This window comes from Natator depressus, chromosome 2 (assembly GCF_965152275.1).
Source record: "Natator depressus isolate rNatDep1 chromosome 2, rNatDep2.hap1, whole genome shotgun sequence".
NCBI classification, from domain to species: domain Eukaryota; kingdom Metazoa; phylum Chordata; order Testudines; family Cheloniidae; genus Natator; species Natator depressus.
Window position 1 is genome coordinate 77,153,504 of NC_134235.1, and position 288,358 is coordinate 77,441,861.

At 41.7% G+C, this 288,358-nt stretch overlaps 2 protein-coding genes across 9 annotated transcripts; both read left to right on the top strand.

Annotated features, from left to right (window-relative positions):
• Positions 1-99,246: 99,246 nt before the first annotated feature.
• On the top strand, positions 99,247-235,147 carry CHST9 (carbohydrate sulfotransferase 9). 8 transcript variants are annotated; one of them, XM_074944464.1, is made up of 4 exons: positions 99,247-99,670; positions 126,929-127,143; positions 219,271-219,308; positions 233,627-235,147. In XM_074944464.1, exons 2-4 carry the CDS (start codon positions 127,023-127,025, stop codon positions 234,722-234,724), a joined length of 1,257 nt encoding a protein of 418 aa, XP_074800565.1. In that variant the 5' UTR covers positions 99,247-99,670; positions 126,929-127,022; the 3' UTR covers positions 234,725-235,147. The 8 variants fall into 8 exon arrangements, with proteins under 8 accessions (XP_074800565.1, XP_074800561.1, XP_074800560.1 ...); XM_074944460.1 differs by lacking the exon at positions 99,247-99,670 and adding an exon at positions 102,476-102,610; XM_074944459.1 differs by lacking the exon at positions 99,247-99,670 and adding an exon at positions 115,377-115,502.
• A 30,259-nt stretch (positions 235,148-265,406) lies between these two features.
• On the top strand, positions 265,407-286,101 carry AQP4 (aquaporin 4). Its single transcript, XM_074944466.1, has 5 exons — positions 265,407-265,443; positions 276,045-276,459; positions 277,307-277,471; positions 277,877-277,957; positions 281,603-286,101. The coding sequence occupies exons 1-5, from the start codon at positions 265,412-265,414 to the stop codon at positions 281,876-281,878; spliced, it is 969 nt and encodes a 322-aa protein (XP_074800567.1). The 5' UTR covers positions 265,407-265,411; the 3' UTR covers positions 281,879-286,101.
• The last annotated feature ends 2,257 nt before the right edge of the window (positions 286,102-288,358 follow it).

Sequence of the window (288,358 nt, forward strand, 5' to 3'; positions counted from 1 at the left end):
AATAGAATAGTTATTACAATTCCCAGAGTAATAAAGCAATAACCAGAGCTTTATTAGGTCTGGGGAACTCAGAATAGGGGACAAAGGGATCAGGATAATAAATGACAAAAACAACAATACATAAACTCCACCCCTCCCAACATTTACAGCCTGTACAAACTACCTAGTGTTTCCTCCCAGCACCTTTGGCCATCATAGGACCTAATCACATCAGCCACGCCATCAGGGCCTCGTTCACCTGCACATCTACCAATGTGAGATATGCCATCATGTGCCAGCAATGCCCCTCTGCCACGTACATTGGCCAAACCGGACAGTCTCTACGCAAAAGAATAAATGGACATAAATCAGACGTCAAGAATTATAACATTCAAAAACCAGTTGGAGAACACTTCAATCTCCCTGGTAACTCGATTACAGACCTAAAAGTCACAATATTACAACAAAAAAACTGCAAAAACAGACTTCAATGAGAGACTGCTGAATTGGAATTAATTTGCAAACTGGACACCATTAAATTAGGCTTGAATAAAGACTGGGAGTGGATGGGTCATTACACAAAGTAAAACTATTTCCCCATGTTTATTTTTCCCCCCTACTGTTCCTCACACGTTCTTGTCAACTGCTGGAAATGGCCCACTTTGATTATCACTACAAAAGTTTTTTTTTTTTCCTCTCCTGCTAGTAATAGCTCACCTTACCCGATAACTCTCCTTACAGTGTGTATGATAACGCCCACTGTTTCATGTTCTCTGTGTGTGTGTATCTTCCTACTGTATTTTCCACTGCATGCATCCGATGAGGTGGGTTTTAGCCCACAAAAGCTTATGCTTAAATAAATTTGTTAGTCTCTAAGGTGCCACAAGTACTCCTCGTTCTTTTTGTGGATACAGACTAAGACGGCTGCTACTCTGAAACCTGTGATAGATACTGAGAGTCAGTCAGCCCAGGACTTTATTCCTTATGCTGCCACAGGGCTCCTGAGTGACCCTGAGCAAGTCATTGAACCTTATCTGTAAACAGAGTTCATGATTCTTACCTATTTTGCAGGGCTATTGTGAGGCTGTCCTATTTTTGAAAAATATGAATTCCTTGGATGGTATATGTACGAAGCTGTAACAATGTAGTTGTTTGAAGTCTGCTTGTTAGCATTTTGCTGATTAAAGATCTGTTATCCAGTGGCATCATCTCTCACCTACTGATCTGTTCAAGGATATAGGACTCCCTCAGCTGAAGCTGTGAGCTGCCACTGTCTTTTGGGACTTTTTTTAAAACATGTTTATAAGTGTGGATTTCAAAAAAGTGCTGACTGCTATTTCAGCTTTGGAACATCAAGCAGCTGCATGAGCGTAGTGTATTTTCAAAGCAAATCCTCTTTATTTTATATACTCTTCTTACTAAGAGCTAGAGACTTAAATATTACACAGATTGTAATAATAATAATAATTAATAATAGAGAAAAGGTGAATGAGTCAGATTTTGGCCATCCCTTAGTGAGGACACCAGGGTGGGAAGAAAGAGGACACTCTCTCCTTATTCCAGCCCCTAGCCATAGATGCAAGGGGCAGCCAGAATCCTGGAGAGGCATCATACTGCCACTGAGGGTAGACATTCCAAGTGGGATGTGGATGGGCAAAACCATAGTCCCGCTGCCTTCTTCACAGTCAGGGAGACCAGGGCCGATGCTTGGGAAGTGTATACCTCCTTTCTAAATGACAGTTGTAGGTCACATCCTTCAACGTCTTCCCCAATGCTTCTGGAGCAGGGGGTTAAAATAAAGGGGAGATGGGGAGTGTAACTTTCCCTCCTGGGCTAAAATCAGAGGGGAGCTCTCCCACCTCTCCCTGGTTTGGGTAAGCAGTGCCCCCCTAAGTTCCCTTGCTACTTGGTTGGTGCAGTGAGAGCTCCCCCTTCTGCTTCAGTCTACTTTAACTGCTGCCCTGGGAGCATTCTACATGTCTAAATAGTACATGTAAGACTTCAGTTTGGATTGCAGAAGTTTATCACTACTAAGATCAGGGCCTTACAGTGTAGCACACAGAGAGACCAAGGAATAGGCCAAGCAAAAGAGACAGGATTTTGTATGTGTTGAAGATTTGGAACTGGTACCTATGACACACAGATCCAGAAAGGATATTACAAACTGCAGGAAGAGAGGAATATACAATGCAGGAGAGCAGATTATACTAGGATCTTGAAATGACTAGGAAGCCAGAAGAGAAGTCTGATGAAGGGGGTGAAAGATCTGTTCTCTTTGGATCTGTATTTCTGGCATACTGAGCATTCTAGGGTCTAGAAAGCTGGTGTAGGAAGGGGGAAGAAGGGAGGTGATGAAGACACAAATAAAGATTTCAGCTGAGGTGAAGTCAAGGTTGTGTCACACATTGCTCATGTGGCAGAGGTGGTGCACCTGTGAGTAGATCCACAAGCATGTGAGATGGGAAAGGAGAACTCAAGATTGGAGATGCAGGAGAGCTGCTTTAGCATGGGTATGAAGTTTTGATTGAGGGCCCATCTCATTTCTGCCTTTACGGTTGTTGTTAGCTTGCCACTCTTGTGTCTGTCTTTTGGTGCATTTTTGACATCAGCTTAATTTTCAGTCACTAGAGTTGCAAAAATTAGATTATCTGATTCTAATTATCTTGTCCCCATTTTATCCTAATTTCTTTTTGTGCCCAATTGTCCATGTATTCTAATCAACATTTTTTTTGAGTCTTAATCATTTTAACTAATGTTTCCAACACAGGAAATGAATCAAGTGAGTGCTAAATTGCATCTAAAGACCAGCTGAGGCTAAGGTACTTGCTTATTGGGTGTCAGGCTTCCCCCAAAAAAGCATTCAGTATATAGAGCTTCAGAATGACACCAGAATTAAACATGCTGATTCATAGTTCTGGCAGATAAACAGGGAGCACTACACTGAGGACTATACCAGTCCCTGTAGTATATAAAATCAGAGACCCCATAATCCTGTCCTCTGGCCTGTCACACTGTGCCTCCTGAGAAATGTACCACAGAATCTAGCCAGTTAGCTGTAACCTGTGCCCAATCCCCCACCCTAAAGAACTTGCTGAAGGGAGTAGTCCACCAGTTCTGAGGAGCAAACCTCTGGTCTTTCTGTAGGCATTTAAGGTAGGAGGGGAGACTCAGAATTTGTTCGAGAAGGAATGGAGGGCAGGTTAGAAAGAGGGGATGTACCAACTGGCCACTTAGGTTTGCAGACCTTACTGCCACAGGTTTATGAATACAATAAACTTCAAACCAATGCTAAGTTGCCATGGGTTCAAGGTTGGTTGGAAGAATTTCATAGAACTCTGTATGTACCATATATCAGAGTTGTAACTTGAAATTGAAATTCCATTTCCAGCTGTGTCCATATTTAGTGGAGACACTCTGCAATTGTGGTGGTTAAATATTCGGTGACTGTTTGTTTGTTTTAAAAAGCATGTTATAAGTAGGATGTGTCATAAACACAATCAATTATTTCCAGCAATTACTGAGAAATACCAATATTGACAAGCATAAGAACACCTTCAGAAATTAAGCTTACATGATGAGGGCCTCAAAATAGAGTAAACTACTCTTCCTAAAGGAATATGATGGAATGAATCTCTCAAATGCATTACCCAGTCATCTGGACATGCAGCTAAATATAAAATACAGCATAATTACAGATCCTTTCCTATCAAATCAAGATAATTCATTTTAGGATTTTATTCCTGCTAAACCAATGTAAGTATTTTGTTTGTTCTTTCATGCTGAATATTTTTTCTCCTGACATTGAACCCAGATGGTGAGATTTAGTCCCCTTTATAAGATAGTTCTAGAAGGAGGATAAAATTATTTTCAAGTATTTTTTTTTGTCTGTGTTGCATAAACATCCATTCATTTTAGAAAAACATATTTTGAAAATTGAATTTCCCTTGGAAAATAATCCTTCTTAATTAAAGGGAAAATATCCTGTGAAACTCAAAACTTTCACGATACACAAAACTGCTTGTGTTCTGGATTTCGAGAAAAATTTCCTCAGTTTTCTTGAAATCCAAAATCCAGAAAGTAATGCAGAGCTTCTTGCTTTCTTGCCTAGGTACATGCTGTTTGTACAAAAAAATCTTAAGAAAATAATAAATGAAAGATAACACTGTGTCATAATTAGAAAGGGAGGAGCCTAGTTTTCACAAATGGTTGATTCTGCAGTCAATTTACAGGTCACTTTTGATCAATTTTCTAGTGTTTCCTATATTTTTGGTGAGGAAGTGAAGACTTGCATCCATCATGAGATCACCCCTGAATAATATAATGGCTTTTGAACTAACAGCTACATCTGTATCCCTTCACTGTTGCTCTCTGGTACATGACAAGGAGCCCTAATATACTCTGGCCTTATATCTGGTTTACTGCTGTTTGCATATTATTAGATGGGACTATCAAAGATTTAATGACTCCTATAAAGTTGTTAGGGTTTCTGCAACTGGTTGATAAACATGTTGATCTTCATCATAGAAGGAAGATGTATTATTTTTCTTTAGCTCAATTAGATGCACTTAGCTAGAGGTAGGTGACTTCCCCATCAGCTCTAACATGCAGTCCTGATGCTCAGTTTAGGGTCAGAACTCTCATTTCCTACCTAGGGTTTGACTTCAACAATAAGACAACATAAAATCCAGTCTAAGCCTTCTATCCAGGCTTGGCTGTTCCTGGGGTTCGTTTTTCAGGGCTATTCAGCCAACCAGTACGTTTTTTCTTCATCTGAGACTCAAATTTCTTTGTAAGGCAGAGAAGAACTCAAGCCCATTTCATCTGTTTTTACTCCCTCCAACTTTAGAGCCATTCCTCCAGGTATGCATCCGATGCAGTGAGCTGTAGCTCACGAAAGCTCATGCTCAAATAAATTGGTTAGTCTCTAAGGTGCCACAAGTACTCCTTTTCTTTTTGCGAATACAGACTAACACGGCTGTTACTCTGATTCCTCCAGGTTGGTATTACTGGCAGGTGTTGAGATGAGACCTACTTTAGCCCTAGTTTTTAGAACACACCCTGTGTCCTGGTCCAGTGTGCAATTTATCTACCTCATCGCAGGGAACCTCTGAGTGATGTCTTGCAGGAGGGATTAATTCAGCAATGCCTAGGCATTCTCTGCCCCAGCGGTTGAAGGAATGCTTCTTTTTCTGAAATGTTACATGGGGGAGGACAAGACAGCAATGAGCAAAGTGTCAGTTTCCTAGTTGCGTGTGGCCTGGCTGGGACATAACACGCAGTGCAGTGATATCTGAATCGGTAAAAGTTGCCATCAATTACTGTTGCTGCTCCTCTTTGTGCTGCTTCAAAGACCCCGTGCCAAGCATCTGCAAATCTGCAGTAAAAACATTTGTCTCATGCTACAGAAACCAGTGGCTAACAGCTGCACCTGTTGTCTCCAGTGTTGTAAACCTGTCATCAATGCTGTATTGTTTACATATGACTACAACGCCTTGTAGCCTAGAATCCCAGAGCTGTGCAGCCGCAGCAAATGCTTACATGACAGCTGTGTCAACTGGAAGCAGCACAGCTGGCTTATTTGTTTCATCTGAAGCTTCAACAACCCCACACCCCAAAGATACAAATCTGAATTTTTCATTTTTTTTAATGGGCTTGTTGTTAATAATAGAACAACTGCAGTGCAGATGCTGGAAAGGAAAGAGCTGGCATTTCACTAATAAGGCTCATAATTCTACTAGAAATAATGGATTTCAACTGAAATAGCTGGAGCCAGGAAGCCAGCGGTTATAATTCATGACTGAGCATCCAAAATGAAATTCAAAATCTGGGAAACATGCAAAGGCTCTAATTTTCTACATCAATGGAATATATCAAGTTCCCATTGATTAACATGAAACGTGGTTTGGTTGTTCAATTGACAGAGCTTTGTTTTGCTTGCACAGACATTAGAAAGAATTGATTCAGATGTTTGCAATAATATTTGGATTTGCAAAATGCTTTTAAAACTGTAAATCGATTCCCTCTGAATTGCAAGTGGCGGTTATTTAGTAATTTTTTCACTCCCATCTGAGTGCAAGGCTCCTATTTACCGAGGAAAATAAGCCTCTTCTTGGGATACACACTTACCAGGGCATTTCTCAGAGAACTGGAGGTTAATTCATTATTGCTTCTTCTACGAGCTCTCTCTTTCTCTGTAAATATTTATTGTGTAATGCTACTTTATGTGGTTCAAAATGGCTCAGTTAGCCAAGAAAATGTTCCTAGGGTTCTATGTGTAATATGACTTGAAGTTGCTTGGTAAGAAGAGTACTATAAAATCATTTACTTAAGAACAATATCCTACTTACCCAAAACAATTGCAGAAGTATTCGTGCTCTCATATATTACCATTTTTAAAAAATGGAGGTTAATTTGATTACCTTTAAGGTGGGGATTAGTAACACTAGCTAAATGAGAGTAAAATGCAGGCACATGGTGTGCAAACTGCCTCAGCTCTGCCACCGAACCTCAGTCTTGACTTGGAACATTCTGATCCTGCATGAGTCTGGTGCAGAAAATGTCCATTATGCTAAATAATGGAATGGGTTTGGAATGTGAATAAATCCCCCTAGGTTCTCGAATAAGGCTACCTGTGTAACTTTTATGTGCACTTCCTTTCACCCACCGCTGTCTATCTAGATCAGGGTGGCCAATCTGTGGCTCCGGAGCCACATGCGGCTCTTCAGAAGTTAATATGCGGCTCCTTGTATAGGCGCTGTCCGGGGCTGGCGCTACAGGTGCTAATTTTCCAATGTGCCGGGGGGTGCTCACAGCTCAACCCCTGGCTCTGCCACAGGCCCTGCCCCCACTGCACCCCTTCCTGCCCCCACCCCCACTCCACCCCTTCCCGCCGCTGCCCCCTCCCCTGAGCCTGTAGGGCCCTTGCTCCTCCCTCCTCCCCCTCTGAGCCTCCTGCACGCCACGAAACAGCTGATGGGGAGGAAGTGGGAGGCGCTGATGGGGGGGCTGCCGGTGGGTGGGAGGCGCTGGGAGCAGGGTGGGGGAGCTGAGGGGGCGGGGGAGCGGGGCTGCTGATGTATTACTGTGGCTCTTTGGCAATGTACATTGTTAAATTCTGGCTCCTTCTCAGGCTTAAGTTGGCCACCCCGATCTAGATTGTAAACACATTGGAAAGTTTAGGACCTGTTCCTGCAATATGCTCAGTACCTCCTGTAAAGTGCCCTCAACTCCCACTGAAGTCAGTGGACACTGAACGCCTTGCTGGAGATGCTCAGCACCTCACAGCATCAATCCCTTAATTTTCAACCCCCCAAGCATTACTAATGCTACTGTTATCGTGGGAGGGCTACTTAACAACTAATACTGTAGTCATAGTTTTCCTGTTCTCTGCCAATTTGGGCTGTGAAAACCATGGCTTTTCATAGCCCTTAGACTCTTATCAGAATACAGGAGGACTGAAATACTTTAAGGGTAACAGAGAACTTCAATATTAGCAATAACTGGGAGTGTGGTTTGTAGTCAGGCCACATCCACCCCCATACGTGCTAAAATCTGAAGCTATTGTCCATAACAGGGATTCAGCCTACTGCTTGCCATTCCCCAGGGAGTGTGCCAGAGGAGAGCAGTTTTAAATTGGAGCTCTGCCAGTAGAGGTTGCCTGGGAGAAGTGCCGAATCTCCTGGTCGGCCTGGATATGTCTCTCCTTGGTTGTTCCTAACTGCTTTTGAGGCAGTGTTGGGTGGTTGTGGGGTCTCCAGTGAAGCAGGGTTGTAGATGGCTTCAATGCTGCTCCCTGTCTCCTGATGGATTTTCTACCCATGCAGTGACTCTGGGGCATTTTGTCTAGAGCATTTTGTTTATGTAAACCTGTCTACTAGTTTATCTTTCAAATGGATTTAACAAATGAGCCAGGAATAATTTTCTTTGTTTAATCTGGTATATTAATATACTAGTCTAAATTGCATAGGATAAGACAAGTTGCCTCTAATGGGTATGTTTGTGCAGCCTGTGTAATTGACCCTCCCAGTCTAGGTCGACATACTTGAGCTTGCATGACTGTGCTACGAATAGCTGTGTCGACAACGGTTTGCATCTTGGACTGGAGCTCGGACTCTCAAGGCCACCCCACTCTCTAAGCTTCAGAGCTCAAGCTCCAACCTGAGCTGCAATGCCTACATGAGCCCAAGTCAGTCAACCCAGGCTAGGTAGGACACTTGATTCCGCAGGTTTGTGTAGACATACCCAAAGTGTCATGTAATTACACTTCATCATCCAGAGTCCTCCAAAATCTTTGGTATATTCTTGATTTTAGTGTTTTGCTTTAAGACCCTTGATAAATCTTAAGACATTTTCAATTCTCCTACAATAAGAACAAAATCTGGCAGCAAAAATGCAACATTTTTAAGAAGGACGTGCTTTAGCCCTCTCTCTTAGCATCTGGCATGATCTAGCATTTTGAAAGGGAGAATTACTTTACTCGAAAGGCTTTGTGGTCTATCAGATAAATATCTGTCAGCATCTCTTAAAAATGTAGATTGACTAGTTAAGCCACAGGAATAATATATCTTGTTATTTAGGACTGTTTACATTAGGTCTTAATGTAAATTAATGACATTAAAGTCAGGAGTACCCTTCTTGGGCGCTAACGAATTAGCTGCTTCTTGACACAAGACCATAATGCTACCTCTTTATGAGCAATTACAGTTGATCATGAATTGGTCTATTTAGACTTTTAAATTCATGGCTCACTGATAAGACTGACTGCAGCTTTTATTCTTGGCCCTATTGCAGCCATTTCATGTGTGCAGGCTAAAACAGTGCCATATGAAATTTTTGCTGAAAAAGAGACAGATTGTAAATTTAATAATTTCTTTTTTGAAACCAAATATTCCGTTGATTATTTGTACCCAAAAAATATAATCTTAATTACTATTGTCCAATGTGAACAAGAGAGTTGCAAAATATCGCGGTCCTCTATTTTTGGATTTTAAGTCTTTTTTTGAAAAAGAATCTGAAATACTTTCTTCACCCCTCTAAATTTAAAGTGGTTTTCATTTTTCATGAAGAATTTGTTCAGGGTCTGAAGTCTTAGGTCTGGCCAACCTGAATGGAATTAATTGCAGAACTTGGGTTTAAAATGTAAATTCATGTCCAGAAGAAAATATACTGACTGGGTTTCAAGTTCTTGTTGAATATGGGGTTGTACTTAGTGGTCAAATACTGTTAAATTTTGAAAGTTAGTAGAATTTTGTTTTGAACTGATGGGGGGAAAAGGGAATAAAGTTTTGTGAAAATATTTTGATTTCCCCCCTCCCTTTCCCAATCATCTATATTGATGGAAATGTTGATGTGCATTTAACTAGTGGTATGAATAGTATTGGTTTAGACTCAGTCTTCGGAGTACTTGAAAAGAGGAAGTTTGGCAATAAAAATAATGAACAAAAGTACAAAAAATGTTGGTACATCCAGTTACGGGAGTGCATAAACAGGTAGCTGGACTGACCAAAACTCTAGTTCCAAATCCTGTTATGTATTTTCAGGTGGTGGAGCCACAAATGCCGAATTTTTTTTTTTCTGAGGCCTTGTCTACATACAAAGTTTGTATTGTTTTCACTGTACTGGGATAGTTAAAGCAATACAACCTCTCACCCACCCACACAGTGTGTGGTTACAGTTATACTGTTTATAAAAGTGCTTATACCAGTGTAGTTTATTCTCTAATGAGAATGGGAATAAGCGATACCGGTATAAAGCACTTTTATACTGGAATAGCCAAATCAACACTAGAGGGTAACTATTTTGTAAAAATCGCATCTCTAACAACAATAATTAATTTATACTGTTATAAGTGCTGTGTCTAGTCTAAATTTGATAATGTGTTAATTTTTGCTTTATTCTGCCTCTGTGGTTTGTGTATTGTGATTGAAAACCCATACGAAAATCAGAAAACTGTCTGTCCACAAACCATTTAACTACCTCCATGAGATTGGATGGCTTGTGTCCTGTTTTCTAACTGGCCTAGTCCCTAATCTGTCAGGGGAAAGGGGATCTTTACTTTAAGTAAATATGTCCTTATTTCAGGCACCGAACTACTTTTGTTGCTTATTCTCTGTGTGGCAACTATTAGGCCTGATTTGTACATGGTTCTTGTGCCAATTTAATTATTTCAGTAAGGATGTGATTTTTTTTCACTGAACTAATTAAATCTGTGCAACCCCTAATAGGGGTGCAGTTGCACTGTACAAAGATGATATATATTGATACAACTTACTACTATAAATGTCATTGGTTTCTAAACCAATATAGTTAAAGCAGTACAAAAACTGTGTGTGGACAAGCCTGTAGTTTGTCTCTGATTGCAAAAATAGGCACAAAGTCCTGGGTCATCTGAATATTGTAATACTCGCTTATAGAAATCAAACCATTTATTGGAATACTACCAGTAATAACTCCAGTACACACTGGCAGGGTTAAAAGTCTCTGCAAAATCCCCCGATCAGATACAACAACATGACATGAAACCAGAATAACTTAGCACTGAGATACAGCACCACATATTGATGGAGGTGTTGTCTACGCTAATCAGTACAATATTTTTCATACATTGAAATCTGCCAGTTATATTGGGTTGACAGTACCAGTTTATAATATTTCTCAATTTCCTGTCCCTTACTGAATCATCTGAGTTGGAGTTCTGTTGCCAATAAGGAAGCTGCAAAACATAAAGACAGCCTTCCAATGCAACACCAGGATCATATAAACTGCACACAGGGCATGATCATGTGAGAATCATGACCTTGAAAGGCTCTCTGTGTTGGAAGCACCCACTTTCACAGACTTGGAATAAGGAAAATGATATTTGGCAGTGATATGTGAAGTTGTGTTGTGCTTGGATCTGATTTCAAGCAAACTATGTCATTTTCATGGCACTCTGAAATTCCATCTCTGGAGTCTTAATGTGTTTTTGGTTACCATCCTTTGCTAATTTGAAGTGGTTACCTGAGACCTTAGTGGTGATACAGCAAATACAAACTGAGTGATACCCTTAGCAAATATTATCTGCAAATCTTGACTAAAAACATGGAAAGTGAATTTGAAAGCAGGCAAAAGAAATAGATACAGTAAACCTAACTTCTAAAGACCCTAAAATCAGTGTAATCTTTAGAAGGAAAGAGCACATATTGTCATATAACTAAATATATGTCTCAAACATAAATAGTTTGAAAAAGAACCTGTGAGAAGTTGACACCATATTGTATTTCAAACCTACACAATCATAGATGGGTATCTCAAAAGGCAGGGGCTTAGGGATGAACTAAAACCTGAAGTACAGCACACATCTATTAAGACACAAATGTGCAGCTTCAACAGGAGGGGAACGTAGTATCTTCCACTGTAAGTTCTTTGCGTCCCTTCCCAAGGGGTACATCAGTGATGGTTCCGTCTAAGAGCTGATTTAATGCCCCACAACAAATTGGAATTTAGAAGCTTTCATCCACCCTCTGCTGCCTCACCCAACTGATCCCTCTTTCCACCACATCACACTGCTGACTTGATACATCCCACGTAAAGATGGGATCGCTTAAAAATAAAAATTGCTCTTTTCTCCTGAAATAGTTCTAGGAGAAGCCACTGGATTCATGTTCCTCCTCCTTTTTCCTCCAATTGATTGCCTTCCCCATTAAGGACTATGTCACAGGGCAGTCCTGCCTGTAGCACCCTCCATTGTCAGGCCACAGTAGACAAGTGCACCTGCCTCAATTCCCCTTAGGACCACCCAGAAAAAGAGCACAGTTTCTTTCATTGTCTGAAACAGAGCCCCACCTCTGGGTATACATGTATATGTACCTGAATCAAGTAATCTGCCAAACCCTCATGATAAAACTCTTCTGCCAGTTCCCCCAGTTAAACATTTCAAGATGCAGTGATTATCCAATCCCCTCTCCAGAGACATACTTTCAGGTCATCACCCATGATTCCACCAGCACTTGGTTCCTAGTTCCTTTCTGCTCTTGTTCCAGAGTCCCACACTCCAGGCCATCCACCTGAGGGTCTAGTCTCATGACTCTTCTACCCTAACATAGTCCAACAACTCAACCCTGACAGCCTCCTGGAAGAGGATCTCCAGCTCAGGAAGGTCCTAGCCAATGTCTCCTTCTTCCAAGAGAGAGCCTGCAGATCTTTTTTATAATTATTATTTTTTATTTATTTTCATTTTCTTTTAAAGAAGTTTTAACATGCACACAGACGTATTTAATAACACACAATATGAAATATTCATAGATAAATAATTCCCTAACCATCCTCCCTCCCCCTCCCCCAAAATAGCTTCAGAAGCCCAGTTTACCTGCAGGAGTCAGTTTGTAATGTTCTCATGAAAACCAAGTGTCTTCATAGTGGAGTCTTGTTCTCCTATAGATTAATGCCTGTTTTTACAGGAGGGTGGCATTGGTTAGCTCAGGTATCCAGTCAAAGAATGTGGGTGGAAAATGACTCTTTGGGGTGCTGCAGCTATCCTCTTCTTGGCATTACTCAAACAGGGTAGAACTTCTGGAATGCTCAAAACAGAGGCTTGATGCCGGGGAAACCCCGACCCCAATCACCTTAGAGCACCATACATTTTCTTCCAAAATGTGGATATACTTTGACATTCAAAGACTACCTGAGACAGGTTTGCATTGGAGCTGTCACATCACCTCCAACATTTACTGTGTGGGGTGTCACAGAGTGTGGGGGAGTCAGGGCCCTGCACCCCCCACTTCCTGCAATTCACCGTGACTCTCAGCCAGCCAGTAAAACAGAAGGTTTATTAGATGACAAGAACACAGTCCAAAACAGAGCTTGTAGATACAGAAAACAGGCCCCCTCAGTCAGGTCCAAAACTGGGGGGTAGGGAGCCCAGGTCCTGGTTCTGGGCCTCCCTCCATTTTCCCAGCCAGCTCCAAACTGAAACCCCCTCCAGCAGTCTCACCCCGCCACTCACCCCGGCTCCTCCTCCAGCCTTTTGTCCAGTTTCCTGGTCAGAAGGTGTCACGTGGCCCCAACCCTCTCTGGGCTTAGGTTACATGCTCAAGTATCATCCCTTAAGTGAAGTCACACCCTTACATCCCACCACCATCTAGTATCAATGAAGACAGTAAACTAGTAATACTCCCATGCAACATTACCAGGTTAATACTCCCTACTCCGTCACATGGGGTGTGCCCAGCTTTATTCAATCTCTATTCAGAATTTTGCTCTGAAAGAAATACAGAAACAGAGAACTGGATGTTCTGCATATATTGTGCCAGATGCTATCCCACCTGTCAGAAGAAATGGAGGTGCTTCGCTCCTTCTCCATTTTTCTTTTAAGGAATAGCCAGTAGGATAAATGAAGGAATTCAGCTATTTGTATGTGTTACCCATAAAAATGTTTTTGGCTAACATACTTTTTAAGGTACACTTCAAGTGGAGTGTTATTTATGGCCTGCCAACAATTCTGCAGCTCGTTTATAATTTTGCATCAATGCTTATTGTAGAAAGGATCTTGCTTTATTGGTAGCTGATATTTATCACAAAGATATGAACAGGAGGCTAAAGTTGTCCAATAATATCTTTTATGATTAATATGCCTTTGGGTAGCCAGGCAGATCTGAGCTTACAGCTACTAGCAAACTTAAATTGGGGATTGTTCCAGATTGGCATGGAAAGAGTGTTCATGACATCAGAAGTGGCAATGGCATGATTTTCTGAAGAACATTCCAAGAGGAGGTAAATATTGTTTTTCCTTAAAGGTGCAGGCAACCATTTTAAAAATGGAAGTGCAGAGAGAGACATGCATAAAGGGGTTAATGCATTTTTTTCAATCTCAAAACACTGTGAGGATTGGGAAGGGTTGAGTTTAATAAGAACCATCTTATTAAAAATCTGGATAGAAAAGCCAGGTGATATAAATACAAATCCGGTAATCCCACCTCCCATTTGGTCATGATTTCCTAAGTATCTTGTGGGTCTGTGATGTCTTCATACTCCATAAGAAATGTTGCATAACTCTGTTTATTCCTGTGAAAGTTGAAGCAGGAAATTTAAGTAGAATTTAAGATAAATATGTACATTAATCATACACTTTAAGGTCAGAAGGGACCATTATGATAATCTAGTCTGACCTCCTGCACAATGCAGGCCACAGAATCTCACCCACCCACTCCTGTAACAAACCCCTAACTTATGTCTGAGCTATTGAAGTCCTTAAATCGTGGTTTAAAGACTTCAAGGTGCAGAGAATCCTCCAGCAAGTGAACCGTGCTCCACGCTGCAGAGGAAAGTGAAAAACCTCCAGGGCCTCTGCCAATCTGCCCTGGAAAAAAATTCCTTCCCGACCCCAAATATGGTGATCAGCTAAACCCTGAGCATGTGGGCAAGACTCACCAGCCAGTCACCCAGGAAAGAATTCTCTGTAGTAACTCAGATCCCACCCCATCTAACGTCCCATCACAGGTCACTGGGCATATCTACCGCTAATAGTTGAAGATCAATTAATTGCCAAAATTAGGCTATCCCATCGTATCATCCCTTCCATAAACTTATCAATCTTAGTCTTGAAACCAGATGTGTCTTTTGCCCCCACTGCTTCTCTTGGAAGGCTGTTCCAGAACTTCACTCCTCTGATGGTTAGAAACCTTTTTCTAATTTCAAGTCTAAACTTCCTGTTGGCCAGTTCTACATTAAGTTTTAATAGCTTCTACTTTTCCCAGTAAAGATATTAGCAGTGAACACCATTTCCCCATGGCTTTTGTCACTTCTCTGAGTGTGACATCTATGTTTTCAGATACTTTTTTTGATAAATCAGAGCATGCCTGATGCCTAAGTAGGTTATCTCTTTACATGAATGAAAGGAAAATTATTGTATTTGAGAGGGATTTAGTCTATGAGAAATATCCATCACTTGAGTCTTGTCCCAATTTATCTGAAGTCCTCATATCTCTCTGAAGTATGCTGGAAGCAGTATTAACTTTTCTACCTGGATTATCTACCTGGATCTTCACAGGTTTTGAGGACAGCATGTCTGAACCCAACTCCTCACACCCTTGAAAACCATCCCTTAAAGTCCCACTGAACTCCTACAGTATGGTGTGGGCATGAAGGAGATTCTGGGCCTTGGGGTGGTAGAAAGGAAAGGGAAGCACATTGGTTTGGTTCCACCTTTCCATTGATTTTGCTGCCTTCCCATCCCATTTTTCTTTCATTTGCTCCCTTCTGTCTTTCACCAGATAGGGCTCATAGACAATACAGCTGCAGTGTTACTGCAAAGTTATTACATGGCTACTTGTGCCTTGTAAAATAAAGCAATAACAGTGTTTTCAGTGTGTCATGAATTCAGTTTATTATGACCATAAAAAATAAATATGGACTAGGAATACTGCTAGCTGTGTTTTTTCAACCTATTTTTCTTATTACTGAAATAATGTTTTAACTAAATTGCAGTTTTTTCATGTTGCATATTTCCTGCACTCTTTTTCATTTGTTAATGTACCTGGGAAAGTTATGATGCTGAACTGAAAATTTTCATTCTCACTTCTTTTCTGTAATGAAAAAACTGCATGTATTTGTTACTAAGACTTCATTTTCTGAGTTGAAAGAGGACCCAAAACAGACTCCTATTGAAGGTCAAAAGCAAGGACTATTAATAAATCAGTAAAGGCATCAGCCTTCTTCCATTATTTATTTTTAAATTATTGTAGTTATATTTTAATGTAAATGAATTGATTATTACTGATTTTCATGATGGCTTCAAAACTGAGAACTTCTGAGCCCAGGCTTAACAAATAAGGGTGATAAACTGTGAATATATAGTTAAACATTAGCCTGGAAGTGAAAGATAAGAAAGCATATGCTATGTCTGCAGATCAAGCAGGTAGTCAGTCAAAGCTGCAGAAACATAGCTGAGGAGTTTAAGAACTGAGGAGAATCTAAGTTCAGGGACCCAGGAGGGGAAACATAAGACTAGACAATGTGCCAATTAATGGAATTAAACCGAAAGGATTTACAAGGGGTTTCCCTCAGGAGACCGTATGAAAGAAAAGACAACGGTTAATTCAAGAAGGACAAAAGCATAAATGAGCTAACTATGAGAGGATGAGAATATTAGAAATGGTGTCTGAAGAATTACGGAACACTAGCTTGCAATTACTGTGAATTTATTATGCTCCAGTAGCACGTTCTAATCTGGTCTCCTCTCACCTCTGAACAAATATGCTCTCCTTAAATTCCAGTGCAAAAGGAATAATCCCTTTCGGTTCCAGTCACACTATGAAACCGATTATGATCAGCAAAAATTCAGAGTTTAACGAACAAAGGAGACATCACTCAAGTTGTCTGTCCATCGTTTGTATTGACATTTGCAGGCTTCACAGCAATTTTTGATTTATTTAACACAGTTGTGTTGGTGGCATTCATGAGCAATGCAGGCCCCAGTGCTCCATTCCCCATTAAGTACAAAGACTCGGAGGGGCAAGATAGTAGGAATGGCATGGAAGTGGGGGATGGGTGGTTCAGAGCCCCTCCTGCCTCCACCCAATTCCATGCATTTAGGACTCTGTTGGTCAGCACAGGGTATGTAGGGAATGGAGCTAGAGAGAAGCAGCTTTCTATATTCCCTTCCTAACTTGACAGATATCTCCGTGGAAGCTGAATCTCTTCAGTTCAGTTACAAGGTATGGTGCAGGCAAGACTGCTATAGTGTCCAGAGGACAGCCTGGGCTGCCCAGCTCCCCAGAACGCTGGCTGCTTTTGGAATTGGGTAGCCCTGGGAGACAACTCACTGGGGAGTCGGGCACCTGTGAGCAAACCAAAAAAATCTGTTTTGATTCCCCAAAACCAAAATATTTCTTCCTGCCAAATTTTTTTACTTGTCTGGGAAGACCTTTTGTCTCATGTCTTTCCAAATAATCAAAATATTTTGTGGGAGGGAAACTCCATTTTCTGACCAGTGCTGACTGGTTCATAGTGAATCAGAACTGCTAATTACTTGTACATGTTCTCCAGCAATATGATTGTAATTAGCTATGGTGCTAATTAGTGGCACTAATTGAGGGTACTATCCATCAGAAAAAGTTCAAACTTCACACCACCCCCATCACCATGACCTGCAAGTAGCATCTTTTACAGGAACTTTCCCTGAAGCAGAGGGGACACTTCATAGGAGAAACTCCTTTCCTATGCAGTTTATCAACTATCAAAGGGGTAGAATGCCTCTTTTTGTTAATCCTTCTTCTAGAATTTAACCGAAAATGCTAGCTAAAGCAGATTGCATTGCTTACTAATGCAAATATAAAATAAGTATCTTCAAAACAGTGATAAAAGAAAACCTTATTTGTCCTCTTAGGAGACCCTCCCTTCAGAAGGGAAACTCCTCTCTACCATGCAAATCCGTGCTTAGAGCTACTGCATGCATTTATGGACATTGAAAAATCAGACTAGGAATCCTTATAAAAGCAGATAATCTCTGCATGCACATTTAGTTATTTCTCAAAGTTAAAATGGCAGCTGCTGTACTTCGTTCTCCTCCCCAAAAAGAATTCCAGAGGCAATTACTCCTTGTTATGGACTAATCATTTGCCAAATTAATTTTGATAAATCAAATCCCTATTGAGCCCTATGCAAGGGAGGGGAATGTTTGCTCTCATAAATTTTCAAATGAGCAAACTGATATTTTTTAATTTGCTTAAATGAAGATTGTTCCCTAGATGTAATACTGTGTGCCAAGTTTGAGCCTGGAGCAAATGTTTTTACGGCTGAGTTATACAATGGGAGTGTGACATCTCACCGCACTGCACAAGAAAAGCCCTGCTTCTGTCCAATTGCTTTATGCCAGATTACATCTCTGCCATCTCAGCTGTTAGTGGGTGTCTCAGGAAACACTCTCCTAATCTATCATGGGGTGGTAACAGGTGAGGAAAGGAGCTTCATGTAGTGTTACATTCCTCTTGTTATGTTTTCCATGGCACTAACTAATGCTTCAAGTAACGGCACAATGTATCAAAAATAGAGTGGGCATGTCCAGAGGAAATATTTCAATGTCTCCCATAAAAGCAGGCATAGTGTTTTGACTTATTAGAGGGTAGTTCAGACCACAGATGAATCATATCTGACCCACCCATCTTTATAGATAATATTAACTGAGAAGAACGCTGTGGTTATTACCCATGCCATTTCACAGAAGCATAAATGAGAAGTGCCACCAATAATTCATCTTATTTATTTTCTCCTTTTACAATGTCCATGGAGAAAAGTAAATGGCTATTGCTTCCACAGTTCTTCTTTCCCCCTTCCCCTCCCCATATATACTATATAGAAAATGATCATTACATGGAGTAATGCCAGCTCCTAATTCTGCAAATCGCAAATGTTGCGGAACAGCAGCTCATCAGTTGTCTTGGTTAGTGTTGCAAAACTAACTTTATTTTTGTATTCTGAGTAGCGCTCAGTACTTTGACACAACATAAGCTGTTTTGCTTTTATTGTATAATAATGAGTTTAGTCACCAAGGTATGATCTTACTAAATGAAGCAAGCAGAATAATAATTCAGAGATTGTGCTGACTACAGTCTCTATATACAGCCTAAAACAGCCTCTGTGGCTGCTGTCCACAAATACTCCACAGGGTTATGCAGTTGCAGAGCTTCTCCCTATTCTGAGGGGTGTCTCCTCAGAAGCAGATGTCTTCATGTCACTTCGGACATTATACTGCATCTTTCTATCCTGTGCAATGTCATACGTGGCAATCCGACTCATAGGAATGACATATAGAACTGGAACTGCACGGGGGGTAGTGTTAGGGGGCTTATTCTTTCACCCACTCACTTCCCTGGTCCTTCTCGCATGAACAGAGAGCAACAATACCCAAAGTCCAAAGGTGCAAACAATTCGATGTTTATTGGGGTGAACTTCCAGCAAGCATGATTCCAGTTTCCTTCCTTAGTATCCTCCTTCCCAGCTCTGACACCACAGAGCCTTACACCTGTGTCCCTGTTCCCATTTCTGCCCTTAGCCAAACATTATTCCAATTTCCTTACTCCCATTCCCTGTTCCCATTTCCCCCTTTAGCAAAACATGGTTCCAATTTCCTTACCCCCATTCCCTGTTCCCATCTCCCCCACAAACACCCACCCACGCCCCCTCACTTCCTCATTGACTACAGATTATATAGTAAAACTTGAGTTCTGCTTAGCTATACCTTAACCAATCATTTTCCTGAAATTTAACTAACCAATCCTAACATATTGTAACATGATTATGTAACCAATTATATCCCACCACCTTAATTAGTTTACACCCAGCAAAATTAATTATACAGCAGACAGGAACAATCACAGAACCAGACAGAGATTATACAGACAAACAATAGCAAAGTGGGAACTATAATGACAAAACAATACAGAAGTGAGGATTTCACATCCCAGTATTGATAAGTGAGTTCTTGCCAGACAGGATGCTGTTTCCTTTTACATTTTCTAGGCACTTCCCTTTCTCTGGAGGTGATAGGCATTATCAGGACAGGATTGTATTCCTAACAGCCCAATAGCACCTTCTTTCAATGTGACTAGTTTGGAATGTGAGGATGTGACCGGTCGCTTCCTAGCTTATGGCTGCCTCTGCTGCTTAGCCAAAGGCCTTAGCCTAAGAACAGGGCCTCAAACTGTCACAGTAAGAGAAGGCCCTTACACCAGCAGACAGTGATTTTGATTCTTTCTTTTATACTTCTAGAACTAGCGAAGTGATAAGAATACCCCTAAATTCTTAAAGTACAGACCTTTACAGACAGACCTGAATATCTATATCCTAACAGGTAGATTCCTCAAAGTATTCTAGAGATAATTACAAAGTCTCCCTTACTGATAGGTCCATTATTACTGAGGACTGGGGTCCTACCATCCCACCCCGGTACTTAGGTTCGTATAGGATATTTCACCACACACACACACATACAAAACCAGTGACGATTTGGGTTTTTTTAAAGACAATCACCAAGTAATGTTTTTTTCACCTTCTAGAGTTACACAACCCCTTCAAAAATGTCTTCATCCATATCAGAAGGAAGTGTCCTTATTTTTTAACAAGACCCCAACAAAGTTGTTGTTTAATATTTGTAGAGCTTGCACCATACAAGACAAAATAAAAGAAATCCCTCCTGGAAATACTTGCAGTCTGAAAAATGAAATAGAGGATTCACTGGGAAGAGTACTGTAAGTATTAGTCTTTGAGCTTTTATATATATTAGAACTGTACAGAAGAGAGAAGTTCTGATTAGCAACGGATTTGGAATTTTGAAATTTGGCTTCACTTTCAGTTGGAGGGAAATCCAAATATTTCTAACTTCTCTGCAAAGGAAAACTCTCTCTGGGGGAAAAAAACCCTTTGCTTTGGGTCAATCCAACCTTTTGTTTCAACAAAATCTAAAGTTACAATTCAATTTTAAACTTTTTTCTTTTCTATTATTATAATGTATACTAATAGCAAATCAAACCAGTTTTGAAGCAAAAAGTTTTCTTCAAAATGAAAAATTGAAACGTTTCATTCTAAAAATGTCAAAATGTGATGTTCTGTCATTGTTGAAGCTCCTTTCTGTTTTTCTTTTAGACAAAATCTGGGTGAAATGTATCAGATTTCAAAAATCACAAAAGAGTTGTGAACACAGCAATTTGTTAAAAAATGTGGATGGAAACTCACAGATTATTTTTTTCCAGTGTTTATCCCACTCTAAAGAATTCTAGAGTCAGCCTGATAAATGTTGAATCATACTGATTTCTTTAAGATTAGCCACACTCTCTTTTCCATGATCACACTCTAACCTGGGGGTACTTAGTGCCATCAATTTACAGAATTATCAAAATTTTGCCAAACCAAATGAAGACTAAGGGGGGACCTGATAACAGTTTGCAAATATGTTAAGGGCTGTTTACAATTCTTCTCAATGGTCACTGAAGGTAGAACAAGAAGGGCTTAATCTGCAACAAAGGAGATTTAGATTAGCTATTAGGAAAAACTTTCTAACTATAAGGGTAGTTAAATTCTGGAATAGGCTTCCAAGGGAGGTTGTGAAATCTCCATTATTAGAAATGTTTAAAAACGGGCTGGACAAATACCTATCATCAGGGATGGTCTATGTTTATTTGGTTCTGCCTCCGTTCAGGGGGCTGGACTTGTCCCTTCCAGCCCTACATTTCTATCATTGTATAATTTTATGAAATTGGGGTGATTTCATTGGAATTCTGTTTTGGGGGGGGAGGAAAAAATCTGAGAATATCAAAACAGTATGTTTTGACAGCTGCCTGAATAGCATATTTTGATTTTTCATTTCGAATTGTCTTTTTGTTTTCATTTTTATTTAGTTTTATATTCTAAAAAATAAAAGTCAAAATGAAACATTTCTAGTGACACAAAAGAAAAAATGTTTTTTGGAATTTTTCGTCCTGGAAAATTTCACAATTTTCCATCTACATTACAATTCAGAATAAAGCCAAACTTGAAAAACTAAATCCTTTGCAATACAACACTTCCATCCTCCACACAGTTCTGCCTGCGATCTCCTCCAGTTCAAGTCAACCTCCATTGATGGTTGTTTACAGTCAGTAGAGTGTAGTGGCAGTAATTGGTTATGTTTATGTTTATTAATTACAGGCTAATAGTTGGGAAGCTGAGTTCTAAGGGTGAAAGGAAACACGGGGGCATTGCTCTACAATGTTTGATTCTGTAGGTAAAGTCTATTATGTAAGAATCTGGGATTCTCCTTATGTGATAATCAAAACGCCTAGTGGATGGTTAGCCTATAACTAGTAGTTGGTGAACCATCAAAAGGCGTGGACATCCAGTTCTTATAAGCATGAAGTCTCTGCTTTAGCAAGGTATTTAAGCATGTGCCAGTGTGATTTCAAGCATGTGTGTAATCTTATTGACTTCCATAGGACTATTCCAGTGTTTAAAGTAAGGTACATGCTTCAATTCCTTGCTGAGTTAGGAACTAAAACATTTTGTGCTTATCCAACCTGTGACAGATATTGCAATCTCATGCCATATCACTGTGGGCCAGGGATTGTAGCAACTTTGGAGGTATAGGTTACCACAGAAACAATAGGAGGTGATAAAGGTGAATCACTCATGTTCTAAAAACCTCCAGAGAGGTACCACCTCATGAGAAAGCTTGCATGTACTGGTTCAAACTGGGGTTTCCAGAGACCAACAGACAAAGAGAAGGGGCTTTTGATCTAAAAGGCTGGGCTGAAATTGATTGGGGACCTCTTTTGTCCAAGCAGGGGTCCAGCTCTTGCAGAAGTGTTGGGAAGGCTTTGCCTTAGTAGATCCCCATAAGACTGAGAGGTGACCTCTGGTAATCTTTTAGTATGGGCATAGGTTCTTGGTGGTGGTTTTTTTATTATGTTTTCACTAATGCTTTTGTCTGAAGCATAAATATGCTTGCTTAGAAAAAGCTTGTAACTTGTAGCTGCTGACAATATGCTCCTTGTAGCCTTCAGAGAGAAAGCAACCTGCAGGCACTAGCCTTGAGGCAGTCTGGCTTGCTGGGGATAGCACAGTATAAGGCAGGGAGCTGTGCAGCCTCAAAACCCCCCAGCCAGGAGGGGAAGAGAGACATGGTTCTCCACCCAAATGAGGTGTCGCCTGGGAGCTGGAAACCTTAAATGAGTGCCCTTGAGGGAGAGGGGTGGAATACAAGGACAGTTACCTTGAAGCTATGGCATGGACTATCTTGGGTCTGCATAACTGGTCTGGAACTCTCATGGCAACATCCTTCCCTCTTTAGACTTCCATCATTTTTTGCACCTGGTCAGTCAAGATATCGGATGTAAGCAGTGTCAGGATGAGCTCCACCCTGACATCTGGTGGTGAGGTGTGGCAAGTTGTGGAAAAGAACTTCAGGGGTCGATCTCATTTGCATAGGCACACCCACTCCGCCTAGAAGGAGGCCACAGCTGCCCAAATGGTCACTTTGGCTGCTGTGGGATCCCCAGTGTCTCCGTTATTGGGGCAGGAAGAATAAATTGTTATTACCCTGATTATGGGAACTGTGCTTGGAACTGTACTTGGCCTTTTGTTATGATGGAGGGACTCACCATCAACTAAGTAGCACTCGCTAGGCAAGGGTCATGGGTTCCAAAACTCTGTGAATTGAGAGAGACTGGGGACAAGTATTAATAGTTGGTGGCATGGGCCCCTTGGTGAGGGCCTTACATGCTAATTGCACTTCCTCCTCTCTCCACTGTGGAATATCAGAGCTAATTTTGATTCCATTAGGAGTCTAGTTACAGGCTGCTGAGCTCACTTTGGGCTAATGGTGCACCAGCACTGAGGCTCCCCTACTACAAGCTGAATTCACCTAAGACTGAAATTACTGAGCATTGTGTTAAGTAGTGGGGGAGCCTGAAGATATATTGTGGAGCAGTTTGTGGGACGGCTGGAGTGCCTTGTGGACAGGCTGGTGGAGCAGTTCATAGGATGGCGGGAGCTGCTTGTGGGACGCGGAGCGGAGCAGTTTGTGGACCAGCTGGTGGAGCAGTTCGTGGGACGGCGGGAGCCGCTTGTGGGATGTGGAGCGGAGCTGAGTGAAGCAGTTCATGGGGCAGCTGGTGGAGCGGAGCGAAGGGGCGGTCAGCTTCAGATCATGTAAGGTGCCCCTTACCTCTCTCTTCCCCCCCCCCACATCTCCACCCACGTTGGGAGGTAAAGCTCTGCAGATAAACTTTCGAACTCTGGGGCTGCCCTGACCAGGGACAGAGACTTTTGGGTCATTGGACTTTTGGGACTTTGGGTGATTTGGGGTTGCTGGACTCAAGAACCAAAGGGAAAGGGCATGCCCCAATTTGCTTGGGATGGGTTTTTGCTCATGGGTTGTGTTATGAATCCTGTTGGTGGTGTTTCCCCAACATAATGCCACATTGTTTCTCTCTGTTATTAAAAGGCTTTTTGCTACACTCAGACTCTGTGCTTGCGAGAGGGGAAGTATTGCCTCTTGGAGGTGCCCAGCGGGGGTGGTATATATTTGTCCCAGGTCACTGGGTGGGGGCTCGAGCTGGTTTGCATTGTGTTATTGGAATGGATCCCCTAGATATTGAACCCGGCCCTTGTTGCTGCCAACTCTGATGGGCAGAAGGGTTACACGTACAAGAGGAGCCTTTCTCACAGTATTTTGATATTTCTGCTGCCTGGCCTATGCTGGAACCTAGAAATGGATGAATATACAAAGCAATGAATACCTTTCTTGAACCCATAAAGGTTGTGTTAGGGTTCAGTTTGAGCAGATGTTCGTGGCTTTTATTTTTTTCCAGACTGGTTCTTCCATCTCTGTTTACTGTGTATAACATTACAATTTGCGGGGGGGGGGAAAGGGGGAAGGTGGGTATATTTTGCACATCAAAATAGCTGTCCTCTCTTCTCACCCCAAAAATGGTGTTAGATATTTATTTTTACCCTTACATGGATAATGTGACTTTCTGCATTGGTACTATTGGTCCATTAGTACTGTTGCTGATTCCTTTTGAGTTTATTACCTTCTAACCACATTTTTCCATTGAATAGTGCACATCATAAAACTTCATAGTCTGCCACAAAGACAGGTAAATAGTGTCAATTTAGAGAGCTCCTGAGTGAATTTTATTTTGTTTTTGTTTTTCAGTGACCATTTCAGTTAAACTAAACTGGGGCTACTAAAATGATTTTTTTAGTTATTATGTTTATACATCAAGATATCCCCCCAAAAACATTCTTTTTTTATTATTATTTTTAATTTGTTAATGATACAAGATTTCTTAGGATCTGAAAATGAACATCAAATCCCTTGCTATAGGACACAGGGGCAAGATGTTCCTATGATGAACACTGCATTCAAGGCCTCCCTGTCTAGACAGATGCCAGGATTTTAGGGTGCTGTTTTCATAAAGACTTCATAAAGTTGCGTGTGGAGTTCTGGATACAGAACATGACCTATTTTGTCCTCTTTAGATACTGAGTAAAATAATGTAAAGCTCTTAAGTGACTTAGGCACTTAAGAACTTAGGTTTCTAAATCAAAGTGCTTTTGAAAATTTTACCCACTGACAATATGCATGTCTAGGACATGCCATTTTTATATAGAACCCAGTTGAGTATCTCTTGAAATTCTAAACTAGGTTATTTTCAAAAGGAAACAAGGTTTGTTTTGTAGCTGCTTTGTGTGAGCAGATTTAGTGATATCTTTCTGGTCTTTTCATTTATGGTCAAACATGCAGTAATTAGAGGCGGGGTCCCTGGACTCCAAGGAGCATGGAAACTCTCTAGCCTAGTCCTTTCAAGCATCTTGGGTATGAGAGGATCTCGCCTCATCTTAACATCAGGTTTAGAAGTATTTTTATAAAGGGAAGAGGGAAGAAAAAAGTCAGGTTAAACAGAAGACTAAACTCAGGATATGTGACCGTTTTATACTCACATTCACCAATAACTGCCAAAGCCCATTTCTGCATAATCGGGAAGGTCTGTCATAACTGCAGTATGAAGCTTTGCATTCTCTTTTTATTTTAAATTATTCTCTAGTTGCTAGATTTAATAAACTATTTTCTTTAGGATAAATTGTAGTTGTGGACTGTTGGGATTCTTGTTGTGAGCCATCCAGAGGAGAGCTAAGTTTGAAGGTAGCCAGTCTCTTAGGTGAGTTTGAAAGAAGGTCTGAACCTTAGCTCAGTTTGGGTTCTTGATCATGGATGTTGACCAAAGTGTCCTATCCCACAAGGTGCTGTTGTCACTCCAGCAGAGTAAACCCAAAGCACAGAAGTCATCTGAAGAAAACATAAACTTGTGTTATCTGAGGCGAGACAGAACAGAGTTAAAGAGTATCTGACCTACAGCAGAATGGAGTGCATTCCTAAAAGGTAGGCCAAGGTGCTGTCTGAGGTCATTTAGGAGTATGGATGTAATAAAGATACTGGAGATTGCAAGGGCAAAAGGATCAGGCCCTTTATTTGAGATTATGCTGGCAGACAAAAGAGAACGACTATTCACCACTCATTTCTATACTACATCCTTTCTGCTGCTTTTTGCAATTTTGAATATATGCTTTCTGGCACTGGAATTTTAATATATAGCTAAGGCATGGCAGCTCTTAAAAGTGGAGAACTTCCAACCACTACCATAATGTACATAACTCTTTGGGCCTCAAATCATCCTGACATAAGTCAATCAAAACTTGACAGACTTACACAAGGGTTGAACTTAGCCCATTAAGCCTCAGGCGAGAACTTATGGTCCATCAAACACAGCCTTATAAACCCAGAAGATAAAAATCCACCTATACTTTATCTCCTCGTCTTAACTCTCGTAATGCTGTCATTTTTCAGCTGCCTATTCGGTTGATTTATACTATTTATATTGATGACTTTAGCACTTTGTACCTTTTGTGTTAAGAAAGCTGTCTGAATTGCTTATTGGCTACTCACTCCTTTAACAACTTTGGTGCCATAGACAATCTATGTGCAGGGGCTTTGCAGGTTGTATTGCATGTCATTGCTTTCAATTCAGTGTTGTGACTCATGTTGTACAATCGTATGAGTGTCATGCTGTGCTTCACATCCAATATACGGATGGGTGCACATTCTGATGGGTGCAAGAGTCTTCTGCATAGGGCAGCTCTTGCATATAAGGAGGATCAATTCCTACCAGGAGAGGTTTGGAAGGAGTGTGCTCCGTTCCCTTAATCCCCCAACGGCCCTGTGGGGATTGATCTTCAGCCTGATAGCTCCATGGCACCTAGTAGACAGCTCAGTTTCTGCACAGTCAATCAGCTTCCCTCTCTTTAACCTCATGCTCTGTCTGACATCCCCAGCATCAAATTTTGTCTCTTCTTTGTTCTAGACTAACTACGATGCTTTTGCATGTTAATTGTCCAGGCTGGAAGTGTTAACTAGAATCTACTTCACTCTTGCTCCTTAAATATACGCGGCTCATAGCATTGTCTATACTAGAGAAATACACTGTTCTAACAGCTGTTTGCCCCCGTAAAATCCTTGTGAAACACCTGTGGCCATACGCAAATTGGCTCCAACCAGCTTACATGTGTTCCAAAAGTTGTTTGCATTATACTCGCTTTGAGCAGGTCTAAGAGCTGTTTCAGTCTGAACCATTCTAAAGTGCCTATGTGGACGGCACTAAAACAATTCATACAGAAATGGTTTAGCGAGTTCTCTCACTACAGATGAGCAGTGCAATGGTGGCCTTTCCCACCTCTTCTGAGATACCTGCTGCTAGCCAGAAAGCACAACGACTGAAAGGGTTTAGAACAGTGCTAGTGGGGACATGGCAAAGCTGTAATGAATCAGCCGAGCTAGTGTGGACTCACTGAACTACTTGTGCTTAAACCAGTGCAATCAAATGAGTTCAATTAGGAATGATTCAGTTCTCTAGTGTAGACATGATGTTTGTTCTACACTGTATCAAATATAAATTTCAGATTAATTTTGACTGCAACAGACCTGATCTGTGGCAGGGTAGAATCCATTCTGATGAGGTACCACAATCCAGCACTAGGTATTTACAGTAGCTTATAACGTACCCAGCTCCATATTACCTATTTCACAACTGGAAAAAAAATTGATTACAGAACATTATAGAATTTGATGTAAAAGGAGCAAGCTGAGAAATTTCTCAATCCTTATCAGGTTTTAGGCAACAATTTCCAAATGCCATTAGTGGGGCTAGTCGCTGGGATGACTAAAGAAACATTAATGGTTTTGCCTGTAAATTACCTCTTTTATTACATCTTTGTAATAAATGTTTTGCAATGCTAAATTTAGAGCAATTGTCGTGTTATGCATATGTCATATTAGGTAAACTCTGTCATTTTGCTCAGTCCCTCAATGACTTTGTTTGTATCAAGAGTAAAGATTTCAGCATCTGAATATATAAAGTTAATTGCAGAGCGGAGATAGAACTATGACCCAAGAACTTAATGCCAGCTTGCAAGGGGGCCAGAATGTCTTGATTCTAGTACGTACATCGTGTTTTACCAGAGAATGTCATATACGTCTTAAATGAAAGCTGAGGTCACACTGGTCATTAATATCTTTGTGAACAGTATGTACAGATACTATGTAAGGAATTATGTGTGTCTATGTACTGAAAATATGTTTTTAGAGTCTGTATCAAGGTATAAACCATCAGCAGAGGTGAAAACAGGTTTTCCTCGAGTCAGGAGGAAGAAATTTAGAGCTGTCTGTTGGGAAGTAAATTAAGCACTATAGGCTAACACAATGGATGCCTGTTTACGTATGAAGTCAGATGTTAATGAAAGATGTGAGGTCAACAGGGAAGCAGCCCATAGGAAAATCAAGCCACGGGTGGTTATCCTGTTTCTGAGGCCAGATAGTAAGCGTTGTGGGTATATGTAAGCAAGAAAGAAGACATCCCCACATCCTGCACCTACGAAGTAAATAGGCAAAGTGTTTACAGTCATGAAATCAGGATCTCAGCCAACCTTGGTTGAAAAACTGCAAAAGACATTGGGGTGAGAAATTTCGTTAGACAGGAGGTTAATCTGTTAGTTAAGTTTAGTCTTTAGAACACTTCTTATGATTTTGTTTTTAAATATAACCTTTTGTTTCCAGTGTCCTTACTCACTATGTCTTGAGATTTGAACCTTTGATTATAAACTTATTCTTGTTTTCACGATAAATATATCTAAGTGCTGTGATGTTTAGGAAAGTGCTGGTGCAGAGCTGAATCTTATAAGTTGATGTGTATGCTGATCTTTTGGGGGTATTTCTGTGAGTAGCTAGTGTCAGTGGCTGGATAACACAGGGGGACTGGGGTGCACCTATTGTTAATCTGCAAGACAAAGTGAGTCCTGGCGTAGCCCAGAGGAGAGAACTTGAGTGCCTAGAAGGCTGGTAGTGTTAGGAAGCTGACACCCAGCTAAGCACAAGCAAGACTCCCTCATGCTGGAGACAGCAGGTAACAGGGTATGCAAGACTGAGAGTCACCTTGAGAATTGTCACAAGGACATGACCTGGTTTCTGACTGATCACCTTTCCCCCCACATCTCCCTTGTAAATTCCACCTAAAAAGCACCTAATGGTCAATAAATCAGTAGCTGTTTGATTTAACCGGATAGTGATGTAAATAACCAGAGCCCTAGAGAGAAACCATTTTCATGGCACTCAGAGTAAATCCGTAGGGAGGAATATGCACCCAATGACAGTGGGGTAGATTTTCATAAGCCTACTCTTCATTTTGAGGGTGCAATTTGCAAATCTGACTACTACATTAGCAGACAGAGGCCAAGCCTCAACCTGGCTGAAAATATGTCTGTCTCAGTATACTGGGCTACAGGAATGCAAAGACTATCCCTATGTATAGCTTAACAATAAAGTTCATGTTCCTTTGGCTTTGTACTGAGAGGTGATGCATAAGAATAAATTCCTAGTTTGTAAAAATAGTCTGTTTTAGTTAAGGTTTATAGCAATTCCAAATTGATAACTGGAAGTGCATTAATATCAATTTATAATAAGAATGTGCACTCGAATCAGGAGAAATGAATGTTGATGCCCGTAGTATATAGAGACAAATTTAATTCTAATGATTTCATAATAAAGTAATTTGTTCATCGATCACAAGGGGATACAAGCAAGAAACTGCGAATGGTTGGCCAAAGTAATTATTTTTCAGCATCTAATTACACCTAAGCAACTGATTTGGGCTACATTTGCTGAGCTAAATGATGATACAGAATGTCTCACTGAGGTTCCAATTCATCGTTAAAAGCAAGTTCCTGGCCTTTGACAACATGGCAGAGCTTTTCCTGAAAGGTAATTTAATATAATTAGGAGGATATGATGTTTACTAACTGCACAGTGTCCTTTCTTTAGATTTAAATCAAAAGACAGTCGTACAGCTTTAAAGAGAAATGTACTCCTTACTTTACTTTACTGGGACTTTTGAATGAAGCATGTTGGGAAAATTCAAACAAAGGGAGATTAGGATTTTCACAGTGCTCCGGTGAACTGTTCATAGCAAACAGTTTATTCAGTTAATTTTGCCCTACAGACTGATTTTTATAAATTTGTCTGTGCAAAATAATTCAACCAGCTAACAGAAGGCTGCTTAAGGGTGGCGTTTGCTATTTGTTATTATTGCTACCTAATTGGTCACCTTATTCATATGGCATTGTTTCTGCTCCCTGCCTGGATGAGTGTAATTGTAATAAAGAGAGGAAGAGTGTGGAGAAGTCACTGGGATGTGTGAAGAAGAGCAGGTTAATCATTTTTGAGGTTAGGAGGAACCATCAGAAATAGAAGATTTTTAGGATATTTTGAAGGTGGCCTGCAAAAGATTTTAATAAACAAAGCTTGGGTCTGGGCTGGGAGGTTCACTCTGAGCTGCAGTGTAGACATATCCTATAAGATTTTGTTTGTTCCAGGGCTCACTTATCCTTCTCTCCAGCCAGACTAGGGGCAGAAGAGCAAGTCTGGAGATCTTCAAGAAAGGGAGACTGCCTGGTTCAACTCCACTGCTGCACCATCCTGCAGGTGGTGCACTACCAGCTGGTGTCCCTCCTGCTGCTCCTTCTAAGGTGGATGCTGTGCCAGGGTGCTGATAAGGATTAGGAGTCTCTCTCACCTTTGATTCAGTTTCTCCCTTTGTTGAGTCTGCAGGGGAAGAGCCTATGGAATTGAAGTGCCCACCTTGGAATGGGGCTTTTTAGGACCTTGGCTCACCTGCCTTTCACAAAGTTTGTAGAGTGCTTGTTCCCTGCAACCTCTTTTGAAGTGGGTTCATTTAGGTAATGAGTGGATTCTCTTTCTGTCCCCCCTGTTCCTCTTCCAGTGTACCCTACCTCTTTCAATGCACTCTTTTTCTGCAAGAGTGCCTACCCTTCACTCCCAAACACAATAAAATTCCAAGCTGGCTATTACACTACTTCCATTTCCAGCTGAAATTTAACGAACGTCACCCCAAATTCTGGCTGTGAGCTTAAAATTCATTTCCCACAAACATTCATATGAACAAAATTTGGCTTGAGGGGATGTGATCATGGAGAGTTAGGAATTTAGTTTTTAATTTGATGAAATGTTTCAAATAACATTTCTCTTTATTTGCCTCCTTTGATTCAGCATAATAAATATGCTCTGCAAAGGTGGGAGACAATATGTATGCCAGTTATTCAAAGGAAAAGCTTTCCTGTTCCATATATATTTCAGATATAGTATTGCTTAGGACAGTTTCACTCCTGTGAAACATATTACCCCTGCGCTGCTATAAGGATACTATCAAAATGCCTTATCTGCTGTGTAAGTAGCAGTCACATAAATTAAAGCTGCCCAGAGGCAGTTTACATTGACACCTAACAGTTTTGAAAAATGACCTAATTTTGATTGCAGTCAATGTAACTACCTTTTTGCGTGATAGTCCTTCTTTTTTATTCTCCTCATTCTCCAGCCTCTATTTTTGGCATCTACAAACACTTACAAAATAGTATTTATTTTATAAAGATTTTTAGAAAAAAACAAAAGGCTTTTCAAGATATTTTTTAGCTGTATACCTGTTTTAAGTAGGATTAAAAGAAATTAAAAGAAATTAAAAGAAAACTGAAAATAAACAGAATTTCCACTTACCCCTCCTGTGGTTTTTTTTAATGAAGTTCTGAATCAGCCTTCAGGGGGAAAAATGGATGTGTTTTTTTTTTAATAGGGCTTTCTTTAATGTTGAAATATCTCACCAGCCACAATAACCATTCCTCCTCTTTTCCCAATAACACCCCAGTGGAGCATCTGTTTAGATGTAATGGTTTGACGAATATGTAACCTTATGCATTATTAGTAGGGGCACATATACTGTGAAACATATTCCTTAAAAGAAGTCAAATCACCTTGTAAATGCACAGGATACGATTTTGATTCATAACCGTCCCATCCCAGAAGCAGACCAGAGAATGAAGTCTGACTCAGTCACAATTCCTCCCCTCATAGTCTGACAAAGGAGTAATTTAATTCACCCCTTTTCACAGAGTAGCTCATTCCCCTCTTTGTGTCTAGCCAGCCACTCTGTCAAATAAGCAGGTGGGCCAAGCTAGGACTCCTCCTACTCCCCCATCCCTGCATGTCCCCTTCCCAACTACTTGCTCACAGCAGACAGTGTCCGGTGAGTGTCCTCACCAGAGCTGTTCCCTCAATCTGAGCACAACTGAGCAGGGGAGTAAGAGGAGGGGCCTTACTCCTCTCACTGCCAATTTAGGGCTGTGCCAGCCTAATACACACTGCATTGAAAAGGATGAACATTTCTAAGGAAAATAAATATTTGTAATATGTATTTCACAATTTTCAGCACCCAGTTGGCTTTAACGTCTCTGTGGCCCAGTTTCCTTATCTATAAAACAGGGATGAGTCTATGTTACTGCCTTGACAAATTTAGCCTTACAATGTATGTAAAGTGCTCTGAGATCCTCAGATGGAATTTGCTATTGGGTATAAAGTATTATTAGTGTACTAACAATATAAGGCATGCATGGTAAGCCAGCCTAATGGCCAAGTCCTTTAACCTTCACATGGCTAACGAGCATCTGAGTTTGACTCCTGATTCTGGTCTTTCCATTACAGGAGGTGAGTGTTACAAAGGGGTCACTCTCAACTCCTTAGAGAAGGGAATACTTCATGCTGTCGTCTTTGTGTCCTTTAGTCTACAAGATAGGGTGACTATGGCAAGTGTGAAAAATTGGGACGGGGGTCAGGGGTAATAGGCACCTATATAAGACAAAGCCCTGAATATCAGAACTGTCCCTATAAAATCAGGACATCTGGTCACCCAAATACAATATGATTTCTGTGAGAACCAGTGCTGTGAAATGACCCCCGTCTGGAAGAGGATGTTGCCCACAAAATGCCATCTGATAGAGGGATTGATTGTACGCTGATTTGCATCCACAGAGGGTCTGGCCCAGAGAGCCACAGTCCCTTTACTGGTATTGTATGGGTGAAACTGCAGGCACAACTTAACCCACAATATCTATTATTTGTGAGTGTGTAATGTAATAGCAGCATTCTTCCTAGGGAAACATTATGGTCAGCCAGGTGCCAATGCAATTTGGAATTCATCAGCATCTGAGTGTTTAGTGCTCTGCTGTAAATCAGAAGAATGCACACCAGTGTTGGAAAAACACTGCGTGTGTCAATTCATTAGTCAGTGGAGTGGGAAAGATCAACATATCCGTCATGAAGATATATGAAGTCTGCCTCTTAATGATGTTAGCTTGTAGGCAGATTGTGATGGGACCTTTGTGGCCTGATGACTGTGTTTAATATGTGTAATCCATACCCCAATAAATCTGTAGCTGGCAATCAGAGTGAAGGCACTTTGTTCCATTTATGGAAAGAAGTACACAATGTATTGTGGGCAGCATTAACATCTAACCATGTTTTGCCTGAACATCGGGAAGTTCTTTATTGGATCCAAGTTAAAAAGTAATAATGACCCAATAAAAACAATCAGCGTGGGTAATGCTGCTTTTCAAGTCAGGCAAGTTACCCATCAGATCCCATTACTGCTGCGGTCACGTCAGCGTCTGGAGAAATTGGATGCTCCGTGGACTGCAAAACCACATTAATCACTCCAGGACTTGTCTCTGTGGAGAGCTGTACCAGCAGAAAGTGTGGGTGAGGGCTGACTCACAGCCTACAGTCACCCTTTTGAAAAAAACAAGAAGCTGGAGAATACTGTGGATTTCAAACAAACCAACAAATCCTCTGCTCATGATTCAAAGATTAAAAAAGAGGGATTTAAAAGAACAGAGCTTGCACAGATTAGGTGGTCAGAATGATGCTTATTTATCTGCAAGTAATTGTGCGCAACATTAAGCAATAAATCCCCAACTGGTGTAACCTGGCTTCAGTCAATGGAACTATACCTGTTCACAACAGCTGGGAATCTGGCCCTATGTGGGTAGTTCTATAGGTTCTTTCTAATATTTCTGGTAGCAGTAATAATGATGGGAGCTTTGTTTTGCTTTTTCTCAGGCCACTTCATATATAAAGAATCAGGAACCTCATTCCAATCATTTTAGGTGACACTGATTTGTTAACAATCAACTAGAATAAAGTAGTAACCTGCACAGATGATTCAAATTGACTAGGTAGCCAGTCTGTCCAGTCAATCTCAAACTAATCAGAAATTGTAGTTGTGGTCTCATTTGCACGCTCAAGAGTCAAACTGGGTGGGGGGAAGAAGTGTTGGTATTCTACCAGAATTCCATCCACAATCCCACAGTAGCTAGATGCAATTGCTAAAGCAAACAGTGAAATAGTTAACATAGTGGAAATTTACATTGTCTCCACCATTGGGCCGCAGAATTAATACCCCCCAGAGATGTATGGCGCAGTCCATACATCCTATAAGAAGTGGTGGTAAATTGTCTGTAATCTTGGCAAAAGAGCACACCTGTGGTTCACATTGGTAAGTTTGGGGTGGTTTGGTTTTGTTTTTCCACATTTATAAGAGCTAGGAACATTTTTTTAAATAAAAGCTTGCATGCTAGAAAGAGCAATGAGGCCAAGTGCCAACTTGGTGCACAAGCAAGGATTGGTTTAATCTCTGGATACAATTTCATATGTATAGATTTTTGGTTGAATTACAGGATGTAAAAGTGTTTCTACCAAAATGATGCAAACAATAATTCAATTTTGGAGCCCATGAAAACTAGAGATAAAGGTGATGTTGTGGGGGAGGGATAGCAGGCACCACTGAATCAAGCCTATCAACTTTTGAAGGTATTAGCACATTTTTTAAGTACTGCATTTTGAATGACGTGTGGGATAGGGCTGAAATTTCAAATCTGGGTAAGACATCATGTGAGTGAACGTACTGAGGGTGGGGTCCCTGCGTGTTTGCTTTATTTTAAATTTAGCCAAAAAACTAGAATGGGGAAGGGGGTAGCTTTCATGTGACCTCTCGATCTTACCACTTACCTGTTATTCCTAACAATAGACTATTTCAGTTGTCCCACTTCCTTTAAACAATAAGATACAATTCCCAAATGTTTAACAGATATGTAGGGGTCCCAAATTCCATGTGGGGGAAAAAGCAGCTCTTTATCAACATTCACCCTGTAGTTTGAGTATACAATGATGATTCTTCATATCCTGTCCTAAACTGTTGTGTAGGGTGTGTGCTGTCTAACATCTACTACAATCCATCCTAGAGAAGGCTGAATTTAATCAGGTGAAGTGTTTCCTGCTTACTGTATGTACAACATTTACTGTACCTTTGGGAGCCTCCAAATGAAAGGGGCCATATACATGCCAGGACCACATTAAAATTCTACTCCCAAATCTATTTTGGAGGGCAAGCATCTTTCTGTTGCAGGTGCATGGCTGGTTATCAGGAAGTTAATGCAGCGAAGAACCTTTTATTATTTCTGGCTCTCATATTCGGACTGGCCATCATTCAGGGAATGGGAAGCTCAACACTGTGGAGAATTCACTGTTAATGGTTAATTTCATCCTTTCAGCCCTCAGGGATTCTGTAGATGACTAGTTATATTTAATTTTTTTCTCAAAAGGGAATTTACTGTTATGCTTTATATTTAGTTTTTTAATGGATTTTCATAGTTGGGTTGAAAAAAATTCATTCATGTTCTCTTATTTTAATAACAGTTTGTAATTAAAATTATTTGCATTTCTATTTTAAAACCCCTGAAATTCTGTTTGTACCAATGTATTGAATTAATCACTCACATTTCTTTTTAATCATATGAACACAAGTAAACCCCATGGAAGGTGAGAGAAGACTATTTATAACAAAAATATCTACTGAGTGCTTTCCCAATATGCCTGATGCCAAGTTGTCCTCGTTACTATTATGGGCCAAGCAACGTGAGATTTAAAGCTCCTCTCAATGGTATTTCTCGGTTTGTCTGTATACCGTGTAAATTTGGAATGTTGTACCTAATCAAATCCAAAATTTCAGGGAATTTTCTCGGTGGCAGTGGGCACAACCCTATTGATTTTTGGTGCAAAGCAGGACACCAGAAAAGTCTGATTCACAGGCAAATCCGGGGACCTTGACTGCCTGGTGCTGCAGCAGAGGAATCTCTGATGCCTACAATAACCAGAGGCAGCAGCTGAACTTGGTGTGTGTCCTGGGCTCTAACCGAAATGAGAGCCTTACGGTGAGGACTTATAGGGAAGGCCCCGAGAAGGTGAGGAGTAGAGTAGACTGTGGAGGGGAAATGGGGACCCAAAATAGTGGGAGGAAGTAGCAAGTGCTGTTGAGATGAGGGCAGTGATGCTGAGGAAAGCAGGAACCAGGGTGGGGAGGGGAAGCAGGAGGGAACCAGAGTGCAGGAGATGGGTGTGTGGCGGAAACGAAAAAATCCACAAGGGAAGGGAGAGGTGGGGAGTGATGGTGATGAGGAAAACAGAGACCCAAGGGGGAAGTGGATGAGTGGGTGGGCGTGGAAGCAGGCACCCTGAGTATCGATGTAGCATGGAAAACTGAGGAAGGGAAAGCATGGACCGAAGGTGTGGGGAAGGGAGAACCAAAGGCCTGGAAGACAGGCAATAAAGATGGACAAGGGAAATGCAGACGATGGGGACGGTGTGGGATGTTTGTATGGGTGGAGGGCTCACAGATTCCCTGGCATGGGGAAAGGGAGGAATGAATATGGTACACAGAGCCATTGGCATGTGGTAGAGACTATGGAGGATGGACATACAGAGCCCCTGGCACAAAGGAGGGGTGGGAGGAACTGCATGAAGAACCTGAAACAGAGGGGTATGGGAGGGTGGCACAAGGGGAGCTTGTGTGGTGAAATGAAGGGATGCAAGGAGCCACTCCTGTGGACATTGCGCTCAGCCTACACAACCTATGACATGTTTATGCCTCTAATTATTTATTTACTGAGTGCTGAACATGTGCTTTGCACTGGTAAACACCAGAGAGCAAGAGAGAGTGAGTGTGTCCCCACAAGAAGCACAAAACCAATACTTGGTGGGTATCACTCAAGGGCCTCACAGACGATATGGGTTTCAGCAAGGGATTTAAAAGCAGAGTCAGATCATTTTGTAGAGAACCAAGTTCCGGTCCTCAAGACAAAGGACACTTCATCTGGTTGCTTGGGAGAGGCATAGGCGCTAGATGGGGGTGGAAGAAGGGATGAGTCCAGAGAATTCAATAGAAGCAGGCAAGAAAGTGCCTTGCAGGTGAGCACAAGGTGTTTGAGTTTGATCTGGAAGGTTAGGCAGGTACTCAGAAAGGTGAGTAACAGAGAGAAGACTTCAGTGACGCTGTTCAGAATAAACTGCAGCAAGGCATGAAGGAGGTTGAAGTAGAGTGATGTGGCCAAAAGGTTTGGCTAAAGGGATGGATTTTGCAGATGTAGAGGAAGAACAGACAGGATTTTGCTGGGGAGAGAAAGGAGTAAAAAGTAACACCTACTTCCTGAGGCTCTGAGATGGGCAGGGCTGTGCAGTGCCTAATTTGGGATGAAAAAGGAAGTATAACAGGGCAAGCTCCTTTCCTGTCCTGAGATCCCACACAAACACCCTTGCATGCTTCCTGTTTATTAGCACCTTTAAGAGTTTTATTTATATTACCTCCACCAAACCACCATCACAATCCTGTGCAGTAGCACACTCTATAGTTTTTCCGAGTCATCAGCTCTTTCTCCAGGAAGAAGGAGACAACTCACTGTCCTGAGCTTTTACCTCTTCTGGACTTTGCTAACCTCTCTGTAAGGTGAAGAGTCACTCATGTGCTAGGCTCCAGCCAATCCACAAACGAGGAACTGGTCATGTGACTCCCAGACTAGGTATATAAGCCCCACAGGTGGAACAGCAGCTCAATCTGGTCAATGTCACTCTAGGGCTTGGAACTCTCTCCTGCCTGACGGTAGCAACAGACTCCCTTAGCCTGCTCCAGCCCTGTTCCCAGTCTTGTTCCAGACTCACTCCAACCCTACTGTGGACTCCTGATTCTCGTTACAACCACTAGGCCTGACCATTTCCATCACAGTTTTTGACATTCTCCCTCAGAGCTTCCTTCCAGAGCTTTTTAACTACCCTCTCAGCTAATGCAGTAATTAGCTCCTTAGCTCTTCAACCCCACCCCCTTCAGTCTGATTAAGTAATTCAGTACTCCACTCCTCCATCAGGTCTTTTCCCGGGGTAGCCAATTAATGCGTCCATGATCAGAGTGCAGGGTCAGCCATTGACTCTAAGCACGCTGTCACATGAAGAGTTAGTAAAAACTCTAATTAGTCTGATTTTTTTTGTCATGTTGAGTCTGAGATGAAGTTGGGACATTCAGGAACAGATGCCCCCAAGACAGTTTAAGATACGAGTCTAAACAGAGGGAGATACTGCAGTCTGGAAGTGGAGAGAGAGAGGTGTGAATTATCAGGGTAGAGATGGTATTTGAAGAGGTGTAAAGAGAGGAAGCTATCCATTGATAAGAGTACAGAAGGAAAAGAGGAGGTGATTCTGTTGAAGTAATTGGCAAAACTCTAGTTGACTCCAATGAGGCCAGAATTTCACAATAAAGGAGCAGCCAGATGCAGGAGGTAAACCAGGTGATCTCAGAGAGATGAATGTCCAAGAAGAGACTGCTGAGGAGGAGGGAACAGTTGGAGCACTGAAAATGAGAATAGAGACGTGGATATGAGTTAGCCTTGAAGATCTTGGGAAGATGGTGTGATATGAGCTGAAAGCTGATTAGAGGATCCAGAAAGAGTTTGGAGAGCTATTTATTTTTAGGACAACACAAAAAGCATGTTTGAAGGCTGTCAGAAAATTGCTAGGTAAGAGAGAATGGTTGAGACTGAATAAAAGAAAGAGAGGGAGTGTGAAAGGGAGTTAGAGAAGTCAGGCTCTGGTGAAAATAGGGCTAAGTGGACAAGTTGGCGAGTGAAAGAAGGAGACTGACACAGGCCAGCCATGGGTACTAATTGCAGTGCCGACACACCCAGAGAGATAGGAAAAGGGAGCAAAAGAGGGTGGGCTTGAGGGGGAAGAGGGCTATATGCAGGAGACAGTGGAGTTGTAACTGAAGGTAATGAAATAATTTGGAGGAGGTCTGCTCAGTGAAGGGAGGGGGAAACTGAGACCAGCAGGAAAATCAGAGAGATTGATGGATTGAAGGTCACAAAGAAATCGGGTAGAGGAAATTAGCTGGTGATCAGAAATAGGATCTTTGGAGACTGAGAGATCAGAACAGTACTCGGAGAATATGAGGTTCAGACAGAAACCAGCTGGTGGTCAGAACAGACAGTAAGGGAGCACCAGCAACTTCAGCAGTTCATTCTCCGTGGCCCTGAATGGAGAATCTACCCTTTGTTTAAAATAAAAAAAGTCTGGAACAGGCCAAGCCTCTGAGGCACAAGTTCAGTTGCTCTTAACCACAGAAAATGACAACTGAGCTAAATTCGAGGTGCTGACCTCTGCAAAGGTGTTTACTGCATCCTGATGAAGACTGACGATGCAGCAAGAAGTAAAGTAAGTGGCTGGGAATTATAGCTCAAAAATACTGAGTTGCCCTTGAGGCTTTTCCCAACTCAAGCCAGGTAACTTACTTCAGTGAAATGTGAGAACAAAAAGATGATAGTCCAGAAAGATTTATCCTCCTAGCAAGGCCTTGCATTGCTTATCAGGTTTAGGGTTACCAGTAGACTCGCTGCCCAAGGCAAAGGGTTGCATGACAAGGTCTGACTAGAAGCAAAGCTCTGTGGGCTGAGATTGTTTCCTGATTGCAAATGCAGGGGCTAGGGGATTGTTTGGTAAACTGTGTGTGTGTTAGAAGAAAGCAAACAGACAGCAAGAGAAGCAGTCATGACTGTGGTCCTAAGAGGGAGTAAAAACACAGACCTCTTTTAGCATGCAACTGACTGGAAAGGCATTGGACATTGTAAGCAAGGAAACTGACGGTGTCTGTTTCTCCTGTGTTTGGGGAAACAGGACTTTGTGTACATTCTTTGTAACTAAACAGGATTCAATCAAAGAAAATACCTGATGCCAATCCTCCATTTCTCTTAACAGAAACAACTCTTCAAGGCTTCCATTATTAGCTAACCTCCTTGGCCAAACGGACAATGGTATGTTCAAAAGTAGTTTTCAAAATTAATGCTATGTGTTTGTTATATGAACCATGTGTTGTTGTTTCTATTGTATGATTAGATGACTTATGTTACTGACCAATGCAGCATGAACTCTGATTGTTGCAACTGAATATGCAATTCAAAATATCCATTATATCTGTTAAATATGCTAGTTATAGCACAAATTACAGATTGGGGGCTGGTTTCTCTCTTCCACCTGAAGAAATTTGTGAATAATTTTGATTAACAAATTGCTTTTAAAAAGTCATGATCTAGAGGTGGAGAAATTCACAAACAGAAATAGGGTCAAATCTTGGCCCACTGACTTCAGTGACAAAACTCTGATTTTAATGGAGCCATGAGTTCAGCTGTAATGCTGAAATTAATCAGATAATTTATTAGTAGCCAATTACACGCTCCATTGTAGTTACCAGCTACGTTGTTTAACTTCTCCTTAAACAAATGACACTCATTAATATGTGTTGCAGATGAATCAGTGCAACTGTGCTTTAATGGGGACTTGTGAATATTTGTGTGTACGGTAAATAATGTGTACAGTAAATATTTGGCCGTAAAGGCCTTCTGCTGATTTGATGACTGAAAATGTAGAAGTTTTTAGAGCAAACTTAAGTCAACAGGAGGAGGGAGAGATTCTCACTTAGAAACATCGCCATTGGGGATTGAATGAAAATTTTCTGTTCACTAAATTAGGCTAATATCTTTTTCTCACATAAGACATAGGGACAACAGCGTTGCTGGATGCACAATGCCGTGAGGAGCGGATAAGCTCTGCAATACTACTAAATAAACAGTAGTGTGAAATATGTACACATGAGCTTTATCTGCCTTACAAGTTGCATTAGATTTTCAAATGTATTACTTTGTTAGCTGTGTCAGCACATGACAGTCTGAAAGAGTCATAAATGAGGATAACTAAATTAGGAAAGGGGAGAAAAAGAAACTGTTAGTATCTGGAAACTGCAGCGTATTCTCTCAGATTAGAAAGCTGGGTTACTTCCACTGAAAAGATAAGGATTAAATAAGCATTCCATACAAAAGGCAAAATAAATTTACTCAGAAATCAACTGACTGCAATATTTTATTATTATAAGCAATACATTATAATGAGGATTGACGAGTCAAATATAGTAAAAATCTTAAATCAATCAAACTCTACCATAGAATTTTTATGGATAGAATTTCACACTTGAATAATACGATTATAGCGGCAGTAATATACTACTGACCACCTGACCAGAGTGATGACAGTGATTGTGAAATGCTCAGAGAGACTAGAGAGGCTACAAAAATAGAAAACTCAATAATAATTGGGGATTATCAAACACATACATGAACACAATATGTTGAGGAAGAGTCAACATGGCTTTTGTAAAGGAAAATCATACCTCAACAATTTCTATCCAATGGATATAGTGTATTTGGACTCTCAGAAATCCTTTGACAAGGTCCCTCACCAAAGGCTTTTAAGCAAACTGAGCAGTCATTGGATAAGAGGGAAGGTCCTCTCATGGATCAGTAACTGGTTAAAAGATAGGAAACAAAGGGTAGGAATAAATGGGTCAGTTTTCAGAATGGAGAGAGGTAAATAATGGGGTCTCCCAAAGATCTGAACTGGGACCAGTACCATTCAGCATATTCATCAATGGTCTGGAAAAAGGGGTAAACAATGGGATGACACCAAACTATTCGATATACCGTAGGTCTAAAGCATACTGTGAAGAATTCCGAAGAGATCTCACAAAACTGGGTGACTGGGCAACAAAAGGGCAGATGAAATTCAATGTTGATAAATGCAAAGGAATGCATGTTGGAAAACATAATCCCAACTAGACATACAAAATGATGGGGTCTAAATTAACTGTTACCACTCAAAAAAGAGGTCTTGGACTCATCATGGGTAGTTCACTGAAAACATCTTCTCAATGTGCAGTGGCAGTCAAAAAAGCTAACAATGTTTGGCAGCATTAGGAATGGGATAGCTAATAAGACAGAAAATATAATAATGCCACTATATAAATTCATGGTATGTCCACACCTTGAATACTGTGTATATAGTTCTGCTTGCCCATCTCAAAAAAGATACATTAGAATTGGAAAAAGTACAGAGAAGAGCAACAAAAATGATTAGGGATATAGAAGAGCTTCCATTTGAGAGATTAAAAAGACAGGGACCGTTCAATTTAGAAACGAGAGGGAATATGATAGAGGTCTATAAAATCATGAATGGTGTGGAGAAAGTGAATAAGGAAATGTTATTTACCCCTTCACATAACGTAAGAGCCAGGGGTCACCCAATGAAATTAACAGGCAGCAGATTTAAAACAAGCAAAAGGAAGTACTTCTTCACACAATGCACAGTCAACCTGTGGAACTCATTGCCAGGGGATGTTGTGAAGACCAAAAGTATAACTGGGTTCAAAAAAGAATTAAATAAGTTTGAGAGAGAGGTCCAACAATGGCTATTAGCAAGACGATCAGGGATGCAACACTGTGCTCTGGGTGTCTCTAAACCTCTGACTGCCAGAAGCTGGGACTGGATGACGAGGATGGATCACTCATTAATGACTGGCTCTGTTCATTTCCTCTGAAGCATCTGGTACCAGCCACTGTCAGAAGACAGGATACTGGACTAGATGGATCATTGATATGGCCCAGTATGGCCATTCTTACGTTCTTATATGTATATAGTATTAATCTACAACATATACATTAATATTTTAAATGGATTTCATTTGGTTGATTTCTGTGTAAATGTACTATGTTGTCTCTATTGCATCTTTATTCATAATGAAAGAATAAAGAAAGAGTGAACAATGTATAAATTAAGGATTTATTGCACATCACACTTGGATAGTTTTATTTTAGATGACATCATTCATGCCTGCCTGGAATAGGATAGCTTAAGCTCTGTTTTTACACTTTCACTGGTGATCTGCTATAGCGTGAACCCCAAACCTATAACTTCTTAAACACAGGCAGATGGCTGGGACCATGCCTAAGAAGTTCCCAGATTGGAGCCAGGATTTGTTGATCTTTAAGGCATAGTGATTGCTTGGGCTTTGGCCTGTGGGGAAGCCTAGTGGGCTGTTCTTTCTTCCTTGAGGTGTGTGGCACTGCAGTTTGTCCATTTCACTCAATGTGGTGGGTTTAGAGTGGTTTTATATTTTTGCTTCTAGAGGCAGTGTGATAGTTTTGACAAACTAAAACATAGTACGTTTTTAAAATATCAGGTGGTAGCTACTTCTCCTCCTTTCCCCAGTTGATGGCTGAGATTATACTGAATTACTTGGACTCTGCCACCCACTGTATTACAAGAGGATGGAGAAGACACTCAGCTTCTCCTTCTTCCAGCTAATGTAGCTGGGACTTGAGTCAACAGACACAGGTGTGTGTAAAACAGAAGCTGATCACTATTTATTCTTTGCAATGGTGTTCTGGCCACGTTCATCCCAGGATATTAGAGAGACAACAGGGGTGAAGTAATAAACTTCTGAATGCATCTGCAAAAAAGGGGGAAAGAGGGTAGAGGGAGCTACAACTACACAGGTGCTAGGCTCGACAAACTGTGCCTTCTCTTGAAGGCTAGGTTGTGGCATGCCCAGGGCAGTTTCACAGAAGCACAGCCAGCTGGGTTGGGTGCATGACCAGAACTCTGCACTCTACCCGCTGCATACTTGACATGGGGTGTATCCTATTCCTTTCAAAAATGTGTAAGGATTTCTACCCAGCGTGCTCACCCAGTGCTTCATAAGGCATTCTGGCTGCATTTGCCCTGCGCAGCCAGAATGTGTCACTGTCTAGCACGGTACCGTACACCTACCTAGCACTGGAAAAAGGCCTATACCAAAGTTGAACCTATATAATGACCCACAGTATATTCTATAAATTTGAACAGAAAGAAGTTACAATGTCATAAACTTCACTTTTGTCTATTACTCTTTATTTTCTCATACGTTGTACAGTACAAATTCTCCTTAGTGTCCTCCAGAATCCTGGTAGGTATGTATGCCCAGGTCCTTGCATGGTCAGAAAGTTTGTTTCCTGAAAAAGCTGTGTCATAGGGGGTGTATCTTAGTCTTTTGCCTCATTTTGTGCATAGTTACCAAAATATGTAGATTTAAAGTTTTTTTTTTTTTCAGGTAATGGTATTTGCTTTTACAGTCATGTGATTTGACTTGGACCAATGAGAATGTGAACAAACACAGAAAATTGTGTGTGCGCACATATATATTTTGTTTTTAACTGCTTTCCTGCCCCCTCACATACCAAAAATCCCACACACGTCTCTTGTAAGTATTACAATATCTCACCTTGCATAGCTTAATGTACTGAACCTCTAATCAGAAGATTGAAATAATGAACCTCAGAATCTGGTTCAACTAGCATAGGAGAGAGAACTGCAGTAGGGAGAGATGAGAGTATACTAGTGACCCCTGGTGTTCAAAATGAAGGATGTGAAAATGTAGTCAAGTGAAAATGTGGTTTTGTATTTAAGCTATACTTTTAATAACTGACATAGGAGGTGCTGTTAATAAAGTTTTTGTTCCAATGGTAGTAAATGTCCATTGTGTATGTGACATTAAGATATGGTCTCAGGGAAAGGTTACTGGAACATAACGGAAGAGAGGAAAACATGCATTTTGACGTTAAGAAGCACAGACGCTATGGCCAATGACATCTCACAGCCTTGAATGGAACTGCAGAAATCTAAGAAAGGCAGTGATGACATTGGATCTGTATTTTCCTTCAACATGTCTGCCACCTCTGAGACAAAGTGACAGAACAAATGAGAGCCTCTAATGGCACACAGTAGCTGACTCACCACTGTCATTACAAGAACACAGATTATGCAGAGGTTTGTTTTTGTTTTTTTTTAACATGTTATTTGTAGGCTATTGAGTAAGGACAGCAAAGTAAGAAACTAGTCAACATAAGTAAGTGGGACAGAATTTGGCCTTATATTGCATCAAACTGGTCTTTCAGGAAGAGCAAATTTTAAAGTGATATGAACATGCGAGAATTAATCTAACCTATTCAGTTACATAACAAATTATTACAACATTCAGAGTTCTGTTTAAAATTTGATGACTACAGTATGGCCTGCCATCTTAAACTTTATTTCTACTTTCCTTACTTTTATATCTAGCATACACTCACTCTCCTTGCCCAGTGGAATTTTGAAGAGTAATTTAATTTGTAATTTAATTGAGCTGTGGGCAATGACTGGATGGCTATGTAGATTATTATTACATTTCTATTTAAACTGTGCCCCCAGTTGTGAATAATGTGGTAAAGAGAAGGAGCAATATAGCCTGACTTCTTATAGAAAAGGAGGATAAATGCTTTGGAAAGCAGCACTGAAGTAAGCAGAATTTAGCTTACACAGCAAGCAAATAAAATTCTCAGTGTGCAGAGGAGCTCAAGCCAATATAATGTCAACTGACATGCTTCACAAATTCAAATAAAAGGAAGAGATCATACCAGCGATAGTTGACACCATCTAATAACAAAGCTATAGGTTGCTGAATTGAGTGTTCCTAGTAGTGAAGGTATCTGGAAGTTGAGCAGTTTTTGGATCTTTTAAATATTCATTTTTAAATTTTAGCTTCTCATGATAAAGAGAGCTAAAATAAATATATCAACCTAGTGTAAAAGGATGAATGGGTTCATACTAATCCAGCAATGTTAAATTAGTTAACAAGTGAAGAACTAAACATTTTTGCAAGTAACTCAAAAATACAAATAGTATAAAAATATCATAAAAGTCTGTAATGAAATAGTATATTTTTTTCTAAGCATATTATGTAAATACATGTTTAAAAAAAACAAGGGATTGGTTTCCCGTGAAATTTATCAGTAGGTAGGAGAGAAAAGGTAACAATGAAGCTTGGTCATATGGGAAAGTTACTATATAAATAAAATGACAAACTCACAGACTGGCTCGTTATAAAGAATCCATGTGAAAGTTTAAGAATTTGCTTAGACCCTGGAGTCTTGAATACATCTATACTTGAAGAGATTACTTCAAAGCTTCTAGATGCACAGGACTCTTGAATCAGAGACAAGTTGCAGGTTTTGGTATTTTAAATTCGATTAACCTAATCTCATGTTTGGTGCTTTGAAAATACCATATAGTCACTCGAGGTTTCTCAGATGAATTTCTGGAATAAGTTCAGCACCTGTAGTGTTTTGTAAAATAGTGACACAACTGTTAAAGATTATGAAGTGGGGATCATAGAGTGGTGGTCATTTAAACAAGAACATGGGACAGTCCCTTAGGAAATAACTAAGGAGGTTCCGAGAGATGCTGCCAAGTATTGAGGAAAATTCATTATAGGGAAGTACCTTTTAACATTTTGTAACAAAGAGGAATCTCATGTTAAAATGAACTCTTTGGCAAATGTAGCTATACATAGATGACATTTTGGCACAGAATGCTGCTAAGAAACAGCATGACCACCCATTAAGACCAGCTGAAGACGAGACAAGACAAACAAACCTCAAACTAGAGAATGGCATGTGTAAAACATGCAGTTCAAAAATTCAGCTCAGGGGGTGCATGCTTGTAGAAACTGAAGAAAGAACAACCCACTGTAGAAGCTGTAAAAAGTGAATGGCACTGAAAATAAGGCCTAGTCTATTCTAAAAATGACCTGTTGCTGAAATGGGTGTTAGCAGGGGGTGCAGCTGAATTGGTGCTGGACATATTTTAGCTGCTAGCATAGCAAAAACCAAACTGTGCTCATAAATGCCTTTTAAAAATGTTTTTACCATCAGTCTCTCCATTTTCCCATCTTTAGCGTAAGGCTAAAAATATTCACTTTACTCACAGAGACATGTGAGAATAAAACACTTTGAGAGTCTCGGATGGGAGTTGTCAAATGTATTAAGTGCAATTTATTATTTCTATCATGGATTCTATACAGACCAAAAGGACAGGAATGGGAAATACTGTAGAAGGATTGTAGTCAGCTGCCCTTGAATAAAGCAGTGAGAACTTATTCCACTGAGTAGCTGATGTTGTGGTTTATAAACATGTGTACTTCTCAGTAACAGAGTTCCAGATCATGGCTCCTGCCCTGATCCATACATGGTGGTGGTGCATGCATCACCCTTCAGTCTAGAAAGGGTGGCTCAGCTGCCTTCATGGCACCACCTAATTGCATCTTCTCTGTGTTTCAGAATGAGCTCTGAGGGGACAGAGATGGTGTGGACTATGATGGAAGGGGACAGAATAGTGGTGACAATCCATACAGCCTAAGACACTATTCTATTTCCTGCATGACTATACTCCCAAGTTTGTGGGAGTAGCAGCTTTCATGAAGTACAAGGTAGCATAGTTTTGCTGGAGAGCGTGGGGTGGGGAGATACTTTGGGGGCTGCAGGATCCAATAAGTTTAAGGGTGAGTCCAGCAGCTATTTCCATATGGAGCAAATCCCATTTCCGTCATACATACCCCATGTCCTCCAAATGGACTGTGTCGTTGGAAGGATTACCTTGTAGAGAAGTTCTCTAAAAACTACCTTCCCTCCTCTTTTCACGCAGGAATGGATAATTTGTCCCATTGTTTTTATGCTAGGAAATGGATGTAATGTTGTGGGATTCATTCTGAAAGTGTAGTCATTATTCAGAGTCACCACTAGGGGACATATAGTAAGGAGTCTTTGTAAATGGGAAATATAATAGAACCTCAGAGTTACGAACATCCTGGGGATGGAGGTTGTTCATAAGTTTGAAACTTTGTAACCCCGAACAAACATTATGGTTCTTTCAAAAGTTTACAACTGAACATTGACTTAATACGGCTTTGAAACTTTACTATGCAGAAATAAAATGCAAGGTGCTTCTACAGAACTCATTTGATATGGCTACTACTTTTACTCTGACTTTCTTGTAATGTTGGTATCCCTAACCGGATCATTAGAACATCTGCAGAAATTGTTAACTTTTGTAACATTCCGATCTCCTTAGATAATCATAGGACTGATATGAATCTCAAAAGTTTTTTGTTAGACTAGCAGTGATACCTGTTAAATTCTAAATCACAAGTGTTTTATGCTTATATCATAAATAATTCCTTTCCTCAGTAATCTCTGAACCATATGTCCATATGTGGAGAAGAGTACCACATTCTAAATCAGTCTCCTTTTAATCCACCTACAATAAAGCTGATTATGTTTCACCTCCTTAATGGGATTAGGGACATAATAGGAAGAGCTATGAAATTAACCTGATTTCCTTTGCATTGTAGAGGTTGATAACTCTATTAACTTTGAAGGTAGCCTTCCTTTTGTCTGCAATGTGTGTGATATATTTTGGTAATGCCCTACTGGGTCAGATTCCTTTGTGCGTTACAGCCCCCCTTGCACTGCTCAGGCTATAAAGAGGCTGTAATTTGGCCACAGATTTCTAGCGGAGAATTCCCCTGGTGTAGGGAACTCAGTGCCACTGTTAGGTCGGTGCCTCCACCTACCCCTGCTTTCGGAGGAGGGGTGCTGTTGGGGGTGGGAGAGAAGAAGGCACATGGAGGGTGTGGTGAGGGAGAACGGAATGGCACCAATCTTCCATTCACATAGGGTCCATTACATAGGCGCTGGCTTCCTCCAGGCCCTGGGGTTGCTCAACCCCCCGCTCTGCCCCAGGTCCCACCCCCATCCGCATCCTTCCCCCAAACTCCCACCCCTGTCCCGCCTCTTCCCACCCATGGTCCACCTCAGGCTGTAACAGTGGTTTTCTGGGGCAAGAAAGAAGCTGGTGTTTTTAAGATCTGGAGTGAGATCCTCCCCTCACTCTGGCTCCTTTATGTTTGATAAAGGAGCCCTAAAAGCCCTAGTTTCAACAGGCGGAGTAGTCACCACGCACAGGTACTGCAGAAAACAGCCATAAGGCTGCCTCCCAAGGATCCCTCACGAGACTCGGCATAAGGGGCATGCTGAAGTGAAACTGAGGGTGGGGGGACACGTTGGGTGTGGCGCTGCAACATATTGCTCAGTATATTGTTGGCCGAGGCTATTCCTCAATACGAGGATGTCTGCCGGGGGAAAACGTCATTGAGGAGACTTAAGAGAGCTGAGGAGTCCAATCCATGCTCTACAGGTCTTTCCACATATATGACAGATTGTTGCTTGGAGAGAGCACAGCTGCTGGCTAGGATGCTGTACACTTCTCTTTCTCCTTTGCCATTTCTCAGCCTCTCGAGCAAGGTGATTCTCTCAAAACGAGCTGCAGCTTGATGTATGATGCAACGCCATTGCAGTCTATTGCTAGTCGGCTCTTTCCAGTTCATGGGGTCAATGTCTCCCTTCTTATGACATACTTTCAGGTGGTCCTTGTAGTCTTTCCTCTGTCGCCCACGAGTCCTCTTACAATGACTAAGTTGAGAAAAGAGGACTTGCTTTGGAAGACGAGTATCAGCCATCCGCACACAATGGCCATCCCAGCTAAACTGATGTTTCATAAACTTTGCCTCAAAACTGGTGATGTTAGTTGCTGAGAGAATGCTGGCATTGGTGTGACGACCTTCCCATCTGATATGGAGAATCTTCCTAAGGCAGCGCTGGTGGTACCACTCCAGATGCTTAAGATGGCTTTGATATGTCACCCATGTCTCGCACCCATAAAGAAGAGTGGGGATGCCTATGGCATTGTAGACCAGGATCTTCATCTCCATCTGCAGATCTGTCAATAAAGACATGACAAAGCAACTTTCCGAAGGATTCACCGGCACAAAGGATCCTATGTTCGATCTCCACTGGGAGAAGTAGCTACCATGGTAAGGGAGATGCTCAGTGTTTTCCAGGAGTTCACCACTGATGACAATTTGTGTGTGGGGGGGGACAACTTATGCTAGACAGGCCGTGGAGCACCTTAGTCTTCCCAATGTTGAGGGAAAGTCCCAGACTATGATAGCCACCCGAGAAAAGATCTAGGGTGGATTGCAAGTCAGTGTATAGCTCTGGCTAATATGACCCACATGGCAACTCCCAGAGGCTGCTGTGATTTAAATAGGGCAGCCCAAGATCAGGAGTGTGCAAAGGTGGCTTAAAGCCACCTTAGCCCCTGCTGCCCCTAGGCTATGACTTCTATGCTTTTCCTCTGAGAAGAATAGCACTGAATCTCAGTATAGGCATCATAATTTGCAGTTTACTGGGGTGGGGAGGATAATGCCTAAGACATTTTGGCCGTTGGTACAATGACTTGAGTAAATATACCTTTTCTTGAGATTTCCTTCACAGGAAAGGCCTGTGAGCACCCACATTTACCTCAGTGGAGGCAGGATTGGGCCCAATATACATACAGCTTGACTTACTCCTTATGTCTACTATAGTATGAAATTGGATCACATATTTCGGTAAGGTCCTTCACTATAAGTCTGCCCCTGATATAGAGCTCAAGAGCTCAATTCCTTTGAAATCTGTTACAAACACCCTCATCATCTGGCTTACATCCAAATTAGGCTTACAGAAGGAGAGTAGTGTTCAACTAAGTGCAATAAGCAATTGCGCCAGTTTTCTATTACATGTATATAGACTTTACCAGCATCATTCTGTATTTCAAAACTATCAGGGGAAAGTACTTTAAAAGTGATTTGTGTTTATAATACAAAAGGTAGGGTTGCTGCCTTTCTGATTGCTGGTAACTGGACCCTCAATGCCCCTTGTCCCCCAAAAGCCCTGTCCTGTGTCTTCCCCCAAGAGCCCGCCTGTGGTGTTTAGATGCTGCTTGTAATTATTAGAACTGGGAGCACTGGCTGTTGGGAGTCTGAAAGGAAACAGGAAGGGGGGCAGAGAATTGAGGAGGCTGAGTGAGAGCTACCAAGGGTGCAGCAGCAGCTTGGTAAAGAGGTTTCCACTTTAAGAATAAAGGCCTGTTGAAGTTTGTTAGTACCTTGCCTGGTTGTTACAACATTTTGGCGACAAGGATGGATCTTCTGCCTCTGAACCCACCTGCAGCCTTTCTGCAAAGCCCAGGTGAGCCTCCAATTGCTTTTACTGCCTGGATCCATGTTTGAGACTTATCTGCTTGCAATCAGTGCTACCGAGATTTCTGAAGTAAGAAAGCGTGCTCTGCTAATCCACTGCCTTGGAGCAGAAGGGCAGCGTATATTTTACACTTTTCCCCTTGCAGATGATAAATATGAGACTGCACTCACTGCATTAAAGAACTTTTTTGTGCCAAAAGTGAATGTAGTAGCTAATCGCTACAGATTTCGCCAGCGTGATCAGAAAACCGGGGAGACTATAATGCAGTGTATTGCTTCCCTGAGGAGTCTGATTGTAACTTGTGACTTCGGGAATATGGCAGATGAGATGATTAGAGACCAGCTCATTGCGAAAACAACCATGCTTCATGTAAGAGAACGCTTACTTCTAGAACTACAATGTACACTAGAAAAAGCAATAACCATTGCTACTCAGATTGAGTCAGCTACAGCTGAAGCCAAAATAATGAGCATGGATACAGGAGGCACAATCCAGGCTATGACTCCTTTGCAGACAGTTGGGTTTGGTGCATCCATTTCTGGGAGTTCATGCTGTTCCTGCAAAGCACCACCACTCTTCCCAGAGAAAAAGACTGCGAAAAAGTGGTTTTTATTTACATTTTATACCACAACATAGTGTGTTTTATTATGTTGAAAAAAACATTCTAACTGTAAAACTTGTTCTATTTCAGTTGACCACTGCCTTGGTATACACTTAACACACTCAGGGATCACAAACTGTCCTATTTATTATTTGTACTACAATATCACATAGAGCAGGGGTGGGCAAACTTTTTGGCCTGAGGGCCACATCGGGGTTGCAAAACTGTATGGAGGGCCCGGTAGGGAAGGCTGTGCCTCTCCAAACAGCCTGCCCCCTATCCGCCCCCCTCCCACTTCCCACCCCCTGACTGCCCCCCTCAGAACCCCCAACCCATCCAACCTCCCCTGCTCCTTGTCCCCTGACCGCCCCCCCTGCTCCCTATCCCCTGACCGCCCCATCCCGGGACTCCCACCCCCTATCCAACCCCCCCCCCGACTGCCCCGACCCTTATCCACACCCCCGCCCCCTGACAGGCCCCTGGGATTCCCATGCCTTTCCAACCCCCCCCTTTCCCTGTCCCCTGATGGCCCCCCCAGAACCTCCACCCCACCCAACTGCCCCCTGACTGCTCCCCGGGACCCGCCGGGCTGGTCCCAGCCCTCTTACCATGCTGCCCAGAGCAGCATGTCTGGAGTCGCACCACCCGGCTGGAGCCGGACACTCTGCCATCTTGCCCTGCAGGAGCGCGCAGCCCTGGCACCCAGAGCACTGCCAGGGAGGCGGGACAGTGTGGGAGGGGCCAGGGGCTCGCCTCCCTGGCCAGGAGATCAGGGGCCGGGCAGGACAGTCCCGCGGGCTCGATGTGGCCCGCGGACTGTAGTTTGCCCACTTCTGGCATAGAGGCACTAGTCAGTGATCATTGTGCTGCTCACAGTACAGACACAGTCTGCCCAGAGACCTCACGATCGAGGCTGTGACAAGGTACAACAGGTGGATTAGACAAGTGAGACTTAAAGGAACTAACTGAGTAGTTCTTTGAATGATTTTTTTTTTAAAAAAATCTTGGAAAACTGCAGAAATTCTGAAGGATTGGAGGACTGCCAATGTAGTGCCAATATTTTAAAAGGGATGACCTAGGAAACTGTGGACTGAATCAATCCCATGTAAAAAGTGGAACTGTTAACTTGGGAATTTATTAACAAAGAATGAGAGGCTAAAAATATCACTAATGCTAGTTAGCACGGTTTCACGGAAGCTGGTCATAGATTCCAAGACCAGAAGCAACCATTGTGATCATCTAGTTTGATTTCTTGTATAACACATAGAGCATATCTGTTTTTAAAAACTCGTCCAGTCTTGATTTAAAAATTGAGAATCCACTGTGATCCTTGGTAAATTGTTCCAATGGTTAATTACCCTGACTGTTAAAAATGTATACGTTATTTCCTATCTTAATTTGTCTAGCTTCAACTCCCAGCTCTTGGACTGTGTTATACCTGTCTCTGCTAGATTAAAGAACCCACTGTCGAAGTTCCCCATGTAGGTACTTACAGAATCAAATCATTCCCTGACCTTATCTTTGCTAGCTCCTTGAGTCTATCAATCTAAGGCTTGTTTCTCAATCTTTTAATCATTCTCATAGCTTTTCTCTGAACATTCTCCCGTTTATTAACTTCCTGCTTGAATTGTGGACACCAGAACTGGACACAGTTTTCCAGCAGTGTTCACGCTAGTGGCAAATACAGAGGTAAAATACCATAAACTCTCTGCTCCTAATCAAGATTCCCCTATTTATACATCCAAGGATTACATTAACCCTTTTGGCCAGAGCAACACACTGAGAACTCATGTTGAGCTGTTATCCACCATGACTCCCAAATCTATTCAAAGTCAATTCTTCCCTGGATAGAGAGTCCTCCGTCTTGTAAGTATGGCCTACATTCTTTTTACCAAGCGATTCAGATTGCTCTGTATCAGTGACCTGTCATCTTCGTTGTTTACCACTCCCCTAATTATTTGTCATCTGCAAACTTTATCAGTGATGATTTTGTTTTGTCCAGGTCATTGATAAAAAATGTTAATTACTTAGGGCCAAGAACCAGTCCCTGCATGACACCATTAGAAACACACGTGCTTGACAAGGATGACCCATTTACAATTACATTTTGAAACCTGTTAGCCAGTTTTTATTTCATTTAACATGTGCTTTGTTAATTTTTATTTGTTCAAGTTTTTTCATCAAAATGTGGTGTGGTACCAAGTCAAATACCTAACAGAAGTCTAATTATATTACATCAACACTCTTACCTTTATCAACCAAACTTGTAATCTCATTAAAAAAAGCAATTTACTTTGACGGGATCTGTTTTCCATAAACCCATGTTGATTGGCATTAATTGTACTACTCTTCTTTTTAATTCTTTATTAATGGAGTCCTGCATCAGTCATTTCATTATCTTGCCCAGGATCGATGTCAGACTGTTTACTCTTTTTAAATCCTGATCCAATATTAGCTTTCTTCCAGTCTTCTGGAACTTCCGCAGTATTCCAAGACTTACTGGAAATCAGCATTAATGGTCCAGTAAGCTCTTCAACAACTCTTGGGTGCCAGTTATCTGCACATGCAGATTCTAAAATGTCTGGTTTCAGTAGATGCTGTTCACTATTCTCATGAGTTACTACTGAAATGGAAAGAGTGTCATCATCATATGGCTTTTTCCCAAATATAGAACAGAAATATTGAACACTTCTGCCTTTTCTGCATTATTATGGATAATTTTACCATTTCCATCTAGTAATAGTAATCCAACACCATAGTTAAGATTATTTTTGTTCTTAATGTATTTAAATGCCTATGTATTGTCCTTAACTCTGCAAGCCACAGATTTCTCCTTGCGACTTTTTGCTTCCTATATCAATTTTCTACAGTTCTTAACTTTTGATTTATATTCATTACATTTTACTTCCCTTTTCTTCCATTTGTTATAAATTTAATTATTTTATTTTATTTTTATAGTTGCCTTCACTTGCCCTCTAAGACAGGTAATTTTTTTTAACCAATACTGCCTTCTTCCATTAATATGGCTTTTGGGGCATCTATTAAAGTGTTCTTAAATTTCCAGTTATCATTCACTTTTTTCTAATGAAATTCTCCACAACGTTTTTTATTAAAAGCAGAACTAAAATTTCTTTTTTATACTTAAAAGTTTAAATTTTAGTCTCCCAATTTGGCACAGTAACTCTCCATAGGGCAATTGAATTTTCTATGTAATTTTTTAAAAGAAAAATATTTAATAACTTTTACCAAGAAAACATTTAAATTTGCTTGTAATTCCCTTCATGACAGCGTGTAATATTGAACATCTGTGTATGATTCCTGTTTATCTAGTGTGAACCCCAGAGGCGCAATGGTGCCAGTGGCAAAGGGCTTGTTACTCTGTATCAACAAGTCCTAACAGGCCTGACAAACTCACTACACTTAACACATTGCTTTCAGAGTGTCTATCCATAAAGAGTGTCATGTGAGATCTTAAATGAAAGCCCAGATCATGCTGGTCATTAATATTGTGAAATGTATGTACTGATGCTATTTAAAAAGCTATGTCTATATACTGAAGATATGTTGTTATAGTTTGTATCAAGCTGTTGCTCCCCAGCAGAAGCGAGAAACTGGTCTCCTGCCAGACCAGAGACGTTTGTCCATCTAGCTGTTGAAATATAAATTGAGTATTGTCTCATTCATAGTCACAAGGCTGAGCTAAATGCAAATTTAACAGGAAGAGCTGAACAGCAGGTGGTGGGGGGAGAGGAGGGAAGAGCTTTGTTTAGGGGTGCACTTCAGAGGTTTATCTGGACTATAACTGGCGGAGAGGTACTGCATCCTGCACTTTAGGAAGTAATCAGGCAGTACAACTATATTCAAGGAAATGAGGAAACCTGTTCTGGCTGGAAATCCTGCAAGAAAGCTTTAGGTGAGAAACTGCTTTAAACATGGATTTTAGCCTGGTAAAGTTGAGTTTAAACTCTAAGGCCTTGTCTACACTAAGGCTCTGTCAACACTAGAGTTTACAGAAGCACAGCAGTACTGATGCAGCTGTAAGATTTCTCATGTAGCGCTCTTTGCTGACAGGAGAGGGCTCTCCCATTGACATAATTAAACCACCCACAACAAGCGGTGGTAGCTATGTCAGTGAGAGAAGCTCTCCCGCCAGCATAGTGCTGTGCACCCTGCCACTTATGCTGGCAAAGCTTATGTCACTCAGGGTGGTTTTTTGACACCCCTACGCGACATAGATATTGCTGACATAAGAAGTGGTGTAGACATGACCTTAAACCACCACAGCTGCAGCCCTTAGTGAAGACACTACCTGTGCTAATGGAAAAGCTTCTCTCCTCAGTGTAGGTACCCAGCCTTCCCAAGAGGAGGTAGCCACGTAGACAGAAAAAGCCCTCCTGTCAGAGTGCTATCTACACCCGGAGTTAGGTCGGTATAACAGCATTGCTCAGGGTACAGTCTGGACTGTTGAACAGCTGTGGCCCAGTTTAGCACCAGCAAGTCTTTCTCTTGTTGAGGCAGTGAGGGTAAATGGTGATTCACAGTCTTGGGCACCCTGAGAAAGTGTTGCAACTAATCAATGTGCAAGATACCGTACCTGTTCCTGAATGCCATCTAACTTCCTAAAAGAAATATGAATTACCTTATGTAAATGTTTTGTATGACTGCATTCCTCATGCAACAAATAGGAATACAGTGGATGACTTGTAAGCCCCTCATTCTCCCCTGGTTTGTCCTCGTGCAGTCACTTCCACCAGCGCAAAGTGCGTGTAATATACTACCATCCAGTGTGAGTGAATGGAGAATTCTGATTTGGTAAATGTTACGTCTATTGTTCGTGGGTGTTAGTGACTGAGCCAAGGTATAAGTCAGTGGAGAGTCAGCCCCCTTGATAGATACCCCTCTCCCATGAAATTATTTTTATTGTTTATAATTTTTCATTTTATATTTTAGGAATTTTTATTTTATTTTGTCATGGTAGGCCTGGGTTCAGGGGGAGCCCTTGGATGTGGGGTGTGGTCTGTGAAGTGAGCCTGCCCCGCACTCACTCTGCAGAAGCTGTTCCGGTCCTGCAGGGCTGGACCCGGCTCCAGGCATTGCGACTTGGCACACGGGGTTGTAGTGCCAGTCAGCTTTGGCCTGGTTGCTTTCCATCATAACAGAGGGGTGCAGGTCATGATCCCCTCTCACTCAAAGTTAGCTCTGTCATGATGGAGAGGCAGATGGACCAAACCTCAGCAATGTTGAGACCCAATGTGCAACACCTATAGCAGGAAGCTGGGCCCAGCCCCATGGGATAAGAGCTGCTGCAGGAGCCACTTCAGGGCTAAGTCTTTCATTTTACTTTATTTTATAGGTTGCTGTTTATTTTATTTAATATTATTTTGCATCTGCAAAAAAAGGACAGGGCCCTACCCTTTGAGTCTCATGAAATGGTGGATTGGAAAAAAAAAAAAAACATTTTGGACCTTGCCTGTGCTAGAGAAATTCCCAGTTACCCATTTAATGCAGCTTTTAGACCCTGAAGCAGCACAAAGGGACCTTAGTGAGGGCCAGAATCTGGCCCTTTATTTGTAAAGTATCTTCCAAAACTTCAGTTCAGAAATAGATATCTCTAATCAAAAAGAACATTCTCTGAAAGTATGATTGCATAATTTTTTGTTCCATCAAGTCATTCATGAGTGCTATGCAACTGAGAGTGCCGGTCTGCAAAGTCGTCTTCATCAATTGGCATCAAGGGGACTGCTCCTATGTGTAAGGATTATTTGCACAAGTAAAGCTTTGCAGAACTGGATCTGAACATGGTGCATTATCCACAACATGATGAGTCAAATTACTGGACTTACTCCATTGGTTCTATGTGACCACTAGCATTAAAATAAATGCTTCGTAAAGGTCAAATTCTAAATATTCGTTCTTTGGATGGTATGAAACAGAATACTAAGGGAGCAGATATTCAGGTATTTACATCCCCAGCTATTCAAGATATTTCTGACTAGTACAATGCATTTCATCTGTGCATATTTAACTGTTATCTGCTAAAATATCTTCCTACCTGTCACGAAATATGGAATCCCATAACAAAGATTCTGGTCTGGGGCTCAGCCCGTTGTAGTTTTCCAGGCCAAAAAAAAAAAAAAAAGAGAAAAGAACAAGAAGAGATGTCACAGAGGCAGAGGACAATAAGAAACTTTAGTGAGATCTGACACAGCCAGTTTGTACAGGATTGTTCTTCAGGCCATGAGCTGAACAATTCAGACGTGTAGAGTTTGCCCGGAAATCACCTAATCAGAAAGATGGACAGCATAACTCTAAAATCCTCTGCTTGCCATGCTGAGTTCAGCCTTTACACATGCCAAGTTCAGCCCCTCCAGCTCGGAAATCTTAATGAAGCTTCTGGGTTTTGGAATAATCCATTTTGCTTTTGAAATCCTGAGCTCTGCGGGGGTTTCCCATTATGCATGTTTGGAGATGTAGAAAAATCTCGGGTTGTTTTTGTCTTTCTCTTTGCACAAATAAGAACAGCTGGGAGTGTACAATGCATCTGAGAAGACAAATGCTATTTGAAAGGCATTATTCTTTTGACCCATTTTCATCCCCAATTTACTGAACACAAAGAGCTCTTGGTTTTAACTTTGTCCACTGTCATTAACAATGCCTCATAACGTTAATTAATACTGAGGAACCTTGGGCTCGGTGCCTCGTATGTGGGAATATCTTGTGTGGGTTTGCAGAGCAACATCTGCCAGTGAATAGGTTTTAAAAAAAATTAATTAAACAAAAGAGAAGCTCTGAGCTGAATCTGTGGCTAAATGATTAATATCACTTCATGTTTAAGATTTTTTTTCCAGCCTATTTTGCTTAATGATTTTCAGCGATGAATATTACATGTCCTTCTGCAGTTAATTATTTAGGCTGATGAAACATGGCACTCACTGTGCCCTTGTAGGATTCTAAATTGAAGGGAACACACTTTCTAGTTCCTGCTTTTAGAATAGCTTTGGCTTGTGGAGGTGTCTTTCAGTCAGAGACAGGGTTGTGATTAGACAGATCGTTGGAACTTTAAAGAATCATTGTTCTTTAAATTGTTAGTTTTTTCATTGTTGAACCTTCATGTTTTTAACCCCATCTGCCGATTAAGCTCCTTAAAATTGCTGCCTGGAGTTTACTGGCAGAAATTGATAGGCCTTCGCCACTGCCGACCACCCGCTGTTTGTGCCAGACTGCCAGCTCATTGCTTCAAAGAGCAGGGTCTGGATAATCCTTTCCTTCCTGGTGGGAAACCCTTTCAGAACAATGGTTAATTAGAAGTATTCATATTTCAAAATTATCACATCGTTTCAGGAACAATTTGTGTCAGCCCCAGACTCCAAGCCCTGCTAGAAGTCCACGTACCCAGATTTCAATAGGAGACCAAAGCAGGCCTGCTGAAAGGGTCCTATTAAGGAAGAGTTCCGCTCGTAATGACCATATGCCGATTATTTCAATATTTCTAGGTGATGGTTGTAGCTGCTGCAATCCATTTTGGAGCTGTGCTCTAGTAGCCCATATTATTTTGAAAATTGTGGAGTTGTTGTAGGGAACTGAGAGAGAGGCTATTCCCAAATTTGCAAGCAATGCAAACACAAAGGAACCAAACTCATCCCTGAAGTGAATGGAAGCTGCCCCAAGGATAAATTTGCCCCGGGACTGAATATGAATTATAGTGATTACACCGCCTGCTACAAAAGCAGAAGGCTGTCTTCTGGGTAGTTTGGAGTATCTAAGTTGAAAGTAAAAAATGTTATAGCTACAGTTATGCTCTAGATGGAGTTTTTTCAATAGAAAATATATCTGATGGGGCTGATTAGAAAAATTCTGACAAAACGTTTTGTCAGAATTTGCTAGTTTGGCAAATTTGAAATGTTTTGCGGAGACTGTCCTATTTTGCCAAAGTCACAATGGAACTCTGGCAGGGTTTTGAAACCTGCCTGGCATACTGCCAGCTCACTTGCCCGGCTTCTGGGCAGCCCACCTGGCTGGGTAGGCTGGGTTTCCATGGTCCACTTGGTCGCCCCATTCAAAAATGATATATTGGAAAAGGTGCAGAGAAGGACAACAAAAATGGTTAGGGGCATAGGCATCGAGTTTCTAATCTGTAGGGGGTGCCCCCTCAGGCCCCACCCCTGCCCTGCTTCTTCCCACCCCTGCTCTGCCTCTTCCCTGCCCTGTTCCTCCCCCTCCCCTGAGCACACTGCACCCTCTCTCCTCTCCCCTCCCATCCACCCAGAACCTCCTGATGCCACAGAACAGCTGTTTCACAGCAGGCTGGAGGCGCTGGGAGGGAGGGGGAGGTGCTGATCAGCGAGGCCCACCAGGGGATGGGGCAGGAGCTCTGCGGAGAGGGAGAGCTATTGATAGGGGGGTTTCCGGTGAGTGCTCAGCACTCACCATTTTTTCCCTTGGGTGTTCCAGTCCCAGAGCACCCACAGCATCAGTGCCTATGGTTAGGAGTTTGGAACAGCTTCCATATGAGGAGAGATTAAAAAGACTGGAACTTATCAGCTTGGAAAAGAGACAACTTAAGGGGAAATATGATGAGATCTATAAAATCTTGACTAGTGGGGAGAAAGTGAATAAGGAAATGTTATTTATTCCTTTACATAAAACAAGAACTAGGGCTCACCCAATGTAATTAATAGGCAGCAGGTTTAAAACAAAAGGAAGTATTTCTTCACACAACGCACAGTCAACTTATGGAACTCTTTGTCAGAGAACGTTGTGAAAGCCAAAACTATAACAGGGTTCAAAAAAGAATTAGATAAGTTCATGGAGGATAGGTCCAACAATGACTATTAACCAGTGTCCCTAGCCTCTGTTTGCCAGAAGCCGGGAGAAAACTACAGAGGATGGATCACTTGATGATGGCCTGTTCTGTTCATTCTCTCTGAAGCACCTGGCATTGGCCAGTATGGCTGTTCTTATGTCCACAGCCCTAGAGAAGTCCACCAGGTGGATTGCCTCGGAGTTGGGGCTCTAGTCTCTTTCACAGAGCATTTCAAAATTTGGGGGTGGAAGGTTGTTCCAAATTGGAATTCAACCGTATATTGAAATATCAAAATCCTCTGTGAAATGGAATTATCTTTCTCCCCCAGCTCTAACCTCTGATTCTCCTAGTGCATAAAAGTAATTTTTTCCAGCCAGATATTACTTGTTCAGCCAATTTATCTAAGCAAGAGCTTTGGATGAAAGCAATGTGTAGATGCTACCCTTTTTTAACTTGTATCTTCATATGCCTGTCCTGCACCACAAATCACTTGTGAATTACAAACTCCTTAACAACAGTTCTCGAATGAGTCAGGCCATCAGAATTTGACCTTTGTAATAAATTGGTTGTAGCTTCTCTCCATTATAAGAAGCGTGAGTAATAAGAAAGTGAGTAATGAAATATTGGACAAGCCCAGGAGAAATCAAACGTGCTGTAACCAACTTCACTGCAGGGTGTTGTGGTAGACCAGTGTCAGCTACAGTATGCGGAGCATGCTGTTATGCACCTGAGATTGGCCTTCCCTCCACGGTTGTCTTGCAGGCTGCTGCCTGACAGGTGCCCTACAGCTCACTGTCACACGCACAGACCCTGTCTCTCTCCCTGTGCCTGATGCCAATGCCTTTGTATTTGTTCCCTTTTCTGTTTACTAAGCACTATGTAGTATTGTAGTATCAGATGCTGGGTACAGATGCTGAGTTGAGTCCTTGCCCCTCCCAAAATAACATGGGGGCCATATTGTTTCCTTCTAGCTCATCCTTGGAGGTGTTGGGGAGCTGTACCCAATTATGAGCTGTCATAAATAGAAAGGGAAGGGTAAACCCCTTTAAAATCCCTCCTGGCCAGAGGAAATCTCCTCTCACCTGTAAAGGGTTAAGAAGCTAAAGGTAACCTCGCTGGCACCTGACCAAAATGACCAATGAGGAGACAAGATACTTTCAAAAGCTGGTAGGAGGGAGAGAAACAAAGGGTTTGTGTGTCTGTCTACATTTTGTCTTTGCCGGGGATAGACCAGGAATGAAGCCTTAGAACTTTCAGTAAGTAATCTAGCTAGGTATGTGTTAGATTATGATTTCTTTAAATGGCTGAGAAAAGAATTGTGCTGAATAGAATAACTATTTCTGTCTGTGTATCTTTTTTGGTAACTTAAGGTTTTTGCCTAGACGGGTTCTCTATGTTTTGAATCTAATTACCCTGTAAGGTATTTACCATCCTGATTTTACAGGGGGGATTTCTTATTTCTAATTCTATTTTTATTAAAAGTCTTCTTGTAAGAAAACTGAATGCTTTTTCATTGTTCTCAGATCCAGGGGTTTGGGTCTGTGGTCACCTATGCAAATTGGTGAGGCTTTTTATCCAACATTTCCCAGGAAAGGGAGGGTGCAAGTGTTGGGAGGATTGTTCATTGTTCTTAAGATCCAAGGGTCTGGGTCTGTAGTCACCTAGGCAAATTGGTGAGGTTTTTTACCAAACCTTGTCCAGGAAGTAGGGTGCAAGGTTTTTGGGAAGTATTTTGGGGGGAAAGACGTGTCCAAACAGCTCTTCCCCAGTAACCAGTATTTGTTTGGTGGTGGTAGCGGCCAATCCAAGGACAAAAGGGTGGAATATTTTGTACCTTGGGGAAGTTTTGACCTAAGCTGGTAAAGATAAGCTTAGGAGGTTTTTCATGCAGGTCCCCACATCTGTACCCTAGAGTTCAGAGTGGGGGAGGAACCTTGACATGAGCCATCAAATTCCCGCACCTGTTTGAGTCGTGATGCTGCCACTCATTTACATAGCAAAAACCAGATTCCTCTGAATTACACATGGGGTGTCCTTGACAGGAGGCTCTGGCCCTTCATCTTCAATCCTACCTCTTGGAAACATCTCAAGCCAGTGTGCAGAGGATGAGTATGTTCTTTCCCACCTGTTGTTTTCACTCTAGAATATCACATTATCCATGTACCCAGCAGCCAGCCTTTCATGCTCTGGCTCTTGTTCCCCATGAGGTTCATTCAGTGTTAACTTATGTAAGTGTAACCTACTAGTCAGTGTGTCCCACATGTCCCTCTCTGGGTCACCCACAGAGCATATTGGTCTGTTACAGCTCTCAGTTGGAGAGCCTGGCTTGTTAGTTCAAGCTGTGGCTACTCACCCTTTCAGCCCTGAAGGGCACCTGGTGTTGGCCAAGGCAGTAGCCATTACATAAGCACACACCATCACCAGCAGGTCTGCTCAGAGCTCTTTGTACTGAATGTTGCTGCTGTTTTATTCGATATAAAATCACTGGATTTTTCTTCACAGTAGGCTTTTCTTAATCACACCTATAAAAATACCACAAGAGTGGATCCAACTCAGTTAAAAAGCCGAAGGCTAAAATTTTTAAAGTGCCAGTGTCTCACTTCCAAAAGGGATGTTAGACCCTTTCTTGGAAGTCAGTGGGACTTAGGCTGTGTGACTGTGGGGAGGGGTGTACCCCACACTGGCACTGAAAGAGTTAAGTGGAGCTGATGAGCTCAGTTAGGGTGACTGCTTGCTCCTGGGGTGTGGGCCAGGCCCAATTAAAGATGAGTCCCAACTAGAGGAGAAGAGAGGGAGTTAGGTAGTTGGAGGGCTACCATAAAGGGAGGAAATGCTGGGATCCTCTCTTGATTAGAGGATAGTGGCAAGAGACCAGGAGAGAGATACAGAAGCCAGTGGGGTGGAGCTAGCTCTGTTGGTGAGCCCTGACAAAAGGATAGAGCTCCAGGGAGGTCTTCAGGTGAGGAACAGAGCAAAGGGGACACATAGGAGGAAAGGAAGTTTGAACTTGAGGGCAGAAGTGCTGTAAGTTTGTACAGGCTGAAACAGGAAGAAGCCCAAGGAGGTCAGAGGGGATGGGACTGAATAGACAGACCTTGCCTTCTTATTCCAGGGTTCCTAGGCTTGAACAAAGAGGAGAGAGCACTGGAAAAGGTGACATGAACCCCCTTGATATACAGAGATAAGGAGTCTTGGAAGCCCTGATGCCAGAGGAGGCTAAGGACCTGATGTAAGGATACTGGAATTTTTATTTGTTGGGCTCTGCTATCCTGGAAGGGTGAGGTGGAGACTATAAATGACCGGGCCAGAGGGCTGAGTCACGAGAAGAGGTGGACCACTGCAGGGCTGGAGTAGCTGCTGGGGAGTGGGGGAGCAGAAGCTAGATGAGAAGAGCCATGACTGGGTGTGCCAGCAGTGAATCATCCCTTGAAATGCTCCAAAGGGCCAGATTTTTAAAGGTATTTAGGTGTCTAAAGATGCAGATAGACACCAAGTGGATTTTCAAAATCCCCTAGGCACCTGGAGTTAAGTGCCTAGGCACTTTTGAAAATTCCATTAGTCACCATCTATATCTTAAAAATCTAACCCTAAACAACTAAAGTCACTTTTTTGAAAATGAGTCCAAGGCCTGGTCTACGCTAAAAAGTTAGGTTAAATTCTTCCATCAGCCTACCTACAGCCTCTCTGGGAGGCAGATTATCTACACCAATGGAAGAACCACTCCCGTCAACAGAGGTAGTGTCTACACTTTAAGTGCTACAGAGGCTGCTGTAGATAAGCCAAGTCACTTACATGCTTTTGAGAATTTTACTGCGGGTTCCCTTGCCTTGATTTCCTCCTTCTATACAGATCATCTCTATTTAAACAGATTCGCTGGCTTTAATCAAAATAACATCCTAAATAAAATAGTATTCTCATTGAAACTAGCCATCCTCATTTCCACAGCTTTCATTGTTCACCTCTGATCCTGGATCTTTATTACTTGTCATCACTAGTCTTTGCTTTTACTGTGTCTGACCACTATTGGTATTCACTTTCCTCTTTTCTTTCATCTTTCCCTAAGTCCGTCTGCATTTGTCTCGTGTTATTTTAAGATTTTATTTTTACTCCCCCATGTAGCTTTCTATCAAATGTACAACTTTGTAACTGAATTTACCATCATCTTCCTACTTTTTTAAAATTTTCTTTGTCATGTTTTGGGGGGATTAGACAAAAGCTAACAATATAAACATCTCGAGACTTTCCTTCACACCCACCCACACAACACAAACACTCATAACACTTCCCTGATAAACAGCAGAACAGAACCTTTCCTTTATTTGTTATTCAGATTAGGTTGAAGGCTCTTTGAGATAGCGAAGTCACTAATCAAGCACACAGCATTTATTTATTACAAAAAATAAAAGACTTTCCCAAGCTATAGGCATTTTTACCATATATTCAAATAGAAGCAAACAAATAAACAAGAATAAGATTGGCAGCTTTCCTACAATCAAGATGAGGAAGGGGGAAAGAACCATTTTGCAGAAGTTATTCAATCCTAATACCAAATGTAGCCTAAGATGGGACCTTTTTTAGATAGATTCTGTTTGGGGGCAGGAAGGAATCCATGCAGGTACAGATTTTGTCAGTTTCTCCCAGGCCTTGCATGCTAACAGTGGGGAGATTTGCATAGATCCTATGTATAGATTTCCCCACCACCCCAACCTCACACAGTGGAAGTACACTGATTGCACTACTTCTGTGTCTGCGTAAGGTGCAGCTAATGTGTGGATACTAATGTCATGAGAGAATTTCTCAGAGAACCACTGCATAAGTACAATTATAAATGTAATAATTCTGAGGTGTATTGCCTCACTGGATATTGTGCCTTTCATAAAAAGGATTCCAAAGTGCTCTGGAAACTTTTTTCTTTTTCACCCCAAGGGAATTCAGCCACTTCTGAGGTGGAAAGAATCTGACAGTCATTCTATGCTGGCAGTCAGACAAAACAGATTTGGAGAGGGAAAAGTACAGAATAACTTCTCCACTTTGAGGTTTGCATGAATCCAAAATTGTATGTTGTCTTAAAGCTGAATGAGAGGCCATCAGGCAGATTTGCAATGTTAAAGCTTCATTTTCTACGTTTGGGTCTTGGAAAACTGAAAATGGAAAATTTGGGCACGAAAATACCTTCATCAACAACACCAGCTGTGTGCTTAAAACGTCCCTGATAGCTCAGGACTCGCTTTGGAGTTCCTTGAATATAGTTCGGTTTGTTTGTTTATTTGGGGACATCAAATACAGCCACATGGAGTGATTTCCTATGCAGCTTCAAGAGGAAGGGATCAGTGGTCATGTCCTTCTGTTGAAAAAACTAGTCCTGACAGAGGTGTCAGGGACAATCTGCTTCAGTTGATTCTGAATTCAGCTGTTTGTCCCTCAAGCTGTTGGCTCGGCATAGATAGACAAATCCAAAATGTTGCTTGAGAAAACTGAGCTCACACATTGTAAGATTTGCAGCAGAGCTGTCCTAGCATAATCCCATTTGAAGCCAAATCCTTCCTAGCCTTTTGTATCATCCTATTAATTTAAACAGATAATGTAAGCCAGATTTAGCCCTAGAAGGTATAGCTTGAATGAAGGGGCTGTGTTCAAACATGTGAAGAGTGCTAGCTGAAAACATGACAGCAGAAGTTCCTTTGTGCTTGTAATCATCAGCCCTAAATCAGATTTCCATGATGTTTTCATTCCCTTACTGTTGTTGTATCTCTGTCCTCTGAGATGCTGTCTCTAAGGAAAGGAAGAGTGTTTTCTTCCAGAGAGCTCAGGTTCACTCTCAGCGTGGTCTAGCTATTAAAATTAGGTTATACAGTCATGAACAGTTCCCTCTTATTATAAGCAAATATACTTGTGAATCTGTATTCACTGGTAAATTACCCTGGTTTATGTGAACATCTAATATTAAACACTTTTGTTTGTTTCTTATTGAATGCTAAAGTTGAGTAACCAAGTATTAACTCTGACACCACTCAAAAGGATTCTCAAATCTCTTTGGAACATTCCACATTTTATCAGAGAGTTTGTCTCATAGAATCATAGAATATCAGGGTTGGAAGGGACCTCAGGAGGTCATCTAGTCCAACCCCCTGCTCAAAGCAGGGCCAATCCCCAGTTTTTGCCCCATATCCCTAAATGGCCCTTTCAAGGATTGAACTCACAACCCTTGGTCTAGCAGGCCGAAGCTCAAACCACTGAGCTATCCCTCCCCCCCATGCACACCTCTCTTCCCATTCAGCATCAGACAGACCACCTCACCCACTTGTGATTTTTAAAAATATCCCCATAGAAATTACAATAACTGCTAACATGGAAAGGTAACAGTAAGCAGATATTTAATGCTGTTTTGGGATGTCTTATAATGCAATTTAATAACTGAAAAGGTGGAGGAGGAGCAGGCAGCACCATGTAGGTGCTAGCCAATCACAAGTGCTCAGTTCAAGAACCTCTGTCTTAAAATATATTATTGGACAAACAACGCTATCAAGGAAAAAAATGTAATATATAATAAAATACAAAATGAAAATTCTGATACAGCCTAATGCACAGTAAACTCTTTCTACTGTACATATTTGTATTCTGACTGTTTTATGTTGTGGCAGTGCTTAGAGGCCCCAGTCAAGAATCAGCGCACCATTGTGCTAGGTGCTGTACACAAACCTAATGAAAAGATGGTTCCCGTCCCAAAGTGTTTACAATTTAAGTGTAAGGCAAAAGACAACAGATAGGTACAAGTACACTGGGTGAGAGAGTTTTGTCTAATAAGCAGCAATCCCAAACCCCAACCCGGCCTCCCTCCAGCTGCCTAATTGTTGTCAGGTATTTTGTAGGCATCATGGTATAGGCCAGAGGTGGGCAAACTACAGCCCACGTGCCTCATCCGGCCCGTGGGACTGTCCTGCCTGGCCCTTGAGCTCCCCACCGGGGAGGCTAGCCCCCGGCCCCTTCCCAGCTGTCCCCCGCAGCCACGCCGCCTCATGGGCAACACTCTGGGTGGCGGTGCTGTGCGCTCCTGCAGGGCAGCGCGGCCGCATGTCTGGCTCTGGCCGGGTGGCGCGGCTCCAGATGTGCTGCTCTGAGCAGCATGGTAAGGGAGCCAGGGCCAGCCCAGCGGGTCCTGGGGGGCAGTCAGGGGGCAGGGAGCAGGGGTGGTTGGATAGGTGTGGGAGTCCTGGGGGGCCTGTCTGGGGGCGGGGGTGTGGATAGGGGTCCGGGCAGTCAGGGAGCAGGGGGGTTGGAGAGGGGGCGGGAGTCCCGGGCTGGCCTATCAGAGGGCAGGGAGTCCCGGGATGGGGTGGTCAGGGGACGAGGAGCAGGGGGGTTTGGATGGGTGGGAGGTTCTGAGGGGGGCAGTAAGGGGGCAGGAAGTGGGAGGGGGGAAGATGGGGGTGGGGGCCAGGCTGTTTGGGGAGGCACAGCCTTCCCTACCCGGCCTTCCATACAGTTTTCCAAGCCCAGTGTGGCTCTCGGGCCAAAAAGTTTGCCCACCCCTGGTATAGGCTTATAATTATAAATTGTAACAATTGTATTGTTCCTGTAACCCAGCCCACCGCTCAGACAGGCTTCCTTCCTCCACACCCAGCTTGGACTAGATGCCACAGACACTGAAAGCAAATACGTCTATGTGTGTATGTGTATTTGTTCAGTCATTCCTGAGCTATAAGCACTACAGTAATATAGTTACATCTAAATTGATGATATGGCAATTGTATTTTCTTTGAGAAACTGAAAAATACAATACTGTATTAGAATTTCCTGAAAAGTGTGTATGTCTGTGCTGTACAAAAGATGATTGTTTGCACTCAGTTGCAGTATTTCATGGTCTTATATTTGTTCAGATTTCAAAAATACTTTCAAAAGACAACTGTCCTCTTGCTCAAAGACACCCAGAAATGTATTAAAGCTCTGTTGGAAGTATAAAATCTGTTAAAATGGAAAGTAGTTGATGTATTTCATTTTAGACAATAGAGTAATATTTTAAATGTACTTATAATAATTTATAGGTCAGTATTGTAGGTTCATTATAATTTCAGAAGTATATTTGTTTAAATGTTTCTAAAGCATATGCAAGATGGAAAGTGCTATATAAACCCACAATCCTGCAACTGACAGCGCTTCAGTGGATTGTTGCTTTCACTGACTTCAATAGATCTCTCTGCAGGCAGAGCAATCCACCTACATGCTATCAATTGCAGTCTTGGGGACTAAATGGTTACTGTTATTATAATACTAAATTAAAACTATATAGTATATAATTGAAATTCTATCAATACATTATAACCAAAACATATCATTAATAAACAGTATTAGAATTATCAATGGCTTTGAATTGTATGTTGTTAGTTTTTAGCATATCTTTGTAACTGTTGGACAAAGCTGAAAACAAAAATCAAATATTTACCAGACAACATAAAATAATTTACATATTGAATGATTCAACTTCATATCAAGTTAGTTACGGTCATTTTAAAAAAATTAATGTCTTTGTGCAAAATAATTTTACACTTTTGCACACTGACACAAGGGCACCAACAGAGAGTTTGTCAGTCCGATTTCAGTTTAACTTGTCCATTTGTCCACTCCTTTTTCTGGTTCACAGGCCATGAGGATATTCTGTTGCATAACTTAAGAGACGAGACCATACACTTTAAAGTTCTTCATTTAGTTTTTAATTAAGTCCAACACTCCACCATGTTCAATATAGGGCTCCCTATGAATGAAATTCATCCCTGTGTAGAAGGCCCTATGAACCACGTAAGTTTTTCTTAAGTCCTTAATGTGAGATGGAGATGCTGAATTCCATTTTCTTACTTTAGTGTATTTTCCTGCCAGAAACAATATATTTCAAGTGTTTCTCTTTTAGCATCTGTAGTGTTAATCTCCTTCATGGAGAATTCATTGATTTTCATTCTGATACCATTTTGGTAACTGTTACGGTTCTGCCAGCATATCTGCTTTTTTGGGTCAGAACCCAGTTTGTTGTCCTAAATTCCTTTCTCCATTACAGTTTTTCCAGCAGTGCTTATGAGGTAGTAATTCCATGACCTACAATCGAGAATAAATATAACAGAATCTATATAAAGGTTTATGTTGAGTTTTCATCAAATTATAGGCAACAGTGTTATGCTTATAAGAAGCACACAGAATCTTTTTCAAGGGGATAAGGCAATATGCCATGTTTATTGAGAGTACAATTTAAGCATTAAATTCAGCATATGCTTCCATTCACACACACACACCCCAAAAGGTTCTGTAGCTGGATCTTATAGTTACCAGTCCTTAGTGTTGCTCGGTCAGTTCCAGTGGCCAGCTGAAACTGCACACGAGGGAGGGGAGAAGCTGGAGCTGGGTCTCTGTCAGATGCGTCCAAAGCTCCAATGTTGATGCAGAATGAACCCAAAGTCCAATACACCCTTCTTTTATAGTAAAAAATTCCCATACAAGTCGATGGACCTTGCTTTGTCACACTGGAGCTGTTAATCACGAGGTAGTCAGGGTCGCTCCCAATCAGCAATCAATTATTTTGGGTTGTTATTGGGAGTATCCGCAGCTGTTTCTTATTTCATCCCCCTGGCTCCACTCTTTATCTTGTCCTTTGGGCGTGTGCCTTCGCTTTAGGGTCGTCAACCTGCCATCCGGGTGATTCTGATAATAAGGCTGGTGCCTCTTGACTTCTCCACTCCCCTCTTGACCATCCAGCCCATCAGTACTGGCACCTCCTGTCTCTTCTCTGTTAGCATGCCATACATTCTTCACTCACACACAAAACAGTAAATAATTTGAAAAGCAAGCATTACGGCCATAACACTTCTATCTTTCTAAAAACAACCATTAACACATAAAGCAAAGAATAAAACTAAAACAATTTCTTCTTACTAATTCAAAGGTAACAAAATAAGCAAAATGGAGTAAAATTTACTCCAGACAATTTCTCCCCATTAGGCTTTTGGCCTACAAGAGTACTGCTTCTTGAGTACCTTATCTCTTCCACTTAGAAGTCAAAGATAGTATTTTCAAAAGCACAGTGTTAGCACTTTTGAAAATCCCAGTCGAAATGTTTGTTCCTATTTATCTTCAATATTTATTTTGTTTAAACTATATGTAAACTTCTCCTTTCTACTAGGAATCCTAGAATAGAACTGTCTCTAAATCAGTTATGTCTTCAGTCACTTATTTTGTTGTTGTTGCAAAACTACACAGCTGGCAACATAGGTACAAAAGGACATTACAAAGACCCCTTCTGTTTCTGATATTGCTGGTATAAATTCTCTTCTCTGAAATAAACTACTATATTATTTAGTTTTCAGTTCTTAGCTAGGCTACTTTCCCAATCATTTAGGTCTTTTGGGTCAAAAGATGGAGGACTCCCATTGACTCCAGTGGGTAGTGAATCAGACCTCAAGTGATTTAACTGGGACTACCATGTGCTTTATTCCCAGTTACATATTTTATCAAAGTTTAAATGGAAATTATGCTTCTTAAGAATAGGCTTCTTATGCTCTGTCCATTAGAAGGTACAGGGAGATGTGGACGGAGTCAGCTCCTCCTCTGTTTGGATCCAATGTCAATCTTTATTCTAGGCTGCTTTCACTCTTGCAGTGTGGCCTGGTGGCTATAGTACTAGACTGGCACTCAGGGGACCCCAGTTGTATTTCCAGCTCTGCCACCAGCTTTCTGGGTGACCTTGAGCAAGTCACTTCACTTCTCTTTGTCTCAGTTTCCCCATCTTTAAAATGGAGATAATGATGTTGACCTCCTTTGTAAATCACTTGGGAATCTACTGGTGAAAAGTACCATCTGAGATATAGATGGTATTATTATTAATGAGCTGCCCAGTTATACTGTTTAAGGTTTGGAAGCCCAATGCCTCCCTGCTCTGAAGGCAACTCAACACTTTATTTTTGATCTAAGGGCTTTTTAAGACACACACAAATATTGTCGCAATTTTTTGGACTACCTTTTCAAAGATCACAGGCAATTTTATAGGAAGCATATTAAACAAGTAAAAAAACCAAACATGCTGAAGCCCATTTGTATTTATAGCACATTGTTGACCTAGTCAACTTAAATCAGACTTATTCCGAGTTCCAACTTTCTCCTTCAGTTTTTGTTAGAGGGGAGGAATCACAGCAACATAAAGTGAGTCCGCTGAAGCAACTACATACGTACCTAAATATTCCGGGCCAGAACCACAGCTTGTATAAATCACCATTGGCATCAATGAGATGGTAACGTACACCAGCTGAGAAACTAGCCCTTTATTTTTGTAAACATTGAAGAGATCTGACATGAGGTTTTGAGCTGCTCTGTGGTTTCTTGCCTCATGAGTATATCTTTTACATATCCATTGTGACAGGGTCGGGCCAGATGGCTATAGGAGAGTAGTAGAAGGCAGATATATTAGCCCCAGGCTAAGTAGGTCCCTTTTCCCTGGGTAAGGTAACAGAGAAGGTTCTAGAACAATCAGGAACCTTCTGGAGACAATTAAGACAGGCTGATTAGAACACCTGCAGCCAATCAAGAAGCTGCTAGAATCAATTAAGGCAGGCTAATCAGGGCACCTGGGTTTTAAAAAGGAGTTCACTTCAGTTTGTGGTGTGCATGTGAGGAACTGGGAGCAAGAGGCACTAGGAGCTGAGAGTGAGAACGTGGACTGTTGGAGGACTGAGGTGTACAAGCATTATCAGACACCAGGAGGAAGGTCCTATGGTGAGGATAAAGAAGGTGTTGGGAGGAGGCCCTGGGGAAGTAGCCCAGGGAGTTGTAGCTGTCGCACAGCTGTTCCAGGAGGCACTCTAGACAGCTGCATTCCACAGGGCCCTGGGCTGGAACCCGGAGTAGAGGGCAGGCCCGGGTTCCCCCCAAATCCTCCCCCCCAAACTCCTGGTCAGACACAGGAGGAGTCAACCTGGACTGTGAATTCAGAAAAATGGCCAAGCTGAGGGCTGTTGTGAAGCTCCAAGGCGAGCAAATCTGCCAATAAGCGCAAGACCCACCAAGGTAGCGCAGGAACGTTGTCACACCATTTTGTAGCATGATATATGGCTAAAAGTATAAAATGCAGTTTTTGAGCATATAGCTGGTGTAAGATGCAGAGGTATATCTGTGTAAAAAGGCAATTTTGTGGCTTGCAGGTTTTATGAGTTCTGTAATATTCTTATTACCTCTAATTTCCTCTGCAAGTGGTTGTAGTGATAGGACAAATAGAAGTGGCAGGATCAGACATTCTTGTTCCCTTTTGGATGAATATTTGTTTAGTAAAAGAGCCATTTACCAAGATGTTGGCTCTTGCAAGTCAGTATAAATTGTTCTTTAAAATCACTGAGCTCTGGAGACCTATTTTTTAAAGCTTCCCTGCTTTCTTACAGATGGTTTTCATGTGAGTGAAATAAGGAGAAGGTTGTAATATCTTAGACCATCTCTCATGCAACTCTCATCATTTCTGCTTGGCCTGACAGCTTGAACTAAATTGCCTATCACACTGACACACTCCTCAAAATAAAAAATTAACGATCATCTTTGAGTGATGTTTATAGTTTCTTTTTAACAGTGTTTGAAACTACCTCTCCCAAATGCCTTTGGGTCCTTGACGGAACTTACAAGCCAGTGGTTTTTTTGAAGATTGTTGTTAGATAGGTGCCCTCGAAACTGTAAATAATTTTTAAATTCAAGAACCTTGTATTGCAAATGTCTTGTGTTTGGGTGAAATTCAGCTGGTAGCCAAGGCCACCAATGCAGCAAATGACCTATGAGTAAAAAGAATGCAGCTGTAGAAAAGGCAAACTGTATCTCTTCAGTGCACCACCTTTACCCTATGGAGCCATGTCAGAAATGATTGAGTCGCCTTATAAAAACCAGTTGAAGCTCTACCCCACCCACCACAATGAGTAAAGGAACCAGAAAATGCATCTACTCTTCCCGCCATCCCAAATAACAGTGGAAGTTTCCAGAACAAAGTAATAAAAGCCCTTATTTCAAACTAGTGTTCTAGCCTGATCTGGCTTTCAGCCCAATTTGCAGAACTTGCTTTCCTCCTCTGTTTTTATCTGCTTGCTGTTCCTCAGGTGATTATGCATTTGCCTAAGTAGCCCTTTGGTAATCTAACTCTTCTAAAAAAGGTAGATTGTCTATTCACAAACCCCAACAGTGTACACCATATGGGTGGGGAGTAATGCAACATCATCTTCCTCTTCAGGAGTTCATATCTTGGCATGGGGATGGGATGTGCAATCACAACTCCTTCCACCCACAAGAATGAATCAAATGCGCAGACTAGGTCAGTAGATTCTTTTTAGCCGAGAACTATATAAAATGTGAATGTACTCCTAAAATGTATGTAGATTACAACGCTAACATCATCCTGCGGTTTTGAGGACATGAATAAATTACTTGAATTTCAATCTAATGGTTTTGGATGTAACCATAACATGCCTGATAGCATTATATCCTCATTATCTGTGTGGGAGGGTACATTATTCCTCAGGTACCAATAGGACTACTGTTTTCCCATAATGGACTAACTGCTATGTCTAGATAGTTGTTTATCCCCTTCTAAACACTCTATCATATGATATACTTATTTTTCCTATGGGTTCCTTGGTATCCCCCAAATGTAACTCTTAGCACTGCTCTCATCAGTGGTGACCTTCCCTCCAAATAGGAGAGCAAGAGCGTTCCTCAGAAGACTGAATGTTTTAGCTGGCCACAGGGGGTCACTAAAAATCTTTGGAAAAATATTCCTTCCTGCCTCCCACCCCAGACGCAAAGCAGCGCTAACATCTTGTATGACATTCTGTATTAATTTCAGGGATTCAGTGAGGTAACAACAGCTTTGATGGTTTTCCTTATAATTAGAGCTGGCTAGAGAATGAAAATTCACAACTTTCAAGGTTTCTAAATTTGTTTTCATTCCACATTGGGAAAAAACCAAACTTTTTTATGTTTTTTTGAATGGAATTGTGTCAAAATGTCCTTTTTGCAATTGAAATGATCAAGTTTTTGATTTGGGTCTTTCAGTGGGTTTCTCTCTCTCTCTCTCTCTGGAATTGACTAGAAAACAGACTCTGGACTGGAGACAACTCTCTAAATTGACATCTCAGTAAAACATTTTGGCGTCAACAGAACAGAATATTTCAATGAAAAAAGTTTTGTTGAAAATGTTCCAACCACCTCCACCTATAATCAAAAAGCTTTTACAGCTGATAATTACCCATTTTTACTAGATTAGTGATTCCCTGAGACTATATCTTTTCCTTGGTCAGCAGATCTCAGTGTTTAAAAGCAGAACTATCTATCCATTTCTTTAAGATGATCTCCTGTGTGTATCTCTCCATTGCATTTGAATATTAAAATAAGTGAGCGTAAAGGTCTCCATTTTGGTGTTGCAATATTTGTTAAAGCAGCAAAGAGTCCTGTGGCACCTTATAGACTAACAGACGTATTGGAGCATAAGCTTTCGTGGGTGAATACCCACTTCGTCAGATACATGCATCTTTGCCGCTTTTACAGATCCAGACTAACATGGCTACCCCTCTGATACGTAATATTTGTTTTGAGGGGGAAGAATAGTGGCTTCTTGCAAAGCATGGTCATATTTCAGGTTGGAATTACAAGAAGTGGCCAACTAAGCTCTGTTCACTTATCTATATCATGTCTGCCTCCTGTTTATTTTTTCCCTCCAAGTTTCCACATAGCTCATTTTTATTGTATCAGTGGTTGCAGCATCTAGTCTGCTCAGCATTCTTCTGTGTGTGTAACATTCTGTTCCTTCCAAAGGATAGTGGGAAATAGTCATGAGAGGATTTATTCTTGAGAAAGCAAACTGTATGTACTATAGATCATAGTATTGAGGTTTTACTATCTGTCACTTTTGCAATTGACCATAAAGCTTGGGAGCCTCAGAGGCTTTACAGTAAATAAAACAATCACATGAAAACATTTTCATCTCATAAAGTTAGCCAAATGCAATTTGATTATTTTCATTGAGGTGGCTAATGGGGCAAACTGATGTTAGTTAATCTTAAACAGGAATAGTGCATATGCTGAAGATCATGGGGACTTTGAAATTCCTTTACCCTTCAAGACTATAGCCATTTGTCCTGAGCAATTACATTCCAGGCCTGATGCCAATCAAATAATATTTGGAATAGATTAGGAAATAGAGTTTAATTTACTGAGGCAGTTACAGCAGAAGGATAGGAATGGTTTTAAAATTAAAAAAAAGAAGGCCAAATGGTTGAAATGGTCAGGGAATTATGGTCCAATACAATGAGTTATTGCACTGGAAGCATTTTGCCTCTTTCTCATGATACAGATTGCATAAGGGATAGGAAGTAAAACTATCTAACTCTTTGCTTCTGACAAATTTGAATTTAACCCATCCCAATTTGCAGTTGAAGAGTAAAATCTCATTAGCCCTACTGTTGAGTGACTTGGGCCATCCAAGGCCACGCTATTATGAATGTACGTTTGGTATGCAAAATACAAAAGACTGATTTTTATGTTTGTCGCAAAAATTCATACAATGAGCACTTCAATGGCACTGGAGTTCAGTACCCCTCTCACTGCTGCTCCTTGCTGAAGGTTGTGTGTGGCAGCAATCGATTCTGAAGTGCCAGTGTTCTTCTGCAATGCTGATAATTCATTATAATTATTAAATCCATACCAAAAAAGCTGTTAAAAGAAAATTTAGGTTGCAAAGTCAAGCACTTGAAAGTTAGGAAATGCCAGACTTACAGTTGCCCAGGCAACCTTAATTCTGCTGCCTTGTGCATGTATGTGTGCACTGAATGAGGCAGGAGTCCTGTGGAAAAAATATTATGTGATCATGTAATTAAAGACTGTATCATAAAGCATATGTACAGAGAGCTGAATTAAGGTTGTGTGGGCAACCATAAATCTGGCATTTCTTAACTTTTGAATACTTAATTTTACAACCTATATAACATCCTTTTAACATACACTTTTTGTGTCACTTCCTAGAGACTTTTTTAAAGGAAAAAGGTAAAAACAAATTTTGTTATTTACAGCTGTAACAACCTTCCCATCGTCATCATTAAGACTTGAGCTGAACCTTCAGCATTGGCTTCTACTACTTGTGCTACAAGTCTATAAAATCATGAGTGGTGTGGAAGAAGTAAATAGGAAGCTTTGTTTACTCCTTCTCATAACACAAGAATTAGGGGTCACCAAATGAAACTAATAGGCAGCAGGTTTAAAAAAAACAAAAGGAAGTATTTCTTCATACAACACGCAGTCAAACTACGGAACTCCTTGCCAGAAGATGTTGTGAAGGCCAAGACTATAACAGGGTTCAAAAAAGAACTAAATAAGTTCATGGAGAATAAGTCCATCAATGGCTATTAGCCAGGATGGGCAGGAATGCAAAACCATGCTTTGAATTGTCCCTAGCCTCTGTTTGCCAGAAGCTGGGAATGGACAACAGGGATGGATCACTTGATTACTTGTACCGTTCCTTCCCTCTGGGGCACCTGGCATTGGTCACTGTCAGAAGACAGGATGCTGGGCTAGATGGACCATTGGTCTGACCCAGTATAGCTGTTCTTATTAATTATATCAGCTGGTAGTGGGTGAAAGCTGTTATCTGAGTGCAGGGGAATGAATTGCTGGCACCATGTGCTGGGTCCCAGGGATGGTTATAATGAACCTGGTTCATCTCTCTCTCTCTCTCCCTTCTCCACCTTTAGAGTTGGAAGACCTCCAGCCTCATGTGATGCTCCCTGTGGAGGGGGAAATGCTGGGAGCCAGGTGCATGGGGGGATGGGGTTATTGTGTGGGATCCCAGCCTAGTGCCTGTCCCAGCGTGGTTCTCTCAGAGAGGCGCATGGCCACTGGGGCCCTGTGCTAGGTCCAGCAGGGGAGGAGCTCAACTTTTCTTCTATCCTTCCCAATACAACTGCTCCAGCAGCTCCCTGGCATTCCCAGTTGAGTGGCGGCTGCTGCTGCTGCTGCTTTGGAAGTGGAGTGAGCCTGGCCTTAGAACATTTTGTTGTTTTGTGGACATGCTGCCAAAGTTCTCTTGAGCAATGCCAATGAAAGAAGGGAAATGGTGATATTTTGTATCTCAGAAAAAATCTGAAGAGAACTTGATGGAACAAAAGAGAGGCAATTCTGTAACTTTGCTGAATAGCAAAGGTCTGCTGCAAACAATGAAGGCATTTGCTTTTTTAAAAAAAGAAAATCCTGCCTCAGGGCCCAAAATGAGATCCCACTGTGCTACATTGTACACATTGTAAGAGATAGTCCATGCAGTGAGGAGCTCACAGTCTGAATAAATAACAGGGTGGCGTGACACTTTTGGGGGGGTTATCTGAGATGTCTGGGATGAATCACTACCATCTGCTTACACCATGAGAGAGCCTTGTCTGTGCCCACCAGGGCAAACCCTCCCCAACTACTGGCTGCTGGAAACATCATCACTCTGCTCTGGACTCCAGGGGCTTTCACACTCCATTTTCAGGCTAGCAATTTACACACCCCACTTTGTTACACTAGAGACCCTTATTTTGTGGCCACCTGCAATGAACACCATTGAACCACCTGCCTCCATGGTAGCTGTGCACCCCCGTTCACTGGTTTCACTGCAGTTCAACTCTTTCCTTATTGCATGACACTTAGATGTGTCTATGGTGAAACCAAATTGCAGTTTATTTAATGGAGCTTGAGGTACAGATTCAAATAAACACAAGTACAAGGGTTTGGAAATATAGGGCTACAGGTAAAAGAAAAATATAAAACTCAGTCTATAGCCTGTACTTATTAACAGGCAAGGTTCCTGTCTATGAAGGTATTTTTCACCAAATGGTCAGTCCTTGCAGCACTTGTGCAGTTCAGAAAGCTGGGAGCCACTTTCATAAGAGACGCCCTATCATAAATATAAAGGGAAGGGTAAATCCCTTTAAATCCTTCCTGGCCAGAGGAAAAACCCTTTCACCTGTAAAGGGTTAAGAAGCTAAGACAACCTTGCTGGCACCTGACCAAAATGACCAATGAGGAGACAAGATATTTTCAAAGCTGGGGGGGGGGGGAGGGAACAAAGGGTTCTCTCTGTCTGTGTGGCTTTTGCCAGGACCAGAGCAGGAATGCAGGTCAGAACTCCTGTAAAGAGTTAATAAGCAATCTAGTTAGATATGCGTTAGATTCTGTTTTGTTTAAATGGCTGATAAAATAAGTTGTGCTGAATGGAATGTATATTCCTGTTTTTGTGTCTTTTTGTAACTTAAGGTTTTGCCTAGAGGGATTCTCTATGTTTTGAATCTGATTACCCTGTAAGGTATTTACCATCCTGATTTTATAGAGGTGATTCTTTTACTTTTTCTTTAATTAAAATTCTTCTTTTAAGAACCTGATTGCTTTTTCATTGTTCTTAAGATCCAAGGGTTTGGGTCTGTGTTCACCTATGCAAATTGGTGAGGATTTTTATCAAGCCTTCCCCAGGAAAGGGGGTATAGGGCTTGCAGGGATTTGGGGGGGGAAAGACGTTTCCAAGTTATATTTGTTAGACGCTTAGTGGTGGCAGCAATAAAGTCCAGGGACAAAAGGTAAAATAGGTTGTACCTTGGGGAAGTTTTAACCTAAGCTGGTAAAAAATAAGCTTAGGGGGTTTTTCATGCAGGTCCCCACATCTGTACCCTAGAGTTCAGAGTGGGGAAGGAACCTTGACACGACCACTGGCACAATCTCTTTTCTGTAATGGATAAAATCTTTTACCTTTTTTGTTTTGTTCATTCCCATACAGTTACAGATTATTGTCTTGTAACCCAGAGGCCTCCTCTTCAGAGATCTCTCCTTGGTTCTGTTGTCTTGGTAAATGTTCAAGTCTCCACCTGGTCCAGACAGTAAATGTAGGCTGTCTCCAAAGATGCTCATTGTTCTCGATGCTTATCGAGTTAGCCCTGACACCTACCTCACTTCGGGTGACAAGTTTCACTTCAACAGTTCTGAAACCCAATATCCTACATGCTATACAACTCTCTGATTATTTCCTGTACAAACATCACGCTACAATCATAACAATCAGTTAGTTCTTAGCGTTCGGAAGAGACCACACAGGGCCCCTCTGCCTTGGGCGTAATATTGAGATGATTGGGCAAGGAGGCACTATATCCGCCCAGATATGTCTGTGTCATAGGTGGGAGACAGGGAGTTTCATCCCCATTTTAAAGATGGGGAATTGAGATATAGACAGACTACATGACTTGCTCAAGATAGCAGAGGCAGGAACTCACCTCAGATCTCCTGGCTCTCACTTCAGTGCCTTAACCACAAGACTATCTTTTCTCTCTTACAGCAACTTCCTCCTCCATTATTGTGTTCAAAGACAAATCACAGTACCTGGTACATGAGCCCTTACTGACGGTATATTTTGCCCTGTGGATTAGACAGCAGCAATCAGTTTAACAATATGTGCTGTGGAAACTGTATTGTAGTACTGCATGCTTGGAACGGAGCTAAAGTTGAAAGCCCCAAAGTAGGTGCTTGGTGAGGAACAAGGGAGAGTTTGTTCTGAACTGAAAAAGAGAGATGAAGTAAACACAAAACTTAGCACATGCATTTTAAAAGGTGGGTGTGCAAATTGAAGTTTCCCTGGGACTAATTTCAGTAATTCTCTCATAAATACATTCTTTCTGAACTTGGCAGTATTACAGGCACCTACTATAATAATGACTTTCTCATGGATAAATTCTTCAATGTATTAGGCACAAGCAGGCTTTTATTTAACATTAATTGTGGCATATTTTTCCACACATTTTTCTCAAAACTATTCATCATGACCATTGCAAATCAACATCCCCCTTAGTATCAGAGTTGCACCATGTCCTCCTCATAATATCCAGGATAGCCAAAATACAGTGCACTTTTCTACTCATGTCATCTTAGTATGGTACTGTAACAGGAGGCAGGGCACTGCCTGGTCCCCAGTGAGCAACTTTTAACTCTAGGTCAACTTCTCTCCCATTGCAAAAGGACTATTATATGAAAGATGAGAAGAAAGGATTATGGGAAAGTAGGGTCCATGGCCAAGTTCTTAGGACTGGGCTGCGTAAGTTTTTTCTGTTTATTAAAGGGACAATCTCCCTAAGAACTATTTGTGCCTCACCTAAATCCAGATTATAGCATTTCCTGTGGAGTTAAAGATGACAGTAACAAAATAAACAGAACACTCGATATTTCCTGTATCTAAAACATTTCAATAGAAGTACATCCTCGCTCTGTTTTGATGCATAGAAGTGGCTAGATATGGTGATGGGTATAAATGTCTGAGTAGATAGACAAATTACTGTCTGGGTGATTCTTAAAGGTTCAGAGAGTTGACTTGGTTTGAAAAAGCATCTGAACATTTGGATGTGTTTCCTAATAGCATCCCAAATATTTAATATTTCCTACTTCCAGAGAGGAAGGAAATACTGCAACAGCATCCTGTTTCATGAGATTTTTGAAATTTCTGTTTCTAGCCCCAGCTGAAACTGGGAAGCACAGAGCTTCATGTAAATGAAAAAATAATCGAAAAGACCTCAGCAAAGGTTTGCTTTTCCAGGGTTCTCAGATACTGTAGTGATAAGCAGCAGCAGAAAAGCCTATGATTTAGTTCAAGTTTTGACCAAAAATTTAGGTCAGTATGAAAAATAGTCCAATGAAAAAGGACTCACTTGGTGCCTTGACTCATCATTTCCTCTTGTCCTTCATGAAGTCATCTGCACTGGTGCAAAAAATAGGTGTAAATTGCCTCCATTCTGATTGGGTAGCATTTTACACCTAGTTTCAATATATCTAAATGACAGCACAAGGAGCAAGAACCACATCCTCTTTCCATGTTTTAAATCTATTCTCACCAAAATGTCAGGGCAGCATGGTGGATTTTTGGTTGTGTGTTTTTTGAGTCCCATACTGTGTGTTGTCCTTCCTTGAACAAGATATCGGGTAAAGGCAGGACTGAATAAATTAATTATGGAAGGACAGGGTCCTTTATACTCATGGCTGTTGTTTCTAGAAACAAACAAAATGTTCTTTTCAAAAAGTACCAAGCCTAAGACTTTCCTTGAAGTGTTTCCAGAACCCAAAGCATATAGTTTTTCTCAGCCTTAGAATAATGTGTGTATATTAGGAACTTTTTAGTAGAAATCAATATCTTTTTATTTAATATAATGAATAATAATAGATACCTGTTATTTTGTGACACTCTGTTTGCAAAGGAAAACAGAATTTTGCAGCTACTGCCAAGATAGTATATTATTAGATCTTAGTACTTAACTGAGTTTCCTCACAAACTTTGATTTGCTGTTGCTGTTGTTATGACTGTTTCCAGGTGGTTGTACAGTTTAAAGAAATATGCAATTAAATTTAATTCAGGAATGCACTATCACAAAACTATACTTGTTACATTTATGTCTGTCTTGGAAAAGCACTTTAAAGTGTGTCATTTGAATCTACTTCAGAAATGCAAGGCTCAGTTTTTACCAGCAGACTCCTAGATCTTTTTCACAAAAATAATAGGAAGAGAGACTATCTCTAACAGAAATGTCTCCCCAATTAGAATTGCTCCCCTGAGACTTCTCCACAGCCCCTCATAATGACACATATCTCCCATTTTTGTCTCATGTTTATCTCTGATCTACCCAGACTTGATGTTCTCCCACTTTTAGGATAAAATATCACTTACCTCAGAAACACTGCATCCTAGAACTGAAGTTGAAAGGGAAGTCAATGCATGCTAAAGAAATGAATACTGCATCATTTTAGGCTTACGGAACCACTGTTATTTTTCCTGATGTCCCTTGTTCGGTGTCAGTTATAAGAAGTAAAACAACAAACTCAAACTGTAATGACCTCAATGTTCAAAAGTGATTTTGGGTGCCCAATTTTAAGACCCCTTAAAGGAATCTGAATTTTCAGAGGCTGAGGCTCAGCACTTTCTGGATATTAGACCCCTTTGTAACTCTTTGCTGCCCATTTTATTTAGTTTTTCAGGTGGTTAGTCGTTCCAGAAATTTTAACATATGCTACTGAAACTTTCACTGGGAGGAATTTATTTTCATCATCCCAACTATACTGCACCACAGTAGCAGAAAAGAATCCATTGGGTTCATTCACCTGCGTAGTTTGTTTTTCCATCCATGTTAATATTGGGCTCGGTCCCACAGTTTTGGAAGTTGGAAGTTTGGCCCAAGAATGGATCAGCAAGATCAGGCCTTTTCTATGTAGTCTATGAATAGGCAGCCACTGAGCAAGTGTAGCACTGTTATATCAGATGGGCCTCATGCATTCAACATCAACAGGGGTATCCTCTGCAGGGAAGCAGAATAAAAAGAAACTCTTAAATGATAAAAATGATGCAGAGAGTTAACCAGGGTTATGTCATCACACCTTTCCTATTCATTGCCCTGTTCATTACTTCTACTAGTACATGGGATCTGGGTTTCCACTTAAGATCTATCTCTGAAAATGCTATCAGGGCTTGGACTCAGAGAGTGCTAAGCCAAAGTCTACAAACGTGTGCTTTGAAGGTCTCTGTAACCTGAACACATTCGATATTCTTTGTTAGCAGTTGCCAATTGGGATTTTTCATTCTTTGTGTGCTTTTCAAGGATCCATGTGAAAGAGACTTGGTTTAAGGCATTACAGGGGAGACCAATTATAATTAAGGCTACGAGTCAGTCACAGAGGTCATGGATTCTGCGATTTTACGTGACCTCTGCGACTTCAGCCCCAGGGCACTGGGTCTGAGGCTTCAAGCCCAGGGTGCCAGGGCTTAGACTTCAATAACTCCATGATTCATTGTTTATTGCCCACATCCTGTCCACGACTTTTAATAAAAATACCCATGACAAAATCTTAGCCTTAATTCTAATTTTCAAACATGTCAAACTTAAACACTTAAGTAAACTGGGGCCTGCTCCTTCAGCCATGGCCCATCTTCTATTTGCAGAGTTACTGAGTTCTATGTGATTCCTGGAGTTACTTTTTTTTGTCAACATGGGCAAACTTTTTCTGATATATCTTTCAGTGTTTCCTTACCACTCTTCTGTTCTCTCCCTCCCATCTCCTCTTTCTCCACTGCTGTGTCTCTTTGCTCATTCCCTAGTCCTCCCCCTCCCGCCCCCACCCCCATTTATTGGCTTTTTTTCTCTCTGCCCATATTTCTCTCCTGTTCTTGCTCCTCAATTTCCCCCTTTCTTATACTTTCCCCTGATATCCATTATTTCCCCTTCCTGGTCTTTTCTTCCACACTCCCACCTAACCTCCTCTTTCATCCAACCAAGCCCTTTCACTCTCACCCACAAACACACACATTGCCATTTTCCTTATGGCCGCCTCCTGGCGGCAGATGGAAATATGCTACACTTAGAACTGACGAGAGCTAAGAGGTGGGTAGGCAAATATGAGGCACCCTTGACTGGTGACCTTCTTCTTATTCTCTGTCATTCCTCCCCACAGCCTATCCTGCTTTGTGGACATAAGAGGCACAGCTAGAGCTAGGGAGCCAGTAGTTGGAGCAGTGAGAGTGAGGAAAAGGGGGCAGACCTGGCTGCTTTCTCAGCAGTCCCTAAACGGCTCCTCACACCCAGGGGGGCGGGGGAGGAAATGAGAGGAAAATTTTGCTGCCTCCCTGCAGTCCCACTGGTGAGTGACATGTCAGGTGGAGTTGACGGCCTGACTGGTGTCAGGGGAAAGGTGCAAGTATGGTATGTATGAATTGTTCTCGTACAGACCCCATACTGCTGTATTTATGGCATCACAGACATTACCATTGCAACCGAGCGGGCACGGGTAGAAGCAAAATATGAGTCTCTGCTGTTATTACAAAATTATAAATACCTTCAGTGAAACCAAATGGAAAAGGATTGGTGAAATAATATTTTTTTTATAAACAAAATTCAGTAAATATTAGTTTGCCCAAAGGCTGAAGTCCCCTCTGATGTAGCTTGAATTCAAACCATCCTACTTTTTTCTTCTTCTCTTGTCATGGGGCTACCTCTGCTCAAAAGCACACAGTAGCTGGTTGGTAGGATGAGATTAAGTCACTGGTGAAGTACAAAAGGCAGAGACACAGATACAGTAGGCATACGGAGCACTATCATTTCCAATTTACGGATTGAAAAACTGAAACACAAAGAAGGCATCCTCAGACAGGTTGTTGGCAAAGCTGGAATTAGTTGCCAAGTGTACTGATGTTGTGTCTTTGCTCTACGTACAACATTAAGAATATGAGGAAACGACACGGACACAGTTAAGTTTCAAATAACCATGTTTACTAACTATACAAATATACAAGGTTTAACTACATACATACACTGCTGCTCTGCTAGGGTTCAGATGGCTTCTGCAATAGAAGAAGAGAGGCCATTAGATGGCTTCCAAACTATTTAAAGGGGTATTACTACAACTGACAGGTTTCTGCTCAAACCTGCCTCTATTCCCCAATGTTAAATATAAAACTGAATATATTTGTTCTTTTTTATTAGTGCATACCAAAAATATACAGGATGTGCAACACAGTCAAGTTAACATTGCTAGAGTAACCTTAACTTTTGAAACTTCTTAACTTTTTTAAATGCTTGATCTCACAGTCTTAGTGTTTCTTTAATGACAAAATTTTGTTTCCTTTTACTAAAATTAAGGTTTGGGCCAATCTTTTACTTTACCTCTACTAGTATTCTGTATGTATAATCATCTTATTACTTTTTCAATTAGTTTCTTACTTTGAATGAATTCTTAAAGGGACAAGATACTTGTTTAAAATTTTCAAAAAGCTACAGCAAATAAAAATGGAGTAATTATGAAGCATTCAATAGACTGATGACACAAGAATATGTCAGTCTCAGTCGATAGGGAACAGTCAAGGAGATATTTTCACAGATATAGTGTGGTCTCAGTTTGCTTAAAAATCTCTTAGATGTTAGTGGGATTTTCAAGATGAAGACCTTTTGTAGGAAAGATACAAATGTTTAGATTTGCTGAAAATGAGCAATTTCTAGACAGCAAGAGAAAATGTACAAATCACATTCAATGTAACAAATCCCACAGTTTGCTAAAATTGCTGAAGAGAAATAGAAGGATAAGTGCTGTCCATAAAGTTTTAGATATGAATCTCTGAATTCTGAAACAGCAGAAATGAGCATTTGGTGGGAGCTTTGTACACAAACATGTTTTTCTTCATTTTAATCAGTAGCTGAAGATTCTGCTAAAAAACTGATTTCGATAATAGCTTTATATACTATTCTTACGAGTGCGGACATGTTTGGCAAGCTATATTTTCTAAAAAAACCCACTTTGTAATGATTTTCAGGAATCTTCTCCAGAACACGAGGCCAAAGGCAACTGCCATATAATTCCATTTGCTCTGGACTGGACAGAGTCATGGTATCCCTTAGGATAAGAAATTCAGTGTGCCTTAAAATCTCCTCAAGCAGAAGACACAGTGCACAGTCTATTGGGCATTACCTTTTGGCCTTGAAGATAGACTGGTCTACAGCTAACATGGAAATCTTAGGGGATTTGGGTCACTTTTGTGCCCTGTGCAGTGAATTAAAGAAATATTTCAAAGTCAGACTTGCCCTCCAGACACAAAAATATATTGGGCATGTCATTAAAGGAATTTCTATTGGCTAGAAATCCTATGACTTACAGTTTCATACAAGGCATCTATTGCTTATCTCCAAATGTAAATATTGGGTATTATGCAACATAATTAACTAATGAAAAAGTTTTTAATATATTGTTTATCTTTTCCTACATGGAGCGTAATAATACTGACCATGGCATTGTACCAACATATGAAAATTGAATAGAGTAAGCAAACATGAAAGCATCTGTTCTCTTGTTTAATTCAGTAATCATCAAGTTAATGGTGCAGTCATGTAAAACTTCTCCCTTTAATTAAATTTTAACCATCATCTAACAGACAGTATTATGTCATGTTATAGCCATCATTTGTACAGACAGGGCTGGCATGCATGCTCTAGCAAAAGAAAGAATCATGTAGCTAATAACATGCATTTTCATCACATATGATCTATTCCTGTTTTCAGGAATTGCAATTATTTGTGTTCCCACGTATTAGAGAAGTACATTAACCATTATATACTGTAATCCCAAAATCTCCCTTGTCCTGTCTAATGAGGCTGACAATAGTGCTGTCATTTGTGAGGATGGGGTTTTGTAATGTGGATGTTTTGTTCACTAGAAGCTGGGCTAAGACTATCAAACAGCTCTCACCTGGTAATGCCTTTCACTGACTACCACCCTTGGCTAGATTTGGATTACTGCCGTCTTCGGCATTATAGGCAAAGCCCCTCAGTCTGAGGCTCTTGGTTGTTCATGTGGCAGCAAGTTCTCGTCTTAAAATAAAAAGTCACACTGGCTCAGTTTTGTCTTAATTTTAGGCATGTCTGATCGTGGCAGATGTGCTCAGCAATCATTAAACAGGCTCCAGATGGTAGCTTAAAAGTTGGCTTAAAAAGTTTTGTAACCTTCAGTTGCACTTCCTTCATGGAGAGCTCCACAGATGCATGACATGCTCGATTTTGTACCCAGCTCCACTCTGCAGATAAAATGTTGAGGTTCATGAAGAAGATGGATGATGATGTTATCTTGTCTTGAATCTGCTGCAAGTGAAATTTGTAATAGTCATCTGTATACTATTAGCTGAAAAGGTTACAAGGAAAAAATATCCAGGTAAAAGTGTATTTTTCAGTCCTCAAGAGAACTGAAAAAACGTTTTGACTTGAGTTTCTTATCCATCATCTGATAAAAATGAATCTATTTATGCAGGATGTTTACTTTTAAGTTATCCTAGTAAAGACTTTTACTTTTGCTGAGGTGTTTGTCCTTCTAACAGAGTGCAACTAAACTTTAGGTGTAAAGAGCGATTTAAAAAAAAAATTTAAAGGAAAAAACCAATAGATTTTTACACCATTCGCTATTAGTTATTACAGGGTTTTCACCAGACCTATGCAGACTCAAGCAATAGATTGATTGTTTGCCAAAACCTGTGAGAAAGTTGGTCTTCACTGAAAGCTTTGTAACTTAGGAAATAACTTCTAAAAATTTAGTATAGAATTTCCCATATAACTTCATTTTGAGAAGTTATTGCTCATCTCTCCTTTAAAAATAGATGCTGTTTCCACAGCAAAGCTTCAATATTCCATCTCACATATGGCTATATGTGGTGAATGAATATTTGTTTGATTTTAAAGAAATTGGCTTTGACATCTTTTACTGTTCTAGCGATAACTTTACTAGCAAGAGTACACACTGAAATGTATCGTTGTAAATGAATATGTGTATACAGAGTGGAAACCCAATTCTAAAAGCTACATTCACCCATTCAGAGAACAGAAATGTCCAATGTGACCAATACAGCCAATCAAACCTAACCAAAACAGAAGAAGTTTTGAATACTCACACCAAGCTGTTTTCTTACTTTCTATAGACCGAGAATTATTTGCTTCAATTTTTCAGTGAATGGTTTCAAATACATTAAATTGAGACCAATATACCATGGACAAAGAGGTGAAATGTGTTGAATAAATTATTTGCCATGGGTTATTCACTCCATCTTGATGTAAAGACCCAGTGATGGGGTGTACAAATGCCACAGTGGAGAACAAGGAGTTAAGGAGAAGCTCTGGGCCCAGGCTTCCGCACCCAGCTGCACCTGCAAAGCCTGCACAACCTGGAGGCGGAGCTTAAAAGGGGAAGCTGAGCTACTCAAAAGGAGTAAGCAGTGGAAGGGGACAGACCCCTCCGCTCTTTGGGGAAGTAATAGGCCAGGAGCTCTTGTTGCCTGAGCGCTGACCACATAACTAAATCAAGCCTGCAAAGGAGAGACTGGTGACTTTGTGGGAAGGTCAGAAACTTTATTTTCTGTTCAGTTCTTTAAATTTACCCTGCTGGAGAAAAGGGGGGTTCAGGAAGGAAGTGATCCAGACAGGTAGCTATTTAGCACCCTTAGGTGCAGAACTTAGCTGCCCACCACTGGGCCCTGGATTGTTCCCCAGTGGAGAGCGTGGGCTCAGGTTCCTCTACCAACACCAAAAGGTGGGACAACAAAAAAAAGTCTACCCCTCAGCAAGGTATGCAGTTGCGGAAAGCCCTGAATACACAAGGTCCAGACCTGAAGCTAAGGAGAAAGCCTTTGCAGGTACCAGAAGACTTCTCCATTATGTGCGCACATGACCTGAAAGGGGTGGACTGCATTGCAGGACCTGGCCAGAAGGGTAAGCAGCAAAAGAAGAGACCGATCTCACAGGACTGAGTTCTGGAGGAAAGGGGAGACATCAGGAAGGGGGACCACTTGCCATGCCCTTGCCTGACCACTAGGCGGCACTTCAGGTGCGGGTCACTCTTCACAGGGCTATTTTCACCTAATACTCCCCACTATCACCACACCACCAGTGGTAACAGTAGGAAGAGCTTTAATGTAGACAGGGCATCAGGCACCCAATGGCTTTTTGACCACTATGTAAACTTAATACTGCACAAGGCAGGTCTATGCTACACTGGAGCCTTGACTAGCACTAGCATTCCCACCATTGTTACCACCAATGGAATTGCACCAATAGTAGTAACCACTTATCCACTGACATTTTAAAAACTCCCGCACCCCAATCTGGGTTTATGCTGGTTATGTACTATGTATGTATCATGTGAACCTTGTAAACCAATACTTGTAATCCCTCATAACTCAAGCCTGGCCCCAGATGTACAGTACCTTTCCTCAAAAAGAAAAAAGAAAAGGAGTACTTGTGGCACCTTAGAGACTAACCAGTTTATTTGAGCATGAGCTTTCGTGAGCTACAGCTCACTTCATCGGATGCATAGCATATCGTGGAAACTGCAGAAGACATTATATACACACAGAGACCATGAAACAATACCTCCTCCCACCCCACTCTCCTGCTGGTAACAGCTTATCTAAAGTGATCATCAAGTAGGGCCATTTCCAGCACAAATCCAGGTTTTCTCACCCTTCTCCCCCCCCCACACACACACACATACAAACTCACTCTCCTGCTGGTAATAGCCCATCCCTCTTTGAAACCTCTCTTTATAATGCGCATGATAAACAAGGTGGGTCATTTCCAGCACTAATCCAGGTTTTCTCACCCCCCCACACACACCCCCCTCCAAAAACCACACACACAAACTCACTCTCCTGCTGGCAATAGCTCATCTTACAATGTGCACAGCAATAATCCAAGTTTAACCAGAACGTCTTGGGGGGGGTTTGTAGGAAAAAAACAAGGGGAGATAGGCTACCTTGCATAATGACTTAGCCACTCCCAGTCTCTATTCAAGCCCAAATTAATAGTATCCAATTTGCAAATGAATTCCAATTCAGCAGTTTCTCGCTGGAGTCTGGATTTGAAGTTTTTTTGCTTTAAGATAGCGACCCTCATGTCTGTGATTGCGTGACCAGAGAGATTGAAGTGTTCTCCGACTGGTTTATGAATGTTATAATTCTTAACATCTGATTTGTGTCCATTTATTCTTTTACGTAGAGACTGTCCAGTTTGACCAATGTACATGGCAGAGGGGCATTGCTGGCACATGATGGCATATATCACATTGGTGGATGTGCAGGTGAACGAGCCTCTGATAGTGTGGCTGATGTTGTTAGGCCCTGTGATGGTGTCCCCTGAATAGATATGTGGGCACAGTTGGCAACGGGCTTTGTTGCAAGGATAGGTTCCTGGGTTAGTGGTTCTGTTGTGTGGTATGTGGTTGCTGGTGAGTATTCGCTTCAGGTTGGGGGGCTGTCTGTAGGCAAGGACTGGCCTTTCTCCCAAGATTTGTGAGAGTGTTGGGTCATCCTTCAGGATAGGTTGTAGATCCTTAATAATGCGTTGGAGGGGTTTTAGTTGGGGGCTGAAGGTGACGGCTAGTGGCGTTTTGTTATTTTCTTTGTTAGGCCTGTCCTGTAGTAGGTGACTTCTGGGAACTCTTCTGGCTCTATCAATCTGTTTCTTCACTTCCGCAGGTGGGTATTGTAGTTGTAAGAATGCTTGATAGAGATCTTGTAGGTGTTTGTCTCTGTCTGAGGGGTTGGAGCAAATGTGGTTGTATCGCAGAGCTTGGCTGTAGACGATGGATCGTGTGGTGTGGTCAGGGTGAAAGCTGGAGGCATGTGTAAATTTGATTTTAAACATTAATTTTAGGGGAGAGGGGAGAGTGAAGCATAGACAAAGTCTGAAAGTTGAATTTGGCTCTTTATTTGTAAAATACTTTGAAATCCCTCTGGATGAAAAGTGCTCGATAAATATTGTTATGCTGAAGGTGTTAGTGATAGCTCTCAAGTGGGTTTTTGATCTATAGACATTTGCAGACCTCATTAAAGACAATGGGTGTGCTAAGCACCTTTCTTTCAGGTTAAATAGGAGGAGCAATTAAATGTCCCATTATGTAGTGATAGCTGGAACAATAGGGAGCCACCAAGACAAATGGCTGTATAGCAAGTTGAATCAGAATCTAGCCAGGTGGGCAAAGGGGTTTCCATGGGCTGATTGTAAAATGCAGAGACTGGGGACTGATTGATTGCAGTGCGGTGTGCCTGTTTGTGAGGCTTTGTCTACACTACACAGCTTTTAGCGATACAGCTGTTCCACTAGAGCCGTGCCACTAAAAGGTGTCCAGCGTAGCCACTCTCCCACCAACAAAAAACTTCCACCCCTAATGAGTGTCGGTATCTTTGTTGGCAGGAAAGTGCTCCTGCCAACAAAGCACTGTTCACACTGTTGCTTTTCCTTGAAAAAACTTTTGTCTTTCAGGGAGAGTGTTTTTTAACACCTCTGAACGACAAAAGTTTTGTTGTTCACTTGTCAGTGTAGACAAAGCCTGAGAGGCAGGAAGTGAGAGATATTTATGAATGTGGCACTGAGTGAGCCAAGATACAGAGCTTCCTACAGGTATGTTACTAGCTGGAAAGACAAGCTTGGATTTCTGAACAAGGAAACTGCCTGATGTTATTTGTTTCTACTGTGTTCAGGGAAACAGGACTTTGTGTACATTCTTGTAAATAAACAAGATTGCACCCAAGAAATATCTGACTCGGAAACAACCCGGCAAGGCCCAAATATAGTCTAACTGCTCAGGCCAAAAAGGTGCAACAATATGTTTAGCCTTGGCAGAATTTGATTATTATATTTTTGTAACATGGGATAATATCGATTTTTATTTTTAAGCATTTTTTTCCACTTTTATGTCTTTGAATTTTCACAGTTATGGGAAAATAAGGGAGGTAGGGTTAGGGCAGTGCTGACAGCAGGGCTGCAGGAGGCTCCCAGTGCAGCTGAGGGTCCCAAGACATGCAAGGGCAAGATGCAGGGAATGCTGCAGTCCTGCTTGATGGAGGAGAGACCCCCCCAGCCCTGGCTGTGGGGAGGAGGACTGGCCCCCGGCCATTTGGGAGGCCACCCTGCTGCTGAATGGCTCCTGCCCAGGGATGGCCTCTGCACTCCCAGCTAATGAGTGAGTGAGCGGAGCCATGATAGCGGGGTTGCTGAAGCCTATCTACATGGCTGTGGAGCCAGGGTCACTGAATCCTTCTGGGTGTTAGGTGCAGGGGAGGCTGTCAGTGTCAACTTTTGTCAATGAGTTTTGGGGGTATTTTTTGGTTAATTTCTGTGTCAAGGGAAATACACATTTACCGACAACTAATGATTTAAACTGAATCCTGCCAAGCTTAATATACTGCTTAGACCCCTTTGCTGTTAGCCTTTGTTGTACTTCATAGGTGACACAGCCATTACATCGAGCCATTACATCGAACTGGCCATGGCTTTTAGCCTTTTATACCAAGTATTTAGGCAGCACCAAAACAATTAGCCATGTTCAGCATGCTTTACTTGTACTTGTGAACAGTGTAGCTAGTACAAATATACTCTGGTACATTTTATTTCTGCACAATTGTTGGACTTATACTATGAATCTTTTCTTATGGAAGATTCTGTTGAATACAGTTTCAGAGTGGTAGCCATGTTAGTCTGTATCAGCAAAAAGAATGAAGAGTACTTGTGGCACCTTAGAGACTAACACATTTATTTGGGCATAAGCTTTCGTGGGCTAAAACCCACTTCATCAGATGCATGCAGTGGAAAATACAGTCGGAAGAGATATATATATACTGAGAACATGAAAAAATGGGGGTTGCCATACCAACTCTAACAAGACTAATCAATTAAGGTGGGCTATTATCAGCAGGAGAAAAAAAAGTTTTGTAGTCATAACCAGGATGGCCCATTTCAAACAGTTGACAAGAAGGTGTGAGTAACAGTAGGGGAAAAATTAGCATGGGGAAATAGTTTTTCGTTTGTGTAATGACTTATTCACTTCTAGTCTTTATTCAAGCCTAATTTAATAGTGTCCAGTTTGCAAATAGTTATAATTTTATAATAATTTATAATATAAATTTGTTAGTCTCTAAGGTGCCACAAGTACTCCTCGTTCTTTTTGTTGAATTCAGTGTACGGCATGGAAAGGGATCAACTGTAAAAATGCTAAAATAAAATAATAGACTTTTAAAATTGTAAAGCTTTTTATGACTCAAGAGCCTGGGCAGTGCATTCATTTTAAGATGACTATTCATCATAAGGCCTGAACAAATTAAATCAGCTGTATATGCCTGTTCTTTTCTCCTAAGAGGTGGCATGTATCCAAATCTAAGCCTGACTTTCCACCCTGGGTGAACTCAATGGAGTTGTCAGAATTGTAATTCAGGGCCGAAATTGATCTGTGCAGCATAAAGAAAAAGGAATTCTTCATTCCATTGGAGTTATTGTGGATTGGAAGTTTTGATATTGATGAATTAAGGAGTCAAGATGAATTCCTTAAGTGTAATTTGAAACTATGGTACGAACTTGGTACAAACTTGTCCAGAAGGATGTTAAAATCAATATAACTACAGGGTGAATAATTAGAATTCATTCAACAAGGAAAGTTGATGGAATCCTAAGATAAAACCAACACATATTTGGTGGAAATCATAATTGTAATGGGTGCATTATGTAAAATTAGAAGGTAACCTTGGTATATTCTTTAAAACTTACTAATTATATATCTCCCTAATACTCCCCTTGTGGCTTTCTGCTCAGTGCACATATGGCTCTCCATAGCTCTGTTCAGGGCTTTTTTCTTTAGATAAGTACGTGGTTACACAACAACCTCACTTCAATGTTGCGGCTGACCTGAGGGAAAAAGTGTCAATTTAAAATGAAGACACAGAGATTTTCATTTATGTAGGCAGATGGATTCAATCCATCTCTGTGCTGATAGTCAAGGTAATGTAAACTTTTATGCTGATGATTTAACTTTAAGAAAATTGTCCTGGTGCCAGTTCAATATAAACATTTCAGAGTGGCTGGAGCCTGGTCTACAATAAAACTGCAGAAAATTTTAAAATTGGTTTAAAGAAGAACTGGCTATAAAGCTATTCAGAATTAGTGGGGATGTGCAGATCATGTTTAAGTACTTACCCACCTTTTGTAAAACATGTTGAATATCCTAGGATGAATCATGAGTGCCCCAAGGGTCGGTCCTCAGGCCGGTTTTGTTCAATATCTTCATTAATGATCTGGAGGATGGTGTGGATTGCACCCTCAGCAAGTTTTCAGATGACACTAAACTGGGAGGAGAGGTAAATACGCTGGAGGGTAGGGATAGGATACAGAGGGATCTAGACAAATTAGCGGATTGGGCCAAAAGAAATCTGGTGAGGTTCAACAAGGACAAGTGCAGAGTTCTGCACTTCGGACCGAAGAATCCCATGCACCGCTACAGACTAGGGACCGAATGGCTAGGCAGTAGTTCTGCAGAAAAGGATGTAGGGGTTACAGTGGACGAGAAGCTGGATATGAGTCAGCAGTGTGCCCTTGTTGCCAATAAGGCCAATGGCATTTTGGGCTGTATAAGGAGGGGCATTGCCAGCAGATCGAGGGACGGGATCGTTCCCCTCTATTCGACATTGGTGAGGCCTCATCTGGAGTACTGTGTCCAGTTTTGGGCCCCACACTACAAGAAGGCTGTGGAAAAATTGGAAAGTGTCCAGCGGAGGGCAACAAAAATGATTAGGGGACTGGAACACATGCAACCCGTGCAGCTCCAACTTTTTGATAACTTCACTATCATTCATTTTCCTACTTTTCTGTCCCTACTTCTCTTTCCCAAAATAAGAAAACAGAAAATAACAAACCAGTAACCACTCTGTCTGTTCTCTAGTCACCACACTTAAAACTCATTCAAAATCACCACCAGTGTTTCAGGGCAATAAGTTCTGCATACTATCCTGCTCGACTACACCACTGTGACGGTGCCTTAATGGGTCACAACTGAGAATGCCAAATTCAGAATGAACTGCTGAGAAATAGGGCAGATACACCCCAAGACTGGTAGCTAATCCCCATTAGGATATACCAAACCAGCAACAAAGGTAAACTTCTGTTTCACCACACTGGCTAACAAGAAAACATAAAGGCAGTTTCCTCAGGCATTTCAGTTCTTACATCACCACCAAAAACACTGGATTCAGAGATGAGTGGTTCTTTACAACCAGTCTCATCAAATAATAGGTTCTTCTGATCCCAAAGGACCAGCCACACACCCAGGTCAATATATAACTTAGATCTTACCCAAAAATCACACTGATGCCAATCCTTTAGTATCTAAAATATAAAGGTTTATTCATAAAAAGAAAGAAAGAAAGGTGAGAGTTAAAACTGGTTAAAGGAATCAATTACATACAGTGATGGCAAGTTCTTGGTTCAGGCTTGTAGCAGGGATGGAATAAACTGTTGGCTTAAGTCAAGTCTCTGGAGTACATCCACATTCAGTCATTCAGTCCTTTGTTCAGAGCTTCAGTTTGTAGCAAAGTTTCTCCAGAGGTAAGAAACGGGATTGACACCCAAATGGAGGTGTTTCCAGGGTCTTTTAAAGCTTTTGCCATGTGGAGGGCATCCCATTGTTCTTACTGTGGAAAATTACAGCAAGAAGATGGAGTTTGGAGTCACATGGGCAAGTCACATGTTCATGCTCAATTTCCCTCAGTCATTGCAGGAAGCCATTACCACCACTCCAGACAGTACGTTTACATGACAGATGGGCATCTCCCATTGTCAACCAAGTGTTTCTTGATGAGCCACTTAATTTGAATAGTCCCTCCAAGATGTGCTGGCTAGCTACCTTGTGGGCGGTACATTTGAAATCCAGGTATAGAGTCAATACTTATAACTTCAAATACAAAAATGATATGTGCATACAGACAGCATAATCATAACCAGCAAATCATAACCTTTGCATAAACACCTTACTTTACAACCTTTGTACAAGGTTTGCTGCAAATATATAAAGTAGTTGCAACAATGATCTACATGGTCATATTTTAATCAGATAACGTCACACATTCAGCCCCTAAATTTTGCAGTATAAGTTCACGAGACACCTGTGTTTCTACAGATCCCACCAGATGTCTGGATGCCTACACCCCAGAGCAATGAACAAACAGGAGACGTTGGGAGTTCCTTCAGCTAACTCATGTGCAGGACCCAATCCAGGAAGTGTAGTCAGACCTCACCTATCGGACTGGGCTCTTACAGGTGAGCTTACACAAAATGGCCAGGGGGAGGAAGGTGACCTATCTCATAACCTTTAATCCAGTGGTTAGGGTACTCGTCTGGAATGTGGGAGACCCATGGTTCAAGTGTCCCCCTCCACCTGAGGGGCAGAAGGGATTTGAACAGGGGTCTCCCAACAATCAAGTGAATGCTCTAACCACTGGGCTGTGGGGTAGTCTAGTATGAGGCTCCCTCAGTCTCTCTTATTGAAGCTGTTCCACTGTGAATAGCTAATTTTAAAAATTCACTGGTGCAGGGGGACAGGATCCTTGGTCTCCCACCTGCCAGGTGAGTGCTCTAGTATTTCTCTCTCACCCAATGTTGAAGGTGTTGCACTGTGGATAAACAATGAAAGAATCATTGGGACAGAGAGAGGCCACCAACAGCACCGCCTCCCCACATGCCCTGGGCTTCTTGGTGCCTAACACCAAGAGACGGTTTATAGCTGAGAAGCCCAAGCAGAGATAGGCACCTCCCTGCAGCCTGGGATTGAGTGTCTATCTCTGAGAGAGAGATGGGACTTAGCACACCTCCTTCAGCTTGGCACCTCCCATTGGCTAGTTTAGGCCAGGACCCTCCAAGTGTGCAGGCTTTTCTGCATCCCCCATTCTTAGGTCCCTGTATCGCCCCACTCCTTGTACGGAGAGCCTAGGTACCTAACTCAAGCTTTGTGACTCATGGTGCTTTTCTAGGTGCCCCAAAATTAGGAAGGGTTACACTGAGCACCACCATGCTTAAATTACTTGGTGAATCTTGCCCAAAGTGTACAGCTCCCACTGTATTCAAGGGGAGTCTATTCATTGATTCCAGTGGGAGTGTGTTCAGTCCTTTATGCTGTAATAACATTTCTACATAACCTTTGCAGTTCTTTAAGATTTTTTTTTAAATAAAAGAACAAAGAATTTATGATCAAGCACTGCATAATCTACCCTACACAAATCGTCAAATGTCAACCTTTCAAATTTTAGGGGAGTTGCCTAGCTAGGCACTAATTTTTGCCTAGCTAGGCACTAATTTAGGGGAGTTGCCTAGCTAGGCACTAATAATTCAGCTGTGAAGCGTCAGTGAAAGTTTTATAAGCCAAGAAAATAAAGATTATAAAAAAGAAAAAAGTAGGAATGATGAACAGAGAGGAAGTTGCAGTTTTAGCCTATTATCACTCTGATCTGGTCAGTACATCAATCTCAGAAAACACGGAATTCTAAATAATGCACTGTTATTTCTATGGTCTGTGGGTGAAACAAAGGCTTGGGTAATCAGGCAAAATCCATCTCCCAAACCAAGCAGCAAGGCTGCAGCATAGTCCCCTTTGGCAACTACTCCAACCTATAGGCTGCAATGCCAGACATAGCCCTTCCGTTTTATTAGAGTGTATTTGTGGATCCTGTGTCCCTTCACTGGGTTGGCTACAGGCTTGTCTCCAATGTTGCCATCTGTGCCAGCGTATATGGAGCTGGCACATGTCTGCTGCATAGCCACTCATTACCCCTCTCTCTGTGAATTTCACCATACGGGCTAGATCCTGGTCCCACTGAAGTAGCTCAAGGTCTTTTACACTGATTTCAGTAGTGCCAAATTTGGTAATAAGAGTATCCCATATATGTAGTATACTGTAAGATACTATAATTTTTTGTGGCTTTCTACAACTCCATTCACTGAAGTGCTTCTTATCAAATTAAACTCCATGTTCAAATTGCAATAGAACAGCCACATTTGCCTCAAACTTTTGTTTTATCACTGTTATGCATAAGACTGACAAGACATATAAAAGTATTTCCTCTGATTACTTCCTTCATGTTTCATTAGGGCATGTTTCTGCATTAATTCAGATATTTCATTTCACTATTTATGACTGCTTCCCCTAACACAAACAATTCTAGCTTGGTTTTAGAAAGAAAGGTTTATATGATTTCCAATAATTGCCTTAAGTGACAGAAGCCACCATTACTAGCTCACTACATCTGCAAGGTTACTGGACTCTAAGTGCATTTCTTGCTTTTAATTGAATTTCTACATGCTTCTAAGTTTTTTCCTTTGGTCTGATAATTAATTTCTTCATTCCCTCCTACAGTTTTCATGTTCACACACTAATTGTCTCTCTCAGGCTCCTGAGGTGTTGTGTGTCCCTTAACCTTGTGTCAGAGTCAGAGTTCTCTTCAGAATATTCTTGTTTTTAACTTGGGGCCAGAGTCTGCTCTCCCAAATCATGTATATCTAGAGTTACCCCATCCGCTTCAATGGAATTATTCTGGATTTACACTGATGGTGTGATCAAGGACAGAATCTGGCCCTCAGTTGGAAATGAACTGCTTTTTCCCTGCTATGCAGCTCCTTGCATCATCTAGCATTTGGTACGGTATTCTTGACTGTTCTGCATGATTGCACCAAAAAGTAGAGCTAAAATGCAGGAAACAATTGCAATACTTGCTGTTATGTTTCTTCTGCCTTCCAAATGATTGCAGTGAACTTGGTACCCAGAAAGCCAGCCTGACTAAAGGTTTAGTTCACTTCTCTAGAAAGAATGGCTAAATTCAAATTCAGCTGGTTACGTCTGCCTGGCCAACTGCTATTTCTTCTTGTATGCCTGAGGAACTGCTCATTCACTGCTTGATTTAGGGACTGAAAAGCCATTTACAAATAATCATAGGGCCTATGCTTCCCTCTATTAAACAGCAGTTAGAAGCACAGGAGCAACTAGTCATACTGAAAATTGGCAGCAAGGAACAGACAGCTATATGGTCTGAGCCAATGGCATCATATATAAGCCATCAGCCCATCTGCAGCAATTACATGGCTGACCCATTATGCAGTACCCAGAGGTCTGGCCTGCCAGTGACGGAGGGGCTAGGGACTAGCCACTCACAGCATTTTCAACCTGGAAAAAGTTAGGCCACATTTTTGGCAGCATTAACTTTCTCTGTTCTAGAATTGCCAACTCTCATGCCGAAGAATTAGGGACGTGTTTGAACAAATCCGTTATAAAGTACTTAATGTAACTTGTTTGTTAATAACAAGCTTTCACACAAAGAACTAAAAATTACATCTACTGCACTGAGGTGCCTTCCATTTAAATTTCTGAATAATGTACGTCAGTAAGTACTGAAAGATAAAAATATATAAATGGAAATTAAAGATATGAAAATCATTAAATCTCTGATCAGCAATTAATAACAAATTTCAAGCACTGAAAATATCAGATACTAGCTCTCTTGCAACACCAGGTGATTCATATTGTATTAGGCGGACTATTCAAGTTATCCAGGAACAGCCATAGAGTTAGGCATACACTTCTGTCAGATGTTTTACCTATCTATTGTTAAAAGCAACACCTGAAATTACTCCTGCTGACCAGTATTAGAGAAGTGATTTTCTCTGTTTTTTCAGTTTGAGTATTTTGTTCACTTAAAGATGAGAAACCTGTTTAGGCAAAAAAAATTTCACCAAGGAAGACACAGGAAATCAGCCCCTTGCCCTTCTGTGGAAGGTCATGACAATGAGAAAGTCAACCATGGTTGGAAAGAAGAAAGATTGGTAAGAAATCTACTTTGAACAAAGACTGTAGCTTATTACGTTTAGTCTTAGCCACTGAAAAGCATATTTTGTTTTGTTTTATTTGTAACACTTTCTATCTTCACTCCTCTATATTTTAACTCACTTAATCCTATGTATAGTTTGTTATTTTTTTAATTGTTACTATAAACCAACTCAGTGCTGTGTTTGAAGGGAAGTGTGTATTTACGCCAGTTAAGTTAATAAGATGTAATATACTTTTGTCTCTTTAAAGGAGCAACAACACATTATTTCTCGGAGTGGTCCAGGTGAGAGCTGGACACATCAGGGCACATGGTTTTGGGGAAATTTGGGACTGGGAGTGTGTTGGGGTCACCTTGCTGGTTGCAACCAAGGCTGGTGGAAGCCAGAGGAGGGCTGTAGACAGGCTGGTGGGGTCAGGGTTGCTGAACCATGGCTGGCTGCATAGCACACAGACACTCAAGGTGTGACCTGCATGCTCGTTGAGGAATTGTGAGTGTCCCAGGCAGAGACCTACAGTAGGAAAGCATTGTGAGGCACTCAGGATTAAAAGGTAAAAAGTGACAACCCTTCAGTGGTCAGGATTGCACCTCAGTCCATGATATAGTCCCTAAATTCATGACTTTGTACTATTAAATTTCATCCCATTGCTATTACTCCAGTTTTCAAGGTCATCCAAATCTTGCAGTTGACTATTCCAGTCCTCCCTATATTGGAAATACCTCCCAACTTTGTGTCATGTGCACACTTTATTAACACACTCCCACTTTTTGTGCCACGGTCATTAATGAAGACATTAAATAAGATTGGTCTGAAGACTGATCCTTGAAAAACTCCACTGGTAACCTTCCTCCAATCTGACAGTTCACCCTTCAGCATGACCTGTTGTAGTCTTTCCTTTATCCACTTTCGATTCTCATGTTAATCCCCATCTCCTCCAATTTAACTAATACTTTCCCAAAGGGAACTGTTTCAAATGCTTTATTGAAATCCAGATAGATCTACTGAATTTCCTTTGTCAGAGACCAACCTGATCTCTATCTTTTATAAAAATCGTGTTATATTTTATCCCAATTACCATTTACCTCTATGCTCTCTTTTTAACTACTCTTTTTTCAAGACCTGTTCTAAAACCTTGCATACAATTGAGGTCAAACAGGCCTGTAGTTTCCCAGATCACCTTTTCCCCCTTTCTTAAGTATAGGTACTATATTTTCAGTTCTCCAGTCATAGGGTATGACAGCCCCTCCCCCACCCTCTGAGTTTTCAGATTCATTAAAATCTTTCCTATTGGGCTTGCAATTTCATGTGCCAATACCTTTATCTGGGGCCCCTGGTTTGGTCCCATTAAGTTGGTTGAGTTTAGCTTCCACCTCAGATGTGGTCATTTCTACTTCCACATCCTTATTCCCATTAGCCACTCTGCCCCAAGTTCCTCATTACCCTTATTAAAAACTGAGGCAAAGTATTCATTTAGGCATTAGACCATACCTAGATTATTTTTAATCCCTACCCCATCCTGTGTATAGCAGTCCCACTTTTTCTTTCCTCGTTTTCTTTTTATTTGTGTGGCTAAAAAAATCTTTTACTATTGTTTTAATTCCATTTGCAATGTCTAACTCTGCTTGGCTTTTTTCAGTTCTCGCTTTTTGCAATTCTCACTTTTCCCCTATTCTTTATGATCTCCAAGAGGTAGCTTTCCTTGTTGATCCATCCCATCTTCTATTCCTTGTAGGCTTTCTGCTATCTGTTAACCTGTCTGAGATGCTTGTTCATCCAGTTTGGTCTACAACCTTTCTGTACAATTGTTTCCCCTTGCTTGGGATGCAGGCTTCAGATAGTTTTTGCAACTTTGACTTAAAGTAATTTCAAGCCTCTGTCACATTCAGATCCTTAAATTCTTCAGTCCAGTCCACTTCCCTAACTAATTCCCTTGATTTTTTTCAAGTTTGCCCTATTGAAATCAAGGACTCTCTTGTGGACCTATTTTTTGGTTTATCGTTCTATTTGGTTTAAACTGAATTAACTCATGATCACTTGAACCAAGATTGTTTTCTAACCAGTTCTTTTGAGGTTCTTGCTACTTACCAATACTAAATCTAAAATGGCATCACTGTTTGTTTGTTCAGTGATTATTTGGTGAAGAAATCTGTCGGCTATCACATCCAGGAATATCTGGGGCCCACCATTATTAGTAGCACTTGGAATATATTTGGCCCTCTTTGATTGCTTTGAAATCTCTGTTGAAGTTACAAAGTCATCCTAACACCCTTTGTCTCAGGGATCTGGCAACTACCAGGGAATGTGGTGCAATTAATGCACAAAATTATTATATAAGGCAAATTTCACATACATTTTGCAGGGCTGGGACTGAAAACCTGACCCATCAGCTCCTAAACACAACCATCTGCTGCAGCTGAAGAAGCCTTGTCTGCTGCTCGTAGTAGATCTGTAATCACTTCTCTACAACCTCAGCCACAAGAGGGCTTCATTACTTACAAATGCAAAGCATTGATAGCTGCCTGTGCTATATGTACCATTTTAAAGGGTGAAAAGTAACTTCCCAGGAACTGAGGAAAGCTGGGTATCCCCCCAAAAAATCTGTATAAGACAAACAACATTACTCCCGTTTATTAAACTCAGTTTAGTTATGTACATTTGGTAAAAGAATGGTACTGAACAATTTAAACTTCATTTTGCCTGAAAGTTGAATTGGCTGCTGGTTGTTCTAACAGGCTGGCAGTGTTTCCCTGAAATGCCCTCTCTTGTTAGCAGGTTTTGCTGTTGCTGGGGGATACTAAGTAGATTCTGCTGTTTCATTGAGACAGGTAGCTAGTTACCCATCTGGACAGAAGGAAAGTAGAAATGGTAGTCTAGAGAAGGATGACCTATGGTATGGGCTGAACATTTATGAGATGGAAACCCCTGGAGCAGCTAAGGGTAAGAAGATGGGTTGAGCTGAGCTGAGCTTAATGTTGTGTTAATATGAATTTCTGTAGTAAAATCAAATTCCAGGAAGGGGATGAATTTGGGTTCTATGTACTGTGTGGACTGTTTCTATCTTTGGTACTTTTATAGGGCCCACTCACTTTAGTTTGAGTGCCTCACACTCTTTAATGTATTTAGATTCACAACACCACTGTGAAGTAGAGAAGTGCTATTTCCATTTTACACGAGGGGGAATTGAGGCATCGAGAGGCTAGTGACTTGCTCAAGGTCACAGAGAAAATCTGCGGAAGAGCTAGGAATTGATGTTTGAGAGCACGTTGCAAATGACACTCACTAATAATGATTGATGTGTGTATTTTGTACTATACTTGATATTTTATGAACTGGGGAGTCTGAAAATGTACATAACTGTTTGTTTGCTTTTAAACACAATATTTAGAGGATGTCTTCACATCAAAGCCTAAAAGAGCTTATTTAAAACAAAGCTTCACAGTCTTACTGCGCTGACATGAGCAGCAAATGATAAGAAACTGGTGTCAGGAATGTAGATAATGCAAAATCTGATGTCTGTGAAAGAGAATAAGAGAAGTCAGTAAAAAAATCCTGTTACTTTAATCCACTGTTTGAAGTTTAAATAGGATTTGATCAGTGCTGCTCTTTACAGATGACCTGGAAATCAAAACAAAAAACAAAACCAACAAACAAAACACAGAATGTATTTGTAAAACCGCAAAAGTGTTTGCCTACAAAAAATTGAACATTTTATTTTGACTACATTTGAGACAATTGCAGTAGAAAAAGTGTCCAACAGTGGGGTGTCTATAATGCCCAAAGCTTCTGATTGAGGACATTCATGATTAATCTGGGCCCACATCCATCAGAAAATAAAAACAAACAGTGATGTTTAACTTACAAATCTATGATCATTGCTACATTATAGGATGTACATTTTGATTCCACTTCAAGGAATATTTATGTTAAAAATGCAAATTTTTCTCAAAATAAATGTCAGTGTTTGCTCCAATGATTGTAAAGCTTTTCCAATGTTTAGCTGAACGTTTAGCTTTTAGCAGCTAGTATTCACAGAACCAGGAAAAGTAATAAATAAAAACAATACATTTTCCTTTACTCCTTAGCTGCTTTTGTAAATAAGAGGTTTATCTTAATATTACACAGCAACAGAGATGGTAAAGCCTTGCTGTGTCCAAGGTTTGGTGAAACTCCCAAACTGATTTTAGGGTTTACAAAACTAGTTTGAGTAGGTGAACCTTTCTCCCCGCCATCCCCTCTTCGGATTATCTGGATAGAAGTACTAAGGCACCCATCATAGTCAGTGATATATGAGCTCTAAAATGAATTAAACACATTCAAATAAAATGAGGACACATGCTTAAATAAAACATTCAGTCTGTAAGGCCACAATTTAGGAAAGCACAAGTAAGTCCCTTTGGGTATTAAACATGTGACTAAAGTAAAACACATGATTTCCTGGATAAGGATGGCGTGAGGCACATTCTTAAGTGCTTTCATGAACTGGGGTCAGACTGCATTTTCCTCCCTTTCCTCGTGTAGCATTGTGAGGGTGTGATGTTATGTTCTCTCGACGGATAGTTATTGGGGGAAGAAAGCTATGGGTCAGGTGGTTTTATTCTGAAGATGGAGCAATGCAGAATCACTATACTGTCTGGCAGAGGGGGAGTTCATTAGTCATGGGTCTGCTGCCAAGAAAACCTACAATGCAAGGGGGCTGAGACAGTTCCAGCACCTCTGATGAATGCAGCTGTTGTGCTAGGTCAAGGAAAGGGAGATGGTGTTTGAGATAGCTGGACCCCAGGCCACTGAGGCCTTTGAAGACCGGGGCCTTACATTGGATTCATTAATGGACAGAGAACCATTGCAGCATCAGAGCAGAGGGTGATGTTTCTTTAATCACTCTTTGCTGCTCTGAAAGCAAGCTGCTGCACGTATCAAATGGAACTGCTTCATGGCATTCACATTCAGCTCCTGGTACATCATGCTCCAACAGTTGATGCTGCAGGAAATACATAGCCACGTTTGCATTTGACAGAAAGGGACAGAGCTGAAAATGGTAGAAAACGTTTCTGGCAGCCAGCACAGCCTCTATATGGAGCTGAAGACTAAACTACCCCATCGGTGGGCCAGCTCTTCAAAATCTTCTCCTCTTTGCCACCAGCATCACCTCTGTCTTGCCCAGACTTAGGCCTTGTCTACGCTACAAGGGAAATTCGATCTAAGCTCCGCAATTTGAGTTACGTAAATAGTGTAACTCAATGTAGCTTAGATCAACTTACTGCGGGGTCCATACTATGCGATGTTGACAGGAGACACTCTCCCATCGACTCCCATTACTCTTCTCGATCCGGTGGAGTACAGGAGTCGACAGGAGAGTGATCGGTGGTCGATTTAGTGGGTCTTCACTAGACCCACTAAATCGACTACCGATGCATCGATCACAGCTCCTCGATTCCTGGTAAGTGTAGACAAGCAAGTGCTTAGGGTATCTTGCTGTAGCACTGGGAAAGCTAGCTTGTAATGATGCCTGTGTTTGCTATGAAGGAGAAGTGGAGTCTGGTATCAATGCATGCTCCTGGCACTTAAGTGCCTTTTGTCTCACAATCTCTTCTAGGAATTTTGAATATATCATGATGTGCATAGGACTGAGCCAATATGGAATTGCACACAACACTCTCTAAGATCTGTCTGAGACAACAGGGTGCAATTCTGTCTGTCCCTGTCAGATCTCAAGCAAATCAGAAACACATCATGGCCAACTCTGTCGGAGGTGAGGGTGGGGATGGGGGCACACTGGGTCACGTGCTGCCCTCCCCCAGATTTCTCCCAGTGAGTGGGTTCAAAATACGTGAGTGCACAGTGGGGGAGTGGGTTCAAAATACGTGAGTGCACAGTAGTTTATTTCAAAACAGACACCAGCAATAGCGAGGTGCTCCCCCTTTGTCCTCCCCCTTTGCAGGCCTGGCTCACATTGGTGCTGACCCACTGCTACCCTCCAGCAGGCCAATGGGCCACACCTGGGGAGCAAATTCCACACCTGCCCAAGGATTGCAGGGCTGGGCTTTCCAGGGGGTCACTGCTGACCGGTGGGGCCAGCTGCCTGCCCCAGTGTTTGTTTGGGTCTCACACAGAGATCCAGGGGGTGGAGGGATTTAACCAGGGCCATGAGGTGACTAATGTGCAGGAGCCCCTAGGTGGGGGGGACCTTGGAAGCCCTGGCTGGAAACCACCCAGCCCCCAGGGGCTCAGGGAGGGAATGTCTGACTCCTGCCTGTTAACTCATAGTCGGCCCCGCTCAGTCACATGGTGCTTCCAGGCCCCCTCCCTGCAGAGCAGCTGGAAAAGCTGAGCCAGTCAACTGACCTCAGAAGCTGGGAGAGCCCCACGGGGAGAAACTGGAGCAACAACTGGGCGCTGCAGGGAGAGGCCGCTGCTTTCCAAAAGGGGAGACTGAAGCTAAGATAGGGGCCGCCATGGTGGGGGGCATGATTCAAGTTTTTCGGGGCAGCTGAACCTTGAAATTGTGTCCACCCCTACTATCAACAGTTAGGTGTCGTCTCTGAACTGTCAAACCCTGCTGACAGACCTAATGACTTTGCTAATGTACCTAGTCTACAGTTCATATCTAAAAGGAGGTGATTCACTAGAGCAATTGGTGCTGTCTCAGTGCTATATCCTGGTCTGAAATCTAGCTGTGAGAGGGTCTAGGAAGTTGGCAGAAATCAGTTGTTAAAGTTCCCCCTTGGTTTTGCACCGTCAAGGGTGATTCAACTTCTAGCGAAAGTTGAAGCCTGTACTATGAATTATAGGTAACGTTAAAAAAAAATTAAAAAACCTTCCAAACTTAGGCTAGCACAAACGCATGACCTATATAAGGCGCACATACTTTGATTCTTCACTGGGTTGCACCTTGTGCAGTCACTTACCCCAGTGTAAAGTGGATGTAGAATGATAGACTTGTGCACCCATTTTGCCACATGGAAATGACTACACAAAGTACCTGGCAATTGAGAATCAGGCCCACTATATTTATGTTTTCATTAGGAATTCTCTCTTCCTGTCTCTGCTCCTTTACACAGTCTGTTTTTTCATTCTACCTCTGTTTTTGCACTGGAATTTCCCTCTCTACTTAGGGTTGCTGATTTTAGTTGGACATATTCCCGGGGGTTTCATCACACGACATAATCTTTCATTAAAAATTAATCTTTAATTCCTGGAGACTCCAGGACAATCCCTGGAGGCTTGGCAACCCTATCTGTATTACTGTTCCTCCCACCACCCCCATAGTGTATGCAAGCCCAATAACATCCTAGGTTTGAAGTAGACTTTTGAAGCTAAGTTCTTTGAGTGGGTTCAAAATGTTATCATTTCTAGTAAGCAATGTAAACATTCACCACATAAAATGATCCTGTGTGGATAACCAAACAATATAATCTTTTGTTGCATTCAGTCTTCTTCAGAGGAATTTAGCATTTGATGTGTGACTTCAGGGCAGCTGCTGGACTGTCATGCCTTCATATTTCTGCTCTACTTTTATTCCCAGTATTTAGGGTGTTTCAGATGGCAGTGGAATCCTAATGCAGAGATTACATATTTAATGGTACAGTGTCTTCATTCAACAGATTGAGAGTCACTTAAAAGGCACACACTGCTCCACATATCACATTGTCCTCCCCCCATCCATCTATAAAGTCACCTTGTCAACAGGTATAGAATCAGCGTAGAACTTAACTTACTATTGAGAGTGCTGCTGGAGTGAGAGAATTTGGAGAGTCTGGCTGCGATGGGGCTTAACCCCCATTACCTGTAAGGCAAGAGAAAGAATCCCAAGTAGTCATGCTCTGCACATGGCGAGGGGAGGGTGAGTAACTAATTGCCTCCTAGCCAGGGGAGGCAGAGGAAGGCCTTATAAGAAGACTGGGGGAGCTCCATAGGGGAGAGCCTATACAGGATACAGGTTTTTCTGGTGGAGATAAGCTCTGGGATAGGGTTTAACAGTGAAGAAGACTGTTACAGGAACAGGTCATTCTTCTGCAGGGAAAGGCCAGAGGTAGAGTCAACAAGGGAATTACAGTGAAGCCTGAGGGGGCAGAAGGGCTCTAGGCTGAAAACGTCTCTGGATTTTTGTGTTACCCAGAAGATGTTCAGATTTGTAACACCCGGAAGGCAAGTCAGGAGAACAGGCAGTTGGAGAGGCCACTGTAGGTCTAAGGGAGAAAAGCACCCTGTGCAGTGTTGTGACCGGCGATAAGGATGTGCTAGGAGGTGAGGACATGCTACTACAGTGGCATACAGGGGACATGTAATGACTAAAGGCCATATACAGACTTTACTTCTCTGACTTTAGTAGTTGTGTAAAAGATAATGAAACTCTTTTTATCTGCGTAATGCATTAGTGCAGTCAGTTGTAGCTGAGAAATGCAGAGTCCACATCTATGGTGGAGATGATCTATTAAAATGTTCCTTCAGTCAAAATGGAAAGACACACATGAACAATGTTTCTGCTGAGGTTTTCAGGAATGCTTGTTACAGTATTTAATCCAAACATTTTAGAAGTTCATGTGTTTAACTCTGTGTGATCACTAACAGCACTAGTAGATGAAACACAAAAAGAACAGTCTCCGATTCTTTGCAATGTGCACTAAAACTACACACTATTCCTTCTAAGGACATTACAGGGAGCTAAGATTATGGTGAGATAAACATCTCCTTTTCCCAGAATACAGACTAGAGAATTATAATGGTGCCCAGTTCTTCCAATGAAATTCAAAAGCACTAGGAAATCAGTCCTCCTTTTGAGCTTCCTGGGGGAAATGAATGAGCCCTGGTTTTCAACTGAACTTTTATCTAGTTTTGCAAATGAAGACAAAGGGTATTGGCTACCCGAAGATGATCCTGGTTGACCCAGGCCTTCTTTCAAAAGAAAGCCCCCTTATCCTAGTTAAGGAACCCAATTCTTAAAAGTTTTTTGCGGATGAGGTAGTTGTCTTCAAACCTCACTTTTAAGGAGAAAGAAGGAGCCCTGGTGAAGCTGCTGCCTCCCAGTCTTCACAAGGGGTTTTTGGAGAGGACTCCCTCCCTTCTACTAAAACAATGGGGCATTCTCTGCTTCAGAATACCATGTTCTGAGCATAATTTAGGTCTCTAGCCACAGTCCAGCTGGGACTGTTTCCATCCCTGTTGCTGAAGGCAGGGCAGTAGCTATCATTTCTCCTCTGAAGAAGAGCCTTAGAGGACTGTAGGGCAGTGGACACATCAACCTAAAGAACAGAGACAGGGAGGACGTATTTGAGGTCTCCTTAGGAAACTGGAGCCCATTAGATTAGTCTATCTACAAACTATTTGATCGGAAAGCTTTCAGGCATTTTAAATATGAAGCTTTCTTAGCTGAAGAGAACAAACCTCATTTGAATCAATAGATATCTTTGAATGAGCAGACAACAACAGTTCTTGCTGAGAGGCTTTGATGTCCCCTTCAATATGTGAATTAATGGGTGGATATTTTTTCAGCTGAAATGCTATTGGGCTGGATGTTCCTAATGCTATAGCGTTGCTTGATAGAGTCAAATTTTAGGCTTTTGACACAGAGAGGACGAGGTATTCCACCTGGTCTATTTTATCATGCAATATCTCTGAAAAAGGGATTCTTGTGGGACTTACCTTTTATGCACACTTATTAACCACCAGCAAACAACAAAAGAAAACATTACCAGTAGATTTATATTCTACGTAGACTAGCTGAAACCCTAACACTCAAGGAATCTTTAAAAAAGAAATAAAACTTTGATTTACAGTGAGTCTTGAAGCAGAGTACACCACCAGATTCACATTTCCTCACTCAGGGCTTGTCTATCTTGGATGGGGGAAATCAACACTATTAATGTAGCTATGCTGGTGCACATGCACCAGTGCAGCGTCTACATTGGGTAAAACTCAACTTGCATCCATGTGACTTATCCTGGTGATTTGCTGGAGTAAAGTCCACTGGAAAAGGATCAGGCCCTACAGACACATTTTCTAATCACGGTTGCTACTTGAGTCAAAGGGTTCAAGTTTTCTAAAAATGTTTTATAAAAACATATGACACCTTTGGGGTTTTATATATATGTAGATAGTTGTGTTAGGGAATATCTGAACCTGCTTTGCTGAAAACTTCGAGAACTGCTAAATTAAAACCTGGGCTATATGGCAGGCTCAATTAAGGCTAGTGCTTTGCTACAGCAAGTCTCATATCCTGTGACTTCTGAGATTTGGAGGAGGGGGGTGGAGGTGAACCAGAGCTTCCATAGCTGATAGTGCTGAGTAGCAGCAGCTATGGCTTTCTTCTTGCACTTTCTTCCTCACTTCTGCTGCTGTGGGGCTGATCTGGCAGTCTACCCGAACAACAGTTTTAAATAGGTTTAAACTGGTTTTTATTGCACAACAATTGCTATTTTCATATTAAATAATTTTGGCAGGTTTCACTATACATTTGTGGCTTTTGCCTTTCTTCTGTGACCAGACCATGATGCAGCAACTGGGTCACTACTACTTTAGATGCTATCTCGAGGATTGCACCATGTGGACAAGAAAATAGTTTCTTCTGAGATATGAAAGTTGGCTCCCACAACTCCAGCTCCCAGACTCAAACAGCCTGCAACCACCCTTTCCTAATTGTTTCTCTTCTGCCGTGTGCCAGGCTTCAAAGGGCTGCTGACTGAATTAGGAAGGGCACAGACCACGTACATGCAGTGTCTAATCTTGGGAAGATTCTTCAGCCCACAGCTGGAATATAGACCCTGTGTTGTAACCTGTAGGGGTAGTGTGGTATAAGCTAAGTACACTTCTGAAGTTGCAAAACAAAGTTTCCCTTTTTGTTATGGGACAATTAATCTCCTCCCTTTTCTTTGAAAGGTCACTGTGCCTGACGTAGTTTACAGATATACCTTTAATCAGGTGAGGGCTGTGGCCTTTAAAGGCTTGTCTACACTACAGATGCAGTAGCTGTGCCGCTGTAACATGTACACTTGGTACAGTGATGGGGTTTTTCACAGCTGTAGTTAATCCACCCCCTCAAGAGGCAGAAGAATTCACTCAATCCACGGTGTCTATAGTGGGACTTAAGACTGCTTAACTTCATCTCTAAGGCATGCGAATTTTTTTTACACCCTGCGTGATGTAGCTAGGTCAACCTAAGTTTTAGGTGTAGAACAGGTCTGAGATCAGCAGATACTTCTCCAGGTAAATCAAAGTTATCGCATTCAGGGGGTATCTTCGATCACTACTAGAAGAAATGTGAGTATCCCCATTAGAATCTTTCAATTCGTCTATGTTGTCCCAGGAACCTGTAGCCCAGCATGTTTATTGTTTTGTTCCAACATTTATGTGGACAGTGCAACCAACTGAAATTTTCTCTGTAGTTTTTGCTAGGGAGTATGGCTACCCTAACATCAGATGCCTGCCAAGTTACTTAGGAAGAGGCTCTGAACTCAAGAAAAGTGGCAGGAACCCTACATGCCCATGTGTTGTGGAGTCCTGCTGACATTAAACTGACTGCCCAACTGTTGTATGTGCATTTGAGCCATGGCAATAGTGATGGCTGTGATAGTCTGTACTCCTATATTCACCCCCTTTACAGAAAGAACTCACCCCCTTGTGAGGTATCATTTCAAAACTTATAATATGCTGATCATTATCATCCTGGTGAAACGTGTGGCAATGTTGCATGTAAGGTTATAGGATTCCTCTGTATGGTATTACTAGACATATTCCAAATCTGGGGGGAGCAGCCACAAACCAGTTCCTCGGAGACAGAAGGCTGGCCAATGTCTCAGTCAGCTGTCCACAAAATTAAATGGATCAAGTGGTCATTCTTTGGCAGGAAAGAGGATGTGGGTGAAAATGTACATCTTGACAAAGAAACAGCTGGGGGTCCCCATACACACAGCCTTTCCATCTCCTGAACCTCAGCTGGAGATGATTCTCTAAGAAGAGAAAGAACTGTACGAGGAGCGAGAAGGTGCCCCAAATGATTCCTCCCTTTCTCTCTACCCATGGCTTCCACAACACCTGAAGAACTAAAGAAAGTGCTTTGGACTGGAGGAGGAATACTTACTGAAAGGAATTCAGCCAGTAAGACTACTGAAGCATGTGGTGAGAGAGACCTTTACTTTGAATTCACTTAGCTTGTTAAGTTAGGTATTAGTTGCATTTTACTTTTATTTTCTTTAACCAGTCCTGACCTTTATGCCTCATTACATGTAATTTGTAGTAGAAAAGGAGCCTGAGACATGAGCCCTTGTATCGGAAGCCCAGTGTGAGGCCTGAGGCCTGAACCAAAGTAGTGGTCGAGCCCTGCTAATAGAAAGCAAAGTTAGTAAAAGCCAGGCTGTGAGCAGACATCAGGCTTGGCCTGCATGCAGTTCACAAATCTGGCAAGAACAGGGCTGATATTGCAAAAAACATATGCATCCCTCCGAAATACTAGGCACAGGACACTCATGCAAACACATTCCAGAAGGGTGGTACCAGAATACCCCCATACCAACTATGGTACAAACACAATCTCTGAAGATGATACAAGGACACACTTACTAAAGGTAAGGTCAGGGTGACAGTTTGATAGAGATGTTTTGATGGAACCAACATGTACACGGTAATGGGTGGTAACAAACCATGTCAGGGGACAGTAACTAACTATGTCAGAAGGGCAATACATAACTTTGGTTGTATCGGTGTATAAAAAGGAGTCTCAGAGGGAGTGCTTTGACCAGCCAAGGGGGAATGGAAAGTCCCGCCATTCACTGAGCTGAGTCCATTACAACAGGTATACATGTGTTAGTATACCTGTAACCATTGAACCAGGGCATTAGGACCATGCTTCATTGACAATAAATCTGACAGAATGCCTTCGCTTCTGAAATGGGTCTTGTGGTCTCACGGGGCAGTTTGATCGAGGTCTGCTGTGCCAACTATCTACGCAGAGCTGGGACAACACACAGAGAGAACACACATGCAGCCAACATCTGCTGGGTCATCACTTAAAATCTACCTACTTGTAGTTAATAAACTTGTTCTACTGTTTTATCTGTGTTTGGACTGAAGTGTTTGGGAAACTCCATTTGGGATGACAGGATTTGTGCATATCATTTTCTATTCATAAAATGATGGACTCTATATGAGCTTGTGTTGTCCAGGGGAGGGCTGGGCAGTACAAGACGTACATTTCTGGGTGAAAGTCTGGGACTAGGAATTTATTGGTGTTGCTCTGCAGTGTAATTCACGAGTGGCTGGCTATAGCACTCATACAGTATAGCTCGGAGTGACTTACATGCTGGAGGCTTTGTGTGAGTGGACCATGAGTGGTAGCTCTCAAAGCAAAGTAACATAAAAGGCAATCCAGGTTGGAGAATTGAGCTGTTCATCAGTCCAGATTGTATTCTGGGTAATGTCACAATCGCGATAGGGGTAAATGTGGCAGCATGGAAGACTTTCTATAACAACACCAGAAGAAATGTTGGCTCCATTATTGGCTTTAAGAAACAGGTGAGACTTCATTGCTGCAGAATCAAGAAACCGCCTAGGTCTAGTGAGCTAGTAGCCTCCATAGTGAACTAAGACTAAAGAAATCTCTGAGGTAAAAGAGGGACTGGAAGTTGAGAGGCTGTACCACCATCTTCTGCCATTGTCTGCTCACACAACACAAGCTAAGCAGAATCAGTATGTTAGTTCTTGTATGGGAAATCCCCAAGGAACATATGTATACAAAACATAAAAATGCTGTGGCCATTTAATGTCTCTTTTTATATTAAATTGGTGTTATCTCTCGAGTCTTGGCTAAGTTCTCTTTTAGGTAAGCATGTTCTCCCTAGCTAAATCACTCTGGAAACTTCAATTGCAAACGGTATTTTACATTTGGTTGTCTTGAGTTGCTTTGCGATGTTCAGCAGTTATGTTTCACTCCAAGATTGGTGTTAAAATGATCCTGGGACACCATCTGTAGCTAAACTGGGCAAACAATGAAAGGATACATTACTGTTACTCTATTAAGGGGTTACGCCTGTAAGTGGGTGATGGGACAGAGTGTCAGTGTTTAATTTGCTAACTACTCGCTGAAGTAATTCTAGGAGCAAGGTAGTATAGCATCTTAAATTCAGCTGGAGCTATCTGGAGTGGAGCTGCAGTAAATATTTTCAACCCCCTGAAGTTTTTACAGTATGTTGGGAGAGGAGGCTGTGGGGGGCTCTGGGAAATACTCTAAGAATTTAAGCCCTATACTTCAGTAAAATGCTTAAAGGGGAGAGAGGTGAAGACTAGTGTTTGGGGTACAGGTCTGGGAATTTGGACCTATTGAGTGCTGATTCTGGCTCTAACAATAGTTCACTATGTGGTTTTAAGAAAATTGTCATTTTGCCTCAATTACCTGGTCTGTCAAAGGGGATAATACTACTTGCCTGCATCTCAGGGCTATTTTGAGAATGTTAGTTAATCTTTGCAAAGCATTTTGAACATGTAAAATGCTATATTAGTTTTAATTAAGGTATTTACTGTGGATTATAATACCTAAAAGTTTTTTGCACTGAATTATATTACCTGCTACTGCAATCTTTAACCAGCAATACCATTGTTACTCCTATTACCAGCCCTCACAGTTTACTTTATGTGCCACAACCTTTATCTGGTCTCATTCACACTGGTTTGATATTGCTGGGGAGTCCATCCGGGTTTGTGCAAACAAAACATGTAGGATGTTGGCGGGGACGCCCTTTAAATAAAGAACTATATGGATTTTGCAAACAAACTTGTCCTGCTACCCTTATCATGCTCATTTACCAACCTTAGGTGTGGGTTTTTTTACAAGCTGATTCTCATGTAGTGCTAGCAGCAGGGCCATCCCTGGGGGTGGAGGGTGCAGACTCCAGGGCAGAAGTGACGAATCCATCACTTCTGGCACTGACCTACCACTTCCAGGACCGACGTGCTGGCCCACGGGGCCCCCCAAAGTGTGGGGCCTGGAGCGGTTGCCCTGATTCGCTGTACCCCAGGGACAGCTCTGGCCAGCAGGGAACCTGATTGAGTGAGTGGGGCTTCACAGGGGAATCAAGTTTTCTGTGTGGACGGGCTTGTTGGAATGTAACCCTGGGCTAGTCCCTGTTAGGTTAAACTGGCCTTCAGTTTAGATTTTATACAGACAGGTTCATTTTTAAACTTCAGACCAAAACAAATATCTCCATGCAGTTTTGTATGCAGTGTAGTTGTACAGAAGATTAGAGAGACAACATGGGTTAGGAATTATCTCTTATTGGACCAACTTCTACTGCTGAGAGAGAGAAACTGGGAGTACTGATCCCTTATAATATGTGCTAACTACTTAAGCTAAACAATCTGGTTTCAGAGTAGCAGCCGTGTTAGTCTGTATCCGCAAAAAGAAAAGGAGGACTTGTGGCACCTTAGCGACTAACAAATTTATTTGAGCATAAGCTTTCTGAGCTCACTTCATGGGATGCAACTGATCAACTGTTCTACCTTAGAGTTAGCTATGAAGCTGGGTGTGTCTTTCCCACACCTGAAGAAGAACTCTGTGGGGCTCCCAAAGCTTGTCTCTCTCACCCCCCAGAAGTTGGTCCAATAACAGATCTAGCCTCACCCCCCCTCGTCGCTCCATGCCGTTTTAAAGAGGATCAGGCTCAAAGCAAGGGCAAACCGCTTCTGCTGCCGTGTTTGCAAAGTCAGACCGGGGGGGGGGGGCGGTAGTGCCTGGAAACAGGAAAGAGAAAATGACCACACAGACGCAGGGGAAACTGCTAGCTTCCCAACTAGGGGAGCGCCTTCCCAGGGGCTTCCGCGGTTGATTACCTGGCGCGTTGGCCACGTGAGTGAGGAACTGTGTAATGATTTCTAGGCTTTCAGCCCCACTAACTGTAGCTCTGTGGGTTAATTCGCAACGTGTCCCCTGCAGCAGTGGGGTTAGTCGGCCCGTAGGAGTGGAGCACTAAGGACTGGAAGGCGGCGAGTGCCCCGCACGTGGAGCTGGGGGAAGGCGGGCCGGGGGCGCTGGGCGGGGCTGCCCCTCCGTCCGGCGAGGGCGCGATGGTTCCGCCTTCCCCCGGCAGCTCTGCGGGTGGCCGGCCAGAGGCTGGCCTGACTGCGGGCGGGGGCTCCAGCCTCCGCTGCCCCGGGAGCTCTCGCTAGAGAGGGAGGCTGGGGAGTTTCCGCTGGGACCCGAGCTCCGGCCGGCGGAGAGCCCGCGACCTCCGGGCGGCTCGCAGCTCGGCTTGCGGTAAGGGCCCCCCGCCGCAGGAGGCGGGTATGGGGGCTGCTGGCTGCGTTTGCCCGGGGAGGGAGCTAGAGACACTTTCGCAGCTCAGGTGACTTTGTCTCCGTGCGGTTATCCATGAAATGCGCTCGGTTCTTCCTCACCGGGCTGCCTGAACCTGGGGTCTGCTGGCAGCCAAATTACCCCGTCTCTGCCTCCTGCCGATGGACCTGCCGCTGGCTCGCCATGGGGCCAGGGTGTGCCCGGAGCTCTGGGTCGGCTCGGACGCGGTTCCGATCTGTCTTTCTCCTCCATAGAAAACCTCTCTTGATCTCTCGAGAGCCAGGGTGGTTCTGTCTGTGGTACCAAAGGATGCGGGGCTGAAATGTCAGCGCTCCTATAATGCAAAGTCAGTCCCTTTGCAAGGCTGGAATGAGGGTTTCTTGTCGAGGTTTAAACTAACTTTTTCTTTCTTCTTGTCTTAAAAGTTATTTAGTTCATTCACATCCGTTTATTTTAAATCTCTGTGTGGTGTTGGCTTTCACGAGCTGCCCTGGAACTTCTAGGTTCTGATCCAAAGCTCACTTGAGGTCATTGGGGAAAAACTTCCATTGACTTCAGTGGGTTTTTGGATGAGCTGTATAGTAACTTATTGTAGTGTGTTCCTCGGTTTATCGGTGAATGAAGGCATGCAGAGAGTACCTCAGAAACGAGACAATTTATCAAAGTCTTGATGTGAACTTACTACTTAATCATTCAAGGAGCCAGAAGGTATTTTCACATAACTGGTGTTGTATAATACTATAGATCACTTGGCCACTTTTGAGTTCAGTTTTGTTCAGTGTATGCAAATGATGTATATCCTTGTCATTTTAAATGTAACTAATTTTTTATTATGTATTGTAGTGGCACTCAAGTGGCAACTCAGCAATGAAAAACACTTCAAAAAAATCTTCACAAGAATAAAAGAGGAAATGAGCTGGTTTAGTGGGTTTGGGGTGGGGAGAGAAGGGGAACAGAAGGAAAACTTGTTGTTTTGGGGGTTTTTTAGGGACATCAATGTGTTATGGACAAATTATGTCATTAAGAAGTTAAAGGAAGTCTGTCGCTAGGTTACTTTATTTTGTGACAAGTGAGCTAAGTGAAAAGGTACAAACCTCCTACCTTTCCACTGACAGACTTTTGGGGGGGGGGGCAATATTGTTGCACAGCAGAAACTTAGAATTCAGGACATGGGTTCAAAAATAAAAGGTAGTGTTACCTGTACAGTTTTTTGGGTAACAGAGTGAGTGAGTGGGGCAAAAAAGCAAGTCATCTTGGCATTCTAATACCACTTTGATTCACTACAATCAATAAACAAGAACCCCTATTTGAATGTAGAGAAATTATGAAAAGATTTTGTTTTTTGTCTATCTAGTTATATGCACAAACACCAATCCTGCAAGTGTCTGAACATGTTTTTGACTTCACGCATGCTAATCCCATTGCCTAAAATTAAGCATTTGTATAAGTATTTGCAGGATTGGAGCCTCAGGTGTTTTTAAGCAAGTCTGTGTCTTTATTACTGCTCTACCTCCCACGTTCCCTCCCATTGTTTATTACACTTCCTTGTGTCTTGCCATAAATTTAACTGTAAGATCTTCAAGGCAGAGATTAAGCTGTTTTATGATTATTTACAGCATCTACCCAATTCCCCCAATCATGATTGAAGAAGAAAGTACAGCTTTCTATGCTTATCACTGCCCCTCTTCCTTTACATAGTCCCTGTAGAGAAAAATAAAAATCTCATGAAATGAGACAAATAATTTTCTCTCCTGAAGTGATTTTTGTTTGTTTGTTGCTTAATTAATATGAATGCCTTCTATATGAAGCATTTAAGGGTAGGTGCCATAATAAACTGAGACTGCAAAATCATATCCCAAAGACAGGGTAAATAGGAGCACATGGTTTACCTTCTGTATACCATTCATCCTATACAATATATGGCGTGGTTTAAAGTGCATTAATAACAAGGCATAATTGCTATAACAGTATTAAGGTTTACATTGTAATAAGGGGAAGTGAAATAGAAAAATGCTAAATACATGAGCAAGTGGGCTGAGCTGAGCTTGCTCTGGTAATGTTTGTATTTAGAATTTCCTGAGTGTTCTTGAAGCCTTAATATTTTTCAAGCTGTAGGGATTGGAGGGGTTTTGTGTGTGTGTGTGGTTTTTTTGTTTTGTTTTTTTTAGCTCTGCTCTTTGAAGTGACTTGGAATTGAAGATCCATTTTTGTTTCAAATTCCACATCAAATGTGGAACTTTACAACTAAAGACTTTTTTTTTTCCCTTCATCCTGAGCTCTATGAACGTTATGTTGGCTTCCTTACTCACAATATAATATTGCCGGTAATAAGGGTTCTGAAAGCCAAATGATGCCTTCAGTTACATTTGGGCATGGCTGTATTACAACTGGTCTAGCAATTTGAAGAACTGTTGAGATGTCTGCTTTCTTCTCCATCCCCTCATACTTCTCTCTCCACTGGGTTCCCGTGCAATCAAAATGGCTGCCAGGTACCTGTTCTATTTGACTGCCTATTAGTTCAATGCCTCTAATTAGCAGTTGTGCCCCCCCCCCCCCCCCAAATCCTGATCTTGGAGAGAAATGTATGCCTGCAACTGAATTGGTACCTTGGAGCTAAAGAGACTCCACAGAACACTAAAAGGAGAATGAGCATGGAAAGTGAGAAACTTAAGCCTAAATCATCCAATATGTCAAAGAAATCCTCTAAATTCCTCACTTTTATATTCCAGGCGAAGTAGGTGATACAAGTCCAATGGCTGAATGTTGAACCAGAAATAAGGTGCAAATTTCGAACAATGAGGGTAATTAACACCAAGTGTCATGGTGGATTCTCCATCATTGGAAACTTTAAAATCAAGATTGGTTCTTTTAGAAAGAGATGCTCTTATTGAACTTGAAGCAGTAACTAATTCAGGGCATTACTTTATGTATTTATACATATTTATGTAATACTGATTTATACATGAGGCCTGACTAGATGATGATCTATGAACCCCTTAAAATTTGAATCCTTAAGCCAGAACCTTTTTTATTTTTATTTTTTATTTTTTAAAAGCCCAGTCTACAGTAGGGAAACTTTCTAAAACTCTTCCGCCATTGCTAACATTGATTGAAGGCATTGTCAATTAAACTCTGTCTTGGTGGGACAACTTGGTAAGAATTTTTGGAAAATTTCTCTAGCATACTTAGAGCTGCACAGTTCAGATCGGAAAGTTTTATTTCAAATGTATTCCATTTGTCCTTATACTGAACATTTAGTTCTCAGCCTTCTTTCACCTGAGCCCCCAGACTAGACATGATTTCTTGCTGGAGCCCACCCATCTCACAGTCCTCTGACTGCAAAGGATTGTAAGTTAGATACAGGCATGAGCATTGATTGGCTGAGTGTGCTGAGTCTGCAGGGAGAATGGTGAATAGGTTGTACTTGGAGTGAGGTGTGGATGGATGTCTTATTTGGTAAGCATGGGTTTGTTTCCCCCCACCCACCCCTTCCAACCAAACAGTCAGCAGTAAGGCTGCACCACTTCAGATGGAAGCTGTGGCATTAGCTCATGTACTAGAGATTTTCAGTCTTGCAACTTGCACCGTATTTTGGGGTTTTTTTTTTAAATCAGGTATCCTGTTTTGCTTACCCACCGCGCACTATGTCCACATGCAGCACTTGCTGCAAACTTTGCAGTGTCTGTGGGCTATTGCATCTATCCCAGAGTGCTCAGCTACGTTCCGGGAGCAGGAAAATGGCGATGGTGAATAGTGCACATGTTCACAATTTTGATTTGTTCCAATGACTGATAAGAATAGCTCTGTCCAGTATGAGGAACCACATGTGTTATGAAGGGCTAGGGCTATGACCTTCCACCTGAAGTTGCTATGGTAGAGTGTCAGCACCTTCCTCCCACCTGTGTTCCTGGAAGTCTGGCGTACGACCTTTTTGAGTTTCCATAGTTGAAAAGGTGAGGAGCTGGATTTTTCTTTCTCCTTTTAATTGCTTTGGTAACTTTTTATGTTTCTTGTTGCTGAACTAATAGCTATTTAACTTCTTGTTTCTAGGATACAGAGAAGGAAATAGGCTGGAAACATCCATCCATGGAGCCCAGAAAGTTCTCCCAGCATGCCACAGCACTACAATGGAGTCACTGAGACACACACTGTTCTTTGGGGAAGGCTAGGGAAAAATGAGCGTGTGCTGGGGGACTGTGGAGAGGTAAGTGGCTTCACCTATGGTATGAGGGGTTGTGATAGCTCTACTATGCATCTTTCAAGTAATGACCCTGTTCTGTTTTCTGTTTATAGGTGTGTGTGAGGAACCACTGAGGTAGTGGGTTGACATCTGTGGCAACGGCCAGTAAAATAAATGCACAGGAGGGGATTGTCTGTGTCTGTGTCCACCTCTCTAACAGTTAATCTTGGTCCTTTTCTGTCTTTCAGGAGAATACCAAGGAGAAAGGGGATGGGAGGAGACAGTGTTGCCAAACTTCTGTAGTTTACTATTTAAGTTTCTTTTACTCTGTGTTGACTTTGATTTTTGGGGTTGTGATGTGGCAGTTATAGGGAGGTTTGAAAGTAGGAGTTACTCAGCTCCTCTGTGCTCTGGCTACCACCAGATTTTCATGTGGACTTGCATGCTAGGAATCAAAAAAGTGATATGAGTGTCAGATATCTCTAGTGCAGACAGAACTGGGAAGTGTCATGTAGCTCCGGGACAAGAGTTTTGCTTGTGGGGAAGGGAAAGGGTGAGGACTGAATGAAGTGGGATTACTTAGAAGTTGTGGCAGAGGCATCAGGATCTGCTTTTCCTCATTTCTGCTGGGTCCTGGTGCCCAGAGTATTTTACCAGGTGATGCTTATCCTGCAATGGGATGTACCTCTCTGGATTACACCTAAAATCTGAAGGGAGGAAAAATAAAATGACTGTATGTTAATGGTGTGGGAGGTTTCTTGTTAAATATGACGATGTTACTAAATACTATAGCTCTTAAAAGAACTTGAAATATTAAAAGTTAATGAATATGGGCTCACTAAAATTTCTAAGCTCTCATTTCAAGCTCAGTAACTAAAAACTTGTTGCTGATTAGCCCTGGAGTTCAGTGCTGAAAACTGATATGTGCACTTCTGTTCTAGCTTTCTTTATCACTTGTAGATCAGAACAACATGTGGTAATGTATCCCAGGCCTCTAATGTCTAAACCTTTTGGTATGAATCTTATTATGGAATTCCTCCATAACTGCCTTTATTGAAGTCAGTGGGACAGATTGTGACCCTGTTGATCGGTGCGGGAGGGGTTCACCACCACTGGGCGAGTGCTGCACTTGAGGAGTGGTGGTATGGAAATACCAGAAGGGCCATAACATGCCAGTCTGGCTCCCCAAAAGGGTGCTGGGATGGCATCCTGGAGCATTCTGGCAGGATTTGAGCACCATTAGCCAGACTTGGCTCATCCCACCTTTGTGGAAAAGCAGGGCTTGAGGACTCCCATGGTGCTCTCTCACCTATTCCCCCTCTGCCTTTCTTGGATCTTGTGGAGCCCCCACCTTTGTATCCAAGGGTTTGTGCTTGGAGAGCCAGATTGGACTGAGGGAAAAGTGGAGTTGGCTCGGGGAGAAAGGGACGCAAGTCTCTCTGTTGCATTAACATTACCCTATAGCCCCCACTCCCAAGATTGCCTGGAGTAGTTGAGGTCAGGGGGAGTCCCTGATAGTATAGTTCCACTGGAGCCACACGGTCAAGGAATTAGGGATAGAAGATGACCCGGGGTTACAGCTAGAATGGGGACACAGGCGGCCCTACTGAGGTTAGGGCAAGCTTTGTCATAGGGGAGGAGCAACCCTCCCATCCCCTCAAGGAGTGGGGACTAATCTCTGAGGTAATCCTTCCAGAGAGTTCCTTTTTGTGGCGGGGGAGAGAGTTGTTCCCCTCCTGCAGTTTTTAATGCCAAAGGGGACAATCTGTCACAATGTTGCTGTGGCTGCTTAAAATGTTCTGCAGTAGATTTGTAGACCCAGAGGCTTTATTTTAACTATCTCTCTGATTTTTCATATATAGATTACAAATCATTGAGTTAACTAAATTGCACTAATTATTCAGGCTAGGCAGTTTTAAAATTGTATAATGAAGCTGTATGGCTCTGTTCAATGTGCACATAATAGTCTGAGCTGTGCTGTCTGAAGTGAAACTTGGCCTAAACATGAACACACACACAATTTAAAACAACGCATGTAGTGAGCGCTCATAAAGAGATAACTGTGCTGACTTTAATTGATACTGTTCTTGTCAGATGGGTATATTCCTAACACACCGTGACTAATGCTAATTTGTGTAATTTCCCTCCCCGGCCCCAGCTTTCTTCCACAAATATAAAATATATGGGAGTGCATCTTGAGATTTCTCTAAAGAAAACACTGTGGAATTCACAACCTCAAACCAGAAATTGTGCCAAGAGCAAGATGTTTGCTTTTTTTGCTAATGGACTACCTTAATCTGGTATCATCAGAAGTAATACTAGGTATCTTCCTACATGCTTGAACTGTGTCACTGAAAGGGGCTGAACTGGCAGCACAAGACATTGGAGGCACAATTTCACCTAAGGCGCCTAATAAAGTCTCTCTTGTAGACCCCAAATATAGCATTAATTCCCGAGTGGTTTGATTACAGCCACTCCCATATGATCAGAGAAAAAGAGACTGGAAGGAAAAGCAAGAAAACTGCACGTTTAGTTATGTGTGAGAGAAATTCCCATTCAGTGCATGTATTCAGGTTGTTTGTCTTTATTGTAGTAAGACACACACAGCTATGCATCCCAAATAACTTTACCAAAAAAGCTCAGGGTTTGGTAACTGCTAGAGAACATGTTTCTTACCATTATAGGTTCAGACTTTCTGAGCATCAAACAATGTTACTTGTTTTGTTCTGAGTTCTTATCCAAACTAATATCAATGTTGTGCAAATAACACAGCTTTCTGTGGGCGATTGAATTAATTTTCTCCTTATAACCAGGAAGGGATCCAAACTCTTTATGAAGCAGGCTTCTATCTGTTTGTCAGAGCTAATCCTATGGATCTGAATACAGCACATTCGTTTTAGTAACTAAAGTTCAGGTACAGGGAGTGGCAACAATAAGTAGGCTTGTTCTGGGTCTCCCCTCCTCCTCCACCCCAAAGAGCCTGAAGAGGTGAGAACACTAGGAGCACCATCGGGAAAGGGGTTGAATGGAAAGAGCCTCCTAGTTAAAAGAATGGAGGAGTTGGACCCCACCTTCCCCACCATTCTAGAAGCAGTTCACACTAAAAACATGCTGCATATAAAGGAGGGAGCACTGGTTTCTCCTTCCACCAGTTTCTGACTACTAATATCCAGGCAGTGTACCATATCTGTAGCTGGAAGTGGAAATAGCTTCCACAGCGGGAGATGACAGCTCTGCATGTTAGTTAACCAGAAAGGAATACTATGAAATAAAGCTACTTAATTGGCTTCCTACAGAGTTCCATGTCTGAACTAGTTGTTTCATGCCATATACAAAAAAAATCAGCCAGAGTATAAGTTCAAAATGGTGTCTGTCACACTTGTGTCTAGGCATCTACGTTCTTCATAGGTATAATGCATAAAATGGCAAATATGACATTGAGATATAGCTTAAATTTAAGCTAACAGGTTTGGAAGCAGTTTTCATGGTACTTTACGAAGGATTATATTTTAATTAGGGCTGTCAAGTGATTAAAAATTAATCACGATTAATTCTGCAATTAATCACACTGTTAATAATAGAATACCACTTATTTAAATATTTTTGGATGTGTTCTACATTTTCAAATATATTGATTTCAATTAGAACACAATACAAAGTGTCCAGTACTCAGTTTATATTTATTTTTTGATTACAAATATTTGCACTGTAAAAAACAAAAGAAATAGTATATTTCAATTCACCTAATATAAATACTGTAGCGCAATCTCTTTATAATGAAAGTTGAACTTACAAATGTAGAATTATGTACAAAAAATTACCGCATTCAAAAATAAAACAATGTAAAACTTTAGAACCTACAAGTCCACTCGGTCCTACTTCAGCCAATCGCTCAGATAAACGAGTTTGGTTACAATTTGCAGGAGATAATGCTGCCCAGGTCTTTTTACAATGTCACCTGAAAGTGAGAACGGGTGTTCGCATTGCACTGTTGTAGCTGGCATCGCAAGATATTTACATGCCAGATGCGCTACAGATTCATATGTCCCTTCATGCTTCAACCACCATTCCAGAATACGTGTGTCCATGCTGATGCCAGGTTCTGCTTGATAATGATCCAAAGCAGAGCGGACCAACCCTTGTTCATTTTCATCATCTGAGTCAGATGCCACCAACAGAAGGCTGATTTTCTTTTTTGGTAGTTGGGGTTCTGTAGTTTCCGCATTGGAGTGTTGCTGTTTTAAGACTTCTGAAAGCATTCTCCACACCTCATCCCTCTCAGATTTTGGAAGGCACTTGAGATTCTTAAACCTTGGTCGAGTGCTGTACCTATCTTTAGAAATCTCACATTAGTACCTTTTTTGTGTTTTGTCAAATATGCTGTGAAAGCGTTCTTAAAATGAACATGTGCTGGGTCATCATGCGAGACTGCTATAACATGAAATATATGCCAGAATGTGGGTAAAACAGAACTGGAGACATACAATTCTCCCCCAAGGAGTTCAGTCACTAATTTAATTAACGCATTATTTTTTAACAAGCATCATCAGCATGGAAGCATGTCCTCTAGAATGGTGGCCGAAGCATGAAGGGGCATATGAATGTTTAGCATATCTGGCACGTAAATACCTTGCAACGCCGGCTACAAAAGTGTTATGGAAATGCCTGTTCTCACTTTCAGGTGATATTTTAAATAAGAAGCAGTCAGCAGTGTCTTCCGTAAATGTAAACAAACTTGTTTGTCTTAGCAATTGGCTGAACAAGAAATAGGACTGAGTAGACTTGTAGGTGCTAAGGTTTTACATTGTTTTGTTTTTGAGTGCAGTTATGTAACCAAAAAAATCTACATTTGTAAGTTACGCTTTCATGATTATGAGATTGCACTACAGTACTTGTATGGGGTGAATTGAAAAATACTATTTCTTTATCATTTTTACAGTGCAAATATTTGTAATAAAAAATAATTTAAAGTGAGCACTGTACTCTTTGTATTCTGTGTTGTAATAGAAATCAATATATGTGAAAATGTAGAAAACATCCAAAAATATTTAATAAATTTCAGTTGGTATTCTATTGTTTAACAGTGCGGTCAATCGTGATTAATTTTTTTAATCGCCGTTAACTCACGCAAATAACTCAAAAAATTAACTTTGATTAATTGACAGCCCTAACTTTAATGGCACAGAATTTAAAGGAAAAAAATATTTGACATGGTATTTTCAAGTTCTGAACATCACTTTACATTTAGAATTTAACATGAGCTTCCTCTAAACAATAGGTATATCCATACTAAAATATGCCAGGTGAAAGATTAAGCTTTCATACGCAATAAAGTCAAAGTTTATATGTCTGCAAGCACTGAGTTATTGAAATAGGTTCATATTTTCTCTCTCTTTTTGTGAAACACATGAAGCTCTGGATTTCTCTGGAAAGCATATATAATGCTTTTGTCATGCAAGTATAACTTGTTAAATACCTGCTACTTTTTTGTTTCCACAAACATGCACACACTAGGAATAGACTTATTCCTTTAACAGAGCTCTCATTTAAAACACTGCTTCAGTTGGTTACTCGTGTCATCTGAAAGCTTAAGTTTTCATTATAGTTTTGATTTAGTCTGCTAAAAGTGTCTTTTATCAGATATTCATTTACAAGAGCTTCATTGTACTGAATTTCAGAATATTTTTATTTGCGCTGCAATCTAATTTAACATGTACTTCTACATTGTACTCCATTGCTTTCAGAATCCAGCACATCCTAATGCACTTTAAGAAGCTTTACAATTATATTGTACAAAACCTTTTGTACCTTACTTTTATGAACTCTTAACATCAGCTTTTCAGTGGCAGGTGCTAGTTGCTAAAGGAACAATTTCCTTCTCCTGTGGCTCTGTGCCATACAAGAAATAAGATTTTTTCAGCCAAGCTTTGGGCTTGATTCTGCTACCAGGGAAGTTGGTGGCAAGACTCAGGCTTTTAGCCTCTTTCTCTTCTCCCTCCCCATATATTCGTAATGATTGCAAAGTGGCCAGATTCAAAATTCCATTAGTTCTCGTCACTTCAGGCTGTTATATAATCTGATATAGGTTCTTATTGGTTTAGAGAAGGCTACATTTGACCTCAAGTAACTGAATGATGGAGGGTGAAATCCCTGCTGTGATGTGGGGGGCCAGTGAAAGACCTTGTATATCAGTTACTAATAAACTCCAGGTAGGGGCTGCAATGGGGGACTGTGGGCACACCAGCTGTGCAAGGGTGAGTCTATCCCTTACTTGCTGTGGAAAGGGTCCTCACACTTGCCTTATGTAGTCTATAAAAGACTGGAATGGAGCAAGAAGAGGAGCTACAATATTCTCAACTGCATGGATTTAGTAACCCAACATTCTCCACAACTGGTATGGAGGAGCTATGTCCTTTAGTTTTAGAGCTAAGAGGATGAAATGACATTGTGGGGAGCTGTGTGTCAGCCTCTGGTCTTGACTTCAGGTTTTGGGGTTGATTTCCTCCCTCTCCCTTGACTCTCCATATTGCACATTCACAGAGCATGAACTCTGGCTTTATGTAATGGATTTTTGCCTTCACTCCAAAAAAAAAAAAAAAAAAAAAATTGTCTTTGAGATTCATTCGGGAAGTGTGAGTCTTATGGAAAAATTGTTAGGACTATGGACATAAACTCAAGTGTTGCCAGTGCCCCTTGCTTAGTAGCTTACATAACCATTATGCTTTATATTTACACAGGTTCTCCTGAAGAAAAGCCACTTAAGAGACATAGTTAGTTCTTATGTCCTTTTTTATTTCAGGTTGCTGTCTCAAAGGAAAGGATGCTAAAGATGATACAGCTAAATTAAGAACCTATTGGAAAGTGAATCATGCACCTTTCTGAAAGGAGCTGAAATGCAGCCCTCTGACAGGGTCATGAACCTGAGACAAGTCTTTGTGACTATATTGATGTTTGGAGTAGCAGGTCTACTCCTCTTCATGTACCTGCAGGCCTGGATTGAAGAGCATCATACAGGTAAAATAGCTTTCTTAACTGTATTGCCTCCATTGCTTTAAGTTGCTGCTTTAAGCTAAAAGAATGATTTGTTGAGAGGGTGTGGTGTGGATTTTTTATGGGGAGGGAGGGCAGCGGAATTGGGACCGTAACACTTTATACTACAATGCAGCAATCAGCATACGTACCAAGGAATTGCCCCATGCTATGACTTGCATTTATCAAGCATCTTTTGCTGCTACCTAAGGCCTTGTCTACACTACGGGGGTAAGTCGACCTAAGTTACGCAACTCCGGCTATGTGAATAATGTAGCTGGAGTCGACGTAGCTTAGGTCAATTTACTGCAGTATCTACACCGCGCTGCATCAACGGGAGAAACTCTCTCCCATTGATTTACCTTATTCCTCTCATTCTGGTACTGGAATCGACAGGAGAGCGATCCGCAGTCCATTTAGCGGGTATTCACTAGACCCACCAAATCAACCCCCGGTGCATCGATCGCCGCAGCATCGATCCCAGTAAGTGTGGACGTGCCCTAAGTGTTCTGCATAAATAAACACAAATGCAGGCAGTGTTCCACTATGGCAGGAGTGCCACTGTTGTACTAACTCATCATACAGCTGTAAAACAGTTTTTGGCTTTCTCTGAGTTTCATCTGAGTGACACGTTGTCTTGCGAAGAGAAGGTTTTAAGTCCTCCCTTCCCTTCTCTCCCCTCAACCCTGAGCCCTCCCGCCCCCAATTTAAAAAGCAACTCTTTTTATTCCAAACACCTGTATCTCCTTTACAGTACCTCCCTGCTGTTTACTGTCCCTGATTATGATCTCTCTTCTAAAAATATGGTCGCTTAAATGTTGCTACTAAGTAAAACAATTTGAAACATTTGTGGACATACAGTGCAATTTGAGATTACTTTAATATGGATATTGAATTTACTCTTCAACTGGATTTTTTACTTTATTGTCTGTATACCTGTGGCTTTTTGGCAATGAACTAGCTTGGTTTTGGGAAGTTCCAAGTTGACAACTATCAAAGATTTTGTGTGCTTCTTTAATCATATCAGTAGCAGCGTGCTGCTAGTAAGACAGCTAGAGGTTCTTAGTCTGCAAATGACTGTGTTTTTTGTTTTGTTTAAAAAAATGTAAAGCATGCTTTGTGCACCCTTTGGAACTGTCACGCTAAGAGCCTTTAGGGACAAATGTTTTTGCTGTAGGCAGAACTGGTTTTAGCCTTTGCAGTGCCCTGCTCAAAATGTACAAGTGTCATGTCTGCATGCAGCTGCTATGTGACTGAAAACTGGCTAGGTTTGAGTTTAGAAGATTATCTGCTCCTACAGCACTGAGCATTCAGTTTCCTGGTATATCTTAATTGAAGCCTGGTACATTGCTGGAGCATCTGCTAAACTTCACATTATTGCTAATATAAATGTTCTACTCCGGTTTCAAAGGCTCTCCTAGCTGTGGTGTTACATGCCTCCTAACCAGACCTGGATTTTTGTAGGGAAGCAGAAAACTACATGTTCATTAGCACTCTGTCCCCTGATAGGTTACAGGTTAGATATTTACTTCCACTCTAATCATTTTTTTTCCTCATTAGAATACACTCTTTGCTATCTCTCCTCTTTCTCCAAGTGCTCATGTGTGCTCACACCGGACATAACTCCATGTTCTTCTATGGCTTGATCTCACTCACTCACTAGCCCCTCACATCTTTCATTTTTCAATAGTGCTATGACTCCCACATTTGCCTTATGAATGTCCTCTTGACTTCATCTTCCCCAAGCACCTCTGTGTCCACTCTGATTTAGCTTTTCACACTTGCTCTGTCACTCTCACCTCTCAGGAAACCCAGTTTAGAAAGTAACTCGCTAATCTCAAATCCTTCCTGAGCCATCTGTTGATTCAGTGATCTCAGCTTCCAACTCCACCATGTACTCTACTCTTCTGTCCTCTGCTCCTCTCTCCCACTGCTCTGTGCACCTGGAATCATCTTTTTGCTCTTTCAGTTCATGCTCCCTGCCCTTTTGTACAGCAAGGAAAGGGGAAGAATAGTAGCTAAAGGGGTCTCAGAAGCAGCTTCTTTCAGGAGCCATCTCCTCTGGTTTGCCAGAAGGGACTGTCTGATAGGACTGAGCAGGTGCATCATACTGTCTTCAGTAAGAGAGGATGAAGGCCTTCCAGAGGGTGAGGGTAAGTATGCCCCCTACACTTATCTTAGATTACTAGAGCTCTGTTGCCTGGTGTGCTGGATTGAACTGAGCAGAGAGCTGTATGGGGTAGCACAGCACTAGTGTGCTGAGGCATCAGTGCCTGAGGGGTTCCCTGCATGGCTACCGGCCTTACCTGGGCAGAACTTCCATTGAAGCCAACATGTATACAACAGTCTTGAAGTGTGGCCTTTTATGTGATGTCAGTGTGAGTTTTGCCTGAGTAAGGATTACTGGGTTTGGCCCATTCTCCATGCCATCTGATGTACTTCAGAGAAAACATCAAGTATTGTGGCATGAATTGAAATGTAGTAGCTATTTCTTAATGTTGTTCTTTAAATTTAAAGACCCTGTGAATAATAGCTGAGCTGTGTGGCTGAGGGGCAGGTGCCCTTATGCCTGGGCCGCTTCCTACCTTGGCTTTTGTTCCTCCGTCAATGCCACTGGTCTGTTTCTGGATTCCTTCTGGAGTTCTCTGTGCTCCGAAGGGTCTTCCTTTATTAGTGGCAGTCCATCGTTCCTGGTCTCCATGGGGTAAAGGACTTATGGCCGCTCAGCAGTGGGGCCTGATCTCTGCCAGATGGAGCCCCAGCAGCTTCTCTGCAGGAGCTTGCTGTTCAGGACTTTGTGCACCCAGACTGAGCTGAGCTGCTCCATTTTGAGCCCCACCTCCAATGTGAGCATGCCAAGCGGCTGTGGCTGGGCAGGGCCTTCTGGGCCCAGAGCTATTCTTTAACCCTCAGTTCACCAGGGTGTATGAGCACTATACCATCGCACTCTTGCACACCAGCCCTGCAAAGTTACCACACCAGCATTCCAAAACATACAGTTAGGATCCTTAATTCCAAAATTTCTCCTCTTAGTTGATGTCTGGCTCCTGACATGAATTAATGTGGCTTAGTCAATAAGTACAGCTGGCTGAAGACTACAAAATAATTCGTGAATAGATGCTGTAAGTTTGGCAGCTTGGTTTCATTGTTGTTTTTTTAATAGGGTTATATTGCTCATTGTTGGCAAGTATTCCAGTGTGTGGTTGGTGGTCATGAAAACATACATGAATGCTGAATTTCCTTGGACTTCAGAACGCATGATTCATCTGGAAAGTTATGCCATATGCCCTCTCCTGGAGCACCACTGGTTCCTGAGGATGGAAAAGTCCACTTATTCCTCCCTCCTTGGTGGCTTTGTAGCTCACCTGAGACGAATCTGGGCTCTCTATATGCTTCTCTCCTTCCCTTCTAGAGCATCAGAGAAGCTGTGTCCCCTCCTGCTGCAGTCAGACTCCCTGCAGTTAACTTTCTTCTCCACAACTCCCGCTCTGTCTGGGCTCAGCAATAAAGCTGATCAAAAAAATTCTGCCAAAACATTTTTAGAAGAATTTGCCAATTTGTCAAAATCAAAATGTTTCACCAAGATGGTTCAACTTCCACAAAATTCCAGAACCGAGGCAGGGTTCCATCACAAGAGTGCCTGGTTTCCTGCAAGCTCACTCACCCAGCAGCACACCACATGGACTGCCTAGGACCTGGGGCTTGATTCCTTTTTATGGAGACTTCTGAAATTTTTGGTTTCTCATTCAAAATCTGAACAAAACAATATTTCAAAATATTGATTTCCTCTGCAGAATAGAACATCTTTTTCTGCCTAGCTCTACCCATCACTCATGCCTGGGCAGTCTCAATCTTATGCAGGCTACCCAGGGCATGTCAGTCAGGCTCCTTGCTCCTATAGACTGTTCATGGTTCAGCCACATTAATAGGCAGATCCTTAAGGACTGGAGAAACCTGTTCTTATCTGGAACCTCCAGATAGCAGGGGGATACATACCTAAAGGATTAGATTTAGTATTTCTCATTTGTTAAGCTTTTATTAAAAGACAATCTAATCAGGGAGCAGAAACAGTATCATGTGACTTAGATGACCAATCACACACCATGAACTGCCAAAGCAAATAATTCATGAATAAGCCTGTCATAACCATAAGGGTAGCCTAAAATTCCTCCTTACCTGTAAGGGGTTAAGAAGCTCAAATAACCTGGTTGGCACCTGACCAAAGGAACCAATGGGGACAAAAGATACTTTCAAATCTTGCGGGTGGGAGGGGGGAAAGGCTTTTGTTTGTGCTCTTTGTTTACGTGGTTGTTCTCTCTTGGGACTGAGAGAGCCCAGACAGAAATCCATCTTCTCCAACCCATCCTAATCCAAGTCTCCAATATTGCAATCAGTATAAGTAAGCCAGGCAAGGCGGATTAGTTTATCTTTTGTTTTATGTGAATTTTCTCTGTGTTAAGAGGGAGGTTTATTCCTGTTTTCTGTAACTTTAAGGTTTTGCCCAAAGAGGGATCCTCTGTGTTTTGAATCTGAATACCCTGTAAAGTATTTTCCATCCTGATTTTTACAGAGATGATTTTTACCTTTCTTTTTCCTCAGGAACACCCTCTAAGAACTGCTCCATTTGCATTTGGAAGGGTAATCTTCTGGAGATTTAACACTTGCTCCTGTTATCCAGGCATCCCAATGTTTCACAATGTGGTAGGCATGTCAGGTAAATGACACGTCTGGTTTCCACCTTAGGGCTCTGAACTGCCGACGGGAATGCTCGGGCGTTAGCCCCATTCTGACTCTCGCCTGGGTTTTAAAAAGTTCATAACTATTCATGTGTTCCTTAGGCATTTCAGCCGCCACCTCTGCTAAAGATCCACTGAGCTGCGGTCTCAACTCTACCATGTATTGGTCTGTAGAGATGCTGTACCCAAGGCAGGCCCTTTCGAAGTTTTCTAAGAAGGCCTCAGTATCATCATCTGCCTTATCGGTGGGCAACTTTCTGGGATTGGAAGCAGTACCTGGAGAAGGATTGCTAGGGTTGGTTGGTATATTCTGCTGAGCCCTTGCCTTCTCCATCTCCAGTGCATGCTTCCTCTCTTTTCCCCTCTCCTCCATTTCTTTTTCTTTTGCCTCCATAGCTCTCTTGTTCACTAATTTCTTCACTAATTTCTAATTGTCTAAGTTCCATCCGTTTTCTTTCTCTTTTGCTTCCAGTCTAGCCAGCTCTAGTTTAGTAGCTGCTTCACTGGTACTCATGTTCCTGCTTTCTTGTGCTTAACTCTAGCTATACTCGAGAGTTAGGGGGAAAAAAAAAAAAAACTTGTGAATTTCCCTGCAGGAGGTTAACTACCCTGCCTTTAGGTAGAGAGAACTCCATCTCAGAAAAGAAAAATCCCTTTGTAAAAACACCTCTTTCTCCAGGCAAAGAGTCAGAAAACCCTCTAGCTGCTCTCAGCTTAAAAAAAACCAAAACCTCTTCAGCCTGTGCTTTTGGTTCAAAATGATCCCACAGCTGCCACCATGTCCAGGTTCCTTCCACACCCTGAACTCTACGGTACAGATGTGGAGACCTGCATGAAAGCCCCCTAAGCTTATTTCTACCAGCTTAGGTTAAAACCTGGTACGCTGCCACCACCAAGCGATTTAACAAAGAATCAGGGAAGAGACCACTTGGGAGACGTCTTGGAGACAAAATATCCCCCCAAGCCTTACACACCTCCTTTCCTGGGGAGGCTTGAGACTAGTATCCTAACCAATTGGTTACAAAATGATCAAAGACGCAAACCCCTGGGTCTTGGAACAATGGAAAAATCAGGTTCTTAAAAGAAGGATTTTATTTAAAAAAAAAAAAAAAAAAAAGAAGGAAAAAATCCATCTCTGTAAAATCAGGATGGACAATACTTTACAGGGTATTCAGATTCAAAACACAGAGGATCCCCCTCTGGGCAAAACCTTAAAGTTACAGAAAACAGGAATAAACCTCCCTCTTAACACAGGGAAAATTCACGTAAAACAAAAGATAAACTAATCCGCCTTGCCTGGCTTACCTATACTGATTGCAATATTGGAGACTTGGATTAGGATGGGTTGGAGAAGATGGATTTCTGTCTGGGCTCTCTGTCCCAAGAGAGAACAACCACGTAAACAAAGAGCACAAACAAAAGCCTTCCCTCCCTCCCCCCCCCCCCCCAATTTGAAAGTATCTTTTGTCCCCATTGGTTCCTTTGATCAGGTGCCAACCAGGTTATTTGAGCTTCTTAATCCCTTACAGGTAAGGAGGAATTTTATGCTACCCTTATGGTTATGACAAAGCCTTTGTGTGACATTTGTCCAAATATACTAGTCTGTGACTACCTAATATCATTGTAGAAACCAGGATCAGTGTGCAAAAAGGGCCAACTTAGCAATAGACATTTTCAGTGAATAATTTAACCAGATCCTTTTTAGTAAGCTTGAAATACTTCTCTAATAGGAGTCTTGGGTAGCTTATAGGGATCATTTTTTGTCTGTCTATCTTACAAACTCAGCAGGAGCAAAACAGTAATACAGTAGTCAACCATTCTTCAGTTACTGGTTTGAAATGCCCCATTTCTACTGAGGCTGCCCTTCTGGGAGTATTCAGTATTTATCCCTGTTGTCAAAATACCCACTGTGCATAATTTTTATCGAACCAGTAATGGCTTGAGGCAGAAAGAGAGGATTTAAAGGGATCAGTAAATGCTGTTTTGAGGGAGGTTATAGTGCTATTGGAAAATCTCCCAGAGAGAACAGGATATAAGTGGATGAATTTCACTATATAGATCAAAACAGAGTTGGCTTTTTCTCTATTAAATGTATGTATGCTGAAGGGAGGCTGTACAGTACTTTTCTACTCCTGTATTTGGCAAATATCTGTATCAAGGGTAGAGTTTGATACTTTGCATTGTAACAGTCTTAAGAGTAAAAATATAGGAAATGCCATACTGGATCAGACCTAATGAACTTAGAGTCTTATCCTGTCTCCAGCAGCAGCCAGGACCAGATATTTCAGAAAAAAAGTGTAAAAATCCCCATAATGAAGCAGAACAACCGTGTCCCTTGTGGGGGAAACTGCATCTGCATTCCAAACATCTATTGGTTGGCCACTATCCTGAAACCTTTCTTCTAACTTTGTTTAACCTTATGGTAACTGGGCATAAGTTGTAGTCCTCTTAGAGCCTACTATGCTATTTTCCTCATATTGTGGCGGAGTTCCACAGCTTGGTTGTGTTCTAAATGGTTGATTTTAATTTCCTTGGATGTCCCCGTGTTCTTGCTGTGTAAGAGAAGGTAATCTGAGTGCCTTGGTGGCTTTCTCAATGCCATTTATTCAATATGTGTTTAAATATGACAAGTGAAATGGAAGTGGGGTGTCCTAAGCACCTGTATTATAGCTTCAATTCTTACTATTCTGGATAGTTATCCATTCATGTGAAGTTGAAAATAGCTAATACATGACAAGAGGTGGGATATAATCTTTAAATATACTGTAGAAGCATTGGGCACGTGATTTCATTTGTTCAGAATGAACTGAACAGATGTTTTTGAAATAGGCACCTACAGCTTTACTGCTATAATGGGATGGGATTTAACTGAATTGTTTTTCATAACTCCCCCCCCCCCCCGGATGATTGTCTGCCAGTTTCATTGTCCTCAACGTAACCTCTTTGCCAGAGTTGAATCTGGAGAATATATTGAAACAGTGTGACATCTTCAAATCACTTTCCTGTTTTTCATACCCTCGAAGCAAAAAAATGGATGGGATCTAGAAATCAAAGCAGTCAAATTTGCTGTACTGTTTTGTGTGAAGCTCTTGGTGGGTGATCTAAAAAGGACTATCTATTAATGGACTGCACAGCTGATTGTACAATAGGCCAATATAATGTGTACTGATTAATTTCTTTATAATGCCGAGTCAAAAAGGGAACTTTATTATTGGCAGCCAGTGTAGTATCAATTCCCCATAACGGCCCAGGTATGGCTTTTATAACAATTCTTAGTTTAATAGATGTATGATTCCAGGTAATGCTTTTCTTAGAGATTGACAAGTCAGGCGAGGAAACCTGCCTTGTTTCCTGACAGCTTGCCTGCCAGGTGGGCTACTGCAGAGCCTGGAGGCTCTGGAAGCCCCAGCTGGAGCCTAAACTCCTAGGGCTGCCAAGAATCCTGCACGAGGTGGGGAACCTAGAAACCTGGAGAGCCTCTGCTCCAGCCGGGATTGCCAGGTGCCTGGCTCTGAGTCTAAGGCAGCTTGCCAGGGGCGTGGTGGGTGAGCTTTCAAGAAATCAGGCAGGGTTCCACTGGACAATTGGATGAAACTGACAATTCCAGCAGAACATGTAGATTGTCAAACTGGTATTTTCCAGTTTAAAAAAAAAAAAGTTGAAAAATTTCCAGGCAGCTCTAGTTTATAACATTACATTAGTCTTATTGCAGACCTAGCATTTCATTTCATTTGGGGAATATTGAAGAGAGTCCATTGTCTGACTTTTGATGATCATTTGGTCACATCGGAGTTGAGCTACATATTATATTGGTATATTAATGGAGGAAGAATGGTCCAGTGCTTTGGGACCCAAATTCAATTCACAGCTCTGTTTCAGGCTTCCTGTGTGAAAGTAGGCAAGCCACCAGCCTTAACAGGAGTAATAGTGCTTCCTTACCTCATAGGGTTGTTGAGGTGTTTAAACATACTATGATGATGGGGTGAGGGGGAGGGCATATATACCTAGAATAGATCAATATTGCTATACAAACAGCATATGATTTAGTTGGAACTATTCAGGACCAATTCTTGGGTTGCAAAGTGTTCAAGGAAGAAAACTGTCTCTACGTTGGATAATTTTTTTTTAACTAAAGAAAAGAAGAAACCCTGAAGATGATGTAAAAGAAAAAGTAAGACTAAAAGGCAATCATTTAGTCTTTATTATAGTACTTAAGCACATGGGGACAAACTATTTTCTACATTTTTACTGTGTTTCTGTGGAAAACTTCCCACAACTTTTAATTGGGGTTCAATGCAACCTATTCATGGTCTGATATTTTAATTTGAGGCTAGCGTAGCTGAAAAGTACATTTCACATCAGGAAGTACCTTTTTTTCCTGCTCTGCCACTTCCAATTTTGACCCCTGGATGTATTTGTGATGTGAGTGTTACCAAAATACGGAGTAAACTAGTACCATGTATTAGTGTGGCTTCTGAGTCTTTGAAATCTTCTGCCAGTCAAGTCTGGTTTAGTAGTCAAATCAATATAATACAAAAAAATCTTTCATCTTTTTGTGAAATCTTCACAATTAATTTATTTAGGGTAGTGATTTTTATGACTTCTGTAGGACAGTGAATTTTAGACACTACTATATGTACACTGTGGAAGAAACTGTACTCTGTTACACTTGTGCAGCCAGTGGAACTAAATAGGGTTGAATGTATGTAATGAAGAGCAGAATTTGACCATTTGGTTTAGGTGATGATTAATAGAAGACGTGGCTAAATCCCTCACTGCTTGGAAAATCTCAACCTGTATGTGTATCCCATATAAGGTATTAGCAATGTTATGTAGCAGCACTCCTTCCAATCAAATTCCCTGCTGCAGGGCTTCTCCTGGAGACCAAATCCATAAGTATCATTGTCCTCTTACACAATGTGCATCTGTATCTTCTGACAAGTATTGCATATTGAGCGACAAATTTTATCACAAGAGTTTGGCGTTGTCTTCACTACAGAGTTTTGTCAACAAAAGGCAGCTTTTATAGACAAAACAGTGAATGCGTACACATTGCAATGCGACTTTCTTTGGCAAAAATGCCGTGTTTCGCTGATAAGATAAAACCACCCTGATGAGAGAGAAACAAGACTTTCTGCACAAAATTTTTGTTGAGTGCCAGTGTAGACACCGTGCGTGATTTTATCACTCTGCTTGGCCTCCAGTAAGTGTCTTGTAATGCCCAATCTGACCACTCTAGTCAGCAATTTGAACTCCACTGCCCTGCAGCCAGGTAAACAACCATGCTCCCCTCCCCCTTAGAAGCCCTGGGAATTTTTGAAATTCCATTTCCTGTTGGCTCAGCATGGAGAGGTCTCATCACATCTTCCCAGGTGACCGTGGCAGGTTATCGCAGCAAACGCTCTCCTGCTTGGACCACTGCGGAGCTGCTGGGTCTGATCAGTGTATGGGGAGAGGAGGCTGTGCAGTTCCAACTGTGTTTGAGCTGTAGGAATTTTTATATCTACGGGCAGATCTGTTGAGGTTCGTGCGAAAAGGACTATGATCTGGACACGCAGCAGTGCAGAGCAAAGATAAAGGAGCTGAGGCAGGCCTACCATAAGGCGAGGGAGACAAACCGTCACTCTGGTGCTGCACCTAAGACTTGCTGGTTCTCCAAGGAAGTGGACGCTATCCTTGGTGGCGACACCACCTCCACTGCCAAGAGCCCTGTGGATACTTCAGCGGGCCTGGAGGTGGTGGAAAGAGGACCTAACCCAGAGGACAAAGTCATTGATGAAGAGGTGGAGTTAGACAACAATGATGAGCTCCCGGTGGGGCAGGCAACCAGGAACTGTTCTCCACTCCGGAGGTGTCTAGCCAGTCTCAGCAGTTGCTGTCCAGCGAGCAAGAAGCAGGAAAGGAGATGCCTGGTAAGTGGCTGTGGTTTGTGTAGTGCAGAGGTGGGTTCAGGGTATAGAAATGTACAAGGCTGGCTGTTTCTGTATGCTACACATTTGCCCGTGCATCTAATCATTACAGAGGAATAGGGTGTTGATGCACACTGAGATATTTGGGGAATCCTCCAGAGCAGGAGTGGCCAATCTGAGCCTGAGAAGGAGCCAGAATTTACCAATGTACATTGCCAAAGAGCCAGAGTAATATGTCAGCAGCCCACCATCAGCTCCCGCACCATGCTCCCCACGCCCCCCGCCCACTGGCAGTCCCTTCGATCAGTGCCTCCTGCTCCCTCCCCCACCTCCTGATCAGCTGTTTTGTGGTGTGCAGGAGGCTCTGGGGGAAAAGGGGGAAGAACGAGGGCTCTGCAGGCTCAGGGGAGGGGGCAGGAAGGGGTGGGGTAGAGTGGGGGCAGGGCCGGTGGCAGAGACGGGAGTTGAGCAGCGAGCAGACCCTGGCACATTGGAAAGTTGTCGCCTGTAGCTCCAGCCTTGGAGCCAGTGCCTATACAAGGAGCCACATAGTAACTTCTGAAGAGCCACAGGTTGGCCACCCCAGTCCAGAGAGATCTCTAGGAAAGTTTCCTGGAGGTACTCAGCAATCCTGTGCCAAAGGTTCCTTGGCAGAGCTGTTTTGTTCCTTTCCCCATTGTCGGAAACTTTCCCACCCCATTCAGCAATCACTTGTGCAGGGACCAAAGCAGCATACAGGTGAGCAGCATAGGGACCAGGGTGGAAGCCATAAGTGTGTAGTAGATGTACCCTCACTTCCCTGCTTACCCTCAGCAATGAGATCTGCTACAATGATCCCTGCCTGTGGAAAAGTGTGGGAGAATTTTAGAATTTTTTTCCTAGTCAGCTGCACCACAACCCTTGCAGAGTACTCTTTTTCCCCATGTAGAGCACCACCCCCAGCCAACATTCATCATGCTTTGGGTGTTTGTCAAGATGTGTGCTTTCCAAGGGTCAGTGAGAAAGTGATTGTTATGTTGCAAAAGGTGTATTTTACTGAAATGTTTCAGTGCATTGTTCCTTGTGCTTTGGAAGATGTGGCCTTCAGGAACACCCCCCCCACACACACTCGCCGAGTATCTCTGCCAGATAAGAAAGCGCCCAAAACGGAGCAAAGAAGATGTGTTCCATGAGGTACTGCATCTCTCCAATGCACAGAAAAGGGAACTCAAGCAGGGAAGCAAAAAGACAGGACAGAAAAGAAAATCAGAAGTTTGTGAAGGACACTACTGAGCAGATGATTAAAGTAATGGAGGACCAAACACAGATGCTGAAGTCCTTAATAATGCTGCAGACTGAGTAGATGCATGCCCACCCTCCCTGCAGCACATTGAGAACTCTTTTATATGCACGTCCCCCACCCCCCCCAAAAAAAAATTAAAAAATCAAATGAAAACCCTCTGCCTGCACAGTCCTTTCCGGTTTCCGGGTCTTCTCAGTTTCTCCTTCATTCCCTTTTTTCAAAATGATAGCTGGACATACACACAGCTCTGAAAGTCTGCCCTTCCATGGTACCTCCTTTCCTACCAAGTGCGCCTGTGAGTGTGTGTGTGTGGTTGCTTTATTAAACAAGAAAAGGTTTTGAACAATAACTCATCTTTGTTTCCTACAAATTGAGATAACAGGCACTTTCCAATCCATACACAGGCAGTGTAATCATTTGCTTACTGGAATGTAAGGCCCTAAATGTCATCATTGCTTCCTAGGAAAACTACATGTAATGTAACATTACAGCACCAATCACAGAGATATACATTATTGGTTCTCATTTTCAAAGTGTTGCCTCAAAGTCTCCCTGATTCGAATTGCCCCCGCTGGGACCCTCTGATAGCCCTGGTATCTGGCTGCTCAAAATCAGCAGCCAAGTGGTCTGCCTCAGTGTTCCACCCCTGAGCAAACCTTTCACCCTTAGCTTCACAAAGACTATGCAATGTACAACATGTGTCTATGACCGTGGGAATATTATCCTCATTGAGGTCTAATCTGCCACAAAGGCATCGCCAGCGCACCTTTAATCTGCCAAAGGCACATTCCATGGTTATCCGGCACCTACTCAGCCTGTTAAACTGCTCCTTACTGCTGTCCAGGTTTCCTGTGTAAGGTTTCATAAGCTATGGCTGTAAGGCGTACACCCAGGTCTCCCAGGATTATTATGGGTATTTAAACATCCCCCACTGTAATCTTCTGGTCCAGAAAAAAAGTCCCCGCTTGTAGCTTAAGAACATAAGAATGGCTATCCTGGGTCAGACCAAAGGTCTGTCTAGCCCAGTGTCCTGTCTTCCGACCATGGCCAATGCCAGGTGCCCCAAAGGGAATGAACAGAACAGGTAATTATCAAGTGATCCATTCCCTGTTGCAAATTCCCAGCTTCTGGCAAACAGGCTAGGGACACCATCCCTGCCCATCCTGGCTAATAGCCATTGATGGACCTGTCCTCCATGAATTTATGTAGTTCTTTTTTGAACCCTGTTATAGTCTTGGCCTTCACAACATCCTCTGACAAAGAGTTCCACAAGTTGACTGTGTGTTGTGTGAAGAAATACTTCCTTTTGTTTTAAACCTGCTACCTATTAATTTTCATTTGATGACCCCTAGATCTTGTGTTATGAGAAGGAGTAAATAACACTTCCTTATTTACTTTCTCCACACCACTCATGATTTTATAGACCTCTATCATATCCCCCCTTAGTCATCTCTTTTCCAAGCTGAAAAGTCCCAGTCTTATTTATCTCTCCTCATACGGAAGCCGTTCCATACTCCTAATTTTTGTTGCCCTTTTCTGAACCTTTTCCAATTCCAATATAACTTTTCTGAGATGGGGCGACCATTTCTGCACACAGTATTCAAGATGTGGGCATACCATGGATTTACAGAGAGGCAATATGATATTTTCTGTCTTATTATCTATCCCTTTCTTAATGATTCCCAATATTCTGTTCACTTTTTTGACTGCTGCTGCACATTGAGTGGATGTTTTCAGAGAACTATCCACAATGACTCCAAGATCTCTTTCTTGAGTGGTAACAGGTAATTAGACCCCATCATTTTATATGTGTACTTGGGATTATGTTTTCCAATGCGCAATACTTTGCATTTATCAACACTGAATTTCATCTGCCATTTTGTAGCCCGGTCACCCAATTTTGAGAGATCCTTTTGTAGCTCTTTGCAGTCTGCCTCAGACTTAACTATCTTGAGTAGTTTTGTATCATCTGCAGATTTTGCCACGTCACTGCTGACCCCTTTTTCCAGGTCATTTATGAATATGTTGAATAGGACTGGTCCCAGTACAGACCTCTGGGGGACACCACTATTTACCTCTCTCCATTCTGAAAACTGAGGTTGGTGTTCCTGAAGATGCATGCATCATGCTCCTTCCCGGACCACCCCGCGTTGATGTAAGTGAAATGCCCACAGTGATCCACAAGTGCCTGCAACATCATGGACAAGTATCCCTTCTTATTGATATACTTCATCACAAGGTGGTCTAGTGCCAAAATTGGAATATGTATGCTATCTGTCACCCTTCCACAGTTAGAGAAACCCATTTCTGCAAAGCTGTCCACGATTTCATGCACATTTCCCAGAGTGTCAGTCCTTCATAGCAGGATGCGATTAATTGCCCTGCAAACTTGCATTAACCCAGTGTTTGACTTCCTGACTTCAAATTGATTCGTGACTGACCGGGAGCAGTCTGAAGTCACCAGCTTTCAAACAGCGATTGCCACACACTTCTCTACCGATAGGGCAGGTCTCATTCTGCACAGTTTCTGCATCTGAAAGTTCTGTAGCCACTGCTTGTCATGCCACACCTGCATGACATATGATCCTACCATTCAGTGCTTGTTTCCTGAGCCCAAAAGCGATGGTCCATCCTCTACAGCTGTAAGCCAAATGCAACCTAAAGTTGCTCCTATCCTAAAGTTGCTCCTATCCATGTCACACAGTATGTCAGGCAACTGGGAGTCTTCTTCAGTTAGGAACTTGGTGATTAACTGCAGGAACTTTGTGATTAACTGCACTGTCATTTGCAATGTCTTCATGACAGTTGTCAAAGCATAGGAGAGCAGAGCGGGATCCATTCCTTCTCACAAAGATACTGGGGTGCACAGCACACAAGGACCATTGAAAAATGCCACAAAAGAAAGCCGGAAGCCCCTAGAATGCTGGGACAGAAAGCAAAGCATCATGGCACATTTTGAGCCGGGTCCCAAGATGCGCCGCGATCCACTCTGCCTTCCCACAACACCTAGTGGCAGAAGGTGTCGAGCTGGACTGTGGGATAGGTACCCTCAGTGCATTGCTCACACCACTGATAGTGCTCCAACTGTGGACACCCTTTGCCAACACAGGGAGCGTGTGAACATGACATATCGATTTTTACCATAACAATTTTTGAGTGTCTATCACTTTTGTTGACCAAAACTCTGTAGTGTAGACAAGGCCTTTGTGTTCATAGTGACAATGCAACTTTCTATCTGCACGATCATGTTTGGAATTCACAGTGCACAGCTTTGCAAAAGCTGGCTGTGTAGGCAAAGTCATCCTCCAATTTCCTACTAGCCAGCTTATCACCCTCCATTAAAGACAATAGTATGGCAATTATCAGCATACCCGAAGGCTAATAGAGATTTTCCTCTGAGCCTCTGCAGTGTATGTGGGCAGAATAAGTCTACTAAGCAAAGACAACTTACTTCTGGCTATTGCCTTCACATCTTATTATTGTAGTTTAAACTCAAATGTTAGCCTAAGATTCCTTCTAGAATTTTTTGATTAAAAGATAGTCCTTTGACTTGCCATGACTGCAGAATTAGGATGTTACCATTTAAAAAAAATTTACCAATAACCTTCTCCTTGATTTTTCCACTATATGCATTTCTCGGTTCTTGTGTTCTTTTGCTCTTTCACTTCATTGTGATTGGGTTTTTTCCTTGTCTGTGATTTGGAAATATATTTGATTCATATACAACCAAAACACTCAGACCAAAATGGAGGAAGTTTTAATGTACTTATTGACAGCATAGCTCTACTCAGATAGTCTAGCTTAGCTTCTTTCATCCCTGCCCCCTTCTCTGGTCATATAGATGGGCTCCTATAGGGTTTTTTTTTGCCTCCCCTCCCTCCCTCAAAGTTTGAGAGGTTGCATGAAGTATTTCACTACAAATAGAGCATATAATGGCACCATTTACCCCCAATGGTATATCTACACTACAATGCAAGTGCATGCTTGAGACCAGGCTCAAGCCTAGCCCTCCTTGCGTCTATACTGCAATTGTGCTAACCCAGAGTCCCGGGATCTTGCAGGGCTAGAGGGTCTGAGCTTGAGTTAAGCCAGGATCCAGGGTCTGAGTCCTATTGGTTTGCAATGTAGATGCAGCCCTGCTTGACTTGGGTCCTAGGAATCAGTTGGAAGTATCCCACAATTCAATGGGACAACTTCCTTAGTCCTCTCTATTCTACCAATCTGCAATCCACTCTATTGAAAACTGAAGCTACCCCCTCTTTGCAAACAACAGCAACTCAGGTCAGCATTAACCTATTCTCTTCGAATCACCGATCTGCAAGCACACTATCACAGAGCTCTCTGGGTTTGCAATGGAAAGCGAGCCAATGAAGCCTTTTGTAAAGTGAACTACTTCCTGGTAATGTACAGGGTGGGCAGTAAAGTTTTTTACCATAGTCCTAGGGGTGGAGTGGCCACATTTTGGGGAAAGGAGGCGCTAGGGATTCTGGGATATAGTTATTTTGACTTGGGTCAGCGCACTGTAGTGTGGGTGCCACAGCACGGGTTAGAAGAGCCCTAACATACGGTTAAAATACAGTGTAGATGCTCAAGCCCAGGGTTTCTTGGCATGGGTCAGCTGACTCAAATCCCACTAACTCTGGGCTTACATTGCTGTGTAGAGAGAGTGTGTGTGTATGTGCACACACTGCTTGTCTAAAGTATAGAAAAGTTGTTCTAAGATTAAAAAAATAGAATACACATTTTAAATTATGGGATGTGTAGGGTGAGAAGGTAATGTTGAGCTCTGTATCAGAGTATGAAATATCTAACTCTGTGGTTACATAACGTAATTTAGGTTGTATTAGCTGCATAATGAAGAAGCTTCACCCCAGGATCTCTCTTCCTCCTCACTCTCCATTTCTGCAGTATGCAGAATTTAGGAGGAAAGAGGGCAAAGCTGGCTTCAAGCTACCATTTTACATCTCCTGTGTTCTGCTGTGATGGGGTCTACAAATCCCACACAAAACATAGGCATGAAGAGGTTCAGAACCTTCCCTGTATGCAGTCACCAAAACCAACCCCAGACCTGTTCAGGTCTGAGAAATCTCCATTATGGAGAGTGATGACCCCAGAAGCAGAAGCGGCTGGAGCCAAGGCCTAAATACTTCCCAAGTTAAGAAACCCAAGTAACTTATTACAAGCATCCACTTAAAAATAGCTCCCATGTGATCTGCGATCCTCTTAAGCTGTGGATTGTTCCTTGGGTTCACAAATCCCCTTACATGAGTTGATTGGAGGAGGAGAGAGCTGAAGGGTGTTTTTATGTTAATCCCACAGGGAGAGCATGGTGTGTTGGTTTTAGCTAATTCAGTTAGAAACACTCATTTGTGTTAAATGTGAAAAAATATTCATGTCTGGCACTTCAAAAGTAGAATTTTGGAGGTGCATTGTGAAGTGAGGAAAGCATTTTTAGATGAAAAATGCTAAAATAACTTTCCTCACATAAGTTGTTTTTTTATTTCTTAAAGAATAGGCAGACACTATCAGCTGAGCTGAGGGGAGCAAGCCTATTTGCTATTGCAAATCTCTTATTTCCAAAAATTCTCAAATTTGGACAAAAATAATGCCTTAATGGGGACATAAGTTTTGATAATCCCCATTCTCTTTTGGGAGAATGCAGTGGAGAGGGAAGTTGTATGGTTTAAATGAGAAGGCATTGTTCTTGACCTAGAACAGCCAGTGCTAACTTATTAGCATGGTATTTTATCTGACCTGGTAAACCCTAAATTCTGATAGTGTTTACTTTCTTGGTCTGAGATAGGACAGAAGTAGCAGATAGTCCCGGCATAGAATACTCTAGTACTGCTAGGCATAAGGAGATAGATTTCCCCCAGTTCTCATACTCATTAAACCAGCCATTCAGTGGCTTTGTGACTGTGGCTGGCAGATTAAATGAAATGACATGTATGCTATGCAAACTCCATGTGAGGATCAATGCTTTTAGTAGGAATGGCATGAGTTCAAACCAGTACTCTTAAAGGACATGCACAGTCAATCCAATACAAAACAGCTATTCTCATTGATGGCGGTTGGGAGAAAAAAGTCACAAACTTTGTGACCTGGTGTCCAGGGTGTTGCCCTTTGTAATACATTATGGAGTTCATAATAGAGTAAGAGGAAACCACAGCCCCTTCATTACAGGATAGCTATGAGAGAGAGAGAGAACTGAAAGCTTATGGGGTTTACACCTTTTTCCTTTGTCCTCCACCTCCTACTCTGTTGCTAACTTTGCTCTTATAGCCTGTGACCCACAAACCTCTCAATGACAACTGACAAGGGGCTTACAAGGCTATTCTTATTCTGGTATTTAGATTCTAGTTCACCAAAGAATGTCATGTGAGGTCTTATGAAAGCCAGCGTCACACTGGTGATTAATATCATTGTAAAATGTATGTACGGATACTCAGTACGTATATTGAAAATCTGTTCTACCGTCTGTATCACAGGAGAGGTGGAGAAACCAGTTTTCTGTCAGATGTTTGTTTGCCTATCTCTGTTGCCATGTAAATTTAACATTGTAAGCTAACACAATGGGGGAGAATTATTTACATACAAAGTCAACTGGAGCAGGAAGGGGATGTGAAATCACTAGGCAGCACATCAGAGAATAAGTTACGGGGTTATCCTGACTCTGAGAACAGACAATGAACTCTTGGGGATATAAGGAGAAGGCAAGGAAGACACCCCTTTATCCTATACCTAGGAAGCAATCGGCTAGTGTGATTATAATCATGAAAAGAGATCACAGTCAGCCTTGTGAAACACAGCAAAGGGCATCTGGGGTGAGAAACTTCGTTAGACAGAAGATGAGCCTGTTAAATTTAATTTCTAGAAATTATGACTTTATTTTATCTATAATTTGTTTCCATTATCCTTACTCGCTAGCTCTTGAATCTTTTGATGATAAACTTGTTTTTCACTATAAATATATCTGTGCTGTGGTATCAAACAAGAAACTGATCCTGAATTGAATCTTGCCAGCTGGTGTGTACACTGTTCTCTGGGGGACAGCAGACCTGTATTTCTGTGAGCCTGCATTGGAGAAGTGGCTGAACATTATAGGAGAATGCTTTACAGGGGAGTAGGGTACACTTATGATTAACCTGCAAGACAAAGTAAGAACTGGCATAGCCCAGAGGAGAGCGTTTGGGTGGCCTACAGGCTGGTAGTGTCGGAGAGTTGACAGTTAAGCACCAGCAACTCTCCCTCAAGCTGGAGGCAGGCCAGGTAACAAGAACCTGGGTACCAAACTATCTAACAATCCCCACATTACAGGAGGAACTTTAGCTCTCAAAACTTGATTAAAACTAGCTGTAAGGATTGGTGGGTCTGGAACCCGACTCAACAGAGCCACCAAATATTGGACACCTCCCTACAGCTGTAGCAGCTGTAATCTGGCAGCTTCCCACAAACCAGTGGATGTATGCTATAGGAAGTCCCACCTGAGAGACTGGCTGGCAATCTTCTTGGAGGCTCCTGATTGGCCCCATAGAAGCCCACAGGATGTACCAGGAAGTGTTCAGGCAACCACACGGATTCCTTGCAAGCTGCCGTGACAGAGTATGCTTCTCTGCTCCCTAACTCCTGGCATCAATCTTGGCTCTGACTTGGGGTTTGACTTGGAACCCCAACACAAGTTCAGACCTCTGGTACTGACCTCAGGCCAGAAACCTGACCTCGGACTGCTTGAGCCCCAACCCAGGACCCTGACAGTTTGCATGTACTACCCCTTAGCCCTGGTGAAGGCCAGTCCAATGGGAACATGAAGGCCGTAGGTCATCCCCTACCCAGCATGTCTCAAAGGGCACCACAAATGCCTGTACAAATTGACTGTCTTCAAGAGGAACTCCGCATGTTGAGCACAAGTGATTGTGACTCTTGCCGGAGAACCGGACCTTGTGGGTGCAGACGACACAGAAAACATTGCGCTGTGCACTCAACTGGCATAGTACGCTGCCGAGGACCAGTCCTTGCAGAAGCAGACTCCCTTGCTCCTAAGCAAGAATACTGCACTCCAGACATGCACCACACCCAGCACCCCTGCATACAGGGGCTGACTGTTCCCATTCCTGAATGCTTCAGCAGAGACTGCTGAAAATTCAGGGGTTTCTTAATGTCATTTACAGTTCCAGCTCCACCCCTAATCCTACTCCACTGATCAAGCTAAGGTAGGTTTGGTAATTAGCCTCTCAATGGGAGAGGGATTGGATTGGGCCTCACTCCTTCTAGAACAAGGAACTCTAATGCTGATGAACTGGGAAGCCTTCCTTCAGCCATTTCCTGCCACTTTCTTAATGATCCCCAGTGCACTTACTCAGCTGAGGTGGCCCTGTGAAAACTATTGACAGGGAAGGAATTGTTTGCCTATGCTGCCCTCTTCAGGTGACTCATCTTTCACACTGAGTACAACGAGTCATCCCAGCTGTACCAGATTCAGTGGGGATTACACGAGTAGGTTTAAAGATGAACTAGCTTGTGTGGAAACGCTGACCCATTTGGTTGCCTTTTGTCAGTCCATATAGTGAGGTCAACTGATTGCGTGAGCAATGCAAAGAAAGGAAGGGGTCAGTGCCACAGTCTAGCCAACAGTCCCTGGTAACATCCCTCAGCCTGGTCCCAGAACCCATACAGCTTGCTGCTGTGTGATTCCAGAGGAAAGATGCCATCACCACCATGGTGTGTGGTTTCTATTGTGGGAAACCTGGCAAGTCTTCAGTTTCCCCCACAATGGGCACTCGGAGCAGCAGACAACTTAATGGATGCTGATGCTGCACAAGCTATGAGCATCCTAGTGCAGGCCCAGGCAGCCCCCAACTTCATAGATACTAGATGACTCATTCCTGTCTTCAGGCCCAGTGACATAGCAGAGTATGCCTTGGGAAGTGTTATCCACAGTCACCAAGGTACCCTAAGGGTTGGAGTGATCCGCTCACCACACTTCCCCATAATCCTCTGCATCTCATGGTTGGTGACCCCTGACCTGCACGCCCTGTGGCAGAAATGGAAAACCATTTCTCAAGACCTCATGTCTTTGGATCAGCTCCGTGGTAGGAGGAAGCCCCCACCCAATGAACATCAGATATGGGATGCCTTACTCTATTTTAAGGGTTGTTTGTACATCCCACTGGGATGCTCCCAGCTGGAGGTCCTGGGACTCCGCCACAGTTTCTTGCTAGCAGGCCACGTTAGCAGCCTCAAGACCCTTTGCCTGACTGCTCACACCTTCTGGTGGTCCTGGATGTTAGCAGTGGTGCATTCCTACCTAAATTATTGTGAAGTATGCACTCATGCCAAGAGGACACACATGAGACCCCCCTGCTTTGTCACTCCAGTACTTAGAGACCCTGACTAGACTTTGAGTGGCCACCACCCTGGACTTTATAACGGAGCTCCCTGTGTGATGGACACACTGTCATCCTCACCATGGTTGATGCGATAACCAAAATGGCCCGCTTCACTCCCATTGCACGCCTGCCCATTGTGGAAGAGATGGCTCAGTTCCTGGTGATGCACATCGTCTGTCTCCATAGGCTTCCCAAATAGGTCACATCCAACCAAGCTCTGCAACTTTTGTGTCACCATTATGACAGAAAACCTTGTAGCTGCTCAGGATCCTCACTTACATGTCCTCTGCCTACCAACCACAGACGGATGACCACTGTGAGAGAATGAATCAGGTTTTAGAACAGTATCTACGGTGCTTTACAAATAATCACCCAAACGATTGGTCGCTCTCCTACCTCAGGCAATATTCACCCACTATAACACCAACCATGTCTGCACCAGGCAGAGACCATTCTACATGAATTTTCATGTTCTGTTCCCATTTTCAGCTGGCTGTACCTGCCATCTCCATGTCAGCCACTGTGTGGGTATAGCAGATCCACAACGTCCAGGGGGAGCTTAAGACACATCTTGAAAATGCTAAGAGGAACTCCAAGCAATATACTGAGTGCCAGCTCCAGAATACCCTGATTTTTTTGGCAGTTGGACAAAAGGTCTAGATCTCAGCATACCACCTCCCACATGGACCATCTTTGTTGCAAACTGGATTACCAATAGCTCAACCTGATCAACCCAGGCTCCAGCTGCCCAGATCCTTCAGGGTATCCCTGGTGTTCCATGTATCGCTGCTGAAGCTACGTGTCAGCGATACACTCCTTTGCTTGCTGACAGCAGCCTCCACCCTCTCTAGTACAGGTCCAGGGTCACGATGAATACAAGGTGCATGAGATTTTTGGATTCTAAAATCAAACATGGTTCCTGTTTGGTACCTCACCAACTTGGGAAGATTACAGCCCTGGGGGGAGCAGTCCTGGGAATGGGCCTCCCAGCTGCATGTGCCTGACCTCGTAGCAGCCTCCTATGTAGTCCACATAGATAAACACTGTGCTCGGGCAGGGGGAAGGTGTCCCTGGAAAGAGGAGGTTAAGTAGGGACTCAAACCTGGGTCAACAGAGCCACCAGACAGTCACCTCCACATTGCCACTTGACATCTATAACCCAGCCGCTGCCCGTAAACCATTGCAGAAGTACACTATGGGAAGTCCCATTCAAGAGACCCAATTGATAACCTCCTTAGAGGCTCCTGATTGGCCCCTTGACCCCACAGAAGCTCACACGGCATGCCAGGAAGTGTCTTAGCAAGAACATGGATCCCCAGCGAGCTGCTATGACCAACTGTGCTTCTCTGCTCACAACATTGACTTTGGCTCTTGGATTCTGACCCTCGCTCTGGACCCAGATCCCCAGTCACAAATTCTGACCTTGACCTGGAAATCTGACCTTGAGCTGCTTGAGCTCTGCCCCAGGAACCTGACACTAGTGCAATAAAATCTTTCTTTATGCTTCACTAATTTGCACAAAAATCTTTGTCAAAGATTAGGAGAGATCATTTAATGACTCAGCACTGTACTGAAAGCAGTTGCTAGGACTTCATTATTTTCACAAAACATATTGCAGTAAATTAAAGTATTGTAAATTATTAAAATTAAACTTGTCAAAATGAAGAAATTACTCTTTGATGTATTAGGCTTACTTTTTTAGTCACTTAGCTGCTAACTCAAAAGGTTCATTAATTCACAGTGGGCCTCTGTCATTACTGAGAATTAACAAGGTACATATGTAAAAGAAATGTATTTGTATGGGGGAAATAATCCATTTCTTCCCCTCACTTGGAGCTCCTGATGATGTCAAACATTTTGACGCTGAAGTACCAAGGAAGAGGAAAAATAAGACTTGCTAAAGTGTTACTACTCCTATATTTTTAATGTTACCTAATCAGAACAAAATATCTATTTAATAGACACAAAGAATAAAATGGACTTGATTATCATGATAGTGATCTACAATTGTTTTGGCCCATTACAGATGGGGAAATAATTTCAGCATTTTTGCCCTCTGTCTCCTTTGTTTTACTGACCTACTTAAATGTTGAAAATGAGCCTGCACATTCTTGACTGCTTTTGTAGGCCAAAATAGTTACTGATGAAAGAGTGAATAGTTCAAAGATTTCATTAGCCCATGAGCAGAACTTCCTTCCTGCAAGAATTCATCTCATATGGCTGAGGTATGTTCCTTTTATCTTTTAAGATATGATTGATCATGGAGTATGACAAAACATTGACATCATACTTGAGACTGATTAACACAAATCACGCTACTCGATTGTGTGACTGATTGGCAGGTACGTGCTAGCCTAGGTGGGGGAGCCAAGTTTATGTCTCCACTTACATAGGCTCACTTAAATATAGTGGAGTTGGGATGATTGTTTGCTAAGAAAAGCACATTTTGGATGGCAGTTGGGAGGCAATTTAAACCAAACAGAGACTGAGCTCTGTGATGACTGCCTAACTACAAATGTATAGGCTACTTTCTCAAGCTACAAGTTAACTTGAACATTTAATATTTTTAAAATGGGAGTTTACCTGCTTAAAGTGGATGCCAATCTGCATTTCACACAATAGTATTCATTTGGGAGATATTTACTTTTTGTATCTTCTTATGCACTGTCCATTTTTTCCCTCTATTCCATGGGGCCCCACCCCTGGAAAAAAATATTTCAGTCACATTGTAGAACTGAATTTTTGCTGTGGTCTGTCTTTCACATTTAGATGGGCAGGAGGTTCAATTACAATTTCCATTTCCCATTAGAAATGAGGAAAATTGAAACTGCTTGTGAAACTCACTATCCTTTTTTGCCCTATAATTAGATATTGCTTTATGGATCAGTGGAATGACTGCATTAACTCTAGAAATGATAGCTCAGCACTTTCTTCTCCAAGGGCAATGATCAAAGTATTAGCAATAGAAAGTGTGAGCACTTAACCAACTTCTAATGCTGACAGCAAGAGACATATGTAGTGGACTCAATGGGGTTTACTGAAACACAGTTTCATAACAAAAAAAAAACCTGGCAACAGAGTTTGCCATTAGCCCTTTTAATCTTTCCTCATTGGTCAATGTCTGCCTTCCTCTTCCCCCACCCCTTTTTCTATTTCCTGTTCTTTTCTTCTCTTCTTTGACCAGCAACGGAATTGTGCAATAAGTAGATCTAGCGCACAGACAAAATAAAACCTTTTGCCAGATAAAGTAGATTGCTCTGTTCAGCCATCAGGTCTTTTTATATTAAGTAATGCACTTGCAATTTAGTAAAACATCTGACGCTGTTTGTCATCTAAAACCTGAACTAGAAATTTGATTGTATAGGAATACAATCATGAAGAGTGAAAAATGACTGAAGTTTTAAGGAATAATGAACATCCATGTATCAAGCTAGGGGTGTCTATTGAAGGCTTGGGGTTAGTTCTGGTGCACCTTAACATCATTCTTAATCTGGCATCTTAATAAAACTCACCACTGATAGAGGAGGTAAAGTAGGAGGAATAACTTCTGTTGACAAAGAAATAATGTCCAGTGGCAGAAGAATAATCTGAAATCCAAGTATTTAGTGGAAGGAGGAACCTGAAAAGCACCAATAACCATGCATCCACAGAGGCATCATCTCACAGCCGTGTTCTCAGCAGGGTGGTAAGAGTCCCTCTCTGTATTTGTCTGAACTAATCATACTAGATTAGTGTGTTCAATTCCCCTGGAAAAACATTGCCAGAAAGATACTGACAAATTAGAGGCAAATCAAAGAGCAACAAAAATAATATGGTGTGTTTGGCCAATAAGGAAAGATTAAAATGATGAATTCTACTTAGTTAGGCTAGTTTATGATGTGCCCAGATCCTTTATCTAAAAATATTTCAATGTAAATGCCAAGGATATGGAGAAGAGACATTTAAGGTGGTGTAATTAAAAGTGTTAAAGAGAACTTTCCAGACTGAACACTGGGAGAAACATCTGCCAGTCAGATAAAAATTAGGCTTTGGAATTCCCCATTGTTTAGAGCTAGATTTGACAAAACACTAGAAAATGAACTGTAGGAAAAAAACCCTTCACTGGCAGATCTTCCAGTCTATTTATTCCCCACCCCCCCCCACCATATTACTCCTTTAATTCTGTGAAAATGTTTTTCATGAGAGGGTGTGTGATCTTTTATCGCTGAAGGCCACAGAATATTTTTCCCATTTTTGTCCCTACAGAGACAGGAACTTTGTTGTTTTGTAAAAATGATAGTTAAATAATGTGTGTGTTCTGGATCTACAGAAATGCACCGCTAAAAGTGAGATTCTTCTTGGTGATCAGTACCTTCCACAGATTCCTCTAGCAAGTATTAAATGTAATAAGTTATGGATGGTTACATCACACTAACTACATATGTGCCAAAGACTCTGGTTATATCTACACTTAAAACACTATGGTGGTGCAGCTCGCCACTTCAGAATAGACACTCATTACAGTGATGAGAGGGGTCTCCCATCACTGTAGTTAGTCCACCTCCCTGAGAGGCGGTAGCTAGGTAGATGGAAGAATTCTTCCATCAGCCTAGTGCTGCCTACACTAGGAGTTAGGTTGGCATAGCTACGTCTCTCAGGAATGTGGATTTTTTCACACCTCTCCAAGTCGTAGCTATGCCATTGTAAGTTTCCAGTGTGAACCAGCCCATAATAGTAAGGCTATGACTATGCTATGGACCTTACAGCAGCACAGCTGTACCACTGCAGCTGTGCCGCTGTAAGATCTCCTGTCTAGCCGCTCTTTTCTGGCAGGAGAGAGTTCTCCTGCCGTCATAATTAAACCACCGCCAACAAGTGGAGTTCGCTATGTCAGCAGGAGAGCGTCTCCCGCCGACATAGCACTGTCCACACCAGCGCTTTTGTTGGTGAAATTTATGTTAGTCAGGGGTGTGTTTTTTTTCACATCCCGACCGACAAAAGTGGTAGTGTAGAAAAAGCCTAAGTTGGAGAATGCTGCTCTAATTACTTTAAAGAGGGGAATCTATTAAACTGTAGTCTTCACTCTTCTGGGATTTAAGTTCCACCTTTGAAAGATCTAATTCTTGATTGCTTCCAAAAATGAGAGCTTGCTGGCACGAGAGGTCACAGGTCTGCTGGAGTTCTTGGGGTCAGGTTGAGCAGCACTTCCCTCTAAGCAGTACAGCATTTCTCTGCTAATGAGGACAGTAACAGGACTGAAATAGTCATTAGCTTTGTTGAGGTGAATGATTTGTTTATGTTCAAAGCCAAGAAACATGCTTCTTCCAGTGCTGAGACTCAAAGAGGAGAAAATAAATGAGGACTCACATTTTATGCAAACTTTCATTAAGGTGGGCAGAATCCCATATTTATTTAACATGAACATGAGCAAAATAATGTCGCTTGTAATGATTGGGAAAGGAATTTGATCTTGTGGGGTAGGAGAGAAGCATTTTACCATAAAGAGATACTATATACATGTTACCAAGGCATTGATATTTTTCTTTTATCGCCTTCTAGGATTAGTGCAGTCTAACAAAGACAACAGTAAATTTGACCAGATATGAGGAAGTAACTGTCAGCTTTCATGGCTGTTTTCATTTTGTTTTCCTGTCTCTTGTTTATATTCCCATAGATAGAAGCTAGGAAATTAAACTGCAGATATTTTTTCAGTAGTCGTGGAACATTAAGAAACTTCTTAACTATTTATTACCCATAACGGGATATAAATTCAGTTTATTGTACGCAAAAACCTCCTAAAGTCACTCAAATATATTAGAGATCCATTGCAAATAACTGATTAAATGAATTTGTGAGTGAGAAAGAAAATAATAATGCATCACTTTATTTATTTGACAAATGTACTTTAATTAGTTGTGATAGTACTTCATAGAATACTTTCAAATATTCTGTAATGGCTTGTAAAAATAATTGATTCCTCTGAGACCTCACTACATCACTCTGCTATTAAACTTTTACTGAGAGGTGAAGAAACCTCAGAATTTCGTAAGTGAAATTCTGTGTGCATGGATGAGTGAAGTGTGAATTAGAGACGTTCTAATACACCTGCTTTTGACTGCACTTGGTTAAATATGGCTGTAGATGAAACCCTCTTGGGGATCCAGTTCTTTCAAGTAAAACCAGCATGACTTTACAATACAGATTGCTGTTTGTTACAGGACTGTCAGCTACCCTAAGTGGTGTTTTCCCTTTTAAGTTGTTTGCAAAAGGAAGAAAGGGAAAGGCAGTCTTTATCCGTAGATCCAAATAATCCATAACTAGAGCAGGTAAACAAATTTTAAAGCTTTCTGAAAGGTAATTTTAAGCCATTTGGTTTTGTGAGGAGTCCAAGTATTAAGTCTGCCTTTTTTTAACCTAGTTGATGCAGAAACCTGATTTTTTTTTAATAAATTTATTCAGATTAAAATCTTTTTACAGTATCAGTAACTATTTTTGGTAATTGTCCAACAACTAACAGGTACAAAAATTATTTTAAAAATTCTTGTGGTTTTCTGCTGACCTAGCTAACGTATTTCTTCTAATAAATCCTCAATCTTTTCTTCAGAGCATTGCAATAAACTAGAGCATGGTAATCACTCTAAGTTCCATTTCTAAATTGATAGGGTTTTATTTTTAAAAAAACCACGCTAATCTCACTGCTACCATCCTAAAACAATACTGGGTCCCTTAATATAAAACTGGATTTCTAAAGCTGCATAAGAATATTGCATTGCACATAAAAATGATTCAAAGTTTAGTAGCAGAAAGTGACACAAGCACTTGAACAGACAAAGTGACAAGTAATAGAGGAGACTGTAGGTTTATGTAAGCTTCATATAGCTTTTGCTTGATAGACGTGTCAGTATAAGTTGACTTCCTGGCCCCTTAAATTGCAAAACGTCAGTCAATTGCAGTTTTTTACAGAAATTAAGTTAGTGTCAACTCACTTCAGTGTTACACTGTTGATGCCTAAAACAAATAAGACTTTCAACCTCACTTGTGGCCAAAGGAGTTTGAGATATTTCTTTAGCTGAACCATAAAATGATGTAACTTGATTTTCTTATTACATTCACAGATGACACAGCAGTTGCCACTAAACCAGCTGCATTTTCTGTGCCATGGTATCGTAGCATCAGAGAAATACGCGCGCGCGCGCACACACACACACACACACCGGAAGAGATTACAGTGTATTTAAATTCAATAATCCTTTAATACAGAAACCCATTGTGCTGACCCCCACACCCACTACTACATTCAGTTGTGTAGGATGTATATCTGACATGCAGTCTTCTCACAGTAGAATTAGAATTCTCGATTACCAGTTGCAGTTTGTCACCATTTCTGTTTCGTTAGGATCTAAACAGCAATGCAGTGTGCCATTAGGTAAATGACCATGCTGACATGTGAGTGGGGGCAAAAGTATCAAACTCAAAAAACGTGGGGGGAGCCCCGCTTCAGTCTTATATTTATTGTGCATGAAGATGTGAAAGTAGACCTAAATGACTACTCATTTCTTGTTTGACCACCACCTGAGCTGGAAAGCAGGAGAAAAGACACATAGGTATAGTACAGTGTGGTAGGGTTTCCAATTGTGCATTCCCACAATACTGGACAATACCGCACATACATCCCCCCACCCCCCCACACACACACCTGCATGACCACAGTCACGCTGCAGGGAGGATGCCATTTTGACGAGCATGCTGTCCGGCCCCCACTGGCATGACCTTGCAAGCCCAGTGCATGTGAGATCGTACTGGTAGAGGCGAGTGGCGCACTCTTCAAAATAGTGTGCCCTGTCCATGATACCAGTCAAAACCATGTCTGATTTTGTCTCCGCATCAGATTAGAGATGAAACCATAGAAAAAGAGGACTATTTGGCTTAAAGCCAGACAAATGGCTTACCGACAGTGATATGTGCTCTTTATAAATACCTGAAAAAGTGCAGAGGGCTTCGATGGAGCTCAGATAGCATCCAGACAAGAATATAAGAAAAGATTCATAATGCTAAGCTACATCTTGTTGCAAAATTTTGCCAGGTTCCTTCATGGCCATCCTTTTTTTTTTTTTTTCTTGTTAAGTGAATTGGTGGAACGCTGATCATGGAAGGCTAAATGCTCCTGTGAGGTATAGTGCAGCAAAGCACAAAACTGGTGGAGAGGGCCTGATGCTGATGTGGCTCAGTAAGGAGGAGAAATGGGGCTACACAACACACTCCTTTCTTTTCCTTGCAGTAAACCCACAGAAGTTTCTTTGTGGATTTTGAGGGAACATGTCTGCTCTTTGAAGGGCAGGCTCCATATGACATGTTTGGCTGGTAAATTGCCAGATTTCCAAACAAAAGTCTATGTGGGTATGCATGTGCCCTTTACAGCAGGATTTCAACACAAATCCATTTACCCCCTCCTTCTAGGAAGAAAGGATGACATTGCAGACCCTATACTGTGACTGAAGAGACCTGAACTCAGTTTCTGGCTCTGCCACAGAGTTCCTGTGTGACCTTGCACAAGTCACTTAATTGTTCTATGCCTTAGTTCCCCATGTAGAAAATGGAAATACTACTAATTCCTCTACCTCCTGGGTTTTGTTAGATTCTCAGATCCCATAGTGATAGGACCATTGAAGTACCTAGATACCAAAGTCTTAACAGGTGCTTTCAGAATGACTTGTAATTCCTGCTGACAACCACTGGAAACTTTCTTTGTTGGATATTTTTAAATCTCGCAAATAGAATCCATGGAACTTCACATTCTTATTTTCTTTTTATTCTCTCAGAAAACCAAAGGTTGTTACACTTGGAATACCAAGATTTTATCTTGTAGTTCTGTGTTAAAAGTCAAGTTTGGCTTTAATTGTTTATGAAGATGCTGTAATCCATTGATAGTATTTTAATATTAAAATACTATTCACCTAAATATAGTCCTTATTAGGAAAAGCAAACACCGTATTTGGAAAGATGAACAATATTTGGTCAAACACATCTCCACAACAAGCTAAAGGTCAGATTATACTAGCTGATTGTATGCCTCACATCACTGTATAGAGCAGAGACCTGGCTGATGTCAATGGCTAACAAAAAGAGATTGGAAGCTGCCCATCACAGATTGCTGAGGAAGATACTACACATTCCATGGGAAGACAAAATAACTTTCAAAAGTAAGTGAACTGACAGTAGGATATGTTAGAAAATATCATCAAAGGAAGAAGTCTCAGCTGGTTGGGACATGTCTCCCATCTTCCATGTGATGTACATGCTAAGAAAGCATTGAACAGGGTACCCAAGGGGGGGAAAGACAAAGCAAAGAAGATCAAGGAAGAAATGGCAGATGATAGTAACAAAGGATATTGAATATGCTGGAACTGCCCCAAAAGGAGTTCCACAACTAGCAAGCATGACACAGAGGCCTATTGGTGGCAATCTGCAGTGTTCATTGTTCTTTACAAGCAACTCCTGTCTCAAACCTGACAAAACTCATTACGCCTAATATACCACTTTCATGGTACTTATCAATAAAGAGTAGTATGTGAGGTCTCTATTGAAAGCTTGTACCTTATTAATACTCGTAATCATTGGTATGTGTTTATGGGTAATATTTAAGGACTAGTTATATTAAAATTATGTCTTATGGTCTTGGAGTAAAAGTTAATGATCAGGGAGTCATATGTCTCAGTAATGCTCCATTCAAGCAAGAGAAAATTGTAATCCTCCCTGGTTCGCCAGTGACATAATGCAGGGCTTAATTGTCTACCCTTGCCCTATCGCCGAACAGTCAGTGGAAAACCATCAAAGACCACTGAAAACATTTGAAACCACATGGAGGTAAAAAAGGGAACATTATAACAGACCAGGGATTACCCAATCTGTGAATAAGGACTAAAGACTGATTCAGTATATCACAGGGTGGAGAAAGACACTCTGCATCCATTCACTGAGGAGACATCTTGTTGAGCAGAGTGTTTCATGAAAGACTGGATCCTGGTTCCTGTGAAATCAGCCAGCTCTGCAATTGACAGCATTTGGGGTGGAAAATCCTACTTTATTAGACAGGAAAGGTAACTATTAAATGTAGACCCTAGTTTATGTTTTATTATTTTGTTTTGTGTTCTAACTATTTGTTTCCATCAATCTCATTTGGTAGTGGAACCTCTATTCTTTCTTAAATACTTACCACTACTGCATTTGGAGTTGGGATTTATATTTTTAATACAAATAGTTTATATTTTTCTCCTGCCTGACTAGGTAATAGTGTTCTAGGGTAGTGAGAAGAGGGTTGTTTCTGTAAGTAGCTGAGATATGAATAATTAAAAATTCAACTTTTCCCTTTCCATCTCTTTCCCATCCCTCCTCTTCTTCCACCCACCCATCCATCTTTCAGAGCCATTTAGAGCAGTTTCTCTCATCTCGTACATTACTATTTGCAACCTGAACACACAAGCTTTTAGAACTTGCATTAAAAGTATGTGATATCTTTCTTTATTAGCACTTGCTACACAGGTAATTCAATGTGGTATAATGCTTATTGCAATTAAAAAAAAGCTTGTCTTACCAAGAGCTATACAGTTTCACTATTTTAACTTTTATCAAATTGTAACTCTCAAGGTACGATAGGAAGGAGGGAATTAGAGTGGCTCTGAGAAGGAAAGGTGTGCTTTGTTCCTTCTGGCTAGAAATGTAAGTCTTTCATTTGTTTTTGTATACTGAATTATCTGGAGGGGGTAAAAGTACAGAATGGTACTTTGTTTATTAAATGATTAATCTGCTGGAAGTTTAGAGGTTAGTTGACTGATGTAAAAGGACAAAACACTTTGCTAGTAGGTGTCACTGAAAGTAATGGCATGTACAGAGTTTCAGTGAATCCAAGTAAAGCAAGTGAATTGAAACTAGTGACCATTACAAAATGTGTATCATCACGTACTGTATTCTTATTGTGATGCTGAACCTCTGCAAACTAACTTTTCACAAAAGTTTGGACGTGAAGGTGTCAGAAGCAATAGAATTAAAGTGGAACAGGTAAGCTGCTCACTCCTCAAACCTAACCCACTTTAGATATATTTGTGAATTACTTTGTGATTCTAAATCTTGGGTTTAAAAAAAAGTTTTTTTGATTAAACTGTCAAAAGTGGCATAGGCTCCTAAATTCCCTTGATTTCCTATAAGACTTAACCACTTGGAGCCTAAATCACTTTTTACCCTTTGTTTTTAATTTCTCAGTGAATTTAAACAAAGATATTTGTGCAAAAATATTTTGCTATAGGAAAATGTAATTGCTAAATCACAAAAATCACCAGGGATGTTGGGGCAGGGGATAATAACTGAACTTGTTTGCTTTTTTGCAACTGACTAGATTTTTGAATGTTTCATATAAGTCTGACAATGTCCCTCCATAATATACTGGAGTACAGAGTATTTCACTCTTACAGGAAAACAGTAATATAATGGAATAGTTTTTTCCTTTAGGAGAGTGAACACCATAGCATTAAAGGGCAGTGTTCTTTGTTTAGGCAGCTTGGTTTTTGTTCACTGGTGTTCATTTGATTAAACTGAAGACTATCTAGATTGGAGACTCATCTGTTACTAACTTATATAGACTGGTTTTTAAAATGTTCATATTGCAGTATTTACCTCACCATCAAAACTGATTGTTCATCTAGCTGTTTATTTTATGTTCTGTTTTGTATTTATAGATCCGTTGCACTATACCAATTAAAAGTTTTGGCTCTGAAGAATTTACAAGATTAATGTTTCAGAAGTTTGACAATGGTAATATTGTCTACTGCACAGGGTCCAGCAGTGTTCCTACAGTACCAAGGGCATGCAAAAGCAAGTGTTAAATATGTAAAAATGTGGATACAGGCTCCTGAAGTTTGAATAAAGATACAGTAACTCCTCACTTAACGTCATAGTTATGTTCCTGAAAAATGCGACTTTAAGTGAAACAATGTTAAGCGAATCCAATTTCCCCATAAGAATGAATGTAAATGGGGGGGGTTAGGTTCCAGGGAAATTTTTTTCCCCATACATATAGTATGGTACAGTACTATAGTTTGGAGGTACCCCTTGCTTACCCCACACAGGCTCAGCCTACTGGTACTGGAGACAATGAGGCAGGCAAAGAGGCTGAAGGTGCTGTAGGCAGAGAGAAGCATGTTGCACAGCAACTGCGGCAGCTTCCCCTACTCTGCAAGCACCAGGGGCAGGGGGCTCAACCCTCAGCCTGCCCACTCCACCCCTTCCCCCAAGCCCCCACCCTTAACCTGCCTCTTCTTCCACCCCCTTTACTCCGCGCACCCCGTCCTTGCTCTTCCCCCCCCTGCCTCCTGCCCACCGGCAATCAGCTGGCTTGCAGCATTGAGGAGGGAGGGGGGGGAGGAACGAGGACATGGCGCACAGGCTCCCCCTCCCTCCCCTGCCTCCTGAATGCCGCAAGCCAGCAGATTGCCGCAGGCAGGAGGAAGGGGGGAAGCTGCGTGCCGTGTCCTCATTCCTCCCCCTTCCCTCCTGCCTGTGGCAATCAGCAGGCTTGCGACGTTCAGGAGGGTGGGGGGAGGAACAAGGACTCGGCACGCACCCTCCCCCCACCTCCCCTGCTTCCTGCCCACGGCAATCAGTTGGTTTGCGGCGTTCAGGAGGTACGGGGAGCCTACACGCCGAGTCCTCTCTCCTCCCCACTCCCTCGTGAATGCCACAAGCCAGCTGATCGCTGCAGGCAGGAGGCGGGGGAGAGGAAGAGGAAGGCGCTGATCTGCAGGGTCTGCCAGCAGGCGGGAGGCATCGGGGGGGACAAGTAGAGGAGCTGATGGGGGGCTGCCAGCTGTGGACAAAGCAAGCAGCCAAATGATGTTATAGCAAAGCATTGCACAACTTTAAATGGAGCATGTTCTGTAACTGAGCAGGGCCGTAAGATCGAAACATCGTTAAGCGAGAGGATGTTAAGTGGGGAGTTACTGTACGCATAATCAGGCTTACTTAGACTCTCAGACTTTAAGGCCAAAAGGAACCATCCTGATCATCTGACCTTCTGCACGCTGCAGGTCACAGAACCTCACCCACTCACTCGTATTATAGACCCCTAACTTCTGACTGAGCCACTAACGTCCTCAAATCATGATTTAAAGACTTCAAGTTATGGAGAAGCCACCATTTACTCTAATTTAAACCTGCAAGTGACCCATGTCCCATGCTGCTGAGGAAGGCGAAAAACCCCCAAGGTCTCTGCCAATCTGATCTGGGGAAAAATTCCTTCCCAACCCAAACTATGGTGGTCAGCTGGACCCTGAACATGCTGGGAAGACTCAACAGCCAGACACCTGGGAAAGAATTCTCAGTCGTAACTTAGAACCTTCCCCAAGTAGTTCCGTTTCCTGCCACTGGGGACACTTGCTCCTTGCAGTCACAGATCCTCTACATGCCATTGTAAGCAGCTGTCATACCAACCCCTCCATAAACTTATCAGACTCAGTATTGAAGCCAGTTAGGTTTTTTGCTCCCACTGCTCCCCTGGAAGGCTGTCCCAGAACTGCACCTCTCTGATAGGTAGACACCTTTGTCTAATTTCAAGCCTAAACTTGTTGATGGCCAGTTTATATTTGTTTGTTCTTCTCTACACACTGGTGCTTAACTTAAATACCCTCCCTGGTATTTATCCCTCTGATGTATTTATTGAGAGTAATCCTATCTCCTCTCAGCCTTCATTTGGTTGGCTAAACAAGCCAAGCTCTTTGACTCTCCTCTCATAAGGTTGGTTTCCAGGCCTCTGATCATCCTAGTAGCCCCTTCTCTAGACCTGTTCCAATTTGATATCATCTTTCTGAAACTGGGGAGAGCAAAATTGCACACAGTATTCCAGATGAGGTCTCACCAGTGCCTTGTATAATGGTACTAACACTTTCTAGTAGAAATAGGGAATACCTGACCTGATGCATCCTAGGATTGCATTAGCTTTTTTCACGGCCCCATCATATTGGTGGCTCTTAATCATCATGTGATCAACCAATACACTCAGGTCTTTCACCTCCCCTGCCGCTTCCAACTTGCAAACCCCTAGCTTATTCAAAAAATTCTTGTTGTTAGTCCCTAAATGCATGGTCTTGCACTTTGCACCATTAAATTTAATCCCATTTCTGTTACTCTTGTTTTCAAGGTTGTCCAGATCATCTTCTATGATATTCTGGTCCTCCTCAGTGTTGGCAATACCTCCCAACTTTGTGTCATCTACACATTTTATTAGCACACTCCCACTTTGTGTGCCACAGTCATTAGTAAAAATGATAAATAATATTGGTCCCAAGACCGATCTCTGAGGAACTCCACTAGTAACCTCCCTCCAGCCTGACAGTTCACCTTCCAGTATGACCCATTGTAGTCTTCCCTTTAACCATTTCCTTATCCACCTTTCAATTTTCATATTAATCCCTATCTTCTTCAGTTTAATAGCTTCCCATGTGGAATTGTACCAACTGCCGTACTGAAATCCACATAGATTAGATTGTCTGCATTTCCTTTGTTTAAAAAATCAGTTATCTTCTCAAAGAAAGAGATCAAGTTGGTCTGACACGATCTACCTTTTTTTTAAAACCATGTTGTATTTTATCCCAATTACCATTTACCTCTATGTCCTTAACTACTTTCTCTTTTAAAATATTTTCCAAGACCTTGCATACAATTGAGGTCAAACTAACAGGCCTCCCAGATCACTCTCCCCCCCCCCCCCGCTTCTTATAAATAGGTACTATATTAGCAGTTCTCCAGTCATAGGGTATGAATCCATAAACTCATAGCTCTGAGTTTATGTATTCATTAAAAATCCTTGCTATTGGGCTTGCAATTTTCATGTGCCAGTTCTTTTAATATTTGTGGATGGAGATTATCTGGTCCCATTAAGCTGATTGAGTTTGACTTCCACCTTGGATGTGGTAACTTCTACTTCCATATCCTCATTTCCATTAGTCACCCTGGCATTACCCCTAAGCTCCTCATTACTCTTATTAAAAACTGAGGCAAAGTATTTGTTTAGGTATTGAGCCATGCCTAGATTGGACCACTCCATCCTCAGTGCTTAGTGATCCCACTTCTTCTTTCCTGTTTTTCTTTTTTTATATATATATGGCTATAACTTAGTAATTTTAGAGGTGGTTGGAAGTTATTAAATTAAGACATCTTTGAGAAGTTAAATGCATTTGCTCCTTCACTTTTGTCATTATTCTTAATGAATTATGGAATTGCTGTACAGCAATATTGGAAAATATCTGTTGTCTGAAAGGCTACAGAATGAGAGGGTAGCAGGAGGGTAGCATTGCAGATACGAGTCAGCCAGTGACCTGTACTACTTTGATAAACATTTTGAAGATGTATAGTTCATACAATGATTTTTATGTTTGCAATTAACAATATTTGAAGCCTAGAACTGGGAGTCAAAATGTATCAAGATTTGTATGCTTATGCTCTAGAGATAATCTATTTCCATTTATTATACCATGTGGAAGGCATTTATCTCAGTACTCTACTTAATCATGAGTATATTTGTTGCTCTCTCAATTCTATTTATCCTGTTCAGTCCCAACACTCCTACCCTGTTTTTACATTCCAAATACAGCATCTTGAGGCCAACGTTACTGAGCTGCTGGAACAGAGGGAGGTGGAACTATTCACAAAAATAGCATATAGGGATATTGTGAATTGGCTGCCCTGGTCCTTGAACTGAGAAAACTTGCCTCATGAGGACAGAATATAAGATGGAATGGAAGAACAAACTTAGACAGGGCCCATCTTCCAACAGAGGTCTTTCAAACTTTGGGGTCACTTAAAGAAATGGGGATATCATTGAGAGAGACTGGCTGTGGGGAAAGGAGTCACTGATCATTAGAAATGGTCGTGGTAAGTGGTTATTATGAGAACAATTCTATGACTTGCCTACAAGGTACAAAGGTGGTGAATCATGTAGAAAACTGAGGAAGGGGCTTGTGGTCATATATATTGGTAACAAAGGTATAGGAAGGTGGAAGGTGAGTTCTGGAAGCTTAATGTAAGTTATTAGGAGGCAAACTTAAGCTCAGTGCTTCCATGGTAGCTTTCTTTGAGGTGTTTCCAGTTGCATGCACAGAGCCATCTAGATGGGGAGACTTCAGGGTGAAAGTGTGTGGCTGAGATGAAGGAGTCAGGAAGATGGATTAAAACTTATTGGGCACAGGAGAACTTTTGGATAAAGGGAGCGCATGTACAGTAGCGATGGACTCTTTAACCAACGTGTAGCCATACTGGTGACACACACAACTAACTTTGCTTTGGTTGTTTAACTTAGAAATGTGGTGTAAAGCCAACAGGTACTGAAGAGCACTTTAGTCAGATAAAGACATCTGTTGGTGAGGTCTGTAATAGAAAAGCAGCTGGCTATCCAGTAGAAAGGGCAGGACAGAAATTACATCTGAACTGTAAGAGGGAACGGATTGAGATCAGAGGTGCATTTCAGAAATATAACAGGATGTCAACCACTGGAAGGTGCTTGACATACTAGGTTGTCAAGGTTCCTCCCCCACTCTGAACTCTAGGGTACAGATGTGGGGACCTGCATGAAAAACCTCCTAAGCTTATCTTTACCAGCTTAGGTCAAAACTTCCCCAAGGTACAAAATATTCCACCCTTTTGTCCTTGGATTGGCCGCTACCACCACCAAACAAATACTGGTTACTGGGGAAGAGCTGTTTGGACACGTCTTTCCCCCCAAAATACTTCCTAAAACCTTGCACCCCACTTCCTGGACAAGGTTTGGTAAAAAGCCTCACCAATTTGCCTAGGTGACTATAGACCCAGACCCTTGGATCTTAAGAACGATGAACAATCCTCCCAACACTTGCACCCCCCCCTTTCCAGGGAAATGTTGGATAAAAAGCCTCACCAATTTGCATAGGTGATGACAGACCCAAACCCTTGGATCTGAGAACAATGAAAAAGCATTCAGTTTTCTTACAAAAAGACTTTTAATAGAAATAGAAGTAAATAGAAATAAAAAAAAATCCCCCCTGTAAAGTCAGGATGGTAGATACTTTACAGGGTAATTAGATTCAAAACATAGAGAACCCCTCTAGGCAAAAACCTTAAGTTACAAAAAAGATACACAGACAGAAATAGTTATTCTATTCAGCACAATTCTTTTCTCAGCCATTTAAAGAAATCATAATCTAACACGTACCTAGCTAGATTACTTACTAAAAGTTCTAAGGCTTCATTCCTGGTCTATCCCCGGCAAAGACAAAATATAGACAGACACACATACCCTTTGTTTCTCTCCCTCCTCCCAGCTTTTGAAAGTATCTTGTCTCCTCATTGGTCATTTTGGTCAGGTGCCAGCGAGGTTACCTTTAGCTTCTTAACCCTTTACAGGTGAGAGGAGATTTCCTCTGGCCAGGAGGGATTTTAAAGGGGTTTACCCTTCCCTTTATATTTATGACATAGGTATTATTGAAAAATTAATGGAGTATTTGCAGGGAGGGGAGACTAGGTTGTAGAGGTGAAGAAATAGTATTAAACCTGAAAGATTTTAGAGATTCTAAAGAGAGAGAATTTCTAAGTTGAGAGGACCATACCGTATAGTAGTAGTATCTATATAGATACAATTCCTAACTCATAAAAATAAAATAATGGGGTTATATTACTGACAACTGCATTAGGTAAAAGATAGGGGGAGGGATAGCTCAGTGGTTTGAGCATTGACCTGCTAAACCCACGGTTGTGAGTTCAATCCTTGAGGGGGCCATTTAGGGATCTGGGGCAAAAATTGGGGATTGGTCCTGCTTTGAGCAGGGGGTTGGACTAGATGACCTCCTGAGGTCCCTTCCAACCCTGATATTCTATGATACTTGTTGCCTCTAAAAGTGACGGCACAAACAACACTGGATCTCAATGAATGTAATAACTTAGGAAAGGTATTCATTGTATCTGGCCATCTTGGTACACACCTACCAATTTCCCCCTCAACATAGTAGCTGGCTGTCCAAACAGCTAAGGACAACTCATTGAAAACATCTGTTTAAGGCACAGTAGCAGTCAAAAGCAAAAATATTAGGATAAACAGGTTAGAAAATAATTCTGAAAATTATTGAAATGCCATTGTATAAAGTAATGATAGTCCGTCACCCTGAATGCCAGTATCACAAACTCAGAAAGGGTTTAGAGGCGAGTGGTGAAAAGTAGAAATATGGAAAGATTTCCAAGGGAAAAAAGATGATTCAGAGAAGAGATAAATCAGGGATCAAAATGTAAAGCAGTGGTCCCCAAACTGTGGGGCACGTCTCCTAAGAAGACACAAAGGACATTCAGCAGGGTGCACGTCACGGCCGGCCAGCCCCCCTGGGGGGCAGGGAAAGAGCACACCCCAGCCGCAGCTCTAGCCACAATTCTGTTCCACTCCGCCCCAGCCACAGTTCTGCCCTCAACCCTCTCCACCCCCATACTCTGCTCCGCCACCAGTTCCTCCTCCAACCCAAGCTCCTCTGCTGAGGAAGCCTTGGCTGTGCTGTAATGGAGGGGGGACGCAGACAGATCCCATTACTGGTAAGTGGGGGTGAGACAGGAAAAGTTTGGGCATTCCTGATGTAAAGGTATGTAAAAATAATGAATGACATAGAGAAAATAATCCAAGTGCTTGTTTCCCTTTTCTCATAATACATGGACAAAAGGACATCCAGTGAAACTGAGAGACAACAAATATAAATTTGATCAAATACTTCTGCAACGCACAATGAATCTGTGAAACTCACTGCCATAGTATACCATTGAGACCAAGAGTCTACCAGGATTTTCAAAATGGTTTAGGCATTTGTACAGATGAAAACACCTACAGTTACCCTAGACAGGGTAAGGAATATGAGAAATGCAAGCCTTTCTACTTGAGGTCGTAAACCAATCTGAAACTAAGAAGAAGCTTCCCCTATGGGCAAGTTATTCCTTAGCTGTGCGTTAACGGGGGTTCTTGCATCTTCGCTGGAAACATGAGGTATCAGCCACTGTTGGAGGTAGCTTACTGGAGCAGATGAACCATCGAGATTGATTTGATTTAGCAATTACTAAATTCCTGCACTATGTTCTCCTGAGCAAAGCTATAGTAACTGTATGTTCATCACAAAATCATACTCTGACTGATTCTGCTTGCTTTTCTTACCCCAGGCTCTGACACCCATATGTTTTAAAAAAAACTTTTTTCTAATTCTTGACTGAAGCAACTTTATAAAATTGCATCTTTCCAAATTGTGTGGGCTGCAATCCTGACCAAGCCAAATAAGATTTTTTTTCCTGAGAATTGTAACCACTAACACTTGTCTATTATCAGCTTTCATGGCTAAATGTAGATCCAGAATACTACCACCATCTCCAATCACCCTCCTTCCCTTAAATAAATAAATTAAAAGCAGAAAGTGGCAAAATGGTACTTTGGGGACTGTCCCTCTACTGAAACTGACAGTCACAGATTAGGAGTTGAATGTATTTACTGTAGCCCGTGTGAGGAAAGAATTTTCTTCTATAAGCCTGAAATAGGGCAGAAAAATAAGTCAGGCAACAATATGGATTTACTTGCTATGGAACATTATTAAAGCAGAACTACCAAACCAGAAAGCATAGCCTTGTAAACTTAAAGCAATGTCATTTTTGATCTAGGTGTTTTGCTTTCAGAAGAAATGCTTAATCTTCTAAGTGAAACTGAACATTTTTTCCCTGAATGAATTTCAAGAAAATATTAGTGTAGTGTCAGTACAGTTTACTTGCAAGTAGATTTCCACCTGGATGAATCTCCATTGATAAAGTAGCATCATAGAACTCTTATTTTACCATAGAAATCAGTGCCATGTGTGGATAGTTGTAAACAGTGCTTGGCATAGATTTTTAGTAGCACCAGCAAGGGTGAATCTATAAAGATTTGATGAAATTTAATAATGATTCAGGTTGGCAAATTCTGGCTTTATATCCAGGTCTGATTTTTAGATTTGGAAAAAATGTTAACTAATGGTACCTTCTAGGGCTGTCAAGCTATTAAAAATTACTCGTGATTAATTGTGCTATTAATTGCACTGTTAAATAATAATAGAATACCTTTTATTTAAATATTTTTGATGTTTTCTACATTTTTAAATATATAGATTTCAATTACAACACAGAATACAAAGTGTACAGAGCTCACTTTATAGTTTTTTTTTATTACAAATATTTGCACTGTAAAAAACAAAAGAAATAGTAGTGCCAGCTACAAAAGTGCCATGTTCTCATTTTCCGGTGACATTTTAAATGAGAAGCTGGCAGCATTATCTCCTGCAAATGTAAACAAACTTGTTTGTCTGAGCGATTGGCTGAACCATAGGCGCCGACTCCGTGGGTGCTTCGGGGCTGGAGCACCCACGGGGGAAAAAATGGTGGGTGCTCTGCCCCCACCGTAGCTCCCCACCCCAGCTCACCTCCGCTCTGCCCTGCCTCCGTCTCCTTCCCTGAGCACGCCACATTGCGCTTCTCCCCCCTCCCTCCCAGCGCTTGCCACCACGAAACAGCTGTTTTGCGTGGCAAGCGCTGGGAGGGAGGGAGGGGAGAGGAGCAGGAACTCAGGGGAGGAGGCGGGGCTGGGGCCAGGATTTGGGGAAGGAGTCCAATAGGGGCAGGGAGGGGGTGGAGTTGGGGTGGGAACTTTGGGGAAGGGGGTGGAATGGGGGTGGGACAGGGCTGGAGGAGGGGCTTGAGCACCCATCGGCACTGGGAAAAGTTGGAGCATATGGGCTGAACGAGAAGTAGGACTGAGTGGACTTGTAAGCTCTAAAGTTTTGCATTGTTTTGCTTTTGAGTGCAGTATGTAACAAAAAAATCTACAGTTGTAAGTTGCACTTTCATGATAGAGATTGCACTACAGTACTTGTATGTGGTTAATTGAAAAATACTGTTTCTTTTGTTTAACATTTTTACAATGCACATATTCGTAATCCAAAATAATAATATAAAGTGAGCAGTGTACACTTTGTATTCTGTGATGTAGTTGAAATCAATATATTTGAAAATGTAGAAAAACATCCAAAAATATTTAATATATTTCAATTGGTATTCTATTGTTTAACAGTGCAATTAAAACTGCAATTAATCGCGATTAATTTTTTTATCGTGATTAATTTTTTTCAGTTAACTGCGTGAGCTAACTGTGATTAATTCACAGCCCTAGTTCCTACATATATAGTTTATTTTCTTGTTTGCAAGACCTGTGTAGTTAAAGACTCCTGGCTGCATGTTTTATTTAAATATAAATTCAACTGTAAACCAAAAGTAAAATTTGGCCCCATACACCAAGTCTCTGCAGTCCTCCATCCCTGATATTATCTTTGAAGGTGCCTGGTACCTCCTTGCCTTTACCAAGCAGAAGGTATGCAGTCTTGCCAAAACTGCAGATTTCTTCTGTTAAGGGAATGGACGGCTCCCATACGTATGCACAGTATTATGGCCCCTTCATCTTCCTTCAGAACTTATTGGGGTCCATTTTAACTTTCCACTCCAAGCCCTGCTGATGAATAATTGGGCCAGCCTCTCATTCCAGCCACTGTAGGAACTTTACCACTGGAATGGCAAGGGCTAGTTTGATTATTCAGCACCATTGTGCGAGGCACCCTGTCCATTCCTTTCCACAAAATCTTAACATTGGATTCAATATCTTTATGAATAATGTCCAAAATAAAAATGCTGCCATCTTGGTAAACCTCATGCCTCCCATACACAATCTGCTTGTTTCTGACAATCTGACCCTTAATGGCCAGGATACGCATCCCAATCTCCCATTTCTAGATAGTTTGGATGCCCCCCACTGCTAGATAGTGGAGTTATCCTTCATCCTGGTGCCGAGGCATGCAGGCCTTGTGCTTTAAGCAGCAAATCTATGCCTTTGAGTGAACTGCCTCAAGTGCTTAGAGGAAGCTCATAGGAAAGACCACTGCCAAATTTGTAAAGAATTCAAGTCCCGGATCCAGAAGGACTGTGCTGCTTGTCTGAAGGTTCTGCTCGTGGAGGCAGCCTTAAGACTGGCCTCAGAGCCACGCTAGGGCTCAGCACCAAGCACCTCAACGAGAGTCCCTCGGCACTGATCATCTTCACCAGTGCCTAAGAAGAAACACTGCAAGTACCAGGAGAAGAGCTGATCTCTGGTGCCAAGGGACAAAGGGGACAGACAAAGTGAGACCTATGTCAGGCTGCTTTTCATCCCTAGTGCCGCATTGCCTGATGCTCACAGCCCTGGCTTCACAGCATCATACAATGCCCACTCAAGACCAGTGTACCCCCAGGTGGCAGGGAGTCTGCACCAGCACCTTGACTGGTACCACGTCATCTGTCCCAGGGGAAACCCGCGCTGAAAGCCTCCAAGTCCCCTCGGCGACCTTCTCCAGCACCCAGTGGCATGGCACTGCTCTGGTCTCCACAGTGCATCTCTTCGCCCGCATCGGACTCAGAGGGGGAATCATATTCCTACCATTGAAGCAGTCAACCACACTGTTCCCCTGGCCACACCCACTCTGTCACAGCACCAAGCTCGTTGGAAATTCCAGGGGCCTGGCCACAGTACCCAGGGGTCCCATCTGCTATGCAGTGGCCTTTTTGGAACCAGTGGGGGTTTCCACCATCTCAAGGGACCCCTTCGAGATTATCTTATTCGGTCATCTCAGTGGCTAAAGCACCTCTGGTGCCGCATACCGAACATTATACCAACCCCAAGAGGAAGACTTGCAGGCTCCTGCTGAAATTGAGGCTCCCCATTGAATTGAATTGAGGCTCCCCATCTGGTTCTAGCCTCCTCCTCATCCTCTCCAGATAAGGCCACAGTGACACCTGGAGTCTCTCCAACTCCAGATGACCATAGGGCATATTAGGACCTACTGAAGCAGGAAGCCTCAAACCTAGGGGTCCAAGAGGAGGTGGTTATTCTGGCTTGTGTTCTTCCCCCTTGTTGTTAATATTAATTGTTATGTATCTGATAAACATTTTTTTTTTTTAGTGAAGACTGAAGCACATTAGGCATTAAGCACTTCAGCCTTCTTGATGTCATCCGTTTTTAGCTCTCTTTCCCTGTTAAGTAGTGGACGTACATTTTCATTTTTTTCTCTTGCTCCTAATGTATTTAAGAACCTCTTCGTATTGCCTTTTATGTCCCTTGTTAGATGTAACTCATTTTGTTCCTTATCCTTTCTGATTTTGTCCTACATGCTTGTGCTATTCTTTTGTACTCATCCTAAGCAATTTGTCCATGCTTCTGCTTTTTGTAGGATTCCTGTTTTAATTTTCAGGTCCTTAAAGAACTCCTAATGCAGCCACATTGACCTCTTAACTAGTCTTCCTATCTTGCCTTTGCATTGGGATAGTTTGCTGTTGTGACTTAAATAGTCTGTTTCAGAAACTGTCAGCTCTCCTGAACTCCTTTGTCCCTTCTATGGGGGAACACATGGAAAGTAATATATCTAAAAACAGATGTTTTTTAAACATCTAGGAAATCAATTTTATGCAGTAGATTTTGCCCATTTCATCTGCCTCAATGCCGTGTGTGTGTGTGCGCGCGCGCCCTTGACATCTATGCAGATGTGCCAACTCTGTGGGTTTACCAACCCATCTTTTGGGAAATCTCCTGTGATTAGTTGTTCTTCACCATTATCCTGGGGAAATGCAGCTAATCAGAGATACTGCACAAGCTTAGGGACAACCCAACCCTTAGCTACTGGAGCAGGCGGAAGCCTGACCATGCCAACCATCTATCAGCTGTGAAAACAAAGGGCTGAGGGCTTCAACTGTGCTCAGCCTTTGATTCTGGTCAGTTGGGAAGCAGCTACTCTTCCTGCCCCTAGCCAGGGATGGGCAAACTACAGCCTGGGGGCCACATCCGGCCCTTCAGATGTTTTAATCTGGCCCTCAAGCTTCCGCCAGGGAGCAGGATCCAGGGCTTGCCTGGCTCCGTGCCATGGCTCTGCACAGCTCCTGGAAGCAGCGGCATGTCCCCCATCTGACTCCTACACATTGGGGCAGCCAGGGGGCTCTGCACGCTGCCCCTGCCCCAAGCGCCCCCCCTGCAGCTCCCATTGGCCAGGAACTGCAGCCAATGGGAGCTGCGGGGGCGGCGCCTGTGGACGGGGCAGCTTGCGGAGTCCCCTGGCTGCCCCTATGCGTAGGCGCTGGAGGGGGTACATGCCACTGCTTCTGGGAGCTACTTGAGGTAAGTGCCGCCCGGAGCCTGCACCCTCTGATCCCCTCCTGCACCCCAACCCCCTGCCCTAGCCCTGATCCCCCTCCTGCCCTCTGAGCCCCTTGGTCCCAGCCCAGAGCGCACCCTCCTGCATCCCCATCCCCATCCCCATCCCAGAGCCTGCACCCCCAGCTGGAGCCTCCCCCCTCCCCCTGCACCCCAACCACCTGCCCCAGTCCAGAGCCCCTTTCCACACTCTGAACTCTTCATTTCTGGCCTCACCCCAGAGTCCTCACCCCTTCCACACCCCTACCCCCAATTTCATGAGCATTCATGGCCCGTCATACAATTTCCATACTCAGATGTGGCCCTTGGGCCAAAAAGTTTGCCCACCCCTGCCCTAGCCCCTCCACCCAGGCAATGTGGACTAAGCCCATGCTCTTCCCACTCCTTGAGGTGGGTACTTCCCCCTCTAAGTGCTGCTGTTCCTCACCAACTGTAAGGTGCCATTTGTCTCCTATGTCCCATGTATGGACTGCAAGACCCAGCTTCCGGCTTAATATGGGCATCTTCTGGAGAAGTAAAGTGGTCTCCTCTCCTTCTGCCTCAAAGGGATGGCCGAATGCTTCCTATGTGTTCAGGAGACTGCTGTCCATTCAGTCCCATGGAATGCCAGGATCTTCAGGAATGGGCTGCAGCTTCCCCCCAACACAGCAGTGCCCACTTCTCAGACTAAGTGGTGCTGAATTCCACCCTGCTGGCTTTGTTCAACTTCACGCTTATGGGGCGGGGAGTTCCCCTGGGCCAGCGGGGTTGGAACCAGAACTTAACAGCTCAGTCTGCACATCATGGAGGGGGAAGCAGCACCTAACAGGAACATGGGGAGGGAATAGGGTAGGAGCAGCAGCATAGGTGCTGGAACTACGGGTGCTGGAGGTGCTGCCGCACCCCTTGGCTTGAAGTAGTAATAACGGCCCAAAGGCATGGTTTCCACCTTCACCATCCCAACTATAAACATTGTTTCACCACCACCACAGAGAAGCAGTAGCTCAGGGGAGTACGGTCAGAAGCTCAGGAGTCATGGGGAAGCACCAGCACTCATCCTAGGAGGGATGGGGGGCAGTAGCACATCTGTTTGGGGGGCTCATAAGGAGTGCACTATGGGGAAAGAGCCAGTTGCATGGGGAGTGGGGAGATTTGCGGATTTTTTGGCCAGGGAAAGGGGAGGCAAGGAGAAGATCACAGAGGCAGGGGGTGTGGTGTGGTGTGTCCACATGCAGGAATGGAACTTCTGAATACTGGGAAACCTTGCTCTTCTCCTAGGCTCTGCCTCTAAGGCCTTTTATTCACAAGGAGAAAAGGGGTGGTGGTGACTAGAGTTAGCTAACCTGAGGTAAAATCCTAGTGAAGATAAGGCAGTGTGTAGTTTTCACACAACATAGCAGGTTGCATTAAAGACCATGAGAGATCCTAGGATTTATCTTGACCTGCTAACTTGCGTGAAACCTACCAACTGCCTTGTCTTCACAAGGATTTTACTTCAGGTTAGCTAATGACTTAAATACATACCTTTTTTCCTAGTGAAGGTGCCCCCTAAAAGGTCGATCCTATGTTTGTGCTGCCCCACCCCTTTTGATGTGTAGGGGTTAGGCTGGTGGAGGCAACTGCTGACTGTTCTGGTCCTCTGAGGTGTATGTGCGGAAGGCCTGTATGGAACGTGTGAGTTTGGAGTAGCGGGATGTATATCAAATGAGTGGCTATATTTATGCAGAATGAATCAGAATCGGTGATAGCACTTTCCATACCTACCCATTCATTTATTTTCTCTGGGGAACCACGTGTGGGTAGAATGAAAGTGGATGTGAAATGACAATGATTTGGGTATGTAATGGAGTAAATGCAGGGAGTGGCTATGAATGGGAGAAATGGCAGCAGTCTTCACGTGAATTTATACAAGTGTATGTATAACTTATACATATCTATGCTAATTAGAATCTACTGGGTTTCTCTTTTTAAGTGTTGGTAGTCTTTCCATTAACTTCAGCGGGTATTGGATTAGGCTCATAGTATACCTTATTTTGTAATAAGGACATCATTCCACTTACACTGCCTTCGTTCCCACAGTTTATAAGGCAGTACATTATTCTTTGGTTTTTATACACTATTGCATGTCTGCCAGTTTTCCAAAAACATCCACTTTCCAAATGAAGCTGTACCATGCAAGCTCAAGATTAAATTTCCCTTGTTTTTAACCTTTTTAAAAAATTCTTCTTTGTAATGCCTGTTCTACTAGCTGATGGTCTTGATTTAAAATGTAGTTATGCAAGGTAGTTTTTGTGTGAAATCTGTGCATTCCTCATGGCACTTTGTTAGAAAGGGAAACATTAAGTTTAAATGAACGTTCTTTGTATCCTAGCAACAGGATATGATTAATAATACCTCTTACATAAGTATTTGTAGATAAATGCCTGAAAGTGAAAGCAGATTCAGAATTGGTTCATGAGAGATTGGTAGGGCAGTCAGAGAGAGAGAGAGAAAGTAATGTGATAATTTGTAGTGATCTTAGCTATAAAAAGAAAGAAAATAAAGGATATATTTATTGAGAGAGATCTCTTCAAGTGCCAAATAGGATGCATAGAGACGTTCCCTTCCTCCCACCCATTAACAATTAAATGATGTATGGAGGGCCTTTCTATAAGAAGAGTTATTCCGGAATAGCTGAAATAGTCCATTGGTGGACTTATTTCAGAACAAAAGTGCCTTATTGGCAGGAGACCAGGACATGACTGGCCATGCCTAGTGGTTGGAGCAGGAGTCAGCTGCCATAGCCTAAGGCAGGAATCAGAGCTAAGGGTCAAAACCTGAGTCAGAGGCCAGTTCAAAGTCAGAAAACACATTTGAGGGTCAGGACTGGGTTACCTGGAGTGACGTGGGGCAAGGGCAAGGCTGGGTTCAGGCTACGAGCTATTACAGCTATGGGTGAATGCTTTGACCAGGCACTGAATTACTGTTGCAGCTAGTCTTAAAAGCCAGTCTGCTGACTTTTCCAACCAATCAGGTGGGGCCATCCATCAGATGAGCTAGTTGATGTGGCCCAGCTGTGCTCATTAAGCTGTCAGGATTCTGAGCCGGCAGAGCTGCTGGGGATTCCTGACACTTATTCTGACTTAATTTAGTGGATTGACCTAATTCAGAAGAAGGCACTATTATTCTGGAATAAGTGTCTACACAGGGAGTTACTCAGGAATACTTAGGATTTGAATTTAAAACAGACTATCTTATTCCAGATGAACATTCATGTGTAGACAAGCCCTGAGAGGGAGTATATAAATATCCTTGTTTCCCACTGTTAGTTATCACTAATTTACCATCCATGTTTTCAACTTGTGAAGAAGCTGAAACAATCAACAATAATTACTGTACTATCATAGTTAAAAAGAAATGCAGTACAATTTGATACTTATTTAATGTCTTCATAGGACAATATCAGCTGTCTTCGGTCTAAAACAGCTCTTTTAACTCAATATTGGGCTTCTTAAAATTAAAATAACTCAAACATAGGATATGGTATTTAGTTTATAATTAAAATTTTTTAAATACAGAATTGCAGTTTTTTTGTTACTGACCAATTCTGTATTAAATAACTGTTATTCAGCTATTAAAAATAAATAAATAAAAAGCTTTCGTGCAGCTCTAAATTTAATCGTATACAAAAAACATTATGTTGAAACATAACTTATTCTATATAGTCTTGCATTCGAAAGTTAGGAAATGCCAAAATTTAGATTCCCTCTTGTGTGCTCATCCTATGCACTGAAAGAGGCACAGGTCATGTGGAAAGTAACAAGTGATCATGTAACTGAAGACTATCATAATGCATATTCACTGAATTAAGGATGCATAGGCAACTGTAAATATGGCATTACTTAAGTTTCTACGGTTTGACTATGCAATCTTTTACCTTATTCATTTGTATATAATTTCTAGGGTTTTTAGGAAAAGAAAGGTAAATATAAATTCAGTAATGTGTAACTGTAGCGACCTCCCTGTGATATTCCAGGCTTGAACCCTGAACCTTCAGCAATGCAGCACAGATTTCTGTCACTTGAGATACATAATGAATTTTTTCAGATGACAGTAGGAACAGGATGTTCTCTTGTAGGGGCAGAAGAAATGGGTGTATGGGCTCGATGCTGGCCTTACGGAGCTAGTTGTCAGGAATTGAACCTGGCTCAATCCCCGCTGTCCCCGCCACCCTCAGATGCTCCAGCAGCTTCTGGGTATTCCCAGCCCAGCATGTGCAGCTACTGCCAATTTGGTGGCAGCACGAATCCAGCCTTAGAATGTGTGTTCCATTTATTAATTTGGCAACTTGCCAGAATTTTCCTGCACAACCCAAACATGATACAGGAAATTACATTTTTTAACAGTTTATATCTCAGCAAAACCTGAATTGAATTTCATGGCACAAAGAAAAGGTTCTTCTCTGGCCCCAGGGATTTTTTTCCCTACCAAATATTAAAGGTCTGCTTCAAACAGTCAAGGTATTAGACTCTTTAAAAAAAAAAAAAAGTTATAAGAATCTTGTATAATGGAAGGTGTTACGCAACCTAAATGTAGAGGTTGCTCACAGCTCACCCTATAATACTGGGCAAATTAGTGTTTTTGTTTAAAAAATATGGAACAGCATAGCTCCTCACATGCAGGATATACAGGTTCTAGTTATCCCCAATACAGTCCTTTGGGTTTTACCATACATACTAGCATCTTTATTCTGCCATCTTTTTTGCCAACAGCTTTTACAGAAAGCCTGAATCTTTATAAACCTCCACCTTTGGAGCAGAAATAAGCTATTATGATGCAGAAACACTGTATCTGTACTGAAGACTATAGCTCAAAACCTGAGGAAGTTATTTTTTTCTGAATTGTTTAATTATACTGATAATGCACTATCTTCTACATGGAACTAGTAGAGAATTTTTCCAATTTTACAGGACTGCATATAGTTTATTTTTATTTGCTGTTCAATGTCAAAGTGACACTTTCAATTTATTACTTTTGAGTCACAGAAGCTGTGGAGAAAATCTTTTGCAAGGTTAACTGTTGATAGCATACCTTGTAGCCGGCCTGCTATATTTTCAGTCACTAAACTACAGACCAGCAATCATTCTCCTCCTCACTTTTTTTATTCTATACATGCAAGGCTATTCTGTCATGCATTATTCTATACTTTACTAATAAAATAGATGGGAAATGTTTATGTCCTAACATAATTAGAAAATGTTATTTTGCTTAGTAGGATTACAGTTTGTGCATCATAACATAGTTTTATGTTGTAATTTTGTAATAGAGTAGAGGGTTAGGATTTGCTGTTCTAAATCAGGAAATTGATCCAACTCAAATATCTTCCTTTTAGAAAGAGTTGACTTGTTTGTGCAACAATTGACTATTTTGCATCAATTGTAGCACAAGAGCATCGGATCAGCTAGACGTTATTGGGTGAGGGAGGTACTCTTGCCTTATTTCCCTACTAGAGCTGCCCCAAATCTATTCAGCTGCAATGCTCTCTCCCAACATGGTGTGTTATCATGTCTGACAGCTGTCAGAGCTGACAGCTCGCTCAACAAGAGAACCTTTACCAGTTGAGACTCCCCCACAGAGTCTGCCCAGTTTGGCCATGCCCCTCACATTATGGCTCTCCCACACTTTCCCTCCTCTGCTCTGGCTCCACATGTCTTCATCTGGTAATCAGTTTGTGGATTCCTGGCTGAGACTCCATTTCAGCCCTCCCAGACATTCCCTTCCCCAATATTGTCCTTTTCATGAACTTTTATCCATTTCTAGCAGTGTCTGCAGATCTGATTCCTCAGCCATCAATGGTTGACTGGCTGGAGCCATAACATGAGGAGTGGAGCCTTTGGTTCATCAGAGTGGGACTTGCAGCTGCCATACCTGTATAGTTAAACCTTCAGATGTTTCTACCTTAGAAAAAGAAAATAAAGTTAACAAATTGTACTTTCTCAGATACGAGATTAGAATCCATAGAGCCAGAGATGTGTGGTAGGTTATTATTAAAGTATAATCTCAGGGGCTGGTATTCGGTATAATAAATACACTCCTGAATATTGACGGTTGAAGTATTGACGATACTGTGACAAAGCCATTGGTTTTGTTTAGCCTTTTTAAAAACTCCTAATGCTTCATAGGAATTCCTCTAATATGTCATATCTAGAAAGGATTCTAAAATGAATCCTGGGGAGGAAACAAATTAGATATTTTTTCACACCTGGGGACTGATCCTGCTCTGACTAAAATCACCAGAAATTTTGCCATCAACTTCAATGGGAACAGGATCAGACCTTTATTACTCAGCTGGCTCCATTTTCAATGAAGTCTTTCTAGATCTCTGCCTGTGACCTACACGATCCATCTACTACAGGTTAGACCTTCAGAGCAAATTCTGTCATGAGATACATTTCCCTACCCGCATTAATGGATTCCCTTTAAAAATACAAAAAGGACAAAAACCTGTAACCAGTTTCTTTTTGGATTATGGTTTCAGTGCAGCATTTGTTGTGCTGGCCAATCGTATTTTTCACCCACAAAAGAGAGACTCTGGCAGGGCCCTCAGTTAAAATAAGATGAGAAATTATTTTGAAATGTTACTTTCCAACCAGTCAAGTTCTAAGATAGAGTACAAGTAACAAAACAGCTGTGCTCTGCTGTTATGGAAATGCATAAGATTTTATTGTTTAACGTAGTATTGAAATACAGTGTGTTTATGCAAGCAAAACAAATCTGAAATGATAAATGGCTAATGCAGGAAAAACTGACGTTGCCTCATACTGACAAAACACAGATATGAAAATATTTCCATACGAAATAGGTGGATGCCACAGTATTAGATGAAATCCGTTACAAGTAGTGAAGTCTGGGTTTCCATTGACTAATAACTAAGAAAGGAGTAATTGCAGGATATGTTTATTGCGGTGTACATAGCCTAAATTTTCAGAAGTCACTTGTGATTTTGGGGTAATTTTCAAGAGTCTAATTTGAGATTTCTTGAAGGCGCTTGTGTTTCAGAAAGTGCTGAGCATCCATCTGCCCTAGATCAGGGAGTAGGGGGACAAGGGAGAGAGGTAAAGGACTGTGGAGTTTGATGCCAGTTTTCTCCCGACTCTGTCTTTTACTGTAACGTGTGCCAAGGTGGTTGGTTTTTTTTTCTGCAAGGAGAAAAGCGGCTGGAGAGGTAGAAGGAAAGGAGTGATTTGGTGGAGGAGAGGGAGGAGTGAACATTGTTTCTGTCTCCCCATTTAGTTAGCAAAACTCTTGCACCCATCTTCCTGATGCTGAATAAAATGGTCTCCTGTGCCCCCCTGTTTCGCTTTGTGAATCCGATCACTGCATCTGTAAGTACCCTCAATATCACAGCATTTTGCTGTATTGATGAGGAACAACTACATAAGCTGAGAAAAACCTTTGCTAAAATATTTGTCTCTGGTCAGTGTGGCCAAAAAATTTTTTGGGGGTGTGGTGGGGTGGGCAGGATTGGGGCAGTGGGACCCTCTCCAAAAGAAGATTCCAGGAGCAGTTTGAGAGCACTATGTTGAGCTCATACCAAAGAGCAGTTAGACTTCATGTTTTCATTCTTTTGGAGGTCTATGGCAGGCAAAGGTGCGCTAGTGAGTATATTATGTTTGCTGAATCCTGGTTAGCAGACACAGAGTGATGTTCATATGGACTCGCCCAGTTTTCTCTTTCACACATGCTTACTATGTACAATGTTACCTTTGTTCCTCATTGTGGAATGAAGAGAGATATGAGTTCCTTTTTTTTTTTTCTTTTAAAAAGAAGCAAACTGTCAAGTCAGACTAATCATTTCTGCTTTCAAATGGCTTCTGGAATCTTGTCCTCTAGTAAATAGGTAAATATGCTGACCCAGTTGACATCCCTTTTAAATGTAACTTAAAATGGCTTTGAGGCTGTTTGTTATTTTTATTCATACCTCTGCTTTCAAGTGTTTGGGGTTTTTTTCTTCTTCAACCTGATATGTTTGGCTTTTTCGTTATATTCTATTCTCCCAGTCTGTTCAACATTTAACTTGGTTTTCTGCAATTCAGTCTTTTTTCCCTCTGCTTGTGTGTATTTTCCTCTATTTCTGCCTTTTGTTTCATGAATATTTTAGAAATGTCTATTTTTCATATTTAGGGGGGAAACTGTGCAAGGGTAACCTCTCTCTTTCTTTACCCATCTGTGTATACTTGTGCTATCCAAGCCTGAGCACTTCCCATCAGTTTTGCCTGGCTATGATAACCCAGCTCCTGATCTGAGTGGCATAACTGGACAATACAACATCACCCTTCCACTGCTGCTCTTAACAGAAACGCTCTTCAGCTATAATGCTGCTTTGATCTGGAACTGGATTGCCTTGCACATCTGTTTAAGTATTCAGTTGTAACATTCTGATCTTAATCTTTGTTTTCCCCCGGCTAGCTGAGAAGCAGTGTCACATTGCTTGGCTATGAATTCATATTGTCCCAGACTCTTGGGGAATAACATTTTTCCAGTCTGCTGATCTATCTTTATTGCTTATATGAAAAAAAAAATCCACCAAAAAAATGTAACACATACTCAAACTGCACTCAATAAGCCTTAGCTAGTTCAGTGAAAGTCTAGGTGGACTTATGGGACACAGTGGTTGAAATGGTCTATTTTTATACTTACATTATCTGAGTGTGGAAAATATAGACATATTAGCTCTCTGGATAAAGCTGAAAGGCTATTTTAAAACAAATCTCAAATTCTCCTGCTTGTGAACTCTTTTGTTCTAGTAAAATTTTACCTGTTGTTGACCTTCAGTACAGGACAGTTTTTCACACCCGTTGTGCTTGTATTTGCACATGCACACAGGTATATGTGCATGCACACTGAGTAACAAAGAGCTGGCATTTAAAAAAAACAGAAGAAAAAAGAAAATGAAAACGAAAATGAAAACAAAGAGAGCCTAAAAATGAAATGGCAAAAACAAAGCCACAATAATACAGTAAGAAAAGGTTTGCAGGGAACTAACACTTTATTTTTAAAAATGTGTTAATGCTAGCTATGAGCCATAAGGGAAACAAGGGGAAACTTATAAAGATAGGCCCTGATCCTGCACTTGACTTTGTACAGAGCCCCATTGTAGTCAATGGTGTATCTCGTGGGCATGGGCAGTCACCTACACTTACACTTTTATTCTCACTTTCTCCATCTGTAAAATGTGGGCTGACACTGATCTGCTAAATAGGATTTGTAAAAGTACTCACTGAGTTAGACCCTGCAAGGTACAAAGAACTGGAGCATGTAAGCACATGCGTAACTTTCAGCACGAGTTCCCCTGTTGATGTCAGTGCGACTTCTCATGTGCGCTGAAGTGCTTTGATAGGTGCTCCGCACCTTGCAAGATCAATTTGATATCGCACTTTAAAAGCCTTCTTTAGTAGATCACTGTAATAACGATCTTACTATTTTGCATTTAAGGTGAGTCAATGGCAGAGATGAACGGAACTCAACATCTCCTGGCTCCCATTCCAGTGCTTAGTCCATTTGATCGTTTCATTTCTGTGTGGGCATTGCTCTAACTTTTCAGCAGCTTTTTCAATATCCATTGACTTTTCAGCTTATCGCACACAGTCAAATTCAGTGAAGCTATGAGTACTCAGTGAAACTAGAGAAAATTTCAGACGTTTTACAAACAGCCAAAGTTTGTTTGGGGGGAGGATTGGGAGTTATGCTTATTTTGCCTGGCTGTAGTAATGCAACAATAAGCAGTATAGGCTTATAAAGATAAATCCATCCAGATTGTTTTCTTTCCTGGTAGGATTACAAAATTAACTGTTGAAGGGGAAAGCGGTAGGTATACAGTATGCTCCCAATTATCTGAATAGCATGGGGGACACGGATTTTATTTGGATAACTGGGAGTTCAAATAATAGAGAGGGCAGGAGCCATTCAGCAGCATGGTGGGCTGCCCCCTGGCAAGTGGCTCATCCTCCTCGCAGTCCTGGCCAGGGTCTTCTGCTCTGCCCTGCCGGGACCACAGCCTTTCCTGCACCTTGCATCTGCAGGTGTCACTGGCCCTATGGCAGTGTTGAATGCCTTCTGCAGCTCTGCTATCACAGCCCCACTCCTGTGACGGTGGGTCTGCACAGCGGCCTCCCCCTGGGGCTTGGGACTTGTCCTCCTTTTTGCAGCACTGGTCTGGGGGCTCGTCTCTATTATCTGAACCTCTGCATTATCCAAACCGCTTCCTTTCCCCCCAGCATAGATTCATGCTTCAGAGGGTATGTATCTCATGCTGGGGGACAAAGAAGGGATTCAGATAATAGGTTTCAGATAAACAGGAGTATGTGGTAGTATATGCTTGGATTTCAGTAAAGCGTGTGATACTGTCTTATGAAAGCTTACCTGAAAAACAAATTCAGATTGGCTGGGATGGGAACACTGACATGTGAACTTTAGATTAGTTGAAGGACTGTAAATAAAGAGCAGTGATAAATAGCGAAGTATTGAGGGGGTGGGGAGGAAGTGGACCAAGGGGTGCTGTAGGCATTCAAGTTAATCCCAATTTTTATTATTTAACATCTTCATTAATACAGCTCCTGAATATACAGTTTACTCCCTTTTTCATTGCAAGCACTAGTAGATAAATAATACAAAGGCAACTAATGAGATTAGACATGGCAGAAAACAACAAAATAAGATTCATCTTGGAAACATTCAGATTAATAAATCTAGTGAATAATCCAGAAACACTTACCTGAAAGCAGGAAGAAACAAATTAGTAATTCTGAGAGAGAGATAAGGGTTGTAGTGGGTAGCAGTTTTGAGAGATCGCTTTGTAACTCTTCACAGTGTGCTTTGGACTTAAATATCTTGAGTAATTTTGTATCATCTGCAAACTTTTCATCTGCCTCATGTTTTACCTCTTTTTCCAGATCATTTATGAGTATGTTGAACAGCACTGGTCCCAGTACAGAACCCTAGGGGATCCCGCTATTTACCTCTCTCCACTGTGAAAACTGACCATTTATTCCTAACCTTTGTTTCCTCTCTTTTTACCAGTTACTGATCCATGAAAGAACCTTCCCTCTTATCCCTTGACTGCTTACTTTGCTTAAGAGCCTTTGGTGAGGGACCTTGTCAAAGGCTTTCTGAAAGTCCAAGAACACTATATCCGCTGGGTCACCCTTGTTCACATATTTATTGACCCTCCGAAAAGAATTCTAATAGATTGGTGAGATGAGATTTCCCTTTTCAAAAGCTGTGTTGGCTCTTCCCCAGTGGATTGTGTTCATGTATGTCTGATAATTCTGTTCTTTACTATAGTTTCAACCAGTTTGCCTGGTACTGAAGTTAGGTTTGCCAGCCTATAATTGCCAGGATCGCTTCTGGAGCCTTTTTTAAAAATTGGCATTGCATTAGCCATCTTCCAGGCAACTGGTACAGAGGCTGATTTAAGCTGTAGGTTACATAACACAGTATTTCTGCAATTTCACATTTGAGTTCCTTAGGAACTCTTGAGTGAATACCATCGGGTCCTGGGTGACTTATTACTGTTAAATGTATCAATTTGTTCTAACACCTCTTCTATTGACACCTCAGGCTAGGACCAGTCCTCAGATTTGTCACCTAAAAAGAATGGCTCAGGTGTGGGAATCTCCCTCACATCCTCTGCAGCAGAGACTGATGCAAAGAATTAATTTAGCTTCTCCGCAACAGCTTTGTCTTCCTTGAGCGCTCTTTTAGCACCTCGATCACCAGCGACCCCACCGATTGTTTGGCAGGCTTCCTACTTGTCATATGCTTAAAAAAAAATATTGTTGTTAGTTTTTGAGTCTTTTGCTAGTTGCTCTTCAAATTCTTTTTTGGCCTGCCAATCATGATTATACCTGACAGAGGAGACTGGAAGGCTGCATATGACAGGAGTCGCTTTACTTGGGGGTTCTTTAGCCATTTTTTCACTAGTTCAAGATGACTGACTCTGCTGGAGGAGCCAGATGAGGTACGGGGAGAGGGAATGACCCTGCCCACCTGAACACACATGGTCTCCCAAGGACTCCAAACAGGGCCAGCCCTAGGTACTTTGCCACCCAGGGTGAAAACCCCAATACCCCTACACCCCAATACCCCTCAAGCAAACTGGCATCTGAGTGATGTGGCACACTCAGAAGTCGACACTCAGGGCACTCTCACTGATTGTCCACGCCCAAGGCTGGCCCTGAATCCCAAGGATGAGCTAGAGTGAGTAGCATTGTGTTTAGCATGTTTGTTGTTATCTATGTGATTTGTACCATCTGTGTGTTTCTCATGCTTGAAAGCAATGCTGTGTTAGAATCCTGTGCAAAGTGTGTGTGGTATGCTACACTTGTCAAATGGCCCTTTGAAGAGAGGAAACTAGAAGGCTCACATATTTGGGTGAAGTTCTGGAGGAGGGTGTCTTTAAGCTATGGGGGAGCCTATGGAGCCAGCACTTGAGCCCAGGGGCTAGGCAGCTGTGTTGTGTGGTCCCAGCTCTCTGGAAGGGATCCTAGGTAGAGGATCTGTACCCTGAGACTGCGTCTAGGGATCCTAAGACACGGGCAGTGACTGGACTCTGTTCATACTCTGAAGGGTTTAAAACACCAAGGGAAACTAGTGGTTGGCTCCCTTCACAGCAATCTGGTGAGCTGTCAGCAGGGGAAGCCAAGCCAGATCTTTGACAGGGCCTTATCCCGACATTGTCTGAAGCAGAATGCAAGCACAGCTGTGGTAGAAACAGGCTCCATGTTCACTGAGTGTCAATCCCCTCTGTAGCTTCTACAGAGCTGCTACATGGCCACCAGGCTTCACCCCTTTCCCTAGAGTCTGAAATGTGGCCGCTAAGTCCACTTCCAAGCAAATGTGTCCTGAAAGGGGAAAACGCCAATGGACCCGGATGGGGAATTACACTCTAAAAGGTTAGAATTTTATACAGGCTTCCTAAGGTGTTCAGCCACATGTGGAAAATAACTGGAAAACCTTATGCTGAGTAATCAACACTGAAGTGCCACTGCTTAAGGATTTTAACAATATCAGAGCAGAATACCCACGGCGTGATCTCACAATCAACGCCACCAAAACAGGCGAGAACAGGTGCCCTTTTCAAAAGGAGTCACAAAGCACCTTTGATGTGGAATGGAAAATAACACTAGAACACCACGGTCAGTGATACCAGGGATGATCAAGTAGAGAGTTGCAGGAAGTGATTCACCAGACACTTGAACTCTGGAGAACAAATCCTTAGAGACCATGTGAAAAAGCTATGTAACTTGCTAAGTTCCCTCTACCACTCCTTGTAATTAATACTGCATCGATGCTGCAAATCTTTGTGAATCTTAGCTAGCACAGTAAAACCAAAGCAGTGGTCTTCAATCAAGTCTTCTTCAGGTTGACTTGAAGGACTCTTAACACGAAGGGAGCTGAAAATAATAAGAATATAAATTGAGCACAGTGTAGCTTAATGATTTTTGTGTTTTGGAAAGAGGAGGAAAATACTGTTATAAAAGCAAAAGAATATGTACCACAAATACATTTGTGTGTCATTGTAATGGTTTATGGGAGGCTAACCTCCAAATTAGTTTGACATTTTGTCAAACAATTAAGATAACTATTTTGTATTCTGCAGCATGTTAGACAGTACCATAGATTTTTACTAGTTCACTTGTGAAATGTCACTTATTTAGTGGTAATTATGTTTGTACCATTTAAAGTAATTGTTCAGTAACACAGAGTACCTTGAACAAAGTAATGCTGGTCCTAATAATTTCAGACCAAAATTTTGCTTTAATTTTCACTGGTATTTAATCCACTGTATCTCCACTGATGCAACTGAAAGTATAATAGAACCTAGAGAGTTCTATCCTGCACATGCTGTAAGCCCTCAACTCATATTGACTTCAGTGGAAATTGAGCATTCGACACTTAACAGGATTGATCCCATACTTTGTAATTTATTAACTGAAGAAGCACCCTGACCTTCCAGATTCTCAGAAAGATGTAAGAGAAGAAGTATAAATAGAGAATATTCGCCAAATAAATTAGTTCACAGATGGATTGTTTAATAGTGAGCTAAATAAAAGTGGCTTCTGAATAAGAGACCATTGCCAAGAATTGGAGTGATCAACTAGAAGTTAGTCTGCCATACCACAACAACTGCCAGTAGAAAATATTTTTGTTTTCTTGAAAACATTTTGCAACAAATGAATCCTAGTTCAAGCATGAACTAAAAGAATATGTCTCTATCCCTCTTAGTTTGGAGTTGTTAAATGAGAAATCAGAATTCTCAATAGGAGAATGATCCTTCTACTTAATCTGTAAACTACTTGGGGCAAAGACGGTCATATCTGTTTTGGCCAGAGTCTAGCATACTAGACTTCTGATCCTGATTAGTGCTCCACACCACAACTGTAATGTTTAAAAATTATACTATGCATTTGTTTGTCAGGAAGCCACTAGGCATATTGACTTACTCTAATTCATGCTGAGCTACATAATGGGAACAAGAAGTAAAGCAGGCATGGGAAGATTAAGGATGTTAAAGAATGTAATGATGTTATGTAAATAAATAATTACACATAGCAACATGATGCTTGAGCAACCATCAAAGATATTGAAAGATTATTGGCGATGTTACACTGTTTTATAAGTTCATCAGCAACAATGAATATTACATTAGTAATGTTAAAATTGTACAAACTGATCACCAATGGTGTGATCCGGTTTCTATTACATTCAGTGGTGGTCTTTCCATTGACTTTTCTAAGATGAGTTGGTCCAGGTAATTACAGAACAAAGAGATTTGAGCAAAACAAGATGCTGTTTCACAGATTGTGGAACCAGGCGCTGTGTGGTAACTGCAAAATCCCCAGTAGTTGAAATACATGTAAACAGACAAGCATCTGGTAAGCAGACTGCTGATAACATCACATCTTCTAAATAAGTTGAAGACTATAGCTATGAGACCTGAACTTTCTGCTCAACAAGTTATAGACCGAAATAAGCTTCTACTATTTCAAAGCAGAATGGGAATGAAGGGGAGAAGATGAGACATGCACATGTAAACCCCAGAGCTAGAAAGCTGGGAGAAATGGAATTCTCTACTTCTCACTATGGGTAAAAGAGGGAAAGCCAGCTCTGGGTCAGTTAATCGTATATGTGTCCAATATGTATGTATTGGTTTGAGTTTCTGTTCTGTATTTGGAACTTATATTAAATGATTCATTTAATTGTATTTATGAAAGAGAAGAGCGCTTGTGGGAGGTATAGCCTGTGACAGTTGGGTCACCCTGAGCTAAAAGGTAGAGAACTCTGGGTGCAACTCCCAAAACTCAGGGCATGCAGAAGGACTGTCTGAGGGACCTGGGGCTCTGTCCAGAGTGCCTTTGTCTGCAGTCCTGCTGTGCCCTAGGTTTCCCATCCAAATCCCAGAATCTGTCAGACTGGACTGATGACAGCAGCAAGGACTTGGGGTTTGCTAACATTATTCTCTATAAGTGTGTACGGCTTGTGTTTTCCAAATTAAAGGGGGTTGGTGGTTTCTTGTTACAGAGGATTCTGAGAAATACCTGGAAAGGTGACTAGAGAGGTTAAATTGTAGTTTCTGAAGTGGGAGTATGGCTCTGGATGGCAGACAGAGACATATATTTTGTTTATTTAGAAAGGGTCCCCTGGGCTTATTGAATTCCTGGCCCTTTCTGTTACCATCTATACCTGGCAAAAAGATTACAATTTGGGGAGGCTCACTCAAGATTTCTGATGTAGTAATCTTTCCTAGCAAAGTCTTGGACACTCCACTGATCAGAGATAAAAGAAATGTTGGTGTATTTGGGGAGATTTATGTTGGATTTTCATTATGGTTTTGTATATGTTAGAAAATTGGTGCAAAGGTGCATACTGAACCCAAGAAAATCATTTTAGTAATATAGGTAGCATTTAATGAGGGCACCACCGAGACAGTGGAAACAAAATGGGAAGGACATTTTTGATGATGATAAGGACTCCTCACAGATGATCAGAGAGATAAGTCTAAAAGATGTACTCAGGCTGAACTCTTAGAAAGTGACAAGTTTGCTTTCTTCAGTGATCTGGAAGAGACATGATGAGGATTTCATTCCTTAAAATTGGATAGAAAGCCCAGGATGGGTGTAACAATTAACTTCCCTTGCTGAAATCACATAGCTTCTCACAAACTGAAAACACCTGCATGTGAGTCTGAGTGCTGGATCTATAGGAGAAGCCAGTGGTGGCCAATGACTTATTAGAGATAAGAACCTTATTACCCAGCTCTCTGTCTCTCTCAAGCCCCTAAGGGAAGACCACAGCAACCCAAAAATTCAACAAATTTGATGAGAAACATGTTTTGGGTGATTCATTAATTAATTTTTTTTTAATCCGTGTGGTGTAGGTGTGTGTGTGTGTGAGAGAGAGAGAGAGGTACTGTAAATATCCTACCATTCTTGCACATGCTGCTACAGAGAAAATCATATTCTTTCCTTTGGCATGACAGAGAAAATAAAATCAATGGAGTATCCTAAATGTTATAGTAATAGGGAGAGGGAGTAGGGAGAGGAGCAGAAAACATTTTTTATTTTTTCATTGTGTATGCTGGTAAAATTTACAGAGAGAGAGAGAGGAGAGACTTAGTGCAGTAAACATAGACTTTTGAAAAAAATATGAAAATAGGTATATATGTTACAAGTAGTAGTACCTATTTCAGAAGTTCAAATACTCTTAATAGCTGCTACCATCTTGTTGATACTTAAAGGCAAGTCTGAAAATGGACCTTTAAAGCTACCCTCCCTCTTACCAATCTAAATACATTAAAGAATACTTAACATGGATTCCCTTCTATGGAAGCTGCTTTTATACTAAAGCAATTTATGCACTCTGCTTCACTGAAAAGAAAACTAATAGAATTTTGATCATTTTAATTAGAGTATCCACTTAGAATGAAGTGTATGAGGTCAAATGTTACATGTGTTATAGTAATATTGCATTGCCTACATTATCTGCAAAGCCCGTGAGCATTTGTGCTAGTGATGAGATGGACTCTTAGATGAAATTTTTTATTCCTTCTGAGTACTTTCATTTGGAAAAAACATTTTATTTCTCGTTTATTGTTATTCAGTTAAATTTCTGATGGTCTTTCAAATATTAACCCCAGAATAATACTCATAATAGCAGGCAAGATCAGTTGGGCTCTTTGGGCTAATATAACCAATATTTAAGCATAGATAGGCTGTCAAGGCTGATTCCCCACTCTGGCACTTTGCGTGCAGAAGATGGGTGCCTGCAAGGATTCTAAAAATTAATACTGGCCACTCCAGGCTTGTATTAAACTCCCAAGGTTACAGCTTTTCTCGGACCTTGGATTGATAGATACTGCCACCACCCAAGTGCGGAACCCCTTTGAGAGCCCAAGAAGGAGCACTTGGGAATTCCTTCCTGTGGGATGCCCTCTATCCCTTACACACACACACACACACGCACACCCCCGGGGGGGGGGGGGGAGGAAATCCGCTGTTGCCACCAGCTAATTAAGCAACGTGCACAAACCTCTTAAGACACACAAATCCAATTCTGTTCTTAAAAAATGTAAATTTTATTTTTAAAAAAGGAAGAAAATACAGCTGGGAACTTAGGCTATTGCTAGACTTTAAAAGAGCAACTACAAGGATTAAGCACCAAGAATAGCTTCCTTGAGGTTCAGCTTAAAGGTTACAAGCAAAACAAAAGCACTTGGTGTTGGGACAGAGGAATCCACAAGCCACAAAGAAATAAAAGGGAGAAACCTAATCGCACCTTTTTACGCATTTCCTGATCTACTTACGTATCTGGGTTTTCAAATGAGTCGTTTCTAGGTATGATACTGATGATTTTTTTCATACTTGGCCCAAGCTTCTTACAGCATAGCTCTGCCCTGTCCCCTCTCCCTGGGAGAATAACAACAGACAGACAAAAGGGGAGTCATTTTTCAATTTTAAAAGTTCTAGCCTTCCCATTGGCTCTTTTGGCCAGGTGCCCACTCACTTACTTTTACCTATGCATAGCAGTGAGACTTTTTAACCCTTTACAGATAGAGCAATTAGAGACCAGCTACTAAGAGGGATTTTATAGCTGCTGGCTGGCTGGGTGTCCATAAAAGGGAGCTGCGCCCCCCCCCACACCCTTTTCATTTATCACACAGGCTGAGGCAGGTTGTTACAGTGGAGGGCTCTTGAGTCTGAAATTTTGTTTCTTCCACTCATCCAACAGAATAGGAGTCTGGTGTTCTTTAGGACATTGTGCCAGCACGATCTTTTTATGTTGGCTCTTTTGCAGGCAGAATGATTAGATTAGTTGGTGTATAGCTTGGTTTGGGATGGGTGAGAGGAAGGAAAGAAAATGGGGGTGAAGTCTTGGTGGTTGTTTTGGTGGGAAGGAAAAGTTATTTTTGTTCTTTACTTCTCTGATTCCCATAGAGTAGTGGTCTATGATGTGTGCTAATGGACCTAACTGGGTTCCATGGCCCTTCTTCCCTCATCTAGAACCAAGTTCCCTGGCCCAGCAGTTGTCGAGAACAGATTCCACTTTGGACTCATGATCTTTTTACTTAGCCAGTCCCAGTCATCCAGAAACTTGCAGAAATGTTACCATTAACCAACTGCTAGAACCAGGCTTAGAGTGATCAACACGCGTTCTCTTCCCAACTCAAAGTATGTATTAGCACAAAGTTCTTGGCGCTCCTTGATGTGAAGGTGTCTAATCTCCCATCAAGTGTACAGGTTCCAGGGACAATGCTCCTGCTCCTCAGGAGGAGAATGTACACCCCTTTTGTTTTTAGCTTTAAAAACTCAGATATAACCTGTGATTATACAGTGTTTTTCTTTGGCTGGAGCACATGGAGGTTTGAGTCTATTGTCTCTGACGCTTAACTCAGGCAGTAGATGCTTATCATTTTAGATCTATAGGTCCCAGGTTTCAGTCCTGCTGATGATAACGCACCCAGGTGTTTAATGACATCTCATTAAACAAATATAGGGTTTGTCTACACGGGGACACTCAGCAAAATTAATCTGAATTACCAAAGGTGTGAATTTAAAGTGGATTAGTTAAACTGTATTAAACTTCTGTGTGGACATTCTCATTCAGAGGAGACAGGAAACTGAACCCCAGGGGATAAATTTGACCTTGAAAACCAAGACAGACTTTAAGATATAAGGACACACAGAAAGACTTGAAGTTCTCTTTCATGGGAGGAGACAAGGAAAACCAGCGCCTTGGACTCTGGAGGGATCCTGGCTAAGAGTTAGCCAGCTAATGCTGGGCAAGGAAGATTAGTGAGGAAACTATCTTGAACAAAGGCTGTAGCTTGTTAAGTTAGGTCTTAGCCGTTAGAAAGTGCTTGTTTGCTGTTGCTTATTTTAACCATATAATTTAACCTATATACTTTTGTTAATTTTTTTATTTTTACTATAAACCAACTCAGTGCTGTGTTTGAAGGGAAGGGTGTGTTTACTCCACTTAAGTTAGTAAGCTGTAATGTACTTTTTGAAGAAGCAGAAAACTTAATATCTTTTGTAAATGTACAGTGATAAGTGTTGTGCATTGCAGAGAAACATCTCAGAGGAACTCAGGGTCTGGAGTTCACTGATCGTTACCTGCTAGCAAAGGTTAAGAGTGGTAGAGTATTGAGGAGTTTGCTGGTTGGGAAGATGACTGGTATGGCAGAGAGCAGACACATAGCCTAATCTCCAACACAGTTCACCTTTGCTGAGGCAGAGAGGTGTAACAGTGGCTCACAGCTCTGGGTATCCCCAGCAGCATGTTACACCCTCAAACCGGAAATCCTAAGTTTTGACCAGCGCTAATAGCAATTACAAACGATTACACAGGGTTCCTCACTAGGGTATCCTTGCACTGAATATTAATGAATTTGTAGATAGCCACATACATAGACTGAAGTAATAATTTTAATATAGCAGTGAAACATTTCTTGGGGGAAGGCTTATGTTTTTATAAAGAAGCTGTAGTGCTGTGTGATGTTAAAGGATATAATTTGTGACTACTAGGTGTTATATTCAATGCATTCAGTGCACTTACACAGCCTGAAGCTTTTCTTCTCTTGAGAGCATCTCTTCTACTTCCCTCCCCAGACCTGAGGCCCATATGTCCCTAATGCTGGTATAGTTGGGTTGAGGTTGGGAAGTGTCATTGCCCAAGGGCAATGCTGTATATGTGGCTGTGGGTTAGGCCAGATGCTGACAAAATAGTAGACTTCATGCCTCCCTCTCATGTGACAGTACACGTGCATTCCATGCTCCACCACACCTCCTCCACTTATGCAAAAAAAAAAAAAAAAAAAAAAAAGTTCTATGGTATTATAGGAGGCCAAGCTGCTGAAAAGACTATTAGCTGGTAATTGTCAAGGACCATCTTCTAAGAAAGTGCCTACTTATCTGCCCTTAACCAGAAAATCTGAATGCAAAAATCCCATTTCCTGTTTTCAAAAGTCATACCCTCTGCTATCCTTAGTAGTTGTCGGTATTCAAACAGGCTTATGAATTTCACACACAGCCTACTTATCGGCAGCACCTGTTCCAGATATTTATTTACTTAGGAAACTACAAAGTTTACCTCCCTTCAGTGGAGATTTGACTGTTGCTGTTTAAAGGAAAAATAGAGAAGAATGACCCAGGTTTTTATCTCATTTTCTAAGTACCATAGGGTTTCTAGTGGGATGATTTGATGAGCTGGTCCGAGAGAGAGAGTGTGTGTTTCACCTTTCATTCAGGAACAAAGTAATCTTTAAAGGCTCGACATTTCTAATTCCTCCCATTAAAATAACTGTTCTTTCTATTATGTACACAACCCAGCATCGATATTTTTATGTTTCTACATTTCTGTATAATTTATTCTTGCTGAAGATAGAAACTTCTCAAAGTGTAACTACTCCCCTTGCTGGTCTGTTGCAGTAATGACATTTACCTTTTACTTTTTAACAATTTCCTCCCAATCTAGGACAACAAATCATCACTGTTTAAAGTTAGAAAATGTGAAACTAAACAAAGTCAACCTTGTAATAAGAATCAAAATGCTGGTTTGTTGATCTACCCAATATAAGAATAAAGGGTTTTTTCTGTAGCTCAGTGTTTATTTGTGGCTCACCTCTTCTGCAACAAGACAATTTATTAAACTAATACATTACCATTTATTGTCACTCTAGTATGCAGATCTTTCAGGAGAGTTTCAGATTCTTATTAAATAATTATTTAAACATTGACATGATTATATTTTGGCTATTTTTGTTTTATGCAATGACTCATCCTCTAGAATGTAGATAGTGGTAATCAAAACTTTTTTTTTTCAAGATTTGGTGAAGAATTAATTATAAACACTCGAGAGTTTAATGTGTTTTTATTTACATTTTCAAAAATCAGTAATTTTTTCAAGATTTGGTGAAGAATTAATTATAAACACTCGAGAGTTTAATGTGTTTTTATTTACATTTTCAAAAATCAGTAATTTTTTCAAGATTTGGTGAAGAATTAATTATAAACACTCGAGAGTTTAATGTGTTTTTATTTACATTTTCAAAAATCAGTCATTGAAACCCTTTTCAATGATTGTCAGTGTTGTTTTACTAGCTACTTCTGACAAAAACAGTATAAGCACTAAATTATTTTTGACTCACTCTTAGGCAAAGTGCTTTCTTTAAGGAGCAGATGGAAAAGTCACCTCCAGCCTCTGTGCCTGGCTATGCAATCCACCAAAATATTAAGGGATAGAGGAAAAACAACATAGAAGCAACATCAGATTTTTACTGAATTTGGAGTCTTCGTGAGGAACTTGCTGTGGTACATATCCCTGATACGTTTATTAGTCTTAGATCAGAAGATGATCCACAGCTATGTTTAAAAAATACACTAATTGCAACCCATTATAATAGTGTTTTGGTGTTATGAAGTTGTAGCCTGAGACTAATCTAGGGTGCAAAGTGCACTAGTGACAGGTAACAGGTTCTTTACTCTTGAGGCTGTGTAAGTTATTATTAATTATGAGACTTGTGAAACACGTAGGGACATGAAGATTTGATTTAGTATTTAGGTACAAAAATTATAGAAAAGCAAGATAAGTACAGGAACATATAAGTATAGTAAAGCACCTCTTAGCTCCCAGCTAATTGTCCATACTCATAACCAGATGGAAGCCAGTGCAGACAAAGATGGAAACAAAGTCAGAGGAGAGCATCCTAAAACGAGGTGATAGTCCAGGGTTCCACCTTCTTATCGCCCCAATGTCCCAACAAGGGATGGGTTAACCCTTTTATACCCCTTTTTTCCAGGCCACCCACATACTTCTGGGACTGTATCTAATTACGTCTCAACCCCCTATTCATAGTTGGTATTCCAGTAGACCAATTTTAGGATTCCGGTTATCCATATATGGCATTTTGTTTGACTGTTGTTACATTTCCAACAGTTAAGCCAACCATTCACGTCAGTCCCTTTCCCAATATTTTTGATACATCAGTGTGGTTAGCTCTATTAAAATGCTACCATCTGTCTGTTTGTGGATTACATGTTTATCATGCACTGCCAAACAGTAACAAGATACAGATTGCTAAATTTTACAGCCTTAGATCAAGTACGTATCATTTCATAACCTTTGGTCAAGCACATAATACTCATACTAACTTATGCCAGAAGCCAACTTCTGCTAAACCTCGCTCTAAGCCTTTAACACTTAATATTTAAGACCTATAGCCAAGTCTATTTATAATACATATATTTTGATTCTTCTGCTTGATGTTACAACTTCAGTAATTTCTATAAGCATGCTTATGAGATAGGTTGTATTTTACCCAAAATTATAGACCCTCCAAGATCAAGTTAGGGGTCAGTGATCAACGTGGAATAGATTTCCTCTGAGGAGACCTCAAGGGACTCAACATTAGTAGAATGTGACATGTCTGCCTATCATTGTCCTGTGAAACAATAGAAGAGTATGTGATTTAAATTAATATTTTGTCCTTTAATGAGATCATCAAACTCTTTACAAAGGTGGATATGTCTTAGCCTAGTTTTGTAGATGAGGAAATGGAGGCAAGAATTCCTTAAGGGTGAAGTTCACCCTGTTGTAGAGGACCCACACAAGGTCCTTGCAACAATGTAAGTCCCTATGCAAAGATGGAGCAATTCAGAGAGCTTTTGGTTGGAGCATGGATGCAATGGCACCACTGCATAGGAGAGACTGCAACCTCTATTCTATCATTTGCCAGTCTCCCCACCATATCCTGCACAAAACTTGATTACTTGTGCCTTCTGTATTTGACTGAATAAGGGCCTGATCCAAAGTCCGTTGAAATGGTGTGGGGGGAGGGTGGCCATTAACTTCAAAGGGCTAAGATCAGACCATAAACTTCAGTACACCTACCATCTGGAAATAGAAAATAGAATTATCAAATTGAATATTCAGAATATAAATTACATTATTGAAACATTATTGCTGCATTTCTGTATGAGGTTAGTGTGATGCAGTGATGGAAGTAAGTAATGAAGAGGTCTGTGCCTTTAAAAGGTTTTCTATTCAAGTGGGCTAAATTGCCTATTTTTTTTAATTAAACCCCTGGAGGCTAAATATGGCTAGTTGAAGGCACTGTGGGATTGTAATCCAGAAACACAGAACTAATTTCCTTGTTTTACTTTTAAATTAGTTTTCTCTCTTCTGTTAACTAAAATTGAAATGTTTCAATTATGAATAATGCCAGGAAGAACTAGTACACTTCAGTGGATTTAATGAATCACATGTGTTCTTGCAGCTTTGTGAATGACTGCATGGAAACGGAGTTTCTGAGAGCTATCATTTAATATATGCTGCAATGCATGTTTTATTTATGATGTATTAATTTTAACCATCTTAGCTTTTTTGTTTTATGAACACAGTTTCTGTAAAATCTTGAGTTCATTTTAATATGTGCCAACAAAACTTCCATGAACACTGAATTGAGTAGGTTTCATACCTCTGGAATACAGTTAAAGTAGCATGCTTCTTGGCCACATTTATTAGCCTTAAGAAACCACTGGATCAATCTGTAATGATTTAGAAAGTATTAAATGCCAATTTATTCAGAGTATTATTGTATGCACAATCTAATTGTCTTGGTCAGCTTAGCTGCATTTTGAAAATCAACAGAGTGTGATGTAAGTATTATCTTAAAATCAGAGAATAGAGCTGTATTGATGCTAGGATTTTGCCTTATTTTAAAGTAACTTAAAAGACTAAACTTGAGTTCAGAGCATGTAGTGATGATTTCTATTGGTCTAAAGAGACAAAGCATTCTTAGGGAGTTTGAACATACATCTGTGTGTGTTTATACAGTGTGTGTATGTGAAAACAGTTACATCTTTGGACACATTTTATTCAGCTTTATTTGTTTTAATCCAGTATGAACTGTCTTCTGGATTCCATATCCTGGGTGATTTATTGTTGAAGAGCTGTTTTAAGTATTTAATGTGATATTCCAGAGCAATGTATGAGCTCTTCCTGCTGGATCTAACAACCAAGCATGCGGGAGGGCCGTGCATGTTCCTGCAGACACTCTTGATTATGGTAGTGCAGACAATGAAGCAAACGAAACAAACGTAGTTTAGTTACTTCATTAGAAAAGCGGGAACATAAAATTCATGTTTATCAAGTAAGGGGGAAAGTCACTGTTTATACAAAAGAAATCATATTTTCAAGCTTCCAAGCGAGCATTACAGTGGAGAATAACATTATTTATTTAAAGGAATTGACTGTGGCCTTTTTAAAGATGACCCACAATTATCTTGGAAGCTCAATTGTAATTAACATTGTGGTGTTCTCTAGACTGCATAATGGAAGAACGCTTGAACAATGGCAAAATTTCAATTTTCTTCAACAGGAGCAGGATTAAGCCTATGACAAGCGCTTTTGAAATTCACACACAAACTTGATAGAGTATTTAGGAAAAAAAGGCGGGGAGGGTCTTAGTGGACAAAGAGTTTTCCTCAACATCATCAATTAAATATAAAACTGATCAGCTACTCTTCTGCTCTCACCTGTAGCGGGCAGCAGTGCAAAACAAGGCCATCTGTAACCCCTTCTGAGATTGTTTCCAACTACATTAATAGGAGAAGAGGGAAAGTTCTCTTTTAAATCTGATTCATTTGCAGCCCCAGCAGTCCCTGAATATTGCCCCTTTAATCCTACATATTACCTGTAAATACTACAGATTACACATCTTTGCTTTAGCAGGTGAGGCTTTTTGTAGTAATGTCCTAAGGGCTTCGGTGTTAGCATAGAATGGTGATTTCCCCTTTACACTTTTTTTCATAGTTGTCAGTCAATGAGAAGCATAAGTGAAAACAAAGATGTAATTGTTATATTGTATACTTACATTTATTTTACCAAGGGTCTGATCATAAAAATCTCTTACATGAATATTTCTATTGATCTCAGTGTGCGGAAAGACTGAGTGAAGAGTTTGCAAAGTTATGCTCCAAATAAATAAGTCTCTTATTAGGCTAGCACTTTGATTTCACAGAGAGGCATTTTTCTCAAAATTACATCTGTGATTTTTGTATACTAACGTAAATGTAATGACCGTATTTTTGTGGAAGTTGGGGAGAATTATATATATGGTTTGTAAATGACTGTGAAAGTAATCCAGAGTTGGACATTGTCACTAGGGGGCACTTAACCACACAAAATCAGCTTTAGTTTCCTTGAAAAACCTTTCTTTTTGAAAACAGATGACTTTTTGAAATAAATATGTTGATCTTTATGTGGGATCAAATGTACGAGCATATAGATATGGGAACACTCCTATATATAAAAAAGAACGGCAAGAGTGCAGATCTATAGTATCTACATAGCACAAGATATATGGATCCATATGTAAGCTGCAAATATGGCAATGGAATTTATTGTTTCAGTAGCATGTACTGTGCTTGTATTTAGTCTATGGAGAAGTTATCAGGTGATAAGAAGTAAAATGTGGGTAAAGATATCATTGATATGGGCACTGGAAAACCTACATGATTTTAAAAAACAAAACTCAATTTAGGACTATTAAAAATACTTCCATTAAAATTTCAGCTTCAGAAAATTACATGCAAAAACTGCCCTGTGCATAAGTAAATACCCCACTAAGGCTCTGATCCTAAAAAGACTTTCATATGTGTTTGTTTTTTAAGTGAGTAATCCTGTTGTCAATGTGAGTACTTACGTGAGTAGAGCTACATGTGTGCTAATGGCCTATTGAAATTTAAATATAATCTGGACTCATTGTTTTTAGGTTGTTTGTTTCGCCAGAGCTCCACCTTACCACAGTGCACCTCTGATTAGATGCAAAAGATGTCTTTATAATGGATATTTGGCTCTTACTGGCATGACTTAAAAGGTGTATTTGTGTATATAAAAGTACATATTACTCGTCAGTTATATGCATGGGAGGAGTTTGCCAAATAACCACTTCTGCCCATACCCTCCTGTTGTTGGCCAACTATCCACAATATGGAGAAAGGTAAATTGAGAGTTCTGCTGATGGGTTTTTCTGTGCTTCTCCTATCTGCTACTGCCAGTCATGGAGAGTAAAAAAAGATATTCTGGAGTTATGCACTGCCAGGCCATTTTAATGCTGAAGCATACAAAATACAAGTATTAGTTTACAAATACTTTAATCGTGGCATGCATTAGCATCTCTATATTTGTCTGTTTAACATTTCTATACTACGCTCCATTTATCAAATGGCCCTGCTGAGCTTCTCATTGAAACTTCCCATAGAAGGTCTCAGCCTGATGGTAGAATTGTTTACTTTTGACCAGTTTGATTTGTTGGTTTGTACATTTGAAGAGAGGCCATCAACTTGAAGTCTAGTTGATTTTAAAAACTGAGTTAAAAGTAGATAAATATTTAATGTGGCCATTTAAAATCCTCCAATCCACTCCCCTTTTCATGGGGGGACCACTAAAAGGAAGGCATAACATGTAAGGATTGGAGCTGGGGAAATGAAGATGTGATATATGAGGAATATTGCAGTTTCCTGAGTTTTCCCTGAAGAATCACCACAGATGGTGCATGGTCATGCCTGCCACACATACCGTAGGACCTATGTATGCACAGTTATGTAGTTTTAAGTCTGTCTCTCAACATGCCTTTCTTTATGTTAATACTTCACAATTTTGAATGCACTTTTACATTATCAAGTGTGTTCGATAACATAGCATGAGTCGTCATTCTACTACAAAAGGTTAGTGAAAACCTGTATTTCTGTACAAAATCAACTCATTTTCCCATAGCTTTCAGATACTTGTCTCCTAGTATAAAGCAAAATATTCTGTATCCATCTTATCTAAACTTCTTATTAATTCTGGTAGGTTGCAAGAATGAAAGCAAATAAAATCAGTTCCATGAAATGTAGCTGTGATGTTACATTCCATATGTTTTATGGAAATATGCTTATGAGTGTGAATATGGTGTAACTGGAATATGCTTTATGCAAAAGGTCTCTTGTAAGGTATCATAACAAGGTTATAAACTACTGAATATATTCCTCCTATTTGTATGCATGTATCATTCTTGTATCTGAAGCTAGAAATATATATGAGTATAACTCTGAGGTCCTATTGAAATTATGCAAAGTGTGGGCCATTAATGGTGGTTTAGAATCTTGATCTCTGCCATTGACTAGGCCAATCACTTAGGCCTTAGTTACTTGAAAGCCTTCCTGAGTACATGTGGGCCAGCCTATGGGGAATGGAGACTAGGGGTTTTACGGTGACATGTGACCATGTCACCTGATAATGAAATCGATCTTAAATCTGGTACATTTCCATTTAGAAGGAGGGGTGGGGACCCAGAGAGACAAAAGATTCCTGCCTTGTGCCAAAGCTGTAAAAGGGGGTGGAGCAGGACAAAGGTGGCTGCCAGTCATGAGAAAATCCCTGCTTACCACCTAAGATGTCTGGGACTGTACTGGGGAAAGGATTGGGCCCAGACTAGGAAGGAGTCTAGTCTGTGAAAGAAGCTTATTGGAACATCTTTGAGGGTGAGATATTACCTGTAATCAGTTTCTTAATGTATTAGACTTAGGCTTGCGTGTTTTGTTTTCGTTTGCTTTGTGACTTACTTTGTTCTGTCTGTTATTACTTGAAACCACTTAAATCCTACTTTTTATACTTCTTAATAAACAGAAGTGATTTTATTAATCTCAGAGTAAGTGATTAATACCTGGGGGAGCAAACAGCTGTGCATATTTCTCTGTCAGTGATATAGAGGGTGAACAATTTACGAATTTACCCTGTATAAGCTTTATACAGAGTAAAACGGATTTATTTGGATCCCATTGAGAGCTGGGTGTCTGGGTGCTGAAGACAGGTGCTGAGCTGTTTGTAGTTAAAGTCTGCAGCTTTGGGGGTGTGGCCCAGACCCTGAGTCTCTGTTGCAGCAGGCTAGCGTGTGTGGCTCAACAAGGCAGGGTTCTGGAGTCCCAAGCTGGCAGAGAAAACGGGCTCAGAGGTAATTTCAGCACATCAGGTGACAGTCCCCAGGGGACCTCTGTGACTGAACCTGTCACAGTAGTAATATAGCCAAAGTTCAGCTACAACAGAATGGAGAATTTTGATGTCGGAACTTGCATTACTTTACATTGTCCCTTTTCTGGTAAGCAGCCTGCTGTTAATTTTAATAAATTATTGCAATCAGAAATGACCAAATCCATAAACATAATTTCATCATATGACCTGAGGTGCAACTAGCCGTTTCACCTACTGACCCAGTGTAAGGTGTTTTGTCAACTCTCCTATGGGTCAGTGGAGTTGGAGTTGAAAGTGCAGGTCACACTTGGTAAATCTTGGTTACTGGGAACATTGCTTAGGCTGGCTGGCTGGTAAGGCTGTTGAGCCAAAAGATCAGTTTGTCTAGTTTTCCATGCATTATATTGATAATGCTGCAGTTCATTCATATATATAATGTTTTTCCCTGTAGGTCTTTTAGTGACTTTGGCCACAATGGTGCAGTCTGATCCATGCAGACATGAAGGTCTGCCCACATGCCTCAGGTGCTCATATGGCCCTCATCACAGTCATATCTAAGTATTTGGATGGATGGATCAGGTTCTACATGCTGAAATGCTTTTTCCTCTGTCTGCTGTGTAAACAGGGTGACCAGGTGTCCAGTTTTCGACCGGAACACCCGGTCAAAAAGGGACCCTGGCAGCTCTGGTCAGCACCACTGACCGGGTCATTAAAAGTCCAGTCAGGAGTGCTGCGGAACTCAGGCAAGCTAGTCCCTACCTGTCCTGGCACTGCAGACCACGCTGCACCCTGGAAGTGACCATCAGGTCCAGCTCCTAGGTGGGAGGTTCCACGAGGCTCTGCGCGCTGCTCCCACCCCAAGCACTGGCTCTGCATCCCATTGGCCAGGAACTGCAGCCAATGGGAGCTGCGGGGGCGGGGCCTGCAGGCGAGAGCAGTGTGCGCAGGGCCGCCTGCTGCGTCTCCGACTAGGGGCCAGACCTGGTGGCCACTTCCAGGACACAGTATGGTCCGCGGAGCCAGGACAGGCAGGGAGCCTGCCTTAGCCCCCCTCCATACCCCCCACTGTGCTGCTGATTGGGAGCCACTGGAGGTAAGCCCGCGCTCCGACTCCGAGTCCCTGCCCCAGCCCAGAGCCCCCCCAAACCCGGAGCACCCCAGACCCTTAATCCCCGGCCCCACCCCAGAGCCCACACCCCCAGACAGAGTCCTCACCCCCCTCCTGCTGCCCAACCGCCTTCCCCAGCCCAGAGCCCCCTCCCACACCCTGAACCCCTCTGACCCACCCCCCAGCGTGGAGCCCCCTCCTACACATCAAATCCCTCATCCCCGGCCCCACCCCAGAGCCTGCACCCCCTGACGGATCCCTCACACCCCTGCACCCCAACCCCTGCCTCAACCTGCAGTCCCCTCCTGCACCCTGAACCCCTCATCCCCAGCCCCACCCCAGAGCCTGCATCCTCAGGTGGAGCCCTGACCCCCTCCAGCACCCCAACCCCTTGCCACAGCCTGGAGCCCCCTTCCGCACCCTGAACCCCCCTCATTTCTGGCCCCACCTCAGAGCCCACACCCCCAGTTAGAGCCCTCACACACTCCCGCATCCCAACCCTCTGTCCCAGCCCAGTGAAAGTGAGTGAGGGTGGGGGAGAGTGAGCCACTGAGGGAGGGGGAATGTAGTGAGTGGGGGGGCAGGGCCTCAGGGAAATGGCGGGGAAAGGAGCATGGCCTTGGGGAAGGGGTGGAGCTAGGGTGTTTGGTTTTCTGGGATTGGAAAGTTGGCAACCCTATGTGTAAAGTGTCTCCACAGTGCAATCCACCATGCTGCCTAGCAAGATGGGACACTAATTTGCTTTCTGTTGCTTTTAAAAGGGGCTTTGTTCAGTCAAATTTGGCTTAAAAATAGTTTTTTTAAAAACAAGATTTTTGAATATTTGTAGGAGGGACCTTCACAACAAACATTCCCTTGTATTATTTGCAACCCAGAACAGAATAACATGGTGCTAGCTTATGAAAACAAGAAAATAAAATGGCCTAAAAACTGGCCATAAACAAAATAAAATGAGACTGGTCAATTTTTTTTCCTCAAGGCTGAAAGAAATGCAAAATTAAACAGCCCTGTAAGAGAAAATAAACTAGCATGTAAAAATGTCAGTGAGGCATGGTGGTCCAGTGGATAATGCACTAGGCTGGCATTCAGGGTACCTGGATCCCTTTCTGGACTTGGCCTGCCCAGTTGCTGAGGGACCTCAGGCAAGTTGCTTTTCTTCTGTTTCCTCATCTGTAAAATGTGACTAATAATACCACTGTAAAGTGATTTTAGATCTATAGTTGCAAAACGCTACATAATAGATAGGTCGTAGTATTATTTATTAAGGTGTTACTAGTAGGATAAATAAGAGGTGCGTATCTGTGTATAAATTTTAAAACTGACAATGTCTCTAATGGGTATGCCTGTTAAATATTTATTTGTGTTTTGCCTGGCTAATTTTTCCATTTTTAAAAATCAGTGGTCTTATTTACCATAAAAATTATTCACTGGAAGGAAGAAAGAGGGTTTTTTTTAATGTACAAAGTTTAATTAAATCAAATGCAATGATATTAAATCTACCAATGTACTGTAATTAGAACACAGCGTTTGCTATAATGACAGTTGGGTTTTTTTAAATGAATGTCTGCTTTTATGAACCAATCCTACCTGATTTACTTTTTTAAAAGTTCAATATTAGAGACTTTGGGATGTATCCTGGCCCTCACTAGGGCTGCTTTGCCCAGCTCCACTGATGCGAAGCTACCAGAAGGCCAGAAGATCAGCTCCTCGGGGATCCTGCATGGGGGTAGAGTGTATTCTCAGGTGGCACAGTGACAGAACTGCTGTAGTGGCTCCTACATCACCCCTCTTTCCCAGTGCTTGGCAGAGAAGAAGGATGATCTATGGTTGTGGGGGCAGAGGGTCTGGGACATGGGAGACCAGGATTCCATTCCCTGCTCCATCATAGATTTTCTGTGTGACCTTGGGCAAATCACTTAGTTTCTTTGCCTCGGTTCCTCATCTGTAAAATGGGGATGATAACACTTCCCTACCTCACAGGTGTGTTGTGAGAATAACTACTATGGTGCTGAGGGCTATATAAGTACCTCAGGTAGTTAGATATCTGAGAGAAAGGGATTGTGGCCTGGTGCCTTCATGTCACAGAGACTCATGATTACTGGCCCTTTGGGGTTAAGAGCAGCTAGGCTACTGTTGCAAATAAAGGGTCCCCATGTCAGTCCCTGGTCAGTTGCAAAGTAAGGGGTTTTGTGACAGTTATTTTAAAGCAATTTTGATGTGCCACTGAACACACGTTTGTGTGTGTGTGCACATGTATGCGTGCGTGCGCATACATACACACAAGAACACACACAGAAGAACAATAACATATAAGAAACACCACCACCACTCTCCTTTCTCTAGCTTGGTCAGCAGTTCAGTGTGTCGTTAAGACATTAAGGGCATGCAGCTATCAAGGTGTCCTGAACAGACTCTGCAATAGTTTAAACTGTGGGTTTCTTTTTAGCTTCCCTTGCTGTAACAAGATATGGAATCACTGTTCTTCAGAGAATGTAAGCACTAGATAAGTTTATTTTATTTATCTGTGGCAAAAGAGATTAAATCTTGGGATCATGGAGTGCATACATTACATATGAACAAACAGGTAACGCTTCTGAGGAGAAGTGTGTAGGACTGTATGCTGTCCAAAGCAATGGTTTAACCAAAGATACTTTCCATGCTGAAAGACCAGGAAGTTATAATGCACTGGTAATTGCCCAGAGATCTGCAAATCCCCACTGTCATTACAGAGAAATGCGCCAATTGTTTTTGATACGGCCAGCGCGGTGAAATGAGGAGAGACATGTGGATGGATTTTAAGTGGCACGCTGTAATGTTTATTAAATGTAAACACAAGGGAGAGGCACTACCTGCCCACCACCCATACTCTCCTAACCCAGGTAGTTAATTGGCTCCAATGCGGGAGTTCCATGGCTTCTTCCATGTAACCCATAACTCAGGATAGGCTCTGTTCAGCCTACCCCCCAGGACTCAGCTCACTCTGGCCCCTACCACCATCATCACCACCCCACAAAGAGGAGAGAGGGTGCGGACCTCAGCCTCTGAGGGCCACGAGGTCTCGCGCTATCCCATGAGCCGAAGACCCATCATCAGCATCCCAGGTTTCTACCTCTGGTAACCATGCATTTTATCCACACTGGAAACTGGCCCAAAGTTGCAACAAATTAACTCAGCCAAGTACCCCCACCAAGCACATTCCTACTTAACCTACTGTGGCTTGAAGGTGCTGCAAGGAAGGCAAAAACTCCCCAATCGTCTGCCAGTTGGCCCATGGGAGAAAATATTCTTTCCTGGACCCCAAACAGCCAATTGGCTAGACCTGCAGAAGCTGTCAGGCCAGATTCCTATTCCTAGTTCAGGGAGGGTAAGTTGGGGCTTCTGGAAGAGAGCCAAAAAAGGCTCCACGTGGCCCCTGCCCCAGGTTAAACCCTGGGATCTGCGGAATGCTGGCCAATCAGCATACCCCTACCCCCCCAGCTGGCCAATGGGTGCCAGAGACTCCAAGGGGAGGGAGGAATTACTTTGTGTCTTTCAGTGAGCTTCTCCCTCCCTTGCTGCTGGGAGGAGATCTCCCCTTTCACAGTCAGCTCCCTTAGATCCCCCACTTGTTGAGATGTGATTTCAGTCCATGTGGCATTATTGGAATCACTTTTGCTTTAAAAAAGATAAGTAATGTACTGTAAGTTCCAGTTTGAAATATTTCTTCATCATATGAAATTTCCTGTCTTTCTTTCTCTTGTCTCTCATAAGTCTATGTTCCATTTTTTTAGCCGTAGTGTGACTATACTTATGTTTCATGTAACCATGGCTCTGTGCCATGATTAACAGAGATGTTTGTCTTTCCTCTGTGGTCTTGGGAGCTAGTTATCTGTAATCCAAAGGGAAAGAAGGTATTGTGGAAAGCAAACACCTCAGTGATACACTTTTCGTTAACGACAGATGAAATCGGAAACTTTAGGTTGATTTCAGTTCTCCAGTTTTGGAGTGTATAGTTAAACATCTGATTCTCTGCCCTTTTGAAAAATGCTGTCCACTCCCCTTGGCTTGGAGCCATAAATATTAACATGCAAAATGTATTTTCTGAAGATGTGTTTCTTTGAGGTTTGCAGTATCTGGAGTCTACTTTTATATTTAAACAATCCAAAATTGAGAGAGCTCTCTATTAATAGCAATAGGCCAATATGTTCCTGGTGGTTAAAATATAGAAGTATTGTTCTTCGAAGTCCAGTCTTGTGAAGTCATCTTTTTTCCCTTAGTTTCTTATTTAAATAATGTAAATAGTAATAGGTGTGGCTTTAGTTTTAATCCAAATTACTCGTTAATCAACAGATAGCTTTTCAGTTTCCTTTGTTGTTTCTTCCCACATTTCTTTAATTTAGGTTTGTAGATTAAGAATTATATTCCATTATAAATAAACAGCAGTAATGGGTTAACTGGAAATGATTTTTCTTTATCAGCAGAAGTTATTGAATTCTTGTGCAGGAAGAATAATAAGTGTGACACTATCAAGTTTTATTGATAATCAGAATCAATATCTTCTATGACAGGTTTCAGAGTAACAGCCGTGTTAGTCTGTATTTGTAAAAAGAAAAAAGAAAAGGAGTACTTGTGGCACCTTAGAGACTAACCAGTTTATTTGAGCATGAGCTTTCGTGAGCTACAGCTCACTTCATCGGATGCATAGCATATTGCATCCGATGAAGTGAGCTGTAGCTCACGAAAGCTCATGCTCAAATAAACTGGTTAGTCTCTAAAGTGCCACAAGTACTCCTTTTCTTTTTTCTTTTTACGAATATCTTCTATGATTCTATTATTCTAAGAGCAAAGAGGAATGTCCAGTCCCAAATGCTCAATTCAGTAGAAATTAGTAATTTACATGATGAGCATAATGGCAAGATAGTCTGAATGTCACTTAGTACTTGCTGAAGCTAATTTGGTCAGTAATTCACATGCTAATTCACACCAAGCATGCATGATTATTTTTTAATGTGATGGAAGAGAATATAGCTCACCAGGGAAGAATAAGCATCATGGTCTTTTTAGTCATAATACAAATATTTTAACTTAGTCATTTGGTCCTAATGACTTTTTCAGAATTCTCTTTTCACCCTTGTGAAATAAGCATTTAAATTGTCCTCTATGGATGCATTATCTCATGCATGTTACTTGCTAGAAATACTCAACATGCAATCAGTAGTAACTAGATTTCCATTGTTAAATCATCCTTTTATTCATTAAAATGGTTTCGACTTCAGTTGCAAAATTCTAGATCTGCTTCTTGTGCATGACATGCTTTCTGCCTCATGGTGGTGAGTAGAAACATTACAACATTGTTTTCTAAACATTTATACATAAATAGTTGTTGACATGCAGTATGGCTACATTTTTCTAGCAGGTGTCTATTAAATTGCACCTGCATGTTTTATGTATACAAATTGTGCCCAAGTGCTGGGTTTTGTGTGTGTGCTTTGCAAGAAGCAGTATTAATGGGGGGGAGGGGGGACACAAATGTTTGCATATGCAGAATTTGTGGGTGTGGTTTTAAAGGCCCATTTGACTCCACAACATTAAAAGTGCACATGAAACATCTATTTATAAATTTCAGTGTCATCATTTGGCACAAAATGCATCATTTTCTTTTTTGCCACTGGAGTACTTTATAAATGTCTGCACAACTCTTACTGCTGTTGTTTTCACTCTCTGTTTAATTAAAAGGAAATATTTAGCATGTTTTCAATGAAATGTGTAAGGTCTTGAAACTTGCTTCATCTCCCCTGCCGTTTGCCACTGTGTCCGCAGCACTGCCAATACCTAAGTTGGCATAGGAATGATGGCACTCAAAAGTGAGATGCAATTGAGATTTTTAAAGTAAACACAAGATCCCTGCCAAAGCAGAAACCAAATATGTGACAGTATTTGTAAAGCATGAAGTGTCAGGATCCAGGATGTTTCACCTGTAGCAAAGCCTGGAATAAAGGAGGAGATCATTACAAATGAAATTTTAAACAATACATATTAATTTAAAATATCTTTATTACTCTGTATTTTTCAGCCATATGCTCTAATAGCAAAAGTTAACAGTAGTCTAGTTGTAATTGTCAGTTTCAGGATAACTGCACCTGTATTTCCCCCTCCACAGTCCCTTGAGGGCACCCACCGATAGACCCCTGCGTGTATCCACATCCAAGCAGCGAGACACAAAAATTGTCTCCAGATATCCGCAGATTTGCAGGGCTCTTCTTTCCGTGGCTGGGCTGAGGCTCTGAGTCACCCCACCCACCGCTGGAGCCCAGTCAGGGAGAGCTGTGTGGGCAGCTGTGGCGCCCACTCGGAGTCGCAGACCTTCCAGCCAGGTGGGGAGCCTGGGGGGTGGGGACATGGCCGGAGGCTGCTTTCAGCCTCCCCGACCCTGCACCGTGGGCAGGTGGACGTTCTGCCGCAGCTCCCCACAGCTCCCCAGCTGGGCTCCATACTGGCCTGGATGCGGGGGAGACCTGTGGAACTGCCCGGGGAGATGCTTCTTAAACTATCACCCAGCATGCAAAAAAAAATTTCAGAATCAAAAAGGATATGGGTGTTTGAGAGAGGAAGGTATACTTTTATATTAATATACCTTTTTTTAAACCTAACACTCCTACTTTTGTAACAGCTATGAAAAAACTGAGCTTTAATAGTATTTTTCTAGGGTGGGACAGGAGGAAGAGGTGATGGGTTTTAAAATATTTTATTAAAAGGAAATTGATTCAATCTAAAGTAAGCAAACAAGAAACCTCTTACCTGAAAATGCAGTATCTCTCTCTCGCTCTCTCATATGTATATATTACTGATAAATATTAGTATTATTTATATTCTATTAATGGTTGGATGCTGAAAAATATCAAATTGTAATTGATCTGCTGTTCCTATATTAATCAAATCAATTTCAAAACCAAAGATGATTGTCATGATTGTGATTTCCTCCCCCTCCCCCCCCCAAAAGTTCTTGAGACTCACATGAGGCAAAAAGCATAAACCTGATCCCCTGCACTTTTCAAGCTCATATTATATTCTTGTCCATGAATGACCTTTTACAAATGACTACCAATAACTGCAGCTGAATGCAAGCACCGGTCTTGGTAGCAAAAGGTCATACTCCAGTGTTATAAAAATGTGGATAAATTTGTACTCCCCGCAGCAATGGATTGTTCTAGGTTTTTATATTGTATTTGACCATTAAGGAAGCTTACACTCTGCTTTTGTTTAGTTCTGCTTTTCCTCCTCCAGCCACCTTTCACTACAAATTAGACCTGTTAGAGAAAATTTATTTCTTTACAAGTTTTTAACATCCTCGTTCAAAGGACTGTAACCGGCTACCTTCCCCTTATTTTTTGCATCCTGTGCTCAAGGATTAAGGGCCAGATGCTATCACTCTTACTCCTTATATTAAGTAGTACCTTACTCTCTGAATAGTCTCTATCTAGCAGCCAGAATCCTCTATCCTTATGCACTCTGGGTAATACTTACTTCATGAGAAGCCCCATTCATTTCAATGTGTGATGTTTCGGGAGTACTTAGGGCTGTGAGGTACCCCAATACCACCTGCCCTTAGTGCAAGCAAGCCTTGTGTATGTCTGCTATGGGTCAGTGCCCTAAGTCCACCAGCCTCTGGCAACACAAGCACTGCCTTCCAGGTCTCTGCAGGCCAGTGGGAGCCGCGATTGGCCGAACCTGTGGACACGGCAGGTAAACAAACCGGTCCGGCCCGCCAGGGCTTTCCCTGAACAAGCGGAAGACCGGCTTTGAGAACCACTGGTCTAGAGCCTAGTCTTACCTAATAAGGCATGGCCATTTCAAATCAAGTTTAGCTCACCTCAAAGTCTTTCCAGTGTGTTTCAGCCAGACTTGGCTGTGATCCTTTTTTTTTTTAATGAAGCAAACACATTGTCAGTTTGCTTCCTAGGTGAAGGAGTCAAGAGCATATTTGTCTCTTACAGTTGAAGTCCAAAAATCCATTGTCTTCACTTGCAAACAGGACTCCTACCTGGTGGTTTATCTTCCTTTAAATTCCCTCTCTGGAAGATTTCACAATCCCTTCATTAGCATCCAGCTCAGACTGTAAATGGGCATCCATTGTAAACCATACAATACTCAGTTTACATGTAGCCAGACAGATAGATAAATATCTTCTGCCGGAAAGGAACTTGTTTGATCACCTTCTGGTGACAAGCCACAATTCGCAGTACATGCATTTTTCAATGATTATGGCAACCACATGAGACAGGCTTTCAGTAGAGCTCTTATATGACCCCCTTTCGTGAGGTAGTATGTAGATATCAAACCCAGGGAACCCCTGTAAGCCTTAGGCACCCCTGTGCCCTCTGCCAGTTGGCACCAAGAGCCCCTCAGTCACACAGGGGCTGCTTGTGGCTAAAGTACTACCCAGCATGAGTTAGGGTGGCCCCAAATAAAGGAACACACCAGTATTAAGTCAGTAGAGAACCCTTATGTAGTCATGGTAAATTGAAAGAGCTTTAGGCCTCCTGTTTCATTGGCAATTAAACACATTTTATTTTGACGTGTATTAGCTATAGACTAGGCTTCCCATGGAGACTCTGCTTTGGGACTATACTTTGTAATTGCTGCCAAGAAGCTGGATTTCCCCCATCTGTAGCTGGACTTTCTGTGCACACATGAGGTATGCTTCTGCTTCAGAGATTCAAACGAGAAAACCCTTGTGGCCTGGTGTGTACTCTGCAGTTGTTCTATCAGATTACTCAAAAGGAAACCTCCCTGGGCTTTCCTTAGTTGCAAGTTATAGTGCCATGTTGTGACACTTTCTTGGGGAGCCCAGAACTGTGAGTCACTTGTTCCCCCCTTGCCTCAGTGATCATAGGTTTCTTTGTCTTAGAAATGGTCTAATCTAATTGAGATTATTTGGGGTTTGCATGTTTTAGAGCTGGATTTCAGTTCTTTTTCCTAGAAGTGTAAGAACAGTGGTTTACCTACCCCAGAAGATGTCAGATTGCAGACCATGGGCTGCATATGGCTCCCCCAGTGTTTCTAATGTCACTGCAGCTGCTCCACTTTGGTTGGTGAAGCCATGTGTGTTCAATGTGGGCAGAAGTTGGGCAGGAATCAAAACCAAAGCAGAAATGGTGGTGTGGTGACAAGTCTACACAGCCCACAGCAGTCAGCCTCCCCCACACTAAAAATAGCTGGGTAGCCATTGCAACTCTGGCTCTGAGGCCTAGGAAGGGGGGTGGTTTTCAGAGCCCAAGCCGCAACTTCAAAGCACTGTCCACGCAACTATTTTTGGAGTACTAGCCCGAGCCCCGCCAGCCCAAGTCTGTTAAACCAAGCTAGGAAGCTCATTGCTATGGGTTGTATAGATGGACCCTAAGTGGCCTAAGGTAGCAGTACAATGCGTTGATGAGATAACTGTGCATATTCATGGATTTATTTCTGTGTGGGATGAGTAAGTACTGTGCTTTTAGTTTATCTATTTAGTTAGAGATGAAGAGATCAGTATTGAAATTAAACTCAGATCATAGTCTGGAGGACATTTTTACATAATATGTAATTTCCATGTAATCAACAGTTGTTGTTGCCATACGGATGTTGTGTAATCAGAAATGGGAGACGAGATGGTCTGTGTCATCTCAAATGGGAGGAGAGGTAGCCCTTGTTAGTCTGAATGTGAAGTTTCATGTCTGTAAGACAGTCATTGCATTATGATGAGGTCCACACTGTGAAAATGTTTGTGAAAATGCATCCATATGTTAAGCCATGATCCTTGCGTACTTAACTGCAGATTACTAGGAACCCAGAAAAAGTACCATGACTTGCCCCATTAGACCTTTCAAAGGGCAGAGAAATTTGGAAAAGTCATGGGGTATCCAGAAAAAGCAAAAGTAGATTTTCTATGGTGATTTGGACATAAACAGAATTAAGCAAACTACTCTTGTGATCTGTTGGATGCAGACCTACAACGTAATAAACATGGGAAATACACACAGAATTCTGTTGGAAAATGTCACATTAATATTGCAGTGATGTTAAAACTGTTGTATGTAGTATTCTGATGTCTGAATGTGTAGTTATTAAAGGAACTATGATGATGAAACAAAGAAATACAGATGTAGCTTTCCAATAAAAAATGAACACCCTATACTACAAATGGAAATAGTAGAAATACTTGTTCATAGAAAATTATACATCTCTTGTAAACATTTGATACTGCTGCAGGCATGGTAAAGGCCAAATTCTGCACTGCCTTATATCCTGTGTATTTTCCTTGGTTTTAATGGGATTGCACAGAGTATGAGTCCATTCAAAATTTCACCCAGATCCAGATTCCATTTTTTTTTAGAATGGAATCTTCAGTTTTCCCCTTCTAATGCTCAAAAGAATTCATGAACAAGGCGCTAAAAAAATCCTATTAATACTAGAGCGTCTTTGTGAAACCCAGAAGAACAACTTATTTTGCTCCTTTTTGTTTTATTTGTAATTATTTCATTAGATGAAAACTAAATGTGCACGTGGATCAGCCCAAGACATTTGGCTGCTTGAGCTTTCGTAAATGTTTAGGTTCCCAGGGTCCTTTGAACCTCCCAGGGAACAGTTCTGCATCCTTATTAGAGGCTGACAATTAAAGGTCTGTTTTCATATCAAAAATAATCACCAAAAATTAGCCAGGCAGACCTTGGAATGCTGTGAGAATTCAAACACTTTGAGATGGCCAACTTTCCTTCATTTGGTTCAATCAATATCAACTTGGGGTTCTTTTTATGTTTAACATTGCCAGGGTAACTTGTGAGTTGGCCTCGTGACAGCTGAGAAGGATTATGCAATACCGTAAAGATGTAATTTAATGCATTGTGGGCCCTGGCAATCATAGTCAGTTGCATAATTAGACAGAGGTTCAGAAATATGTTAAAGGACATTTTTAAAGCAATGTTGTAAATAAGCAGTTTGTAATGTTTAAAACTGATGGAACAAAAAGGAGAAAAATGTCGTTGCAACTGAAAGATGTTTGATAAGAGCTACTGATACATAGACAGCAATATGATGAATTTTTAGGGGAGCATTCAGCTTTATCCTAGAATATTTTAGATTGCTTTTTTTGTGCCAGGTCACGAGAGAAAGCAATATACTGAACCCTCAGTAATGAACTCTCTTCCTCATTTGCCCACCCCCTTTCATGAAAGGACAAACCCAGAGCTGCAACCCCTGAACACTACGTCACAATGCCGCTCCCTCAAGTTTAGCCCCGTGGCTCTCCCATCATGATGGAGGCCTGGTGGGATCAAACCTGTGCTGGCAGGGGGTGAACAGCAGGTGGCTGACCCCTGAATTATGGGGTCCCCTGTTCAACAGCCCTTCTCAGGGATGCGGAGTGGCACTGCACCTGGGCATTCCAGGCTGGATGTTGGGGCTGAGCATGGCACAGACTCCGTAGGTGAGGCTCTGGGACCAGTGGCTGCAGCGGGGATCTCTCCATAGAGATTCATGGAGCATACCATATCAGAAATTTCATGGGATGGGGGGTGCCTGATTGAATAAAGTAGTGGTCTTTTGCTTTTTGGAATGAAACACTTCACTGTTCCTCAATGCGAAGGGAGGAAAAAGGCTGTCAGAAGTCATAATGTGCCTGGTTGTTTGAACACAAGAAACAGCAGCAAGCTATTTTGAGTACTCGTCACCAGAAGAAATATTTCCTTACTGAAACTTCTGTAGCCAGTGATCTTAATCATATGTGCGCCGGAGGTAGTTAAAAATCTGAAGGAATTATGCCAGATTAATCTGCAAACCTCCACAAATATCGCTTCCTCTTGTATGGAGGAGGGGTGATGTAGTGTAAATACTTACATGCTGTTCTCTGCATACGTTGTGTATGTAAAGATGTTTGAAGAATAAATGTTACAGTACATCATGAGAGCAACAACTACTGCGGCCTTGTATCCAATATCTGTCACATTGTAATACATTTCAGTCTTTATATCCTTCATTCAAGTAAATGTCAATTTTTATTTTATTGATAAATAAACTACCTTGGAAACACTAACATGTGACTGAAAACACTGAGAACTCTGAAAAGCATGGGCTCTGCATATGTTGTTTTAGGTTAAGTAACCTGAGGCTCATATAGGAAGGCTGCTTGTCACAGACTCTTCTAAAACAGCTAGAAATATTGTCTTACCTTTTTGTGGCAGAAGAAAAATGGCTTTAAAATTATTTAAAAGACAATCCAGTGAATATAAGGACAGAATAGATGCAGTTCTCCAATTCAGTGATACTAAGGATTTTTAGGGGTTGTCTACACAAACAAGTAGTTTGTGGCAAGATGGGGTGAGAATCTACCACACACTAGTCTGCCACAGACTAAATACCCATGTGCGTTCTGATGACCTGCATTAACAGTTTGATAGAGCATTTTGAGCTAGTCCCAATTCAAAGAGGACTAGATCAAAGTGCTCTAATGAGCTGCTAATGCACTTCAGCTGGGTGCACAGAAACAGTTAATCTGTGACAGGCTAATGGGGGGTGGATTTGCACCCTAGCTTGCCTAGAACTAAATGTCTGTGCAATTAAGTGTCAGCAGGTTGGCAAGAATCCTGGTCTTAGTTCATACTGGTAAATGTAAGTTGTGATTCAATAAAGTCTCGATCATACATATTTGATCAGTGATGAGGCCTTCTAATTTGTCTGTATTACCAAAAGATGGTTGGATGACACTGCTGGAGCAGTTCAGGAGCAGACAAGTGGATGTCTGGTACAAAATCAATTTATGGGAGAATCAGCACGGAGATGGGACAACTAACCTGAAATGTAGGCGTTCCCCTCTTAACTGTAATGAATACATGTATCCAACTTCCAAGTGGAATTAGGATGGGATTAATCTGATGTGTCAATCATCCTGCTGCTTCTTGTGTATGTTTGTATCTCATCTCAGTGGTATTGGAGAAACCAAGGCTTATAGAACTTGGTGACTTTAATAGACATATATGACGGATAAGACTTCTGAATCAACTCAGGATTTCATGGACACCATGACAACCACAGGACTATCGCAGGTGGTGGTTGGCTCTACCATATTCTTGAATTAGCTGCAGGACTGGAATTAAAGGTTGGGTATTAGAAATTTTGATCAGCCATTGCCTCCGGTGCTTTGAGTTTGGAGCTCATGTCTCATATCTTCCACTTTTTAAATTGCTGAGCTGGGCAAAATGGTTACCAAAGTCAGCCATGAGAACAGCTGCCATGACATAGCATCAAAACACCAGCGTCTTCAAACGGGCCGTAGAATTAAAACATTCATTCCTACTGTTAGTGTCCACAAAAAGACTACACTGTGTGGAGTTAAGGATGGATGGATGGATGGATGTCTGTATGTGTTTTAGGAGCATGGAAATCAAGGGCCAAATTCTGGTCTCGATAAAGAGAACTCCGATTGTGCTCTTTGGGACTGGGATTCAGTCATAAAATTAGTGTTGTAAGCATAAAAAGTTAGAAATCTCTCTTTTTTTTTTTTCCAACTCAGAAAGTTCTTACTGTTTATAATGCTTGTTAAAGTGAAAGGAGGTTAGCATTGATTGGAACCAAATATAATAATGGAAGCACTTTGCAAGCTGCTTGATATGGCTGTGCCAGTGTGCTTCAATCCTAATTCACAACATCTCTGCTAATACTGATCTTTGCCTCTTCTGAGATGGCTGCTGATGCCAAATCTATTTGGTAGTTTTCTAATGAGGTCCAATATCAACTAGTGAATAAACAGAGAATGCAATATTCAGTTTGCTTGTGACCTTGAGTTTGACCCCTTTTCTCCCAAAGTGGACAGTCAGTGTTTGCCCTGTTTAGCCCACATCATCTTTGCTGGCAGTTCATAAGGATGCTTAAGTGACTGCCATTGTAGTGATAAAAAGAAAAGGAGTACTTGTGACATCTTAAAGACTAACAAATTTATTTGCGCATAAGCTTTCGTGAGCTACAGCTCACTTCATCGGATGCTCACGAAAGCTTATGCTCAAATAAATTGGTTAGTCTCTAAGGTGCCACAAGTACTCCTTTTCTTTTTGCGAATACAGACTAACATGGCTGCTACTCTGAAACCTCTGAAACCTATCATTGTAGTGATAGCATTGTGTTTAAACCACTAAAGAAAGGATGGTACCCAGTTTCTGCTTTTAATTTTCCTTAACTGTGTCTATTAAATTGTCACAGATGTATTTTCAAACTTTCACTTCATCTTTAGGCTTGTTTGAGGTAGATACCATAGGTTTTGATTGACAATGCAATTTGCATCTTGAAGCATCACTTTAAGTACAATTAAATGAAAGGTTACTTGCACAAAACTCACTTTTCCCTCTGGGCTGACTTTAGAAACTCATTGATGTCACTTCCTTCCTCAGTCAGCAAGTGAATTTTTGTTAATTCTCAAGACCAGCTGTCCATGCTGTCAACAGAAAGCTATTAAAATTCCTTTAAAGTGAATCAAAATAGCCTAAAAACAAATATACTAGAGAACAGGAAAGCATCAGTATTCAAAGTCCACAAACCTCAGAGCAAAATAGTGTTGATCCAACCAGAGATTTCAAACGTATTTTCCTAGCAACTTGTATGTCATTAAGGAATGTTAAAACACATACTCCTTAATCCTCTATTACCAAAAACCTTACTAGGTTAAAAAAAATTACCCCCAAGATTTAATTCCATTTCTCACAAAGATGATCTCAATAAACCTGGGAATGACTTACCGTAAGTCTCCCCTAAATGATGTTTCCTTTTTTCCTCTCGGACCTAAAAAATACCATTTACATCTACCAAACAAAAATACTACACCAACATGCAGGAAATAATTATCATAAGATTCATGCTATGTTACTGCCTAAAGTAGTATGTTGTTTTCAGTTTTTCTCCTTAGGATGAGGCTCAATAGAGAAGATCATTTTTCTTATTAATAATACCTTGTGTTACATTTCAAAATTCATAATACTGTTACCCAGTCTTAAAAAAATCTATATTTTGTACAATCTATATGTCAGTACAAAGAAATTCTTATGAAAAGGGACACTATTTACATAACTATTCCTGGAGGAGGGAGTGCTTAATGTCACTCAACAGAAATCCCCTGGGCCAATTAAAGAGTGATACTGACAAGCTGCAAAGGGAGTTCCATCACTGTTGGTCTAGAAAACCATGGCTACTATATGTAGAGCTAGATGTAGGTGAGGGTGAAATTCTTGGTCATCCACAAAGGATGTGGAGTACCTCCTAGCAGAGAGAGTGTAATTAATCGAGCCACACTTTTGACTGTTACTGTATGGTAGCACTTTGCAAGATAAATTTACTGTCTCTTACCTGAAGGTTGAGACTAGGTTTGATTCTACAAAGATATGTGATTTTTGATAGAAGCATAGAAACTCCCACAATGAAATAAAGAAACCTCTATCCAGGCTGGTATCTTGTCTCCAAAAATACACTATAGGGAAGGTTCAGAGGAAGGTCAAAATAAGTAAATAAAACCATAATTCAACTAACCAATTTGTGTCAAGTTATTATGAGATGGAATTTCTTCATGGCTGTGGCTGGGGAGTAACTTTTGCTGTGTGTGTGTGTCTCTCTCTCTCTCTCTCTCTCTCACACACACACACACACACACACACACACACACTCTCTGAATGTTAATTTAGCTAGTGTAACTGTAGATGTCCGTCTTATTCACGTATGTGGCTAAACTTTATCTAAATATTACTGATCTCTTCGCCATAGTATCCTGCAGCAGTGAATCCCACCTGTTAATTAAGATGATTCATAAAGTATATTTGCTATTTAACCATTTGAAATTTGTCTTCATTTTAAATGTCTAATTTTTTGGTAATGTCTGATGTAATTAATAGGGTAGCATGACTGGCTTTCTGTCTATACCATTCATTTTATGACATCTTCACTACATCTTTTCTTCTTCTCCTTTCCAAATGAAATAATATTTGTCTTTTTAACTTGTATGGAAGCACCTTCTTGTCCCATTCACCCACCCAATGGATGTCTTCCTTTACAATAGAACATCTACTTTTGAAATCAGATCACCAAAATTCAGTGTGATTGCTAAGATGAGAATGTATCATTGACTTAACTGGGGCTTTCCAGATTTTTAAGGGGAAAAAAATATACTCTTCCAAGCAAGGTTTATCTGAGTTTTCTGAACTGGAACCAAGCTTTTTTCTTTTTGCCAAATTGCCTGTAGGTCTTTCTTACAAAGATGGGTACAAAAGTGGCCATCTCCCATTCCTCTTATGCTTTTAAGGTTAAACTGAATATTAACAGGTTAGCTACCTAATTTTTTTTACTTCCCACCAAATTCTGATAACTATGATCCTGGTATATTACTGCAATCTAGGTTCCATAGTTTCATCACCACCTTTAAATAATTTTTTGATACTCCGAGTGACTAACAAAGCCAGTCACCTTGATTGACTTCAGATGTTAGTTTAGAATAGGTGTTTTCCCCATCTTCCTGTGTGGTGAAGATCAATTAAACTGAATTACTTAGCTGCTCTGCAATTTCCTTCTTTCTTTATTTGCCTCATTATGCCTTGGTGGTCTAATGATTCTGATCTCTTTATGCTTTGTTTCATATTATTAGTCTTGATGGTTTTGGTTGGCTTTCCATCAAATTCCCCCTTAGTGCTCTCAATCTCTAGTTTAAATGTTACAGACATTTGCTCCATTCTATTAGTGTTATCACTTTGGCTGGATTTCTTTTTTAAAGATCCCTTTTTAGCCTTGTGTACACCATTCGTTATCATATTGTGTGTTCTGTTTTCCTTGACTGCCTCATTTTTATTGTTACATATGAGATCATTTTATTCACTAAAATATATTACAGCTAATTATTTCTGTTTCTTTTTCTTTCAGTGTCTGGAGAAAAATTACAACAGCAGATAATTAATCAGGTATTTTGCCATTTTTACACACTTTTTTGTTACTCTACATTTTTTTATGTACTCTTGGAGAATTTTAGCAACTTTGAAAGTGAGAAACTCATAGGAGAGGCTAAAGTTAGGCATAAGGCAGGCTGATGGTATGAGGTCCCCCCATCCCGCCCTGCAGATCTGCCTATGCACTTGAGTTTAGTATTGAAACACTTCTTTCTGTCTGAGGCCATGGCCTGTATCTTAAGCAATTATGTGTGCCAGCACATCATGCTCTGTGACATGGATAAAGCCAGCAGGCAATTTGTCTACTAGGACCAGGTTTGAGAATGCCCAACTGTTGACTTTGTATAAATGATAATTGCACCTATTTGACAGCACAACTTTCTAAAAGTTGGTATGAAACATTTATGCTGTTGTATTACTGCACCATGTGCAAATGATAAACAGTGCATTGCAATGTGAAGTTTTGGGTTGTTTTTTTTAATTACAACTGTAAATTTTGACAACTGCTTTGCTAAACTGTGACATTGCTTGTGACATTGTCATACTCGGAGTCCAATGGCTGAGCTATAAAGTAAACTAATTTTTGATTCTACTTTTTATTACTGCATCAATTAGGGAAAAATACTGTTTGCAAAGATAACATTTTAATATTATATTTACTATTTCTGTGTCAGAAGGAATGGGTACATAAATGAAGGTCATTAATAGCAATTCAGAGTATAGCAACTTGCATATGTTTGAAAATTATACTGAAGTGGAATTGTTTCAGCCAATGAAAGGCTAGGAACGCTGTAGTTACTTGTTTAGAGCTGGTTGGGAATTTTTCAACAAATCATTTTCCTTCAAAAAAAAAAAAAAAAGCTGATTCATCTAAACTGAAACTGTTTGCAAAACAGGTTTAGGTTTGATGAATTTCCCAGCTCCTTTCCTACCCCCCCCCCCCCGGCTCCCAATATGTGAAGAAAATAGTTTTGAAATTATCAAAAAAAAGTTTGCACATTTTTTAAATGAAAAATTATTTTTTCTGGTTCAAATTGTCTCTTTGGGTTTTTTTTAAATTTAAGCCAATTAGACTAGTTTTTAAAAGGTTGAAATCAAAACAGCATTTTTTGAAATTATTCAAACAAAATGTTTTGGTTGACCTGAGATGAAAAAAAATCAGTTGTTTTGGTGCATAAATGTTTTTAAGATTTTGAAATTTTGTGCCAATTCAAGACAGGGAAAAATTTCAAACTTTTGAAAATATTTACAGGATGGAGAAACCATTTCTTGCCCAGCTGTATACATATTCTAAGCAGTACATTTTTTTCTGGATGATGAAAGGATTTATTTTGCTTAATTATATTGTTTTTCCTAAATAACCGCAAAGTATGTAAATCCCTGTACTCTGACTTATTGACTGAAAGGTATAGCCAGTAGTTTGACTACACTCACGGTTCATTCTTAAAAATGTTCAAAAGATCAAATAACTGAACGTAAGCAGACATATTGTCTAAATAAAAAACAGTACAGTACAAAAAGGAGACATACATATCCACCCTTCTTCAGGAAAGCAATTCTTATCCCATAGCGTGTTCACTTCACACAGATGGTGTGCTTTGAAAATATGCATTTAAACAGTTACAAAACTCTCAATATGTCACTAAAATTGAACCCACCAGTTCATAACAGTTCCTTAACTTGTTGTTTTGTTCTGTACTTTTCTTATCTCTCTTTTGGATACTACATTCAAAACCTGTAGTAGGACATAGAATGAATATATCTTGCCTTTGACAAGTTCTCTATTAGCTAATGCCAAAGCTGATTTCAGCTTTGCAAGTGTGAACAGAAATGTGGGAAGAGCATAATATATTCAGTTGGCATAACTTGGCCAACACTTATGTATACAATGTATATTACATTAGTAATGTGTGCATAATACAAATTAATGTGGTGTAAACTATGTCTAACATATATGTAGTGGCTAATAAACTGAATACAGAAAAACATTTGCATAATCATTGCACTTTTTAAAAAATGTTATAAAGTAATCATTCAAATCTGTGTACTCTGGCTGCAGTCCTAAAATTAACCATGGATACCTCAATTCTACCTACTCTCCATGCCCAAACACCCAGTGTAACCCCAGATATTAATTTTAAAAGGGATTCTGCTAAGTATGACTCTGCTTTTTATGGGGTCCATTAAGAGGATATTACTGAATAGAAAATGGATCAGCAGCTGTGGTGGCCACATTTGATGGAGGTATAGGGAAGGAAAAACCTGACCACAACAGTCAGTTGGAGCAAAGGAGTGTGTAGCAGCCAATCAGCATGCCAGGGTATGGAGTGCCCTTTTTGGTATGACATTAATTTGAGTATGCTCCCTGTTAACTCATTAATATCTGTTTCCTGTGGATGATAAACTTAGACTGTGTCCTCAGAATTTATGTAGCTATCAAGAACCTTCCAATTTTCTAGATAACCATAAAAGTATTCATCAGAAACTTCCAGAACACTACGTTGAGCAAGAACGACGCAGTTTTATTTTAAAACATAATTTGTTACATTGACAGAGGGCTGCATTAGATGGCTGACTAGAGACCTAACTCTTGATATATTTTCAGTGGTGTATGGTTTTAAAAAATTAACCTAAACTAAACCCCAATCAAGAAAGGGGTAAACTCTGTTTGCCTTTGACTAGGCTACTGTATGTTCCATATTACAAAGTAGGTTCAGTGTAGGATGTTTCCTTTTACTTATAAGTGTAATGTAGTGATATAACTCATATTTGCTATAATGATCAAGGATGCTTTAGGTGCCTTAGCTGTTGCACCTATGCCTGCTCCTTGTTTGCCATTGCATGCATGATACAATGTAATAACATAGTACTGTCTCCCCTCACTGGAATTGTTTAACTGCCCTATCTGTCTCCAATTGATTTTGGAACATTTAATTTTACAGTAGAAATGCATTGCCTTCATATGTTTAGTTCACATTGAAATAATGTTGTGGTTTTGAGCTACAGCTGTATTTCCATTTTAAATACAATCATAGAACCATAGAGTTAGAAGGGTCATCTAGGCTATCCTCCTGCCCAAGGTGTAGGATTTGGTGTGTCTAAACCATCCAAGACAGATGGCGATCCAGACTCTTTTTGAAAACCTCCATGTGAAGGAGCTTCCACCTCTTCCCTAGGCGGTTTGTTCCATTATCCTACTGTTCTTACAGTTAGGAAGTTTTTTTTCCTGAGATTTAATCTAAATCTGCTATGCTGTAGTTTGAACCCATTGCCTCTTGTCTTGCCTTCTGTGGAAAGAGAGAACAACTTTTCTGCATCTTTTTTATGGCAGCCTTTCAAGTATATGAAGACGGCTATCATGTCCACCCTTAGTCTCCTCTTTTCCAAACTAAACACACCTAGTTCCTTCAGCCTTTGCTCATATGGCTTGCATTCAATTTCCTTGATCATCTTTGTTGCTCACCATTGGATATTTTCCAGTTTCTCTACATCCTTTCTACACATTGGTGTTTAAAACTGGACACTACTCCAGCTGAGGCCTAACCAGTGCTGAGAAGAGTGGTATTGTCACCTCCCATGACTTGCATGCTGTGCCTCTGTTAGTGCAACCCAAAATTGCATTTGCCTTTTTTTTTTTTTTTTTGCAACAGCATCGCATTGCCGACTCATGTTGAGGTTGTGAGCCACAAGTCCCAGATCCTTCTCAGCAGTGCTGCTGCCAAGCCAGCTAACTACCCCATTCTGTATTTGTGCAATTGGTTTTTCTTCCCTAAATGTTGCACCTTCCATTTGTCTTTGTTTAATTTCATTTTGTAGTCTATAGCCCAGTTCTCTAATTTATCAAGATCCCTTTGAATTTTAGCTCTATCCTCCAAAGTGTTCGAAGTAGCTGTGTGTCATCTGCACATTTGATCAATATACTCTCTATTCCTACATCCAGGTCATTAATAAAGATGTTAAATAACAATGAACCCAGAACAGATCCCTGTGGAACCCCACTTGAGACCTCCTTCCAGTCTGACATCATTCCGTTAATAGTTACTCTTTGTTTGCGGTTTTTTAACCAAGTATGTATCCGCTTAATGGTAGTTCCGCCACTAATGGAACTGCTGGTGCCCTGTTCTATATTAATTCCCTTTGAAGATTTCCAAGAATAAACTGGAGAAGATTCATTTTTAATTTACAATCTTATTTTTAAACCTCTTTGAAAAAGTGTAGAAAGCATGAATGTGGTTTGATTCGAAGAAGTGTCACTTTGATTTAAAAAAGGTTAAAATGGGATGGATTCTGATGGCATGACACTTGCAGAAAGATTCTGTTTGTTTTCAGTACAATGTAAAAGATTTCACATGCATGGCCAGATCGTCAGCTTACGTAAATTGGTGCAGTTCTCTTTAAGTCAATGCAGCAGTAGTAATTTAAACTGGCTGAGGATCTGGCCCAGAACTTTTAGTGAGGAAGAACTGGTTCTGTGGAATGTTAATGTGTGACTAAATTAAATTAGAATCCAGGAGGACAAGTGCGTGAAATGGGGCGGTGGGCGGGGTTTCCATAACAGGGCAAGGATGACTGAAGAGCAGACAAGAATGGGGAATAGGGTCAAAAAGCTACAAAGCTGCTTCCTCCTTCAGTGAGCCCCCGCTTGGTTAAATTCTGACTTAACAATGACAAATTTTGGACAGCTAGGTCCAAATGCTAACCACTCTTAGACCCTGAGAAGTCCATTGCAATCAGCCCACTCATGGATTTCTATATTTTCTACAAGGTCATTAGCGCTCTCTAGTTTTTAAGCAAATTTTGGTGAAATATGTATAAATGTAAAATCAAGGCTCCATCCTCCTCCGGACAAAATATTTATTTACATTTTGCCACCTTCACTGACTCTTCTTCCACTTGATCTTCAGCCAACTGCTGGCTTTCTCAGCCACCTCTTTTTGTCCATATTTGTTTTATTTTTTTAGCATTGCCACTTCCAAGATCCTTCCACAGCAGTAAGTCACCCATAAATATTTTGCTTTCTGCTTTTGTGTACCCTACTCTATACTACCTTGGCAACCTAACTTATATCCTGGTGTCTGTGTGCAGCCCAAGAAGCCAAGATGTGTGTTAAGTACCACTGTGGAAAAGGAAAGGAGACAGAATATGCCTTGCACTTAAGACCTACTTTTAGTAGCAGTAATAACAACCCTGTGGAAGAAATATTTTACAGCCTGCCTCTTGAAATTTGTGTTCAAGTCAGTCCTTGGGCATCTAGTCCTGCATGTCCCATCCTTCACTCTCAGAGTGTTTGCAGAGTTAGACTATCACAGTAAATATGAATTTTTTTCTATGAACTATTATAAGTTCATTACATACAATATTTTGTGGGATTGACCCTTTCCAATTTAGTCCAGATTTCTTGCATCTCCAAACTCACTGCTCTGATCTTCCTCAGTTCTTTTCTTTTTCTCTACCTTTGTTTGAAACCCATTTAGAAAAAAATGAATCCGTATCCTCCCATATGGAAATGAAGCTACTGTGGTTTTGGTACTGCACTATTATTTCTGTAGTTATGTAGTTGACATCCCAGCTTTGAGTCCCCATTCTTCATTGCTACTTACTTAATTCCCCAAAAAGTAGGGGCTTGAGGATATGCCTGAGACAGAACTCAGCACTACATCAGAGCCAGTACTGTTAGTCCTCTAAATCAAAGTAACCATTCTTTTGTTTCCTTGTATACCATTTTCTCCACTGGACTTGAATGTATGCAATACCTGGCAAGGTAGGCTAGTTCTGCCCTGGAAAGAGACCAAACCTGTAGATGGAATTCTAATACCCCTGCATGTATCATCCTCTTGCTTCCAGACTGGTCAAAGCGGCAAGTGATATGAGTTGGCTGTATAACTATCCTATCCATTCTGAGTTTAGAACAGTCCCTCATTGAAGAAAACAATGTGTAATATGGATATGGTATTCTGTTCACTGTGCAATGAAAATGGCCTAGTCCTCTGGCTTAACCATAACTAACCATTCTATCTAATAATATTTCTGCCTCAAAGAGGGGTTGTGATTTATCTAGCTCATGTTTGTACAGCACGTTAAAGATGTGTAGCACTGTGTATGGGTAAATATTAAGTGTTAGTATGAATTTCTTGGTGTAAGACTGCATATAGCCAGAGATGTGTTTAGGCTCCTCGCCAGCCTGGGTTCCTATACAATCTTATTTATCTTTTTTTACATTTTTTTATTTAAAGATAAAGTCATCTAACTTTACTGAAACACAAAGTGTGATTGAGAGAAAATGTATATGCGTTGAGACCTCTAGAGAATTTACTCTCTCTTTCAAAGCAATTTGGGGGAAGTGGAATTTGTCATTGCTGAATTTATATCAATATTCTTCATTTGAACCTAGTTTTCATTTGATCCTCTTAGTGCTATTTCTAAAAGAACAAAATGTCTTGTTTCTGCAGATGGATAAGTGGGTTTACCTGCAGATAAGAATGGAATGGTCTCTTTACCAACAAAAAGAAAAGGAGTACTTGTGGCACCTTAGAGACTAACCAATTTATTTGAGCATAAGCTTTCGTGAGCTACAGCTCACTTCATCCGATGAAGTGAGCTGTAGCTCACGAAAGCTTATGCTCAGATAAATTGGTTAGTCTCTAAGGTGCCACAAGTACTCCTTTTCTTTTTGCAAATACAGACTAACACGGCTGTTACTCTGAAACCTGTCATTTACCAACAAAAGTTCCCTGTGAAACCTACCACATCCTCAACTAATGTGGAAAATATCACTGTATTCATAGAGCTGCTGCATTGCATTATGTGCCTCTCTTCTCAAAAGAGCTTCTCTCCCCCTCCCCCATTTTGTATACTTTTGCTTTTTGGGGGCCTTAATGTTCACAGCCAAAAATATGCTCTTAGAAAGACTGATGAAGATGATTTAGGTCTTGATTCAAATCCCACATGGCTACAATTAGGCTGTGTCACCATACTTTATACATTATGGGCCCAGTTTTTAAACACTGGTGCCCTAATAGGACATCCAAATGCCATGTGTGGATATTCAGAACATCACTTAGGTGCATTTATTTTCAATTTAGACAGAGAAGAGCTTATCTGAGTGCCCAAATCTGGGGTTTGGATGTATTGTTAAGATGTTAATATTTAGAAATTAGGCTCTGTTTTTAAACGTATTTGATATTGATACAGTTATTAAATGTTATGTACTGAATTATTATCCAGGTTTTTTTGTTAAATACTAGATGGGCTAAAGTGTGTCTGTGAAAAATAGTTAGTTGCTTTTAAAGTAAAATGTGATCAAAAATACCTGCCTGCTTTGAGTTATGAACATGCAAGAAAAAGAGATAACACTTATTTTGTTTTGAGGTTTGTTTGTTTTTATTTTTCCTAATATGACCAGTATTTTAAAGGTTACTTCTTAACCTAAGTACAGTGTACCTGAGAGTAAATGACTTCCAGAAATACATTTATCAACAAATGGGAGCCATCCATAGCTTAAAGCACAGAGGGAAGTAAAATGATCTAAACAGAAAAAAGAGAGATTACATATTAATCTCATCTGTTTAGCTTAAATAAAAGATTAACGTGTAACATACTAAACTTCCTGACTCAAGATTACCTAAAAACTTATTCTTTCCTAAGATCTAAGGTCTTTGTATACATATAATTGGGGTGTGCGCTGTATGCCAACTACCGCATTGTAGACATACAAATATTTTTGCTTGCCTAGAGCACTACAGTCATCTCTATAGTATTTTCCATAATGAAACTCAAATCATCCTCTTATCTGGTGTCAAAATTTCATTTGATGTTGCTTAGGTGACTTTCCTCTGCTTATGGATTTTAGCCTTGTATAGAGAAAAGAATGCAAGTTTGATAAACAACACTGGTCAAATATATTGACCTACTAGTGAGTCTGAAATGAAAATGCAACAAGCTAAAATCATACACAGAACTGATGGGACTCTTTTGCACTGATTCAGATGTGGTTTACTGGATAGCGATATATGCTGGTGACATGAAAATCACAATGGTAATTTGACATATAGTGATCATATGCAAAAGCTTGCTGGTTGTATTGGATTAATGGATCAGGTTTTCTGTGAGCCAGTATCTGTATTTCCTATAATGAGCATAGAGAAATATAAGGGAGAATACTGCAGATACTGAAATAGCTGTGTTTTTTTTGTAAAATTGTGACGATTCTCAGAAATACCACTTCCTATTATTTGGCAGCATCCTGATATCAGAAAATTCTGGCCGAGTAATACAAATGTTACAGAAATAGTGTTGAACCACTTGTAACAGACTTAGTTACATTGTATTTTGACAACATATATTATTACACACACAAAATCTATGTTAAAAAGAAATTAAGGATGCAAAGTCAAGCACTCATTTAGGAAATGCCAGAATTAAGGTTGCTCCGGCAACCTTAATTTGGCCTGCTTTTGCAAATGCATTATGGTAAAGTCTTTAATTACATGATCACATGCTATTGTTTCCATAGTATCCCTACCTCATTCAAAGCACAGAACGGATGGTGCTCACTTAATGAGCAGCTATTCATTATTTTGTTTTCTACTCATTGTTTAAGGTGTGCTCCAATACCTTATTTACTGCACTCTGTTCAAACCCTGCTCTGAAGACAGAGTTATTAATTTCCTCATGGGGGTTTTTTTATGGTGTTTGTCACTATGGAAACTGAGTGCTTCACAAACATTAATTAATTTATCTTCACCTCTGTAAAATGGGGAACTGAAGTACAGAGAAATTGAGGTCCAAATTATCCACTGATTCTGGGTGCCCAATTTGTGATGCCTGGGATCTAAGTTTTCAGAGTGCTTATCATCATATAGCATTTTATGCATTCAAAGTGCAGCTCCCATTGACTTCAGTCGCAGCTGTGAGTGCCCAGCACTTCTGCAAATCAGACCCCAGGGTCTGAAGTTGGGCACCAAGAAAATGAAAACAAAGTTAGTGACCACCTGCTCAGCCCAGGCAGGTGCATGCCACAGTGGATGGAATCTTTGTGGAATTTAGCTGTTAAACTCTAGCAAGTTTCAGTTGAGCATATGCGAACTGCAGTTTTTCAGAGGCTTATTATTTGGTCAAATTTGGGTGGATTTTCACAAAGAGAGCTAAATGCGCATCCCTGACCCAAAGAGCACCTCCTTGCCAAATTTCAAGTCCCTGCTCCAAAGCATGGCAGTGCTAGAGCTTTTCAAACACAAGATTGCCAGAATTGTTTAACATGGACAAAACAGTGTATTTTAGCCTTGTTCTCAGAAGTGTCTGAACATTTTTGGTTGAAATTATTCAACATTCACTCTGAGGCACACACCTAGCATGGAAAATATCAGCACAAATGGTTAGTCTGGTGAAGTTATAAGCAACTGCAAACAGGATCTTATCATGGAAAGTATCGGGCAACCTTATCAGTGTTTTAAATAAATATATCAAACACTATCTACTCTTCATACCCATGCCCATTTCATTGCTGCTCTGCTTTGTTTTTCTCATGAAGCTGAAACAAATACCAGTGGGGGTTCCAGCATCTGAATTACCATGCTAAAGTTATAGAAAATTCAAACTACCTTCCCTTGTAACTGTGCAAAGGTGTCTCCACCCCCCACCCCCAAATCTTTTTGAATGTGAATTTGGTGTTACTTAATATTCATTTAAGTCCTCTTACATTTACAGAATAGGAACAGTCCAAGCAACAAGAGAACAAATTTACTTAGACTAGATGCCTCAGCTCTGATCGAGAGGAGAGTTCACATGTTGATTCATTGATGTTGGTGCTTCTGCCGAGGAGTGCCAACAAAGATACCAATTAATATATATTATATAATGGAGGATTCTGTGATATGGCTACCCAGTTCCTATATTCTTATCTCCTTACTGCCACTGTTGTAGCTGAGTGCTGTACTAATTAATATAAGTCTGCTGCAAAGTAGATGGTATCATCCCCATTTTATAGCTGCAGCAAAGGTGGGAATTAAACCCAGATCTCTTGAGTCCCAGGCTTAACCACAAACTATCTTTCCTCCCTCTTGATTGAAACCACTAGCTCATTTTATACAGACCTGTGGAAGCTGTTGAATGGTAAGAACATTTCCACAACGCATCCCCTGTGCCAGGTTAGAACAAGTGACCTAGACAAGAAAGGCGCAGCATCCTATTTCAAGTCCCTTCCACTTGGTGTCTGTCCACAGAAATGTGAAACAAAAATGTTCCTCTGTAAAACACAGTTTGGTACACTGGTGGCTGTTCCCCTTTGAATTTGTAAGCAGAGTTTTTGGAAAAATTAGGATTCCAGGGAAGACTGGCAGAAAGACAGCTTCACTGACAAGTGAGTGAGAGGTATAACCAGAGGGGATGAGAAGAGAGTAGAGAACAGAAGGGAAGTGCTGACTGGGGACATGGCTAGGGAAGGTGTCAGGACATGTGTAGGCCTGGTGAGGCTTGAGAAAAGAGTACCACCAATTCTCCTTCCCTTCAGTGCAGCCCTTGATTTATATATAGCTTGCATAAGCCAGTGGTTTTCATCCTGTGCTTTTTTAGAATGAGTATTGTCAGAGACTTCCCCTTAATAAACTGTAAGTAAGTGAAGTTAATAAGATACCAAAGAGTAGCAATCTTTTACCTTACGTCTGTGACAAACTCTTGGTCAGTCAGTCTCTTTCAAGAGCTATTATAGGGATTTGTTTAAGCTCATTAACACTAGACTGCAGAATTTCTATGTGAGGAATGTGTATTTTTTTATTGGGTTTGTTGTAATAATTGTTTTCTGACCATTGCCAATTATTCTTGGCAAATAGTGTCCTAGTACAAAAAGACTGTGAATAGCCACTACTCTTAGCAGGCTTATAGAATTTGTTTCTATGTGTATATAATAGCAGTGGCTTCAGTCTGATATGTTGGAGGCAGATGCTATGCAAGCCCTCCACATACCGCTGCTAATGCATCTTAATTCTGACCCCTGCTGTCACAATCCTGGGCCTTTACTGAGGAGAGAGTTCTAATTGTGCTAAATTATGTGGTCGTTTCATAATTTAAATCAATGAAGCCTGGGAAAAAACTACCAAACTAATTTTTACCTGTGACCTACATCAGGTTTAGAACCCAGCTAAAGAAGAATGTGCAATAACTCAGTGACCTAACCAGTCCCCTCCCCGCCCCCCAAAGGAAGCATACTGGAGAGTCTTTGTATATACATTTTTTCAGCCCTTACTAAGCTTTCATAGCGCTTGAGAATATCTTGGACTGAAACTCTTAATTGGAAACAATAAGTTTATGACCCACTATGGAACACAACAGGAAAAGGAAATCAAATTAACAAAGCAACAAAAAGAAGCTTACATATTTACACAATACTTTTCTTGTTCTCAGAACTTCTCATGTCATCATTTTCCCCCAAGTCTTTGTTCACCACCATATCTGTTTGGAGCCTTTTTCTTCTTCTCAGCTTGCTAAGAGGGGACCACTTTCAAGTGACTCTTGCTGTGTGTAAGTTGTTCTTGTGAAGTGTTACCTGAGGCTCCTCTGAATCGCTCAGCCCATCCTGCTCCAGTGGAGTATTCACTCCTGTCACAAACGCTTCAGCATTGGTCCCTACATTTTTGTTCTCAATTTCTGAGGTAACCAGGTTGAAATCCTGTCATCTTCTTGTAGCTCCTTTGAGTGTCCTCAGGGATAACTTTGATCTTGGTTTTGAGTCCCAAATGGACCATTTCTTGACTCAGAACTGAATAAAGTCCATAGCAAGGTTATAGTCACCTCAGGAAGTCTATCCTTTCTCTTGATTTGATGGAAACAAGCCAGCTCTCCAGTTGTAAAAAGTTTCCCCATATGATCGTCCATCATACTACTTAAAACTCTTATACTTTATCTAAGGGTATTCAAATTTGCTCTGTCAAACATATTTTTGTATTGTGTATATATAGTCCAAATGATCCAAATTCCTTTGTTCCTCTTCCAAAGTGTTAGGGTCCTCAGCTGCTGATCAAATACGAGGAGTCATGAGGTACCATTATACCTCTTGATTTCTCTTTTTATTGAGTTTTGAGAAACACTGAAATCATCGGGTACTGTTAGTCAGTTAGACTCTATCTTAGGCAAAAGCATGAGCAAGAACGTCAATAACCATGCTCCCCATTGGAGATACCCGCACCCCCAAGTCCCCTCACTGCCTTAGTGGGGACTCTCCTTTTACCAAAAGCACCATATTTTTATGTTGTTTCTGTGTTTTATCAAATAAAATTCTCTCAGAGGTTGGTTAAGGGTTTTGTAACCCCACAGTGTCCAGTTATTTTAGTATCATTGCATAACTTTAATACTAGTTATATAGATTCATCTACCTGCAGCCTGGTGTGTTTCCCTATTTCCTATACAAAATTGCATCTTTTAAATTCCAGACTTTTCCACTGTGACCAAAAGCATTTACTTTCCTCTGTATTCTGAGAGAACACTACTATATTCCACAATGGTTGTGGTTCTCTTCTATTGCGAAATTCCGTTGTTTTACCACCATTCACTGTAGTATCTGAATGCCACGTGAATTTACAATCTTTCACTGGTGCAATATTCCCTGCTTCGGGACTCTTTTGCTCTTAGATTGCAGCACTCTCTTGAATCCTCCCCATTCTTGGGCAAAAACTTGGTCTCAGTCTCTAAATATATGCATCTGTCTAATATGAAAGGGTTGTTTTTTTTTAAATCATGGATGAGACCAAAGTGGAGGGCAATCAAGTGCCTTTTTGTAATTCTTTAAATACTAAATTGCACTCTGCCAACCACTAAAAAGGCTGTCCTTTTCACTGAATTCTATACAATAGTTTTACAACTGACAAATGGAGAAATAAGAGCAGAGCCTTTTAAGACTCTTTCCATCTGTGAGAGTTTGAGGCAATATAGAGCTGGCTGATTCCCCAATGACCTTTTTGGAAACTCCTTCCTCACTGATCATATGGCAAGGTAGGCTACTTCTTCTTGAAACTACTTACATATCTGTAGGCTCAGTTTCAAAATGGTATTCACAAGCTTTATACCATCCAGTACTCTCTCTGTAAATAATTACAAATTCATGGGTGTAGTGCATTATCTAAAGAGGCAGCACTATTTTATATTTGAAATAGCCCCAAAACTGCCAATTTTCAAAACCCTGAGTTGAGAGCCATTGTGGAAAATGAAAACAACTACCTTGTGTATCATCAAGTTGTGGCAAAGGTTAGAAATCCTTTAACGGTGACTTCATTGTTTTCCTATAGACCTCACAAACTCCAGTGCTGTTAGGAGAGATTTTTAAAACACGGGCCTCCTTTTTTTGCACCTGCTGCAACACCTCCACACACACACTAATCCACTGATTCCCAAACTAGGGGTTGAAACCCCAAGTGGGGTTGCACCATCAGCCGAGAGGGTCACGGTGATCCCAACTGTGCGGAGGAGGCCATTTTGCTCACATGTACGGTGTGGGCAAGATCACTCTGCAAAATGGCATCCTCCGCACAGCATGACCTTGCACGTACAGGGCATGCAACGTCACACAATGTGGAAGATGCCATTTTGTATTGACATACTTCCTGCTGTCTGGGATCGTGGGAAGCAATAAAGCTGAAAATGCAGTCAAAATGTTTGGAAACCACTGCACTAATCCTTTCAGAGTAGCTGCCTAAACTGTCACTGAGTCCCTGCTCACAGCCACTTAAATCCTGTCTGCGCGAGGAAGTGTTCTAAACATTTCTCACCATTGCTACACAGAGTTCAATTCCAACAATGTCCGGAACTTCGGGAGCCCTAGTGTGGTCAGCCCACCACCTGCTAATACCGTTTTAAGCACTGTGCTGGCATGTCTTGCTCTGGGCAGCTCTAATAAACCCAGTGTTTAAATTGGCTTCAGTGGCTGTCAGCTTGTCTACACGAGGGCTCTCAACATTGCTAACGCCAGAAAGGGGCCTAAGGGTTAAAGCCAGCAGGGTTGGGCAGGTGCATCAACCTCCCTATGTACAGCTGTGCTGAATCTCAAAAAGATACTTATTTCGACTGACTTACTGGAGCCCTTGTGGTTAAGAGGAGCTGCTGTTAACTAGCTCAGTTTAAAAGCATATATTGCTCTCATCAGTTAACCCAACTCATAAATAAATTAGATGTCTAAGAGTGACTGTAAACCTGTTCTGTGAGTTTCCTTCCCCATCTCAAATAGAGCTGCTAGCACAAAACGTATTTTTCATACCTCTACTGCTTTTGCCACAGTAATAATGCTTTAAGTGAATGGGGTCAGCCATGCCAAAATATGCTTTAAATTTTCATTCTTTTAACGTTTACAGGATTCCAAGCTCCCACACCCAGAGGAGCTTGCCACAGCACCAAAAAATCAGAGTGTTGCTGCTAACCTTAACAAGCGACAGACAACTGTAATCATGGGCAGACACTCACAGGAGAAAGCGAGTCCTTTTGGTGAGATAGCCAGCTCTTTGGTGAGCCGATTATCTGAACCGCAGAAGATGACTAAAGCCCTTCTAAAACAGCTTAAACAAGTGAATTTACCACCAGTGATGCGCCCTTTAAATAAGAGTTTAATCAAAGATGACAGATGGAAAAACATAGATGAAGCTCAAGAGAAACGCAGATATTTTCTTTATGACTTCTGTAAAAAATACAGTAGTGAGAACCGGCTCAGAACCCATCTAGTGCGTATGGTGTCCAGAATATACGTGGAGGATAGACACAAAATCTTATACTGTGAAGTGCCTAAAGCAGGCTGTTCCAACTGGAAAAGGGTTCTGATGGTGCTTAATGGACTTGCCTCTTCAACATTCAGTATTAGCCATAATGCCGTGCACTATGGAAAGCATCTAAAGAAATTGGACAGTTATGATTTAAAAGGGATACAGACACGTTTAAATACCTACACCAAGACCATATTTGTACGTGACCCCATGGAAAGATTGGTGTCTGCATTCAGGGATAAATTTGAACATCCAAACAGCTATTACCACCCAGTGTTTGGAAAGGCAATTATTAAGAAATATAGACTTAATGCACGTGAAGAGGCCCTGAAAACCGGATCAGGCGTGAAGTTCGAAGAATTCGTCCAATATTTGTTAGATTCCCATCGCCCAGTAGGGATGGACATACACTGGGAGCAGATTAGTAAACTCTGCCATCCCTGCCTCATCAACTATGATTTCATAGGGAAGTTCGAAACGCTAGAAGAAGATGCTAATTACTTCTTGCAACTGATAGGTGCTCCAGCAGATCTGAAGTTTCCTAATTTCAAAGACAGACATTCCTCCGATGAAAGAACAAATATGGAAGTAGTGAGACAATACTTAAAGGAGCTGTCAGGTTCAGAGAGACAGTTGACCTATGATTTTTATTACTTGGATTATTTAATGTTTAATTATACAATGCCAATTGTATAGCTCTGAATGATTTCAAAATTCCATCAGACATTTAACGATTTTGGCCTCAAACCAGCAACTGTAATATTACCATACAGTTCTGAGTGGAAGAAATGTAACTACTAAGTGTAATTGTCTTGACTTTGTGGAGATTTTATAAATGAAAGTGACACCAATTGACACAAAATTGTTGGAGCAATGCACAAAAGAGACCTATAAACTATCTAATTTGCAATAAAAGGTCTGAAAAAAGCTGCTTTTGAATATGGATTATATTGTGGAAGCAGTAATCCAGCCAGCTGTTTCATTAGCTCAGCTAATGTTCTTGTAATGGTTGAAAAACATTCAAAGTAGCATGGATTTGTGTGTGTCTATATAGGAATAATGTGTCGAGTGTTTTGAATGTATATTTTTTGCTGTCTGTGGCATATTAATAAAAATCATTGGCTAATTCTGTAAGACATATGTAGTGTTATCAGTGGCAGTGATGTACCCATTTATCACCTACTCACCTCTTGGCATTTTAATTTTTACATAGAAATCCATCATGTGATGTAAACTATGATCCAAATCCTGAACCTAGTGGCCATCCTCGGTGTCTGGGCAGAATCATAAAGTGGAGGCTGTGGAAAATCTGCAGAGGTTTTCTGTGGAGGTAACATCAGTTCAATGACTATTATCCACCTCCACCGACATGGCAAATCCTCCAGCCATGTCCCCTGCTAACTGTTGCCCGTGGGGCATGCACTCATTATTTCAGGACCATTGGTAACCATCATTAGGAATTGCTCTATTGCAACAGATGCTTCCATCAGAATGCCTGCCACTGGTAGTGCTCTGTGTTCTGTTACCTTTTCTCTCCTTTGCTGAGTTTGGGCCATCAAGCAGCAAACCTCAGAAAGATGGAGGATGGAGCATTCTGAAATGACAGGAAGGGAAATGGCCACTGTAACCCTGAGGCAGAATTATGGAATTTGAGTACAAAATCCCATCATCCTGGTTATACAGGAGTGGAACCTGGGGGCAAGAGGGTGGAATACCCTGTCTGTGGCAGATAGAATGAAGCCAGGTATATCTTGAGACTATTGTATTTAACTTTATAACTTTTATCTATATCTCTGTGAGCCAGGGATTGTACAATGGCTGGTTGGGGAGGGTTGTCAAGCTCCTCGAGGAACTAAAATCACTTGGAGGTCATTAATGCAAAATCCCAAGGCTGGTTAGGGAGATACCCAGCCCTTTAAGGCTTGGGCTTTCTGAGGAAAAGGGGAAATGACTGGTTTTAGGAGGCTGAGAAAAAGCTTTTTGGGGGTGTAACAGACTCAGGGGTTGCCTTTTTGATTCAGTAAATGGACATGGCCTTTTGTTCAAGAGAGCACCCAACCCTGCTGAAGGGTTGGAAAGACTATAGGACAGATGGGGATTTAGTTCCTGGTTTGGTTTTGTATGTTTTCATTTTTATCCATGAATAAACCAGCTCTGCTTTGGAAGAGCTACATGGTCATTGGTAAAAACACTCTAATTATTCTGAAAGAGAAACTAAAGAGCAGGAGTTTGGACATTTGTCAGACCTGCTTGGGATAATCACAGTGAAGTGCCAGCGGGACTGCAGGCTAAAACCTCGGTTTGGAAGGGAGTGGGACATGCATCTCTGCCCAGAGAGAGGTAAAGGCCTGGGACCTGAGCAGATCACGGAGGTGGGGTTAAAGGTGTAGTTATTCTGAAACTGTGACACCATCATCCCTGATGCAGACAGTTTCTTCTGACACATTATGGAATAGATGCTTGGAATGTCCCAGAATGGGGGGAACCCTCTGCAAAAACTAAGGGAAAGTCCCCATAAAATCTCTACTAAACCTATGAGAACCAAAACCCTACATTTTTTTTATAGTTTTGAACAGTTGCTTCCAGTCTCGGAATATGAGGAATTTTAGAATGAGGAGACCATTCTACAGGAAACTGTCATAAGTAAGTGACTCCCCCTTCTTCACTATCAGAATTACTGCTTCCCGGATTCGTTGTGCCAAACGACTGTATGGCCCTGATCTTGCCAAAGGCAGTCGCTGGGGCGGGGAGATAGGAGAGCTATTTAGCCACCATATATACACTCTGAGGAATAGGGGGACCCCAGTGCCTTTTTCTACTCTCAACTTTCAGCCTGTGGCAAAGGAGAAGAGAGGGGAGGCCAGTTCCAACCCCAAAAATGCTGCTGCACGCAGCCGGTTCCCTCGCCAGTAGAACTGTTGAACAGCTGATGAGCGCAGGTAAGAGCACCACTCAGAGCTGTAGGCAGAGAAGTTCCACACTGAGCCATTAGAGGGGAGACCCTACGTTCCTCGCTGCTAGCTGTGCAGTAGTAAGGGGGAAGGAAGAGTCCACTCCCCACATGACTGGAGCATGTGGAAGGAGGAAGAGGACACCTTTCAGCTCTCCTCCCAGTGAGGAGGAGGAAAGTACAGCTAGGAAGGGAACAGGCAGCCTGTATTGAGGAGACTGTATGCAAAGGTTGGGTGGAGAGAGAAGAATGTGGAGAGAGGACACTAGGGAGGGGGAACATTTAGCTCGAGGTGGACGCAGAAGTACACAATGTTCTAGGCATGTGTGCACAGGGAAACATGGCAGCATTGGGTGCACACACCTAGATGTATACACAGTATGGACATATACTTTATTGTACAAATGTAGGACATTGTGGGTCTTTTGGAGGAGAGTTCTTGGTACATTTTTGGAGCCAAGTATGGGCAAAAATCACTCCACTGATTTTTTTTCCCCTCTTCTTTCCCCACCCCCTCCAATTGTTTTTGCTGGTTGTTACTATGAATCCAGTAAGTCAATGGAACTGTACCTGTGAGTAAAATCATGTATGTGCTTCAGGATTTCGGGGATCAGGGATTGTGTGTTGAATTCTTTTCCCCCAGATGTAATTGCTGGCCTTTCTTCAAGGGCTTCTGAGTATTCCTCCTTGTAGGATTTGGCCCCCTGGCCATAGAGCTGTGGAACTCCCTCAAAAGGCTGTGTCCATTGGGGGCATACAAGTGTGCTCATCTGAGGATGACCTCCATGTACTACTCTCTATAAAGGAGTGCAGCCCCAACCACCTCGGTTCCTGGACCTCTACCAAAGAGAGTAGCAGAACTCACCCAACTCATGCCTTTAGTGAATAGAACCTTCTCAGCCCCTTTTTTTGTACTTACTTAGTTTAGTGCAAGTATTTAACTAATCCTGAAATTCCCCCCTCTTTTCATAAGAACATAAGACTGGCTATACTGGGTCAGACCAATGCTCCATCTCTTCCCTTGTCCTGTCTTCTCACAGTGGCCAATGCCCAATGCTTCAGAGGGAATCAACAGAACAGGGCAATTATCAAGTGATCCATCCCCTGTCATCCACTACCAGCTTCTAGCAGTCCCTTGTCCTGGAACTTTCTAGTTCCTTCACCAGGGCTATGCCCCACCCCAAGACCCATAAGCATTTCAAGAGGTGCGTCTCTTGTTTTGCTATTATACTGCAGTCTGATGCCCACATCCAGAGCCTATTTTGCCTGGGTGAATTGCCACAGACTGCACATCATCACCTAGTGTGCAGTCTGCAGTGCCTTTAATCCCTGGACCAGAAAGCAAAGAGACACATGAGGCTCCAGGCTCAGATGTCTAGAGCCCAGTGCTCTGGCAGGTCCATTGCTGGTGTGGAGACCAGCGTCAGTGCCGATATCCTCACCAATCAAACCACAGAATCACCTCTCAACTCCAGGCTCAGTGCTGCCTTCCACTAAGGGCTCCAGACAAGGATCGCACTTATCCTGGGCAGGGGGCTACTATCTCAGCCAGTGTTGCTCAGGCTGAGAGAATTCCTCCCTGCAGAGGGTAACCCTCCTGAGGACCCATATTAGTCATTGTTGAGGGAGAACAAACTGGGGCATCATCCATCTCCCTGCCTGGTGAGCATAGGCAGCCCGAGGAACTCTTGGGGAGAATGGCCGTACATAAGTGATCCACTTTGACATTTTCTAGGTTCAAACTACAGAAAAACTGGCTCTGTCCCTCAGAAGTGGCTGTCTTAATTCAGCCAAGAACACCTGGCTTTCACCTGTCTCATTCCCTCCTGTAGCCAGAGAAGGATATTTAGCAAGGGCCATCAGTTTTTATTCCAACAGCCACTGGCCAATTTCCCGGTGGTATCAGCAGCACAGGAGAAGTCTAGGGAGCTGCAACCTCTCAATCACCCCCTCAGACAGAAAGAGGCATAAACTTTCTATTAGAAAGTCTCGACTTGCGGGACACCTGTTTTCATGTGATGATCAAAAGAATTCGCACCAAATACCTCAGGTTCTGTGTGGGGTCAAAGCACTATCTCTTCAAAGTCCTGCAATTAGATCCATCCACCATGCCTCAGGTATTCACCAAGTGTCTTGCTGTAGCAGATGCTCACCTCAGATACCCAGGTGTCTTTGTTTGCCTGTACTTTGATGACTGGCTGCTAATAGCCAAGTCTCAGAACTTGACATGGGTAATTCAATACATGTGCAGTCTCTTCTAATCACTGGGTCTCCTAATTAACAGTGCAAAAGCTTTTCTTCATACCACACATAGGATCTCTTTTTTTCAGGGCACATCTCCACTTGACCAAAGCCAGGGCTTTTCTCACAGAAGAAGCATACCTCAGGATACAACAAATTCTGACTACACTCAGGGAGCAACCAGAACAGACATTCAATTTTACATAAGACTCTTGGGCCTGATGGTCTCCTTCCATATGTCATTCCTTATACTCGTCAGTCCATGAGACCATTGCAACATTGGCTTGTAGTACATAGCACACTTTGGTGTAAGGTATATGGCTTGGTCATTGCCCACACAAAAAAAGGCCATGTTCACTGCTCAGAAACCAAGGGCGGGGGGGGGAAATAGTATGTGATCAGAACAAACACAACAAAATGCAGATCAGGGGATTGCATGATGAACCCAAAGGATAAGAACACTGGAACATGGAATGTAAGAACATTATACCAGGCTGGAGCACTTACAGTAATGATATACAAGTGGAAAAGATATTTGTGGGAAATCATTGGTCTATGTGAAATTAGATGGGAAGGCAAATAAGAATGCTACCACAATGAACACAGGATATCGATACTGGGAAGAGAAGATGGTGGATACCAGGATGGAGTTGCATTGGTGCTAAAGCTGAAGGCAAGCCAGGTTCTAATGTTATTTAACCTAATATCTCCTCATGTATTTGAAGGTCAGATTTAGAATCAAATCTGAATCATATAAAAATATATGCACCGAACACAGTAGTGCCCAAGGAAAAAACTGATGAATTTTATAGCAATCTACAGAAAGCAATATAAGACGCTTCAAGATAAGACATGTTATTGGTGATGGGAGATTTTAATGCAAAAGTAGGACAGGACTAGAATTTCTGTGCTGGAGCCATAGGCAAATTCAGACCTGCTGAAGAAAATGCAAGAGGAGAAAGGCTACTAAATTTCTACATAAGTAACAAGTGGGTGATAATGAACACGTTATTTCAACAAAGAAAGCTGTGAGCAAGTGTAGTTGGATGTCACCTGATGGGCAAGTGAAGAACATGATAGACTTTGTACTTGTGAATTGCAGATGGAAATCAAATGTGTGGTTGTACAGATCATTTGTGGCTGATTATTGAATTGGATCATCAATTAGGGCTGGCACCAATGAAGTTGAGGCTACCAGCAACTGAAAAATGTACCAAGAAATAAAATTTATGACAGGGACAAGTTGAAAGTGCCAGATATCCGGAAGGAACACAAAGAAGTCATGCAGAGAAACATCGCATCTCTGGTGAAAGAAGAAATGATTGTTGAAGAGACATGGAACAATGTAAAAAATGGGATTATGAGAGAGGCTGGGCTACAAAGCCAAAATGAAGAACCCAAAGTGGATACTGATGGAGTGCTGTAATTGAGTGACAAGCACAGGAAGCTGAAGGAAATAAAAAGGAAGACAAAAATCTAAGAGCTAGGTTCAACAGGTTGACTAGAAAGAGAAAATAGAGAGAGACAGAAACAATTGGTTATGTGAACTATGTAACGAAGCAAAAGAATACACAAAGACAAATATGGCACGGGTTGTATCACATGATAAGAAAACTGACTGGGACATATGCATTGAAGATGTCAGTGGTGAGATACCAGCATGGGCAAATAATTGAGGACAAACAAGAAATGAAGTGATGAAAGAATATTTTGAAGAGCTGTACAACATGCAGAAGACAGTTAATGAAATGGTCCTGGAGAAGCTTGCCAGTACAAACAAGGGAGAGCAGATGCTGGAATTCTTAGAAGAAGTAAAGATCTCAATGGAAAGTCTGAAAAAGAAAAAGGTGCCAGCAAGTGACAACATAACTATGCAGCTTTACAAACAACAGCAAGTGCCAAGCGAATGGGGGAAAGTGATAATAGTACCAATCTATAAAAAAGAAGATAAGAGGAATTATCTTATTGAGCATGTCAGGAAAAGCATTCACCAAGACATTGCAGAGGAGAATGAAGAAGTATGTGGAAGCAGCATTTGCAGAGGAACAGGCCGGAGTCAGACAAAGTACAGTAGATCAGCTATTTGTGATAAGACAGATATTGGAGAAGTACATAGAACACAACTGAACCTGTTACAACAACTGTGTAGACTTTGAACAGGCATTTGATATCATGTGGCAGAAAGGGTTATGGCAAGTCTTGAGAATGTACAGCATCCCTGAGAAATGATCAAGCTGGTGTTGCAAGTGAATGAGTGCAATGAGAGTAGACAAGAAACTGACGGAATGGTTCAGCATGACCATAGGACGGGACAAGGATGCAGATTTGTTATCATCAGATTTGTGCACCTTTGTTTTGGAATCAGTAATGGCTGTAACACTTTGAGATGAAACAAGAGGAGTGCTATTATGTGGGAGGAGTGTGCATCACCTTAGACCTACAGACAGTGTTGACCTCATAGTATTGACCCAGGAGGATTTACAGAAAATAACTGAAAAGGTAAATTGGAAAAGCAGAAAATTTGGACTGAAGATCAGCACAGAGAAGACAAAATTATGGCAATTTGAAGATGAGAGGAAGAGGTAAAGATCAAACTTGGAGACAAAGAACTGGAACAAATGGAACAAATTGTGTACTTTGGAGGACTAGTATTGAAGATGACACAAAAAGAGGAATCAGAATAGCCACTATTGAATTCAGAACACTCTGTAAGAGCTGGAAGGCTAAAGACATTGCGATAAAAACAAAAATCAGTATGTGTGAGACCGTTATCGTGCTGATACTGCCGTATGGACCAGAATGTTGAAGTATGAGGAAAGCCAACAAATAAAAGATTTTGACTGTGAAAATGAACTAGCTGAGAGGACTACTGAGTGTTTGAAGACTTTAGAAAGTAAGAAATGAAGTGATGAGAAAGAAATAACATTGTTATAGGAGATCCAAGAAAGACAACTGAGTTGTGTCTTGGAGATGGGTCAAGAATGGACCCAGAAAGGATACCATATGTGATAGTATATAGCACAAGGAACTAGAAAGAGAGGAAGACCAAGGATGCATTGGATATCTGTGGTGAAGAATGACACACAAGAAAAAGGTTTAAAGATAAATAAAAATGTGAAGTTGGTATAAGACAGAAAATGGTGCAAAGGCTTCATTTGGCCCCCATTTGTCACTGCTGAGCTGATGGATGGGAATCAAAGAGAAAGACAGAGAGAAGACATTACGCCCAAATTCGTACAGTCTGCAGAGGAGGCTGTCTTTCACTCTTTGTATGATCCTATAGCTATGTTTCTGGGAGAACAGGGACAGTATCCTTCCAGGGGGGCCCTTCATTCTTGCCTCCCTTGCTCTCTTAATCACACCAATGCTTCCACTCTGGGATGGGGTGTGCTCTGTGAAGACCTCCAAGTGCATAACCTTTGGAATGCCTGGGATTCCAAGCTCTACCTCAGCTTGTGTTAGAGCTCACAACAGTGCTGTGGGCTCTCGTGACCTTTCATCAGACACCATAACAGAAAGCAGTACAGGTAGTCATCTGCAACGCAGCCATGTACTACATCAGCCAGCGGGGAAGAGCACGTTCCCTTTCCCTCTTCTCAGAGACAAGAAAGTTGTGGCTGTGGTGCACAGAAATCAGGTTCACCCGAAAGCCACACATCTGGCAGGGCAGAAGAATGTGCAGGGGGATGTGTTGAACAGAAAAACATGGGACGAGCACACGAAGTCTCTAAAAATAAGAGACCACAGCTCTGTTTCACAGAGATGGACCTCTTTGTTTCAAAGCACAACACTAAGTGCAATTTATACTGCACCAGAAAATAAAGAGACAAAAATTCCCTTTGAGACAAGTTCCTGCTGAACTGAAGTCAACATCACCTGTACACCTTCCCTCCCTGGCCCCCAGGGCCCATAAGAAAAATCAAGGCAGACACAGCTAGTGTGGTACCTAGACCTCCCTGCACCTGTCTGGAGAACCAACCTACCCTCCACCTCTCTCTCCAGGCCTCTGTCTAAGCAGCAAGGGAGGAGTCTACATTCTAATCCTGAGACAGTGTGGGAGATAATCTGTTAATTGCAGACTCTTTCTGCTCACAGGGAATCCAGATCATCCCATTGCAATCTAGGAAAAGCTCCGCTCTCAAGTGCTACAAGTAAAAATGGATTTGGTTCTCCATCTGGGCCAGTTCAAACAAAACAAAACAAAAACAAAGCCTAACCCTATCTCAAGCGAGGGTCCCTGCAACCCAGGGCTACTACTTATACTTGAAATCACAAGGACTAGCCTCAGCTTCCCTCAAGGTGTGTTTAGCTGCCATTTGAGTCCTCCAGAGGCATATTAAAGACGGGCCTATATGCTCTGCTTTTAGGTTCCTGAAAACCATTCTTTCTACAAAGGAGCCTCCTCTGTCCTTGGATTGAAACTTGTACCGACCAAACTTATAGGCTCTCTCTTTGAGCCTCTTAGGGGACGGTGTTTTAGAGCATTTCCCTATGAAGGCAGCCTTCCTTATAGCCGTCAATTCCACAAGAAGGGCTAGTGAACTCCACCCATTCGTGGCCACACCACACTGCACCATGGCTCATAGGGACAAGGTGACCCTGAGGCCACACCCTACTTTTATGACCAAGTGATGTCAGACTTCACCTTATCCAATACATCTCCCTTCTGGAGTTCTCTCTACACCCCCGCCTCCATTCCCAGGGAACACCTCTGCACACTCTAGATGTTAAAATGACACTGCTTTTACCTGAAGAAAATCAAACCCTTTAAAAAATCCAACAGACTATTCATAGCCTATGGGGAAAGATACCAGGGAGAACCTATTTCCAAGCAGAGATTGTCACATTGAATAAAAAGACAAATCTTAGGTAACCCTGTAGAGACTGTGGTCCTACAGATGTATTCCACCAGAGCCACTGCTGCACCTGAGCATGTCTGAGCACATTCCTATTATGCAGATATGCAAAGTAGTAACATGAAGTTCAATGCATATTTTTACCAAGTACTGTTCCTTAGACTTGGCATCCTACTCTGACACCCAATTTGAGAGAGCGCTGCTACAGTTCAAGACCACTTCACCCCCCCTTCTATCCAAGGGGCACTGCTTGCTAGTTTCCTCTGAGTGGGTATGCACACCGGCCTTCAAAAAAGAATGGAAGTTTGCTCACAAGGAACTTTTGATCTTCAAGTATTGCCCCTATGCAGATCTACTGGCTAAGTCATGTGAAAACTCTTAACTGCCTAGGCTTCACTAGGATTTTACCTCTTTAGTTAACTCAAATACACTTTTTTCCCTAGTGAAGACAAGACCTCTGCGTCCTATTCTGTTGTTTCTCTGTCCTGATGAGTATTCACTCGCAGTTTAAATCATCTGTGAATTCCTTTGAGGTGCTGTTTAGACCTCTTCCAGATTGTTAAAGATTTTAAATAACAGATGACCCAACACTGACTCCTCTGACACCCTTAACTTTTCTTTTGCTTTGTGTGGTTTTCTGCATGCATATCTACTGCAATTTTAACTCTCGTACAACATAATGTTTTTGTGTACTAATGAGTCTCAAAGATTTTGTATGTTTCCACCACGCATGAAAGAGAGAAGGGTTTTGATCCCACTAATAAGGTATACAGGCCAACGATGTGTTTGAGTTTTGTAGAAAATAATTATTTCAGCAGTATAGATAGAATGATAAACTACAAAGTCACTGAATGAGAACCAAACCTTAAACTTGTTCCCACTAAATGAATGATAAAACTTCCATTATCCTCAGTGGTGCAGGATTGGGGCCTGAAAGGGATTTTGGAAAATATGTATTTATATTTTTGTTGGACAAGCGTCATGGTCTCACTTCATGAAAAATATGATTTCACCAATTCTTATTAGTTAAAAACACTGTTTAAATCAAGAGGGGAGAGATGGTGTTAAAAAGTGTTGAACTTGTGCTAATGAGAGCAAAAATGAACAAAGAGCACTGATTAATGGTCATTTGCAGACACACATCACCTCCTTGGATTTTGCAAGTCTAATAAATTTTGCATATACGCTTTGAGGTGGGAGGGTACAAGCTAAGTGTGTATGCACAAAACCATAATTGTTTTAGTTGCACTGTTATTCAATCGCACTTGTGAAAGTAATTTAACTTCAGTGTGTGCTCAACGTCAGATGTCATAGCCCCTAACTGCACTTAAAATTCATTTTTTTGAAAATCTAACTCTGACTGTTGTAAGGAAAAGGCTCTCCCCGGTCCTCTTCAGCAACCTGAGGGATTAGGATGATCTCAGTAGCAGACTCTAGATTGTACTTTGCCTCATTAACCACATTTTGAAACTCACCATCCTGCTTTGCCAGGAATTAAGTTACATGATTTAAAATTAGCACAAGAGTTTAGTATAATTGAATTGGGACTGTGATATTTGACTTCTGAGATTACAATAGATAAAGGACTAATTTGCAGATAACCTCTATTTTTAAAAGTAAATTTTAAAAGGTCACAGGGAGTCTGGGTTGTAAATCAGCTGATGTTTAGAAAGATCAGTAAGCGAAATCATAAATTGAAGGTCGTCCAATATAATCTATATAAAAATCCACCAATGTTTGTTGTACTCAAAATTATATGATGTGTTTTTGGCTGAGGTACAAAAATGCACATTGCAGTATAGTAGGCAATAGTATCTTTAGGCCTACTAAAAGGATCAACTGCAATAAGCAATGCCTGTCTTAGGGAGTTACGTTAAGGTATCCACATGTCTTCCAGTTTAATTTTTGTTTGACCTTTTAAGCTTACTTTGCTATGTAACTAATATTTGGTCACTTGATACAGGTTTTGCTGTAATAATACGTAGTAGTTTTATGCGTCCTGTGTTCTGAGGATCTCAAAATGCTTTTCAGACATAAGTCAGTTAAGTGTCACAGCCACTTAGGCACAGAGAAGTTGAATAGCTTGGCAAAAGCATTACAATGAGTCAGTGGAAGTGCTGGAATGGAACCTACGTGTTCCAATGTTCATTCTGTTCTAATCACTAAACTGCACTGCCTCCCTCCTGGAACAAACAGCTAACAGTTATTTATTTTAGGCAAAACGAGGAAAGTAAAAATTTCCTATACTTCCCCTTTTTAAGGCATCAAAATTAATTCTTCAAATCAAATTAAAATACACTGGTTTGTGTGTCCATGAGAACTAGAGGCCAACTTAAAATATATAGATATAGATATTTACACCAAAGCACTCACTGGAAGAACTTCCCCAAAAGACCAAACTTACTGGAGCTATTCGGGCCCCATATATTAGTGTCAGGTGGCTGCTTTTAACTTGGAGATCACCAATTTAATTTTAAATGGAATGCAAATTACAAAATTACACGTTTACAAAATTGGAGAGGAAATTATCTTAATAGAACTCCAGGAAACTCAGAGTGTGTGTGTATGCGTGTGTGCATGTGTGTGTCACACTTATATATAGGTTTGGGAGGATTAAATTTTTATTGGTAAATGTCAGTAAACACCGATTTCACTGTACACACATAAATTAATGAACAAATATTTCCACTGACAACAGTCTAAATACACAGATAGAGGAAGTAAGAAAAATGCTGCTTGAGAACTTAGAGTAAAAATCCAGTGGTTTCGACTTTCGGATTCGGCTTGTTACAAATGAACTAGCGAATGACAAGTAAAAACAGATACAATTTGTTGATTTAAGGATATTTACTTTGTATATTTTGACATGGGCTGTTGACAATTTGTGTGCATGGTTTATAAAGCTTTAACTTTTTGAATCTGTGTCTACTGTCATTAAATAATTAACTGTGTCCCCCCTGCATAATTTCCCACAACTGTGAGTTTCATGATTTATTTTGCATTATGTAAAAAAGTACATCAGACTTCTATTTATTGCCTTTGAACTTCATTGGGCTTTCGTAATCAGAGTACGCAACCTTGCTTTATATCTTCTTTTGAAGGTGTCAGAGAAAATTGAGGACTTTTCAGCTATGTTCAAATAATACACTGAAATGCTTCAGCTCCATTTTGTGCAGTTGGCAGTCTCAAGAATCAGAGCTTCTGGTTCAGCTCTGTGTCAAAACACCGAGAATTATTAAGGTTTCACCAAGCACTGACCTGACCTAAAACTACAGCCAAGTTGTCTAACCCGGAGGAACGGCCCCATTACACTGTTTCAGCCCTTTAATCCAGCATAAAGCAGCTGGAATAGGAGAGACAATCTTGTCCTAAGTTTTATTATGATCATTAGACTAATTCATTTCATTTCAATATAATATCCCAAAATAAAATGATACTCAGTTGTACTGTTCTACAGACCTAAGGGCAGGTTTGAGTGCACTGAAGCCCACCCATGTAGCTGCACTCATTGGGGACTACTAGAAAACTGCAGAACATATTGAAATATAATCCTGGGTACTTTTCATCCTTAGAAAGTGATTAGGATAATGATTAGAAACAGCAGAAAGAGTCACCTACATTTCAAAAATAAAGAGAAAATCCCACTTCAGCTACCACAACTTTTCTTCTGTAATAGCCCTCGGTCACTACCTTTTTATCTTTGCATTTTCATCATCTTGCTTTCTCATATCCCTTACATTTACAAATGTCTCCCATGCCAATTTGTCTTTCAATTTCCTCCTCAAACACATACTTCTTCCACAAAGCCTTGCTTTCAGCACTGCTCACACCCCAAGATCTGCTGTGCTGCACATTGGAAACATCATCCAGTAGAGAGTTTGTATCTGAACAGTAGTGTGTGTCAGAACAAGGGCCCAGATTTACAAAGGTATGTAGGCACATAAAGGTAGGATTCACAAAAGTGCCTGGCTGAGATTTACTAAAGCTCCATAGAGGGTAGGCACCTAATGCCCATTGAGCACAGGAGCAGGGCCCAGCTCCTCAAAGGTATTGAGGCACATAACCTACGCACATACTTTTACAACGCACCTATCAGCATTTTTCAGCACCTAAATAACTATGTCAATATGGTGTAAGGGTTCCCATTCTACAGTGTTTCCAGTACAGGGTGCAGTACACTCACATAGAGTTATGGGCAGCCCTGGGGCTTTCGACTGTAAGCTGCTAGCGAGAGGGACCGTGAGTTCTTCCATGTTTTCACAGTGCCAAGCACACTGAAGGACTCAATCTACATATTTTTTTAAAACTCATGTTTTCCTGCCACTCAAATTGTTCTTCACTGCTATAAAGTCACAAATAACTGACTGGCCTTTCCCTGAATGAATGAGAACTATTCTTAAAAAGATGCAAATGTCGATATCTGTAACTGCAGCCAAATAACACGGACCTGACCAATTAGTATTGGTGATCTGAGCATGTGTGACAAAAGTATTTAAGATTGTCTTGATGCTGAGATGCATCCAGGGATCCTCCTCCTGATTTATATATGCTGGTGTGCCTCTAAAGTTTCTTGTACCCCACACAAGCCTTTTGAAGACACCAATGGCATATCAAGGTATGAGTCTGGTGCATATGTTGTTAATATTCATTCATGTTCATCCAAAAGACTTGACCGAATGGTCAATGGAAGTGAGCTGACTTTAGGAAATTCACGAGAGTACATTCATTTGGGAGCTCACAAAATATTAAAGCCAGTTCTGCAAGTCTCTCTCTTCTGGAAAGGCCACTTTGCATCTTGTTTCCTAAGCAGTTCCTTCTTCTCAGCATTTTTCTGCTGCTACCATTTTTCCTTCTTCCCCACCCAGCTTCCTACTAGTCTTAGATCCTTATCCAAAATGGCTTGCAGATCAGAACTTTCAGATGTCCATTTGAAGAAGGTGCTGCAGCAAACGAGAGAAATACATTAGGCAGTCCCATCTCTAGCCATAGACGATAAAACCAGTCACTGGGTGACATTTGAAAACTGTTTTAAAATGGACAGCGCATTGAGACATTACTGTTAAAAATATCCGCATAGGAAATATATTCTTTTTCTCAAGCTAATTACTTAGCTACAAAAGATTGGATCCAGATAGATTAGGATTCAACCTGTGAAACAATTTCTCTTTATAGAAAAATAAACATACACACATTGTCAATTTTTTTTAAAGAGTAGAAGGGAAAACAAAATTCTAACCCATTTAGAAAACCAGTTTCTGCTCATACATCTGAACTCACCCGTCTTGCCAATTCACTCATTCTCATGTGTGTCTCTGTGTGTACAGATTTTATATATACACACACTCCACATATATGATTAAGATTTGCAATATGGGCTTGGGCATTTAGCCTCATGTATCCATTCAATGGGTGTTGTGTGCTAAATTCTGTAGATGGCTTTGAAAATCTCTATTATATATATTTTAGGCACCATTTTATTTTAATGTGTATGTTTATCTATATGCTCTTTGCACTTACAGAGATTAGAATAATTAGATATAATGAAGAGAGAGTGGTATATACATGTTGTATGTGTGTAACATATATTGTGTGTTTTATCAGCATGAGTCTCACGTGTTTTGAAGCCACCTGTGAGTTATTCCGGTCATCCCAAATGAATCTGGGTTGTAGTACAGGAATTGCAAGTTTGCATCATTAGTGGCCTTCTTTTTTGGTTGTCCAGGTTGAGTGATACAGGGGAAGTGTTGGGGCCAATTCTAAGGATGTGTGAAGTGTGCAGTCATAACTAATGCTCTGGTCACTCTGGTCATCTTCTGTCTACAGATGGCAGCTGTCCCCTTTTCCATTGACTTTTTGCCATTTTTCTAAAAAGATGGAGGTAGGAGTAGAGAGGGTAGCAGATTGCCCCTAGTGAGAGGCAGGGAGGCTCAACTGCAGCTGGAGGAGATGACAAATTCTAGGGAACCGGTGCCTCTCCAATCAACATGTCATAGGATTGGCTCTGGGAAGCACTCTCAGCTCCCAGGGAGGGTGAGGGTAATGACTCTTACAAGCTCCCTGTTATGGGAGGTAGGGCAAAACAGCAATGTTTATAAAATCTGTTAGCCAAAATTAGTCCCTCTCCCACCCAGTCACAAGTCTTCTCAGCTGCTGTCTTCAGACTATTCGCTATAATGGGAACAGATCCTTTTGTACACACAAGCTCCCCTGACTTAATTGGAGTTTTTGGTTGGGCAAAGGAAGGCAGGATCAGGCCACCATTTTGTTTCCCATCTTGTCTTCATTAAAAAGTTATGAGAATAAAGCCCAAATTTCCAAATTTGGGTGTCTAAGATTAGGGTCCTAAATCAGCACCTAAAAGAAGCGGCCTGTTTTCACAGGTGCTGAAAATTCCCTGCTGCTGCCATTGAAATAGGAAGTGCTCAGCACCTTTGAAAATCAGCCCACTTCTACTGGATTTTGGAGCCTGAATTTAGGCATCCAGCTTCAAAAATGTTGGCAAAGTTCTTTTAAAAAACCAAATGCAACCACTATTCCTCATTTTTCTTTTATGACGGGATGGAGAAACATTCTTCAAGGCAATGTTTAAGGCTATCGTGCCCAAGCCACTTCCTTTATTAACAAGCTGATTAAAAAAGGGGGAGAGAAACTTTCATGACACCCCAAGGCTTCTCTTTATCATTTTCAGGACAGCTCTTCTTTATGAGCATAGATGGATTCCTCTAGTTTATTCTAATCTGCCAAAGGAAAACAAGCTGTCCCAGTGACAGCTTTTTTTAGGCTAGAAACTGCTCTTATTCCCTCTAAGCTGCACTGGTTGCAGAGCTGTGCACTTGCTGAATGAGAGAAGCAGGGTATTTGTCATGTAAAATCTATAGTTTCTGGACTTTCTATTATTATTATGCTTTACCCCTTGTTTTGGCTCAGCAGCAAAACCACAGTGATTGGACAATTATAGGATGTGGGGGGAAGGGGAAGCTTGTCACAGACCCTTGCAATTGTCTCTGTTCCCAAAACCTCTGAAATGCTCCAGGCCTTTCAACATCACCCACATACAAGGGAAGCAATGTTCTTTTAACCAGAACACTTCAGTGCCAACAGGACACTTTCCATTGAAATGCGTAAAAAGTCTCCAATACCTCTTGTAATTCTAAGAAATCTCTGGAGTGTCCCCAAGGGCTTAGATTCCCTTCACTTTTGCAAAAAGAAAAGGAGTACTTGTGGCACCTTAGAGACTAACAAATTTATTTGAGCATAAGCTTGCTGTAGCTCACGAAAGCTTATGCTCAAATAAATGTGTTAGTCTCTAAGGTGCCACAGGTACTCCTTTTTCTTTTTGTGAATACAGACTAACACGGCTGCTACTCTGAAACCTTCGCTTTTGGTATGTGGCTTACATTCTTCACTTTCCAAGCAAATTGCACTTGTCTGAAAGTCAAGTGTTTTGTTTTTCCCCTGTTTTTGCAGCCTTCTCACTTGAATGATGAATAAAATTTAACTTGTTTTCCTCCCAAATTGGGTCTCATAAACTTCCATAATCTCTCCCCTGTGAACCCTCCCAGAAAATGCACACTGTAAAGTAAAGGGGACAGGACTCTGTTCAGTGCCAGAAAAGAAGAGTTACTTACCCTACAGTAACACTGGTTCTACAAGCTGGTGTAATCAGTGTGGATCCCATTGTAGGTTAGCAATAGTCTCAAGCAGAGGAGACCGGAGGTTATTTGACTAGCAGTGTCTATTAGGGCCACACAAGTGCCCTGTTCCGTCTCATGCTCCCATACGAGCATGTAAAGAGATCCACACTGATACGTACTTGAATAATAGGAAAATCAGAGCTACGTGAGATTACCAGATAACTCATTTCACTAAGTGCGGCTTATTCCCTGACTCCTCCCAATGGACCTGATTCTCCAGTGAACGCAGCATCTGCTGAGTGCAGTACATGAGGGTGCTGTCAGGGAGCCGGTTATGGCTATCTGATTTTCTGCCTTGCCCTGGCACAAGGCACAGGTTAGAACAGCCTAGGGGCTGAACCCACTGGCCACGGTCCCCTAGGAACTGCCAACCAGCTGAAAATAGCTACAACTCATCACAGTACAGCTACTCCCCCTCCCCGCTCCACCCCTCCTCACCCATGAAATGCTCTTTGTGCCAGAGATTATGGGGAGAGGAAGGCATATGAGTCAGCTCTGTTGGGCTTCACACTGTGGGTATCCTGTGGCCAGTCTCTGCTTCCTTTACACTGCCTGAGTGCAGAAAGTGGGGGAGGGGGGAAGAGGGGCCAAGAATCTGACCCACGAACTCAGCAAATTATGTGTTACAGCTGGACCCAGCTTGATTCGTAAGCCTCGCCTACTCAGTGATCTACCTGTTACAAACGAAACCAAGCTGTCAAATAATTCATCTAGAATTAGAAGGTTTTCTTTTTATCATTCTATTCTTGTGTGTTAATATATTTATTTCCTCACAATTATTTTGTCCTAAAACCTTCTAAGATCCCAGATAAATCTAAGCTGAGATTCACCATTAATGTCTGAAGAAGTTAATGGGCTGCTTGAGACTGACTCCACAGTTAGGTACAAAATTTGCTAAGCTCCTGAAGAATCATTGTAAGAGAGAAAATCTTTTGTTCAAAGAGACAGAACTATCAGGACCTCAATTAAAGCTCAGTCATAGTCAGAAAAGTGACTGCAAAAATAACATTGTGCGGTTGCATATTTAATCCCTCTCAATGACTTCCACATCAAATGTGTTGATTTTACAAGTCAAAAAGAGCTGACTACCAGCTCGGCAAACTCCCCCCTGGATCTGAAAAACAGGCTGTGTATTCTTCTGCCTCTTCTTACACTTCCAGGAATAAAGATTCCACAATCAGAGCCTCACTGATAATCGTGTTGATGATGCGTGTAGCTGAAAAGAATCTAGCTCATTCTGCCATAGATGTGCTGGTTTTGCATTACTAACAGTAGTAAAAACTTGTTTTTGTCTGGCAAGTAAGCTGACATATGGTTTAAACTGGAAGGCATTGGGTACAGCAGGCATTTAGTTTATAAAAGTGTGGAAAACCCACGTTCTAGGGGAAAATCCCCGGGAAGTTTTCATCCCTGTGGATCAATTTATTCAGGAATCAAGCTTTTCTAGAATATGGCCTGGAGGTAAGGGTAGGATTAGCGATATCTGAATCCTTTCTTACCTCTAAGGCACTACCTGCCTTCACCAAGGAAACTCACTTTGAACAGGACTCTGGACACACCTATCCAAAAATGGGAGTTAAGGGAAAAAGAAACTTGCTGATTCTAAAGCTACACGCTATGGAAAACTGCTGCAAAATTGGTCTATGACACATTAAACACGACTTGTCTAATTTGCAAACAAATATATGAAAAATTACTCCCAAAGATCTCCAGAATAGCGCTGACTTAAGGCATTTTGGAGAGAATTTTTTTAATTATTTCATATCTGTTCATTCACCACAAAAAAATTTAAATCAGCTTTATAGAACAACAGCCTGCGTGTGCTACTGTGTCCAAGCAAGAAGTCAGTAGCAAAAACAAACCAACCTATGAGACGTGAATAAAATATGATACGATCCTTGACATGTCTGGTTTCTCACTCTACTGCCTCTCTCCCCTACTGTCCAACAATGGGGAGTTCCAGGACATGCACTGGTAATGGACTAAGAGAGAGGTCTTTAACACTAGCAGACAAAGGCATAACGAGATCCAGTGGCTGGAAGTTGGAATTAACAATGACCAAGTAGGAAATAAGATTCAACTTTTTAACAGTGTAGCTTTGGAACAATTTATCAACAGCTGTGGCAAATTCTCCATCAGCTGGAATCTTTAAATCAAGTCTGTATGTCTTGATAAAATACACACTGTATCTCTTTTCAATCATAAATTGTTGGGCTAGAGACAGGAATCACTGCATGAAATTCTATGCCCTGTGTTATGATGGAGACGAGACTGATCATAATGGTTTCTTCTCACCCTAAAAATCTATCAAATCTATTAAATATACTAGCTTGATGTAACTGCAGCATCTATGCCACAATCTATTAGGATCACATGATGAAAAAATTAAATATGGTCAGAAATGAAAACACCGTTCCCCAAAGTATTTGAAGAAAAACATGCAGTCAGTTTTTCTTTATAACCCTGCACAGCAAAATAGCTTGTCTTGTAAACAAACATTTGTCATCAGATTCTACTTTTCAGTTAGTTCGGTGGAAACTGGACCTTATTATAAAAATGAGCAATAAAAACTTTAAAGGCATTGGGTGTAGTTTTTAGAAGGTCTTAGCATTGAGGGAGAAAATATAAAATACATAATTAGTCCCAATTATTAAAACATCAGTTACTATTTTATAAACCACAAGGACAGTCTAAAATATCTGAAGCAGAACTGGCTTTGCCAAGTATAGACAGCATAAACTTTGCCTGAGGTAAGTTTTTAGTGCAGCTAAGTAAAACTTATTTTTATGATGATTTTTTATGTTTTATTTCATCAAAAAAGATTATTTTGTGATTACAACAGAGAGCTGAGTCAGGAGAATCTGGGTGCCAGGTAAGATTTGTGACATATTTTCTACACGGATTTGGACAGCTCAAAAGTAGATATTCCTAATACCGTGTGGAAATCGATTCTTGTGGGCATAGAGTGAGGAACAGTTTTCAGAAAGGGAAGTCCAAGGTTCATGTTCTTCTTGGTACAAATAGAGCCTGTCAAACAAACCTGATTTTGTTCTTTGAGATTACAAATTTGGTGCCGCATAGAAATAAGAAACTTTTGGAACGCACTTGATTTAGCACTGCATGACATTCTGATTAGCACCATACAATATCAAGAGAACATATAGATTACGAACTGGCTGGCAGATCTCAAAAAGTAATTGTCATTGGGGAATCAACATTGAATGAGGGTGTTTCTAGAGAGGTTCCACAAGAATCAGTACTCAGCCTGATGCTAGGCAACATTTTCATTAATATCTTGAAGTCAACATAAAATCATTGCTCATAACATTTCAGGTAACAGAAAGATTGGTAGAGCCCTGCGCGGACACAAAATTTGTATCCCTATCTGATCCGCAATCAGCAGAAATTATCTGCAGCTATCCGCAGATTTGCAGGGCTCTAAAGATTGGTGGAGTAGTAAAAAACAATGAGGCGAGGGCAGTCCTACAGAGTGACACGGATCATTTGGTAAACTGGACCATTCAATCAAAATATGTTTTAATACAGCCAAATGCAAGGTTATAAGTTTAGGAACAAAGCACGCAGGCCATGACTCCACAATGGAGGACTGTATCCTGAAAAGCCGTGATTCTGAAAAGGATCTGGGGTCGTAATGGACAAGCAACTGAACATGAGTTCCTACTGTGATGCTGGGGTAACAATGGCTAATGCGATCCTTGGATTTATAATCGGGGGAGCAGTGAGTAGGAGTAGGGAAATGATTTGACTTCTGTATATAGCTTAGGTGAGGCTGATAGTGGAATACTGAGCCCAGTTCTAGCGTTCGCATTTTTAAAGGGATATTGAAAAATTGGAGGGGGTGCAGAAAAGGGCCACAAAAATGATTGATTTGAAACAACTGGGAAAATGCCTTACAGTGAGAGATTTAGAGAGCTCACTCTATTTTGTTTATCAAAAAGAAGATTGAGAGCTGACTAGATTACAATGGATAAGTACCTTCCCGGAGAGAAAATATCAGATACTAGAGGAGCCCTTTAATCCAGAGGAGAAAGGCATAACAGGAACCAATGACTGGAGGCTGAAGCCAGACAAATTCAGATTAGAAATAAGGCACACATTTTTAACAGTGAAAGTAATTAACCAATGGAACAATCTACCAAGGGAAGTGATGGATTCTTCATCTTTTGATGTCTTCAGATGAAGACTGGATGCTTTTATGGAACATGCTCTTTCACCAAACACAGTTATGCCTTAGTTAAAAACAATTTATTAGGCTCAGTACAGGGGTAAATGGGTGAAATTTATGGGCCTGTGATATACAGGAGCTCAGACTAGATGATCTAATGGTTCCCTACAGCCTTAAACCAGGGGTGGGCACACTTTTTGGCCTGATGGCCACATCGGGGATCCGAAACTGGAAGGAGGGCAGGGTAGGGAAGGCTGTGCCTCCCCAAACAGCCTGGTCCCCGCCTCCTATCTGCCCCCTCCCACTTCCCACTCCCTGACTGCCCCCCTCAGAAGCCCTGATCCATCCAACCCTCCCTGCTCCTTGTCCTCTGACCGCCCCTTCCCGGGACCCCCTGCCACTAACTGCCCCGCCGGGACCCCACCCCTATCCAACCCCCGCACCCCACTCCCTGTCCCCTGACTGCCCTGACCCCTATCCACATCCCACCCCCGACAGGCCCCCCCCAGGACTCCCACGCCTATCCAACCACCCCCTGTCCCCTGACTGCCCCCCGGGACCCTCTGCCCCTTATCCAACCCCCACACTCCCCGCCCCCTTACCATGCCGCTCAGAGCACCAGGACTGGCAACCCCACCGCCCAGCCGGAGCCAACCACACCGCTGCGCTGCCCGGCAAGAGCTCGCAGCCCCGCTGCCCAGAGAGCTGGCGTCATGGTGAGCTGAGGCTGCGGGGGAGGAGCTGGGGGCTAGCCTCCCTGGCCGGGAGCTAAAGAGCCGGGCAGGATGGTTCCATGGGCCGGATGTGGCCCGTGGGCCGTAGTTTGCCCACCTCTACCTTAAACACTATGACAATCGTGTCAACAACTGTTCACCCAGTTACTGAAAGAACCAGTGAAAATTAAACAAATGCAGGAACAAATGGGTAGTGAAGGAGCTAAATCACCTTTTGCTTGAGCAACCATCTGCTTTGTGCATGCAACTGGAACATTTGCACTTTAAATCTAAGCTCAGAATTGCACGTGCCTTGTTTACACATGAGCCTTAGGCTTCCTTGTTTTGAAAATTGGCTCCTAAGTGTCATAAAAAAATCAGGACTTTTCCCACAGTTTATACTCTCTTTTTTGCAAACAAATGCAGCCATCCTTATAGAGAAATAGAGCACATTAAGTGCAACCCTAACAGTCATTTTTAAGCAGCTAATTTCTGAGGAAACTGTAGGTGAACCTTGCAGAATGGGAAAAGGTGGTAGTGTATAGGAAGTGAGAAACTAATTTGCATATGTCTGATAAAATTTGTGATTGCAGAAATGAATTTCACTTTTACTCCTATCACAAGGCTGATACACCACTAAAATCCCACATGACTCCTCTCCCCCACACCAATTTGCAGCGGTTACTGCAGCAGCTTTGGGTGTGCAGTGAAGTTTCTCTTGTGTTCCCACTGCATAACCAATGTTGCTGTAGTTACCGTTGCATAATCACAGCAGTTTCTAGCCGTACATTGTGTTTATTTGGCACTTTTGTTTTTCAAATACTGTTTACCAGAGGAACATGGCAGTCCAAACCCCGCATCCCTCAAACTGTTTCCCAGTCTACTATGTTTTCAATTTTGTTTGTTTCTACTGTGTTTTGCTCTTACTGAGTTGGAAAAACAAACCATTTCCAAGCTATCACATTAGATAAGTAATAGCTAAGGACTAAAGAAGCTAGCCAGTCATCCATTCACATTACTGATTTCTTGTAAAGCCTCTAACAACATTTTGAATGAATCACTGTAATGAATAATCATTCTGTCCCTCTCTCTCACTTCTCTTTACCTAGTATAGGACTCTGTGGACATTTACTGTAGGTACAGAGTCTACAGAAAATGGAGAAGGAGAGTAAAACTAAACCCTCTGGAGGATAGCCAGCAGCAATGTCAAAATCTCTTGACTGATTTCCCAGGGAATTCTTGATCTAAATGTCAGGAGTGCACATCCCTGCAGCCAAATCAGAACCAGGCTGATACCAAGGCATGACAAACTGAGCTACCTATGCAAAAAGATTACACTTTTGTGTAACTATAGGAATTTAAACTTTACAAATGTGCAAAGATTAGATTTACATGAAGGGTAGAATGGTTTTACATTGGCAAAGCTGAAGTCTAAGCATATTTGCGACCTTAAGACATTTCCTTGGGGTGTGATTGAGATCTTTCAATTTACTCAATCGACAGTTGTAATCAGATGCATCTGTCTCTACCATAATAAACAACTGTAGCAAAACTGTGCATATGTTAAGCAGGACAAGCTTAATTTGGATATAGATATTTTAACTGTTAATTGAGCTAGTGCTGTTGTTGGGATGTTGTCAACTTGAGTATTGTACAATTGCTAATTTTAAAAAATTCTAGTAGAGCACTCTTTAAATGATCTGCTTTTACTTAATTCCTTTTAAAAAATAGAGGTTTTCTCCTCTTTTGTTGAAATTTAGAAGCATCTTTTGGGTGCACCCCAGATGAGCACCAAATATGCCCCTCAGGACGACTTCTCCCCCAGCATCCCTCTCGCTCTGCTCACACATGCCTGCTGCCTCTTTGGTTTCCGTTTCAGCTTTGCGGCTGCTACCACTGGTAAACACCCCTGTGGCCAGATTAGGTGATCTTCACCCAGAGCACTGCATATGGGGGTATCCAGCTACCACGTGAGCACTGCTGTGCTTAACACTTGTGCTAGCCTGGTAGTACTGCTAAAAAGGATCTGGGAGTTGTGGTGGATCACAAGTTGAATATGAGTCAACAATGTGATGCAATTGCAAAAAAAGGCTAATATTCTGGGATGTATTAACAGGACTGTCATATGTAAGATGCAGGAGGTCCCACTATACCTGGTACTAGTGAGGCCTCAGCTGGAGTATTGTGTCCAGATTTGGGTGCTACACTTTAAGAAAGATGTGAATAAATTGGAAAGTCTCCAGAGGAGAGCAACAAAAATGATAAAAGATTTAGAAATTCTGAGCTGTGAGGGAAGGTTAAAACAAACGGGGCATGTTTAGCCCTGAAGAAAGAAGACTCAGGGGGTCTGGCAACATTGTTCAAATATGTTAAGGGCTCTTACAGAGAGAACAGTGATCAATTCACCTCCATGTCTCCATGTCCACTGAAGGTAGGACAAGAAGCAATGGGGTTAATCTAGAGCAAGGGAAATTTAAGTTAGATATTAGGAAAAACTTTCTAACTAAGGATAGGTAAGCTCTGGAATAAACTTCCAAGGGAGGTTATGGAACCCCCATCACTGGAGGTTTATAAGAACAGGTTGGACAAATACCTGTCAGGGATGGTCTAGGTTTACTTGGTCCTGCCTCCGCTGGATTTGATGACTTCTCTAAGTCCCTTCCAGCCCTACGTTTCTATGAAACTATGAGACTGGAAGTACAACTGACCATCAACAAAACAGTGAAACTGATTGTTATAAACAAACAAAGTGCTATCATATACTCAAAGTTAAACAAACTGGGAAAACTAATAGAGAATTTTTCTAATATTTATGTAACAACAACTAAATACAGATATATACATTACAGATCATGAGGTGCTGAGAGACTCTGGTAATGGAACTCATGCAAGTACTTAAGATTGGTAGAACGGTTGATACTTTATTTTTATAAGGGAACGTAGTCTTCAATCTGATTTTAAAAGGACACAGAGTTTCTGCAAGTGGAATTGTGTTTCTAAAAGAACAATAGATAATCAGAAGCGGTTATATCCCAGTTTAAAAAAAAACTTGGACTTAAGAGCCTGAGTCTCATTGAAAGTCAATGGGGATTTATGCTCTTACTTTTCAAAAAGGGACTTAGGCTCCTACATCACTTAGGCGCTTTTAAAAAATTTATCCAAATTGTACTCAAAACAGTGACTCCTTAGCTACTCCCTGTAAGGTGCTCAAGAAGTGGAGAAAGCTGTGGTTAAAACAAGCTTCCATTTTTGTTGTGATGTGTAAAAAAATTATAAATTCTAAAAGAATTGTGTGAGAACTAGGGTATCTGGGGAGCTTAAAGTCAGCTCCCTTCCCCTTGGACCTCAGAGCAAGTGTACACATTCTTGACATACAGCTCAACACCTCCTCCTTTCTTCCCATACCCATCCTTTTGGAACAAGCTATACCCCTCAGTGCTAGTACTCCGATAATGGGAGTTGTCCCACCAAGTCTCTGAAATGCCAATTCAGGAAATCATAATTTTCTTCATAAGCTCTCCTTATCAGATTAGCTAAACATTGACCAAAGATGCTGTTCCCCGTATTTGATAGATGGAGCCCATTCCAGCACAGTAATCCTCTTTCCTGGAACATCAGCTCATTGTCAAAGAAGCCAAAGGCCTCTCACCGACACCACCTGTGTAACCACGCATTTACTTCCATGATTCAATAGTCCCTAGACAGGCCTTCTCCTTCAACAGGGAGGATGGACGAGAACACCACTTGCTCCCCAAACTCTTTTACCCTTCTTCCCAGAGCCACATAGTCTGCAGTGATCCACTCAAGGTCATTCTTGGCAGAATCGCTGGTTCCCACATGGGTAAGTAGGAAGGGGTAGTGGTCCAAGGGCTTAATGAGTTTTGGCAGACTCTCAGTAACATCCTGAATTCCAGTTCTAGGCAAGCAGCACACTTCTTAGGATTCCTGGGCTGGAGGGCAGATGGATGACTCTGTCCCCCTTAGGAAGGAGTTCCTGACCACCACCACCCTTCCCCTCCTCTTGGGAGTGGTGGTCATGGAACCCTCATCCCTAGGACAATGCATCCCAGGCCTTCCGGTCGACAGGGTCTCCTGATCCCTTCCCTCAGATGACTCTTCCAAGGCATTCTCAGCAGTAGTACCTGTGCAGAGAGCCTGAAAGCGGTTGCTTACCTACTCTCAATTTGTCCAGAATACATTTGCCTAGGGAGGTTGTGGAAGCTCCTTCACTGGAGGTTTTCAAAAGGAGGCTGTACAGCCATCTGTCTTGGGTGGTTTAGACACAACAAATCCTGCATCTTGGCAGGGGGTTACACTAGATGACCCTTGTGATTCATTCTAACCTTATGACTCTATGATTCTAATAACAAAATTATAAGGGAGAAAAAATTAGGAACACTTGAAGTACAAGGAAGATGAGGGGAGTTGAGAGCACCAAGAAGAAAACACAGGTTTGCTTCCTAATTATGTTGTGTATTCTCTATCCTCCCAACCATGCTGTTTTTATCTCAGAAACCCTATTGGCCATATCTGGCACATTTACCCAAGCTGAGTAGCACCTTATTCCACAAGTATTTCCACTGAAATTAATGGAACTATCCACAGTTGCTACTCAATGTACAGTGTAAGAATCTGATCCTATGAGATTTTCAGCCTTTCTCCATAACTATGCAAGATTATTTTGGCTGAAATTAGCTGTGTAAAAAATATCATAAATTTGAGGAAATCCCAGTCCCTTTCCAAGGTTTTCCCCTTCATCCATAATAGTCCAAACCAAACCCCCACATACAAGCATCCCTGAAGCTGGATCTGAATTTTTCCAAGAGGACATGTCTAATCTTAATGTGCAATGACACCTGCAAGATCTTTAATTTGTAATACTTCTAAAAATGAGGCATTTTAACAGTTAGAGGAGAAGGAAGAGGTTCAACTGTATTACTATTCTCAGATGTGGATTCAGGATAAACATCATTTTGGAATTTTTCATACGTTCTTTTACTAGATTATTTTTTAGCTGTGCTGGACATAGAACATCTCTCTCTGAGTGTTGGCTAACATTCCATAAAACCTGTCTGAGTAATAGTGGTGACAGGCTACTAATGTTCTCTCTTGTGATTCTCCCATTTTTTGATTACATTTAATATTCATCTTTATGCTGATCAAATGGCAGATCACTCAGATCAGACACAGGACACATACAAGAAAAGGGAAGGGTGGTCTTTTGTTTTGCTAAGTTAATTTAGGGGGGGTGAAAATTGCTGGTTCGACAGCCATTAGAAGGAAATTCCTCAATTTTGCCACAGAACAGGTGCATTATGTGGAGAGAATGTGCAAGCTACCTCACACCACCTCAACTCTGATATGGAATGACCTCTTCGAATGAAAGGATAAATCAGTCTCCATGCCCATTTCTCTCTTGGCCTCTCTACCAAGAGTGTGATCAAGAATGTCAGTCATGACGATGGGTTTTGTGATGTAGGTGTCCATTTGTATGTGGTGGACTTAAGCAGCTAGAAAATTACTTGTGTGTGTTAATGGAAAAAGAAAGGTGGGAGGAATTGCAGCAACAAAATTGTGTAGAAGTATAGTGAAACGAACTCTCTCCCCCTCCACTCCCCTTCAGTGGGTGCAGAAGGTACTGAATACAGCAGAACTGGTGCAGGTGAACTATACAGATGGGGAAGAAAAGTCCTTGCAGAGGATCTACTTCTGAGGTGCTCCCTTGTCTGCTAGTGCTGAGAGAGGTTTGTCGATGGGATGTGGGGGGTGAACAGGACCAGGGCTACATGGATAAAGCCCTGTGTGGAGGAGCCCCCAGTCCCAATCCCCTTCATGTAGGAGGAGATGCAGAAGCTATTTGCAGCTCTGATATTTAAAAAAGATAGTGTGGTGAATGTAAAATGGGATTATGTGTTAATGTGAAGCTAGGAGGAGGTTAAGTCCCTGGAATCACTGACTGTGTCAGATTGTGAATGGCATGACCTGAAAAACCCTTACCCAATGTACTGAGCATAAAAGCAGAGCTGTGCAGTTACAGCTGTGCTACTTGCTGACTGATGTTGGATATAATCAAATGAAATCCTGAGAACAAGACATTCAAGCACTAAATCAGTTGTTTTACTTTTATTTCTGACTCACAAACATGTCTTGCACTTCCTGATTTGACACCCCTGGCCATTTGGTTGTAGGTAGGTACACACACATGATAAAACACATGCATGCTAGCATTTTATCATCTTGTGCTTACTGCAATCTCTAATTAGTATTGATTATGTGGGCCTGATCTTCTATTACTGTGCACCATGCGTAGTCACTTACACAAGTATGGTTTGAGTTCGTAGTGTTTTAAGTTACACCCACTTTGCACTGGTATAAAAAACTACACTACAAAACTATGGTGCAGTATAATAGGGACCCTGTGACAGGATAGACTTGACCCTACCACACCCTGCCCCAGAAAAGAGCAGTGGAAAGGGTCCTCCAAGCTGTCTAGAGAGGCAGCCTGGGATACAACTAATCAGGAAAGAGGCTGCAGGGAGCAGCCAATCAGGGCCCAGCACCTTGGTATAACAAGAGCTGCCGGGTTAGCATGAGTTCAGCTTGGTGGTAGGGACCTGGGTAGTAAGAGGTGCTCTTGGCTAGCTGCAGGGGCTGAAAGGGCTGGACTGATCAATTACTGGCAGGGAACAGGGGAGCCCAAGAATATCACCTGGCTTGCTGCTGGGACTAAGCAGATAATTACTGGCAGAGAGCGGGGGAGTGAGCAAAGAGCTTCTGGCGGTCTGCTGGGGCTCAACTAAGATGGGCTACAGGGAAGTGGCCCAGGGAAATGTAGAGCAGCATAGTAAAGAGATGCAGCACAAGGCTGTTATACTTAAAGGGTCCCTGGGTTGGAACCTGGAGCCGTGGGTGGGACTGGGTCCCATCCCCCCCAACACCAGCAACTGTAGGAAGTGACTATGCCCTAAGGAAGGGAATTAGAACTGTGGCACTTCAGGGAAGGGGGCTGTACTTGGACTGACTCAGCAAGGAGCTGTGGTCAGCTAATTGAGTCCAAGAGGGGTGGCTCAGCAGGAAGGCTGGGGTCACTGAGGACTCAAGTAGAGGCAAGGAGTCCCCAGGGAAGAAGACCTCGGTGCGCTATTCAATTCCAGAGTAGGGAGGAACCTTGTGACCTAGCCAGAGCAAGCAAGGGTACCGCAATGGGGCTTGTAGGACTGTTTTAGAAGACTGAGCCCAGGGAGGGCTGCAGAACATTGGGGACACTGTGGACTGTGTACCCCAGAAGGGGTTTGTTTGTGCCTGCAGTTTTTTTCTGCTCATGGTGCTCCTTGTGCTTGTCAGCTGAGGTGACTCAGCCCTCTGGCTAATTCGCACTCTGTGCATGTGCGAATCACCTGGAGGGCTGAGTCACCGAAGATTCGCGTGACAAGCACAAGTGGCACCATGAACAGAAAAAAAACTGCAGGGACACACACACACTTGATAAGGGAGCGCTCGCGAGAGGTAGGTGCCACCCCTTTACAGACCCAAAGTCTCCAAGCAGAAGATAAGGTGGTCCAAACTGGTGATGGTAGGGCTCCATCCATGCTTCTGCACCTTCCCAAACGCCTCTTCAGCTCTCTGTAGCTCTCTACTGGTCAGAAAGACTTCCCAAAACACTGGAATCAGCCTGGAACATGCTGGCAACCACATAATGAATTTTGAAGCTTATTACAGCTTTGATAACAAATATATGTATTTCCTGTATGCGTGTCATTTTTAACATGCTTTTAAAACCATACAATTTCATATTTAAAAAACTCTCCTTTAGAATATAAACATGCAAATTCTATATATAATGCACTCAAGGGCCAAAAGCCACTCGAAAGTACTCTCTTGGCGCTTTGATCCATTCCCCCCACCCTCTGAAGTCTGTTTATATAGACACACACACACTAAGCCCCTTCCAAAAATAATCTTGTGCAGAATAACACTACTGCAACCTGGTGCTTAGTGTTACCTAAAGGCTTTTTCTCTGGTTTCCAATGGTTCTTTCACAAAGTGGGAACAGTTTGAATTTCTCAGTAGCTCAGTGATCTGACTTCACAAGTTTTACCATTTTTTTTCTTCTTCATTGAGATCCCACCATGGGCCAAACTTCAGTGAACTCAGCAACCTGAAGAGGTGTTTGCTGGTGTCCACGTTTTGCAGTCATTCTAGTTCTGATAATGTACCTAGAATTATTTTATAACAATAATATTGCCTGGTAGTCAGCTGCAGAATAAAATTTAGATTGCAAATCACAAAGTAGAAGACATCAACTGTATAGGAGTAAATGATACTAAAGCCCTATACTCTGATAGTACCAGTCACCACCTAACAAATGCATAATTTTGTTTCCCGTTTTTTCTTCAGTCCAATTATTGTAAAGCCTCTGCTGCCATGGAAGGTGTAGTTTCTGCTGCTGTTTGTTTCCCACTCTCATTTATAAGATGCAGCAAACCAGATGCATTATATAAATATTTCCATCATTAACAACGATGGCAGGTTCTAAATAGTGTCTAGAAGGATGATCAGGTAAGGGGAAATTATTTAGAGTTCAAATATAACTTAGTGACTTGCCACATGGTTCAAAATCTTTCCACCCCTCCACTCCAAAAACCCAATCAGACAAGTAGCAGTAATCTGACTCCCAGTGCGCTCAGGGCTGTGCGCCTGGCTCTTAGACCTCTGTCTTCACTGCACACCACCCAGGGAAGGAATGAGTGGCAGACCAGCAGCAAGAAGCTGGGGGTAAGCGTCTTGTTCTTACTAGGGAGCTAAGCCTGAGTTTGTTCGGTGGACTTGAGATGTTTAGAAATTGCAAAGGTAGCCAGGGCAGGCATGGGTGGTGTGGGGAGGGGAGGGGGTTTGTTCCTGATCTTTTGTAATCAGCTGTATTTATTAGAAAGTATTCTGACTGTATTTTTCCTGCCACTTTTAGAGCAACGAAGGACGTGTGAAGAGGGGAAAGGTGGGGGAAATACAGATCTTCTCCCGAGCCAATGCACTCAGCACCTCCCAGCCCGACCCCAAACCCAAGCGAGCACTCACCCAGGGGTTTCCCTGCTTTCCAACTTGGCTCGGCAAGCGCTGGCTGTCCAGCACGACTTGAAAGAAATTAGCAGGAGCCGGCACAAGCCGTTCAGAGCAACAAACCCCGCTTTGTTCTGGGGCCGGGCTGGGCCCCGTCCAGCGCTGCGGGCGCGAGTTGCAGCCAAGGGCCAATCGGCCGCCCCCCCACGGAGCGCCGAGGGGGCAGAGCGGGGAGCGCAGGCCGGGGGCCGCAGCGCCGAGAGGGTTAAATGGCTCGACGCGCCTGTTGCCTGTGTGACGCCAAGGCAGCTCCGGCTCTGAGGGGAAGGGGGGGGGTGCTGCTTCGTCTGCCCTCCCCAGTGTCCTGCGCCCAGGAGCCCCGCTCCCGGCTTTCTTCGCAGCAGCCCCTCCCTCCAGCCCCAGCCCCACCCCCACCTCCTCCCCCTCCCCGCTCTCCGAAGCGCAACACATGAGCGGCGCCTTTAACACCTTCCCCGACCATCCCCGCTGGCCCGGGGCTGCTGCACTGGCCTTCCCGCTCGCTTGTGAGTTGCGCTCTTGGTGGGTTTTGTTTTCCGCTCCCTGGGCAGCGGTGGTTGGCTTCCAGAGCAAGGCAGGGGCGGGGAGGGATATTTGTTGCATGATCTTGGCCAAGAAAGTCTTTGGTTGCAGTGGGATGAAGCTGCCCTAGTAAGTGGGCTCGCCCGTCCCTGTCTGGTAGAGGGGTGGGTGTTTTGTCTGTGTGCTGAACGGGAAACATTAAACCACACGGGGCTGCAAAGTGGTCACGAAAAGGTCAGAGGCGATGCATTGCCTTTCGCCTGTTTGGACAGGGTCCTAAAAATACCTTTGTCTGTAAAAACAACAAGGAGTCTGGTGGCACCTTAAAGACTAACAGATTTATCTAGGCATAAGTTTTCGTGGGTTAAACACCGCTTCTTCAGATGCATAACTATCCCCTGATACTTTTCAGAGTAGCAGCCTTGTTAGTCTGTATCCGCAAAAAGAAAAGGAGGACTTGTGGCACCTTAGAGACTAACAAATTTATTCGAGCATAAGCTTTGGGATGCATCCGATGAAGTGAGCTGTAGCTCACGAAAGCTTATGCTCAAATAAATTTGTTAGTCTCTAAGGTGCCACTAGTCCTCCTGTTCTTTTTCTCCTGATACTTGACACTTTGTAGTGCTTTAGGAGCTGCAAGCTGCCTCTTAAATACACCGGTCGGTATTTTAGGGTACAGGGCTTGTTGCAGAAAGTCGCTTTCAGATTTTGCTTCTGAATAACCCAAAGAGATTTATATAGTATTTTTAAGCAAAAGTGATGTATGTTCTTTAAAATTCCCCTTCAGCTGTTTTAGGACCAGAGTTCTAATCATCCACATTTTCCGCAACATTTAGTTTAACAGGTGACATGTGAAAACACCGTGGACATTTTGCACCTGAAATGCAGTATTTATTATTACTCTCATCTGCGTGTACAGATAAGGCTTCTGTTTGTCTGCTGTCTGCGCTCTTAACCTGGACAATTATGGCTTGGGATCCTGAGTCAGGTGCCAGGGAACAGTATTGCTGCAAGTACTATGGTGGGAATGGGCCAGCAGGGGGTGGGCTATCTTCAGGGCAGCACTCATCCATTTTTCCCCTCCTCCAGAAAGGAAATGGCTGGAGGAGGGGATTTCATTCACTCTCCCTGGGCTTCTAAAGCCAGGGAGCCACAACCACTCTCCTTTTCTTTATGTTCTGAAACTGTTTTTCGCTTGTAATATGGGGTCACTGTTAGGGCTGCCAACTTTCTAATCACACAAAAGGGAACACCTCTGCCCTGTGCCTTCTCCGAGGCCCTGCCCCTGCCCACTCCATTTCCCCCCTCCCCCCAGTCACTCACTCTTCCCCACCTTTACTCACTTTCACTGGGCTGGGACAGGGGGTTGGGATGCGGCAGGGGGTGTGGGCTCTGGACTGGGGGGGTGCAGGCTCTGGGATGGGGCCAGAGATCAGGGGTTTGGGGTGCAGCAGAGGGCTCTGGGCTGGGGCAGAGGGTTGGGGTGTAGGGGGGATGAGGGCTCCGGCTGGGGCTCAGGATGAGGAGTTTGGAGTGCAAGAGGAGACACCCAGCGTTCCCGTCGAAAACCAGATGCCTGGCAACTCTAGTCACTGCCTAGAAAAGATTGAGAAGCACTGCACTGGATTTTCCATCCAACCAAGCCATAGGTTTGGTTTGGCTCATAAGTTATAGGTTATTTTCTCCTGAAGAACTACAGTACACGTGTGTTTCTTGCAAAATTGGGTTGAGTTACATTTTGAAACCAAAACAAAATTGGTGAGAAAAACCTAGAACAGCATGTGCTTGCCTTGCTCCAACAGCTGACTGTCACACAAATTGTATGCAGGGTAGTTGTAGACGTGTCCGGCCCAGGATATTAGAAAGACAAGGTGGATGAGGTAATATCTTTTGTTGGCCCAGCTTCTGTGGCGAGAGAGACAAGCTTTCGAGCCATCCAGAGCTCTTCTTAGACATCCAAGTGAGTAATGTCTGTTGAACTGCAGGCAGCTGTGCCATAGAGGGCTGAGAGTGCTCCAGCTTGCTACAGAGGTGACTGTTAAAATATTTGTGAGATTCACAAACATTGAAACAAGTGACAGGTGGAGTGTTGTTTGTAGTAATCCTTCACTTTGTTTGCTCTGCTCACTTTTAATCACTGACATAATTTTAGTTAGAAAAGGATGAATTTTTAAAATTTAAGTGAACTTTCTTAGTGCAGTTTTTATTAGTAGTATTGCTTATAGTAATGCTTAGAGACCGTAATTCAGGTTGGGGTCCTATTTCACTAGGTATGTAAATAGTAAGAGACAGTCCATGCCCCAAAGAGCTAACACTGTAAATAGACAAGGCAGGCAAAGGACATGAGGGAAAACTGAGGCATGAAAGTGAAATGACTTGCCCATGGTCACACAGCAGATCAGTGGCAGAGTAAGAAATAGAACTGATGTCTCTTGACTCCCAGTCCACTGCACTATCCTTTAGGCCATAATGCCAATCTTCGTATCAATCACAGTTCACATTTCAGTGTCATAGCTACACTGGCACATCCATGCCCATAGGATGTTAAGAAAGAGAGGTGTGTGATGGCCGTCATGCTCGCTGAGGCACCCAGGTCCTCCAGAGCAAAAAGCATGAGCAGCTCCAGCATGAGAAAAGAGTTACAGCTCTGTAACTAAGGGCTGTAACAACTCATATCCTCTATGGATCAGCACAGAGCGGGACCAGTAACACACTCATTAGCGGGTTACATGTGCGTAAACAAAGCAAACACTTAAGATAATACTTGTAAAAATATAGATGAAACAATACAGGGCTATTGTGTTTTTCCACGAAGCTTAACAGGATGGAAATTCACCTTCTCTTGATAAACAGAGCCTGACTATTCATTTGTGTAATGCCTTAATATAATACTTGGCTCTTAAATAGCACTTTACATTTTCAAGACCGTCATACTCTGACCTGGATTGCCAGTTTGCAATCTGCCCTTTGTAAGGAGCAACCTGTTGTTGCACTGACCCTGGAGCAGCCTAGGAGAGACTGTGGCCTGGTCTACATTACTGAGTTAGGTCAAAGTAAGGCAACTTACGTCCATCTGATTATGTCAGTGTCTACTCCAGCCGATGTAAGTGCACTACTACACCGACATAATAACTCCAGCTCCACGAGAGGCATAGGGCTTATGTTGGTGCAGTTAGGGTGATGCAGTGTCTGTGTAGACAGTGCATTACAGTGTTGGCTGTCATTCTTGTCAATTTCACAGCTCCTGACTGGAGCCCTGAAATTGACTAGAAAGGCAGGTAGGTTCCCTCCTGAGAACCTTGTGCCCAGCTCACAGCTGGTGCTGTCACCCCGGAGTAGGTGGAGGGCTCCAGCTGTAAGCCCGGCTACCGCCCAGGCTCTCAGCTACCCACCTGCCACGGAGCTAACTGCTGGAGCCTGGGCTCCCGTCGCCCCATTCATCACTAGGAGCCCGGCTGCCACCTGGGCTCCCCCCTCTCTGACAGGAGCTTGGCAACTGCCTAGACTCCCTGCGGGGACTCCATGCTCAGAGCCTGGGCTGCTGCTTGGCTCCCAGCAGAGAGCGGGGAGACAGGAGCCCATGGGGCAGTTGGGCTCTAGATGGAGAGCTCTGCAGGAAGCTGAAAGCCCAGACTGTCAGCCCCCCACCCCCATACTGCTCCTCTTAACTCAGAGGAAGTGCTGAAAGTGAGCAAGAGCACCATCGACAGTGTAAACATGAAAAACCACAGTAATTACTGTGGTGGCTGTAAATTGACCTAACATGGGTGCACTTAATTTTGTAGTGCAGACATGCCATGTGACTCCCCAAATTAGTCTCCCTTCTGGTCTCTCTGCTGCTCCCGGGAGGGAGTAAACTGCACCAGGTTGATTCCTAGATTTATAGATTTCAAGGCCAGAAGGGACCAGTGTGATTATATAGTCTGACTTCCCATATAACACAGGCCATAGAACTTCCCCAAAAGAATTCCTAGAGCAGATCTTTTAGAAAAACATCTAATCTTGATTTTAAAATTGTTAGTGATGAAGAATCCACCACACGCTTGGTAAATTGTTCCACTGGTTAATTACTCTCACAGTTAAAAATGTGTTCCTTATTTCCAATCCTAATTTTAGTTTCAATTTCCAGCCATTGGATTGTGTTATATCTTAGTCTGCTAGAATGAAGAGCCCATAATTAAATATTTGTTCCCTATGTAGACACTTATAGACTGTAATCAAGTCACCCTTTATCCTTCTCGTTGGTAAGCTAGATAGATCAAACTCCTTGAGTCTGTCTGTGTAAGGCGTGTTCTTTCATCATTCTCATGGCTTGTCTCTGAACTCTCTCTAATTTATCAACATCCTTCTTGAATTGTGGACACCAGAAGTTACTCCTGAGGGAATTCTGTGCCAAAAAAATTAAAATTCTGCACACAATATTTTAAAATTCTGCAAATTTTATTTGTCAATAAATAAGTGTGGAGGCTCCAGCATGGCAGTGGGGAACACAGACCACTGACTACACAGAGGTAGGAGATCACCCTGTGCCTCCTCTCCCCCAGACATGGACTCAGCGGTAAAGTTGCACCCGACCCTGACATAGTGCAAGACCAGGACTGTCCCAGAAACACACCAGGGCCCTGCCCCTCCGTGCCAAGCACACTAGATGTAGGCAGACAGGCTCAACCCAGCAGAATCCAAGTATGGAGGGACTTAGTGTAGGGAGATCCAGGTGTGGGTGATAGGGTTCTGTGTGGGGCAATCTGGGTGTGGGCAGGGTGGTGGGGCGTCCGGGTGCAAGGGAGATCTGGATGAACAGGGGCTTATTGGGGGTGGGGGTTCTGGATGCAGACAAAATGGGACTCTGCTGGGGGGTCCAGGTGAAGGTGGTTGGGGCTCAGCAGGGGGGTATGGGTGTGGAGGGCTCAGCGGGGGAGTCCAGGTGCTGGCTTTGTGGGGTGCAGGTCCAGGTGCTGGCTTGGTGGGATTCAGTGGGGTGGAAGTCTGGGTGCACGGGTAGTGTGACCAGATAGCAAGTTTAAAAAATCGGGACGGGGTGGGAGGTAATAGGTGCCTATATAAGAAAAAGCCCCCAAAATCGGGACTGTCCCCATAAAATTGGGACATCTGGTCACCCTATGCAGGGGACTAGTCAGGGTGGTCCAGGTGCAGGTGGGTGGAGTTTGTTCTGGTGCGGGTTCAAGTGCAGGGGGCAGTCTGGGTGCAGGGGTGGGGTCCAGATGCAGGGAGGTCGTGCTCGGCGGAGGGGTCTGGGTTCAGGGGGCTCCAGATGCAAAGAGAGGCTTGTTGGGGTGTGGGTTTGGGTTCAAGGGAGTCAGTGGGGGGCGGTTCTGGGTGCAGGGCATGAGGCTTGGCAGCGCAATCTGGGTATGAGGTGAATCTGGATGCACGGGGTTTGGGCAGATGGGGGAGCAGCTCCCTGTACAGCGACCCCTCCCCCCCACAGCTGAGGAGCAATTGGGGCAAGAAGCAGCAGGGGAGGGAGTGCAGCGCTTCCTGCAGCTAGAGAGATTTCTGGGGGTGGGTCTGACCCAGCCCTGGCTGCTTCTTGCAGAGGCAGAGGAAGTCCTGTCATCCCCAGCCCAGCCAGGATTACTAGCTGAGCCTGGCACAGGATAGGAGCCACTGACCAGGACATCCCTAGCCTGCCCCCCATCCCCAGTGATTACCACTCCACTGGCTGCTCCGGGCTCCCAAAACAATGCACCCACGCTGCTGGGGAGTGGCGCATGGCCGCTCTTGTGGCTTCCCTTTGTTTCCCTGTCAGAAAGTCATTTTTTCTGCAGGGAAGCAAAGAAATCTGTGGGGGACATGAACTCTGCGCATGCGTAGTGGCACAAATTTCCCCCAGGAGTAAGAACTGGGCACAGTATTCCTGCTGCAATCGCACCAGTGCCAAATATAGAGGTAAAATAACCTCTCTACTCCTACTCAGGATTCCCCTGTTTATGCGTCCAAGGGTTACATTAGGCCTTTTGGCCATAGCATCACACTGGAAGCTCACGTTCAGCTGATTATCCACCACGACCACAAAATCGTTTTCAGTCACTACTTCCCAGGATAAAGTCCCCTATCTTGTAAGTATGGTCTACTGTCTTTGTTCCTAGATGTATGTATTTACACTTAGCCATATTAAAATGCATACTGTTTGCTTGAGTCCAGTTTACCAAGTGACCTGTCCTCTTCATTATTTACCACTCCCCCAATGTTTGTGTCATCTGCAAACCTGACACATCATATGCTCTCTGGCTAGCTATGCCAACAGGTACATTTGCCAAGGCTCTGCCCCTTTCTGCCTACTTGTGCAGGGGTGGGGAAATGAAGAGCCTGCCCCCCCTGCATGCTGGAAGCAATCGTACAGCACACTGGTGCAAGGGAATAAGGAGGCACTTCAGGCCCCCTTACGTTCCACCAGCATATAGGACAGGCCACAGTGTCCTCTGTCAGGCAGGAACATATTTTTATTCTAATTTTACAGAGGAGGAAAATTAAACACAGAGTGGTTGTGATTTGGCCAGCATCGCACAATGACGTGAGAGTAGATCCAAGGTGAAGATGAGGAGTTCCTGTCTCCCTGTCCCATGCACAATGCACTAGACTACGCTGTTGCCAGGGAGGTAGTCTTTGGTTGGATCTGTGTTAGAGTTAGGCCAGCGGTAGAGGGTGGGTTTAAGTGACAATCTGGTTTAGGGTTCAAATTCAGTGTCAATTTCATAAGCTGGTTTTGTGAACATTTGGCCATTTTGAATGATAGAAATGTTGCAGGGTTAGCTGTTGTTAGTTGTCTTAGTGTGACCAGGTATATTCTGACTGGCTGGGAGCCCCGTGGTACTACTATACCCCAGCCCAAGAAATAGCAGAGAGGAGAACAGCAGCGAAGATGGGTCCTCCAAGCTTACTAGAGAGGAGTCTTCAGAACAGCTGTTTTGGAAACCACAGGGACCAGGTACTCCAAGGGCTAGAGGGGTCTGAAACAGCCAATCAGGCCCTAGTGGCCCAGATAAAAGGAACTGCAAGGGCCTTAGCAGTTCAGTTCCTGGCTGGGAGCAGAGGGGAAAAGAAGGGTGCTCCTCTCTGGCCACAGGAGCCTGTGGGATAGCCAAAGATTGTTTTCTGGCAGTATTTTGCAGAGCTGGGTTTGCAGGGAGAGAGAGTACCTAAGAACCTTAACCCTGGGATAAGGGTGAAGTTAAAATGCCTGGTGGGAAGAGGCCTAGGGAAAAAGCAGCAACTGATTGACTCAAGCAGTGTGTGGTTGCTGGTGTGTAGGGTCCCTGACCTGGGTTGGAACCCAGAGTAGCGGGCAGGCCTGCATTCCCCCACAAGCCACAGGTAACATGGCATAAACCCCAAGAAGGGGACGGAGTTTGTTTGGGAGCCTGAACAAGGGGCTGAACTTAAAGGACCCAGAGCCGCTGCTGAAGACCCTACCGAGAGCAAAGAGATTGTTTATTTATTGGGCTCTTTAATACCCTGGGAGGGGTTCACTCAGACTTTGTGACTTGGACAGAGGGCCAAGCCACTGAACACCCACAAAAGTCAGTCTGCAGGAAGAACCTGGGGTGAGAGAAGGACTGCAGTACTGCATCCAGCCCCACGGAGGTGCTCAAGAGGTGAATTTGTCACACTGTGGTTGAAATCTTGTGAAAATAATCTCGTCTGGGTCAAAAAAAGAAAAATTTTGTCCCATTCTTGTTCAGGCCTTGACTGAAACCAAAACTCTAGGTGCTGGTTCATATCTAGGTATCCAACATTTTAAAGGGGTTTAAGGTTCCAGTTTTGCTTTATCTCTTCATTGCTTCCGTGGGGGGTTGTCCCAGGGAAATGCAGCACTAAATAGTTAAAGGGAAGCAGAAGGTGGCTGCTACTTATAAGGTCCCTGGGTTGGGACTTGGAGTAGTGGGCATGCCTGGGTCCATTCTCCCCCCCCTGCCCCACACACCCAGGCCACAGGTGGAGTGGCCAATTCCCTGAAGAAGGGGCTGAAGGCCTAGAAAGAGGGGCAGTATTTGTGGGACTTCTGATACAACACACCCCCCAAAGGGGACTGAACTGTAAAGAATGACCCAGCTGAGACAACAGGTGAAGAATCTCCAAGGAGGAAGCCCTGGGGGTACTGCTCCATACCAGAGCAAGGACAATTTAAGACTGAGCCCAGGGAGGGCTGCAGGAACAGACCAACTGTGGGTACTTGATTGGCCCTGTTGGACTTGTACTCCAGAAGGGATCTGTTCATTGTTTCACAACAACAGAGGGCTGAGTCACTGAAATCTGCCTAAGACGTTTAACTGCCAGTAGGGGTCACCGCAAGCAGAGCAATGCAGAGGGAGAGCAGGTGTAGACACACACTCAGCCAGTACGGGTGCTCACGTGAAGTGGGTGGGCCCTGCCACACCTCCTCTGAGAGCATCAAAACTGCGCTGCTGAGAAATTCATGGTCATGTGTGCCTCTGGTGCTTATGAAGATACATAATGCATTCTTTCACGTGGAAGTGTTGTTGGGTATGTACTATGGCTCAATTACCTTAGGTAACCGGTTATTACATTCCTCCATCCTTCCACTTGAAATTCTGCTCTGAGTTGTAGAAGTTATTTTCCTTTGTTTAAATTAAAAAAAGAAAGAAAATCTTGTTTGCATTCCTTGGAAACTCATAAAATGCTCCCTTTTTGGTTTATTCTCAATTTATTAATACTACAAATAACTCTTCTTCAGTAACCCACTTTCATAGGTCTCTGGGCAGCGAACAAAAATGTAACTCATGATGAAGGCAGCGTAGCCTACCTAGTAAATATCGGTGCTGGTGCACAAATGAAACCAAGGTACTTCTTTCTGCTCCCACCCACAGCTCTCCACACTACTTATCCAATAAATATTACTACATCTCGCTCCTTACCCTACAAACATAGCCCAAAGGAAATTGAATGTTTGATTCAGGGGACAAGATTTAGGATTTCTTGTATTCTCCTGGTTGTATTCATTTTACCAAATGTCCAGCCTGAAGAAACTGTTTCTTATTGACACAAAGTAATATTTCAAAAAGAGGCTCTCTTATAAATGCTTCTAGGGCAACTTCCAAAACTGCAACACCAATGTTGCAGTTTGGGAAATTAGGATTTTGATTGGGCTCTTGGCCTTTTATTAAAATATTGTATATGTGCTGGTAAAGTACAAATTTGCACAGAAAGGGAAGCTCTCCATCAACCACACACAAGGGACAAAGGGGCCACTGAAGTTAATGGGGTTTTACAGTATGCAAGGTCAATGCAGGTTTCAGAGGAGCAGCTGTGTTAGTCTGTATCCACAAAAAGAAAAGGAGGACTTGTGGCACCTTTTAGAGACTAACCCATTTATCGGAGCATAAGCTTTCATGGGCTACAGCTCACTTCATCGGCTGCGTGCAAGTTCAATGCAGACTTTGATGCAACTAGAAGGACAAACCTACTTATTTTTAAAAAAACTATAGGCTTCTTTACCTGAAACTCCATCTATTCAGAGAGACTTTCCTTCTCAAACATGATGACTAGTTGCCCTGCGTCCTTTAGACTGCAGTATACTAAGAACAGGACTTCCTGAGCATGAGTGAGGTTTGTTTAGGAGGTCACTCTCTCTCGCAAGGCACATCTTTATTATTAACCCCACCATAGAGTGCCCAGTGTTGCTGCCATCCCCAGAAGGTCAGCCATATAATAACCCTCTGCAGCAAAATCTAAGGCTGACTTGGTGAATTCTGATGCAGATTTGTTTTCTTTTTCAGTAAGTGTGGACGTCTGTGTAAGTGTGAGACCATCATGGTGGCATTTAAAGGCGTCTGGACTCAGCCTTTCTGGAAAGCTGTTTCAGCAGAATTTTTGGCCATGCTAATTTTTGTCCTCCTCAGCCTTGGCTCTACAATCAACTGGGGTGGATCTGAAAAGCCTCTGCCTGTAGACATGGTCCTTATCGCTCTCTGCTTTGGACTGAGCATTGCAACCATGGTGCAGTGCTTTGGACACATCAGTGGTGGCCATATTAACCCTGCTGTGACTGTTGCTATGGTCTGCACTAGGAAGATCAGCCTTGCCAAGTCTGTCTTCTATATTGTTGCCCAATGCCTGGGTGCAATAGTGGGGGCAGGAATTCTCTACCTTGTCACACCCCCAAGTTTGGTGGGAGGCTTGGGAGTTACTACGGTAACAACTTTTGCTCCTACTCTTAAAGTAGAATAACTTTTTAGTGTCAGATTTAAACCCAGAAAGTAGAAGTGATGGTTTAAGTGCATTGCTGGTTTATTTACAGCTCCTATATGTGGCTTAGATCTCTCATTAGAATGGGTTTATGCTAAGCAATATTTACAGCTATTCTTTTACAGAAGATTTCTCTTCTAGAATTCCCCAAAATCTGGTAACAGCAGGTAATGCTAATCTACATTCACAGTTTAAATATATATGCATGAAATACAATTTCAAGAAGAATTCTGAAATTAATTCTATGCCAATATGATGGTGATTGAAAAAACATCAATTTAAAATGACACACTTCTGAAATAGATTGTGCCTTAGATTTCCACTTTGTTCTAAGCTAATAAGGAATGCCATCAGTTAGCCCTGTTGCAGGACTTATTAAAAATGCACTTGAGCCACACGCTGCTTAATTTTTAATTGAAATTTCAATTAATTAAGTCAGGGCTAATTAATTAATTTATAATTGAATCGTAAATTACAGTGCTCCCAAGGAAAAAAAGTTGTGCAAGTTTAACTGCAGCATTTGCAAATTCAAGATATAATAAATGCAGTCTAGCTTTGAAGTGCTACATTAAAATCCAGTAAGAACTTTGTCAGTCCATCAGTAATTTTCCATGGCTGTCAAAAAAAAAAAAAAAAAGGTAAAAAATGAATCCATACCTTTCCAAAGTACAGTGCCATTTCATCACTGTGCATGATTCAACATTTTCAGTCATAAAACAATTAATATTTGTAGTAGCTTTTTGAACTGCAAACTCACCTTTGCTTCATCTTCGGTGGTTGTTTCTTTTTCCAGGTACATGGAGATCTTTCCGCTGGCCATGGACTTCTGGTGGAGTTGATAATTACATTCCAGCTGGTTTTTACTATTTTTGCCAGCTGTGATTCAAAACGAAGTGATGTCACTGGTTCAGTGGCTTTAGCAATTGGATTTTCTGTTGCAATTGGACATTTATTTGCTGTAAGTTAATGACTTCTGTTTAAATAATAGAGCCCTTCTTCCACTGTCCCTACTCCTGAACTAGACGGGAGCTCCAGGAGCCTTTAGAGCTGTAATTCTTTAATAGCCTATTGGGGATCCATTGCAAAGCCCACTGAGGTCAATGGGAGGCTTTCTATTGATAGGGTATTGGATCAGGTTTTTATCTGTCTATGTATATGTTAATTTTGTTAATTCTCTCACTAGAAGGGTGATCTGGAGAATGATAATACAGTCTGATACTACTGTAGCTGGTAGGAATACAAAATCAGAGTTGGCTCGAAGTGGTTTGTGTGACAGTACTGCATTCCAGCAAATGGCGATAGTAAATGGTTGAATAAGAATGTTCTAATAATAGCAATAGTTAACATTTTATTTTTACTGTAGATCAACTACACTGGTGCCAGTATGAACCCTGCTCGATCATTTGGACCTGCAGTTATCATGGGGAAATGGGAAAACCACTGGGTAACCGCTTTTATGCTTCATTTATAGTAGCAATGACCAGCTACCAAATTATATTTTTTCTTCATTTGCTCTTCTTATTCTTCATAATGTTCCATAGAGACAATCACTGAGAAAGATGGGCCACTGACCTGCCACAAGCTTTACCATATTTATCTGTTCTTGCCTAAAGTACAGGTCTTAAAGTTGTACTCTGTCTGTCCTGTGTGGGATGAATTATAATTGCCTATTGTGTATTTGGAGGTTAGGTTTTTGAGGAGACTGCAAGCATGGAGAGAGAATCCGGACATGTTAAAAACAAAAAACGCAATGTGATCAAAATAATTTTTGTTATTGGAAAGAAAGATACTTTGAGCTTGATTGCAAACCCCTCAGTCAAGCTGGGGAGTAGCTACTCAGGTAATCCATTGGCTTCCCATTTTCTAAATGCCTCTAAAAAAAAGGAGGCCAGATATGCAATGTGAGAACTTCTCCATTTTGATCTGGAACCAGTGGGCATACATGAGTAACTGCTCACCAATGTGAGATAACGGGATCAGAATCTGGGCTTGTGAGAGTAAAACCTGCTCTGATGAGCAAACATCAGCCCAACTAAGAGTACACGTGTGGGAGGCCGTTTTGATTAACAGATTATGCAGTGCTAATGATGCAATAGTTTATTAAAGCATTCTGGATAAAATAATTATTAAAAACAAATTCACGTATGATAGGCAAGAGGGGTAATGTCTTACTTTCCCCTCATTAAAGTCATGACGGGCATTTTTAGAGACACTTCCAATATTATTTTTAAGAGGGCCACATCCTGTCGTGTTTATCTATATTTCCCAATTTGAAACAATGGGCCCATCTTATTTCCCCTGCAGTTCATAGCAAAACTTTCATTGCCTTCAACTGGAATAGGATCAGGCCCATAGGCTCTGATCCTGCAAACACTTACAACACGCGTAACTTTTCCCCCCCATTAGTCAACTTACTGAAGTGGATTTACTATTACCACCAAATGGTTTATTCAGATTTTAAAACTACTGTAATAATTCACAAGATTAATTAATTATCCAAAGCCGTCTAATATACAACTGTCAAGGTTCCTTCCCCACTCTGACCTCTAGGGTACAGATGTGGGGACCTGCATCAAAACCTCCTAAGCTTACTTTTACCAGCTTAGGTTAAAACTTCCCCAATGTACAAACTATTTTACCTTTTGCCCTTGGACTTTTGCTGCCACCACCAAACATCTAACACCGGTTACTGGGAACAAGTCCATTTGGAAACGTCTTTCCCCCCAGAATCCTCCCAAATCTTACACGTCCTTTCCTGGAGAAGGTTTGATAAAAATCCTCACCAATTTGCATAGGTGACCACAGACCCAAACCCTTGGATCTTAAGAACAATGAAAAAGCATTCAGTTTCTTAAAAGAAGAAAAAGGAAAAAGAATCACCTCTGTAAAATTATGATGGTAAATACCTTACAGGGTAATTAGATTCAAAACATAGAGAATCCCTCTAGGCAAAACCTTAAGTTACAAAAAGACACAAAAGCAGGAATATCCATTCCGTTCAGCACAGCTTATTTCCTCAGCCATTTAAAGAAATCGGAATCTAACGCATCTCTAGCTAGATTACTGACTAAGTTCTAAGACTCCATTCCTCTTCTGTGCCTGACAAAAGCATCATACAGACCCTTTGTTTTTCTCCCTCCTCCCAGCTTTTGAAAGTATCTTGTCTCCTAATTGGTCATTTTGGTCAGGTGCCAGCGAGGTTATCCTAGCTTCTTAACCCTTTACAGGTGAAAGGGTTTTTCCTCTGGCCAGGAGGGATTTTAAAGGTGTTTACCCTTCCCTTTATATTTATGACAACAACCAAAAGTGTAAATATATGTATAGTATTTATTGGAGCAACAGCCCAGGGGAAGCAGAACTGCTGTCCTAGCTGCTTGAAAGATCTCTTCTGCTCCTGAAATAAGAGAGAGTCACCTGCCCTTAGCAAAGGCAGGTGAGACCTGTAACAGTACATGGCTAACTAGTATTGCAGGACTATTGGAAATTATGTTGAAGCAAATTGGCATACCATGCATTTGTGTGCAAATAGGATAATTAGAAGTCTAATTGCCTCTTCTGGGTGAACAGAAATGAGGTATGCAGAACTGTCTGCAATTTCAGAGACCAGGTTTGAATTCTTTTGAAAATGTGGTCCTAAAAATAGAAGTAGAAATATTTGTTTATGCACTCTGATTTGTTTTCTGCATTTATACACAAGACAATAAGGTGTTGGTGAGGAAAAGAAAGTTTTCAATTAATAAAGGGTTTTATTTTCTTTGTGCCCTCTTGCAAGCAAGGCAAATATAAACATGTCTTTAAGTGACCAAAAAAACAAACACAAGGACATTTAGAGGAGGCCTTATGACAGACTATATATCAACTAAACTCCCTAACAACTGCTTTCACTTTTCAGATAAGGGGCTTGACTCTCCACTGCCTTTCTTGCACAGTCACTAACACCTGTGCAAAGCAAATACCAAATGCTACCACCACAGAATAGTGGCATTTGACCCTCATTTTGCACAGGTATCAATGACTGTGCAAGGGACAATTCCTTTTCTCCAGAGGGAATTTATTGCTGGGCTTGGCTTGGCCCAAGATGCTTTCAGCATCTCCAGCCTGCCTGATAAAGAGTTTGAATTTTTGCCATGCTGGGAAAAATCAAAAATTTAAGACAGATCTCTTCTGTCCCCTCAAAGAGAAAAATAACATAGGCGATTGGGGTGGAGGTGGGGAGGGTGGGAGCATGCCCAACATATACATAGGTAAGCACAACTACACCAAGAAGCCCGCCAGTGCCACTGTTTCCAAGACCACCGATGCCATCTACCCAGTAGTCCCCAGGACCAAAACTTAAGTTGGGGACCAATGAGGCTGGGTGTCTGCCTGTAGTGAAGCATAGGGAGGCTGAGGAATACTGTACAGACGTGGTTGGGGACCTCAAGGGGAGGGAAATGTGTGCTCAAGATGAAGCATTTTCCCTGTGTCCCGTGTTTGTCATAGTATCCTGACCTGTCTCATCAGAAAATGAGGGAATGCCTTCCTAACATTCCTGTAAAACCACTCAGTGCCCTCTCTGCACCATGTTGTTATGTTGCATGGTGGTTCCACTCAGGATGGCTAGTCAGAGTTTCACATATATTATTCTCCTCTCCAGAAAAAGGAGAGAGGGACTGAGAACATGTGAAGGACATACAATCCCTCTGAGATAATCACATGGAGCCCACTGAAATCAGTGGGAGTCTTTCCATTGCCACAGACTTCCTATGTGACTTTAGGCAAGCCACTTCATCTCCCTGTGCTTCAGATTTCCCTTCTACAAAACTGGGATGATAGCACTTATATCTCATAAGCATGTTGTGAGGACAAATTCATCAGCATTTATGAAATGTTCAGATACCATGGTGTTAGAGGCCACAGGAGGACTTAGACAGGCACAGCCTCATTGCTCAGAGCATGTCCACTTCTGAGCAAGAGAGGTTGGTTAAGCTCTCTACTCAAGGGGCTTTTGTGGACGGTCATCCATTTAAAATCTTCACTAAACTGCTTTTCTCTGAAACATTTTCCTTTCCATCATGTACCCCTGTGGGGTTTCTTCCCTCTCTTGTAGGTCTATTGGGTTGGACCAATAATAGGAGCAGTCCTTGCAGGTGCCCTTTATGAGTATGTATATTGCCCAGATACTGAGTTCAAGCGACATTTTAAAGATGTCTTCAGTAAGGCTACCCATCAGTCTAAAGGGAAATACGTGGAGGTGGATGACAGCAGGAGCCAGATAGAGACTGACGACTTGATCCTGAAGCCTGGCATGGTTCATGTGATTGACATTGAGAGTGAAGACAAGAAGGGGACTGATCCAACCAATGAGGTGCTATCTTCTGTATGACTAGCAAGGAGCACTGAAAGCAGAGAATGGCCTACTAGAATGTCCACAGATATCCTTCCACCCATTAAAGAGACAGATCTACTGTAAACCAGACACCTGCAATATCTGAAACTGTATGGAGATGACAGCAGCTATGTAGTTCTTCACCAAGCTATACACCTGCTCAGTTTGATTAGAAATTTACTGTATTTAAGAGTCCCCATAGATTCTTCCAAATTCAGAACTGTCCTTTTTTGAGAGAGAGCATCCCCAAGGTCAATTTGAAAGAGCTGATAGCATTTCCTTTTTAATAAGGCCATCAATAGCAAGATGGAAATAGAGATGTTTAACATTCAGATTGACAGTTAAGACTTATCTGCAAATGCCTATAGCACACAGACGAATTTATCAGATTATTCTTCTGACACTTAATTGGCTGTTGTCAACCCTGATTAGAATGTCTTATCCGTTAAGTGTTCTTTGTAAGGTTCAGTGACAATAATGCCAAAGTACAGCATGTAACAGATTCTTCCAAATTTAGGGTAGTATTTTTTGTTCTTATATATCCTATCATTATTTCTTTACAAACTCTGAAAAACTATATTTTCATAGGCAAAAATTGGTTCCTGTCAGTCATCCTACCAATTTTCATCCATTACATATCCATGTTCTGGTGTAAAAAATACTGCCTTCTTCCCATTCCCCACAACTAAAAATATTGAAGCCAAAGGCTCTAATCTAATGCAATAATGCTGCAAAACCTTTAGATGTATTGTATGCAGGTTAGCATAGTTGTCCATCTGGTGAAACATTCTCTTGAGGTTCAGCTATTGACCATTTAGTATTAGCTGACTATAGGTCATGCAGGGAACCTGAAGGTCCACATGTTACTCAGTAACTCAAGCAAAAGTAAATAAATGTTCAGGTATCAGAAGAAAGGAAGGCGTTATCTGTTTTCAGTGCACTTATTCAAACAAATGTCACTGTCCTAATTTATATAACTAAACATTTAAATTACTTACCCACTTTGCTTACAATCTTATTTTTATTTATTAGCAAAATAAAGGTGGATTTTTAAAAAACTTTTAACTATATTGAAGCACTGACTGGAACATATCTGTAATAACAGGTTATATTGATATGACTGCTTTTGGTTTTGACATTTTTTTGCAAACTGGTCTCTAGTTAGTTGAACAGCATCAATGACTGTGGCACTGTTCATATAATCTTATTCTGTCATGTCTGTGGCAAAGTTTTTTCTGTTAATTAAATCTGACAGTAAGAAATGTAAGCATGTGATCCTTTATGGAGAAACAGGGAAAGGGATGCCCCAATGATATTACATGCAAAAGTGCTTAAGTGACCAATCCTTCTTGTATAGACGTGTTTCAACAGATGTAGCTAACCCAACATAAAATCTTTATAGAATCTTTTTAACTGGCTCATGGCTTTGTTCCTAACTAGTTGCTTTGGGGTTTGTTTGTTTTTGTTGGGTTTTTTTGTGATTTTTGCAATATGCCATTACAGTGCTTGTTGGAACACCATTTTCTGTCACCCTAGTTGTATAGGTTGTATCTAAAACTTGAAATATGTTAATGATTATTTAACTACAGTACAAAAACAAGGTTGTGGATTGTATGTAATAGACTTGTCTGTCCTTTGATTTACAATATGTGCAAGTGTGTAACTCATTAAAATGAGTAAGGGGTGTGTGTGTATGTATATATAGTAATGGGATAACAGACCACTGCTAGGATCAAATCTCTGCATCATTGCATAAGGGCTGTCTATTACCAACTTATTTCAACCAGTAGTCTAGGCATTATCATGTTATATTCATTTTCCTGATCTCTTCCTCTCTTTGATAGTTTCTATCTCTGTAAGGAAGGGGACTGTTTTTCATGAATTGTATATATCTGATACAACTGCTGCATCAAAATTCAAAAATACAAACATAAATAAGAACATGCAAGACAATTTCAAATTGTATTGATGAATGTTGTCATGTGCGAAGGATGAAATCCATCCCTGTGCAGAGAACAGTGCAAGACCGCCACATATGCTTACCAGAGAGATTTTGTTGAACATTTAATAAATGCATGATTTCAACAGGCTAACTAAAAGAGACAAGTTGTACAACATTTGCGGACTGTTGGATAGAGTTTGTTTCTTGCATTTCAATATTTTAAGAAGCAGGGTATCCAGTGACTCATCACTTGTGAAGTTTGTACAGCCTCATGTTCTTTAAATACAAGGCAGTGGTTTTTGCACTCCGTGGCTCGTCTAGACAAAAGGAATGAAACTTGTAGCTTCCTAACCCATCTACAGCCAGATTCTGTGGCTGAGGTGAGCATGAAACCAGCCAAGTCAATTCAGAGACTTTTCCTTGTAACACTCTTTATTAATGAAGCGTGGCAAACGCTCAGAGCCAGTCCCAGGAGAGCTCCTCACACAAGGAAAGAGACAACGATAAGACACAGAATGTTCAACAAAGAAGTGAAAAAAGGAGGCAGCCAAAACAAATAGGACAAACTGATAAAGAATATTGCCACTTGCTCTCTGTAGACTTAGGAAGGAAGGGGCAGAAAGTGAGATACAGTGGGTCTGCTCTTCCTCCATTTGAATTAGAGTCATTAAGAAGTTTGCCATTGACTACAATGGAAACAGGATCAAGGCCTAAGTATGTTTTCATTGAGTGCCTTCTTAGGGCTTGCTCCTGTTCTCTGATACACAATGCACTTCACTATCTGTCTTGCAAAATCAGAGGTCAAGAGAGAGCCGTTAGGTATGCCGTTTCATTTTGAAAGTAGACACATTGGATTTGAGTTTTATGACCCAACCCTAAAATAAACTCCAGCGGTACTCCTCTTTATCATCTGTTCTTCAGCACCACAAGGAGAGAGCACCATTTATCCAAGCCACAGTTTGATCTCTATAAGAAATTGATTTAGTCTGACTTATTGATTTTTATGTTGCTTCTAAATAGTTTTATGGTGGTATCATTAACATACAATATTTGAGTTAAACAAGATAGGCCTACATGATCTTTTTAACTGCTTGTATGTGTGTTTGCCTCACTTAATTTTTAAAATATATTTATTTGTATTTTAATATTCTTTCATGATCACTTATGCGCTACATTTTGTCAGCTATAAGTTTGTTGCAGCTGTTAATGTAACCAATGATCTATTAAGTGATATGTGGGAGGTTTAAAGCTTAAAACTTATTTTGTTTATGATGGCAGACGGTCACTGCAATAAATACACCCGGTGTGTCATCATAATCCCAGAAACTTAGAAATGGAGAAGACTTCTTGTATCCCCTCTGTCAGTATAGGATTGTTTCTTACAGTAGAGGCACATCATGACTAGTGTGTTCAAAATATTTATTTTTAATTACTGTAAATCATAAGAAAAAGATGAACGTTAAAGGTGGGGTGAACGTAAGCAAATACTTTTAGTTTGCAAATACCTTAAGTAGTCTATCACCCAAACGATTACTGATCTCAGCAAAAAATGTGATTCCTGAAGCATCTGATATACTGTAATTCTTACCCCACTGAAGTACTAGAAGCTGTATCATTGACTACAGTGGGAGTAGGAATAGGCCAATAGTCTCGTATCACTTGCTGTGCTAAAATCTGGTATATATGTTAGTACACAAACTTTCTGCAATATATTTTGTTTCTGGTTATCAGTACTCTGCTCAGCAGTTAAGTTAAAAATATCCTTTAAAATAATCCTACATATTTCCATTTTTTAAATGTTTGGTTACAAAGATGTAACATTTGTGCTTTGCAATGTTTAGTCTGCAGCTTATGAAAATGTATGCCAGATATTCTACACTCGACAATGTTGACTATATAAGAGAAATTACAATCTGGATATTTTATTCTAAGATCAGAGATGCAAACTAGTTATCAAATTTATATAACTCACCATCAAGGTGTGTGCATCTGAGTTGTGCAAGGACTCATTAAATAAACATGCGTGAAAATATACACTCAAGTATTTATTATTCTCTTGTATGAACCAAGTTATAATTGCACAGTTACTGTAATTCAAGATAAATTGTGTAAAACAAACTGAATATCAGGATGCTTCCACAAAGTTATGTATTATTGAAACATTAGTCACCACAACATTAAAGCTAATATAATAGTATTTTAAACTTCCAATGTGTAACATTTGGAATAATCTACTTAACTATATGCTTGTCTGGTGCATTTCCCTTGCATTGCTGTATCTCAGAGTGTTGAGCTATTGTAAATAAACTATTGTCTGTTTAAAAAATATATTTGGTCACTGGAAAATATTTTAAAACTATAGCTAAAGTACATAATAATACAAACAAACAGCAGGTGTCTGAGACCTTCTTCAAATGAACAAATTTGTGCTGTAAAGAATGAATGACTCTGTGAGAGAGAGCGTCTCCCATCAGTGAACAGATGGATGTGTTTCTGGAAAGGCTCCATAAGTTTACTGACACAAGCTAAACAAATTGAGGCAAGGGGTTAAACTGGTTTAAGTGCATCGGTATCAGGAGTTTGCACTCATTTAGGTAGATCAATTTAAAATTGAGTTAGAGTAGTTCCACTTTTCTTGTAGAGCCAAGGGGTAACATTTTTTCAAATTTTGATTTGTCAAAAGTGACATAGGCTCTTAAGTGCCTACGTCGCATTGTCTATCTTTCCATGAGATGAAAGCTCTAAGTGCCTCTGAAAATGAGAACTTGGCTCATAAGTCACATACGCACTTTTGAGATTTTAATCAAGACTTTGGAAGATGATTGGTAAACTTGCTGAGGAGCAAACAGAAAGGCCAGCAAATGTGGAAAGTGTGTCAGATCAACTGCAACTGTATCCTCATGTATGGTAATACAGGGCAGTCTACTGATGAAAATTACCTCATTTCCTCAAAATCAAAATGTTTCTCAAAGTCAACTTCCTCATAATCAAACTTTCTTTTAGACTCTTATCAAGAGTAGATTGTAGAGTGTTTCATGTATTTTAACCCCTCTTAACTTTTATCAGTCTGATAGGACTATCTTGGTTATTAATGCTTTTTCTTTCTTTTTTTTCTTTTTTGTCCTTTAGCAATTAGAAAAACAATTGATACAAGTACAAAGACTGTAAAAATAACCTCACTTAAAATCACAAGGTACTCTTGAATGGAGAAACAAATCTGTTGTTCTTAATCTCTAACCTTTTCATTTATGAGAGAAAAAAACAGGCACCTTCTATGGTGCTCACTATTCCACTCATAGCAAACATGGTTCATAACCTGCCTGTCAAACTTTTCATCTCCAATTCTCTTTTGGCTCTGAATGCCCAAAAAAGCTATGCAATTCATCTTCTTTTTAGAAGATTATATCGGTATAAAGTATAATAGGCTTGTGTGTGTGAATGTACAACTGGACATATCTGCAGGACTTAATCTTTCCCATGCTTCCACCATCATAAAAGGAAATGGTATAGTAGTACAGTATCTTAAGGTGCTCGAACCTTGACATGTTCCTCTCAGTGTTGCTGAAGTACATTATTTCTTTTAAAGGGTCGTGTAGACTTTTTTTCACTTGACCCATTTAAAGGCAATGTGGTTGTTTACTGTGTTTTAGAACTTGAGGTTCTAGCACTGTAAAGTACTGTACTAGTCTCCCAATATTAGGCAACTGGGGACTGTTCCCTTTTACATCATGATTAAATCTAGCTATTCTATACAGTGTATGCTATGTTGTGTCGATTATTTGCTTTGTAACAGAGTCTCATTAGTTAACATCAGCTCAGGCTGACTCAGCATTCATTTGTTTTTGTGTTGTGTTGTGTTGTGTTGTTTTTTCATGCATGAGCCTTTGTAATTCTGATGATGAGTCTATTCTATTCAGGTTCTCATACCACTCCCATCTCCATGGTATGTGTGAGCCCAGCTACTTAACAAGGATCTCTTCAGATTGACATGCTGCCATGTTATTTATTCTGTGCAAATAATTTCTAACAGAATGGGCTCGCCAATGATCGGTGGCCAAATTCTTCAACATCAGTGGATCTGTGTTGATTTAAACCAGCTGAAGATCTGGCTCTGGTGTTTTTAGAATGGGGATAGAATCAGCAATGGCCCAGAGGTCCAATAATACATTTTGAAAAGCCTAATGTGTTTCAGTGGCTCTGATCTGACAATTTAAAAATTGAGGAGAAATCCAGTACAGCAGTATGCTGTCCCTGTGCCTTCTTAGCATATACCCAGGAATATATAGTAAGATAAAGACTAACATGTAGTGATTAAACATGACAGAGTAAGGACAAAATGAACTCCAAAGACCAGGCAGATGTACAGAGATGCTTGGCTGTGCTGTTGTTTGCCCAGTGGTGTTGCTCCAGAGAAACAGCTGCACAGCATCTTCTCAGCGCTCACTCAGACCAGCTGCGCTGGGTAGGTTGCACACAATCAGACACAAATGTTTCAAATGCAGTTCCCTCTCCCGGCCCCTTTCCACAGCTGTCCA

Excerpts from the sequence above, each read along its gene's own strand:
- CHST9 (XM_074944464.1), top strand. The coding sequence starts at position 127,023 with ATGCAGCCCTCTGACAGGGTCATGAACCTGAGACAAGTCTTTGTGACT. Across the intron at positions 127,144-219,270 it reads GATTGAAGAGCATCATACAG|TGTCTGGAGAAAAATTACAA; the intron begins GTAAAATAGCTT and ends TTTTTCTTTCAG. Across the intron at positions 219,309-233,626 it reads AACAGCAGATAATTAATCAG|GATTCCAAGCTCCCACACCC; the intron begins GTATTTTGCCAT and ends TAACGTTTACAG.
- AQP4 (XM_074944466.1), top strand. The coding sequence starts at position 265,412 with ATGAGTGGCAGACCAGCAGCAAGAAGCTGGGG. Across the intron at positions 277,472-277,876 it reads CAATTGGACATTTATTTGCT|ATCAACTACACTGGTGCCAG; the intron begins GTAAGTTAATGA and ends TTTTTACTGTAG. Across the intron at positions 277,958-281,602 it reads GGAAATGGGAAAACCACTGG|GTCTATTGGGTTGGACCAAT; the intron begins GTAACCGCTTTT and ends CCTCTCTTGTAG.